The 288358-nt window shown below is 39.7% G+C and overlaps 3 protein-coding genes and 2 long non-coding RNA genes across 13 annotated transcripts; 2 read left to right on the forward strand and 3 right to left on the reverse strand.

Annotated features, from left to right (window-relative positions):
- Nucleotides 1-2234: 2234 nt before the first annotated feature.
- HJURP (Holliday junction recognition protein) lies at nucleotides 2235-25610 on the reverse strand. The gene is made up of 13 exons (XM_075767646.1): nucleotides 25435-25610; nucleotides 24411-24477; nucleotides 22955-23019; nucleotides 20821-20848; nucleotides 15759-15814; nucleotides 14164-14203; nucleotides 10601-10662; nucleotides 9550-9648; nucleotides 8784-8844; nucleotides 6291-7864; nucleotides 5672-5735; nucleotides 4373-4460; nucleotides 2235-2923 (listed from the first exon to the last, which is right to left on the reverse strand). The coding sequence occupies exons 1-13, from the start codon at nucleotides 25510-25512 to the stop codon at nucleotides 2836-2838; spliced, it is 2370 nt and encodes a 789-aa protein (XP_075623761.1). The 5' UTR covers nucleotides 25513-25610; the 3' UTR covers nucleotides 2235-2835.
- Nucleotides 25611-41049: 15439 nt separating this feature from the next.
- On the reverse strand, nucleotides 41050-175856 carry GUCA1C (guanylate cyclase activator 1C). Of its 7 annotated transcripts, XR_012837882.1 has the most exons (9): nucleotides 144321-144468; nucleotides 139840-139913; nucleotides 136398-136466; nucleotides 122216-122310; nucleotides 94741-94821; nucleotides 91770-91884; nucleotides 86983-87128; nucleotides 86259-86314; nucleotides 83688-84490 (listed from the first exon to the last, which is right to left on the reverse strand). XR_012837882.1 is itself a non-coding variant. In XM_075767657.1 (4 exons), exons 1-4 carry the CDS (start codon nucleotides 79175-79177, stop codon nucleotides 43223-43225), a joined length of 573 nt encoding a protein of 190 aa, XP_075623772.1. In that variant the 5' UTR covers nucleotides 79178-79345; the 3' UTR covers nucleotides 41050-43222. The 7 variants fall into 7 exon arrangements, 1 of the variants encoding a protein (XP_075623772.1); XR_012837879.1 differs by having other exon boundaries at nucleotides 86259-87128; XR_012837884.1 differs by lacking the exons at nucleotides 83688-84490; nucleotides 86259-86314; nucleotides 86983-87128 and adding an exon at nucleotides 49774-49886.
- On the forward strand, nucleotides 153588-164265 carry C1H3orf85 (chromosome 1 C3orf85 homolog). Of its 2 annotated transcripts, none has more exons than XM_075767683.1 (4): nucleotides 153588-153701; nucleotides 161262-161410; nucleotides 161610-161695; nucleotides 163524-164265. In XM_075767683.1, exons 1-4 carry the CDS (start codon nucleotides 153665-153667, stop codon nucleotides 163600-163602), a joined length of 351 nt encoding a protein of 116 aa, XP_075623798.1. In that variant the 5' UTR covers nucleotides 153588-153664; the 3' UTR covers nucleotides 163603-164265. The 2 variants fall into 2 exon arrangements, with proteins under 2 accessions (XP_075623798.1, XP_075623805.1); XM_075767690.1 differs by having other exon boundaries at nucleotides 153611-153701; nucleotides 161274-161410.
- Nucleotides 175857-186042: 10186 nt separating the features above from the next.
- LOC142600103 (uncharacterized) lies at nucleotides 186043-197848 on the forward strand. 2 transcript variants are annotated; one of them, XR_012833558.1, is made up of 4 exons: nucleotides 186043-186078; nucleotides 190434-190625; nucleotides 191506-191597; nucleotides 197791-197848. It is a non-coding gene; the product is annotated as an uncharacterized LOC142600103 (long non-coding RNA). The 2 variants fall into 2 exon arrangements; XR_012833557.1 differs by lacking the exon at nucleotides 186043-186078 and having other exon boundaries at nucleotides 190121-190625.
- A 20347-nt stretch (nucleotides 197849-218195) lies between these two features.
- On the reverse strand, nucleotides 218196-221208 carry LOC142600104 (uncharacterized). The gene is made up of 2 exons (XR_012833559.1): nucleotides 221029-221208; nucleotides 218196-219153 (listed from the first exon to the last, which is right to left on the reverse strand). It is a non-coding gene; the product is annotated as an uncharacterized LOC142600104 (long non-coding RNA).
- Nucleotides 221209-288358: the final 67150 nt, after the last annotated feature.

Consider the following 288358-nt stretch of genomic DNA (forward strand, 5'->3'; position numbering starts at 1 on the left):
GATGCCATACTCAGCCCTCTGAGATGATTAAAAGAGAACGCTTTCTTAAACAATCTCTCAACCAAGTAAGCACAGGCCCAAGAGTCTACTTGTTACTATTTTCCAAACTACACATGAAACAAGGGATGTTGTATTTTCATTGAATACAATTTGTGTACACTTTGTACAAAAGTTGCTATTTCCCAATTTTCTCACAGCATTTTCACTATTGATTATACCTTTCCTCTAAAAATTCCAGAGGCAAAGAATTTTATGAGTTACATAAGTTCAACCTGTCATTTCAGCCTGATCATTAATTTAATGGAAATGAAGTACACACTTCTCTCATTGAATGTACATGTAACAATAAGTCCACTTCATGGGATTTAGGTACATCTAGTTTCCTCTGTATTCTTAGACTTCATTGTTTAGTTCAGCTATTTATTTATGCCAATTTTCAGCAGCTGCTTTCCGTTGCAACATAGCTTGCTAAAAGAGAAGGGCACTTTTGTAAATATTCTCCTTCAATATATACTTCCTTCCTCTATTTGATTGCTGCTTCCATTACTCACTGCTGCTCTCACAGACTCCACTTCAGGATCATCTTTAATGGCCTATCAACTGTTTCCAAGGCACTTCTAATGCTGCCACAGTCCAGATTTAGCTTTATTCCTCCAGCTCTTTACCTTCTGCCTGCTTAAATAAGCAACTGAATGACCTATTTTTTTAATGACTTTTTGGGATAGTTTTCAAATGACTACTGAATTCTTACATGAAAGAGCATGTTCAATATTGCACTGTCTTCAAGCCACTAGAGAAAGACCTACATAAATATCATATATTAGTTAAATTCTTTATACATAAAGTTTCAACTAATTACAAGAAAATAAAAGGAGATACTAGGTCTACGTTTATACTGTCTCAGTAACCTAGCCTGTTTTTCCAGTGATCTTGAAGCAGAGGGAAGCAGTGTGAAGCTGTTTTTATTAACAGTAAGTTTAGCATTCAAGTACCAGTTCAATGGAACAATGAAGAAAGAGTAAACAAGAAATATGGTGGAAGAAGAAAAACTGGTTGAAAGGGAAGAACAGAGCTCAAACCAGAGGAGACGCCAAGTAGCACCACAAAATCTTTGTAAGTTTACTCCAGCAATCATTATAGCATCTGACAATCACTGCAGATACATCTGTTTAAACAGTATTGTTAGGAAAAACACCACAGACTTTTGGTTATATTGTACTTTTAAGAGTCTGCCGACTCAAGCGGATGTTGGAGGATCAAACTCTAAAAACAAATGTGTAACTTTCTGCCAGTTTTTTGCTACTGCTAGCATCAAAAAGGTGGCATTGGGATGAGCTCATCTTCCAATGCCTCAAGGTTTTTCAAGAACTACCTCTTAAATTCTTTCAGAGTAATTTTCATGGAGACAATGACCTATTGCTATGTTGTTTAACTAAACTTACCTTCCTACCTCGGTAAGCCTGCATTCAGGTTGCCATGTAGAAGTCACATCTAGAGTCAGAGCATGTCCAAACCCAATTCCAGTTTACCTTTAAGAACAGAAAACATTAATGGAGTTTATGTAATCTCTCAGTACTGGTGTATCAAGAAATACTGGGAAATAATTACCTCAGCAATCCAAGGGGAAGGTAGGATATTCCCTACAGTTCATCCATGTCGGGAACAGGAAGAAAAATGAGCCACAAAAGCATTTCTAAAAGGCGATCTGTTATTGCTGTTGTTGTAGGAAATATAATATACAAATGATGAAGGATAGAATACATGTGTGTGTATATTGCAGAAGTTCTTGTCTTATTGCGGAGTAAACCTCACTGAAGCTGACTTCTTGCTTCATTCAAGAACAAGACTTAAGACAAAATCTTTGTTTTAAGAGCTAAAGTATCGTAAAAAACTCCTGTGTGCCCAGAAATGAAGTAAAGCCAAAGTAACAAAGTAAATGAAGTAAAGCTATGGCAGAGGGGTTGGAACTAAATGATCTTTGAGGTCCCTTCCAATCCAAACTGTTCTATGAAAATTATTTTTTCCTTTTCTGGAGCTCAGAAAGCTGAGAAAGGGCAATACTGATAAAACAGAGTGTACTTGACCTGACACATACCACCAAAACAATCTCCTTGCCAAGAAAATACACAGCAGTGAAAAATCTGTGGATCCCTGCCACATCACTCTCATGTACGTGCTGTAGGTATACAAACTCCTGAGAATTTGCATACCTAAAAAAAAAGGTTGAAAGCAGGTTATTTGTTCAGAACAGGTTTTTATTTAGAATATATATTGTGTCAGGTAGAATTTTGTCAGAACATAGAATACAACTATCATTTCCACTAAAAGTTATAAAATTTTATTGAATAATCAACTTTGGTGAGTTACTTAGAAAATTTAACATTAAAATTACATAGCATATTACAAGTCATAGCATATAATACTGCATTTGGACCATCCAGCCCAGTTTACTGATACATCTATATAGCATGAATAGGCAGAAATTCATCAGAAAGAGCTTGTTATATATCTTATTCTTAATACATTAAGAACCAAAGCTTATCAGCAGATAAAATGATAATACAGATCACATTCTGTTATTTTAAATACTACTAAATACGTAATTTAAACTTAACCATAGAAAGGAACCCTGATTCCCCGCGATACCTGATGAAGCCAAACGAGTAAGAAATGCCCTGTCGGAAGGGACGAAGCGGTTCCTGAAGATTTATATTACAGGAAGTATAAATCAGGATTAATTGTATATTACATCCTTGATTCTTGGAAAAACAAAGAAAAACAAAACAAAATGAAACTTTATAAAACGGTGTTTTCTCTGTAGGTGTCCATGAATGCTCATTGGTGAGTTTTGACCAGGAAGTCATGCAAGGGATTGCTAGGATTTTGGTCTTTCCCATCAGTGTAGCTTAGTTTTCTGGATACCCTATAGAAAAGAATTGTTTAGATGATAAATTACACAAAAATACTATGCTTGCTGAAACTCTGATGAATATAAAGAAATTGAAACAAATTACCAAAGCAAGATATCTGAACATCTTGAGTGTGAACAGCAGCAGGACTCCCTGTCTGCATTGCCATGGGCTTTCAGCTGGAGAAAAAAACCTTTTCATCCTATGTCATTTTAATGTCTCAGTAATGCTACTACATTAACCTAAATTATATAAATATCTATTAAACTTTGAGATGTAATCTTTGAATGTATTCACAAATAGCTAAAAATGAAAGATACAAGTGAGAATACAATTATTTCCTTGCATATTACTTAGAAATGGTATAATTTATTTTTTAACATCTATTTTAAACTATTTTGGTTTACATCTGACAATTAAGTATAGCAGAATAGCTGTAGGACAGCATTTACACAGAGCTGAAGAAAAATTTATCAGTTATGAATGTTTCCTTTTCTGAAATATCTTTTTCATAATCATCTTCTAGATAAAGGCAATCAAGTTCCAGACAAGATGACATTATTCCTTTTCTTTCCATGATTCATTATAACATACAGCATTTTGCCACATGGCTTAAGCATAAAGCTTCTGAGGGCTCTGAAGCCATTAAAGAGCACCTTCACTGCTGGGAACCATAGTTAAGGAAGCTTGCCAGCTGAGGGTCCGTTTCAGCTACAAATCAGCAAACATGCATTTGTGTAATTAAGGAACAAAGAAACAGACTTTATTCCAGATGGCTTGACAAGAAAGCACTCTGTGAAATCCTGATTTCCTACTCTCTCAAACTTCTCTACTTAGATACATTAAGGAAAGGTAAACCTTTTCCTTCAGAACAATTACTAATCTCATAGGGAGGGCTATTTTGTATGGAGTCAGGAAAAAGAAGTGAGGGAAAAAAGTAGAAATCCAAGAACCAAGCAGAAATTTACTCAGCTAAATGGGAATACTCAACATCACAGAAACATCCTTGTATACTCATCAGCTTGCCTCCAATCTTCCATTTTATCAAAAATGATCCAAATACAATCTTTATCGATATTGCTATATATTTGTAATCCAAGCCTCTAAGTTTTAATTCTATCTTTGCTTAAACTGAAACTTTTTAAAATCATGCAGCCGCTTTTTATTTAAAATAACAAATGACTATAATGAACACAAAGGAAGGACTAGAGTAACTATTCTGTTAGGCCATCTTACTAGCTTGTGTTCACTGGCCATCTATGCTGGAGTCTGGCTAGTTTTGTCCACAGACTCTTGCCTCCCAGTGTTCAGGTCAGCAGATTTGATTAGCTTAGGCTCTCTAAAGCATCCATGCTGATTTTCATTCTAGAAGTATGCATGTAAGAGACAACCTCCATAACTTTAACGTAAATGTAGAGCAGCAAGAATTTCTTTTGAAATTTCTTTTCTCAAAAGGCACCTACCTTTGGTGACACTTCTGTGCATTTCCAGAAGAGCTGTAATTCTTCATTTCCCTAGGCCAACCACAGTGGGCATCTGCAATCCCAGATTCTGGTGGTGAAAAACAGTAGTATGAAGAGTGTAAGAACAATGCTGAGTAGCACGGACACTACAGTATGTTGTTAAAATATTAGCCTACTAAGACATTCGTAATACTTCATTGGCACAATTCAATGAACAAACTTAATTATGAAAATATTCTAATGCAAAAGGTTCTGGCAAACCTTTTGCATTAGAATGGCAAAATGAATTTCAAATACATTTTATACACTAAATATATTTAAGTATAAGCTAGGTTTCTTCAAAATGGTTATAATTTATCAACATTAGAAAAAGGTAGAAGAAACTGTTGATATAAAAAAATGTAATAAAAAAGTATGAGTTAAAATTTGAGGAAGACAAAATAAGACAGATAGGATAAGTCTACCTCAAATAATCAAATTCTCTACAATTAATTGGTAATGAAAATGCAACAAGGCAAGAACCATGCAAACAAATGCATTTCTTCTGCCATTTTCTTCTTGTATACCAGTTGACAATATTTCAAGTCACCTTCTTCAGTATTTTCCTTTACACATTAGTTATCTTGATGACAAGGTTCATAAAAATAAAATATGGAAAATAAACATTGGTGATTTTACTTAGCAGGAAAAAAGTTCAAGTTATGTTATAAACATGCTTTAACCAAAATCAGATTTTTAAAAGGAAATTTTAAAAGTAGCATCTAAAGTCTTAAACTAATATAGTTTTGGTGGTTTTTTAATAATAAAGTTCTACCGTCCTGAACTGTCAAATGCCTCATTATCCAAATTAATAATCTAATTCACCTAAGCAAGCAATAGTACCCATGCAACAGCTCAGTTGCAAGTTTTTGTAAAGCTGAAGAATCCAAACAAAAGCATTTGGTTATTGAAGTGCAGGATTAACAAACTATGCATTTCCTGCTGAATATTTAGATACAGAAGGTAAAAACAACAGCAAACTTAAAAAAAGGAAGAGAGAAAACCACTGGATAATAAGGAATACTTTAGTAGGAAAAGTCCTAGTTAACCTAAAGAAAAGCTTCTTAAATAGCTGTTAACATGAGATTCAGGAAACCCTTTTCTGTATAGATTCCTTAAAGAACACTTAAACACACCCAGTTATTACTGAGGAAGAAGAGCTGTCACCTGGACAGTAGTCTATTGACATCTGTAGCTTTACCCCTTGAAGAAGTGCTTGAGATTGCTAAAGTAGTAATTCAGAAAGTCTCTGAAACTAACCTTGCAGAAAAGTACCAGGAATACCAAGAAAAGTTTTATCTGAAGAGGCATGAAACCCAGAGTCCTGAAAATAAAGAATCAACAGATTACATTGGTGCAAAACCTCACATATTTCACAGCTTGCCTCAAAAGAAGTGTCTGAGAACCTGGACATAAGGGCCTGATTTAATATTTAAATCAACAAGTCTAACAATTCCAATGGAACTTAGTAAAGCTTAATTTGTTTGCCTCACCCTGTACATCTATAAAATGAAAAAAAAAAGTCATTATTTCAGAAGGACACCACCTTAATTAACAGGGTCACAGTTCGAGATTATTTTAACCAGTGACACAGTCTATTAAAGTGTAACAATCTTTTATCGAGTATTGTATAACCATTTTCAAGGTTATTAAATACAGTGAGCTTCCTCATATGATCCAGGAGACTTCATACAACTTATATTTTAGCAAACAAAAATCCCCAAGACTCCAAACCTGTAAACCAACCCTACTGACCAAATAGCACCAGAAGCATGCTGTCACTAGTTTTAACAGCTTCCAGCTCTATTCCATTTTTAAGCCCTTCTCCAAATATCAGCAAAGAGTATACAATCATTTTTTTTACAAAGTCCTTAAGTACCTGACTCTGACAGTTGTGACTGTCAAAAAAGTTGGGGTTACTGCCATTGTATGTGCTCAAAAAATCCATGCCAACTGTCTGAAGATTAACATTTTTTCTGTGACAAATCTGTTGACATTTTGGTGAAGGAAAATAACGTTCTGGTATATTTTTCAGTCGCTTTACTGGTGAACAAAGAAAATCATTTTGAAAATTTCCTAGTCTTTTAACTCTGGGAATTGCAGATAAAGTTCGAACCGGTGAGTTAACGAGAGCATTTACAGTTTCAGACATCTGTATTCCTTCGTATTTCCTTAGATTTGAAGCTCTCTGAAACCCAGGAAGTTTTGGAACAGCCTCACTACACAACTGCTCATAGATCCTGTCAAATTCTCTATCATACTGTATATCAGACCTCTCAGAATCACTTAAATTACTCTTCACTAATCTCCCTTTCTCTTCAAGGTTCTGTGAATTTGAAAGAGGTCTTGTCAATGTCAAAGGCTTTTGGATTTCTTTGGAACACAGTTTGTAGTAGAGTTTTTCAAATGCATCTTCGTATTTCTGGGGCATCTTTGAAGGACTCTGCTTCATATACAATGAGGAAAACGAGTGTTTGCGCTGCAAAGAAATTCGTCTTTCGGAATTTTTTTCAGGATTTATGAGCAAAGCATTTGATGATCTTGCAAGAGAAGAGTTTGCGACCAGTGTAAAAGTGTTACTATTGCTGTAGGAACTACAAGTAGATGAACACAACTCTGAGGTATCACCACCAGGAAAGTCAGTTTGAGTTTTACTCTCTTTTAACAGATGAAGTGCTGTTGACCCTGAACTGGCAGCAGACATTATAAAACCATACTCTGAGGAACATTTGTAAGCCAGTTTTTCACTTTCTTTGCATTTTGAATTTTTCGGTGAGACAGTGGTCTGTAACCCATCTTCAACTAGAAATGTCTCTCCCATTCTAGCCATAACACTAGGAAAAATAGTCTGTTTGGAGACTTTTTGGCCTTTTCCAGATAATAAATGATGTTTGAAACTTGAGTCAGAGTAGTCCATTTCGATTTCATTTGCATCAATGTAAGAATAAGGTGCCAGACCAGATAAATTATCAGTGGAACATTTATCATCACAAAGTTCTCTGTTCTCATTTCCAAAAGTTTGATTCTGGATGTCTTCACTTCTGCTGCCGCATACGCTGAGTAGTGCTTGCTTCAGTTTAGGAGGCCTAAACCCTCTTATTTTGTCTACAGTGACGTTGAACTTTGGTCTTCTGGAACGCCATCTTTTGTGCCTTAAGTATCTAAATATGTATTTTAACTCTTTTCTCTGATACTGCTTTGTCATGAGCCTTGTAAGCATCTCTACCATCACTGGATACAAGTCTGCAAGAGTTATATTGTTCCAGGAGCATTCCTCATCTGCAGACTGGTATTCTTCCAAGATACTATCATAGTAAGTTTGATTTGGTTGTGGAGAAAGTCGATGCCTGGGTATGGTTGTTGTATTTGGTGAAATTTGTAACTGTAGAGGTCTGGATGAAGAACATTCATTTGACAACTCTACTTTCTTTCTGCAAACAGCAGCTTGGTTGCCTATTAAAAAAAACAAATTAATCACAAAAAGCCAGAAGAAGAAAAAAATCCCAAACCCTTTAGGGCACTTTCAGTAATGTATTACATGAATTAGAAACAATTGCATGCGGTACAGATAGTCTTACTGTAATAGCATATTTCATTAAGCTTTTTTGCCAGGCTAAATAGATAATTAACATACAATCCATTAAAAAAATGAAAAGGTTTTTCCTAACCATATTGAATGAAATGTGTTGGAAAAAAAATATTTTAAAATAGCTTAATATATAGATATAAAATATTTTCATTGTAGAGGCAGACTGCTTTGCTTTTTTGTGATTTCTGACCAGGAGGAAGAGCCTGATCCTACAGGTTTTCTTACTCTATTTCCATATTACGTGAAAGCTTGGCTAGTCCCAGTGCGGCTTTTCTTGCTGTAAAGCACAATGAAGATAATGCTTTTTGTAGTTGTTAGGCTTGAAATATTTACACCAAAATTACATCTCAGGTTTGCATCAAGTCTGGAGAGCTTCTGGAAAAAGTTTACTAACAAAGTAACATTTTGAGTACCAGTTACCAGTAGACCCAAAGTCATTCATTACATTCCTTGCATATAAAGTAAGAAGAGCCAAAAAATTATGCTTTGACCATAATTAAGCTTAATGCTGCTGAGCTTTGTAACTATGGAACTTTTTTCCTGGTGCTATTTAAGAAAAGCTGGTTTTGTGTATACAAGTTATTTATTTTCTATTTTTCAAATACATTTTGCCATAATCAAAATCATGTCTAACTTCTCTAAGAATCCAACTTGTTGAACTTTTCTGTTGGATAAATAGTGCCTCTGTTTTCAAAAAACTAAACATTTATTTGTAATAAATTTTAATAAAAATATATTTTATAACTAACATATTTGACTAACAATCAGAAGATTTAGTTGTACCAATCAGTTCTTGCACTGGCGAAGCTAAATGAAGGTCTTCTGATGAACCTTGAGGTGCTATCTGAAAAAGAAACAAATCAAAAAGACACATAATCTAATATCCTGACTTTTTTTATTTTTGCACATTAAAGGTAACATCAAAACCTTATTTGTGACTCCTCCTACTCTCTCCTTACTATACTACATCCTGTTCAGAGTTATGGTCCTAAGGGGCTTAGTAAATTTCAGACAAGGAGAAAAAAGTCTACTCAAACTTCAGTAAAAATTTTTTAAGAATTACCAATTTAATCTTGGAAAGCTATTTATCATCTTTGCCACTTCTACATTATGTATCATATTTTAATCCCTTTCCCAAATATGAGAATTTATACATGGATATATATAGCTAGATAATCATCTAGCTGGTAACTCTAGCAACTCATCTCTGGTAACTCTAGTAGGAAACAGAAGCCGTACCATGTAACATAACCCTTCACCCCCAATTCCCCTCACTCCCAAAACCAAAATAAAGCTAAAATTCCTTTTTTTCTCTACAAACCTCAAATTTAGCCTTTTCAGAAAACTTAATGAAGATTAACTTGCACATCAGGGTTCAAACAACAGAGTATAAAAGTAAAAGAAAAAAAAAATTTGGATATCACCTGCTGTTCTTACAAATCACTGCTGTAACAGCAGAGAAGCTGTATTAGAATTCATTGTTATGCAGTTAGAGAGTTCTTATTTTACTCTAATTAGCTAATTACTTAGAATGGGAGAAATATGTTACCGTAATCCACTTTGGAATTTTTCTAGCATAATCTTGTACTATCACATCCACTTGAACTTTTACTTTCTCTTGAATTTTCCCATCATCTACATACAGATTCTTAGAGGGACAGAAAAAAAAAAAGAGTTAATTAAAACACATAGTTATTGACACTGACAAACCCAAGCATATTACTTAGATTTACTTCAAACTAGTCTTATTCAGATAAGGATATCCAACCAGCATAAACTTATTTTTAATGTATACGTTATATGTAAAAAAATTAAAAAATTCCTGAGAAGCAACTGTATGTGAAGACACATAAAAATATATAACCAGCTTGTTTATTGATGGAGGGAAAAGCACTCCCTGCCTCAGAAGACCCACTGATAAAACCAAACAAAAGTCCTATTGTTAGATTACAAAGCACTGGTAATTATGGCTGCAAATCTTTACATGTATTATTAACATCCCATGAATTCATATACAAATTAAGGTCTACTCTGTAAGGCACATCTGTGTAAAATCTAAGAGCATTTGGTGATAAATGGCAAACATTTTTTATTAGTGAAACTCTTGCTTTCTAAAGCAGTTTGTATTAGCTGTTGTCAGAGACACAATAATGCCTAGAAATATGCTTAACAAGTAAGGAAACTAAATTAAATTTTTGGTAATTGTATTTGAGCAAGTAGAACACAGGATTAGAATGGCTTCACACACAAAGTGTGTTGCACTTTTCTTCATCAATGTAACTACTTTGGGTAGTCCTGATACCCACAGTCCAGTCTGGGAAACAATGGCAGAAGATTCCAGTCTGCTTTTGTTAGGGTAGCCATTATGTCAGATCTACTTTTTTTTTTTTTAAATCATATTACCTGTTTATGCTAGAATCTCAGGTGAACAATCACATTTTTATAAGTGTTTTCACCCTGCGATTCATCCGGTTATTCTTTTTCCATAGCCTTTCTCAGGGTTGCCTGTTCCATGCAATACATTGTATGGCTTTCTCTATTGAAAGCATTTCTATTGAACACAAACTTATTCCATTACATTAGAAACCAGAAATTTTTACCTGGAAGTGAATGTCTTCAAATTGTCTTCTTACTGAAACTATGTCAGCATCACTTTCTTCATCTACAATTTGAAGATAATTACTAAATAAAATCTAGTTGAACTCAAAACAAAACCAGAAATGTTTTTAAACACACACTGTATAACTTATTAATTAAACTGGTTTCCTTTTAGAAAATTGTTTTCTACACTAAAACTTTGTATTACATTTCCATTTCAAGTTCAATTGAAAAATATGGTTTATAGGTTCATAAATGACTCGAGGGGAACAAAGAAGAGTGAAGATAAATCTTGAAGAACTGGTTACAAACAATTTATGCTAACCATTTCAGAGAGTAAAATATTTTCAAAGCACTGGTCTGCAAGATTCACTATTCATTAATGTATCATTCCCACTTATTTCCCACTATATTCCTAAATATCCCAACAAAGATAGTAAGGACCTTCTGCCACACTTCCTTTTCTGTGTTTCTTATTGTCCAGACTGCCTTAGAACTGCCAAGGTAAGAAATAAGACAGACTCGATAATATTAAAAAAGCAAGTCCAAATCTTCCAACTCAATTCTTAGGTATTCTATGGGAATTTTGAATGACACGCAACAAAACATTTTTCTGCTAGATGTAGCCAGACCTTCCAATTCATCATTGGCTAAAGCCTCAGTCTTTCATGTTCATAAAACATGTGACTGAATTGTAAGCCCTGATTTCTGAATTTCCATAGCTGTTATATCTTTGTCCCATGATCATGTTCATGGCAGGGAGGGAAAGAAGAAAGGAAAAGGAAAAGGAAAACAATTAGTGAAAAAAATCTTGCTAATGATACCTACCACATTACTGTCTCTTCATATTATTCTTAAATTACTAAAACCAGAATGAAATATTTTCCAGCTAATCCCATCTTCCTTTTTTTTTTTCCCCAGTCAGCACAATCATCATCTAAAGCACTGTGGACAGCTGCTGCCATAGAACTAGGATAGATACATGTGAAAGAAACAGTATCTGTGTGGGAGACAACATGATTGCCCACCTTCTGGTGAAAATGTTGAGCAAGCAGAGGGTTGGCTTTGATAAGTCTACCTGACCCCAGTAGAATTATTTTATTAGAATTGAAACCTATACCTGTGAGATTATAAAAGTTTCTTCCCACATGAATAATGGAAGGCAAAGTTGTGGCCACTTATTCCACAGGAAATCAGTTACTAAACATCAATATGTTGATTGATCCTCCTCAATGGAGGAAGCAGTAAAAATGTTAATGTTTTAATCCGGAAAAGTTTCGGCCTCCAGTTTCTGCTGTGACAGCTGATACTCTTTCTGCCATACAGCCTTCTTCCTCCAGTAGAACTGGGCACCAAACTGGCAGAATGTCACTGAGATGACCAGACTATACTGCTATAAAAATGGGAGATTCTTCAGATAAAGGTAACAACTCCTGTGTCCAGGAATGGTCAACTCCATCACGCCAATTACAAATTATTAGAAAATAGCTTGTATCATAGAATGATTTGATCCATATACAAGCTGAACACTCTTCTAGGTGTGAAACCTCACAAGAGTGTAATTTTAAGATGTCTTCAATGTATTGCCAATCATACTTCAAATCACTGCAACATTAATTACTAGCAGAGGACCATGGCAGCACAGAATGGCAAAAAGCGAAGTATCTTCTCCAGGAAACCTTAAAGTGTTTAAGGGACAAAAGTGAAATTCGGGGACACCTTTCTTCAAGTGCAGACAAGAGACGAAGAGCAAGAACTCCCACCTTTCTCTCTGGAAAATCTGACTAGGAGGTTATTTCACTGGAGATGCACTCAATACACTATCATTACCTAAGAGACATATCTTATGTAAAAGATGAATATGTTAGTAAGGGGGGTACTGTAAATTTTAAGTTTTGACTTTGGTGTGATCATCTAAATTTAAACACACTTAGAAATATATATACAATTCAGATTGAACTTTCTCCCCTTTCTCTCCAAATAAATTCATTTTTCTGTGATACTATCCTAACAGATAAAAAGAATTGTTCAGATATCACTATACTTTGCCATACTACTTCCTGTGAAACCAAAGAAAGTAGACCTAATAATTTTCCCTATTAAGGGCAGACCAATACTTGCAGGCACAGGTGAGAGATGGTTCACTTTATTTATACCTGCTGTTGATAGGCTTTGCATACTTTTAGAACAAAAATACTGTATAATACCTGGAAGAAACACTGCCTTCGCTGAGAAGTGTGAAGCATTCTGTATGGATACTAAAGATGGAAAAAACCTGCCAAAGCTAAAGTTTTCGCTAAAGATACACTTTTTTCTTAACAGTTAACACGCCCTATTGCTAACTTTATATATATATATATATAAAGAAAAAAACAAAACAAAACCCCAAAACACCTAGGTGAATTCCATTTTTAAGTGAGGAATCCAATCCCACACCTCTAAGAAGCTAATTTCTATGTCTTACTGTATTTGGAGATAGCTGGGACTCACCAAGGATGCTATAAATCCTCTCCAGTCTCTTCCTAGAACATTCACAAGAGAAGGAGGAGGAGTGGATAATCATATTATCATACTCTGCTATGAAGATACCAGAGTCTGAACTGCATCACTCATTTATCCCATGAGTGCAAAAGACACAAAGGACACTCACAGAAACTAAGCTACAGATGCCTCTGAAATTTGTTTCCTATATTTCATTGCGCAGGTTGAGAAAAAAATGAAGTCACATTTTCTAAATTTGCAGAAGTTTTATCATTCAGATAGATACTTGAAATTATCCTCTCAAATGACAGGAGGACAAATTTGATATTGCTGTTTTCCCTCAACAGAGAAGTAATCATCTGCCTTGGAGACAGCTACGTGTATGAAGCACCTAATTTACACCAGAGTATTTAAACCACCAGCTAACCATATTTTGCTGCAACTGCTCTTTTAATCACTAAATACTGGTTACCACCTATCCATAGTTTAATTTATGCAATATAGTAAGCTTTTATATGCACAAGAATCAAAAGATCTTGAGTAATACGAGTTTTAAATATTTTAAAAACAGTCATTCAAAGGTTGTTACCATTAATTAATACAATTAAATAATTATTTGTGAATACAAGGTCAAAACCACTCAAAACAGGCCACAAGACTGATGCCAAAAGTGTTACAAATACTAGTGAAGATGTATTGCTGCAGCTGAATGCAATATCCATGTTTACCAGACCATTAGAAATTAATGTATATATTCTAATTATTAATACAACTTCTGTTGTCACTTATGCCAAAATTTTGATTTCACTGGTCCTTTATTAAGAAAACACATTTGAACATATTTCACATTGACTTTCGAACGTATCAGGGATTCAGGACTGAGATTTTAAAGATGAATGTGGATATTGATTTCATAGTACTACCAGTACCTCAGTCTCTCATTATTCCTATTCTCTATTTTCTGAAAAGGTACAGAACATGTATTAAAATTATTTTTACTGTATTTGAAAATTATGAAAAAGTTATTTGCAATCTTTCTTAAAAAGTTAAAAGACGTAGCTAAAAAGTAAATTAAAAAACCCACCTATGTCAGATGCATCCACACGAGAGTTCTCTGGAGATTCCTTAAAAGCATATGAAAGGAATTTTAAGACCTGGCAGCATAAGCTGTATTAACTAGTCTGTAGAATTTTCTGCTCTCACTACTTGCTCAATTTTTTTTGGGGGTGGTGGTGATGAAACAAACCCAGTCGTATTCCACAAACTATGTCCAAATGACACCATCTTTATTAACAAATCCATACACAAATTTGTCTTGATCCACATCTAATTACTCAATGGGGAAAACTATTTTCTTCCCAGTCCTTCTATATTCAGACAAATAATGCAAGGAGAAGCTGTTATGCAACAAGAGCAAAAACCACTTGACAGATGAATTCTAATCACCAAATCTTTATCAGTATGTACTGGGCATTTTCTCTGTGTTCCAATGTATAAGGAAAGTTTCTTAACTGCCCACTTTAAACAATTCTTAAATGCCTACTTCAATCAATCTATATATAATATTTCAAATAGTTTTTTTCCTCTATTTTGTAGAAGTTTTGATATTTACATAAAAAGCTCATTTATATGGATAAGGAGCCTTTACTAAATGTTTACAATCCACATCTGACGACATGTGCTTCAGAATTTCTTTTAAAAAAATGTCTAAGTCTGTTTTGTCCAGTTCAATCACAAAATTAGCATATTGTGGGTTAAAATTACATCAATAAAATGAGACAGTCCTAACTACCATCTATTTAGAACAAATAATTAGGAGTGATGAGTGAGATGGCCCATATTGCTCTTCAAATGCTGAATAGGTAAGGAGTCAAAAGAAGTTAATTCTAGACAACCACAGATTTGACAAATAATAATAATTTTAAAAGTTAGACACACATATTGCCTAACTAAAAGGACACTTGATGGTTTAAAGTCTATGTCCAATGCTCTATCTCCCTTTAAATAAACTTAAAAGAAGATAATTCAGCTGAAATCTATGACTGATATCATGGCTGATATTCAAATACTCCAAATATCACAAAGGAAGGGAGGATATGTAATTATATGAAACATACATAAAGCCTACGACATAAACAACATGCACAGGGGCAGAGTAACACTGAAAAAAAAAAAATAAATTGCATGAATCCACTATCACAAAATGTATTAGACCACCACATATAGAAGTCCAGAACTTGAATTCATCACCATCTCAAAGCAGAGAACTTATCGGGGGAGGAAACAATCAGGGGAAGTATACTAGATGATCAACATTAACCAGAACATGAAGATTTGAATCTTACATGGACATGTACCTGGTAAGTAAAGACACATCTTTCCTAAAATAATGCAACTACATGTGGGGAAATATAAAGGAACTGTTTAATAAGATACCTGAAGTTCAAAGAACTGCAGTGAAACAACTGCAGCAAAATACTTAAAGCCCTCAATTTTTTCAGAAGTACTTATTTACGGAGAATAGAGTGATTCAGTTCAGCAATTAGTAGGTCTTTAAAATCTAACTTTATAGCTATGGTACAGGACTACCTGCTCATGATTAATTTCTTAGCTTTTGACTACATAAATACATTTTCCCAAAGAGGCTTTCTAAAAGTAGATCCAGTGTGGTGTCCATACCTGATGCATTGTTGAATGTCCATCTTCAAAAGCACTGGTCTGTTGCTTTGAGACATCTTAGCATGTATGGAAGGAAAAAAGTTAGATAGGTCACAGATCAATGTTGTACCTGAACTCATTAATTCTTCATTTGTATATATTCTTATGTATTTTGAAAAATATTTATTACAAACATTTAACAAATAGAGAACATACATAAGACTGAAACAAAGAATAGACAAGTGATAGAACAACATTCTAGTCAAATATAGCAGACTAATTCTGATCAGAGATGTACATCTACCATATTATATATTTTCTTTTTAAACCATGAAGCACCACAGAAAATAAAATTTGCCCCTTTATCAAGTGGTATCACTTGTAGAAGACAACTGCAAACTTTTTGTGTGCTTTTCTTTGCGTATGTTGAAAAGGATAAGAAAAAGACTAACTACTCCTGAAACCCGAGGGTAGAGCCCCAAACCTCTATTGTATCTTTTTAATCATTTTTGGCAAGGGTGCCTTCCAAAACTGCTATGCCTGGCTTTCTGCACAGACGGACCGACCCACAAACTTTGTGGGTTCCCCCATCCCATTTATTTCATAAGAAGCAGGAAAAATATAAAGAGTATAACACCTGTCTAATTTAGCAGAGATCTCCCTTTTATACATTTCAATCTATACTTTGTTCTTCATCAGGTATCACAACTCAAACAGATTCAAATAAAACCCCAAACCTATTGGACCCACAGAGAAGTTGCAGATTTCAAATAAGCATGACTTCCACATAAGCTTATTTCACAACTAGCCTCTAAGCCAGTATCCTGGTTTCAACTGGGATAGAGTTAATTTCTTCCTAGCAGCTGGTATAGTGCTGTGTTTTGGATTTAGGAGAATAATGTTGATAACACACTGATGATTTTAGTTGTTGCCAAGCAGTCAAGGACTTTTCAGTTTCTCATACTGGCCCGGAAATGAGAAGGCGGAGGGGTGACCAAGAAGCTGGGAGGGGATACAGCCAGGACAGCTGACCCAAACTGCCCAAAGGGATATTCCATACCATATGATGTCATGCTCAGTACGTAACTGGGGGAGATGGCCAGGAGGCACCGCAGCTCAGGAACTAGATGAGTATCAGTTCCATGTGGTGGGCAATTGTGTTGTGCATCACTTGATTTGTATATTTTTTATTACTATAATTCTCTTCGGTTTCTGTCCTATTAAACTGTCTTTATCTCAAACCACGAGTTTTACCTCCCTCTCCCCCGACCCTGCACTCCTTTTCAATTCTGTCCTCCATCCCACTGGGAGGAGTGGGAGTGAGCAAACAGCTGTGTGGTTACTTTAGCTGCCTGCCAGGTTAAACCACAACAGCCAGATATTGTTGCTATTACAAGTACTCAGTCTGAAAACTATTTTGGTATTGCTGAAAAAAGTTATATTTCTAACAATCACCTTGCTAGATTTAAAAAAGGTATCTATAACAAGCTACAACCTCTCAAGTGTGTATACAGTGCATATGGTTATGATGTGCATCTAAAAATGATTGCCTAAATTGGTTGTTAATACTGCATAAATTACAGAAATTTAATTTTTCCCAAAAGAGAAGACCCATATCTCCAAACATATGACTCTGATGGTACTAAAGCTGTGGTGGGAATTCTCGTGGTTGGATGCATGTGATAGATAATAAAAACAGTACATGTGCTTTAGTAGATATATTTCCCCTACTCAAGTCTGTCATTAAACAAGTTTCTGTTTAATGCAGAATTTGTTGTCCTTGCTTTTTTCTGCATTTCTGTTTCCAGATAAAGTGATGTCAAACATCACAAGCTATTTACTTTTTTTGTTAAATGGTGAGAAAACTTCTCATACACAACTCAGGCACATATGTATTATTTACTCCCATAAACACTTTATATTATTTAATAGTGCCAAGCATACACCCAAAGATTTCCAGTTTTCTAAAGGCTAAAAGCATATGGGAAGGAACCTAAAGATGTCATCTATTCCTGCTTCCATTTTAAAGCAGGAACAACTATACCTAACTTACCTCTAGAAGTCTAAACCATTCTTAAGAGCAACTCGATATTCTCTAAGAAACATATTTCAGGACTTCCTTATGTTTACATATGGAAAGCTTTTCTAATATTTAACCTGGAGGCTCTCTTTTCCTCCCCATATCAGTCCTATCACCAGTGGCTCTAATAATTTTCTTTTTCTGACTCACTCCAGCTAGTCAAGCTACTGTTGAATACAAAGCAAAGTACTCCACCACAAGTTTTATCACTGTTGAACAGTGCAGAAAACCTGTTTTACATACTAAGCACCTGTGCAGATCTTCTAGCACAGTATGAGCTGTTTTCACAACAGGGTGATATTCTTGGTTGGCTCAACCAGACTTTAAAATTGCCTCTTCCTGCAATTGATTGTTCCTACATAAGTCTATTACTTTGAACTTCTGTGCATGGAATTACACAAAGTTTACTTTAAGTTTTAGCCCCAATTTGTCAGACTAACTTTCACAGCGGTCATCCCTACCTGGTATCATCTGTGAGTTAATTAAGGGTATCCCCTCTTTTACTGTTTACTTGTTGAAAGTATAAACTAGTAACTTGCTTAGAACAAGTCCTGCAAAAAACCTTCATGTTTCCCTTCAGTTTGGACGCAGACCATTGATAACTATTCTAAGCAGAATTTTTCAACCAGTTAGTAAACTGAGCTATAAAACCACTCTCTCATACAAAGTTAATGAAGCATATTATACAACTAGAAGGCTCTGGCTTCAGCTTGTAACCTTTTCAGGAAATTGATGTTCACTATTTTGCAAAAAACTATAGTAATGCTTCCTTTAGAATATATTAGCAATGCATTTTTTATAGAACAAAGCATTTTCCAAACATTTCTGGATTGGGAACACAGGAAATCAGAATAACACGGTAATGTCCCATTGAAATCCCTTACTGAACAAGATCTATGAAACACCATAGAGGGTGCAGGGTGGGGGTTTTTTTCAAAAATTTCTCAAGGCAAAAACGAATTTTAAGTGGCTAATATAGGACAGAAATATTGCTCTTCTTGGAGATTGAAATTTAATGTACTTGGTCCTCTCATACTCAGAACTGCCATATATTTAAAAAAAAAACACTCAAAGTATTGTAATTTTACTCAGTAAAACTTCACAGGGGTATTGGACATTCTATCCAAATAGTAAAAATAGATTCTAGCAAAATTCAGAATTGCAAGTTGGAAAAAAAATAACACAAGTTATATTCCAAGGGAAGGGGTTCATTAGTAAGTATTTTGGTCTTACAAAGATATTTTAAATGTTCACACTAAAGAACACAGAACTCTATGTATCCTAATTGAAAACACGTATCAGGCCCACCTAAGAGTATAGAACAAGAATAGGTAAAATTTGCACATTAGCTTTAATAATCCATAGCCAGAAGGTTTTTTTGTTGTTGTTGGGTTTGGATTTTTGTTGTGGTTTTTGATTATTTTTTTAAGGGTAACACCAACCACAAGTTCAAATGCTTACTTCATGTACTTTTGTGTTTCAAATAAAAAAGTCAGTGCAAAATATGATTTGCTTAAATTCAACAAAATCTACAAGATTCTATCTTTTATAGCATATATAAATATACACATATAAATACAAATCTGTAAAAGCATGTTTTTCCTTATAACAAAAGCTGTTAACACTAGTACTATTCCCCCACCTTCAATATTTAAACATTTCTTCCCTAGGATAATTTAAAACATAACTAAATAATAAAGACTTTGCTCAAGTTACATATTTTTTCCAACTTTTAATATATCAATTTTTCTGCTTTTCTACCTTATTTGTAATGCAGTATACTAAATTTAAAATTGATTAGATCAAGCCTTTGGAGCATTAAAGAAACTCCAAGTAAATTCCTTCAATAAGAACTTCTAAGGCATTCAGACCTTAGGTCAAACCACAAAGATTAATAAAAAATTACTTCTAAAAAACTTCAAATATTGTATCTTTTAAAAAACCTAACTGCTAGATGCTCTTTCTTTACAAGTTTTACTGCAGATTGTAGTCTTTTTTTTTTTTTTTTTTTTACTATTCAGACGCATCAGCATATATTTTCTAATTATTAGAGACAAAGGTCTGGACCACCTGAATCTTTTTTGCATCAGACCCTTATTTCCTGGCTCAACATTTTCATTTCATAAGCTGATTCAAACTCTATACCTGAACCCTTTATGGACAAATTGTTTTGGTATGATTGTAGAGGGAGAGAAACACTAGGTTGTGATTTGTCCTCAGATGTTCAGCATAAAAGTTTCTCTGATGAATGTCAAAATAAGCAACACAAAAAACCACCTCAAAACCTTAAGAAAATAAAGCCTAACATAACTTCACTATACTACACGTAATTCGCCCCATCATTTATCCCAGTAAAAACATGTATTTTATTGGAACATATAGCTCCTTTTCAGAACAATGAGAAAATCTTCAGATGTCATACATCTCCCTAAGCAGTACCAGAATTATGCTTCTATGTGCAGTCTTGATTTGACTTCCATCATGATAGGTGATCTCTAATGAAATAACTATACACTACTTTACAGCAGGCAGCTTGATTCATTTCACTATACAGAATAATCTGTTAAATTTTTGATAGATCACCATGCAACTGCATGAGATTCTTTTAACACACACTTCTTTAATAAACCTACTTATCTAGTTATTTTCAAAAGGCTAGCAACTTCCACATTTCATTCATGTAAGTCAGGGTTGGAATTTTTAGATTCAGTGAACATCTGACAAAACCAACAAACACAACAAAAAGTTTACTGTTTAACTGAAAAGGGGAGATTATTTTAATCAACTTGTGATGATAGGAACATCAATTATAATGTATTTACTCATCTTAAACTACATTTCAGAATCCTTATGAACATAAGTATTGTTAGGATTTTTTTGGGTGGTTTCCCCCACAAAAAACAGTGAGTATCCTAAAGAGTTTGGCATAAAACCAGGATGTCTTCTATTAAATCAAGACTCGGGATGATTTATAGCACTTTTTTTTTTAAAAAAACACTTTACCTGCATTCCTTTGACTTCCTCTATTATGCTGCAATTAGAAATAAGAAAAAAAAAAAAAGTCAGAAGAATCTTAGAATAGTAAAGTTATCTTAACCAATGCCTGTATTTGCTTTGGTATATCTCACAAGAGGCACTTCCTAAATAACCATTCAGTTTCCTTCAGGTTTCCCACAACCTGACCAGACAAGCCACAAATACATGGTAAAACTTAACTGATCATTCACTTCTTGCCATACTGTTGCTGTTAAAATCATTACAAAAACATAAGCTATAGCTACCTTGGCCCACATAAGAAGTTAAGACAGAGAATTCCTCTTACAGTCCTTAATGGATTTAGTCTGTAAAGTTGTGCAGTAATGCTTAGTAGATGATGCACAAGCTATTACCAGGAGTGGAAAAGGAAAGGGAAACACAGCCTCTTTTCTGTCTCCATCAAACCCATTCTTGTTCCCCAAGACTGAACTTCACTCCTCATCCCCTCACTCTGTGGGGTTCAGAACAGCTTCCACGTTAACCTCCAAGGCACACTGCACAGCTTTTGAGACAGATATTAGAAATGTAGCAGCAATTTTGACAGTTATGTGAGAAACACTGAGATTTTGATGAACTTCACTGTTGAGTTCTTATGGGGGAGTTTAGGAAATAGAAGGAGAAGCAAGTATTTATTTAATGTAAATACTCTGAATAAATACAGATCATATGCCCACAACAGTAATGATTTTAGCCTGACACGAGTGCTGAGACTGCAGATACTTTAATTACTCCAGCTTTATTTTACAGAAAAAAAAATCTAAAGATGAAACCAGTAAGCCCTTCAGAATTGAAAAGCTGATTACCTGAACCAAGATAAATTGATTCAATGCATGTTAACTTCAATGACAATATTCTGATGAGATCCAAAAGTACGTGTTCCCATCAGGCAGCATTAAAAAAAATTTTTTTTTTTTTTTTCACTTGGAGAAAGAAGTTATTATTGAGGCATCCCAAGAACCTTCTGGATTGCTTATGCCTAGCTGTGGTGTTCCTCCAACAGATATCAGGGTGGTTGAAGTTGCCCACGATGACCAGGGCTTGTGAACGTGAGGCTGCTCCTGTCTGTCTATAAAGGGCCTCATCTGCTCAGTCTCCCTGGTCAGGTGGCCTGTAGCAGACCCCTGCTATAATGTCCCCTGTCCCCCGTTCAATCCAGACCCATAAGCTCTCGGTCGGCTCCTCACCCATCCCAAGGTGGAGCTCCATGCACTCCATCGGGTCATTGACACAGAGGGTGACACCCCCTCCCCGTCTGCCCTCCATGTCCTTCCGTTCCAGCACTCCAGTCATAGGAGCCATCCCACCACATCTCCATGATACCAATAAGATTATAGCCCTGCAGCATGCGCACGTCACCAACTCCTCTTATTTATTTCCCATGCTACATGCATTTGCATAGAGGCATTTCAGCTGGGCCCCCGATGAAGCTGACTGACTGGATGCAGTATCTGGAATTCCTTTGTGCTGCACTTCAGGTGCTCTACTGCTGACCTGTGATCCTTCTCTGGGCATCTATTGCTGGCACTGGAATCAAACTTGTAGGAGTGGGATGCATTGAGGTTCCCCTCCCCCAGAAACTTTAGTTTAAAGCCCTCTTAACCAGCTTGGCCAGCCTGTGACTGAAGATGCTCTTCCTCTTCTCTGACAGATGGACCCCATCAGCTCCCAGTAAACCAGGTTTCTCAAAGTGAGTCCCATGGTCTAAGTGGCCAATCCCCTGGCTGTGGCACGAGTCCTGTAACCATTTGTTGATTCGCCAGATTCAACTGGCCCTTTCAAACCCCTTCCCTTTGGGAGGATTGATGAAAAAAAACTACCTGCATTTCAGAATCCCTTACCACCACTCCCAGGGCTCTGTAATCCTTCTTGATGCTCCTCAGACTGCCCCTGGCTGTATCACTGGTGCCCACGTGAAACAGCAGCAGCATACAATAGTCAACGGACCATAAGAGGCTTGGTAGTCTCTCAACGACATCCCAGATCTGAGTCCCCAGTAAGCACCACACCTCTCTAGAGAGTGCGTCAGGTTATTACATATTACATTAAAAAAAAGAAATATTGCTACATTTTGACTGCAGAGTAGGACTATATTATTAGATACCTCAAGTACTTCCTTCTTCCATTTTTTAAGCTTCTTGGCTGACACTTCCCTCCATTGTTTTGGTCCTAGAAATACCAAGAGATATCAATAAAAACATAGCTTTTTCTTATAACACCACCTATACCAAGTATCATTCTAACAAACATAAACATCTAGCAAAAATGTATTACATAGTAACAAAACATTATCAAATCTGAGCAGCCTCCAATACAATTGCTAAAACAAAAACTTAGAAGAAAACAAACCAAGAGAATATTGTCATTTCAAGTTAATTGAGAAAACAGGCAAAAAAAAATTCATATGCTGAGTCTAACAACACTGAGCTAAAATCCAAAGAGCATTACAACCCCAGATGCTATGAAGAGGGGCAAAAAAGCAGATTATTTTACTTTTTACATTTTATTTAACCCAGGCAGACTACATGGTATCTGAGGTTACTTAAAGCTACAATTAAGCTTTACAGGACTGAGATCCATATTCATTCCATACTGAATAGAGGTTACTAAACCAAAAGCATAACCAAGCCTTTACAAATCCAAGACTCCGTATTAGAGTGCTGTATGCATGTCTCCTCCTTCTCCCGAGAGACAATATACATAAAATGCAAACTTCCCAGTCTGTAAAGGCCTTGAAAAAGTAAATCATACTCGGTGCAACAATTACATTGGGCTTGACGCTATGGTAGCACTTCACGTATATGTCCAGTACGTTCTTTGTTATGAGAATTGATATGGTAATTTACATATCATAATCCTCACTTCAGTGATGATAAAAACTGGCAGAACATTTCATTTCCCAGTAAAATCACCAAGATACTAAGTCACAAGTGCCACTAAAACCCTGAGCAAGGTATTTTAGAACAACAGGGTTTTTTCCCCTACAATAAGCTCCCCATAAGCATTATCAACTCTATAATGGATCAACAGTTATAATGAAACACTGGAAAAATATGATATGGTATAATGCTGTATGGATTTACGCTAAGCACATGAACATTCAATAAGAAGTTAAAGAGACTATCTACCCAGTCCACCTTGACATTTGTCATAACAGACATTTATGAGAGCAATCTTCAGGACACTAAGTGGAGATGAAACTATACAATCCATTATGTGTATCAACTTCCTGCTAATACCTCCATTCCTTTGTTTCCCCTCTGTCTTCTCCATTTTGATTCTTATTCTTACAAGATATCCAAATAGTAACCACTGTTATCCCGAACTTTGCTAACAACTCTTTTCTGTTGTCTAAAACAGAGCATGCAATGGACTAAAATGTTGCATATAAATCAACTCTCCAGGTAATAATGTGTGTATCAGAGTTTACATACAAAATGATGTACCTAAGTGGACAAAATTCACTATCTGCTGCAATTAAATGTAACTGCCACCAGCTGCATGCTTCACTAAGTCGAAATACACAGCATGTAAATATTGAAGCTTTAAGAAGTTCTTACCATCAGGCGTATTGTAAGTGAGAGTTTCCATGGAAATAAGTAAATCATCTTCAAAAGGATGATTATACTAAAGAAAAAGACAATTAAAGATTAGAATAAATGATTAAAACAAAGTTTTTAACATGCATTTTAAGTATTGGTTTTGTAATATTTTTTTTTTTAACAAAACATGAAATTATCAGTACATTATTTTATTAGCTGAAGTTAGAAGTCAGCAACCTGGAAATACTAATTCCTGAAGGAAACATATATCTTAAGCATGTACATAAGTCATTGAATTTCAAGGCACAAGTCAGTCACTGACAAAATGGGGCTTCAGAGTTTTCAAAAGTAGTTAAATTACTCTGTTACAGAGCTTCTTCTACACTTCCTCTGTACTAATTGGAAGTAGCCTCTTAACATAGACCTACACCTCATGGCATATAAAAATACCCAATTTAATGCTAGATGAGAAAAATGGTCTAGAACCAGACTTATCCTTATGGCAGTACCTAGACATTAGCACAAAACATTTCCCTGAACAGCAAAGCTGACATCCCTGAATAAATATATGCATCTCTGGATGGAGGTGTATGGTTCCCACATCTTTAAACACAAAATGGCTCTAAAGTAAGGAGGATTCGTGGAGGGAGTCTCCCACTTCCTTCTGTAGTTTCACTGAAAATACCTCATCTAATGCTAGCTAATTTGGGTTAAGTACACTGTGAAGGCAACTTGGACTTGTATTTAAGTCACTTATTTAATGCTAGCAATCCCGGATCTAAGTTACACGGACGTATTCAAGGAGCTGGCCGTTTACTAGCTTACTCACACCACGGCACACGAGCAGCACAAACTGCAAAGCTGCCTGAGGCCCTGGGTGACAGGCAGGAGCGAGGCAGGGCTGCGGCAGCCTGGAGGCCCCGCAGGTGACAGAGCTTCCCCGACACCGCCACCGCGCCCGCCTCAGGACGGCGGCGACCACAGCCCCTGCCAACGGCCCCTGCCTAACGGCCGGGGCGGCGCGCGCGCGCGCGGCCCTCACCCTCTCCAAGATGCGGTTGATGGAGGCTACGAAGCGGGCGTTGCTCTGCCGCAGCCGCTCGTCCAGGTCCAAGGCCATGGGGCGCGGGCTGCTCTCGTCCGCGGCGCCAGGGAGCGGGCGAGGACGCCGCGCGCGCACAACCCTGCCCGGCTACCACCGCCACCAAACACTTCCGCCCCGCCCCACGCCAATTCAAACTGCGCGCCACCCCTCCACCGCCTCCGCCCCGCTTCCCACCTCTGATTGGGCCTTGTCACTCCAGTTCCGGCGCCGCAGCCCATCCGAGTAAGCGGTGGGGCGATTTTCTTATTCTGATTGGCTACGGAGCGCCCACCCTCTCCTCACAGTCAACCGTCGGCGAAGTCCTCCCATTGGCTACGGGGCTTGCAGCGGGTTGGGGGTCGGACGCGGCGCAAAGTCGCTGTTCTACCTAGCAACAGTGGCTCACCGTGAGCTCCCATTGGCCGCGGGGTCAGCTGCTGCCGCACCCTGCCGAGCTCTGTGCTTGCAGGGGTCGGTGGCGGCAGCGGGCCTTGTGCTGCTTGCCGCCCGCCGCCTCCTCCTGCCCGGTGCGGCTGGGAGCCGCGTCGCGCCTTCGTGCGTCCGCTGCCGCTTTCCGGCCGTGTGCTGTGTGGGGTCGGGCTCTCAGAGAAGAGCTCCCTCAGCGGCAGAGCTGCTGCAGTGAACGTGGCGGCCCAGGGCCCTGCGGGTAGCAGCTGTGGAGGCAGCTGCGGCTGCAGAGACCAGGGAAGCTGCACTTGTCCTGCAGGGTGCTGCCCTGGCGTCGGCAAAAAAGTCAATATTTAAAAAATACTATGAGCTACTTCATGTAAAATTAGACACTTTTTTTTTTTTTTTAAGGCAGCTTTTGCCAGGGCTCCCCGGGGCTGGTGTTCCTTGGGACTGCAGGTCTTGCCACACCCCCGCCGTGGGGAGAGGTACAGGCTGGGGAGCTCCAGGTGAAGCTATACAGAATATAACCTTCCAGTTGGATTCGGCAGAAACAGAGGAATACAGACAGGAGACTTGACGCTAAATGGCGGCCCTGAGCCGTGCCCTTTCCAGTCATTCTCCCAACTGGTCCTGTAGGCTTGCAGACCTGAGAACACTGAGGAGGAAGGCTGGAACTGGCACCACCAAAATTGTTACCTGCCCACTGGCGCTGATATTCCTCTCCAATATTCTTCAAGCAACCATTCCTTTTCTACAAAGAAAGATTAAAAAAATAAAAATGCTATCAGCACATCCCTGGAACTTCCCATTACAAAAACGTTTGCTGTTTTCCCAACATAAAGACATAGATGCATTTTTCATAATGGCTACTTGTCTAAAGCTGATTTGTATTTATCTACTTACTGTTCGTGAGTTCAGCTATTATTTTTAAATGGCAGAACTAAAGAAAAATACATTGTTTCATCTCTTTTTAAGCATTCTTACTATTATGTGGTTGTGAAGTTTCCACAGCTGACAAGTTCTGCATTAAGGCCTTACTCCCTTTCTAGCAGGCCTTACCCTTTTTTCAAAGCACGATTTTTCTGCCACCACTGCATGAACCCCTGTGCTCGGTGGTTAAATCACAGAATCATAGAATCGGTTCGCTCGGAAAAGACCTTTCAGGTCATCGAGCCCAACCCTTAACCTAACGCCGCCAAGCCCACCACTAGACCAGGCCCCTACGCGCCACGTCCACGGGTCTTTGCAATTCCTCCAGCACTGGTGACTCGACCACCTCCCCGGGCAGCCTCTTCCCGGGCCTGGCGACAACGCTTGCGACAAAGAACAAGTTGCTCCTCACGGCCCATCTAAACCTGTCCTGGCGCAACTGGAGGCCATCGCCTCTCGTCCCATCGCTTGTCACTTGGGAGAAGAGACCAACAGCCTCCTGGCTGCAACCTCCTTTCAGGGAGTTCGAGAGAGCCACCAGGTCTCCCCTCAGCCTCCTTCCTCCGGGCGCTAAACCACCCCGGTTCCCTCAGCCGCTCCTCCTAAGACTCGTGCTCTAGACCCTTCTCCAGCTTCGCTGCCCCAATTTGGGCGCGCTCCAGTGCCTCCGTGGCTTTCCTGTCATGAGGGGCACAAAACCCAACACGGCGCTCCACATGTGGCCTCCCACCGCGGTGCCCAGCACAGCGGGACCATCCCTTCCCCAGTCCTGCTGGCCACGCTACTTCCGATGCGAGCCAGGCGCTCTTGGCCACCTGGGCACGCTGCCGGCTCACGGCCGGCCGGCCGCCGACCAACAGCCCCAGGTGTTGTCTTCTGCCAGGCAGCTTTCCAGCCACTCTTCCCCCAGCCCGGAGCCTTGCACGGGGTTGTGGTGACCCAAGCGCAGGACCCGGCGCTTGGCCTTGTTGAACCTCAGGCACTTGGCCCCGGCCCACGGAGCCAGCCTGTCCAGATCCCTCTCTAGAGCCTTCCTATCCTCAAGCCCATCAACATGCCTGCACAACTTGGTGTCATTTGCAAACTGATTGAGGGTGCACTCGATCCCCTTGCCCAAGTCATTGGTAAAGATATTAAAGGGAACTGGCCTCAGTACTGAGCCCTGGGGAACACCGCTTGTGACCGGCCTCCAACTGGATTTAACTCCATTCACCACAACTCTTTGGGTCTGGCCATCTACCCAGTTTTTTACCCAGGAAAGAATATTACGTGTGTGTGGTGAGCAAGCCAGTTACAAGAGTAGTGAAGTGTTGATTTTAGTTAGCAGGAAGAGAAAGAACGAGCTGATGAACTAGATCCCACGCCTACATTTGTCACTCTCCTCCCACTGGGATGAATGCAGGACAAATCATCTAAAACCCAGAATCTTACTGATGATCACCTAACTGCATATTTATTTTCTTGATTCCCACCTGGGAGCAGATTTGCAGAAGCTCTCAGCACTTTCTCTTGCTATTCACTTCGATAGAAGCTCTGCTTTGAATATATAAAAGCTTATATAATCTTCCTAAGATGTTAAAAAAAAGTGTAAAAACTCTGAATAAATCAGATTCTATGTATCTCAGACTGAGTTGACAAAATTGGTGGGCACTCAGTAGTTTGAACCAATTCCCTATAATCTTGCCTTTCCCCTGGGTAAAAGAGGAATAATAATGTGACTTTTACTCCCCTGAATAGTGGAAAGATAAATTCTGTGATATTTCCAACAAGGTCAAATATTGGGATAAATCTGAATATTAGTAGGAAGTTATTAATAGATAAGTAAGTCTATGTATGTTTGGGGCAAGCTTTAGATGATGTGTAGCAAATAAGACCTGAAGGCCCACACTTAAAGGAGGATAAAAGGAAGTATTGGATAAGTAACTATGTAGTTCTTTTAATAAAGTGCTTTTCCCATAGAAAAAATGCATCATAAAGTCGCTGGTGGAAAAAAAGCTTCATAAAGTGTCTGGTTCTTCACTGTAGGGTTTAGGGTCATTGTGGTCTTCATTGTGGGGGTTTGTGATCCCCTTGCAGTGCTTTGATAAGTAAAGATTGAAATACAGTGCATGCATAGGATGAGATTTATTACTTTCCTCTGGCATTCCCTAGCTTAGGAGTCTCTCATTTTACAACCTTAGTGTCTTCTAATCTCTTAATATGTAATTTTATACTAGAAATAATAGAAATAGCCCCAGACTTATTTTGTATTTGAGGTAATCACTAACCTAGGAAAAGAAAGGTATGTTCCTGTTATTTCAGTCTTCTTGATAAGTCTTTCCGCCAGTCTATCCAGTAGTTACTTTTGGCTGTTTTGAATTCATGCTGCACTTCACTAGAGTGACAGGAGCACTAAATTGCAAAGAATTTCTTCTACCACCCGGTATATTTGATAAGGTGTAAGCAAAAATTTCAAACTCCATGACCTTAGGAATCACAAAGTCAACAAATGTTAGCTAATGCTTTTGCCCAGAGGGTGCATTTGTGCTGACTGCAAAGCAAGGTAGTGTATCAAACTGTAAGCAAGCAAAAGAAAGGAAGCAAGGAAAAACCAGAATGTTAAATTAACCCATGATGTTAAGGTCCCCATAGGAAACAGCAGCTGTCATTCATCTTGTGTGAGCAGAGAATGGCCTGTCTTTTCTTAGTGCTCCTCCATACTTCTTTTCGTGTCTGCTGCTTGCCGTAAATTAATATGGGGACTACCCCGTTGTAAATTAATAGGGACTACCCATTGTCATGTGTTTATGCAGCGCTCAGTGTAACAAAGTCCTTGTCTTAGGTTCTACTCCAATGAAGATACTTAATAAATAATTAAAACTATTTCTGAAGTCACGAATATGTTGAGTACTGCGAGGAGTGATTTGCAGTCCTCATTTGAGTGGGGGTGGCTGGGTTGTAAAGGTGTAATGTTGTTATGTGCCGTGAGGAAGCATGGGCCTTGGACAGGACCAGTGGAGAGATGAAAATGTCCTGGTCCCGCAGTCAGTACACAGCCAGGCTTCCAAGGCTTTGCTCTTAGATAGGTTCTCACTCTTGCTCTGCCACTGGGAAAGGGCATACTGATATGAGCAGGAAGTTTCCTGTGGTATGAAGACAGCCAGTATATTTTTAATCTTATGATTAAATAAACAATGAATATTGTGCCATTTTTTGCTATAAAAGAGAGTATTGCTAATTAATATGATGGAGAAATACCGACATTTCAAGAAAACTTTGTTGGTGCATGCATAGTAGTGGTAGGAACTCATCCTCTGTTGTGTCCAAGCTCCCCATCTTCTGCAATTCTATTGAGTAGGTCTGTGCAGAAATGTTTATACATTTCTACACATACATAAATACAGAAGATTTAACCTCAACTTCTCTCTGATTAGTTTGGCTTATAGAAGAATAATATGTGGGACTGAGTTACGTGTGCCATCGCTTACCCTGTGGTACACTGCCATATGTAATTGTTTTATTCATGGTGTTTATTCATATTTGGAGAGAGCCATGTCCTCTCTAACTCATTAGTTAGCCCAGCCTCAAGCTGTATTTTATCCCTTTAATATTTTTATCACTTTATTATAAATCAAAACATCTGCACTAAGTGATAATTTTTACTATTCTGCTCTGAACTCTCTCCAGTCAGTCAATATATTTGAGTATATATGCATCTGGAATAGTAAATCATTTTCTGAAAGCAGCCTCTGAAGAGTCATATAAAAAGCGATTTACACATCTATTCTCTGTAAATGTTGATCTTCAGATACAGCCAAAACATCACATTGACTATTGAAATGACAAACTCATCTCTCTTCAGTATATTTCTTCCGGATTGCAGGCTGCTCTCACTCTTTTTGCAAAGGAGTATGAAAGCATAAAATAACTGCTCTTTTCCAGAAACCCTTGCACAGCTCAGCTCGTGTCAAGTTGGTGAATATAATTAGAGATTCAGAGGCTGTGAAAAACCACTGAGAAAGTGTGGAGGGGGGAGTAGCTGTAGGCATGCAGAAGAGCTGGCTGCCTGTGGAAAAGGGAGCATGAGCATCCCAGGAAAACACCACGGTAAATTAGTCAGTGCAGGCTAGGTGCTGCAGCAGGCACTGTGTACCAGCACCTCTGTGAGGAGCCCTGCCTTCCCTGTTTTCCTAGAGGTAGGACAGAAAACAGTATTTTACTCCTCCTTACCACTCTATCCAAAGTCACAAATTCATTCCTTCACATAAGGCAGTCCCTGCACGAGTGTCTATTAAACAGACAACTGTTTCCAAACCTTATTATAATTAAACACATCCAACCACTCCATAACTCTGCTTATAGAAAAACATAAAGCAAAAAAACAACCCCAGCTGGCCATCAGGAAGCCATCAAAAATCCTGCCCATCAAGCCAAATACTTTGCTGAGCTCCCAAACACAGCACTGCGCTGAGTAACATTATTTAGCTCCCTACTTCTGAACATTGTGTGCAGGCCTGCTGGAAGGGAATTGGAGCAGGCTCTGAGGCCGCTCTTGCTGGTTCACTCTCTCCCTGAAGGTTGTTTACTGCCCTCAGTTGTTCAAGAGCATATTTAATTTTGTGGGGGAGTAATTTAATCAGTTCCAGTCTAATCAGTCCTCTGCCAGAATGGGACTTTGCTATGCTATTTTCATTTATTTCCTGATGTACTGCATCTGTCCGGCATGGAGCTGACTTTCTTCATAGCAGCCCTGTGGTGCTGTGTTTTGGGTTTGTGGCTAAAATAGTGTTGGTAAGACATTAATTATGTGGCTATTGCTGAACGGTGCTTGCAAGCATGAGGCTTTGTCTTTTTCCTCCCTCTGCTGCCTCCCCCCTGCCAGTGAGCATGAGTAGGCTGGGGCTGTGCAAGATGTTGTGAGGAGACACAGCAGGACAGCTGACCCAAATTGACCAAAGGGATATTTCATACCATATGATGTCATGCTCAGCAACAAAAGCTGGGGTAGAGGAAGAAGGTGGTGAGAGTTTTTTTCTTCCATGTTGGCCATTGCTTGGAGACCTCTGCTTGTGGGAGGTAGTGAGTCATTGCCTTTGCATCACTTGTTTTTTGTAGGGGTTTTTTCCCCCCTCTTTCCTCCACCTGCTCAACTGTCTTTATCTTGACTCATGAGTTTTCTTGCATTTGCTCTTCCTTTTCTTTCCCCTGTCCCACTGGGATGCATGTGGTTGCTTGGCTGCTGGTGGGGCTCAACTCACAGCACCTGGTTACTTCTGAAGCCGCCTGATCACTGAAATATCTCCACCTGTAAGCTCATTTCTAAAGGCAGGTCCCAAGTTCGACCACCATGTCTGCAAATAGAGGGACAAGCAATTACTAGGACAGCCATTAACTGCAATTACTAGGACCTTGAAATGGTCAATTTTCTTTTCTATCATATGTGGAAATGGAGAAGTGAGAACAAAAGTCACTTTTTATCATTGAGGACTCAGGGTAAAACACTCAGGAATCAGACTTAGTAGAATTGTACTATCATTGAAATAAAGAATGAGAATTTCCTTGAAAAGGAATGAGCAATTCTTGTCCCTTTCATTATTCACCACTTTCCCCAATTTCTCAGCGTCAGCTGAAACTGCCTGGATTGACTTTTGCTCCAAACCCTCACTCTCTCTGGCATTATGTAGAAGTAGCTCCTGCCTGGATTGGCAAAGAACTGAGCATCACCAATGTGCTGAACGAATGCCACAACTCAACAGTCACATCAAGCCTCTCTTGCACAGACGTCAAACTTTTTCATAAAACATAGTAAAAGTTATTAACCTTGCTTGATAGACAGAAAAAACAAGGCACAGAGTGAAGTGATTTGCCCAAGGTTATGCACATGCCGTTGGCAGATTGGTGAATAGGCAGCGAGCACATCCTAAATTCTAGTCTAACATCCCTCTGCTTGAGAGTATTAGCATCTAAATAATTGTAGCCAATTCCCCTGAGCACTTTCACATACAGCAGGATGGAAGGCTTGGGGTCTATCACCAGTATGCACGTCTTCCTGAGAAATGCATGACTACCTGTCATGTCCCTTTAGGTCTTCCTTTGAAAGAAAGGAGGCAACCACTCTGCATGACCCCATCCCTTCCTGCCAGCTTGCACAAATGAACGATTGCAGTCGGATACGTTGGAGGTGATATCAAAGCATATTCATCTGTAACAGGCCACTAAAAGATGTGCTGTAATCAGCACGGCTGCCTAACCTCTGTCCTGCATGAGCAGATTAAATTGTTTTAAAATGTTTGAACACAGCACTCATTGTAATCAATGTCATTCTGTTGATCAGATCAGCGGGAGTGAAAAATAAAACCACATTTACTCAACAACAAATATTGGCAGCGCTTCTGAAACGGGCCAAGGGCTTATTGAAAAGAATATTGATTGAGCCAAGAAAACATCAAGCAGTTATAAAAGTTTAATCATATTCTCATTCAAGCCTGCCTTCAGTGCCAGGAATTAAAATTCTCCCATCTCCTGAGGACGGAAGATACATTTCCATAATGTTCTGTAACTTCCAACACTCTGCATCTGTACCGAATGGTGGAATTATTCATTGCAAATGATTTAGCTGAGATACATAGCCCTTTCTACTGTGAGCGTACAAATTATGCATAAACAAGCTGTGATTTTTTGAATGTTTCTCATTTGCAATTGTTTAGCAAAGAGCTGGGCAAACCAGAGTTAGCCCACAAGGTGTTTTTGAAGGGGTCGAAATAAATATTTGGTCTGCTTGATTCAACACCATATGCCTGGTCGCTCGATCCAGGTGAAATTATAGCAGATCCTCAGCTAGAAAAGATTAGTTTCATTAAAAGGATGTGTCCATGTCCTTATTAGAAAATTGCTCATAAACATTTGCAGTTGCCTGAGAGAACTGCTGTATGCGGAGAATGAAAGGCCATTTTCAGAATGGCATATTTTGGTGTAAGTGTTGTGGCAGTGTCTGTTCTAGAAGCTTTATGTGGTTTAAGAGCACAGAAGAAGTTAGGGCTTGCCGGGGTAAACAGGAAATGATTTTTTCTGGGCTGCAGTTGTGAAGATTCACACCTTTCTAAGCTCGACTCGCTGCTGTGGAGAACAAAAAGAAAATAGAGCTATGCCTGAGCTATTATTTCCCCTCCTCTTTCAACCCTCTGCTTCTCTTATGTCTGAGGCTAGCTTTATGGAAGTCAAGTGTTGCTGGGTCTGTCCTGCAAGGGGAGATGTGAACACAGCAAGGGCAGCAGTATCTCAGCTGGCTTCCAAACAGCTGGGACTGTAGCATTAGTAAGAGCCATAAGGTTGCGCAGGGCATGGACTCTCCCTGTACATACCTGGGAACCCTCAAACACGCTGCTGTATTCTCAAGGATTTTTGTATAGCAGGTACCTGGCTAAATCAGAGGTACATGGCATGTACGCCTATGTGACGTACAATTCACTTATATCCTACTCAAAAGAAGGTGTGCTGAGCGTCCTTCCCCCATTACAAAGCTCATAAGAATTCATGGCTATGAAATGGGGTCAGTGAGCAGCATAGCTTACAGACATGTCCTGCTTGTCTCCAATCTCTGACTTCTGACCACTGTGGATCAAAAAGTGAGGAGTTAAACCCATCTGGACATGTAGGCTTCAGTTTTCTTTGGATGGCTCACTGCTTCTGAGGCACAAAGGACAGTTGCGTTGGTGCATGAAGTTCTTAATTTCTGACCTTCCTTTTTCTTGCCCCCTACCCTTCTTCTGTGGGCTCTCTTCAAGGAAGTGGGAAGAAATTTTATATGTGAAGAAGGCTTGAAAATTAAAATAGGGTCTGTATGAAGTTGAATGAAGGATTGAGTTGCAGAAAAAAAATCAAAGGGGATGGATAAAGACTTGGTAGCAAAGTGCTGAGTAGAAAATAAAAAAAATGTGATGCATTGATGGGAGTAGCTTGGGTGGAGGTGGGTACAAATAGGAGCAGGGCCAAGAAGAACAGGGAAAGCCTGGAAAACATTAAAACATCAACAGCTGCGCACAATGTGGATGCTTGGAGGCCCTTTTTTCAGGACAATGGGAAGGAACTACATCCCCCCACATGAAAAAAAATACAACAGGAAGATATAGACCAATTCTTTTCCCAATTTATCTGGGAAGGAAACAAAGTGACAAGTACAGAGCACTGGGCTCTGCAGAGCTATTGAGTCCTGAGGCACCTCTGGCACCTGAGGCACTGTGTGTCTGATCTGGTGTCTAACACTCATGGATTTGTAGTAGAGTACCCCTAGCTCCAGGTACACCCACTACACAAGCCAGGGCAGTGCTTCCTAATGGCCCCATTTGAAGACAGGTTCCCAGTCTACACTATTTTGCCCTGGTCCTTCACACATCATCCAGCACCCCTAGCTACCTGTGCTTATTGCATGACTCTGAGCTGTGTCTGTGTTCATCAGATTGCTTCAACAAGCTGAACACCGTGCTCCCCATCACTTACCCCTATTTCTAGAGCATCATACATCACCATACTCGGTTAAACTGAAAGTTTAGGTCTGCCTTTTGGCACAATATACCCAAATAATTTAGAAAGAAGAAGTAAGTATTGCTTTGCACTAATTTTCTGCCTTACTCTTATGATGCACGAGGTTAACATTTATTTGCTTAGGCATTTCTCTGCGTTTAGAGAAGGTCTGGTAATGTGAACACAGACCTATACTGTGGGGTGGGGTGAGATCATCTCAACAGGGAGATGGGTGCTGGGAGGAAGCAAAGCAGCTGCTAGTCAAGGGGTGGTATCTCTTGCTTATATGTTTCAAAAGTGATCTCATACATAGATTAGCACCATGTGGGGAAAAAAAAAGCTGATCAGGAATCATTTAGATATAGATTCGGATTACTTTTAAAGTGGAAATTAGATCTGAATTTATATAGTTCATTGTTTCTGGTCACCATACTACTACAGGTTATAGTGAAATTGATTCTCAACAAAACCTCCTTTAAGAAAAATTTGTGTTTATTTGGGCTTCTCTATTTCTGCAGCCTTTTCGGTATCACCGAAACATGTGGAGATAGATTTGTAGCCAAATACTAATCTCATAAACTACACAAACACTAACTAACACCATCTGTGGCAATTTTTACTGCAAATTACCACAACATGTGAAATGCTTCTCAGTCTGATAAGCAGAGCCTTGTCATGGGAATAGTGTCACAAGGCCTCCTTGCACCATGGCTCTCATTTCCACATGTCTCTGATTTAGATATATAGGAAAGATGCTTGATTATATCTCTTCATTAACAGGAAGGTTCATCTTCTCAGTGTGCCTTGAATGTCAATGCAAAGCAGAAATGAAAGAAATCAAAATAATTAGCAGGAGTAGCACATCTGTGAAGAAACAGTTTTCTCCAGCACAAAGCTACTCCCCAGATGCCAGAAAGCCATTTTTATCTGTCCTCTCCTGCTTGTTCTCAGGGTCTGACTCCCTCTCCCTCGAGCTTCCAGTAGCACTTTGGGCAAGTGGAAAAAAGCACAAAGATTTTGGGGGGGGAAAAAACCCCCATAGTTCAGCCACCAGCAGACTGAAACAGTGGGAATAGGAAAATAGACGTGGAAAAGCAACCCGTCATACTCCATTCATATCCGATTTGCTTGCTCTTCACATAAAATATTCCTTCCTGCCAGCAGCAGACTGTCTTGCTTCAAACATACTTTGCCATCGCCGCTTTCAGGAAAAACTCTTGGGACTAGGAGGATTTGCTTTGCTGTTGAACCGTTTTCCCCTAACTTTTCTACCTGCAAGACAGTAATTTCTTACATGTCCACCCTCACTTTGGGCTGTCTTAAGATCATTAGTTGGCACTTCCCTTTAGTCCTGGGAACAGATAGCTTCTTGCCTATTGTGCACATCTGGCTTTTATTCAGAGACCTGGCAGCATTTGGCACTCTTCTGGACAGGGGACAGAGAAGGTGGCAGCACAACACATCCTGTATCCGAGTTGGCATAAATGTGCTTTCTGCAACAATCAAAACCACCAGGAAGCACTAAGTTAAGATTTACAATTGCGTTCTCCAGAGGCGTTTACTAACCCTGGCAGGCAAAACACATCATTTTTGGAGCTTCCCTTTTTGGGGAGCAGCACTGTGCTTTTATTTTGCTTGATTATTCATATCACCTTCTTTGGATGGTAGTTCTGATGTGCTGACCTACCACTACAAGAGCTTCCTTTTTCCACTGACTGTCTAAGGAAAGTCAGCTCCTAACTTGAGTGCCTGGGAATCTCACCAGCATAGATACTTAGAAAAAAATGCACTTTGAAGTTCTAGGGAAGAGCCCAAAATTTCATCAAAACTGAAAAAGTATTCTGCTTGGAGGCAGTTCTGGTCATAAGTTACAGTTTGTGTTTTGTGAGCTGTTTGATGTTCACTATTTATGGGATGTTATTGGAAGTCATTGCATTACTCAAAAAATGACTAAATGACTATGTTGAAGTTGATTGGTAGCTGACACTGCTATTAGAAGCTGAGCTGGTGAACAGGATATCAAAGGGAAGACTGACCCAACTAAAAAGTAAATGAGGGCAATGGAATAAAGATCCTCTTTTGATATAAGCACCTTTAGTATAATAAAGGAACAATGAAAGAACAATAAAAACCTGTTTAATTGCAATTATTCAACTTTTTCCTCAAAGTGTTAGCAGCTCTTTAAAAGTGAGCTGTTTTAAATCTGAGGCGATTTGAAATCCTCCAGGATAGAAGCGGTTTGTCAAATATTTGTAATTCAAATAAAAAGAGGAGGAAATGTGCAAACTCTTCCCATATTGTCCAGAACCATTAAAGCTATGTGCCAGAGGTAAAAAAAAAATACATAATTTTTATTGCTTTGGGGACAGGGATGGAAGAAACCTGTGAACGGATGCTAAGAATGAAAAGCTGTGCCTGAAGCCTGATGGGAGTTTAGTTTCTTTTGATACACTCAAAACTCTGTCAACCCTTTTCATGAATATTTCATTCATTTTTAAAAGGAAAATGATCACAGTGCTAATACATTAATCTTTTTTTTTAAAAAAAAATGTTTTTTCAAAATAGTTATTTCATTATTGCCATTGAGAGGTTGTTTGGCAACCTGTGAGGGAAGAAATCACTGTGTTTCCTAAATAAACAGTTTTCCACAATATGCAAAATTCTGCATGCCAACACCTGTTGGTATCTTACTAACTTGGATAGCTAATGAAAATAACACAGAGAGGAACAACAAAAGGTGTATTTGTTTTACTGGGCTGTTGAACACCCTCTGTGAAGAAACAGAAGAACGACATCTTGAGTGGTTAATTCCCTTGGTATTTGAGAAATAAAGTGCAATAGCAGTAGTGCCCCAGTACTATCCTCAGGTAGAAGAAACTGCTGGTGCAGGTTATCACTATTTCAAATTCCTTATTTGTGACATTACTAATCCAATTCTTTCTGAACGCTAGACAATCTCAGAAGGCAATTTTGGCTTGTACCTTTGTGCAGGAGATAGGCATATACAGGGTAGCGTGTGACCTTTTTTGAGCTCTTCCTTCAACAGTGCATTGTTGGAGAAGTTTTCTAGTTCCATTAGGGCAGAGCCAAATCTCAGACAGAGTCTCAGATGAAGCACTATATACTTTCTGTTTAAGGTTTTGTTGAGCATTTGTAGAAGCAATTGAGTTGTCAGGTATTGTCTGAGGCACAGAACAGTCACAACATGAACATGCCCCTTCATGGCCTTAGTCTCTTCTTTTCCTTTTTTCCGTACTTTGACATTTGGAGTTCCCCCCAGAGCATGTCCCTTAGGGCCAGAGGCTGGCACACCATGATGTCCCTTTCCTGGGGCCTGATCTCCTCTACCTCCTCTCCCTCTTCAGGTTTCTTCCCCTGCTTCTTTTTCCCCATGGTCTTTTTTGGGTGTTCTGTGGATCACTCCCATGGCCTTTTTGGGTGCTCTGTGGCTCACTCTTGTCTGCCCTCCCCATCTCTCTGGTATTCTACATGAGATATAGGTTAGTCTATGTTTTTTGTAAGTGGTGCAGCTTTAAATGAGATGAGAAGTTCAGGACTTAGTAAAAGCAAGTAGACATTCAAACCGAAGTCAGTAGTAGCTGATGGTTTAGCAACTCAAAAGCTAGTATTTCATTACGATTTTGTTTGTAAGCAGAGTAATGCCTGTGTAGTGAGCTGTCTTAAATTCTCTTACAGTTCTACTGCAGAGAGGGTGGAAATAAAAATTAAGTATCGATATAGGAAAACTTTTAGAACAACTTTCTTTGGCAGTTAAGTCACCTTTGATGGCTGAACCTTCTCTCACACGGCTGCTATATGGCAAAAATCAGTGCAGGCCTAAGCATAAGACATCACTTTTCAAATTGATGCATATAGCTTCATGCAAAGCTGGTCCTTTGTCTTCTGTCCTGTGTCCCTGTCGGGCTGTAGAACTAAAAAGTTCCCTGCATGCTACATGTACCACCTGAGCAGCAGCTGCTTTCCTAATCTTTAGGTCAGAAGAAGTTGTCAGGTTACTGGAGAATAAAGCAAGGGTTCACCAAAGCCTGGTTCTTAATGTAGAAATGCCAATGATGCAAACAGGTGGGGCAGGGACTGGACAAAAGAGCCTGTTCCAGCCAGAGATGGGTCATTATGCTTCTTATTTCAGACAGAGCTCTTACAACCTTAAGTCAGCTAGATTTTGCCATGTTAAAGTCACATACTTGAGCTGTTTCCTCCCTTAGCTTTCTGATAAGAGCAGGTCAAAAATTACAGTATAAAGCTACATGAATTTCTTATTTTTGGAATATTCTACTGTATTTAGCAGAAGGTTTTAAAACAGTGTTTTAAAATCCCTCTCTGATATCTTCAGCAATTTCGATAATCATGCAAGACTTCTAGAAATCTTTCCATGTGGAAAATCTTGAACCAGTAGCAACTAAATGGACATACATCCTTGCACACAGGGAACCTGAGCTTGGAATATTTAGTTGAATATTTAGCTGTTATGGTCTGTATGGCACAGCTAATCTTACATAAGGTAAAAAAGTAAATGTGGCTATGAGATCTTTTCCACACCACAGCAAGCTATCCTCCCACTTTGTCAGGGATGCATAACTATGGCATAAGGTTTAATCATGCCTGTTAATGCTTAAGCAATTTCATATCTACGAGAAAAGGCAATTTGCTTGTGGCTTTGAATTCCCAGAAGAAAAAGTACCTATTTATTTTCCTAGCATATTGAGCTAACAGAAAAGAAAAAGAGATAATGTTAGGACAATTAAGATTTTTTTTGAAAGAGGGGACTGTCACACTAATTACCTTTAGCTGTTTGGATGCAATAAAAGGAACATAAAGTCATAAGGATTTCTTAACAGTAAAAGAGCTTATATTAGAAGAGAAACTACCAATTACCCTGTTGATTGTTAAAGCTCACCCAGCTGCACAGAGTGAATTTGAAACCTGTGATTCTTTCCAAGGTGAATACGGTGACAAAATTATTAGCCATTCTCAGTACACATCTATCTTAATTAAAACCCATCCCCCTGTGATGATGATATAGGCAGCCCAGCTTCTCCAGACACTCACAGCTGGCATCTGCATCAATCTTGTTGACAAAGACACTTCTTGAGAGCATGAGCTATAATGTTTTTCCCTCTGCCATGCAGGGCTTTGAAGGAAAAGCATTCCTGTGGGCTTTGCCAGCCCTTGGCATCAGCAGTTCAGCACTGCCCCTTGACCGCTTATGCTTTTGCTAAGGGGTGTACGTAACAGGAGCTAACATTAGGTTTTCTTTTTTGCTCTCTATGAAAATAGCCATAAGCATTCTGACAGTCAGGTCCACACACACTGTACCTTCATGCCTACAAAGCACCTCCACTGTGACGAGTTGCAGCTTCATGTTGTTTCAGAACAGGACTTTGGCGGGGGAGTCACACTTGACAGGTTTTCCACGTGCCACCTGATTTCACTGATACACTTGATGGGCAGCTGACAAACTTTAGAAGAATGAGAGCAATAGAAAAATTGTGGCCATAATGGATTTATCTCAAGCAGCTGTGTATCAAATTGTGCTTAGGTAGTTAAAGGAAATTAATCAACTTACTATAAAAAAAAAAAGATAGAATCTTATGAATAGTCCCAAACACATGTGGAGTTACTGTAGGTAAATATTTTTGGAAATGATATGCCAGAGTGTTTACATTAAACAGCAAAGATAGTTGCTTCTTAATTACACAGGTTTCTGCTAAATGATTTTAGATTAAAGTGTGGAAAATGAGCATCTCAGCTACATCTTTAAAATTTAGTCTAACAAAAAATGGCTAAGAATTTTCTTAAGTACGTAATTTTTTAATACAACACAACACTCCTCTTCAATTGATAATTTACTTCATATGATTACAGTTACACAGAAAAATTAGAGAAATTTAAATGGAAATACTCTCTTTAAAATCCCTTTATAAAAAAAGAATCTGTGTACATAGATAGTAGTAATTTTTCAAAGTCTGTAACTTCATTAGTTTAAAAGCAAAAATCCAAACCACAGCTGTTCCCATACACCCAAATTGCTTAATTGGACCATTTTATTTTAAATATTGTAAAGCAAATTCAGAAGGACACTACCCTCATCATATCAAAATACAAAAGCGTTAGATTAAGAAAAGTGACTTTTTGAAATCTGGGTGTGAGAAAACTGATACTGACAATGACATATTAATGTGTCAATGATGAATAAATACCAGAACTTAAAATTCAAACCACCAGCAATCTCATACATCTTTTTTTTTTTTAAAGAATATAAAAGATTCAAATGTCAGAACTATAATGTCAGAACTGTTTATAATGTCAAGTGATGCATGTTGCATTGTCTTAGTATATTCCATTGATCAAACCAGAACCTGGGATAATAATTGCAGATGATGGAGCACATTTCATGTGCAAATGGACGTGGGTTTGAAGTGAATTTGGAAGAAAAACATTTTTATATTGAAGTCTTAATAACTGTTTCGTTCAACCTGCACTGATCCATGCACAAATGGATAAAGCTGATGCTTCTAACAATGATAACAATATTAGTGTGATGCCTGCAGGCCACTGTCAGCCAAGGAGAACTTATGATATAATGTAGTAATTTGATAAAACTTGTTGCAGGCTTGAGAGAGAATCAATCCCAACAGAACCAGAGAGAACTACAATTTTCCCTTTGCAGACAGTCTGCGCAGTTCCCTTTCAGCTCAGAATTAATCTTGTTATTTATAAAGTAAGGTTGAGTTGTTTTTTGCCTAGTTTCCTAAGAAAATGAGGCATATGTGATCATGCCATCTGTGAATGCCTTTCCTGCACTCCTAACAGCTACCACCTTCAGAGACAATTGCAACCCAGTTTGAAAGAAGGTAGAAGTCTCAAAGAGACTGAATTGCTAAAAGCTTTTGCCCAGGTATCTGGGCAGGGTAAAGATACCTAAATTAGTACTCCCCGTCAGGGAAAGGCAGGAAGAATTCAGCTGTTAAACAGTCTGTTTGGCAGAAGCCAGCAGTCCCATCAGCAGGGACGAGTCACGATACCTCTTACCTTTCGTCTCACGCAGCCATGGCAAAAAGCCCAGTGAAAACAAGTTGATTTGGAAAGGAGGACATACAAGTCAAAGGACATAAATCTTTGAGAAACCAGAGTGCTTACAAAATGATTCGGTTTTAGCTATTCTTTGAACTTCTAATTTTACTCTACAAAGATAACAAAATTTCATTCCAGTGCTTCTATAAAAGGTTAATTTGAAAGAACAGGAGCTGAACCCAGCCAAAACCATCAAAACATCACATTATTTTAATTTACAGACGTAATAAAATTGAGAGTGGCAGAACGCTTGTTAAGGAGGATGCACATCTCAGGAATATTAAGCTGACTGAGGTGTTTTCCGGAGAACTTACTCCGATTTTGAGTACTGATTAGAGCAAATGTTAAGTTAATGCAAACCAGCCTTTGTTCTTAATTGATCCAGATAGAAACCAGTCCTACCTAGAAGTTTATGTCCACACTTTAAATAGTAGGTTAAAGAGCCTCCACTTAAAAGAGAAATGTATGAGTTCTGTGTCTTCTAGAAAGGTTGCATTTTGCGATATTTTTAGTGTTTTATTGATTACTCTGAGCAGTATTCATAGAGACCAAGTTATTTGTATTGCATCAAATAGCTTTTCTGTTATATGTGGGCAAAGGTTTGTGTTCTGTGGCTGCCACAGTCATTAGTGAGGGAAAGAATAAAGAAAAGTAAAGGAGATATATGGAATCAAAAGTGAAAATGGTTATTCCTGAATCGGGCTGCTCAATATTGTCTGGGCAGGCTTTGACGACATCAAGCTCTCTGAATGTATCAAGTATTATCTTCCTTGAAATGATGACGCAGATGCCACATCCGTCACTGGATCCTTCAGATGCTGTGTCTCCTGCCGCTCTGTATGACTTTGAGTACGTTGGAAAGGTCAAAACTTTTCGTAATCAATTCCATTAGGTCCTCGTCTCTTTCCACACCATTGATAAATTCTTCTAAAGTCAGTTCCCCTAAAACGAAATCAGGTATTCCTTAGGAACTGAAGAACCCAGCAATCACTCTCAACCCAACACAAGGCCATCCATGCCAGATTGAATCCCTCAAGAAGGTTCCCTGTTCTCTGTGATAGGAAAACGCAGGTAGAATATTTTCTATTATTTTCCCACTTTGCAACAGACCTTAGAACTCAGACTCACCTTTTTCTGTTAAAAGAGACCAAACACATCTTTCACAGAAGTCTAGGACAACTATGAGTGCTCAGTATCCATGGTGACAAGAATGTGTGAAAAAGGGCGCTAATGAAGCCTGTATCAAGGCTGAATTTAGCTGGATGGATGGACCACTTCTCACTGAACTAACTGAAATTTATTTTATAGCTGGTTTTAACGGAGATTAGGGCATGGTTTGCTAAGGATTACCAGGCAGACTCCCTGTGTTGACTACTAGGATTATTTAGAGCCACGATAAGATGTAGTCAAAAATATCGGTTAAGTGGTTTGATTAGATAAATTCTTCCAAGCAACTGAAATAGTCAGTTACAGCATGATTTTTGGGGCTCATGTCAAAATCAGGTAATATCTTGGAATTTGTGAGACAACTATAAAATCTCTTTTATTGAGGAGCAGGAATATCATTTAGCATTTTTCCTCTTCCTGCTCTCTTCCGTCAGCAAAGGCCAGTCCCAGGCATGTGTCTGCTGGCATGGTACACAGAAGTGTACACAATTCTCTGGTTAGAAATTATTCCAGTGATACTGTTTTTCTCTGAAAGGGGAAACACAGCTTGCTTTAAGAGGAAGAGCTTAATTCTTTCCTCTGAAAACAGCTTAAAGTTTCTTGTTAAAATCACAACAATGAATGATTTCTCAGTGAAATAAGAAATGACAAGAGGCCAGGCAAAGAGGAAGATAGCTGGATGACTGAGGGCCCCAGGGTGCAGGGGCGCAGCAATTCAAATTGCATGCACTTCTGGTGAATGATTAGCTAGATGACTTTTGGCTATTTTTGGATTTAAGTACTCCCTGGAGTTTTTTTGTGTTTTAGTTTTTGTTCATGGCAACCTTGGAAACTTCATCTGGTGTGAAAAAGCAAAATGATCAGCATTTGAAAAATGTGAAAACCACTTTCTACCCATGGGCAGTAAAGGCTGCTCCCTCTTTAGTCATACAGGTCCTCACTGCACTGGTGAGCAGGCTCATAGATGCACTATTAAAGTGGAAAGATGTCATTTGACGGAAGTCCTGGCTCTTAGGCTTCGGTGAGAGGAGTAAGACCCTCTCCAGAGCTGGAGTGCAGTCCCCTGAGGATGTTCACACCTCCTTTTTCAACCCCAGTGCCCTTATACAATCATCCCGGGAGCAGAGACAGAACAAGCCATCTCTGTACACTTGTCTGCGTCCTCCTGCTTTGCCACTCATCTGTTCACTTCCTCCAGTCTCTCCTCCTGTTAATCACTAAGATGATTAGGGAACTGGAGCATCTCTCATGAGGAAAGGCTGGGTCTGTTTAGCCTGGAGAAGACTGACAGGGGATCTCATCAATACTTACATAAATGTCTAAAGGGTGGATGTCTAGAGGATGAGGCCGGACTCTTTTCAGTGGTGCCCAGCGACAGGACAAGGGGCAACAGGCACAAGCTGGAACACAGGAAGTTCCATCTGAACATGAGGAAAAACTTCTTCACTTTGAGGGTGACCGAGCATTGGAACAGGCTGCCCAGAGAGGTTGTGGAGTCTCCTTCTCTGGAGATATTCAAAACCAGCCTTGACGTGATCCTGTGCAACCTGCTCTAGGTGATCCTGCCTTATCAAAGGGATTGGACTAGATGATCTCCAGAGGTCCCTTCCAACCCCTAACCATTCTGTGATTCTGTGATCTCTCCTTCTATCCTAGGCACTCCTCTTACTTCCCATCTCCTTCTCTCTGTATTGCCTTTGACTGAGGTCTTTGGTTGGATGGAGTTCCAGGACTTGTCAGATGGACATGCTGCATCATTTTCCTGCTTATGCAGGTCAATTGGTCTTCAATTCTCTCCTCTTGATCCCAGGCTATATATTTTAAAGTACCAATACCAGCAAGTGTACAAAAACCACTGCAGTTACCAGTGAGATGTGGTTATACTGGCATCCCTAGACTCACTGCACCTGTGGCTGGTCTCAGATTTCCTTGAGCTCATGAAAATAAATTGCAAAGCCATCAGAAGATTTGTTTTAAGAATTGCTCCCTACAACCATAGGATTATTTCTTGTATGTAACGTGAGGAAGGACATTGCAACTTATTTGTCTATTTGTACTTTAATAAGAAGCTACAAGGAGGTAGCATAGTTTAAGCTAAACTTGGTAAAATTTGTCCCATTCCTCAGGTGGAGCTAGTCCTGCTGCTTTGAAGCTATCTATCTAAAAAATAACTGACTATGGAAAGCAGTTTGAAATGGGAGTGTTATGAAGATAATTCTGGATAATTCATGTTCTGGCATTTCATTGCCAAAATGTAAGACACAAAAGTTATTTTTTCAGCTAATGGTCTAGCTCAGATAGTTATTACTTGCAGTAAACGTATGGCCAAAGCAGGGACCAAAGTATGAATAATCATAGAATTTGGGTTAGATTCTAGAATATGACTATATGTTATTTGGAGTCCTTTGGTAATTTGCCTTCACCCAAAAGATGGGCCAAGCAGATAGGGAAAAAATCTTGTACAAGTTATTCACGTGCATTACAGCATCACTGTTTATACTCTGATTATATATAACAAACAGCTTTTTTAAAAGTCACCTTAGTACACCAAATAAGACCAAAAAATGAGAAAAAAAATGCCCAGAATTCTTGGTTGGGATCTGATTTTGCTCTGCAACGCTTTCCTAATATCCCTAATTTGTCAATGATTGAAGTAATTGATGTAAAATGTAATTGCCAGTGGAAGGAGGATCTTCATGATCAGAAGTATGAGGGGAGACATTCACATGTGACAGGTTTTCTATTAAAAACAACTCTGAAGCAGTGAATTAAAGTTTCAGTTTCCAAATGCAAGTCCAATTGGCTTATTCTAGCTATCTTGAGAAAAAACAGTAACATGTGTCTTAGCATGTGTTAACAATCAGCCTTCAAGGGACATCCAATATGTTGTCCAATCTTTAGAAGATGCTAGAGCCTGTGCAACCATGCATCTTAATTGGTTTTCTTATCCATTTTAGATAGATTAAGCCAACATAAATATACTAAAAAAATACCTTGATCACATTTTCATTTTGCTGTGCAAGCAGAGCAAAACAGTGGGTGAACAGTGCAAGACCTGTGTGTTTTAGCCCCTACTGCATGTAATTCCCATGTTGGCTTAATACGGTCAGTTGTTTTACACTTCGCTGTAAAGCTGAAGTAATACGGTAAAGAAGAAAAGATTCAGCCTTTCAGTTTGTCTAAACCAGTCAGTTCTTCAGTAGTGTGTTCAACTCTCCTCTTGATCCCATACTTCCTTAAGGGGGAAAAATCCCTGCTAACACCAAGAAAACCTAGATTCTTACCATCGTTGTTCACATCTATCTTCTGAAATATCATGCTTGTGAACTCTTCAGCAGACATGTTAGTGTGGCCATTAATAGCCTGGATAGCCTGAAGGCAGAAATGCAGAAAGTTCTTTCAGACCTTTTTTTCCCATCGAGTTGTGAAAACAATACACTGGGAACTGCAGTAATTGCAATGCAACTCTTTAGTTCACCAACCCTTGCAAACATCACTAAATAAATAGCTATTTCAAGTAAATCTTCAGTAATGAGGATTGGAAATTTAATTAACATAACAGCCTGAAGATTACAGCTTAATTTACATATCTCTAAAGGTCTTCTGAAACCATGTGGCACCTCTGCTTTGCAATACACTTCAGATTCCACAGCAGCATTTTTATCTGGCCCTAGAGAGTTCTGTGTCTTCAGAGAGTGCCCTATGGTCTGTGTGATTTAAATATAGTATTATTTTTCACAGCTGAAAGCACATGAGGAGAAAGCCTAAGTCATTTTTCTATTAAGACACATTTAACTTAGTAATCACAAATAAGTCAGACCAGCAGTCCAGGAAGTTGGGAGAAAGTACTTGTCCTCCAAAGAAATTAAAAAAACCAGAAGTGTCCCCTCTATTTTTTCTGTCATAAAGGAACCTAATACTTGGATTAAAGGTATATGTGAATATTTTTGCAAAATTTTATCCCATTCACTGAGACAGTAGTTTTTGCATTATGGTGATCACTGGGGTTAATAAAATATGAGCCTATATGTTAACACCCAGTGGTCCAGAAGCAACAAGCATATGTTTACAGAGTTGGACTCAAACTCAATATCACAATTAGTGACTGGGAAAATACAAAGATATATATGCATAAACACACATGCATATATATTCTGTAATGGACATACTATAGAATTTGTTTTTCTACACCTGAATTATGTTGAGACGAACTCTGTTGTGTAAGATAATTCACTATATGTGCCAGTTGTTTCCTTCAGTATTTCCAATATTCTTTTAGAACTCATATATTTTACTAAAATGTAAGTTAAACCTTTTCAGGGCTGCTGTGGAATTCCTGACCATCACTGTCTTTATCTTACTTTGCACAAACAAGTTGAAAAAGACAGCAAGAATTTTACAAAAGTAGGTACATAAACTTGATTGTATTACTAATTCCTACTTCAGATACTTTTGGTGTTCCACATGTCTGACCCTGATGCAGTCTTCAGAAGAAGGTTGTACCTCTGCCACAGTTAAATTTGTGGTAACGCTAAGAGTAAATCAATGGTTCGTGACGTACTTGAATCACTGACTACCACAGAATCACCTTAAATAATAAAAGAGAATAACTGGACTGTAAAAGGCACTGAGAGTGTGCATGGTTGTCTGGAAGGAATTTTGATGGTTGATAATTATCTGCTAGTCCAAAGTTTGCATAGCTGTAGGGACAGGTGAAGTTTTAATAGGACTTCCGTGATTTAAATTAATGTCTCGGATATGACATATCTTTTCGGATAAGTTCTTGTTTACTGATACTTAGTATAAGCAGGGCCCTTAATGGCTGTGAGCCTGTATTTTTATTTTTGTTTAGAGCCCACTGATTTTAATTTAGCCTAGGTCAAATGACTTAGGCAGGTTTAAGTTAAAGTTCTTGTACCCCGAAAGAGAAGAAAACACACAGAGGTTTAAACTGGTTTTAAAACCAAGTAAGTTTAAAAAGAAATCTTCTTTACATTAAAAGGATTTTAATTCTCTTTTTGGATAAAGCCCAAGACAAAGCACAGTCATTTCATTGCCTCTGGGTGAAAAATGATGGAAAATATCTGCAAAAGAAAGATGTCATTAGTCTTAAATGAGGAGAAATCTGGGAGATGCAGCCTGTCCTTCTACCTTTAGAAAGCTGCTCTTTAGAAGGTGACGCATCAACTTTGTTTGTTTGACCCCGTGGCTCCATCTGGCTCCAGTTCCTTTTAATTTGGGCAACAGCTCTTGAAAGTCTCTAACAGTGACTAGCCAGGCACCAGCAGTAATACAGAATCCAGGAAAAAGTACATTCCTTGTTTATTATGACATTAAATTCCTATTTAGATTTTATGCTCCCTGCAGCAAAACCTTGATCTGTAACGAGTCCTGTACATTTAGGGAGCAGTATTAAGCCATTCATACTTGCAAGGAACCATGTGATATCTTTTGGATGAAAGCAGTTACTGAAGTGCAAAATATTATTTCACTAGAGCAAGTTGAAAAATACAGAAATCACTTTAAGGAAAGAATTACACTTCTTTGGTTTTATGGGTTTGAAATGGACCTTCATGGGTTTGAATTTTCTGCAAAATTTTCTACAATATTTGTGTCCAAATGTCACTGCATGATTTAATGATAAAAATTAAATTTCCCCAATTTAGTTTTAAAATAGGGGCAATAGCATTTGTAGTAAACAAATCTAAGAGCCTTTCAAAAAATTAAAATATTGGAATATTTTTATGACATCTATATTGTTTCTTGCAGCAAGTTCAGTTTGAGAAACCAGTTTTCCACAATAGACTGGCACAAACACTTGTAACCAACCGCTTTATTCATTATGCTGCTTCAGTTCTACTCTGCCTTATAGTATAGTTTATCACAATAATGTCTCTACTGTTTCTACAGTTTTTCACTTTCAGTGAAGCCTTATGTCTGTAGAACTGTGATTTAAAGTAAAATACTACTTACATATGTTTACTTCAATAAGCAAGAAACTAATGGCAGGACTGTCACTAGCCAGAACAATTCTGGTTTTACAACTGTAAAACATTAGGTAAAGTACAGACAATCCATTTACAACACATGATGAAACCGCTGTTTCAGGGGCAATGCACTATGTCAAATGCTCTTGCTATTGGTCATAACTTGCTTACCGTGAATATGCTTAATAGTTCTTTTTTGTCAATACATCCGTTTCCATCAGCATCGTATAGCTTAAAATACCATTTCAATTTTTGGTCAATTTTCCCTCGTATAACCAAATTTATTGCAGCTATGAACTCCAAGAAGTCTATAAATCCATCCTAAGAGAGAGAGAGAGAAAAGATCTTTTTAACAGCAATAGTTTTCTGTTCATTCTGGCAATTTCACAGCAACGGGTCATTGATTTCGCTGTAATACCCACTGATTTATAAAGCACCTTAACACAGAAATCTCGTGTGGTGTTTAAAAAGGATGCGCTCAACTGGAAGCACTATAGGAAGGGGCGTTAGCACAGACAGTTTTGTTCTCCCCTGAAAGTTGGGGGCAGTAGGGGTGGGGGGACAAATCTGTTCTGAGCAATTGTTATTGACATTTTTTGAGGAGAAGAGAAACAGTTTTGTGGTAGACTTCCGCATGTAAAAAAGGGGAGTTTGGGATATCTGGTTTGGTACTAATAATATGTCTACAGTGCAGTTGCTTATGTTCATATGGGTACTGCAGAACTACAGATGATTTCCAGTGCAACAGAGCCGCTCCAGGTGTTATTCATCTGAGAGATCACATAGTAAGTGTTGTATGTGGTAACCAATGACCTGTCACGAACTCCAGGTACTGTGTCTTTTCCATATAAACATCAGGTCTCTTTTTGACTAATACATTTTGTATGGGATATAAACCTTCAAGTCATAAACTAGTTTCTAAATAGCAAGGATTGGGAGATATTCATAGGGAAAGAGCATTTCAGATTGATATCATTCCATATTTTCTGCTTCCTTCTCTGAAGCTGTCAAGGACAGGTCTCCATGGTCAGGTGGTCTAAGCCACTGTGACAGTTCCCCTGTTTCTGTAAAAACGTGGTGAGGATGGAAGAAACATTTACTGAATTTGGAAAGTACTTGCTCCATCTGTTTCTTATGTGCATATAAAAAGAACTAATAGCTGGTAAATTTAATCTTGTGACCTTTATGTTGGTCAGAATCCAGTCACTTGGAAAACCTTGGAAAGACTTATCAGTTTCAGATGGCTTGTGATTGAGAAGGTTGGATGAGTATCTAGCATGTTACTTATTTTTATTGTCATATGTCAACACACATCTTGCCAGTTGGGGTTTTGCAACCAGCAGGCATTAATCTGCCCTCAAGACTGTACTAGACTAAAGGAAAAGAAGTCCTGTAAAGGTGGGGTGTGACTCATTGCCATACTTCTAGTGCTTGTTTTGATTTCTGTGCAAGGCTGTTTGGCAGAGTGGCACCTAAGAGGTAAACCCAATGTTTCAAAAACACTGTATTCAATGCACATGCAGAAATGGTGCACGCATACCTCGTGCAGGCTGATCATTGCTTCACAGACTCTTTGTGCAGGTTCTGCAGTGGTTGCTGGATTTACTGTAATTTCAATCACAGCAAACTCAGCAAAGGCAAAGACACCATTCAACCACTGTTTGGGATTAAATGAAATTTGGCAGGAACTGCATGTAGTTTTCAAACAAGATTAGGCCCAGTATTAAAAGCAGATGCTTTACCAAAAAATGACACATCATGTACCACAAACTGTATGCTTCCTTTTGGCACACCAGCTTGAATTCCAATTTTGCAAGTATTATTTCAAAAAGCATCTCATCAAGCATTTGAGGGCAAAGTTTATTTTGCTGATTACATTTCCATCATCTGATTTGATAGATCTATTTAAGAATGTGGTTAGATGCATTTCACATTGCATTTCATAGTACTTATTGAAACTACAGATGTCCATGACGAGATAAATTTTCTTCTTTCTCCTTTACATTTCACTTTGGATTTTGGAAAATTGTATTTTGTTTGCTTTCTTCCTACATCTTGCTGTCACTGTTGTTGCTCTGACAAAATATCAGAAGTTTGGAAAACGTAATAATCAACTTAACGTGCTCAGGTATGTAATTCTGATCTGGTGCATCATTTGGCCTGCCCAAAGCAGGAAGGTACTGAAGGCCAAGGTGAAAAAACTCCCACCTGAAAAGCACCTGAGAGAACTTGTAGTTGCCAGGAAAGCCCCAGACACATTCCATAGACATGCAAAGACCAGAAATACTGAGCTTATCGATCTTGTAATAAGATTTGTGTCCCTGTCGCTTGCTCAGAGGTTTGTTGAGAGCAGTAATCTCTAACATAAATGCTGAAGAAGTTATGGGGCAGAGTCTGCTTTAGTCTGCAGTTATCCTGTTGCAGTAGACCTGAGAGAAGTCACTGTCATTTTCATGTTTCCTCCAAAAGGCAGCTTAAAAAGAAGCAAAACCAGCAAAAGGATGTTTGTGTTTATCTACATGATGTGCAACCAGAAACATTGCACAAAAGCGTTGATGAGAAATGTACTTTCCTTTCTGCAGCAAAAAACACACATTGTAGGTAGAAAGAAAACATTTATGTGATGCGGCAGGCTATGGCGATCTTGTTACACATATACAGAGCTTTCTTAGGTAAAGAGAAATACTGCACTTTTTACAATAACATCCAAGACCCTCAGAATAGTATATTACATAGTGAAAAAAAATCATAACGGTAATGAAGATCATCCTGTGGTTCTTTGAGTACAACAAATAATGCAATAAATGTGTTATGATGTTATTAAGAGAATACCGCTGTGCTGATTTACCCATCTGCTGCACTATTGCCATTCACAATATCTAGGTAGGTCCTTACGTGTCTCTCCGCTCCGTAAAACTTCACTCGGTGCAGCACACACAGTAAAGTGTCTGTTGCATGTTAGGAAGCCAGTAATTGACAAGCAAAAGGCTACTGTAAAAATAATAAAATGAAATGAAAAAAACCCACCCAACAACATAATAAGCAGAGCTGATTACCAGTGGTGGAAGATACCAATAATTTTCTTCTGGTGCTTTACTCTGATATCCCAAAGGGCAAATTTCCAATATTTTCATTGAATGAAGTTAATGCTGGTGAAACCTGCTTATTTGGCAGTTTAGGATTCAGCACAGATTTGAGTGACGGATATATTTTTTGTGTGTGAAGGCTTATTTCCCATGTCTGTATGGCACTGGCCATGCCTTCCTCCGCTGCAGCTCAATTACACGGGGATACCATGGGCATCCGTAGGGACAGTGAAGTCCTGGTCCCTTCCCTGCCTGAAGGTGCAGAGCCAGCCAGGGTGAGGGCACAGGCTACCGCTCTGGGTGTGGGGTAAAACAGGGGGGCAGAAGTCTCCTCCCAAGGTTCCGAGGAGTGGGCTGGAGAAAAGCCAGAAAAATGGGTTCAAAACTTCTTTTATGTGCTCCTAAGCCTTCTAGACTTTCTGCTTGGCATAGCAGACTTAATAAAAATACATACTTTTTTTTTTTTTTTAGTCTCTTAATGGTGTGACCAGATGAAGTAGAAGCTTAAAGACACATTATTGTTGTGCATGGGTTTGTACCCTCTGATGCTGTGTTTTTGTAACTTGTTTTGCTTTCACTGACGAGTGATTTTTTTAAGCCACTTGGAACAGTTTGATTCACAAAACAAAGACAAAAGAAGGCTCCAGAACTGGAAGGAGAATTTGCTGATGATGTAAAACTGATCCTCACAGCCCTGAGGGCACCACCAGCCCTGACTGTCCCTGCCCAGGACCTAGGCCCCATTCCATTTGTTCATTAGTTACAGTATCTCCTGAGGAGAAAGCAATTTAATTTTATCTTTTTTTCTTTTTTATGAGATGTTTTTGCTTCAGAAAGTCAGTCTACATGCAGCTGCTGGAGGCTGCTGCTTTTGTTTGGTGAGGACAGGGCTGTGTGTCCTGTGAGGGCAAAGCCGGGCAGTGAGGGACTGCAGCATTACACAACAGCAATTAATACCCCAGCCCCGGAGCCGTAGGAGGGCATTATCCTTCGCTTCCCAGAATAGCCTTACTAATCTTCACAGGTCCTTAAAAAAAAAAACAAACTCTCACAGCTTCAAACTATTTGAATACAGATGAAAAATAATTGACTTGTCAGTTGCGAATATACAGCTGATCTTCAACGGTATGGTAACTCAAGGTTCAGAGAGTGACTTGAACTTGGCGTTTTGGCTGCCTAGCTCTTACCTGAACATGATGTCCTAAACGTGTGGATACTACGGCGATAGTGAGCCAGCCATCCCCCACTGCATGCACGGCTGTGCACGTGGAAAGGGCAGATTTCTGCCCCTGCAAAACCCTACGATGAGTGAACTCATCGTCTGTCTTGGAGCGCTGAGGCCTCTAGCAAGGGTCTATACACAATAAGCAGTGTCTTGTTTTCAGATTTGCTCCTGAATAATCTCTAAACTCAACCTGACACTAAGAGAATAGCTCAACAGGCTTTATCAGGATTAACAAGTCTGCAAATATAGACGGTCTAGATATTTCAAATCTGTGTGCTTAGGACATTAAGCCACCTTCTCCCCACCCCCTGTCTTTCAGAATACTACTTAAACCTCATAAGGCAGAGGGAGGAGGCACAGGTCAAACAGCAGATTACAACAGCTCAGAATAACTGTGAAATTTATAGCTAATCCTGTGTGCTTCCCTCTTTCTCTCTAGCTCCCATTTCAAATATAGCACTGCTTTCTCCACCTTCAGAAACCTAAAGGAGGATTTATTTTGCTCCATTTCATCTTCCCCATTTCCTTGCTTTCTTTTTACTTCTGAAGACTTTCAGCTGTTCCTCAAAGGTTGCACATGCATTATTGAAGAAATACAGAGCTAGCTGTGACACTTACATCGGAGTTTGGGGCTTGGAGAGAGCTCCAGGTCCCCTACAGGCTATGGCCAGAATCGCCAGTTTCCTAAGTAAACAATACTGGTGTTTGTCACGGGGACAGGGGAACCTCTTGGCAAGCAAAGGCTGTTAGATAAGGATGAAGAATGAAGCAGGGAATTAGGAGCTGCAGATTGTTACGTGGTCTTGTGATAGGTGCATACCCACTGTTATATAAAGAGATGAGGCTGTATTAACCAGACTGTTACACAAGGTTTTGCTTTGCCCAGATGAAGAGATTTGGGGACTTAGAAAATACCAGGACCTTTGTGTTAGAGGAGTTGGAAATGCAGAGCCAGCTATGCGATCTAGCTCTCAGGCTTGTAGGCTACCCTGGTGAAACCTGGTGAAATCGAAATTGTTAAGATGACAATTTTATTTCTTTAAAATTAACAACTAACCCCCAACTCCCTGCCATCACTCACAGTTTTCTTTTAAGATAACTGGAGAAGCAAAGGAGACGGAAATTGCCAAGGCATCAGGCTGGGTCCTGTCCTCAACCTGCAACATGGCACAGCAGTGCCCAGGAGGGCTCAACTTTCAGAAAAAACATGTGCTCGAGGACCTAGCCCTCTGCCATCATCTCCTGGATGGTGGGGTTCAACTTTCTGCACCCCTTATTTTGAGCCTCTGCCTGTGTTTTTAGGAGCATCTTTCCCAACTTAGACCAAAGCAGTAGGCAAGAGAGAAAAAAACTAAAAAACGCAACCATGACCACAGAACACATTTTTCAGCAAATTTCTTGCTGACAATTCAAGGATTTTTTTTTTGTTTGACAAACCCAAGAATGTAGCAGGACAAACCTCCAAGAAAAGCACTTTGAAGACATATGTGTCTTCTAGTGGAAAAGATGCTCTATTTGGCACATTCTCGCGAGTGCTCCTGGATAATGTTTTTAGGAATTAATATCTCAAGGGGTGTATGCGAGAAGGCTCCCAAAAGTTAACCACATATACTGTCATTCCCTAAACTACTCGGTATTACCAGATAAAGGACCTCAGGGAAGGAAATACTCTCTACCTTCTTTACCTAGCAGGCAGTTTTAATTTCTGTAAAAAATGGGAGATTATAGATCACGTTTTGTCACAAGAAAGCAGTTACCAATTTATTGTCATTACATGAGTTTGCTGCCAAGTTAGTTAAAACAGATCATCCAATTTCTGCTGCATTTTTCCTGCAGTTATTATTTCCAAAGCATGGTTCACCTAAGTCATTGTCACCAACCCATGTGTGAATCATGATTGCGTAGTTTTGGATGTTTCAAAGCAACACTTAAATGCTAAAGGGGAAAAGAAGAAAATGTAAACCTGGAGTAGCCTCCAATTGCTGTATTCATAATTAATAAGAAAATAAATAGAAAAAAAGACCGTTGCACTTTTACTTAAACTTTCTTTAAATAAAAGCAGCAGATTCCTGAACTGTTTCTCATTAAAATTACTTTTCCCTTTATCTACATCATAATTTAACAAGTAGTACTTAAAAGTAATTATGATTAATTATACAAAGTTAATCTTCATTGCCTATTCACGTAATGTGACAAAATTACAGTGTTAGCTGGTAATGGTAGTAATATGCTCCAAGCACTTTTTAAGCTCAGTGAAAGCTGCAGAGTGCATGCTAATTTGTTTACACTTAAATGATATTTTCAAAGAAACCCTACACCTGTTGTTAGAAAAGTGTAGTTGCTTCAGTTTGATGTGCAACATTGGTCACTGAGTAACTGCAGAGGTAACAACTCTAAACTCTTTCTTTTGTTTTATAAACAGTCAGGGAGTGTAGGAACTCAGGTAGCACAACTCAGTGGGAGACTGCGTAGATGACAGATTATTTATAAATCAAATTGAACTTCATCATTCTTTCATATTCCTCCCTTTCTATACTGACTCACATTGAGTTTTGCTACATTTGTTTCTGCAGGACATTCAGTAAAAATGTGTGTGATACAAATTTAAACCAAATTAAAGAAAAAAACAAGGAAAAAACGTTAAGCCAAAGAATCACTTTGTGATTAAGCACTCCAAGTGCTTAATTTTTATTGTCAGTAATTTTTGCCACTGATTTCTCTGTATCCAGTGCAGTGCTTCATTTTTTTCTAGGTCTCTTGCGCAACGTAGTTGGTATTACAGCATCATAAAGGACCTGCAGGCTGGGCTGTCTTAACCTGTGGAGCTCAGGTGCTGGGTCCTAGTGTGAAAGGGGATTCCTGAGAGCCAGCTGCCAAAGCGGTGGTGGACGTAGTACATCTGGCCTTGTATCATGTGCAGAGCGTGCCTTTGATGCTGCATGGTGTGATGGACCTACTGCCCAAGTGCAGCAAATCTCTACCGCAAACGCAGTGAGCCTGGACACGCTCTGCACAGATGGCAAGGTGGGCACGCTCCACAGTGTGCGCTGTGAGTACCACTGCCCCATCGCATAGCGTAGTCCAATCCAGCTAAGCATCAAAACTGTGAGGCAAGGAAAATTCAACTGGAATATTACTTCATAGCACTTGCCACCTACGTGAATATTTTGAAATTCTGTTCTTAAGGAGAAAATTTCTTGGACATTCTGATTACCCTTTTTGAAATGCAAAAAAAAGCCACTGAATTCTGCAATGCGGTAATAGAAATCTGAGACAGACCTCACTTTAATATCCCACGTAAAGGATCAGCCTTCCACACTTGATGGTGCTGTGCCACTACTGGGGAATTACCTCTGGTCTAAAACTTTTAGATCATAACTTGTACTATCAAATCCTACAGTCAAGAATTCAATTGTACTGACATTAAGCAGGTGATGATTTTAATGATACAATGTAGGCTTTTAGCTGGTAATGACACATTATTATAGCATAAGTTAGTACTATCACAGCATTAAGTCCTGTGCCAAACCACTAGAAAACAAAATTAAGATTGTGAAATTGCACCAATAATTGTGGGAAGTCCTTAGAAAGTAATACATTCCTTTTTGGAATCAATATATAAAATTGGATGTAAAAAAAATCTGGAGGTAGTTAAGAAGTAGAACAAAGGCATTCTTTAAAATGGTCTATAAATAAAGTAGTGTTTCATGGAACCAGGTGAAATATTCGTAGAACATAGTTTCTATTCCATGGAATTTTTTGTAAGGCTACAGTACCTTTCACAGGCATTTAAGCATACTGACAAAAATTATATAACTACACTCCCTTCAACACAGCAAAGCATAATTTAACCTCCTCTTTATTTACCGTAATCGGGCTAGTTACTTTACATTTGAGATAATTATATGCAACATTACTCCAGATTAAGGACAAGCAAATGGTTTGGCTTTGTTGCTTTTGCTGCTTTTGTTGGATTGTGTCTGAAACTAATGGGAAAAGGATTTGTAAATATATATGTCAACTTCAAAATGCCCAAGTATTTTGGGAAGTAAGAGCTGTAGATTTTTGTTACTTCTGACAGAAGAATTCTTTCTGGCTAAGAGATATCTTGATTCTTATTTTCTTCTAGCCCTTGGTTTAGAAGCTGATTAATTTTTTGCACACAGGCTTCTATTGCTGACTCTACAATGTTATAGTTATGACTGTCATGAAGAGAAAACAAGTCTTTTAAGCATTTCTTGTTGCGGAGACTAATTAGAGGCAATTGTGAGAGTGAAAAAGGTTCCAAACCAGAAAAAGCAAGAGTTAGACTTCTCTGGGCAAAGTGCTAGTGGTATCCGCGTGTGCTGGGACAACACAAGAACCACAGAAAAGGAATAGCATAAAACGTAGCATGTCTTGCCAACCACAATATCAACTTATATGGCTCTTGGCCCCATAGTGTAGAGTGTAATGCAGATGTTGCTCCTGCAATCTTACTGGCTTGGTTAAGCTGGCTGGTTAGCGTAAGCTAAGAAAAGCGTACTTACCCGGGGAAATCATTTCAGCCTGAAGACATCCCCAAAATTATTTGTGCAGCTAGGCTTATGTTTGCACAACTATTTGAAGACTTAGGATACAAAAGAGGAAAGTTGTTCAGGAAAGTTTGGGAAAATATTTCTATAATTATCATCCTCTCTCACCCTGCTTTAGGTAACTACTAATTATTGCACCCGATTCTATTCTATTTGGTAATGCTGGCAAACGTGTAAGGATGCAGCAGACTGTCTAGGCAGTCCCTTAGGCAGCCTGACAATTCATATCACAGCAGCTATTCCTGGGCCTGAGGACATATCAGAGCAAGACAGTCTCAGAAAGGAAGCCCAAACGAAGATCAAATTTTCCAGCAAAGGAGAGTTAGCAAAGATGCCCTGAGCCATTATAATTAATCCCGCAAGAGGTGGAAACACTTAATATTTAGGTTCCAGGTAGTGTTTGAAGTAATGCTCACTAGCAGTCATTTTATTTCATCTTTTAAGAGCTCTTCATGCCTTCAATAAGAACGTGGAAGGCAGCTATCACATAGTGCTAGGTAACCGTTGCATAGTTGGGCCATATCAATCTTTAACAAAATAATGTCTTCAGTAGACTCTCTAGTAACTAATTGCCTCATATTGATGGAAAAATACTTCTCTGTCTCTCACAACTCTTAAGAAGCGGGACAAAGTGGAGGGAGAAAACAACTGAAAGTCAAATGAAGAATGAGTTACATTAATCATCAAAATGTCTCTGAAAAATATTACATCTTTCTATGAACGTGTACACACTTTTCTTGGAGTATGAGATGCAACCACTGCTTTCATAGAGAATTTCATGGCCAAATTCTTCACATCTCCTTCTACTACAATAGCTGAGAAGACATACTTGGCTAATCCCATTCATATCCCTATACCCAGAAAGGATAACACCTATTTATAGCCAGAACACAGAATCAGATGATGAAAAGTCTACCTGAAAATCGGAAGTATAAAGACACAGCAGGATAGTGGGGAAGGAGCTAGGATGAGGAAAAAAGGAATGGTGATCTGCCTCCCAATACTAGTCAGCATCATGCAAAGTATGAGTGAAGGGAAATTCTTACTCTTCAGGGAAACAAGGAAAAAGAGAAAAAAAAGAAAAAAAAAGAAAAAAAAAGGATGTAGCTTGAGATTTAGTTTACATTGCTGTGTAGAACAAAGTTCTATTGAAGTAACATATTTTTGCATTTTTTATTATCTCTTCTACATCAAACAGCCTGTTTTAACTTTCTTCTTTAGATTTTAAAATGGATTCCTTTTAAAAATCTTTTTTTGTAGTTCTAATCTGCATAAAGATGTCAGATAAACTCTAGTTTATCACAGAACTACTTTAAATTTTAAATGAAAAAGCACAAACTAGAAAGATGACTAAACATTGACATCAGTTGATGGCCCCTTATCTAAAGATTTCTTAAACTCTTTGCTGTGAATTATCCATTTTTCTGCATCTACCAGCCTTATCTCTGCATAAGAAGTGTTGCAGAAAATACTGTTCTGTGTTGAGGACTATCTAGTGCTGTTAACAGAAAATCCTTGAACTTGCATAATTTTCCTTTGGTGCCACATACCTATTCATCTTCTTTACTCTTCACAGTATATCCTACCTTTTAAAATCCAATTTTGTTACAAAGCGACAGACACTTATTCCTGTAGCTAGTTTCAATTAATGCCAAAATAAGGAATAAGAGAACTACAATAGCAGCATCACATTTTCAGTACATTGCTTCACATGTTAAATGGCTATGCAAATTTTATCCTTCACGGGTCATAAGAACTCAATCAATCAATCAATCAATCCTTGCAGTGTTCAATTTTTATTTTTAGTGGTGGCCAAACCTATCTGCAAGTCAGTGGATGACAATGATCTGGATTTCCCATTAAAAGAAAGAATATTTTTTAGAGTAAGTGGTAGATAGTAGCAGCGCTGACTGTAGAATGTTTCCTTAGTTCTGTTTAAGAACAATTAACACTTCCAATATATTACGGATGCACCAGACATAATTTTTCTAGATATGCTCTCTCCTTCAACATTGGTGTAACCACATTTTGAAGGATACAATCTCTCTGAAGTATGATACATATTCTTACAGAAAACCAAATATACATCAGTATACCTGTCAACTACTGGAGTGTTTTAGATAAACATAACTGTTTCCTCTCTAATATTCATCAGTAGGCTGCATGAACTAGGACTGCATGACACTTATGCGTGGACTGAGATGCAGAGGGAATTCAAAAAGCAGGAAGATTTCAACTTACTTCTATGTGGCTGCAGCTTTTTCATTTTTGTGTTACAAATAACTTAAGGCTAAAGAAGACCGAGATAATTTTTCCCTAAAATGACCTAATAAAGGGAATCTTTAAAAAAATGAATTATTTTGCACTTGTATTTTAATAAAAACATTATTTTTGAAGGCTTTCATTGGGAAGCTGTGGCAAAAGATAAACCCACAATTTATTGTACTGCCAATGCCATTGTATAAATAATGCTTACAAGTATTAGTGTATGAGTCATGAATAAAATGTTTGCTTAAATGCTACCTCCTGCAGTCTTCGTGATAATCTCCAGGAAAGTTAACTTTGCAATTACAGTTCTGAATGTTCAGCATCTTTATTTTTCACTGGAGCTAAGAATGATGAACAACAACTTTCAAACTTCGCTAGTATATTTATATATGTGGGTTTTTGTTTAATTATTAGCAAAGCATCTGGCAGAGGTCAAGGAAGGGATGAAAAGTCTTGACGTAGAACCCTTGTTTTTTAGAAACGTGGAAAAATTAAAGACATCTACATACTTGGTGTATAAGATAATTTAATTATGAAACCGCCAATGGTCTGCACAAGAGAGACACCAGAAATGGTTAGCATTTATTTAGTCTGTTCCTGAGAAGAAAGCTTTTAGGACATGGCCTATGTCACTAATCTCCAGTAGAAACAGGCACTGACTGGAAAGAGCTTCTATCGATTGAACAGATGCACTCTTTTGAGCCAGAGGTGTGAAGACCTATACAGTACTGTGCTCTGCCACATATAAACACACAAGATAACTGAGTCCCAGAAGCCACGCTGCCACAGTAACATTGCCTCTTTGGCGCGGTAAGTCAGCGCAATGCTCTGAGCTTATGTGGTCTGCCTGCTGCTAAGACCAGTGGTACCCTCGATCTCTACATGACACTGAATTGTGCTGTGAAGATGTACCCCTCCCTGTCCTGCGTCCATTGAGCAGAGTCATTTCCATGAGTGGGAAACTCAACTACTCTATTGTCTCCAACCTAAAGGAATCCAGGGAATGATAAGGTTTGGTTTGCAACTGAATTCCTCTTGGTATTTGTATGGATGACTCGAGTGAAAACAAGCTTTGACTAGGCTTTCTATCTATCACAAATTGTCAAAAAACCCTACCAGGCTGCCACAATTCCTTTTTAACTGTTTCCAGTTTACTGACAAGTTGGGGTTTTTTTGAATGGAAATCCTAAGTAGGAGAAGGATGTCTGTAACAGATTTCCGCTGGAAGCAACAAAGCTAACAAGGAGGTAAAATGCAATTCACAGCTGTAATTACTGCCTCCCCCTCGCCAAGTCCCACTGTCATCCTATGAGGTTAGTATACCACATCTTACCCGCTAGAGGTTTTAAACTGGGCATATATGAAACACAGAGGAGAAAGTCTATGCACCTTTTAAGAGCATTTTATCATCTTACTCTATGATAGAATATCTCCAAGCATGGATGACCCCAACTTAACTTAAGGAGCATTAGGCTGCTATAATTGGAATTGTAGATTAATCTCAGGCTTATCACTTTAGCACAGCTTTCTGAGCAGATTCCTATTTGTGAGAAAACAGAAGCCTACATAAGAAAAATATATTTTACATTGAGAGTAGAGGACCTTATTAAATGATTTTAGTTTTCCAGAATGAGTTTCTTTAGATTTAGATCAACTGCAAACTAGTCCCCAAATATACGCTTTTATATATAAGCTTCAGCAAAAGAAGTCATAACAATTTTAAACTGTAAAAGCCTCGCTATTAAACCATGGTATTGTCTGGCCACAAAAAATTAGATAAGGAAAAAATCAGATCATATATCTATAAAAGTGAGCTGGGGGAAGCATGGGAGAAGGTTTAAGTTTGCTAGTCATCTAGCTAAATAGCACTTCTATATAAAGGGTACTATTAAGAGAGTGGAAATAATTTCTGTCAAGAAGTTTTGTATACTTCACCACTCACTGGGATAACGGCTCCTTTATTAGAAAGCAACACCCAGACAAGAATACAATAGCAAAGGAAATAAAATTTTGATCTACAAACCTGAGAAGTTGCTATAGTACTGAAGGAAACTGAATGTAAGCAAAAACTCAAATGACCAAATTATTTCTGAATTTGTGATTTATGCTTGCAACCACTTGCATCCATTAACTTATGTGGCTTGGAGATGAAAGATTATCATCTGTTTAATATTGCAGAGTACCTAGATGTTCTACATAACATCATGGAAGGATAATGACCCCTTATTTGTACAATCATAGCTCATTTCAGAGCCCACAGTGTGATACTCTGAGTCAGCCATCCATTGGCCACTCTTCACACGTCTGTACTTAACTAAAAGCACTTTTCAGGATCAAAACCTACATTTCTGCCAAAAACCTTGGGGAGGAGAAAAAGCTGTAGAAATGGTATAGGACAAAAAGTGAATGTATGGAATAAGGAGGTCCTCTTATTTTACCTCATCAATAACATAAAACGTTCCTTTCTCCTTCCCCAAGAAGCTGGTCTGTTGCCACTTTTTTCCCAGCTTAACTGCCTAAAAAGCATCACGGCCATGTACTTGAAAAGTGTTGGACTGATGTCTGTCATTTCTAAAAGTATACCTTAAAAATAGTGGTCATTAGTTTTGGTAATAAAGTAAAAATATATAGTTAAAGAAAACAGAGTGCTGTTATCAATGTTAGAAAAAGAAACAAAATAATTCAGGCTGTATGGTAACAGAAATGCAATCATTATACTAAATAGAGATTAAAATACAACCAATCTTTAAATTTCCCTAAAAACTTGTTGTGGGCTTAGGATATAAGTTTTACTTCTTAAATTGTTCCTTTCCGTTTTTATTCTGAATAAAAATCTGTCAGTCTCAAACATGCCAGATGTAGTTTTTTTGCCTTGCATCCTTCCCTAGCAGGCTTGATCCTCTCAATACCTAACATACCTTTACAAATACTCACCGGCTAGTGATCAGCATAAATTTGTGAGCGTTGCTGCATTCTAGCTTGATTCCCAGCTGCTAGGAACTGTTTAATACCCTTTCCTTTCAGTTTTCTGGGGGTTTTTATTCCTCATTTTTCTGTTAGCTTGGAAGATAATCTACAGGTTGGGATCTCCTTGCTGTAACCACAGCTCAACTCCACATTACACAGAGAGCTGAAACTTTCAGCAAGCCTAGGTATGAAATACCTGAAAAAATAAAAGGGTATCTGTAGGGGCTGGGAGAAGTACTGTGCTAAGACACTCCAAGAGGTGTTCAAGGATCACAATCTCTGTCAATGTCCATTCATGTGATAGTTTGGAAAAGACCTTAGCCGTGAAGGCTGGCAAATGGATAGATTTGCTCTACTTGAGTGGCCCAGTCCCTCTTTGGCAGATGATGAAGTGCTGGACACACACAGCCTTCTCTGGTGGAGAGACTGCTGCTCCAACCCACCCAGATTGCTGTAATCAAGCGGGCCTGTGACCCCGAGCATTACAAAATGGAGACATGGGAGAAGACAGTGGGGGAAATGCTTTCTCTTGTATTGGGTATACAGTCAACGTGAGACTGAATTTGTGGCCACGATCCTGTTTTTCCATCCTTTAGCCTTGATTGATCTTGGTTCATCTGAGGAAGATGGGAATGAAGACAGTGATACTGGTTCTTGGTAAAAGAGGAAGTTCAGCCACACAGATGAAGCAGCTGAGATCTTTCAGGATGTTTTTCCTGAAAGCCATGCTGAAAAGACAGCATGCTCTCCAGCTGACAATTCCAGTGCAGCTCCTCCTGCCTTTCTGTCCTCCACACTATACATACTGTCCCTCTATGTTTAAAACACATGTATTAAGTGCCCCCAAGCATCTGCCCTCTTCTTCCTATGGGAAAAGTTGCTTTGCTATCTGGCAACTTGATGGCTTCATATGTGAGAGTGATGACATCCTGCAGAGCAGGGTGACAACTCTGAAGCACCAGATAGAGAAACAACAATTAGCAGGGGGTTCCCATTGTGGTTTAAGTGTGTTCAGCCACTGCCACAGCAACTCAAGGTGAGCAAATGCACTTTCTGAAACCTGCTTTTATTCCACTCTTCCCACTTTTACATTAATCCAGATTCTGAAGGTCTCACAAGTCTGAAGGTCTCACAAATCTACGGAGTGTGTGCTGACAAGCAGTGTCCTGTGACATTCCAGCATTGCAATGAGCGGAGGGCTCAAGGTGGCCAGCTCCAGGACCTTACAAGCATAAGGCAGCATTCAAGATAGACCTAGAAAACAGCCCACCCTTGTCTGCCACTCTGTCAGTTGTTTCTCTGATGTCTTTTGCCCTCTCCCTCCAAAACCACATGGTCTAGCGTCTTCTACATCCAGAGAAAGGTGCTACACAAGTATCAGATGGCCATAGCTTTGGCCTTGGCTGTACACCTAAGGAAAAAAAATATATATAGTCTATCTGGGAGCCAGCTACATTACAGAGAGCTGATTGCAATCACAAGCAGTTATTGCAGTAGCAGGGAGGGTAAATTAGAAGTACAGCCTGGAGAAGCTGCTTTACCTTTTTATTTGGTAGTCTGTGTGGTCTTGTAATTTGGGCACTGGGTATGATCTCCTCATCTGAGTTACATTTTCCTCTCTGCCATGGGTTCAATACAGTACTTGGGACAAATCTGCGCTGCACTTTATCCTTGGTTAAGTGCAGACCATATTTTTGTCTCTGTCTAACATTGCTGTAAAAACTTATTAACTTTGTATTTGAGCATACCAATAGTTTCATATGCTTACATACAAGCACAGGACAAGCAAAGGATAGAAGAATAACAAGTGAACTGCAAATTACGTCTTATTTCCAGAATTGTTTCTTGTCATTTTTTAAGTGCCCCTGGAAAGTACTAACGAGTCCTACTCAAAGCCCTCAAAGCACAGTCCCACTTCTTCACCTCTAGTGCACCATAATGGCAACCCTGTCTGCAAAAGCAGTTTTGTGAGCAGAGCACAAAGTAGAGCCTGCAGGCTACAACTCACAAACAAAGCAATAATATGAGATTAAAGAAATAAAGAAAAGAAGGTTTACCTGGTTCAGATCAAAGATATCAAAGACTCGTTTAATGTACAAATCTCCCTGTGGATCCAGCCCTTGCAGACCCAGGAGTTTCTTGAATTCGTGCAGACTTAGTTGCCCAGATGGGCATTCTCTCATAAATTTGCTGTAATAATGGTGCATCTCTGGGGCAGAGCCATCACCTGGTAATGATTCTTGGGCGCCCATGTTACTACGCAGAAAGTGTCTCTTTTTTTCCTATTATTTCACATTTATCTCTCTGAGGTTCAGAGTTTTGCTCATGACCACAACTCTGGCAAATACTGCATTTAAATGGCCACGGTAAACCTCTTAGAGCGTAAGTTTCTATTTTTATTTAGTGACTATCTATACTCATGTGAGATTACCTTTAATGCTCGGTTCTAAACTAGATGGGATTTCAGAATGTGGCTAAGGAGAGCCACGCCCAGATTACAGTTCAGGAAAATCCAGACGCTCCCACTGACTACAGACATGCATATTAGAAAAAGATAAATGAGGACATCCTCAAAGTGGTTGACTTTGAATTATATGAAAACTGTTATCAACACCTAAAATTCTAATCCTGGATTGACTGTAAGGAACAGCTACAATTTATGCTGTAAATAAGGATGGAAAAGATTGAGAGGACAAACAGACATGCCCATTATTACATTCTCTCTGTTGTAGCTGCATTAACCCTTTCTAAAGACAGTGCCCTTTATACTCCTCTTTGAGGCACTTCTTATCATGAATATGCTGCGTGGTATCTTCTATTTGTGTGCAATTGCACTCTATGTTCCTCCTCTTGGCACGTGTCCCCAGATAAAACACACAGTTTTGTGACAGAACCTGAGCGGAAGAGAAATCTTTTACAGTAACTTCTTTAACAAGAATCAACTCGGTCTGTTAAGTGAATTAAAGCAAGTTTCCTTGCTGTTGGTCAGTGCTGTAGTCCTGCTTTTTATTGCATAGCTTTCAGGTGCTGAATTTCTTCTTCCTCTGTAAGGTCAGGGAAGGGGTTAAGTATCAATAATGCTTCTGTACTGATTAGCTTCTATACAAGGAGATGAGCGGCTCAGGAGCATTACTATAGCACAGACCAATTTGGACCTATAAATACCAGTGTAAAACTGGAGGATGTTAGAGATGCAGGACCAAGACACTCCCACTCCCTTATCCTTTTCATTTACAATCGCCCAGTGGAGTTAAAGAGCATAGACCTGCGAGGTGCCAAATGCCTCATGAAAAATGGCAGCCTCCCTCCAGCCCAACCGTAAGCCAGAGTGCAATCCATATCTTATAGGATCAGGTCAATTTTTGAGAAGGACTCCCATACTTTTAACAGGCTATGCTACAGCTTTCTCCACAAGGATATCATGAAGATTAATATCATATACTTCCAGATGTGGCATATGAGTAAGAAGACTTGAACACTCCTCAAGTGCCCATGAAGTTTTGAAGGGTAAACAGGAAGATACAGACATTGCCATCAGTTTAGCCAAAACTGGTTCAGCACGCAAAGCACATACAACAGACTGGGTGGTTGGTGTGTTGCCTTTCCCCCAGAGACCATCTCTGAGCCCTAGAGCTGCTGCATGATCCCAGTGACTAAAGGAGAGTGGGGACACATCTCGTGCGAGCATCTCATCTGCAGGCAAGTGGTGGCTGGAGCAGTGGGGTGAGTGAGGAGAAAGCGAGGACAAGGGAAGTCAAAGGAAATAAGCAGACATACCTCTCGGGTATGTACAGTTTGATAAAAATTCTGAATTTTCTTCTTCAGCCATCATGTCTTACTCTCAAAGCGGTGACCAGTCATTGTGTCAAACACCAGAGAAAGACAAGGCGCCAGGAACATGACTTGAGCAGGCTGCAAACTCTACATGATATGATCAGGTAGGAACTGCCCATCAGTGCTAGTCATCCTTCCTCTTTTATCTCTTCCACTTGGAAAAATGACATCTCGCGTCTCTTCACATGACCTTGTGCAAATGCTGTTCCCAGGATCCTGCTTTGGCAGAGGGAACTTGGGAGCTGCTCACGTCTACTGATCCCTCTCTCCTCCCTCCTATCTTCTCCCACTGAAAACCACACTGCTGCTACTTGCTTCCAAATAGCAAGTCTTGGGGAAGCGCACCCATGGTGACTGAGGCACGTGAGAGACCACTGCACTGACTTTAAGATGGGGCCTTAGAAGTCAGATTTTTGGCTGATTGCATACATTCTGGTAAAAAACTTACAAGAGTATGTTACTTTAAAATCGTTCTAACTTTAATGCAATACCTGTGTTCAGGATCCCTTTTGTTTAATAACAATAACAAAAATACCTGCAAAAGACAGCAAAAATGCCTGGGGAAAAAGTGATCTGATTTATACTGTTCTCTCACAGCATCCCTCACTCCTAGGGGATTGGAATAGTACATAATAGCTGATACTACACCTAGCAAAAAAAGGAAGATAAGTTTTATGGAGCACAAAAAGGCTAAAATTTATAACCCGTTGCATAGTTTGACAGCACTTAATGAACTCACAAACAAAGCATGTGCTGAGATAGTAGAAATTCTACAGAAATCACCTTTTCCTGAAGCCAAAGACAATGGAACATTTCTACTTTTATAAATAAAAATAGAAAAATTCATAACAATGTGGAGCTGAACTGATGAGATCAATATAGCAAAGCCATTTTGAAGAACTCTGAAACAATGGGTATAGACACTAGTTTGTATATAGGAAGCCCAGTGAAGCAATTCCAAATGAGCTATCTGTAGCAAACTGAACCAATACTAAAAGATGAAGATAAAATTACAGTATCTATTGAGATCTACATTAGAAATGCCAAGAAGCTTCCTGGAGTCTGTACAATACCCTGGGAATTAAGAAAAAGGTACAAACAGGCAACAGTGGGACTATGTACTCGCACTGAAGATGACAGTCCTGTAATAAAGAAGATTGCTGGTTCAAGGACAGACTGTTGCTAAACTGCAAAAACACGGGGCACACAGAAAATGCACGCTGCAGGTAAAGCAAAACTGTCTCTGTAGGGAAACATGGGGGGGGGGGGGGGGGGGGCGGAAATCAGATTCATTAATCCTGCTCTGAAAATGATATAAAAATCCCATCAGTTTTTGAAAGGATGGTATCATTTAGATTTCTTTAAAAGTGAAAAAGAGGTCATTTTTTGACAGAGTTTGAAAATAGCAGTTGCTCTTTTTGTTTTAAAAACAAACGAACAAACAAACCACTTCACAGCAGGGTGATCAGGAACTACCTTGCTATAAAAAATGACAGAAAAATAAAATAGTAAAGATGACATTCTCTTTCTCTGGGATATCACAAAAGTGGCAGTAACTTGGCTGCGGGCAGCAGATACAGATACTAAATCCCTGTGTTGTGAAACAAGGAGGTCACACATCTTTCCACTCTGATAGATTCAACTGAGTGCTACCTGTTTGAAGTGCAAGACAAAAAAGACAACTGCTAGCGCTTGAAGTGGCAAATGCTGGGTTTTAAAAGCATTTGAATAAAAAGCTTATCTACAGATTATTTTTTTTTTAATCTAAAAGCCGTGTCATCTTTGCCAATTAACTTTTTGTCTTTTCCTCTTGATTTTTTAATCAACTCTGGCTCACTCCAGCCCCATTCCCTTTTTCTTTCCCCAGCATTTTCTGCCTGCTGTTTGCTCTGAAAAATGCCATTTCTCTCTCCTGTGTGACTCACTTCGTGCTTCCAGACTTTACCCCATCTCTCTCCTATTCCCTTCCTTCCCTGCGCTCCACACTATCAGATGCTGGGTCCTACCGGTGCTGAGGGCACGGAGACATCTGCCACTGCTCATTTCGGTTGAAGAGCGGAGCTACGTGAGCAGGACCACAGAAGGCACCACTGCAGGCATCCCCATGTCCCTGCCTAGCCAGCTGAGTTAGAAGCACGGTGTCCTTCCCCCTGTCCTGCCGTCTCCCTCTAACACTGCTGCCAGCTCCCCACATGCACATGGCTACTCCTCATCTCCAGCCAGCTTCAGAGTCCATTTCTCTCTCTTAAGACCAATGTAACCTACCTCCCAGCTCAAGCAGACCTGGGTGAGGTGTTTTCAGAAGGACTACCTAGGCTGCCCAAATGAGAGTCATCTGCACAGGATACAAAATTGTAAAGAAAGGAGGTTATCCTACATGAAGAGCTGGAATGGCCTATCCTGGTCAGAAAATTTACCCCATGGAGGTTTTAAAGTCCCATCTTGTCCCTATAGCCCACCCTACACTTTTCTAAGTATTTGAATGAGTGTTTAACTTCTAAATTCTGCTTTCCTCCTCCTGTGTCTTCACCAAAGTGGTAGCTTGCTTTTAAGGATTGTTTTCCTCTCCTTCATAAGCCAGAAAGCTTTTGCCCCAATGAGGCAAGTTTCTAGCAGGACACAACCTCCAATCTCTGCCTGAGAGGAGAGGACTCACCAAATTCCTGCTAAAAGTCAAGCATGGGGATGAGGAAAAGAGATCATCGCTGCGTTCTATGGCGTTTTAATCACAGCATGCACAGCAAAGTGCATGGGAGTATACGTACAATCGCTTAATTATTCTCTCATTGAAAACACTGATCAAGCACTGGCACAACTTTGTTCACTCACAATTACATTCCTTGTATGCCTGCTATTATGTTTCTGCAAGCAATAAACTTGTTGGGCTTGTGTATGAATTTAAAAGAGAAACAGAAGGCAGTGACCATTTAAAACTACATCTGTAGAAACCTATTATGTCTGATTCCATTTTGTACTAGTGCTTCATTACTTCTGACAAGGAGATTATGAGTGTAGCACAGTGACATATGTCCTGGTGATGAGATAAGCAATTGTGCTTATCTTAGTTGTGCGCAGTCTAGCCTGGGCTATTTTTGCCATTACACTAACCACTTACAGATGTGATTTTGTGGGTGTTTTTAGCCACACATGCTACAGTGCACCGATATCTATAAATAACCAGCAGACCATGCGTAATGAAATAACAAGTCTTACACTTCCCACAGAACCATTTGTATTTCAGTTGTTTTCATTTTAATGATTATGGGAAGTGCTCTGAGATACCGACTTTATGTTTTCCATTTGGAGTTAAAGACTTAGCACAATGGGTGCCCACTCCTGAAGCTGTTATTTTCATCAAGGTTTCTAGTTGCCAAAGAGATGCATCCTCCTTTGTCAAGAGGAGAAATCGGGAATACTTTCTTTTTTGTAGCTATTGCAAATTCAGTGATTTTCCTGAACTTGGTGTTGGCACGCAGCTTGAGCTGCGCCTTGCCTTGTGGGCATCAGGAAACTGGAAGCAGGACCAACAACTAGGACAGAGAGGCAGTGCAACGACTGTTGTTACTTTTAAGTGGTCTTACTCAAAATGAAGCAAAAGAGTCCTCTTATGCTGGGAAAATCTGAGAGGCCAATGAAATGGTCTGACTCCAGCTGGGAGAAAGAAAAGAAACCCCTGAACTTTTGCATGCTGATAATCTGGGGAGGAAGGGACGGAGGGGAACCCCCTGAAATAATTGTGAAATTTTTTTAAATACTTGGTTTTCAACCATCTGTAGCTACCATTAGAATAAATTTATAAAAAGTAATTTAAGTTAATAAATTATTGTTTCAAAAGTCTCCATAATCTTTGTGTTAAGGGTTAATATCTCTGAACTGACCTCCACCCCAATGACGTTTTGATGCCACAGGCTGTTTTCATGAAGGATTTCAACTTAGGCAACTTGGATTTTTCCGGTTAATAATGTTACATATAGATCCTGAAACAATTCTAAATCCCAGCTTCCTGTTTTTATCTGCCTACACAGCACAGCTATTTGAAAGAACTTTGGATAGTAAAGCATCCTTTTTTCTCCCCCCCCCCCCCCCCCTTCTTTTTTTCCCACCAGCTACAAAATCCACTGAGTTAAGCATTTTGGAAGAGGGAAAACTGAGCCAATAGAGACATCAGTAAACATTTAATTAAAAGGAGAGGCTGTCTTCCCTAATTAGGTACCGTTGTTTTGATTGGAGATGTTCTTCTTGGTGTCTGAAGCCTTTCCCAATTCTAGCAGACACTGAGCAACTTGCATCTCCTAGCGGCTCCGGTTAGCAAGGCAAGGAAGGGCTTGCTGCTGCTGCTGCTGCTGCTGCTGCTGCTGCTGCTGCTGCTGCTCCTGCTGCTCCTGCTGCTGCTGCTGCTGCTGCTGCTCCTGCTGCCGCCAAAGAGCACGGCGCATTTCCGTCTAGCAATCCCTGTCCGAGTGCTTTTCTGGGTCAGTGGGAGAGGCAAACCCTGGGGAGAGACACCCCAAGGGGCTGGATCTTGTGGCTGACATTGCCAGCGTCTTCTTGTCCCTCTTGCTGCAGCTGGGCAAACTACCACGTTTATTCCCGTATGTTGTTTTTGTCCAAGGATCTGCTCTGTTTCTGATGGAAAATTAATCTCTTGCTAAGATTTTAACTAGCTTTTCAACACTTCTTCTCCACAGCTTGCATTTCACTTTCACAAGGGTTTCAATTAACGTATGAAGAAGGGATGAGACACTATTTCCTCCTTCTGGTCCTTGAAGATTTATTTCCATCTTTTTATACTTGTGCCTTAATTTCATTAATTTGGTTTTTTGTTTGTTTGGTTTACATTTCACTTATGTCTTCCCCCCTCCTGGAAGGCTGGTATCTACTTATCTTATTTCTGCCTATTCCTGGTTTTGACTGTACTTTTTCCACTGCATTTTTTGATTCTCTCCATTTATCTTTTAAAAGTAGTAACACGGTCTTCTTATTTGTGATCTATGCGATAATTCAAGTCTACTTCCTTCCACTGCTCAACTTTAAAAGTTCCTTTTTTTCAAGGGGTGGTTAGGGAAGGAAAACTCTTTTACAAACTTTCTAAATAAGAATGAAAATGGTGGTAATAAAGAGAAAAAAAAAAAGATTCATTGTGACTGTCTGAAAATGCAGCTCAACAGATCTGAGGAGACTTTGCTTTGGAAATGTTGGGGAAAATAATTTTTAAAAAGGAGAGTGAAGACAGAAATATTCACCCAACATTCCAGTAGTGAAAAAGGGGAACGTGAGGGTTTTAGACTCTTGCCCAGTCCTACCCACAAGGAATCGATCTTGTTTAGTAGATTTTTAAAGAGCTTTTCGCTTAAATAACCTAAATGATATTAAAGAGAGTCCAACAAATCCAGTTTTCTCAGTTTAAGTAATGCTACACAGCTGCTGGAAAATAATGAGAAAAAACCCAACTCCTGGTTACCTAACGCTTCTTATTTGACATCACTAGGCCAAAGTCCTCTGCTGTTCATGCTAACGCATACATCTCATGACAAAAATAGTCCAAGAACGTTTCTTACCTGATTCATGTCAAAGATGTGAAACACCTGCTCAACATACTTGCCTGAGGGTTCACATCACATAAACCCAGTATTGTCTTAAGCTCATAGAGAGTAAGTTGCCCAGAGGGGCAATGGTTCATAAACTTCTGGTACCATCGACTGTTTTGTATTGCAGCAAAATCATCAGCTGATTCCCCGGCACCCATAGCACCATCCACCCTTCCTCTCCATCCATGCCGCGCTGTTTTCCTTTGCGCAATGCTCTTATGTTCCCTGGCTCACCTCCAGCTAGAATTTGCCAACAAACCAGGAGCTGTAAAACTACCATAAACCTCTTCAGTATCCCTGCAGATCTGGATTAGGCAACAACAGAAACTCTGTGGGATCTTCCTTTGTGACCTGTTTGAATGCAGCAGGCTTATCAATAGCTGGGTGCTTCTCTGTGACCAGAGCTACCTCAACACCTCGACGCATTCCCAAGGCTCCACCTGCTTCTGCAGGGGCTCTCTTGAAGACAAAATGTGGAATTTGTGCTCACGCTGCGCAAGATCCTCTATCAGGTTTGCAGCCTTGGTACTCTCGATAAACTTGCAATGCTTTGCACTAAAAATGTGCTTGATAATATGACTTTGAATGCTTCCCAAACTGTGACATGGTGTTGCTGTGCTTTGTTTGGAGGGCCTTGCTTTCAGCCCCTTGGAAAATGGAGAATCATAAATCCTGCAAAATACTAATGATGTGTACGGTGACTCTAGTGCATGCCAGTAAGCGTTCACCCAGCTGAAGGAAGGTTACATGATACCATATAGTCTGTTTATATAACAGTAGCATTGAAAACAAACGTTCTCATAATCTCTCATGGGAAACATCAGGTTATTTAAATACAAACCCAGGTGAAATTCACACACCAGAACTTGAAGAAAGGCTATAAAATCAGAGCTAATGAAATTCAGGGAGGGAACTTTTTAACTGAAGGCAGACTCATGACTCTCCAATCACAAGTACATACTTTGACTTAACATCCCAGCTAAACCGAGCATGCGATAAATACTTTTCATATAATCTTAAGGTAAAAAGAACTAGGAACGTGTCCTTATTTATATAATTCTGAAACAGTAAGAGCGTGGGGAGGCACTAAAGAGTAATCATATTGCTTTATTTGCATAATCCACTTAACACACACGTTCTGTTCACACAGTCTCAGTGACAGGTTTTCAGATAATACAGTGATAGATATTTGAATATTTAAAGCATGGCATTTTCAGTATCACAGAAACTGGAAACTGACAGAGGCACCTTCAGCAATTTCAGGTTCAGGGAGAAGCTTGCAGCACACCCAAGTCTGCTATTTCCTTGAAATCTCACTTCCTAAATGCCAAATACATGCTGCAAGAGATTAGATCCCCATTTTTTTTCTTCATCCAGTAACATAAAAAATCTAGCAGTGATTTTTACCATCATGGCAGTAGACAAAATCTGATCCTCTAACAGAAGGAAAAAAAATCATATAGACTTCAGAAAAATAAAAAAAGAGAAAACTAACCCTGCAATTTTCAACTTCAAAATATAATTGCATTGCAGTGGGCAAGATGTTATGACACTTCAAAACCTTGATTTATGTGTAGTTTCTTTCACAAAAACATGATATCTGCTTATTCTGTTAAGAAAGAGTTAAATAGTTTCTGCTGACCAAATGAGTTAGGTTGTTATTCCACTGAAGTGTAAGGGAGGGTGAAGAGACTTGGTTCATCTAACCTGCGAAGAGCTGAGTCATCTTGAAATAAGATCCTTCTGCTCTGCTAAGCGTGAAAAGGTGTCTTGAGCTGGATTTCTGTATTAAGACCAGAATCCAGCAGACAAATGCATTTTGATTGATTGTACAACGCATAAGTCACGCTCTTATTAGAGAAGTGCCAATATAGTTAGAATGATCAAGAGCAGTGTAAGGATACTGTTCCTGAGAAAGCCCATGCCAAGCCATAAAAATCCCATATGTGTTACTCTTGGCAAGCCAGCATGCCAACAGCTCCTTCTTCTTCTTATGTAGATTGGTTCCCTAAACCAGCCTGAAGCCCCATAGCATGACTTCACAGGAAACATATAGTACAACAGATTAATATACACAGCATATCGAACTAAACAGACGCAGTGCGAATCCCAAAAGGGAAGCTTGTGGAATCCTGTCATGGGGCTTGAGAGGTCCTGGTCCTCATTTGCCACAGGCTTTTCAGTGAGGCTCTCACAACACTTAATTCAAGGCAAGCGAAACATAAAACTGAGTGACAGCTTAACTAGATGCTACGTGTTGTATCTGAATTGTGTAGTTATACTGTTACCTTTTCATCAAAAATAGATTTTTTTATTATTATTAAAAAGGAAAAAAAGTAAAACATTCAGATAAAACATTCTAGTTCAGTTGATTCATTTCTCTAAGTGTTTAAACCTTTCCAGAAATTAAATTATACAAGTAGATTGGACAAAAAGAAAAACTTGACAGCTTTTTTGTCTGGAAGCAGATGCCACATTCTTCGTATTATTTCCAGCTGCCAAAGGATACAAACTATACAGTCTCAGGTACATGAATATTCTGAATGTGCCATTCCAGTCCTGCCTTCTAAATAATTTTTCCTGGGTCTATTGCTGCAACAGCTCAATTAAGAAAATATACAATGAAATCTATGCCTCAGATTACAGTAGCTAATAGAGGATTGTTAAAACATCGTGCAGAACTGGAAATGAATATCAGATGTTTAGCTGGAGCTCATTATTAAATAATGAAGTTGTAAGCCTAGCATAAGCAGTTTTAGAGTGGATTTTATGAAGCCCTAAAGGCCAAATTGTTGTTTAATTTCATTAAAATGGGGGGGAAGACTTCCAAACAGATAAAACATTGTAACATCTTTTTCTGTCTAACATGGAACATTAATTAAACAAGCTCTGCTGGGAACAGCAAAACAAACCCCTAGATTTGTACAGACTCCATCTTTTGTCTCCTAGATCTCCACACCCTAGTACCCCAGCTCCACCCTGTATCCTCACCAGGCAAAAGGAAACAAGTGCCTGATTATTTTGCCAGCCAGCTGTTGCCTTAAACAATGAATAAAAGCTGAATTCCGCACGAGTGGGGCATTCATCCTGGGTGTGTCCCTGCTACCAGCTGCCAATTTTTCTGAAAACTTCAGAAACTAATTAGCTGAAACGCCTGATCTTTGAAATTTCATTGAAATATGCTAATTGATTAAAAAATTATGGGACAACAGGACAAGGGGATCAGAGATTGATGGATAGGACTATGTAACACTTCAACTCTGATGTTTAAGGCATACATCTTAATATTCACCAGATAACTTAGCACTGAGGAAGCAGCTTAAGTTATTTGTACTGAGAGGGAGGCCCTGTGATTAGTAACTTGTAAAAACCAACGAAACCCAAAAAGACACCACCTGCAAACCCCCCCCCCAAACCCAACCAACCAAACCAAAAAAACCCCAAAGCTCCTTACTTTTTTTTGTTTAGAGCTCTTTCCCTGTTTAGACAGGTTCGAGGTTCACCAAAGGCTTGCCTTCATACGGAGTGACTAGCTACTTCTGCAAAATATTTTTTTCCTTCCAGAAAGGTACTCTAAATAACCTAGACATAGAAAGTATTCTTCACAACTGTAACATGTTGGCTTGTAACGCATGAAGTACGTAAAAAGCAAATGCCAGCATCTATATGCACGTTCTCAATACAGCACCTATATGCACATTTTCAATACTATAAGTAATATAAACAAGTGAAGAAATTGTTACAGTTTGATGACATGTAGTATTAAAAAAACTACAAATAGTAGCAACAGCTGAATGGAGTTAGGTGGTAAAGAGCAACCGTGCCCTGAAAGTTTGTCTCTAATTTATTCTGCACTTTCCACCTGTACTGGATGCACCATTTACTGAGGACAATAGATATTTTCAAATATATAGACCAGTATCAGCAGTAGTGGCAAGTTCTCCTAGATGTTTCTGTTGGCGCAAAAGTATTTGAAAGGTACTTTTTTCTTCCCTCTCCACACCCTCACCTATCTCATGGCAAATGATTTCCCTATGCCTGTGGTTTGTCCTGCACTGGTATGCTGTCATCTTGACAGTAGCCTGATTTGCAGGAAGTATTTATTTCACATTCCAGTCTTCTGAGGAGTAACTAAAACCAGCTGCAGGCTTGATTTTCTGAAACATCCTCAAGTCACTAGTCGCTTTGAAAGTATTTGTCTAAAATTAATTTTGGAAATATTTCCAAATATTTTTCAAGAACACTGAAATGTCAAGGGCAGCACAGATTAAAGCTAAAATGAAAAAGCTCTTAGATGAGCTCAGACACTGTCCATGCGTGTTACCCAAGAAAGTTAGCATTGATTAAAGCTTTACTGGGGAACATAATGCATCGATTTATTAATTGAAAAGAACACACTAAATTGACAATTTCTGCCAGTTAGATTCCATGTTTACAGACTAAAAGTTTGTTCATCATCTGTAATTAGCACATTCATTGAGTTAGGTGATGCTACTTAATCAAATTCCAGTACATTTAACCATCTGGTAATTGGCAGGGGGGGCAGGAGGGGAGAAAAAAAGCATGCAATGAGCCTAATTTTATAGGAACAGTACTTGAAGATTATGTAAGAAAGAATTGCAGAATACCAAAAAAGGAAGCTGAATTGGGGGTGGGGGTGGAAATAGGCATAACAAGAAAATGGTTTAGCAAAGGTACTGACTCTGGGAATCCTTAGCCTACTGGGCACCATACAAGAAATTAGAGGTTGGATGTAAAAACACACAAGGTACCTTATAGTCTCAATATTTTCTGAAACAAATATAATCAATTTCATAATAAAGAATAGAAAGGCCATTTCTGGAAATTGAAACTGTCTGGAGTAGTTCTGGCTACAATTTAGACCAGTTTTAACCTGCCACTAAAGACATTCATGAAATCTAATAACGTTTCATTACATTTCTGAATTCATTGAGATCAATGGCGTGGGTAGAGAACACTAATGCTTTTTCTTTTTTTCTTTTAAAATTTTTTATACCATGATGGGCCCATCTGTTCTATTAGCTAGAAGCAGACTTTGATTGTGTAGTATTGACAATTCAGCCTAAACCTTATTTCAGTCGAGGATAAACACTTTTATAAGAATTACAGATGACTCTCCACTTTTTTTGTAGGATTTGATAAAACGTGTTATTTTGGTTTAAGGGGAAAATAACAAGGCAGAGTCTTCTGGATGGGTCTCATGCCTAGAAGGAGCCCGTATGAACACCGTGTTGGAAGAACGCAAGACAGCAATGCAACTAACAGCTCCTGGACGCCTTTGGGATGACCTAGGATGCTAAGCAGTAAATTTGGAATAATGGATCAAAAGCAGATAGATGTGTCTTTGGAAAAGGGGGATTGATTGATACCAAACTAAGCCATACAAGATGCTTGGAATGAATCCAGCAATATTTTATTTGGCAACAGAAGGAATCATATTGTGCCTATGTTGCATATTCTTAAAGCATTAATACCTAAGGATCCAGCCAAACACTTGCTGCTTTAAAATAGATTTTTCAAGCAGAGTTATATAAATAAAACTTCCAATTATTAACACACGGTGAAAGTAATAATAAAAATCCGGGTTTCAAAGATGAGAAGCTATTCAACATGTATTAGAATGACTGTATGCAATTTTCAAAATGGCACAACATACTGGGAACAGAGCATTCAAACCGTTTGCCTGCCACTCACGTTTATTTGCCCAGAGTGTTCTATTGAATCACCTCTGAATCACTCCCATTACCTCTGAATAGGCAGCATTGCCAGCACTCTGAGACATGTCGCTGAATGCATCAAATGATGTAGCCGTAAGAAAGCCAGGAAGTTACGAATGAATTCTTACCTTATTCATGTCAAACGTGTGAAATACTTGTTCAACATAGCTGTTAGCTTCTGGAGTAAGTCCATGTAGATCCAGGACGTGTTTAAATTCATGCAGACAAAGTTGTCCAGATGGACACTCCTTCATAAATTTTGTGTACCAATGGTGAATTTCCATAGCATTAATGTCATCCGCTGATCCAGCAGCACCCATAGCATCAAACATACCAGGTAACCTTTTTCAGTATTTATTCATCCAAATGTTCATTCTCGCTTCCCAACAGTGATCATTCAAACCAACTCTTCCTCTGAGAGCCGCTTTAAACCTCTTACAGATTACTGCCAATATAGACTGAGTAAATATAGCACCCTAGCAAGATTACTGGTGCCCAGTCTTAGTGCACCATGGTTTTATCAGCTGCTTACAGTCTTTGTGCACAGTCAGTTTGCAGAGCCTCTGCAGGGCGTGAGGACCGATTACGCTGGTTCTCATCTTGCGTTGGCATCTGTGGTGCTAAAGCTATGTAAACTGGATGAATATTGAATAAGAAACACGCAGGGACTTTGAGACTAGTTCCTAAACCTTTGTTTTAATAATTCACAAAGTTTTAACTAAACCTTCAGCCTCATTTTAATACTTGGATACCTTTTATGCAGCTGCCTTGTAGCAACTGACTTTTCATTTTTATTACTTCTGTATATACCGTGGTCCAAATCCTACCTTATAGGCCAAAACCGCAACATGATTTGACTTGGATAACCCGAAAAAGCTGAAAGCAGCTGCACACTAAGCACAAAAAACTTGCCATTGTCTTTAGACAGCAGTTCTACAAGCACCTGAGTCTTGTGTAAGCCAATGTTATCCTAAAATCTGTTCCCTCACTGCCACTGCTCATTCAATCCCATGCCTTCCCTTCCCTTAGGCCAGCAGGAGTGTTTGTGCTTGCACTTGGGAACAACTGTAAGAACAGATCCAGGCAAAAGCTTGTAACAAAATTGAATACTAATAAATATAGTTAGACAACACTATTCAAATTTTGCATTGCCTGGTCTCACAAAACACTGGGTTGTACAAGAGAACAGATTAAGTGGGGATGGAAAAGGGTGGCCAGCAGTAGAGGGTGTGCAGGACCTTCTTTTCCCGATATAAATTGTGGAAACTCGTAGCGTAATATCATAACGTGTTTTGTATAGTGGTACATAGCAGTTTACAGTTTTACAGTATTTATCCTTACAGCATGTAGTATGGCACGCAGTAGTTAGAGACTAAACTGCTGGAATGTTAAAAATATAATTGTTACACTTTAGCCTACCGTATAGGTGTTGTCTCACCAATGGCACTCTGGTGGTGTCTCACAAGAGGAAAGGTGAGCACTACCTGAGCAGCAATTCTACTTCACTCTGCAGAGCAGAACGCAGTCTGGGTGAAGGTTTAGGGCAGGCTGTATGTCACAGCATGCAGGCTCCTGTGGTCATCCAGTATTTTGAGCTCTGTTTAATTCTTTAGGCAAATAAAGATCTGGGACACACTAATCATGTAAGATCAGATTTGCAAAATATTTCTCAGAAATAAGTACGAGCCTTCACTGCAAAAGGTGACAGTGCTGGAAGGAGCTGGGCTGTGACTGGAGCAGGCTTTCAGCACATATTTATACCTACATTGCACAAAACAGAGTCATCAGCTGGTCAGGGCGATGCTGCTGAGGAGGAAGAGCAGAAGAAAAAGGCGCACCTGAATGCCTGGAGGACTTCAGTAGTGACATATGCTGTGGCTATCATTAAAAGGTGATTTTTCTAATCTCTAGTCTTTCCTTGCACCTCTTTCAACAGTCTCCCCAGAGCAACACTTGTCCGCTAACATGCTGTCAGTTACAGGATCAAAACCTTCACTACTGAGAAGCAGCAGGAATTGCCTATGTAAAATACTGAATAAAAGCAGAATAAATCTGAAACATGTGAAGTGGTATTTGGAAATAGTCCATTTCGAAACATCACTAGTAGACAAAGAACGCTGTATTTATAATAACCAAGAACTGTAAGCAAAAGTAGCTTGAAGTAACAATATTCAGTCTTTTATCTTTGTTCATCAAATCTAAATTTTCAATAGCTAGTAACTGGAAATGCCAACACAGAATTTTCCAAGTGTATACCTACCAAATTTCTTGTTCGACAAAAAAAGGAAGTGTTTTAAAACTCAAGTGTTACTCAGACTTCTTTTCTTTTTTTTTCCGGAAATAACAGAAATGTTCAAAGGAAAAAATGAAAGGTTTCAACTTTCAGAAGCCATAGACAATTTATTTTTTCATAAATACAGGAGTCTACAATATTTTTTTTGTACATTTTCATTTTCAAATGTGCTTCTGAAAAAATGTGACAGCATAAACGTGAGCATCAAAGACTAAGCCATCTCTGTCCTTGAAAACACATGTATTTCTTTCATATGGCATGGAAGAATATAACTCTGTTGTGATTGTCCTTACAGAAGACAAAGTTAAAATGCCAGGGAAATCTGCATTTCATTTAAGTAACCTTTCAAGATAATCATCAAGCTGTTCTAAATCATGTATTTGAAGAATTTGAAAAAAACTAAAATTTTACACTGCAGCATTTGACAAAATAAGCATATGAACAAACATGACGTTTATCAGCAAAGGTCATAATTAAAAAAAGAATTGAGAGAACACCCCGAAGACTTGAAGCATCAGTGCAATAGCCCAGAATAAAATGGAAACATGGAAGATGGAGTTAAGTACAAGTAGGAGAAGAGATTGCTTTTAAAGGAGTTCTTGTAGGCCCCATTCCTGTTGGGACAGCTTTACTGGGGGATTATAGTGTTGAAGTACATGCAGATTAGAAAGGCTATGCTGGCAACACTGTTCTTTTTAGCAATTTAATACTATCCTTGCTTTCACTCTGAGGAAAAGATACTTCTCTACTTAAAGCACAATTTTGCACATCCAGGTTAGCTGGGGATTATATTTCTTCACATGTATGACCCTACAAGCAAAGTCCGGAGGTAGAATGAGGGAGAATGCAGAAGCAGTGAAGAACTGGCATTGTATGTCTGCACACAACGTAATATAAAGGGGAGGGAAAGCACCTAGAAGAGGAAAAGAAACACATAGCAGAGACACCAACAGGACTTTGACAATGTAAGGCACTTCAAGAAAGGATGAAAAAAAAAAATTCTGCCATAAAAGAAATGTGAGGCCTGGAAAGAAGCAGCTGAATTTAATTCCAAAGACTTAAATCCAGCATCAACAGTAGTACACAGAAACCTAATGCCTGAGTAGTAGCTGTATCAAATATATACCACGTACTTAGTTTCCTCTGAACATGACTGGGGAAAAAAGCCAGGTCACCTGGAGCCTCTCAGCACTGTACCAGATGGCACCTGCACTTAGACCTTCCTATCTAATGGAAATGACTCAAGGCTACTAACACGGGTTATAAACAAAAAGGCAATATAAAATAAAGGCTCTGATAAACTGTATCTAGGAAATTTCAAGTTTTCTATGTGTGGTGCTATGAAATATCGGGGAAAAATGTAATGAAGCATTTGAGACATAAAAATCACAGACAATGAGGACAACGATATCAGGACAGAGAAATCAACAGCTATTTTATGGAGAAACTTCAAGGGACCCCAGCTTTTTCCCCATAGCAAAATTTTCACTAAGCCTCTCTCAGTGTTATATATTAGCACCATCAGTCTCTGCAATCAACAGGAATAAGATGCTTGGACTTTAAGGACAAAGGAAGACAGTGCCATTTAAAATTTTTATCTGATCCCTTTGCTACGGTGACAGGCAATGATCTTAACAGTGGCCATAAAAATCACAGGTCACTGAACTGAAAAGTCTTATTTTCCTTTAACCTCGAACAGCCTTTCAGAAATTCTTTGAAATAGTCCTGCAAAATAATTTGAGAAAGGATCACTCAGATTTCTTTAAAAAAGAAAAAAAAGAACGTTTGTGTAATTATGCTGAGGAACTGATTACCACAAGGTGGTATGGAGCTTAAAAGTAAATAAGAATTCAAAAAGCAATTAGACAATTTCATGGAGGAAAAGCCTATTAAACCTGTGTATTGAACTTGTTATTTGATTGAGTGGCCACGGGCTGCTGGAAACAGAGAGAGTGACTGAGGGGTACCCCTTCCCTAGGCACATGCTCCTGGCTATTGCCAGAGACAGGAAAGTGGACCAGAAGTACTTTTGACCTGACTAGTGAGGTAGTGAGTATGGCTATTTTTGTATACCAGGCATGATCCGAAGAGTGTTTAATTGGCTTATCTTTATCCAGCTGGTGGCCAGACAGACTGACTGAAGAGCAAACGTTTTGGAAAAAATGATGCTATTTCGAAGGTCCTGTCTTAGATGGATGTCTGGGTACAACGCAGGAAAACCCAGTTTATTTGTAATTTGCACATTTATCATAAAAGCGTTGATTTAAATTATTTTTTCTGTACAGTTTCTATTTGCATCTTCCCATTGTTTTTTCACACAGGCTTAGCGCTTCCTTATTAGGGACCTTTCTAAGAACATACATAGCATGCTTAGCACCACTAGCCTTGAAGAAATCTTCCATTTAATAAATAAGTCATAATTTGATTTGACAGCAGTATTACATCTAATCTGTCTGTCCTTGCTGGGGTAGTGTCTGGGATTATCTAAGCAGCAAGATTAGTGCTACATGAACAGGCATAGGAATTCACAGCAGACAGAGCACCTGGGCACAGAGGGACACAGTGGGAAATGGGAGCAGATTCAGTTCCAGCACACCAGGGCATGTCTCCCAGGCTACAAATAATCCATAGACAGACATCTATGTTTATAGATGCACATGCAAGTAACTCTGGAAGCCCAGGACAGGCCACATTTTTCTTCTTTTGTTCAATAACTGGAAATACTTGAAATTAAATGTAATGTAATTTACCCTGTGAAAGCACTTCAGTAATTCTGCCATCTTTCCCCTCAGGCTACTAAGTTTTCCTTGAACAGCTGTGTTTGCAACTCACAGCTTCGCTGCAGTTTGCTAGTATACTCTGCTTTGTAGATGCAGCAAGCGAGGGACAGAATTTTTCTCTTTTTTTGTGTGTGTTTTGTGTTTTAAACAGAATGAAATAGTCTTTCAAATCTAAAAAGACTGTTTTGCTTTATATCCTGGATAAAAGCAACCCTGCACTCCTTTTAAAATATATTTCTACCGAGAATTACTATAAATATTCATCTGCATGTAGGGAATTACTAGCTAATAACCCATGATGGTTAATAGCCCATAACAGAGGACATGCAAACTATGGCCTGTAAGGTACATCTACAGTTCATGTCTGCTCAACAGCAACTGATGCAGAATGGACCCAGGTGATTACAGTAACTCACTTTATAGCATATCCAAAAAGTTTTATCATCTGAACCTTTGCTAGCCACAATGCCAGTTTTTTTACATTACTGAGGTCAGACTGAAAAAACTTGCAAGTTGTATTTTCTCCCTCCTGTTCTTCTGTCAGAAGGACACCAAATAGTTGCGAGCAATATCTGTTAATAGGATAGGACAGAGAAAACAAAAAGGAAATGGATATCTTTTTATCTTACTATCAGCATTTTGTATTACATCCCAAGAGGCAATACGCAAAAATAAAACCAGCATGGAATTTAATATAAAAGAAAGACGTGGGAAAAATCTTTTGATCTTTTATAGTTTATATTCCTCAAGAGGAATTTCATCACCACTATGCTATGCAGCACTGACTGTGCTGCCATGGCAGTGTGAGACAACTTTGCAATCTCAGAGACAGTTCCTAACTGCTGTAATTCTTGACAGATTTTAAGATATGACAAAATATAAGTAGGCACAGCATTTATTCACGTGTTTTTTCACTGAGTATTGACAAAGAGTATTCCTCTGTGTTTCAGTCTGAAAAACTGATGAAAATAGATGTTAGAGAATTTACTGGTCACTAAGAAGTTGCACTCTATGAGTAGGAAGGCAGAGTGTCTCCTTTTAGAAAAGGAATGTATGTGCTTAATCAGTACATGCAATTAAAATGAAGGCATAGCAAATCTGGTAGAGTTTAGAAAGTAAAGATCACTGTTTCCAGACAATTTTCCTGATGTATCACAGATTTCTTTCTTGCATTTATAAAGTATTTTCATCACCGTGTAATAGGTCAGCATATCAGCATTCACTGTTAAGAGTAAACCACTTGAACTCTAAACTCTGAAAAATTGGATTCAGACTTGCAATCAAAATTTGAAAAGAAACAAAGGGGGAAAAAAAGTCATTGCCATTCCAAAGCTGTTTGAAGGTTTAATTTCATGAAAAGAAAAGTGGTCTCTAGCTTAAGAAGCGAAGGTTACATATTCTGTTTGTGAAACCAAGTAGGTTCCTCTCAGCCATTATATTTGGGTGGAAATGGAGACCTCAATTGATCTTTCAATTTCATGAGCTGGCATATTAAGAAAGTCTCTAATCTGTTCCAAACTTCCATTTTCTTAGAGAATACAATAACCACTGAACTGGTAGAAAGTCCCAGGAAGATATGGGATGACAGGAAAAAAATTCTCATTCTTTAAAAATCACATGTTCAGCATGCAACAGCGAGCATGAAGATTTTACCAAATTCTTTTCCATAGCAGATACAAAAGGGGGAAAATATTCTAAGTACCCTGAGTTAATTTACTTACTAAACCAGGCCTCATCCTTGAAAAGCACACCGCGGTGAAATACGTCAACTATTCTCGACAGCAAGTGCTGTTTGCATGAACCTGGGAAACTGACCTTTAATAGAATCATATTGCTTCTGTCACAGTTCTTGAAAATCACCACGTTGATGTGATTTATCTAAGACACAAGATAGACCTCCTAGAGCAAGTCCTCTAAATCTGAAGATTTACTCAAAGGTAACCACTCTGGTTTTGCACTGATAAGTTTGAGACCAAATTTTCCAGCCTGTTATCAAAGAAATTAATGTATTCACAACCCAAAAAAATTTCCACAAAAAACATTGAACTAAATTCTTTCTGTATTAATCTTTTGATAGCCTTGACTGCCACAATATTTTGCAACAAGAACTGAAAGCTAAAGCTGAGCTCAGGTTTTCTGAATTAGGCTTAACCTTTTTGTCCACTTCACATAATTTAGGAAGGCTCTCTGGAGTATTAAACATATTTCTGTTAATAAATTCAAGAATATAAACCAAAGAATGCTCTTTTCCTTGGAAAGTAGCATCCACAATGAATAATTACACCTACCTAGTGGCACACGATCTTGGAATAGAATTGAATTTTAGATAATATTTTCTACTTGGATGTAGCATGATTCTGACTTCTTTAATTGTTCAGGAGGAATCTCTGGTCGTTCTTATTTAGAAAGAAAAATAATTAGTATTTACATTCAGGAGTTGAGTATTATGTGTATGTATAAAAGGAGTCAAGAGAAGTTTGTAAAGGAACAACAACTGAACAAAAGCAAATAGAGAAAAGAGAGAACACCAATTAACTTCAGGAGGATATGGAAGCCCTAGATGAGCAAACTAACAACTGTCAGCTCATGAATAATGACATTTTCACAGCTGAGTTATCCTCCTGTGCCTTAAAGGTGACATTGGAGTATTTAAAAATAATAAGTCTGCAGTACTGGAGAAAAAGGCCAGGACAACTGATAAACCTGCACTCTGATACTAATACAAGTTTCATATCCTTCGATCTAAAATGAAGGTCACCAGAAGAACTATAACAGGCTGTTTAATTCTGTAGATCAATTATTGGAAAAGTTTGAAAAACTGAAGTTTGTTGCTGCAATAAACCTCAGAGAATGTGAATGTGCACCTTCGACAACCAACCGCTGGCATCTTTCAGTAACAGAAACCCCCAGCAAACATCCATAGGTAGTAAACTTTCCTGATGCTGCAAGACAGCATAGGACAAAATATAAAAAGATCCCTGAAAACAAATCTATATGTTTCTTGGGTCCTTGATGGGGAAGAAATTAAAACTTCACCTGAAAATATCTGATCTTTTTCTTTCACCTTAGAGGTGTCTGGAGGCTATTCCCTTTCTAAATTGAATTAGCAATATGCAGAAGCCAGAGGAAAACAGCTTATTAACAGGGGGAGAGTGAGCTGCACCTTCTCTGAATGTTGCTGTAGTCCTGTCTTCTGAGGTCATCGTACATCTGCCAAGTTTTAGAAACAAGTAGGTAACAATTTGTCCACAGAGAAAAAAAACCACAGCAAATAAGCACATGTAATGTGCACATGTACATGCATTATGTAATGTGGACTGGTAAAAATAATCAAGCTGAGTAGCTGTACTTACCAAGAGTGACTCTTAAAGTGTACCAATTTCTGTTGTAAATTATTATGGTGGATTGACTATGGCCAGCTGCCAGGTGCCCACCCAGCTGCTCTCTCATTCCGCCTCCTCAGTAGGATGGGGGAGAAAATAAGCTAAAAAAGCTCATGGATCAAGATAAAGACAGGGAGATCGCTTACCAATTACTGTCATGAGCAAAACAGACTTGACATGGAGAAAATTAATTTAATTTATTCCCAAATAAAATAGAGTACCATGCTGAGAAAGAAAGAGAAAGAAAAAAAAAAACATCTTCCCCACAGCTCCCCTTCCTTCCACACTCAATTTCACTCTCTTTCCTGACTCCTCTACCTCCTGCCTCAGAGCAGCGTAGGGGATGGGGAACGGAGGCTGTGGTCAGTCCACAACGGCTCCTCTCTGCCTCTCCTTCCTCCACACTCTTTCCCCCTTCTCCAGGGTGGCTCCTTCCCACAGGCTGCAGCCCTTCAGGGTAAGCCTGCTCCAGTGTGGGCTCTCCGTGGGCTGCAGCTCCTTCAGGGCACGTCCACTGGCTCCAGTGTGGTCCTCTCCCTGGGCTGCAGAGTGGATACCTGCTCCAGCGTGGTCTCCTCCAGGGGCTGTGGAGGAATTTCTGCTGGTGTGCCTGGAGAACCTTCTCCCCTTCTCCTTCTCTGACTTTGGTGACTGCAGGGCTGTTTATCAGACTCTTCCTCTCACCTCTGGCTGCCGGGCAGCGTTTTACCCTTTCTTCTCCAGGCTTTTCCCAAGGCACCACCAGCTCAGCTGCGGGGCCCAGCCGTGCCCTGTGGCGGGGCGGTTGGAGCCGGCTGGAACCGGCCATGCCCGGCACTGGGTGGCCCCCGCTGCTCCTCACAGGAAGTGCCTGGGCACCCGCACCCAGTGCATTGCTTCAGCCAAAATTTCAGCGCAGCTGAGGATGGGGACAAAAGCAGACACTGCCTGCACTGAAAAACAGGAGAGGCCCATCACTGCCCTTACAAAACTCATCGGAAAAGCTGTGTTGGTGCACGCCTCGATACCAGTTCTGTAACGTCTTCACGTATCTATGTGTGTCGGTGTCGCTGCCCTTTCCAGCAAAATAGGAACTCTGCCTGCATCTGTATGTCAGAAGTACTCCAGAGAGCAGGATATTCCCCCTATTTAGAAAGCATCAATTTTTTTTTTTGTAATTACGCCAGTGTGGACCTTTCACAGTGGAAGATACTCTGAGTGAATACAATCAGGCAGCTGCAGGTTCCCATACTGCAAACATAGATGTAAGATCCCCTATAGGCGTACAGGCAAGCTGTTCTCTTGATAGCTTATGTCTGGCAAAAAAACTACATCTGAGCTCTGAGAAGTTCGATGACAATAAAAGCAAATACACATCAGCGATGAAGATTTCTAAAGCACCAAGGCCAAGAAAGTCACGTCCTGGTCACCCAGGCAGGGCGTCTTTACTAAGGACTGTGGCTCGTAGTGAAGCTCTCCCCTGGCACACTGGAGGGAAACAAAGTGTGTGCAACAAATGATACTATGCTTTTAAACACCACAAGGCTTTAACTCTTCTTCTAGCTTGGTCAGAGCTTTTAGGGAGCGAGATTAAGATCACACACCAAAAGTGTGCTTACACGACTGCAGTGCATGCCATTCCATTAGAAGAACTAGCAGAAAATTTACTTAGTGGGCAGTTTCCAATTTAGTGCACTTTTAAGTAGCAGAAAACTTCTCAACTGTATGAAAATTAATTCTGTTTTTTCAACCAGCTGTATAAGACGATACTAAACCATCTGGCAGCCATATTGTCTAATTTGCTGTGTTTAAAATTAAAGAACTGGACTGCGGGCAGACTACTTGTGCTATCCAATGTGTCTTCACTATGCGTCTGTGCTATCCGATGCCATCAATGTGTCTTCCACACGGTGCCAGCAGAAGAACAGAAAGCTTTTTTTACTTTAATTTTACATCAATGATGGGAAAAGTCCATGCTTTACAAAACACTTCCTTGTATTTCAGATAAGAAGCTGCAGCACAGAAAGAGATTTGTCTCAGAGCAGCAGTGAAACCACGCTGGGGTCAGAAATAGCGTGTGCCGATCTGACACCTTAAGTCACTTGGCGTCTCAGGGATGAGGTTCCCCCCCCACTCCGCTTGCTCTGTCCTTGGCAGGGTTGCAGAAGAGCTGCCTTCTGCTGCGGGGATGCGACAGCTTCCGCTGAACTCATGTCACTCGTGTATTTACTCATGTCACTGCATGCACAGTGGTTGTGAGTTCGGTAAGGAGGGTAAGAGTAGCAACAGAGAAAGGGGATGAAGGAGGATCTTGTTCAGACAGACTATTCGTGTTGCCTAGTCTGCATTGCCCAATAACCCTGCTTGAATTATTGAATGCCTTAAGATGGATGCAAATCAATCGTGGATGCCATTTCAATAAATGAAGTGTAACCCAAATCACAGAGGCTTAAGACAACTGGAAACTGTACTGCAAGCTTGTGTGAGGCCCTGCCTTACACATTCAATTATTATGCTACTGCACTTAGAGAGTAAAGGAAGATGGCTTCTTACAAGCTTAATTTTACCTGCAAAAAGTCTGACTGTAAAGCCTGTATTTCTGGCCTTAAGGCAGTTGTGCTTTCCCACAGAACAGTGTTGAAAGGCTGGGTTTAATGCATTTCTCCCTATTGGCAGAAAAGTCACCTTAGGGAATCGCTGGTACTTCTGGCAATTTTATTGGATATCTGCTCAGCTTCAGGCACATAATAGTGTTAAGGATGCTATATCATGCTTATAACACACATTTGAAGAGACTGTTTAACACATGAACTAAAATCTGACGGTTCAACTGGAGCGTGCTCATGTTCTTTTACAAACTGCATTTACTGAATCAAAGAATAACAAACCAAAACACAACAGTTTTTCCTCTGTCAAAGGCATTAAAAGGTTTTTGAGTGACTTCAACATTTCTTCTAATTTAGGAATTGTTTTTCTCCTCTCAGAAAATGACTTAGAGCAGTTTTATTAACAGTCTTAACGATGTAGCAAGCCACAGCAACTATATTCACTGAAACACAAAATGTCATCATTTTGCTAACAAATATCTTTAAAGCTTCTTCATATCTCTACTTTTTCACTTCACAAGTTGATAATCCTTAAATAAGAAGCCTGGTTAAGTTTTGTCTATTTAATCTTAGTTCCTGCCTAAATTTTTTTCTTTAGTTTAAGAAGAATCTACTGAGCTATGCTTTATACAGTGGTTGTTCAATGTAAAAGACTCCCGGAGAGCAGAAGCCTACTATGAGACCAGGTGCTCTTATACCTGACTTAGACCTTCTTGGTTTTATGATTGATATAACAGGAATATGGAGTATGTCCCTAATTCTCTCATTTGCTTACTACATGACTTCTTTTTGTTTCAGGAGATAAATGGTCTGAAAATATCTAAAACTCTTTTTGCTTCTGTCTTCAGAACCTGACATAACACTGCTTTTTACTAAAGAGCAGACAGTCTCAGAAGCCAAATCTGCAAGTGAATCAGTTTGGTATTTTACTCCCCACGTGAAACACATGGTGCATGATGAGCCAAATTAAAAATGCAGTTAAAAGTGAGAGTTGCAAAGAGAGTTTAGATAGCACTGCTGCCGCAATGCATCTAGTCTGAATTCTAAGCACAGTGTTTCAAAGTCATACTCTCAAACCCCTCCCTGATCTTCCTCCAAATCTGGTAGAAACACAGTATCTGCCAAAAACTTATGTATTCAATTTATGCAATTTCCTGACCACCAAGTTCAGCACTAAACCAAAGATTTCCTCCCTCATCCAAGGACAAACTACTTGCAGCTTCACTTTTCATTCAATTCACTGTCTGAAGAAGGAACAGTCTTTCACTCTCTGAAAAAGTCCTGAACACCCGCAGGGAGCACGGCTATTACTGGCTTCAGAGAGAGACATAAGAGGTAGTTAGAGATGAAAATCCTCATTTCACCCTGGTAAATCCACCATTACACTATGGTGATGTGACAGGAAAAGAGCCAAATACCTGCCACTTTCATCCTGCTGAAGTGCTGAAACCAGGATTAGAGTTATATAAGGCTGTAAAATGGGAATTCAGCCGGCAAACGGAGGAATCTCTTGGTTCCCTTCCTTATTAAAATCACTGCTCTTGGAGCTGAGTAGCATTTCCTCAACATGAAGAAACAGCATAGAGGAGCTAAGTTCTCAAAACTGTAACTCTCACACAAGCATAGTGTTACAGGAGCACACTCTAGGTGATCTGTGTGCATCTGAAAATTTCTGCTTGGAGTAAAACTGCAGGACACATGTCCTAGGCTGGTGAAAACTTGATCAGATATTTATTATGTTCTCAGTATTTTGTACAGTGCTCAAACTTTGTTTATATTTCTGCATAAGGCTCTGAAGCACAGACTGAAATTGGATTCAAACCTGCCTGCACACAAGATGAGCACACCGGGATTGCTCAGGTATTTGCCATATAAAAGCTTACCTTAAATGAGAGGTTGGCAGTTCCAGGGTCCTCCTCCACACACACACAGGGAAGATCCCATGAATGCTGTCACTGCATCAGCTTCCCATCTAATGGTGCAGACTTCTTCACCACACTAAATAAGCAGAGAACAGAATAAACTTAAAGTCCGAGGTACCCTTCCTATTGCCTTCTTAACAGTTAACACATTAAAGCTGCCACAGTAAGTGTCAAATTAAAACTTGAAATCAGGGAGAGCACACCACCCTTATTTTTGAGTCAAGGTTGTGGAAGCAAGTGAAACCTCCACGGGGCCGAGGGCACTGGCCCCAGGGCTCTGAACTGGGGAACTCCAGTTTTCTCCAACCCTGCAGCACAATCCCAAAGGGCACTTGGTCCTGAAAGTGGGGAGTAAGGGATGGCTGCCCCAGCCCCTTCAGCCAGGGAGCAGAAAAAGTGCATTTAGAGTTGTAAGAGCAAAGTGAAAGCAAAGGGCTGACAGAAAGACTTGCAAATAGGGTCAGGTAGGTCTGAGCTCCTCCAAATTATGGCAGTACTGATGCCTCTCAGGAAGAGGAAGGGCTGGAATAGTTTGGAAGAAGTGGAGTGAAAGCAGCTCAGGTATTAAACATCTGCTTTTGCTTTGGGAACAAGAGTATATGTTGCTTGGAAATGCACGGTCTCCTTGACAGCTTGGGTGTGTAAGGTAGAGTGCGATACGCACAGTGTAAGCCAGGAAAATATTGATTAAATCAACTGTTTTGCCAGCTGGAGTTCAATGATATCAGACAGGGATGAACAAAGGCATCCTTCAACCTATTCTTTCATCCAACAGGAGACAGGTACTTTTGTCCTAGGAAGACAAGTGAATTAGAGTTGTAAATTTTACTAAAGAGCAAATAGGAAGTGGTTGATGGAGTGAAACCTGAGAACTTAATTAGCTTAAATGTATAAAATCGAACAAGTAAGAGGTGAATAGGTACTTTTGCAAAGAAACAAGGAAGATGGGAAACAGATTAAATCTTTTAAGAAACAGCTAGTGTTATGTATTTTGGATTTTTTTATAATGTTGGATATTTTACACTAAAATATCTAGTATTTTAGTACTGACAAGCCAATATTCTGACTGTTGCCCTCTCTACAAAAAATAAGTTACTTTTTGAGAAATCTGCTAAAAATAAAGCTTTATTCAGTGGGTTTCCTTTCATTGAGTTTTAAGAGAAGCACATGAGAAAATTCAAAGCAACGATTCCCAGTTTCGATACATACTGTAAAGTGCAGAAATTGATACTGCACACAGCAGCAGTCCAAGATACCACATAAAGATAAATGATTGAGGTACTGCAGAAAAAATATTTGTCCAGATGCTACCTTATTCTGATATAGCATTATTTTAATACCTGCATTTGTGTAACTGAAGTGCCTTTTCCATTTATCTTACCTCTGTGTGGCAACACTCTACATGTCTTTTAACTCATTCATCCAAAAAATCCAAGGCAGTTGGCTGAATGCTACATTGCATTTAACCATCCTGACAACACTAGGGTCAGACATCCAACAACCCCAGCCTAGGGAGTCTTATTATAGCAAATTTATGAGAGCAGATGTTCCTCAAAACCTTGCAAGACTACGTGTAGGATTTGGCACACTGGAGTTAAGCAGCCACAGTGGTACATATATATTCTCATAGCTCCATAAAGCACTAATTATATTGGTCTTACTGCATGCTGAAAATGTGCAACTGAAGCTAAGCTAGCACGATTAAGGGATCTGAAACCTTGGACAAGTGCTTGCCCTCAATATGCTGGGTGAACAGCAGGGTCTTAGAAGAACTCTTTGTGGGTTTTGGCAGTTTAGGGAATATGTGTTTAATCACTACTTTTAATGTCTTCTTTCTGAAAATAATTGAGGCTGTGTTTTCATCAAGAATGTCACATTTATTCTATTAATCCTATATTTATCAAATAAAATACCAGGAAATGAAGAAGAACAAGAATAAACAAGAATTCTATAGGTATAATATACATCAGGATGCATTTATTTACAGAAAAATGTTGCACAGAAAATTATTATTAGTTTCTCAAAATTGACTGGAATTATGATTTAAATCTTTAAAAAAGAATCATTTCAATGGCTATGGAAGGCAAAATTTCATATGTAAGACTCAATTAAGATCGCACTCAAATCTAGGAAAAGGTTGCTGGCAAAGAGAACAGTTTCTTTTACTTTTGGTAAAAGGAAAGGCTGCTGATCATCTGCTGCACTAAAAGGTGGATCTTAATCTGTTTATGAATAGAGTGATATGATGTAGTTGACTCTGGGATGAGGAGGTGAGAAACTGTCTCAGAGGATACCCCTGGTCATGTAATCCTCAGATAATACTAATACTCTACTATTTATATTTTGTAAATTAAATATCATACTGAAGATGATTGCAATTTACTAGTGTACCTGTGTACTGAAAAAAGTCTCCAGTCTGAAATATTTTTGGAAATCAGATTTTTAGCAGCTGGTTCAGTATATAAGATCAATGAAACAGATTTAGTGGTTATGCCACTAAAATTATACCAAAAATAATGCATAAATACAAGACATCAGACATAATTCTCCAGGGAAGATCCCATCACTGAAACCTGAGGGGATCATTAGCCCCAGAGTTTAACACACTCTTTTATAGAGAATGGTCTATGTTATACATTGCATTATGTTTTGTATCATTAGCTGCAGCTATTCCAAATAGCATGGCTACTCTTCTCGCCTGTCTGGTTTAGAAGCAGCATGCTACTTCCCTTTTCTTCCCCATCAAATACATGTTTGCACACTGTAACATTTTCACTGCTCTCAAATAAGTCTACAGACTTGGCCAAGAATATCAGCTGAATTATTTGAAAATGGTGTCTTTAAAGAATTTTTAAACATGTCTACTTTTAGTAAGGAGGTACATGCTTATTATTTAAAAAATATTAGCAATAATTTCTTTAAAAGAGCTAACACAGAAGAATCATATTGCTCTGTATTGAGTGCACGCAGAACAAAAGGCTCTTCAGGATGGCTTTTCTTTCAGGTAAATAACCTGTAAGAGGCAGATGGCATTCAGATTGGTTAGTTGCAGTTCCACGTGACATACTAGAAAAAAAAAAAGGTTTTAGTCTTGTAATATAAAGGGTTTTGTTAAAACAAAGCAATAAAATCTCACGAATATAAATTAAAGCTCAGAGCAGTGGTTTTTTTCCCCCTGTCATCAATAAAGCCTATTTTTAACTTTCCTCATGCCAAAGTAAGTCTTCAGCCTCATCTGGAAACAAAGTTTATAAAATGTTACTTACAATAAATTCAAGTTCTCTATGTGTTAAACCACCTAACTTTTGATAAAAGCATGGATATAGCCAACAAAAGTCAGATGCTATTGGTTCATCAGGTGCAACTGCATCCTACTTTACCTTTGCTTTTATTTTCATCAGAAGTAAGTCCACTGATGTTAATGGGTTCAAAATGGCAGAGCTGAGCTATAAATATTTCCTTGCTAGTTCTTTCCCATTTCAATGCAATACATTTTCAGAGACCAGCTCATCGTTATTATGAAACAGATTATGAAACTGCCTTTATCTCGAGCCACAAGTTTTTTCACTTTTGCTCTTCCCATTCTCTCCCCCATCTTCTGTGGGATGGAGTAAGCAAGTGGCTGGTGGGTGTTCAGTTGCTGGCCACAATATGTGTGCACACACAAAGCATTTTGCTAGAGTTGGTAAAAAAGGTTAAGCTTTTTGCAAGGTCTTTGACTGACTTAATTATCTTAAATATGTCTATATCCCGACAGTTACTAAATAACATCATGAGCAGATACACAGACCGTGAAGTGGTTGAACTAATGCTAGTGGAAGAACCCCTTTAACAGCTGCTGCGAAAAGCTGAGCAAAAGAGCTCAAACCTCCCACCCGGGCGCCCAAGGCAGCGGCAGGTCAGCCTCTTCACTCACTCTGCCCTTCTACATGCAAAGTCCAAAAGGAAGAAGCAGAAGCAGGATTGATTTTGCAGCCAAAGCACTCAGCTGGATGCAGGCTATCGGAGACAGAAACTGAATCCCCTGTTTGACCAGAGGTATAGGTTCGTACTAGCCCACAATTTCCTGTCATTTATATATAGCATGTAACTGCTTCAACTGCCCTGTTTTATTGCCTACTGAAAAGTGAGTGAGTAATTTCACACTTGCTTTTGGATATTAGGTTTATTATACCAAGCTTTATCTTAGAGTATACTTTGAGAACTGTTACACATTTCAGAAGAACAGGGATTTGTAACAGAGCTAGTAGCAGGCCTTTATTATAGAAGTGGTAGGAGTTACCATCTGAGAATAGTAGAGGTTTTTCACAGAGTAATTGGCATTGATTATCTCCCATCCCTGTGCACTGTCACTTTATCTTCCATCCATGTGCACTGTCACTTATCAGTACAGATGCCCTGGAAAGACGGGTTTATGAAGTGTCTGTGTACAGTACTGTAACTTTCTTTGTGGTAAAAGCAAGTTGATTATCACCTATGATCAAATCAGACCAGCCACAAAAGTTAATCACAGGTCTAGATGTCTGTTGTAGAAGTCATGGAAAGTCAAGAATTATTAGGTCACAAAAGGAGACAGGCAAGCTTCTAGCTTAAAGGAAAAAAAAAACCCCACCAAAAAAACCTCCACACAACCCCCTCCCAGAATTAAAGAAAATATAAGAAAAGAAAACAAAGAGGTCCTGAAGTGCAGGGTGCTGTTAATGGATCAGAAGGGGACAGCAGGAAGAATAGCGTTAACTTCTCTTGTTCATCTCTTGTGGCCTCAGTAAGTTCTCAAGTCAGTTTAGACAAGCCTTAGCTATGCCATTTCCCTGAAGTGTGTTGACATAGCTAATGACAAGGCCCAACAGATGATTAAAGGGATGAAGGAAGGAAGCGACATCATGCTTTCCAAGGAAAGAAAGGATCAAGTCAGATGTAACTCCAGTTCTTAGCATCACATTCCTACAAATAGAAAGCAATACTGAGGCTATCATTGTCACCATTCAGGCACGATGAGAAGTGTTAAAAATAATGAACTACCTATCTGAACACAGAAAAATGAGGTAAAGCATGGTATAATGTATGATTATCAGCCATTTCAGCTAGCCCTGAAACATGGATAATATGTGTTCTGCAAACTGTCCATCAAACCTATCCTACATTATTCTATCTGACAGATTAAATAGCTGATCTTCAGTGTGCGTAAAATTGCCAGATACCCAGCAATGTAAGAAGACCCAGGCCAGTTCTCACAAACAAAAAGCCTGAGCCTAGTAGTAATGAAAATTACTACCTTATTTTATTCTGCCAAAATGTCAGAGTTTGCATGGCTTGAAACATAAAAATGAGAGAAAGACTGTGTGCAGATAGCTAAGCAAAGGAAGTGGAGTTAAGGTGAACAAAAGCAGGTTGCAAACTGCCAGTTTTAGGGTAACAGAAGCTGCTAAGGGAACACAAGGCAACTAAATCTTACGTTATTTTTCTAGCACAGAACAGCATAATCGAAAAGCAATTAAAGGTACATGAGGTAGTGATTAGCTGATCTAATTGTTCACCAGCAATCTGAGAACAGATTGTCAGGTGTGATCATGTAGTCCTGACTTAGGCAAGTGATAGCGTAAGATGTATGTATATACGTTTTAAACAAATTAGGACAGTAGCATAAGGGCTAAAAGAAACTCACAAAGAATCAGAAAAGCTAAGCATCGTAGTGGGTGGCTTACCTTGAGAGAATTATGCAGTAATTTTGAAAAGCTAATGTTTCAAGCATAACCATTTATAGGGAATTTATAGCTATTCATCATTTATAGGACAACCAGAATAGTATCTAAGCAGCAATTAAAGACAGATTGGGATCTAATCATACAGAGTGGGTAGAACTTGTATCATGATGAATTCTTGGTCAATAAAATAAAAATTTTGGTGCAACACAAAAAAGTGTCCTCACAAGATGTAATTGGCTTAGCAACATTAAATACTGTGTATGGACTTTTGTTTGTACATCAGCAGCACAGACCCTCTGTTACAGAGAGGAAATAGTTAGCAGGCAATTTCATTTGTAACATGACTTGGTAAGACCTGCAAACCAGGCCAGAAGCTACAAACTTATATTCCAGTTCTATCACACGTGCTGCCTCTTAAAAATGACTTTATTTGCATATAGATAGGTATTTATTTGAAGGAAAAACATGGAACACAATATAAGTGAAAGCAACACAACTATGGTTCACCTTGACCACAAGGGCTACAACCTGAACATCTTCCCGAGATACCACCCCAAAATGGATGAGTTCCAAGGTCTGATAATAAATGGCATGCACCTTTAGTGCCTTGCTCAGTGCCAGACTTTGTATCCCATATGAGAAAAATTGTGCGCTATAAGGACTCAGAACTTTACTGACATTTAGTTTAATGGAAGGAAATTATTTTGCTTTCAATCAGCTCAGGAATATTCTGCTCCTAAATTGACTGCTAATTCCTAATGCAAGCCTGCTATCCATCCATATTGCTGTTATAGAAACTGCTCCTTAATTTAAAAGACCCTCTCTTTCTCCACGAAAGGTGTCATAAATTGGTGCAGATTTCTTTTGTTCAATTAAAAATGACATTAGGAATTATTTTTTTTAATATACTCTTTGCACTCTAAAAGGCCCATTTTGTGCTGCAGTGAAATGCTACAACAAATTCATGAAAATAACCTACTACTACCTTCTAGGTTTTGCCTGATTTATCTGCTGCTTATACTTTACCCTCTTAATTCTGGGCTGTTCAATTCACAGTATTTTCAGAAAATTACTTTTCCGGTATTTCTTTATAATTTTGCAAATTAGCCTCTGGCCATCAAATTTCCATTTCTGAAAGTTAATACATAATAGATGTCTTCACCTCCTATGTACTATATCAGTAGTTTTTTTCTTTCTTTGCCATTTTCTTTTTCTTTCAGAGAGGGAGAAGGGAAGAGAGAGGGAAGGATAAGCCTGCTATTCAGAGGGTTTGATATTATTCTAGGTTGATTATATTTGTGTAACTAATTGTAAGGAAGTATTAATGGAACTTATCTAGCAGGGTTGTAGGTTGACTTTCACTGCATCACCAACATTATTCTGTCAAGAACAAGTCAGCACTTTAAGACAGATGATCCACAAGTAATTAAGGCAAACGGTATCCCAAGCCAGAGATTTAGAGTGCTCAGTCACTGCATTAAGAGTATTACTGGTTTTAAGACACTGAAAGCCCATCATCCATGCTAGAGCTCATCCATGCTGCTTTTCCTGCCATAGCACAGTCTTTTATCATGGTTTACAAGAAATGCAGTAAATTCGTATTTACACACAACTACTTTCAATCCTCAATGATAGTACCCTGTTGTAAGACACCAGTTTAAAAAACGTTTTTTAAGCAGCAGGAGGTTTAAGATCACCCCTGTGTTCAATTTTGATATGATTTGTTCTCATACGATAGCTTTGGTGCTTTAAAGAAATTCCTCACAGATAACACATATCAATTGTAACAACATCCATGGTTCACAAAGCAGGTGGTTTTCCTTTAGATTGGGAGGGGGTACCTGCAAAATTATACAGGAAACATCTAGGCTAGAGGTATTTTTAGCTTAACAATATCTACATTGAACACCTTCACAGTCTGAACTCATTCCCTGGGACGTCTCCTTCAGTGTCACACTGTAGAATACATTTCTTTTTTAAAAGGTCTTGAGCTTGTTATGGGACGTTCCAGATGTGACTTACACCTCTATGCCCGGGGTGCATGGAAGAGATGTTGCACGGACCTTTCTGGGCTGTGTACTGCACCACTGCAGAGAGCTGCCTCACACCTCTTTAGCAGCACACAGGTTCATCTGTCTAGAAAGATAATATTAAATTGCCCTACAAACTACTGCTATCATAAAGTAATTTACAAGAACCTAAGTTACATTGTTAAAATCCATTTCTGGGGAACATACCTCCATGTTAAAACACCCCGGTTCACAGTTCTGATTTTAGGGCCAAATTTTAAAAAAAGCAGCCTCTATCTTTAAAGCACCATTTTATTGTGCAACATCCTGCTTGCAGTTTTTGTGGAAAAACGTGGATGAAACTGGCTACTTTTACCTTTTTCTGATTGACTATCATAGAAAAAACCCCAGATTTTCAATTAACAGCTTATTGGCTGACCACGCTTTATCTTGCTGATAGCACTTAGCTTAATGACAGGTTAATCTTCTGAAGACTGAGATCTGACACACCTCTTTTTCAGGAAATCAGAAAACAAATAAAATGCTAATCAGTTCACATGTGGCCATATAATTCCTCACCACTGCTTGCTGCAGGTATGACCAGGAATTATTTTATCAGGTTAAATCAATATTTCATGTAATCTTCATCAGGAGTTAACAACAACAAAAAGCAAATAAACCAGGATGCAAACAATCAATACACTCATACTCAACAAACTTGCAGTGAAAGGAGGAAGAATAGGCTTCAAGAGGATGAATTTTTTCCTGACCTTTTTTGAATGAGTGATGTACATCCTGGAGCATGAAGACTGACAGCACCAATAAGTTTTTATCCCAGCCAGTTTAACTACAAGCATTACTCATGCCGTGCCTTATAATTTAGACTTGAATTAACATACAGCTTTATTTACTGCTCTCTGCCATTCTATTTCTTCTAGCACAACACAGAAACGTTGGGCAAGCTGAATTATAGGAGCCATAACACCACAATGTTATTTTCCCAATTGTATATACATTAACATTCTGATCCCTTTCTTTTGGGAATGAAATCTGTAGTGCTAGAAGCCTGGTCTCTATCCAAGGCAAAGCCATTTATTTAGTTCACTTTCCCCCCTGCCTTTAATCTTCGAAGATGTATGTGGGGGTGGAATTTTCAGCCATCTGAAATAAAAGTAGTTCTGTCTTTTTGATGCTTGAGGGAATGTGAGAACAGTCTAATTCAAGAAAAGGCACTTTTTTGTTCTGAATAAAAAATTGTAGCAAAGTACTATGAGCTAACTGTCTGAAAAATGGCTTGGGAGCTATTCTAATGAAAAAGCATAAATATAAACAAACCTTCACAGGAGCAATGTAATTAGTTGTCTTGTCAAAGGCATGACCTGCAATATTGTAGTGTAAGAGGCTATTGCCAATCCAAGAAGCATTAATCCTGAGTTGATCTGATCACTGTAATAAAATTACCAACACAGAAAATGAGCTTCATCATCATTCATGAGCTGAAAGATGACTGGCAATATTTGTGGTTCAGCATATGAACGTACTTTTCCAAAGAGCTTGTTAACTATACCGTATATACCAAACACATTCTCCTGAACCTGGTATTTCACACAGATATTGTCAAGGGCGGGAAAAAAATCATAGCCTTACTCCAAACTGCTATGCTAGTTTCAAAATGAAGATGTCAAAACTTGTAGTTAGTATCTATAATTACAAGGAAACTTTTCACTGAGAAATGAGGTACACTAAAGCTTAATCAGCATGTTTACAATTCTAAAAAAGCCAAGCAGGATAAAGGTCTTAGGAGAGTAACTTTTTAATAGACACACCAACTTCTGCATGCTTGAGAGAAAAATATTAAATTTCCCCAACCAACCACCACGATAAAGTAATGAGCAAGAGCTAACCGTACATTTGCATTTTGGTGTGCAGTACATGTAAATCAAAGGTATGTAACAACTGCAGAAGGAGTACGTACTTATTGCTGGCAGACTTGGAGATTGTCCCAGGGAAGCTAGTACCCATTGTAATGCTAAGCAATGCTATTATTTATGCATTAAAAACTAATTAGAACACCTTAACATTAAATGTGTTAATTCTTCCTGTACAATCAAATGCCACTTAGGATGTACACAAGTTTTTGTAACTGCCTTGTACTTTAGTCTGCTCTTTGCTGGTCTCATTTTTTGTCTTCCCAGTGTGGTATTTAACAGAACAGATTTTTTTACCATGTCCCCTCTTCCACATGCCTCTGGCTGTCAAATGACAAAAGGAAAACTTGTGTTTCAGTGACACTGTGGTCTGTGCACACAAATGCAGATCCCCTGGGGAAAATCTTTGATTCCTTATTTAAAAATTGCCTCAGAACCTGAAATAAGATTTCTCTTGTTGTCAGAAAGGAAAACACAAAATCATTTCCTATATGCACTCCAACAGCATTTTAAGGCTGGTTTTTTGGGGCAAGGATCCTTTTAAAAATACCGAGAACAATCCCTCCCTCAAGAAACTTACTCTGTAATGTGTCTAAAGCGAGCAAGATTCAGTACTTCGTGTCCCCTCGCATCAGCCTCTGCTATATAACAAACGTCTTTTTGAGGTTTGTCTTGCCTGAATCTCCTGGTATTTAGTCCACAGAAGTTTAGTGAAGAAACTGGTTGCTGCTGTGGTGGCACAGCAGTTAGTCACTAGAGAGCCCACGGGCAGCTGTGTAAAACCACAACTCAAATGGCAGCAGAGGACAGAGCCGAGGCTGCTACATGGACACTCGTGTGATTCTCATCTACACACCCACTCCCACTAGATGTACGCGTTAGTCGTCATGCAGAGGTAACAGGGTTCGCAAAGGAAGAATAAATACTTCAAATTAAGTCCAGCGAATCACTTTTGATAGTATTTGCACAATCTTTAATGTTTCTGAAAGCACATTTCAAATTGCTTGGTTACAAAATAAACACTGCAAACACAGAGCTCACATAAGGAGGGACATGAGGGACTGCAATACTGTACCTCAGGAGCATGGGGGTGCTCCCCACAGTTCAGAAAGAAAAGAGTACGTTTGTCATCTAGGTGGTCTAGTTTTCTTTGGGGGTGGAAGTCTCTGTCCTGAAGTACAGCACCTTTTAGTGCCTGCTTTTTGCATGTGATCTTTTTCCCCTATAGTTGTCTAGGAATAGAAACGACAGAACTGATCCTGCAAGGAAAATTAGTTTTGGTGCACTCTTTTGTGACCACTCACTTGTTCCTTAGAGAAAGGAAGAGGCCAGCTATGCTGAAACCTGCACTTGTCCTGCTTTGGTTAGTCCATTTAAGAATTGTCTGTGTTTGATTTTACAGTGTAACTCATGAATAGGTGTAAAGTTTGACCTTTTCTAGTTTCCTGCTAATGCTAAATGGGTTTCCAATCAGGTAGACTGTCTCTGTAAGATGAAATGTGACTTTTGCTGGAGGCAAGCTTCTATATAGCACAATGTAAAGCCAAAAGCTGACTGTGTGAATGGAGTATTTTCATTCTTATTCTAGCACTGTTTCATAGGTGTTTGTCAGAAAGCATGAAACCTGTCCTGGTTTCAGCTGAGACAGAGTTAATTTTCTTTCTATTAGCTGGTATAGTGCTGTGTTTTGGAGTTAGTATGATAATAATGTTGATAACACACTGATGTTTTTAGTTGTTGCTAGGTAGTTGTAGTGCCTACACTAAGTCAAGGACTCTTCAGCTTCTCACGTCCTGCCAGGTGCACCAGCAGCTGGGAGAGCACAGCCAGGACAGCTGGCCCAGGCTGGCCAAAGGGATATTCCCTGCCATATAGCATCATGCTCCCTCTATAAGTGGAGAAGCTAGCTGGGAAGCGGGATCGCTGCTCAGATCAGACTGGGCATCAAGGTGTTTTATTTTCCTTCTGCACGTGGTGAGCAATTGCATTTGTGCATCACTTGTATTACTATTATTGTTGTTATTGTTATTAATATTATTATTATTCTCTTTCTTTATTATCCTATTAAAATATCTTTATCTCAACCCACAAGGTTGTTTTTCCATCCTGCTCTCCATCCCCTTGTGGGGGGAGGAGTAAGCAAGTGGCTGCGTGGTGCTCAGCTGCTGGCTGGGCTTAAACCATGACAAAAAACAAAACAATGAAATACATTTGTTCCTGGGGCTCTGCTGCCTCCAGAACTAAGAGCTGTTTGTGGTCCTAATGAAAAATCCCTCTAGGAAAAAGGTGCATGAAATTTAGGCACTTAATTGTATATGCCTGTCATTAAGTGGTAAAGGCTCACTGAATGACTGTTCAAAAGGTTAGCAACTGACATTTTAAGTTAATGCTCAGGTTCAGTATGCCCCCTGATGTAGTGGCACAAAGAAACAAGTCCAGAAATAAGCTGCAAAGCCCTTTTCAAAATTACTTCTAACTACTCTTACAAGCCTGTGGAGAAAAAAGTTCATTTTAACTATGGACACCTGCTCTTTCTGTGATGATGCATCCTGGGCATGTTCAGGTGACATCATACCAACTCCCACCACCCCCATGCAGGGCAGCCATACAGACTGCATGCATATTATTTCTACCATTTGTTGACAATTCAGGATAGCATTGATGGGCATTACCAAACACCTAAACTCTGTATTTTCTGCTTTTAGGAAACTCAAGAAATGAGAATATGAAATGACCCTTCATTTTTTCCTTCTCAAAGGTCTTGAGATTGGGTGTTAACTAGACTCTCCAGAAGACTGCAAGATGAGCAGAATTCAAATTTATTAAAAAAAATTTCATTATCAAAAATGGGAATAGATATGTGTTTTAATATGAGCAGTTTGCATAATAAATTATCATAGACAACACTAGCTCAACATCTAAATTATTGCCTACCTTGTGATTCTTTAAGAGCTATTCTGTGTACATTTTCAACACATATAAAACGTGCAGAAATTATTTACATAATATTATTTGCACAAGGAATGCAGGCTCTATAAGAGTGGTCACTTAATGCATAAAATTATGTTTGGACCTTCTTGATGGAATAAATGGATGTATCAATTTCATGAATGTGAGGCCAAAATACTACAGATAAGTTGGTGACCTGCTTCAGCCCAAGGGCCCATCTCACCACCTATTCTGTTCCCAGAAGTGCTATAAGAAAATGCTGAGGGAGAACAGGGATAGGGCAAGCCATATGCAATACTTCTGCAACAGCTTTCAGCTACTTTCAGCTGAATTTTTTTACATGAAATTTTTGCTGAAGTATGTTTACGCATGAAAAAAAATACAAATTTTAAAAAAATATGAAAGCATTTATACTTCCTGTCCTAGAAGATAGTTAGTATCACTTCAATGATGTGTAACAATGACTTTTCTTTCTCTCTCTCTTTCATTGAATAAAGGTTTGTACTGCATTTTGAAAAGGATATATTTTCCCTGTCCTTATCTCAACCCACAAGCTTTTCATTGTGCCTTTTCTCCCCTGTCTAATGAAAGAGGGGAGTGATAGAGCGGCTCTGGTGGGCATCTGGCCCCCAGCCAGGGTCAACCCACCACAATATTATGCATCCTTTTTCTGCATTGTGCTATCACTACATTTTAGGAATTCATTTATTATTCTTTGATAGGTGACTTAAGTGCAAGAAGCATCCAAAAAGATCTTAGTCCCTCTTCACCTGAAAATCCTCAAAAGATTCTGTAGTTTGAGTGAAAATTTTGAAAAAAAAAAATGGACTCTCGTGGTAGCAGTGATGCTTTACTTGAAGAGACTGCAGCATAAAGAGGTAGTATTAAGCTGCAATAATAAAATGTGTACATTTTTCAAAATTCCATAGGATCCTTGAACAACTGAAGTGTTATTCTATGTTCATTTGGACAGTGGAAAGAACATTTATCTTACCTGCAAGAGTCCTTTGAAGGTACTACCACCAAGATAAAGGCAAATTCAGAGGATGTACTTATATTTAGATTTTTCAAAAGCATTTGTCAAGGAATTTCAATCAAAGAAACAGAAGGTACAATAGGATATGGGTTAAAAAAAGCTGTCTGAAGAACAAAAGGAAAAGCTGCATAGCTGGAAGCTTTTCAGTTTGGCAGAGATGACTCCAATGCTTGCACTCCTTCTGCCTTCTGGAGGGGCAGTTCTAGGAGCTAGTTAGAGATTGCCCACAGATGAAAAGCCAATAGTTTAGATAAATGAGAGATGTTATAACAAACAAATAGCCAGTAAGGCAGTAACACAAGTGTATCAAATTAAAATTCAAAGTAAAATTTCAGTATTTCTATAATAGCTGGTACATGGTGACTCATGAAGTCTTTATTTGCCCCAGTTATGAACCATAAATGAATTCATATATTCTAGATGTTCAAAACTCTTAACTTTACTAATTCCTTGTCTCATATGTCTCATATTTTGGGACAATAAACAACTTAGCATCAGTGAAGCAGGATTAAGTAAGAACTGCTAGCATTGGGCTAAATAGAACACAGAGATTATGCTTTCAGGCAATTAAATACCAAGATTATACAGAAGACAAACAAGCCTAACCAATGCTGGAATAGACAAGCTTCAGAAAACAAACAGAACTAGATGAAGACAAAAGTAATCCAATTGGTTAACTTGCTGAGAAGTTAAGAAAGAAGAAAATAATGTTAAGAATAGGTGTGCATTTGGCAAACTAAAGGAGAAATGCTGAATCACAAAGAACTTAACTCGTAACTTAATTTAGTGGTAAGTTTGGATCAATTTATCAACTATGTAGGGAGATGTAATTTGTTCTAGGAAAGAAAGAAATATGAAAAGAAAATTTGATGTTTCATATTAAAGAACCTGTTTGTAATTCGCTAAAGAAGAAAGGAAAACAGATCAAAAATACTAGATGAGCTGAAGGGAAAAAAGAGAAGAATATTATCAACTTTGCAAAGAATGTTACAAGAGGTGGGGGTGATGTGCTTTCCTGTAGTTGAAGTGATTTCAGTTTTGCTATTAAAAACAGATCTTAAAAAATCCACACAACTACTGACCATACTTGTGTGATCATTCTTCTGGCTGGTAGCTTTTGCAATGTGAGCTTCTGGCTGGTAGCTTTTGAGATGTGTCCAAGCATATGATTCTTATATAAACTGTGGTCAGAAATCCTTAACAAACCAAACAGATATTGCCCAGAGCACAGTGGTGAAACCCCAGACAAAACTAACTTCCCCAAAATGTACTGACTTGAATGGAAAATCCAATGAAGCAACAGGTAAACAGATGTCACTACAGAGATACAAAGCACATTGGCCGTGAAACTGAGGACAGACAAAAAGGAAGAGCTGGAAAAATCAGGATCAGCCAAACATGCAGTTAACAGCGAGACAGAGAGGAGACTCCGTGATGTAGAGGAAAAGCTTGATCTTCTGAAGTGATACGTAATGGAGTGAAAGGAGTTGGGAAGGAAAATGAGTGTGAGACAACATCAAACCATATCCTGCAGAACACCTGCAAGCAGTGAGGGAACCATGGCAGGATGGCATGCTGTTTAATTCCCATTTCATCAAAGCGCTGGAAAGAAAGCAAACATTTTAGAAATCCCACGCAAAACCCGTTGTCTTCAACTATCATGTGTCCAAAGAGATAAAGCGCAAAGGAGCCCAGGAATGGAAGAGGGGTCTTGAAAAGAGAAACAAGAGAAACCCTTAGGTGGAAGTGGTTCCACTTTCAGAAGGAACTCCAACAGATGGCCTCATGTCCCAGAAAGACCCATACTTGTGGAGGCATAGCCCTGTACAACTGAAGACCAGGTGGTCCCACAGCACGAACCCAAACACTGCAGCATGCTCCAGCTGCTGGGGATGGGGCAGAAGGGTACATGGGCTGTGATGCTGCACAGCCTGTGAGCGAACAGCACAATGGACGTATGAGAACTGATTTTATGAGAATTAGAGAGATCAGCTTAATATATACTTGTGATGATATAAAGACAAATAAAACGTGAAACAATTTCCTGTCTTTTTATCACTACACAGCAAAGGGTAGAAATTGCAACGTGTGAGGCACTATGTCTTCATCTCCGATTATCAGTAATAACTCCATCAAGGCCCTTCTTGGAAAATGGTAAAATAATTTCATAAAGAGCACGAGGTGACAGAAAGATGGAATGAGGTAGTCTAAAATTGAACATGCTAAGTAATTTTTAGAACTATGCTACTACTGCAAATCTAGTTGATAAGGAAAATTTCAATTGTTAAGACAGTAATTAGACATTAAATGTATTTAGGGAAAGTCTTATGATTTCTTTTTCCCTCAAGACAAGACAGAATTGGAAATCAGGAAGAAAAGAATGATATTATGTATCACAAAGCGATAACTTGACCAAATAGTAATTTTCTGTTCCTTAAATATGGCAAAAACAAGCAGATGTCCTTGTTCATACTATTAGAAGTTTGTTTCTGAGAACAAGCACTTTGTCATCTGAAGAGGCACTATACCATACGGTTTTGTGATGCAAATTCCTGTGAACAGCAGATGTTTGTTTACCCCCCGCCCCTTGATCTAATGCAACAATTCTTAATGCAGGAGTTCTCCTTGGAAATCAAATGCTGGGCTTAGGCTCCAGATCCTGAAAGACTTACTGGCATTTGTACTCCCGTCCACTGTTCCCTTGGACTAAGGAAGGTAATTCCTTAAAAGCATTTAGCAAACAACTTACCTGTAAATAACTGATATATCCTATTCCTAACAACCTACATACAATTCCTAAACTTATTACTACTTCAAAGCAAACACTGGTTTCTATATACCAGGTATAGGAGGAGGAAAGTCTACATCTTTCAAACTGATCACTCTCTGTTGCATTCCCAGCAAACTTGGTTTAGCAAAAATGTATAATTATTTCAGGTGTTATTACCTGGTACATTGCCCTTGGATAAGAGGTTACAGCAGCTGATTCCAGAATCCTAATGATTATCTGAAAAACCCTCAGCTGAGACAAACTTGAAAAAAACACTCTTACCTTAAAAGTTGCATGATTGTTTCAATGCTTTTGCAGTCAGAATATGGTATTTCAAAAATAGACCAATTTAGAGATTTTTTTTTTTGCTGTTTTGTTTTTTAATGATTTTTTTATAAAGCGGGTTCAAATAAACAATCTTTAACTAGGCAATGGTAACCCCATAGCTGCCATGGGACAAGTACCACGTGGCCCACAATCCCTTTAACCATGCTGCTTTTTTATCTACAGACAAAAAAATCCAGTGTTTAGTTCCCAAATCCAGACTGAGTTCAGCAGAACTTTTCAAAGACAAACCACAGATGACTCGAAAGCTGGATAATCTTCAAGTAACAGCTCATCTGGGACTGCAGATTTTCCAGTTGCTTTTGATGTCTCTCAATTGACTCTCTAAGGTGATTCTTTTTGTCATTTGACAAATGTAGTAGTTTCTTCAAAGTGCTCAGAGGAATAGAGGGTAAGCACCCTGGTCTATCACACCTACTGTATAGGACCAATCAATACATGAGAAAGAAGCAGCAGGAGAGGAATATTATGTACTATCATTATCTTGCATTACCTGGCAAGAAGTTATCTTTAATGATTTAAAGTACAGCACTGTTCTGATATGGGGTTGTTCTCCAGAGTGACTATAAGAAAGGCTTTGTTTTATACAATAGATCCTTCTCTGAATGCACTCTGTATCGTTCCTATTAACATCAAATGACAAAATAAGCATTTCTAATTTTAGCTGTTAGCTCTAGGAGGCATACACTGCTCAGAGAAAGCATTGCTTACTAGTGTTGCTTACTAGATTTGCAAAAATGGCTAGTTGTTAATTGTACTGAAGGCAGGTAAAAGCCACTTTCTTGTAGAGACCATGCTAAAATCATACAGCCAGAACAGAGGACTAATGTGAAGAGTCTGGCTGAGCATCACAGGGACAACAGATTTCCTTTAATTTCTTTTAGTAGAGCAACCAGAATCAAGGCCTCATTTGAACTTTCTTTTATAAAGTTGCTTTTCAGAGTAGAACCATACCTGGCATGGTTTCGTATCCTCTGCCCAAAAAAAGGGTCCCCAGCTCTCTCCATGGATGTGAAATTGGGATGTATGCCTCCACCACTTGCCACACAGAACCGTTTTTTCTAAAGATCCCATTACTGCCTGGCTCTCAGTCATGTATCCATTTGTTCTCATCAGGATGAGGCCCTGGGAACTGAAATCATGAACATGATAGAAAGAGTGAGGTGACTCAAAAGCTAGGTTCACTATTAGGCTGGGTCCAATAGGAGCATACCATCAATGTTTGGTGGATGTTTGCAGAGGTGGAACAAAACCATGCACTATTATTAGATCATGAGAGTGGACTTATTCTAGGGAACTAGCTGTCAGCTGTGGCTTGCAAAAAGATGCTAAATATTTTATTCTCTAGAGCTACATATATATATCTATATAGCAATATATTTACACAATTTACACAATATATTTACATAAGCAAATCACAAACACAAAGTCATTCAACCTTTGTTTTCTGGAGGTATTTCTACTGGGTGTGATTTATGACTGTAGCAACACTGAAGGTAGCTAATGGAGGAACAACTACATCAAAAGGATTTGACTGATGAATTGAAAAGTTACTTTCCTCCCAAGCCCAGGGGACTTTTGTGCAAGTCTTTAGAACCTCTACTTTCTACACTAGAGAAATATATTTGGAGTCTCCATGTAAGTAAGGCACATATGTGAGGGGAACCCAGAGGGAACAAACCAAAGGAACTACCAAATTATGGTAAATGTGAGACCTGGTGTCTAACCCCATGCCACATTTTTTCATTTCTTCGGGATACTATGTGTAATTGCATTCTTCATGCTCAATTATTTCTTGGAGCTTGTATTAATTTAATGTATTAAGAGAAATGTAAGCAAATAGCTGTCGTTAAAAACAAAAGCAAATCTTCAAAGTAGCCCATCACACAGGAGCCTGCTTTTCTTATTCCCTGAACTACCTAGAGATCCCAGAATAGGTAACACTCAGGGTAGATGAAGTGCCATGACTTGAAGTGTGAGAGATGGCCCACCCACAGTAGGAATGACTGAAGCCTGCTGTCAGCCTTCTCATTAAAAAGTCAGGAACTGGGACCATAAATCCGACAAGGAGAGAAAATATGATACTGTAGAAATGACATGACATATAAAAAACTAGCTGAAGTAGTTCCAAAATGTTTCCAAGAGTAATGTTCCTCACTAGAATCACATTACCAAGGAAGACAACATCTATCATTTCATAGCTGGTACAGCGTAGCCCTGTAGCCCAGTAAACACTGTATTGCCAATGTTAGCAGCAGTGCCGAGTTTGCAAGGCCTGAGGACAGCAGCTTGCCAAGCTTACTTTGTCTCAACTTAGCTATAATAGCAATTTTTCTAATGACCAGGTGGTTATGCCTAATTTGCTTTATTTTTGCTTCTCTCTGTACAGTATAACCATAGTTTTATATCGATAATCTCTGTAGAAGATAAAGTATGATAGGAGAGGCTTTGAAAAGTGGGGACACAAGATGTGGTCTAGACAAGTGCAAGCATGGGATGGTAAGTGGCGTATAGGCTGACATTGGAGGCCCCAGCGCTATAAACAACTTACCCATGGTGAGCTGAAGAAATGCAGACTCAGAGCTATGCAAAACCACATTTAGAGGTACAAAGAGAACAAAGAACAAGTATTCAATTTATGTGAAATGCACCATATATAGGTTATTTGGTTGTACCATGAACTAATCAGTAAGGAGTGAGCAAGGTGTACGGCATATTAGCAAACACATAAATATTACTTCAAGAGGCTCCTAAGAGGAGGAAGGAGAAATCAATGAGCTGCATAATGCCCTCTTCTTTCTGGAACCTTCAATGCTAGGAAACCAAGGGGCATTGGAAGGCTGAGCATAATGTCAGGAAAAGTAGTAGAGACTAGGAAGTATATATGTGACAACTCTATATTATGATACTTTTTCTGTGTAGCACTACTTTTATTTTTTTTTTGTCCTCTGATGACTTCATCTGGGGTAATAAATATTATTTAATTAGACTCTTAGGATTTCAATTGGACTTAAAATAAATTCTTGGCTTTACATATAATGTGTGTTTCTTTTTTTGCCCATAATAAGAATTTGAGGGTGGCAATATGTAGATACAATTCTGCTTACAGAGGCCATTTCACGCTGGGATTTTATATAATTAATGTGTGTTATTTGAAACAGTCATCATAACCTTTCTTCACCCATCCAAATTTGAAAACAAAACAAAAAGGCTCGACCATGTGATTTTTCTTTCCTGGTACAGTTTCTGTAAGTTCACTGATCATTTGGTAGTAGTTTGAGTGTTTACACTCTTTTGAGTCCTACTTGGTCAAATCTGAGTTTGTTTGTTTGTTTCTTTGTTGTGCTTGGTTTTTTGGTTGGTTGGTTTTTTGTTTGGGTGTTTTTGGGTTTTTTTGGTAGAGCCTGTTGTGTAACATAAGCAGTAATAAAGTGGGTAGAATATTTTCTAAATATTATCAATCATTATGCTTCCCATGTGACAGAAGGCAATATTTTTCTAATTATCAGCCCAACTTCTTAAAGATACTTAAGAAATTACTAACCAGTAAAACTGCTGTCAAAACGTCATATTGTGGGCAAGGCAAATAATTGAATATTATGTATTAAATTCACATTGCTGGCTTTCCTTTGCACCCCACTGAATTCCAACACTTTCAGTAAGCAGTCACAGAAATACACAAAGAATTGTGATATTTTTGTGAAAGAGGCAGCTCTAGGCGTCTTCAGCTGTGGCTGCCTTTCTGTTCCATTAATTTTGCTCCAGAAGGTGATCACTTATACTTGAAGTGCCCTGGGGAAGACAGACAAATATTAAATTTTATGAATTTTTATTTATTTATTCAAGACCATGTCTTCCCAACACTGAAAATTAGTGCCTTGCATGCTCCTTTGAGGTTGAGCAGCATGAGGTTCTAATGATCTAAAGCAAATTTTGGTGAGCCCTGTTCATTCAATGTTTATCAATAGTTTTTCTGTGTCATGGTGGAGATATGTCTGGCACTAATCCAGGATGAGCATTAAGTGCTGTTGCTCATGCAAGTGAAATATTCAGTCCTGCTGTAATTATTTTGAAATCTTCAGTGTATGAAGATATATGTATCTAATGGGTAAAGAAAATAATTTGGTATTTTTAACTCTACACTGAAGCAGAGGAACATATCTGAGAGAGAAATTTAAAATTTCATACACCATCTGTGTCTTTTTCTTTTTTAACTCTAAAGGCAATTTAAATGTTATGTTCTTCACTCTTACTGTTATTACAGTAGTCGTCTTTTGTGAAAACAGACAACTTAATCAAGAAAATACCATATTTCAGAGACATTGAGGGGGGGAAAAAAAGCCGTATTACAGGAGCTTTTCTCTGAAGACCCCTCTTATTAAACGTTTGACTTGGAACATCTGTCTCCTCAGTTCTTCAGAATGACTTGTATTGTACTTGTTTAACTGTATTATGATGCATGGAGACATGGGATTAGTTTCCCATTAGAAAGTCAGAAGATCAAGCTGACCATCTGTAAAATAAACATTACTGTAGGATGGCTGGAAGCTGTGAGAAAAAATATTGAAAATTAAACCTGAATTAAACTGGCAAGACGTCTCTTCATAGTGTATTGCTGATATGAAGAGTACAACAAAACCGAACCCAACCATATAAGCCTACGAACTTCAGACTTGGTCTTTCCCAGCTGTAAAGCATAAGGGTCCAGCCTTGTTTCTGTGCCCCTGGTGCCCAAGGAAGGAAGAGTGAACCAACTTTAATGGGAGCAGATTGCTTTGTAATAATACTTGTGGAAAGAGTTTCGGGAGTTAATTCAAAATGATGGTTAACCTACAGACTCAGATTTGAATTTTTGCCTCTAATCATCTTTTCTTGAAGTAATGAGGCCTGGTATACTACAATGCTCCAAACTGCTGCAGTCTCTCCTGCGTGTCTTTGGAAGCGACCAAACAAAAACTGACAAAAACGAAATGGGCAAATCAGCACTTACAAAATGTTCACACATTCTTTAGGCAAAGATGAAAAATGAAGCAGAGAGCATTAAGAAACAAAATACAGCATACGTAGAAAGAAGCAAATCAGAGCGTGGCCGTATATTCTCAAGGTGCTGGAAAGAGCTGAAGCAAGGTGTTTTATTTTTATGACTTTTTTGGGTATTACCTTGCTAAATCCTAACTCTGTTTCACTTTATATAGTTCCAATTATATTGGCTCACCATACTGAGCAACAACAGGGACTTCTGCTGCCTGGCCTTATTTATGATGAGCTGCCTCTGAGGGTTTCACAGAACATTTGTCACCTACAAACTAAACATGTTCCAGAATGAAGCTACCCCCTTTGGGCTTAAGAAATAAAATAAAATAAAAAAATACAACCAGTTATCCTGTGCCAAAGCAACATGTTTGACTAGTTTGCAGAGTTTACAGTTGAAAAATGTACATCAGGGAAGGAAATTTTACCAGTATGAAGCAGCACATGCGGACAGGAAGGTAACTGGAGCAGGCAGCTGCCAGTTCCCAGGCCTGAGTGACATTACGCTGCCCTGGAAAAGGGCCACAAAAGCATCAGGGCTGTCTCTTTTCAGTTAACTACCTACCAGGTGTAAGGGTTGCAGTGAGATGGATTGCCTCATTTCTGCTAAGTCCTCTGAAAGGCCTGAAATGCACAGGAAGAGCCTCTTCATCATTAAACTCCACTAGGTAAGTTGCAAACTCCTGCATACCTATAATGTGGAGATATGCTTTAATTGCCTAGTGTGTAAATGGAAATGGATACGTGTGGTTAGGTGGAGCACCCTGCAGAAACATGTTGTTGTTTACCTATCAATGGCTTTTTGACATCTCACCTGTTCAACAGAAGCAGCTGTCCCCAAATACTTTTCAAAATGAAAGCCATTCCCACCTGCCAAAAATACCAAAATACAGCTGTAGCAAAAGAAGAGACTTTAGCATCTATTTGTAAAATGTGCTCCCTAAAAAGACTCCAGAGTCATGGCAGCTTTCAAACTACGCTTTAACTAAATAATTTTTCCTGAAGCTGAATATATTCCAAACTCCTACTATGAAAAACAGTGACAGACCAGGCAAGATTTCTGAATGCAGATGCACTTAAGTTCCAAAAAACTTTACTGAAGCATTCAAAATACATTTTTAAGGAGTGCTTATCAATTTAATAGGCATGTCTATATCAAAGCAAATAATAACGGAGTGCTTAAATTGTGTAGATGCTTTGTATATTTAATTTTAGGGCTTAAATTCTACAGATTCTAACTCCAAAGATTTATAAACCTACCCACTGGCATTTAGGTTTGAAAATTGAATTGTTGAGGATCTCAAGGCCACAGGAAACCAGGCAAGCTGACTTGTCATTTCTTTGTCCAAGCTTTGAGCAACACTCCCACAGAAGTATATAGATATATAAAATGGGAATAAAAGAAACCAGAATCCAAAGAAATCCACATAGAGTAATTAAAAATAAAAAGCACATTTTATACAAGTAAGAGAAAAACCTCTTTGGGTTGTTCTATTGTTTGTTTGTTTGGGTTTTTTTTCCCAAAAATTCCTTAAAACATCTTTTGTCACATATGAACTTCCTTACAAAAAAAACCCCAAAAACCAAAACCAAACAATGTTCACATACCCACATCTATTTTCATGAGATTCTTAGTTAATTTTTAAAGTTGCCCATAAAGTTTTACTCCTCAAGTTGGTTTTTTCATTTATTTTTTTATATATAAAAAAGGGAAACAAAATCAGAGTGCCATAAGTATGTATAAATAAGCCTATAGCATCTTCTGATTCTGGCAACTGTTGGCATGGTTTGCATTTCTGTATATTCTAGATTTACCCATCATAGTATCTTTGCCATAGCTTTGGTTCGACAGACCCAGCATTTCTAATAGAAAGCTCAGTGAAAGTTTGCTTACTTTTGGTGCCATGAACCCCAAACTAGCTGAGCTTTTCTCCAACTCCTTTTTCTGAGTAACAAAGCTGAGTCATCCAGTTCCAGCTCCCAGAATTGCTGCAGACAGTGACAGACGCTTACACAAAACTCTAACGTAGAGGATATTAGAGATTATTGTGGTATGGGATTGATACAAGAACAGTCTTTTTTCCTGGTATGTCGCTATCAGGAACGTATGATAAGTGTGGTTTATATGACAAGTAAAGCTAATTATGAAAAAGCCCTAAATGGTCTTTCCTCTCCTTTCTGTTCCAAGTCAAATATGAAGATTCTTGCCACTGTGCACTACTGAATTTCATAACCCATCTCATCCCAGTCAGTGCTCGGTAACCACTGCTTTACATCATATGGGGAACATGCAGTGGCTCCCACTTTTCTTTTATCGCAAACAAAGGGTCGCGGGGGGAGGGAGCTGGGGGGGGGACATCATGAAAACATGAGTCATGGGAAAGAACTGCAAGAACTATGGGACCTCAAATGAAACTAACAGGCAGCAGGTAGACAAAAATACTGAAGGGGGTATTTGTTTGTACAAGGACTTAAGCTGGGATACTCCCACAGACTGTCTTGGATGCTGAAGCTGTGAAAGAGTTCAAAGGCAATTGGACAAATTCATGAAAGCAAGCTGCCACAAAGGTCACTGAGCACAAACACGCTGCCTCTGGTCAAGAGCAACCTGAGCCATAAGTCACAAGATGCTAGGAGAACGGTCTGCAAAACCTGTTCTATAGACCTCCCCTGTCCTTGTTCTCTTCCCTAACCATTCCCTTCTGGCCACTGGTGTGTCCAGCCAGCATCTCCACAGGACTTACCTGTTCCCAGCCTAAATGGAGATACATGCAAGCCATCTCACACCAGAAGCATTTACAAAAGGAATGTGTTGCCCTCCTTGTGCTGAATACATGGGAAATTAGAGCCCCATGAAAAGGAGAAGAAAGAGCACAGAAAACCAGTCAACGTTGTAGTATACTGTAAGAACAGTAAATGAGCAAACATTACATGAACTGCACGCAGAAGCCACAAATTGTGGTCTAATACTGTAGTCGCATTATGTTGTCCTGGGGCAATGAATAACAACAACATGGGCACAGACGGTAGCATTTTTTTGAAGAAATGACAGGACACAGAAGTAAGCCACAATGTGTGAAAGGAGAAACAATGAGGAGCTGGCTAAAATGGAAATAAACCAGTTGTAAATAATGGTTTTAGTGTCAAAAAATATAGAGCTGAGTAAACTTCCAGAAAATATTTCTCATTCTCTCATTGTGCCCAACACAATTTTACTCAGAAGAATGGAAGGACAATTTCACTTTGATGAAACATGTGGAGCACACATGATGGGATGAATTTATAAAAGTAGATGGCACACACAGGTGTAACTTGGTTTCTTACTCTAGGTCTGAAGCTTACTGAAACCTGCTGAAAGTGCTGTCCTGGTCCCTGGTGAATGAACATGACATCTAAATGCCCAGTTATCTGGATGTCATGATCCAGGCAGTCCTGTACAGTTTTGCATTCAGCACAAAAAGTGCACAATTGCAGAGTGACATAATGGGGTGAAGACAGGCAGGAAAGGTTAAGGACAGCACACTTGGTGTGACTGTTTCCCCTGGCATTGCCACCCTTGTGCCTTGTGACTGCAGAACTGATAGTTCATTGCCCTGATCTAGTCTGTCACCGCTTAAAAGACCCTCAGGTGCTGCCTCTCACATCTGATCAGGTTAGCTATGGGCCTCAGTACATCTTTAGAAGCAGGGACTTTTGCTTAATTTTATGCTTTGCCAGAGACAAATTGCCTTTGAGGTGATCCATGTCAGCATCTATTGCTAGTTTTCTAAATCCCGTAAGCAACAAGCAAACAAGCCATAGTACTGCACCCATAGGTATTGGTGGCCTAAAAGAATGAGTGGCACCTTGTTCTCCTCTGCTCCACGTTGCTGTCCCTCATATCACAATGTGCCCATGGGACAGGTGTCTGGTGTCTCACATGCAGTTCAGGGCTGTGGAGAAGTCACCAGAGGATGGTTCTTACACACTGCACGTGAACATGGGCTCACTGACTGAGAATAAGTGGTTCATTTATGTCTAACCACTGGTAAATTAAATGCCACAGCAAAAAGAAAGACCAATGGAATGAGAAAGAGAAGGAAAGGTGCATAAAATACTGTCAGAAATCAAACCTATGGTTCCCTTTATACAAAAGATTAACTGTCTGTTTCAGTTCATGCTTGGATGACTCCCCGTTTTCAAAAATGATTGAAGTAGTAAGCAGGTATGCCACTTTAGCTTTTGCAAGTAGATATTCATACGCTGGAGCACTGGAAGTATTTTATTTCTTCCACTCTTCCTCCCAGCTAGTGTTGAGGCCAAGGCAATAACAATTGTCTTTTTTTTTTTTTTCTCTTTCCAGAGTCTACCAGCTGAATCTGGCCAAGAGGAAAAAAGTAGTTAGCCAGAGATATAGACTAGGGCTGCATTTAGTGGGTGGAATCAGAAATATGGAGACTTAAGCCTATCAATATATTTCCAGAGACCTGTGTAATAACAGCAATTGAGAGCTTTTATAGCTACACAAATCTGTCAAACACCACTTCAGTGATATTTCAGGAGGGAATTGGGCAAAAAGCTTTTTACAGAGAGTTAGGGGAGTTCTGTCACACCTGATCTATTTGATACTGCTTTTAAGTATTGCAACAGCACCTCCGTGCCCAAGGTAGAAAAGGGAGCATTATCAGGCAAACCTAAACTGAAGTACAAAAGATAGCAAACTCTTCTGAGGCAGCCAAAAGCCCCTCCCCAAAAGCACTCTTTTGATGGTAGTGTAGGATGAAGAGACAATACTTGGCAAGAAGCAGAGCTGGGTGATACAAGAGGCTCAAACTATGAAAAAAAAAAAATCTGTGAAATAGAATAAAGTTCCTTTTTCAAGTAACAAATTCATGTTTATATTTAAAAAAATCGTTACCTTCAGAACAGAACCTAATTATTCCAGCCACCGGCATAGAACTGAGGACCTAAAGACCCTAAACAAAACACAGTAGCATGTTTTATTTATAAGAAAGCCATACCAAAATTGTTTATTACTTTTACTCCTGAGCTGTTATGCAGGTTTTATTCACACTGCATATATTTGTAATACACACTGGAATGAAGAAATTCTACAAAAACTAGATTATAGTTTTTAAAACATTGCATTAACTTGGACACACCAAGGGTCTCGCCTAATTTGCATGCATATATAGGCATATTTTGTTTAAAATGTACATATTTTTGTATTTTCCTTTCCTTTTTTTCTTTCCTTGCTAGAGGAACAGAAATGGCTTGAGTTCACTGCTACTAAAGCATTGTGGGGGTGCGGGAGTCCTTTATCTCATTCTGGTCTTCACCTTTCTCTTCTCTTGAGTGAGGGTGCAAATGGGCTGCCCTTTAGGATGACTCGGCTTCAACATCGCTCAGCAGCCAGCTGCCCATTTAGGTTTGCACTTGCTTATCCCAGTTCTTCTGCTTCTGAAATTAAACACTGCTTCGGTCAAAAATAAACTGGCTGACCAGCAAATGACCTTGCTTAGATCCCAGTTTAGCTTCTGAATTGCTAATATCCATCTACACAAAATATTCCTCTTAAGAGGTGTCAGGGCATTTACTGATCTTTGTTCCCATGACAAAGTGGCAGCTGCACAGCAAGTACATCAGTTATCCAGTTACCATTTATGCTCAGCATGCAAAAAATCTCCAGAAATTGCCACTAGTACCATTTTTGACCTTCGCCCTGTGCAACCCTTCTACTTTATCAAGTATATTTAACGGATTAGCAATGACATGCAGAAAGAAAAAAAGCTATGAAAAGCAAGAACTAAAGAAACCTGCTTGGCTAAGCCAGGTGGTTTTGACTTGCTTATTGCTGTGTCCTTCCAATGCCTGACTAGACTTCTTTGCATGGATACCACCAAGGGGTTTAATTCCCAGTAAAAGTCCGCTTATCATGAGTTGCTGTCATTACTTCTAAAGGCACACCCACCATACCTACTACACCAGCTCCAAACCCAAGGAAAACCAGGTGAAAACCAAAGCACTTGGAGCAGTGAATAAGGCAAGAACCTGAAAACGTGTTGCAGATTAAAGAAGAGCCTTCGGAGTCTGGAAGACTAACAGAGATGTTACCTCTGCTCTTAGCTTGCCCAGGCAAAAACTCCCACTTGAAATAACATAATCAAGAGTAACAACTTTGTAGGCAGGATGACTTGGAAAAAAGCAAGACCAGGTTAGTTCTCTTTGAGCTCTCCCACAACAGAGTTTATCCTTGCATAAAATTTTAGATATCCCAAATGCTGGTAAATGTCTTGTTACCAATCAAAAATTGCTGTTTACTGGAAAAGCACGTATAAAGTTTGAAGCCAGGTCTTATTAAAAAAAAAAAACAAAACAAAAACCATAAGAAGAATACTTACTAAGATTGTGGCTGCTTTTTGGGCTGTAAATTTTCACACATTCTGATCACACAGTTGTTGTTATAAATGAAATATCCACCCTAACTTCTGTCCTCTGTGTTTATTCCAAATATATGATAGCACTTCTTTGACTTTCTTAATTTTCTAGATAATGAAAAATGAACAGGCTCTTACTTTTATTTTTTTTTTTTTAAATACTTAACATACTTCCAGTTTAATGGCCATCACCAAACTGTGTTTGGAAAGAATTTGATCACTGACATTGAGTTGTTATAAATGTGAAAGGCAAAATAAGAGCAAAACCAAGAAAAAAACCCCAAACCCAAACCTATTCTCTCTGATAACAGTCAGGAACTTCTGAATACTGGCAGCTGATATAGTGAATACGAGCCACAAAAGAATTTCCAACTGCAATCATGAAGATGAAAAGTCAAAGCACTTTGCTTAAACAGAAGATAAGTAGAGTTTTTAACAGATAACTGAGGTAGCTTTAGATTTCAGGTGTTCTTCCAGAGAACACAAAGCCACAGCCATGCTGAAGAGATAAAAGGGTTCAGCATACCCACAGAATACTGCAGGATTGTGGTGTCCTTAGGAGGTATTCCCAAGGATACTCTAGATCTACTCTGAAGATGATCTGGCCAAGGAAGACAATCCAGGTTCTCTATTTCCTTCCCACTTTCCAAAAGAATACACTAAATGAATAAAAGTATTTTTAAGAGTAGGGATTATGAGCCAAACTGTTTTAACAGAAAATTGCAAAGAAGAAAGTACAGGCTGCACCCAGAAACCAGTGCAGGAAAATGCTAGCTGGAGTATAACAGCAGAACATTCCTCTTGGAAAAAAAAAAAGTTTTATAGGCTATCAGCAGCCTTGTGTGCTGCACACTTGCTGTCCTGAGTGGCTCCGCTATGTGCAGGGGCTCCAGAACACTTAGTTTGACACAGGTTTGATTTAGTCTCCCAGGAAGAGAGGAAATTTTTCTCCAACATTGCTAACAAAGGGAACCAGCATTTTAGATATGGCTTTCGTTTATGCATTACAACTGTCCCATAGCATTCTTTTTCTTTCCCTTAAATGGAGAAACCATTCTTTTCATATTTTGCATCTTGCCTTTGTTTCTCTCCAAGCTCCTGACACATCCTTTCTGCATTTTCCTGAGCATACAGTAATGCAGATGAGCAGGCAATTTCATCGGGGAAGGAAGATGAAAATCAACTTAATTTTGCATTAGGTGGATGTCCTGGTTTCAGCTGAGATAGAGTTAATTTTCTTTGTAGTAGCTGGTATAGTGCTGTGGTTTGGATTTAGGATGAGAACAATGTTGATAATACACTGGAATTTGGTTTGTTGCTGGGCAATGTTTAGACCAAGTCAAGGACTTTTGAGCTTTTCATACTGCCCCACCAGAGGGGAGGCTGGGGGTGCACCAGAAGCTGGGAGGGGACACAGCCAGAACAGCTGACCCAAACTGGCCAAAGGGGTACTTCATACCATATGACATTATGCTCAGTATATAATCTGGGGGAAGCTGGCCAGGGGTTTGGACTGCAGCTCAGGAACTAGCTAGGCATTGGTGGTCTGCAGATGGTGAGCAATTCTGCTGTGCATCACTTGGTTTGTATATTCTATTAATATTATTTATTGTCTTCCTTTTCTGTCATATTAAACTGTCTTTATCTCAACACACGAGTTTTACCTTTTTTTTTTTTCCTGATTCTTTCCCCCATCCCGCTGGGCGGGGAGCGGGGGGGCAGTGAGCGAACAGCTGTGTGGATGTTTTAGCTGCCTGCTGGGGTTAAGCCACAATAGTGAAACAGAGCAAGTTACATCCTCCCGTAAAAGAGAAAATGGTCTGAATCTCATGCTGCTTGCAAAGCTATCCCTTATTCTGAAAGCTGACTTGGTGCTTCTACTTAATGTTTGCACACTGGAAACTGAATCTGAGTAAGTTTAAAAGGCAGGTAAGCCTTTGCTCCCACTGTTCTGTAGAGGAGATGAGATGGAGCTGAAGGCAACAGCAGGATACCCTGATGCTGGCCGCTTGAAGGGATTTACTTTCCACAGAGGCAAAATAAAAAGCAAAAACAGTCCTGTGAGATGAGAAAATGGCTTTGAGAAGTTAAAGTAAAATAAACAGTGGAACATAGTTAAAAATGGCAGACTCCTTCCAAATAGTAGAAAGCATGAACACTGTCAAAATAATAATTTAGGAAGTAATTTAAGTTCAATGGTTAGCAATGGCTTACCTACCTGCATCTGCTGCTGGTTCTCCTCTTCCACGTTTTTATTAATTCAGCAAAGTCGTATATGTTTCCAGAGGGAAGAAGCCTTGCTGTTATCACCCCCTGGAGAAATGACAGAATTTGAGTCTGCGTGCATGCAAAGAGACAGAAGACTGTGGAAAGTAGTAAATGGGAAAAAAAAACCCAAAACATTTGTTTGTTGTCTCCCACAATACAACTGATTTAAGCATAAGGAAATATAAAAAATGTAGTTCGTGTAAACTTAGGGAAGTATAATCAGCCCAATTGCTTAAAACCTTATCTTGGAGCAATGATAGAATATGATCCCAAAGCTACTAAATACTTCCTCCTTGGTAACAGTAAATATGTAATTAACAGCAAACTGTTTTGTTGATCGTCTCTATCATTTAATGCTACCAGTGGGATGAATTTGAAAAACCTTTCATTCAGTTTGTTCTTAACATGGTTTGGAACAATTACATTAAAAATAAAGTGGGTAGTTTTCCAAAAGCATGCCATTGTTGATTTTCCACAGGAATACCCTGGGTCCTATAAACCAGGTGTTGCTGTAGCATATTGGAAATGAAAGGCAACATTTCAGAATTTGTATAAGAGATATTATGTATGCTACAGTGCCTCGCCGAGTTCACGCAAGAGAGGTTCTTCCCACTGCTTTAATTGGCACTTAGCTTCTTTTACAGCTTGTTCGCCTAGACAGCCTGCACGAAGTAGTCACTTAAAGTGTAGCTTAGAGTATTATAAACCACATCTTTACAGGAAATAAGAACATTCATTTGATAATTGCCATGACAACTCGGCCATGTTAGATTTAAAAATCATTAGTTTTGTATCTGTGAGAGACGCTGAGTGCTTTTCCACCTCCGGGCATTCACAGCAAAAAGGAGCGCTTGCTAAACTGCCTGGAGGTACCTTTTCAGTGTGAGCTGCTTGGAGATGAGCATGGCTACAGCCACTGTGGATGGCTCAGGGGCTGGGGGAGGCAGGGGCATCATCGCCTGGGAGAGCTCACCCTCAGAGCCTCAGGCATATGCGCAACCCTAACAAAAATTTTCAGAAGTTTATTGGACTGAGTGGTATATCCGCTGGTGTTGCAAGGCGGCTCACAATCAGCCCATTTTGAGTGAGAAAATGCAATTGCAGACCTAGAGATGCAGGAAGAGTAGAGAATAATGCAACCTGCAACAATCAGAAAATACTTGTTCTACAAACTCAAACTGCTGAACCTTTTTGACAAAACCAAGATGAAAAGTGCAGGGGTATGGAATGGCAGGCTTGAAGATGTACAGATGAAAAGATGGCTGCCTCCCAGAGACACGATTCCCTAGCTTCCAGACGGCCAGGGAATAACTAAAATGTAATTTGGTTAGCTTTAGAATAATTGCTTTACAATTCGCTCTGCTAGGAAGCTTCAATTCTTTGCTATAATTTTGCAGTAATAACACGTTTGCAATTAGTACATTTGCATTTGGGGGAGAGGGTTTTGTTTGTTGGGTTTTTTTAAAAGGGATGAGAAAAGTGATGAGGAAAGAGAGAAGGAAATAAACATTCTTTCACTGAAAGGAGAATTTCCTCCTTTTAAAGCAGTTTTTCACTGCTGCTATTAAAATTCAGGTCCATTGCCATGGAGAAATCAGTTGATTAAATTAGAAAGTTTGCATGTGCTTTTTTTTTTTTTAAACTGAAGATATACAGAAGAACTGTATGTATTAACAAACTAATATATTTAGTAAATTTTCATTCTTCTGTTTATACTTTACCCTGAACCACTCCTGTTACTCCTCTTGAGCTTACCAATCCCAGGAGCAATCACTACAGACTAGCTTGCTAAGCAAGATTCTTCTTTAAAATGAGGTATCTCTAAATAGTGATCACTCATCACTATTGATGCTGGTTGTAAACAATCTTAAATCTGCACGTATAGAGAAGGTTTATGAAAAAAAGTCTAAAGTTACACAATAAAATACTACTGATTTCTATTGGCAAATAAGCTCAGCTAGCCTTTGTAGACAAGGATGTACTAAACAGCAATACGAGCACGCACACAATGCAGCAAAATAGTGCCAACAGGTTGATACTGCATACCAATCTTTAGCTACATTTTTGTCTTTTAACTTCATTCACTGTAGCCTTTTTTAATGATGATTGAGATGAAGGGATACATGTGATGGAAGACTACAGCAAATCGTTATAATCTTTCCTTCCAAGGGTGGATTTTACATACCCCTCAAGACAGTTACAAGTCCATACAATATTTCTTAAAACATTAAGGGCTGTGTAATGGATTACTACAGTTTTGATTAATTTACCTTCTAACAAAGCAATAACGCCTGCCTCTACAATGCACAGCTATAATGTTAAACAAGTTTCTCAAAAAATGATCTGCCACCCAAAGCCAACGTAGAATCCACAAGTTTCTTCTCATGTTCGCAGCATGGTTTTCAAAAGGATGACTTATTTGGTTTTGAATTGCATGGGACTATAGCAAAGGAATCGTAATGTCTGCATCTGAGCTATCTGGCATGCGTACCTAACGAGTATCATAAACAAATGCACCACAGCCACAGGCTGCTCTTTGATTCATACAAATGGACTTGCTAACTCAACCTGACAACTCAACTGATTAGACAAATAAAGTCTCTTGGATAACACCGGTGTTGATAATAATATTTTCCAAATGGGTCAGCTATATTTCAAGCTATAAGTGAATATACAATTACAGATTGTTAGAGATTATGGTAATGCTTGTACAACGGCTAACGAGAAAAAGCAGGTATTTTATAAAAGACCAGCTCTTTCCTCATCCTTGTTTATAGCAGTGGTTTTTAGCTGATACACACCTTAGCAAAGAGACACATCAATGTATAAGGCAAACTGCTGAGCAGGACACAAGCTGGTGAGCTCTGCTGGATGTATGAATTGCGGAGGTGGCAACATAGGCTAGCCAAGAGAGGCATTAATGCTGCAAATGGATCCTTGTTTCTCCATCCTTCTGACCTGCCCCCTTCAATCCCTCCTGCCCCTGGGAAGCACAGTGTGCCCAACGGAGCAGACAAGGATGAAGGACCAAGGCTGGAGACACTGCAGCAGCCTGGCTGTGCACCTAGGGATGGGAGAGTGCACGGGCAGCGACAGCGAAGTGGCAGAAAAGAAGAAAGTCATGGTCATTAGAAACTCCTCCGAAAAAGAAAAAGTAAAGAAAAAGGTTGGGAACTGCTGGTTTGTATTGTGCATTGTGAAAAGATGTCACCAGCCCCCATCAAAGAAGCTCTTGGAATGAAAAGGAGACAAGCCAAGCCAAAATCTGCAACGTTTCTGACGCCTGCTTGAAATATTTAGCTGCAACCAAAGAGAACCAGAAAGCACTCAAACTGCTCAAGGGAGAATACTAAGATGAGAGAAGATATCATTAAGATAATTTTGCACACAGGAGATCGGTACAAGACAGCTCTTCTTCTAAAAGGAAATAGCAATTTTGTGATCTTTAAAATTAATTTGGATACTCTCATTGCTTTTACAGAAAGCTTCCCAGAGAAAATTAAAATGGGAAATGGTTCTTAGAATTAAGAATTATTTGAGATGATGGGACAATGCTCAAATGATGCTGTAACATTTGAAGAGTGAATTAGTCTCATTACCAAGTTCTTTTTTTTCACTAGTACTGAATTTTTAAGAGCAATTTTGCAAAAATTCTAAGAAATGTCCATTTATGTAATAGTGTCCTGTTTAAATTTTAAAAGCTTTCCTTGACACTAGTTTACGCTAGTAGTGTAAACTACTCATGAACACGAAAACTAACACTTGCCAGTAGAATTGATATGATTCTAAAATTGAAAACAATTAATGAGATGATTTCATGAATTCTTGATTGCTTCAAAGAGTCTGTTTCAAACTGGAAACCAGCAATATAAGCAAAATGTACTAAATTAGAGATGATTTTTTCTCAAAGCCCAAAATTTTGAAAATGAACATGTTTTGTGCTCTTTGGAACAGTAGAAAACAGCCATCCAAGAGCTGAACACTGCATATTAGAAACAGAGACTGATTGCTTTTCCCAACTAGCAGATTGAACACAGAACTTGAAGTTCCTTTTTATGCACAATTTCAAAATGACGCAAAATGCCAACTCATATAAAATGGATAAATATGTGCAGTGCTGGGAACCCAAAGTTATACTTCTTGGTGCACCCACAATGGTACATCTTGGCCAAGGGAAAATTTAAACGGATGTTACATCTCCACCTACTGAACCAAGAAGAAAGGATCAGAAGGGGTATAATTAGTCACTGTAATGAACTGGAACAACTGCGGATCTATGCAGACCCCAAAACAGATTTTTTGTTGTTGTTGTTTTGACACAGCCACCTGATCAGCACTTGCACTCCTGCTCAAGATCACATAGCATCAGATACAGTAAGCCATATTGCAGAAGCGGGATGCAATCAGCTTGCCCTGTTAAAAGCAGCAGCCTGTTTTTCAAACTTGCATGAATTGTTAATGGGTTCATTTCTACATTTACTTACAGTCATCAGCTAGCATGAAAGTCAAGTTTTGTATGCATGGCCTTCACTTCAGAAGGATGCTGCCACTCTGGTGGTTTTGAGGAAGCAGCAGATGCTTTGTCTATTCAAGGACTATGAAGTAAACAAGCATTTTGCAGCCCTTTAGTGCCATTTTTTGGTGTATGACAAAAACCTAAAGAAAAGGTTGGTCAATGTGAAGTTCACTTTAAACTGGAGGAATATTTGGGAGGTGCTTTGTTTTTTTTTTAAAATCAGTCTTGTAAAGAAATATAATCATGTAGCTACGTTTTTAGCAAATAGACTCTACTCTTTAATCTGATGGCAGTACGTGTGAGTCAAATATGCTACTTCAGTGAATTCTGGCCTGATATATATATATGTATATATATGCCTTGTGGGTTCAAAGAGTGGCTCAGAGACAACAGCAGATTAGCCAAGTATTTCCTACACATTGGGAACATGTTGACAGGGGAGAAATAACTGAAAGATGCTGAAGTGAAACTTCTTAATCAATAACTAGTGTTTAACACTTTCTGAGAAAAACACAAAGGAATGTGGCAACACAGCAGAATAGGAAGAATATGGAGAGCATAGATCTTTCATGGCACCCAAAAGATTTTTACCATGAGCTGAAACACTGCTCTCTGAGTCTGAGAGCCAGCAGATTTAAATATTGCACCTGAAGCAATGGAGTGTTCAACGATCTGACAGATATAATAGGCAAATTATGAGTCATTTAGTCCAGAGGATTACCAGAATCCAAACACCCACAGAGCACTGGCAACAGTGTAACATGAAACATGCAGAACCTGGAATGTCAAAACAAAATTATAATTAAAAGAAGAACCTGTATGGAGCATAAACCAAATGAGAAATGGTACTGATTATGACTGGAACTTGAACATATGCCTAATGTTTGCATGCTGTAATTAAACAACCTAAGTACTGGAGAGATGATAGCTGAAAAGAAAATATTTAAATCAGTGGATAGGGAAAGTGGAGTGAGACTCTCAGAAAGGTAGACTATTATGTGCGTCTTGGTCCTGCATACAGTGTGTTTTGCTTGCCTCTTGTCTGTGTAAAGAAATTTTCTTGACAAACATAGTCCGAAATGCGGACTTGGATCCCAAGCCAGCAGGAAAGGCAGGCATGGGGAGAAGGTAGCTGATAAGAAGCCAATCCTGAAATAGCCAAGAGTGGATGAAGATGGTGGTTTCCATCAACATAGAGACACAAGACTTATAAATTCGAGATTTATAGCATGAACAACCCCTTTTCATCTTTGATTCTTACGTGCTCAGTGAATGAAGAAAGAGAGTTATAAAAGCAAGGAAATGAAATATCTGTATTAGGGTTATTGAACAGTGATAACAGCAGCATTCAGTGTGAACTCTTCTGAACTGACGGGTTTCATGGAGGACCTGAAGGACATGGAGAGCAGACGGGTTTTAGCTAACATGAACAACAAACATGATTCTCTGTGACATTTCCACTACCGAAAAAGTTACAAAAACAATTTAAGAATTAAAGGCAACGGTATCAAGAATCAATCAGATGATTGATCTTTCTTTGCCTTACAGCCACCTCCTCCGACTAAATAAAAAGATTTTGAAATAGCACACATTGGTGGAGTGAACAGAAGGAGCAGGTAAACACCATCTGAACCAAGTGCTGACCTCTCGTGTGAAAGAGGTAATATACGGAGTTGATTAGACTTCATTTCATTCCAATATCACTTTCTCAATTTGTAACAAATGTAAGAATGTGGCAGCACATAATAAGATCTGAAGAGATTCTGATTTTGTAGGAAGAACGAGGAAGAGCAAATATGATACATTAACAACGAGAACTGGCAATTGGTACTTAAAATAGAACAAATCACAGAAAAGTCCATTAAATATGACTGAAAACCAAGATAATGGGCTTAATATTTAAAAGAGATTGAACAAAGAAGGGACGTGCAAATTGAATGAATGTAACGCTAGAAAGAGATGAGACTCCAAAAATGATGGGAAAAAGTGAATATTGTGACTAAACCACACGTTTAGAACAAAAAGAATAATCAGTTTATTTTCAGAAGGAATGATATTTTTTGGTCCCTCAAAAATGATTTTAGTATTTACCTTGCATCTGCAGCATGGGTGACACTGGATGATTATTGTTACAGGAGACTAATCAGAAAGCGGCACGTGCTGTGGTGGCATTGCAGAAACACCGTGTCCCACAGGCTCTCCAGCCTGAACGCTGAAGAATTGCAAGTGACTTTCAGAGGTCATTTAGAAGACACCAGTTAACTTGCTTTTCACTGAAGAAACAAAAAGACTTAGGTTCCTGCAATCCTTTCTGATACAGAGTGCTTTCCAATTCAAAACAGGAAACCTGCAGAGACTCATTTCTTGACACTACTTAACAGGCAGCCACATTGAGACTTCAAGCAATGAAAAGCAACTCCTCAGGGCAGAAGCTAAAGATTTCTTTATGTTAATACCACAACTCTTCAACATTCACTTTCTTCAAGCCAGCACTCTTTAGTGTATCTCTTCATTCCTCTTAACTTTGTGCTCAGCATTTTACAAGATGTTACTCACGCTTTGATATCTCTCCCCCTACCAAGTGTACCTTTCAGGTTTTATGTATGCTGCTTTCTACAGGGCTCAGCAGTTGACTTTAGATATCTATTTCAGCTTAAATGTTTACAAAATTCACACAAATGCTTGGATAGGTAATGAATTTGCCCAAACAACTGTAGCGACTGAACAAATTGTTTATAGCTCAGACTGAAAAACTTTGCCTAGCAGGAACAGTTACTTTATTATTATTGTGCAGTTATCACTAATGAGCAGTTATCACAATTAGAAAAAGACATAAGAGAAATGCTAACAGTGCTGGACAGAAAATCATTATCATGAATTCGAACATTTTAATATAGATATCTAAAGCAAGATAATTCCTTAAAAGAGCCCTTAGTCAAGCTCAGCAAGATATAAAAATAAAGGCACAGAGCAAGAATTTCTCATGATAGGATAAGACAATCACTGGGCAAGCCACAGACAAAAAAGAGGAAAGCCACAAGTTTGTGGTCCAGTTTCAGAAGTTTGAGCTGAAGCAGCTGATTCTGTAATTAAAATTTTGTTTCAAGGATAGGTAAGGTCATCATCCAAAACACACAGCTGACCCTTGGTCCTTTCCTATTTATGTTGTTGGGCTCATTGGCTTGCTGAGTTTATAAAACACCTACTACAAGGACTTTTATGAAAAGTGCACTTGTTTGAAAATAAGTGTGAATCATTTATGACATCCAGCTGTGTGTATGACAGGTACAATCTACATCTCACCCTGCAGCAAACAAGCAGATTACAAGCAATGGGCAGGGAAAGAGCACTCCACTGGCCAAATACTATTAACTTGAGAAGACAGAAATAAGGTCAAGGTTAAGCACTTCTGAAAAATCTACTTTTGGGCTCCGCAGCTACAAAGGATACAAGAATACGTGCGCCTAAACAGCAGTAAGCTTAAGCCTGATAAAAATGACAGACCAGATCAAAATAAAAATCAAGTCTTGTCATACAAGGAGGGAACAGCATGCCAAAACTTGTAATTCAACAGTGCCAACAGTTTAAAAGGACTGGAAGCAAGTCTTCCTAAGGACTTGCTTAAAGCTCTTACAGGAGCTGTGGCACCAACATCTATCTGCCACAGCCATAGGCTGTAAAGCAAGGGGAACCCAGATAACTTTTTTTATGTGCCAGACCTGAATCCGTCATAGGCTGAACACCCAGAAAACCCAGGACCACTCTGCGCCAGTCATCTGGGGTTTGAAATTCCAATATCTTTATTCAGATGAGCTGCATTTCACACACTGGAAGTATGCTTTAGCATAGCCCTTGTACCCATACCTCATCTACAACAAGATCCAGCAGCATTTTATTTATTATCACCTGTGCTACAGGCTGACAGGGCCAAAGAACAGTCTTTCCATAAAGAACCTGTGTTAGCAACTTAGCTGATAAATAATGAGTTGAAGTCTCTCTGTGCTGGTATCTGAGAGCGCTGGATCCGGTCCCAACAGGAGTGGGAATCTGTCCACTAATTAGACATGGAAAGATTTACTTCAGGATCAATTCTGTGTAAATGATCTGTTAAAAGATTAAGGGTCCCTTATAAGAAAGCTGCATAAGTGACCTATAATCTTATATTACAACTTTTTACACTTTGGAGACACTCAAGAAAAAACAAAACAAAAACCAGAAGTACCTCTTAAGGTGATTATGTTTTGTACCATGTTTGCTGTCTTAGGTTGCAGTGACTGCCAAGTTTTTTTGTCACAGATGGTTGCGCTTAAGCAGACTTGCCTGCCAATATGATTTGAACTTTGCTTAAATTGTAAGTCACCCTGCCATCTAAGTCAATTTCCCACCATGACAAAAAGGTTATTTAAGCTTTCAGGTGCACTGGTTTGAAAATTAAAATATCTAAGAGTGTAACAATAATGCAAATCTGATCACCTAAGTCTAGAGAAAAAAACCCACAAAACAACAAAACACATGGTTTGCCTCTGCCTTCTCAGCTTGAAGAAATATTCTCATCTGTGGGTCAAAACACACTAATGGCTACTTAGTCTTCCAGTGATCGTCATCCTGGAAGGCTAAAATATTTGTCATGTAAATAAGTTTATTTGCAGATCACAAAGTGAAAACTCTATTATATGGAAAATATTAGGCGCATAATAAGCAAAGAACACACAACCATCCCAGAGTTATTAAAGTGTCCTGGATGCCCTCTGTATGCTTTGTGGAGAAGTAGAGGATTTTGTAAATTTTCTTTGGACTAAGAGTGTCAGATCCTTGCAAGGAAGCTTCAGTTTGAACATTTTTACTAGACTTGAATCTAACAGAACTAAACACTCAATATACGTGGCTAGAAACAAGATTTATAATGGAATACTGCAGGATGAAAATTACCAGTAAGTGGGATTTAGTGACACACAGGGGCAGGCACAAGGCATGGCTGTCCTGCAGAGTTACTAAATCATGGACCAGGAACCGCTGTCCTAGTCTTTGTAGCAAAGAGCAAGGTGGAATCCAGCCTGAGATGCTGGGAGAGACAGGTAGCCTTGCTCCTCTGCCCTCCTTATGTTGCTTGGTTAGCTTTTCCCTTTTGTAGTCAAAGTTTTTAGCCAAAGCCTTTGGAAGACTCTCACTATGAAGGACATCTGTTGCATTTCCCTCCCACTGACCGTAGCTTTGCTCTCTGCTCTTCCTCCACCCATTTGTAGGGAGCTCCCCTCCAGGACCAAAGATTCAGCCCCCTCTTTCTCCCTGTGCTTTGTGCTCACCAGTGCTTGCTGCTGAAATCAGCACCAAAGCATGGGAGATTAGAAGTGGAGACAGTGCGCTCAGGGAACACCACCAGCCGCCACAGCTTTTCTGTAGGATTCATCTTTCATACCTCTATTATTTTTATTTTTTCACACCTTCCCTTGGACATCAGGTACCTCCTTTCTGTTTAGTCCATTTCTGCTCCCTATAGGATCAAGATTCCTAAGACACTCCTAAAGATTGAGGATCAGGATTTATTGTCATATGTAACATTCTCCCTAGCAAAATGTCAAGAAAAAGAAAAAAAAAACAGCAACTTTGAACTTTCTTCTAAAAGCATCACTGGATGACGAATGTGGTAATGTGTTAATGATGCTTTACAAAAACTAACTGAACTACAGATCTTAAGGGTCTATACTGAAGACACAAAAATACTGCTGAGTCAAACCCAATAATACATACAAGGATTATTCACTAAATAAGTCATCCCCTACTTCCAGTGAGGCTTCCTCCTTTTTAAGAGCTGAATTTGCCTTTTTGCCTCCCCTCCTATGTAGCTGTTGTCAAAAATTTCTAGCTAACACAGGCAGTAGATTTTTTTATTATTATTATTTTTTAAACATTTTCTGTATTGTTCATCCAATCTCATTGAAAAATGACTGAGTATTGCTGTAATGCTGTCCCATTTTATTTTCACAACCAAGTGTCATCACTGCCTTTCCATATGCCTTTAAAATAAAAAAAAAAATAACATAATCATTTCCACGCTATTTTTCACCTCCAAATGTGTTATTAGCTTGCAATAACAACAGACCCTTCTCCTGCTGTGTCTGCTAAAGAAATGATCCCAGTAGCCCAATAAACCCGTGTCACCTGTCCAGCAGCCCAGCATTCAAAATGTTTCTGTATATAGCTGGGCTCTCCATTGTCCTTAAGTTTTCAATAATAAATAAAAATTAAAGTTCCTGGAGAAAAATACTAATTTTTCAAACACACACACAGAGGGCTATTATTTTCTGAACCCTATTCCACATCAGACAAAACTATGGAAGTAAAGCTCGTAGTTTTAGTTCCCAGTCCTAATAGGAAATGGTGCAAATGCTGTGCAAGAGCAACTGCAGCCAGAGAGAGAAGTGAGAAGATGTGAGAAACTCTGCAGACACCAAGGTCAGTGCAGAAGGAGGGGCGGGAGGTGCTCCAGGCACCAGAGCAGAGATCCCCCTGCTGCCCCTGGTGAAGACCATGGTGAAGCAGGCTGTTCCCCTGCAGCCCATGGAGGATGATGGTGGAGCAGATGGAGGAGGACCCCACGCCAGAGCAGGTGGAGACACCTGAAGGAGGCTGTGACCCCATGGGAAGCCCACGCTGGAGCAAGCTCCTGGCAGGACCTGTGGCCCTGTGGAGAGAGGAGCCCAGGCTGGAGCAGGTTTGCTGCTCTGGCACCTGGAGCACCTCCTTCCCCTTCTGCTTCACTGACCTTGCAGAGTTGTTTCTCTCTCATGTTCTCACTCCTCCCTCTGGCTGCTGTTGCTGTTGCACAGTAACTTTTCTCCTTTTTTAACTGTGTTATCCCAGAGGTGCTATCACCGTGCCCTTGGCCAGCAGCAGGTCTCTCTCGAAGACGGCTGGCATTGGCTCTGTCAGACACAGGGGAAGCTTCTACCAACTTCTCGCAGAAGCCACCCCTGTAGCTCCCCCTGCTACCAAAACCTTGCCACGCAAAACCGATACACTCTGTAAAGACACTTTAAGAAAGCCCACTGCCAAAGGCAGGTGAAGGACAAAAAGAATGTCTACATAGAATCTGTGTGGATTCTTCTGACAATATAGTAGGTGTGGGTGATTTGTGTTGTAATAGCCTGAGTCACCTGACATGCCTTTTGCTTGAAGTATTTTAACAGTGTTAAACTTGGCCAAAAAGAAATTTAAGCAACTGGGCTCTGTAAAATGCAATGAGTACATGCTGTCCCAAATGATACTTCATTGTTACTGCACATTAGCATGGCTGCACATACATACTATAAGATCATTATAAAACTATCACCATTAAAATGGTAGCTTTTTGTACTTACTGTTTACACTATAGAAGGCACCAAACCATTGCATCATTTCAGTGTTGGTATTTAAGAGAGTATTTTGAAGTGAGTGGCAGCTCCACAACACACAGAAACATCATAACCTGTGATAGGTTCTCTGGTACTTGATCACCCCAAAAACATTAGGATAACTATTTAAAATACTAAAAAGTATCATCCCTGCACTATTTTTTCAAGAATAGGAAAGAAATGTTCTTACTTTTGGGACTTTGATTTCTTTGAGAAATAATAAATGAAAGAATTATCCTCAAGATAATTAGTCTCACAAAAGAAAGGATGAGAATAGTGCCAATTGTAATGAGTTTTTGTAAGGGAAATTAAAACCACAGAAGTAATCCACTAACAGTTAGTTTTCATTTTATTTCCAAGACCTGGGATCAATTGTTCTAAAGTGTATGTTGCTACTACTATTTCTGCAGAGATCTTTTCAAGGACTACATCTGAAAAAGGTAGCAAGAGTGGCTGATCACCCAGCTAGCAACCTACGGAAATCAGCTATAAACCTGCCATGGAACACCCTAACTGTTTTGTTGTCGTAATCTTGCAGCCTAAAGAACCGGGTTCAGATCCATTCTCCACCACACATTCATTGAATGACTGTCAGAAAGAAATTAAGTGCATGACTAAAGATCAGCTGACAGCACTGTACTTCTCACAGAGATGCTGTCCTGGAAGGTTCTATTAGAATTTATGATGTACTCAAGCACTATTTGGCCTTCACTGCCAAATTCTAAAAATAAGAAAATCATTATCTAAGATAAGGAGATCTGGAATGATTGAAACAGCTGCACTGCTTCATAAGCTGAAGGAGAAATGACTAAACAAACAGCTGAGAGATAATTTACTTTTCCAAAAAAGCAATCTTTTTCTCTTACGAGGAACAGAAGAAAACCAGAGCGTGCTTCCAGAAAAAGATCAATCACAAACAGAACACGTACAATGTTCCTTATCTTTCTTTGGCACTCAACGCCATCACCATGATCTGTTACTACAATTATTAATAAAACAAAATTTCACAGAACACCCCAGATCAGACCTGCTGCTGTCTGCAGTCCTCTATCATGATTGAGTTAGATATTTGAAGGAGGAAAGTTACCAGAGGCAACATGGAAACACATAAAATGCACATCTTAAATTGAAGTCTGTGCTTTGGTGTATTGCAGCATGTGAAACGCAGAAGGGTGGAAACAGAAACCTCTAAGGAGAAACAGTTCCTCTGCAGTCACAGTGTCCCATCCCTGGGAACTGCTCTACAGAAGTACGATGTTTATTTGGGGGTTTCTGGCTTGTGGTTTTTTTCCCCTCTAACACACCTGGAATGTTTTTGAGTTTGTTGGGGTGGTGGTGGTGGTGGTGGTGTTGCTGTTTCATTTAGTTGTTTTTTTTTTTTAAATACTTGCATCATGAAGATGCTTGCCCTTTTTTTATTGTTGTGCTGGGATCACATCTCTCCTCAGCAGACGCAAAGCTACATTTACAGCACAGAGAACACAAAAAACTTCTTGCAAAAGTATAACAGTACAACTCTACTGTAGTATACATCTACCTTTCCCTCTCTCTTTTCTTGTGCACAAAGGTCAGGCACAGCCCTTTTACTCCATTTGTTTCTCCCTCCCCAAACAGCAGAGGATCAGCCAACCTTTGAGTAAGAAGGGTTTTTAATGAGAGCACTGACCTCAATGCCAAAAGACCAACAGTCTCCTTCTGGTCACTCTGACTGTTACTTGCAGTTTTACTAATTGTTTAGGTTCTCAAACAAAGGTTTATGAATTATATGCTTCATTATGACGGTTCTTCTTGCGTCCCTCCCTCTTTCCCCTCATTTTCTTACTCATTCTTTCAATTCCACATTTTTTTTCCACATTTTTCAACTCTCCTGTTGGTGCTTACCCTGCCAACTGTACGAGGCTTACTGTAGTAAATCAGCTTTATAACCCTTAACAAGTAAAAACAATGGGCTGTTTCTCTAGGAAAGTTGTGTTGGGTTGCACAAGAAACTGGCTATTTGGTACGTGCTCCGTAGAAAAGCTCCCAGAAAGGAGGGCTGCACGTGGCTTCTCCCTGACACCGTCCAGTCTGGTCAGAGAGGCAGGAGGAATGGGTGAAATGGGGGGCTCAGGTAGGATCTGCAGCTCAGCTCACCGTGGGACATCAGGCAGCATGAGCTATGGCTGACAGTGAGGTATCTTCTTACTTTTCAGCTGTTAGCAAGTCCCTCCGCAGAACAAACTTACCTTTCTGTAACGAAGTGGACTTTGGAAGCACAGGTGGCGATTTCTGAATCAAGAACACAGGCATCCCTTCTAAAGAAAAGAAAAAAGACAATTTTCAATTTTCCCAAGTATGTTTTTATACATGTTATTCAAAAGAATATAAACAGTTGATTTAGAAACATTGCTCACTTAAATATCCACGAATTCTAAATTTGATCAGATTGAAGAGATAGTTATGTCAAAGCTTTACCCAAACTGCTCAAAGAAAAACAAACTACCTCATTAAGACCTCCTTTCTGAGAAAACATTTAAGAGAAGCACTTATGCCATTGCCTCTTCTTTCTTAGTGAATAATATGAAATCTTTTCCTCTTTGCACACAATAAAATTAGGAAGGAGCTGATGACTCTCAAAAGCTTGTTGTCAAGATGTTACTCTATTTTAAGAAGACAGAAACACATCTGATGTCCCTATTCTAACATGCTCAGTTTAAACTTGCAGTACTAGTGCTGTTGTGTTCATGACAATTTGAGGGTAAACAAAGTTTGTGGAGAAGGGAACAATCATTTTAGTCCCAGGGTTGCCCTGGGGAATTTATGTACCAAGGAAGTTGTCTGTTCTTCCTAGCTAGATCAGTTAGAAACTACATCCATACAAAGCAAGAACATGAGTAACAACTGGCAGCATTCTTATGAAAACCTTTGAGACAATAGGAGGAAGGATGATTAAAAAAATACATTTCTGAAATATTGCTTAGAGATAACCAGAAAATACGTATTCCAGAGCTTCACCTGCATTATTAGCAACAATTATAATCTAAACGGCGAGTTAGATAACTCATGAGCTTTTCACTGCTCACGATCATATAACGTCATTCCGCCTGCTTTTTGGAACTTTCATTAACTGAACAACTATTTAAAATCAAACAGAGACAACTGGCTATAAGCCTATGATTTAAAAGCACACCTTTGGACTTCATCTGTTGTCAGTACCTAACCAATTTGAAGTCTCAAGTCTGTCTAGGAAACCTTCCAGAATAAATGAAATCATTTGCTTCCTCTGAAACACAAGCAGACTTTTCATTTACTGAATTGTACTCATGAGGCATTCATTAGATAACACCCTAATTTGTGCAATAAATAGTTTCAAAAACATACAGTATTTTTCTTACTGCTATTATCATTCACGATACTTCAGAACAAAGCAGTTATCAGAACTCAAGTGTATATTATTATCTGTTCAGCTTGGTAGGCATATAACACATTTTGCCCCTGCTGAGCAAACTTGGGACGGCTAACGCATGCGCACCTCTCCCTGTCCCGAAACCAGGCTTGAGACACTGGCAGAAGCCAGAGATGGGTTTCAGAGACAAAGAGACCAAACTCCAATGGCCTGATCCACTCTCTACTCATATCAAACTATAAATATTAAGCCTTATTTACAAATTAGCTGATACTTGCATCATATTTGATACAAAGCTCTGGGTACTTCAGGACCATGAGTATATTGAACTTCAATATTCAGCAGAGGTAAGGGCAGTTCTTGCCATTTCTAACGTAAGGAGAAACCCTGTTAATAGCAAGTGGCTTCTTGTGACTGGGAGGAGTCAGCCGACTGGCCACGCCAGACTGTGAGTCACTGCCCCATCGCAAAACGCACGCAAGCATGCGGAGTCAGCAGACCCGGCAGGTACTGATACTTGCTGAAGGTAATGAAGAGCTCCGTTTCTCAGGAAAATCCACGTGCTCGATGTCTTTCAAAGACTTAAATATGAAGAGCTGGCTTGTGAGAATACCTGGCAACCCCATTTTGGGAACAGCTTTTTTTCAGCCTGTGTCAAGCAGACTTTGCATTATCTACTTGGCAGTGGCATGAAACAACCCAGATATCAAATGACAAAGACACCTTTTTCATTGCAAGGCTATTTAGCTACTTAAAAATTGGCAAATGCTGTCTTAAATATATAAATAAAGACAGAGCAAGAGCAAGCCAGAAAACACTCTCTAGACAGCTAAGGACTCCCCATTTCAGCTGTGTGTAGCTTCTTCCCTGGAGAGAAACAAGCTATGAACAACAGCGTTGTCGTACCAGAACACTTTAATGCTATCCGTATGTCAATTTGCAAAACACAATGGCAAAATTATGCAAATTTTTGCCACAGAGCCTCCAAACCAATGAAAGTTATTTGTAAGAAAGAATTTTTAGGAAACTGTGTGGGACCATGTAGAAAAGTATAATATGCAGTGATATGGGTTTATGTTGACTCTTTTCTCACAAGCAGATCGTGTTTATATGAGTTTTCTTTAAAATATTGGATTTAGAGGATAAATGGCCTTGTCCAGATAACTGACCTTCAATGGTTATTCTTTACCTGGCTTAAGCACAATACTGAGACTAAGAATTCAGACAGTAGCCACATCCCAGTAACAATTAGTGCACATTAATTAATGCTTAAATTATGTTTTAATTAAAATTCTACATATTTTAGGAATATGAATGAGTATCCCTTGCAAGCTTCTTCCCTCAGTAGCTTCAAAGCAAAAGGTCATATGCACTCGTCTGTGCCACTATTATTTTTCATCCCCTAACTGCATTGCTGTAGGTCAGCTTTCCATGGCACTAGCTACACAGCACAAGGGAGTTGGAGAATTCAGAGCAAAAAGTGCTCTCAAGTTCTCTTTTGATTGCTCAATGTGACTATATGTAAGAGAGCATGAGAGTCCCAGACTTAATTCTTACGCATGTGGTATTTAAAGGGAAAAGTAGTTTTCAGGACATCAGCAAGATGGTGATTTTTTTTCTGCTAGATTTTGACCTTACTTCTTCTGCCGAAGGATCCCAACATGCGCTGATACACCTACAGCAAGGGCTGAGGCAAACAAGTAATGAAACGTGAATTCTAGAGAGGGGGCAATGCAGCAGTCAGGGAGGACTCTCTGCAACCTTGCGCGGTTTAGGCACAGTGTAAGAAATGCCCTAAAACTGAGCAAAGATAGAAGAATTGTAGGAAGGATATTTAGCCGGAAAATGAATCTGACTTGCAACCTGTGACTAATATCCTACTTTTATAGAATTAACAAAAACTACTGGATATTTTCCTTAAAGTAGGTTTTACTGAGTTTTTTTTTAATTGCAGAATTAAGAGTTACTACTGTGTTTTGGACCTCTGGCTGCTTCCTGACATGTGGTGGTGCTACTGCTTAAAGCAAGTCAGATAGGCTTCTCTAAAGATCAATTTCACATTTTACTCCTTTAAAAAAAATGCACAGTCATCTTAGAAACAATAAAAAGCAAACCCCCTTCCTCATATTAATATTTTTCTTCTCATAAAATAATGTACAAATGTTCTTTATTGATCTAGACTCTTTTTTTTCCTTTTATAATAAATGACTCTCTATGTATGGTATTCCATTAGTTTAAAGAAAATTCCCTTTAACCATGCACTTCAGCACTTACATAACTACCTTACTGAGGGTCATGTCACTTCTATTGTCCGAAAAGCACAGTAGACATTTTTCTTTTAGTTCACCTCCACCCGCTGGAAAAAAAACGGAATGTATCAGGAAATTAACAGTCTTTTGGTTATAAGTTTTCCTTCACCCCCACAGAAAAGAGCTGATAAAATGTTCTGATGTGCTATTCTAACTCTAGGTTTTTGCCGTTTATTGCAGTTGTGTTCTACATATGGACATATTTCATTTTGTTCCAAGCTGTGCAGAAATGAAACTTGTCATGGCATCCGTTTCAAACCTGATGAGAGCTATGCAAGTGCTGGCCTTTGTTCAAGGCTGCATCTGATGCTCCTGACAGCAAGCGAAGCAAATAACACACATGGAGGGAGAAGGGAGGAGCACTAGTGAAGGCTAGCTTCTGAGATATCACAGCATTATAAAAGTATTTATTTTAAAGTCTCCTACGTAATAATCATGATAATAAATATGGTTGGATCTTTATTGTCAGAAACTAGTGCTATTAGGGGAATTAGACCAGCCTAACCCTAGTTCCTAGCAACTGGATAAACTGCCACCAGAACAAATTTGAGAAGGCTCAGCTTTGTGCAGCAGATATTCCTCTTCAGTCAATGATTCAGAATAGAAAGGTCAGCTGAAAACAGCTCACCTGAAAAAATAAAAACCTTTTTCTGCAAGGAAGCTGAACTGACAGTACATTAATGTGCTTACTGGTGTCAGTAATGCCAAGAAATAGGCTTTTACACCCAAATGCAAAACATGCACTTTTGCATGCCTTCTATTTGAAGCATAAATATAGTTGTGGGGCGAGGAGGGGAGAAAAAGAAGGGGAAAAAAGCTTCCAGAAAGGCAAGATCCATTTGACTGTGGGATAGTTTTCAAAGAGAAATGAAAATGTCATCACCTGACATTTCCAAAGCTGAGCTTTCAACTCCCGAGACAGTGTGCAGGCAGGAGTGTTAAATAGAAGAGCTGGTCACAGACCAGTACACTCTCCACGTGTTTCCCTGGGGCAATTAGCGTCACTTCCCCTGCCAAGGGGCTCACTGTGTTTACTGGTGAATGTCAAGTTCGGTTGCTCATGAGCCTCTGAAAATAAACACTACAAAGTTACTGACAGGGCCTTTAGGTTGAAAAATGAATCCTTCTAACTCATACAATCTCAAAAAAGAAAGTTTAATTGAACAGTCCTTTGAAAGAGAGGACGCTACGCTGCCTTGTGACATTCCCAGAGAAGAGAAGCAGAACATGCAACAAAAGACCTGTCTCAAGCCAGCATTTGGGCTGCCTTAATCTAGTTTTTCTCTCCCCTCCTTTCCTGTTGCACTGCTGGATTCATGTTGCAGGGGCTCTCCCCTTCCTGCAAACACACAGGAACCATGTCACAGCAGCTCCCCCTGAGGGATCTGGAAACATCAACCCAACACTGAGATGCCATGAACATGCCCTTCCTGCACCGCAGCCCCCAAAGTGCCCAAGGACCACAACAGGCTGCATGGAGGAGCCTTTAGCTAGTGCTGCACCGCATAAGAGCACTGTATATAGCCTCAGAGGTCTTAAAATTCTCAGCAATCCACAGAACTATTTTAAATTATTTTTATTTAGAAATCCCTTTATGACTTACTTATAGAAAGCATCACTTCTGAGGAGTTGTATAGACAGCAATACTTAAAAAAAAAAAAAAACCCAACATGTAAGCAAGGGGAGTCAGAGCTGAAGGCCTCCCACACACAAGAAATCACACCAACCTCCTCCTCCCCTTGCTTCCCTCCTCGTGAGACGCCAACAGTGGGGAACAGAAAGCTATTTCTTCCTTTAAAGCCCAATACTGATGAACGAGTCACTCCCCTTTGAGGAAGAGGGAATCAGCAGCAGGGACAGGTTGGGCTTCCTTCCAAGCATGCCATCCTGGACCTGCCCCCAGTAAACCGATGGCACCGCTTATACAAGCGGGGACTATCTGGCACATCAAACCACGCAGGGAGGTGGCGTTGGCTCTGTGGCACGGTGCCGCCAGCAGCAGGTAGCCGCTGTCCGGGGCCAGTGTTGCCAGACCGCCTTGTGGCTGATTCTTGCAGCAGGGAAGGGATTCCTGAATAAAAGTCTTGGTTAAAAGGAAAAAAGTAAAAATAACGAAACAAAAAGGCAAAAAGCTTTAGTTTTCACTTTAGCCACTCATCTGCAGGAGTGGAATAAAGTCACTCTATGGAAGAGATGTAATTTAGACTTCCAAGCCATTCGTATTCATCTGTGGCAAGCTCAGCCATGCTGACCATCCCACAAATGAGACTGACCAAGAGCAGTGAGCCCTGTGTGTCCTTCACAAGCTTTATAGAATTAAGTTGTCTTTCAGGCAATAGCTTGCTATGCCTTGGTTTTTGTTGGTTTCTTTTTTTTTTTTTTTTTTTTACTCTGGGTAGCAAGGTCTTAATGCAATATCTGTTTACTACAATTCTCCAAGAAGCAAGATGTTCCTTGGCTTTTATCCAAACCACTTAGTTCACATACATATTGGAAAAAGCTGTCATGTCAGCAGCTAAGGTTGATATCAAGAGAGACAATAAGAGGATTAAGAGGTGGAAAGCTTTAGAAGGCAAGCTACTGAATATTTCACAAGAAATGAAGCTGAGAGTGCTACTGATGCAAGGGGAAGGTCAGAAAGCTTAAATGTTTCAGGGACAGTTAAGAAATAATAAAATAGCCATTAGGCATTCCAGATGTTGATATGCACCTTTTAGTATCCCAGTATTTCAGTCTGACTTTTGTACCAAGGCGAGTGCTTTGCTGAATGCGCGTTGGTGACATACAGTACTTGCCAAGGGAATTTGCTGGGACACATCTACAGCATCACAGAAATGATCTGACATTTGAGAGTGCCTCTAAGGGCTGATACTTTGTCATTTTATTGCTCATTTTTATTAACACCCGAAATGCTGCTGATGTGGATGGAGTTCCACATCTCCAACTGTGAGGGTCTGGTGAGATCCAGACTGGTGAGAGATTTCAGAGAGACTGACTCCTTGTCACAGTTACCCCTTCCTACCTGATCCTCTAATGACCTGGTTAAACAGATCTTCTCCATTGTTTCACCACCACCAAGACCATGTAGTTTGGGGGAAAGAGCCGACAGTAGAAGAATTATACTGTGCTTTACAAATATTTGGCAGCACAGGGACCCAAAGGCAGAGGTAAGTCCAGGTGTCCTCTGTAGCCTCCTCAATGGCGGGAGGCAAGGCACAGCAGGAATCTCTCTGTAATGGCTTCATTCTACGCTACAATAACCTCACCTATAAACTTCCAGGCACAGCCTGCCAATGGGCCATTCAAAGAACATTAGTTTCCTGCAAAGTAGAAAAGGACTCAAGTATTACATTACCTTATATTACCCTTTAACTCACAAGTACTTCTGAAATGACCCTTCCTTCCCTCCCCCGTCTCCAGCCTACCAGGAAGTTATTAAGGAACTTGGACAATATATTTTATATCTTTGAGCTCATGGAGCATACTAATGAATTAACACCTTGTCAATATACTGTTTCTGTTATACCATGTTTTTATGGCACGTTTTACTTAATGACTTTCTGGAAATAGTCATAAGAAATTTCTCTTCCCCCTCCTGTTTAAGTACAGATATTCTGCTGCGAAAGTCAAAAAATGCTCACCATTTCCTTTTATTTTGACATGCTATTTCAGTCTTGCATCCAGGCACTTTGCGGTTTAAAAATGCTTGAATTATAAAGAGTAATTTTTTAAACCTTATGACTTTACAAAAAAAGTGGTTTATTTCTTACAAAAGGTAACTTGGCTTTCGATTTAAAAGAAAATTTCTAGAATTAAATTGGGAACTACTTTTTGTTGGTTTTTTACATTAAAAATTATTACATTTAAAAATTTCTATTTCCCCATGTACTACTACCGAGCTATTGTGTTTTCACATTATGAAGTAACTTTGGCTAGCAACTTGCCTGCTGTGTGATTTCTCTTTTATTCTTGGTAGTTATTTTAAAGTATTCATCCCATTAAATAACAATGGAAGACAATAAATCTGCATGCACAATAAAGGAGTTTTAGAGGTTTATACTCTTTGGAGATGGTAAATACACAATCAGCCACAACTGCTTCTTTGAGAAACTGTGCTAAAAGGACAAGTCTACATTAACTAGCAACTGAAAACTGATCTTCTGTACACTAGTTGAAATGGCTGGGGGCAATTATTTAGTGAAACAATTAATTGCAACAGATGAAAAATAAAATGTCTTTTTTTTTTCCTCCCCAAAGTAACATGCCAGTTTCAACCCAAATTTTTGCATTTAGAAGTGTTGATTCTAGACTAGATAACATGGGATGCTATTAACATGAGAGAGAAACCTTAATCTCCTGCACCTACAATAAGCAGGAACATGGAAATCAAGATACAAGGCTCAGAGACTTCAACCTATGTCTCCATCATGCCAACATAGGTTTAGATTGCTTACCAGATTTAGTGCTAAGTACTGTATTTCTTTCAAGCAATTAGACAAATCATTATAACATTGCAGCAGTTACTTCTCCAATTTCTGTTTTCCTATGAGATCCAGTGAATGTCTCCAGTATTTTCTTGAGATGGAGTAGCCCCAGATGTCAGTCACTGTTGCAGTAGCAAAGGAAACACAACCATGTAGGTTCAGCTCAATACTTTTTCCCCATTAGCAAACAATGAAAAACTAAAATAAACAAAAGCCCCAAAACATACAAATTGCATTACTTCATTCAGATCACGCGTCACCATTTTCTGTATCACTTTTGTAGAGCATAGCTGATTTTGTCAAAGCTTTAACCAACTAGCTGACAGAGAATATCTTCCTCACTCAGTCATTGCAGATTACACACACACACACACAAATTGTCCTTAAAAACCATAATATTTGCTAGGCATTTATGAACATCTCCACAGTCACTCTGAAAAGGAAGTCATGAGTAGAGCTAAAAATAAATAAATTTGAATGTTTTAAAAAATTAGAAGTAATTAGCAGTAATAAATCAAATAACTGTGTTGTGCTAATGATCAGGAGCAGTATCCTCTGTTTCAGACATAGGGAGTCAGGTAAAAGCAGCTTTGTCTGGTGATTCAAATACAAAATTGTGAAGAATTCTGTTAAGTATTTCTAAACAAAATGCTCACCAAGACATCTAACCCCCTTTCTCAAACAATGTTTTAATCATTTTTCTATGTTGTATTCTGTGCATCCATTTGCAACATTTTAAGTGGTGATGCAATTACTAGGGCTGTGGTCTACTGAGTTATAAGGCTAATATATATTTTTTTGAATCTGGTATAAAAAAACCCCAACCTTTTGTGATAGTGTGATGGAATGATCTATGATGAGCTGGAGCTATGCAGACATGTATTTTTGTAATTAGAGATCAAACCAGGTTTCATACCTGTGTAGCTCCATTCCTAGTGGATCTATCCCTGTTTTACCACTATAATGAGATTTAAAACCAGGCCTTGTCTTCCAAGTGCACATAAGGATCAGTTCATCCCACATTCAGCAACAGCAGGTGACAGGAGGATCGAAGCCAGATTAACAGACAGACTTGTCAGAAAAAGGATTTAACTTGACTGTGTTAAACACACCTGTGGCATAAGTCACACCAATAGCAGTTAATTCCCACTGCAGTCTGTGACAGCACTGAAAATGCTCCTCATATTACTCTAGTTATAGAATTTTTCATATTTCTCATCGAGATACTAATTTCCCCAGTTTTATGACAGGATTATGAGAAGGCAGGCTATGATGCTCAGTCCTATACATCAAAGTCAATTCTTTTGGTTGTATGTTATTCAGCTTTTAAGAAGTGATAAAAAATGACTTCACAACAAGTAAAGATTTGTTTGTTTATAGACGTTAGAAGTTGCTGAACTACGTAAGTAAAAGAGAGTGACAGCACAAGACACTCCCAACAGCTTTATTGTTTTAGCTGAGAAATGACATCCACATGCCTTCCCCTCTAAGGGCTTGTGTTAAAGGGAGCAGAATCATCAGGTCCTACCCTGGGTAGATCAGCCTGACTTCATAAACATTGCCTCAAATCTGTGCAGGAGCAGTAGTGTATATTAATTTCCAGAAGAGAGAGGGAGGACTTAAAGAATTCTGCATTTAAAATTGCTTTGAGTTACACCTACCACAATTCCTACATCACTGCTGGCAGAAAGGCAGAAAGAACATACAGAAGATTCTGGATGTGGGTGTTAACCTAACGTAAAAGTTTCCCTCAAATTATAATTGGAATGCAGCTTTGTCTATTTATAGGCACAGAGGCAAGAGGTGACCACACCACTGCTCTGTGGAGAAATAGACTGACTTTGGTCATGGGGTGGAAGGTGGTGGTGCAGCTCCCCCATCCCTGGGCCACTTTGTGATCCCAACATTGTGTTCCTGTCTTGGTTACAAGTGCAGTGAGCTGGAACAACCTGGCACTTCCTTGTTTTCGTTACAGGTGCGGTGAGATGGGATGATCACGGCGCTCCCTAACCGTACCTGGAGCTCCTGCTGCCTGGAGCGTAGCCCGATCCAGAAGGTACTAGAATTACGTGGTAAGAATTATGGCCTGAATGGAAAAAAAAAACCCCACTGACCAAAGTCAATCATCTCACAATCCTATAAATAGCGATCCTACGTGAGACCCTTTGAGCTCTCTGGGATCGCAGCATGCTGGGACCCAGTATTTCCCCCTAAATTGGGATGCCTCTCAGGGTAGATTTCGCAAGGATTCAGACTGTCCACTGACAAATGCCAACAAAGGAAAAAGTGAGTAATTCACTACAATTTGTGAAGAGAGAAAAATCTTGATCACAGGTTAAGATCTGTGTCTGTATTTATGTGTATGTGATTTGATTTAGAAAACTGTTGTCTCATGTGAACCTCGCCATTTTCAAATCTTTAACTAAGTTGCAAAATTTGGTTATAACAAATTGTGTTGTATCACCTTTTTTTCATTGGCTGATAATTGAGTGCCATTAAATACCATACAGTTCTATCTTGTGATTTACCACAATAGGGTTAATAAATCTTAAATGACTGCTACCTCAAAATTGTGTAAAATCAATTTGCGATACCTTATACTACATCAAGGGGAACATGGTGTGTGTTTTTTTTCTCTGCAAGCCACGGTTTCTCCATCATGGATCAGGAGTGATGGATTAGAACAGCTCCAAGACCTGTCAGCTAATATCTACACTGCAGCAAGATCAGACAGCAGCAGCCTGTCTGGAATGCTGTGACAATTTCTGGCTGCCACCACGAGAACCACAGGTCATGCTACCATAGGAGATTTTAAAGTAGAAACCTGAAGTTTAAAAAAAAAAAAAGGCACCAAGACTGAATGCTTACTACTTATTCTGTAGAAGATTGTGCAGCAAGGTAAAGTACTGACAGTCTATTGGAGATTTTTCACATTGCTCCAGCTCATTACACTGGGGCAGCTACATTCAGGTCAACTGAGAACAAGGCCGGTGTCAGTGTTATCAGTGGGGCTGGCGACTCAGTTACACCCCTGGACCTGTACTTGAGGTCAATGTTTAAAAAACCCAAAACACAAAAACAAAACCACACCCCCCCAAAAAAAAACACCCCACCACCAAAAAACCCCCTAGACAATCCAGATGCTTGTAGCTCCTTTAACTTCACTATGCATTGAAGACACCCATTATCCCATGACAATAAGACACTCAATATGTACAAAATCAGACATAATGTAAAGCATAATGAAATTGCTGAAAATGTAGAAAAATACTGAATGCACCATAATAAACGATCTGCAAAAGATGTTAGAAGTTTAGTTATTACAATCTCAGCAACAACAGATTTGTTTCTTAGACATTACAGTCATCTGTGACGTTCATAATTTTGCAAACAAGATGACCATTCAAAGCAATGATTATCTAACTTTCTAGGCCACCTTCCTGAATTTTGGCATCCCTTCTTAAACTTTCTATCAATAAAAAGGAAGGAAGGAAACTGCAGTAAATGGTAGTGCTGGTCACATGTTAAGAAAAGGACTATGAGATTTGACCCTGTAGGTGATGCTTGTAGGAAAGGGACTTGACAAGAATGACTGAGGGCATGGAAGGAACAAACCTTCTGACTACTACCTACACCCCAGAAATCCAGCCAGAGGTAGGGCAAACCAGCGTGGTGACTCTGCCTGAGACGTGGCCATGCTGCCCAAGTAGCAGGGCACAGGTGCCCACCCTGGTGGCATCCCAGTGCAGGTGCTCCCATTACACCCAAAGAGCAACTGAACACTCACGGTACATGACAAGGTGTCCTGACCACCAAAGCGAGGTGAATGCCATCAGATGGTCTCACACCCTGGCTCCAAGCCACTCACAAATTGAGAGGCTTAAATAGACAGCTCCTGTCCCTGCTGCCAGCTGTTCCTACTGCCCCGTGGGAGCTTCCCTGGAGCAGCCCCTGCTGCAGACAGCAGCTTGGAGGTGCTGAGGGGCGAGCTGAGGGCCACTTCCAGCACCTGCTCCTGGAACTGGCAAACTGAGGAGTATATGTCATTGAAAAGTGAGAGTTTTAGACAGTGCAATTCTGGGAAAATATGGTGAGTTAAAGCATTCATACCTTCTCCTCCCATGAAAAGAGCATCACTCATGCCCTCAGGAGTCCTAAAAGTGATAGAACAAAAGTACTTTAGCACAAGGACAGGACTGGAGGTGGTGTTTGGCACAGATTAACATAAGCTTATCAAGAGCTGTAGCTGGTTGGAATAAAAAACCTGAACTAAAGCACATCTCCAAGCCAGAAGGTGTAAAATACAAAATCTTGCGGTGCTCACCATATGCCAGTAGGCTTACTTCAAAACACGCTAGGCATTTGAAGTAGTGGCCAATAGAAGATCTGTTAACTTGTTCACATTAGACCTCCCCGTAGGTCTTAGCTCAATTCCATTGCACACAGATTTATATAAATTGCCTTTACAACTTGGAAAAGTAGGGGATAATGAATCCCTAAAACCAGGAAAATATTGTAAAGGCAGGTTAGTAAGCAGGATGCACTTAATCATCCTAGGACTTTGGTGGTGACTTTGGAGAGGCAGCCTCCCCTGCACTGCTTGTGGCAGCTGGAACCAGGGTGCTGCTCCTGGCTCACACGTAGATACGCACCCTCAGTGCCAGCCTGATGGCAGGTGTCGTCCAAGACTTGCCTATTCAGAGGCAGTGAGGCAGAATATAGAAAACAGTAACTGAAATAATGCAGCAAGGAATCAGTGACTGACCCAAAATGCTGAAAAGCCCCGAGTACTTTCCCAAAACTCCTGCCAAGGACCATCTTTTGTATTGAATTGCAGCAGCACCCACACTGCAGAGCGTCTAACCCAGTATGAGGCGTCTTACGCTGTGCTCCTAAGACACAGCTGCAGGAACAGGTCTGCTTCACTTAGGCTGCTCAAGTTTGCCTTTGCACTGCCTCCTTTCTCCATTTAAACTAGACCAAATCAGGCAGAGAATATCAAACATAAAAACAAGACAAGGTAAGAGAAGCTCATAGCTTCTTTATGCTGCTAATATACATCCTGGTTCTAGTCCTTACAGTAGATTGCCACTCCCGTACAACTTTTTGTGCACGTATCCTCTGTTTTGAGAGAGGTCTTTCACATTCCGCATATGCTTTATATTCCTTTAAGTATTACCTTGCACTCGTCTCATCTCTACTCCAAAAACATACCACAGCAACACAACAGGCGTTCTCAAATTGTTAAAAAATAAAGTTCAACACTGGTGTAGGCACATCCACTGAAGTCAAAGATGTCTTAGAGATGAGCAAACAGAACTGGCAAATGTCAGACAAGCTGAAACAAATGAGGAGTTTGATATTAAATACACCAGAAGATAAAATTTTTCAACAGTTACATAGTGGTTTACAAAGCCCAAGAGATTAGCATTACACTTAGATGAGAAACTTGGACAAAAAGAGTTAAGCTTCCTGCTGTGAGGCACATGTACAGGTGTGAAGCAGGTGCCAAGGAAGAACAAGAATGTGGATTTTCTAGCTCAAATTGTTCAACTTAATCTTCCTTTATGTTCCCTAACCCAGTCTATATATGATTTCCTACCTGTTTGCTCCTTCCCAATAACTTTATATCTGTTAGCTGGTTTCAGTGAACTTGAAGAAACAAGCAACCTTAAGGATATTCAGCTTCTCTCTCTCTCTCAAACATTTTACAAATTAGCCATTTTATAACTATTTCACTAGTCAAAAATGCATTGAAAAATTATTTAAGGAGATACTTTCCTCATTATATATCCAACAGTTAGCGTCTTTCCTAGGATGTTTTTAAGACAGACGCCATCTCTTTTCTTCCTAAAACTGTTACAGCTATAATCAGCTACAGTTTTAGGTTTTTTCTCTTTTTCCTGAAAGAAAAAAAAATTGTTACCAATAGGAGAGCATAGATCTTTCCCCTGAAATGGTGATTTACTGTCTAAGATTACGAAATGTAAAAGGAAGAATGTTCTGATCTTTCCCTAACTTAGAGTTCTGCTTTTTTGAAGCCTACCTTACACACCTTATTGATAAGACCAGTACCATTGCCTGAAATGTCCCTTCATATAATCCTACATTCACTTGTCTGTAACTCAGTTAAACTTTTATCATTTGGTCTGATTTATTATTTTTTTTTTAAAAATATGTCAGGTGTCTGCCTCAAGCTGAAATTTTTTTGGAAGCATTTCAGCCAATATCTCAGCTATTTCTGCAAATGAGACAAGGATGTGCGGGGGGAAGTTTAACTTGCACTGAGTATTCTGATGACAACTTCTTTGAATAAGCTTTCCATGCTTTAAAGTAGGGAATAGAAATTTGACAAGAGAGGGAGGGCATCATATCAAAATGATACGATGATTCATTCCTCCATATGAAAATTTGAGCCATTGGGCCAAGTTATAAATCTTCCAAAAAACTGCAGCCTGCATATCTGTTAGTGATTAACAGCTAAAATTCTACATTCAATGAACACATTCATGCTTTTCATGGGTTTTTAGTGATATCCAGATTGCCTATATAATGCCCTTAAAGAACAGCTAAGAACACATCTGTCTCCTAAAAGTTTTTGTATGTGAGCCAGCTGGGCATATGCAAGCCCCAGACTAAATACACATTACAGGGCTTCAGCAAGAACACTGGCTATTCTGAGCAGAGGTGAGACTGGGTGATAGCAGGGCGGGGGTGAACCTAACAGCTGTATACCCGCATGGATATAGGAAGCGGGACACGTATGAGAGGAGGAAAGGAAAATTGCACTGGCAAGCTGTTGTCCTTATAAGAGACTAATAAATTCTTCAATCTAAAGAAGCTGGGTTTTACAGGCATAGCATCATTTTATGTGAAATTGCAGAGCATGCTACAAGAGGGAAGACAAATCTTGAGGGAAGAAGGTAGAGTTGTGCAGGCTGGCAGGAAAAAGCAGGGACAAGGAGCAAGACCAAAATCAGACAAGGAAGTGAGGTGGCAGGATAGGGGATGCAACAAAGAAAAGCAGGAGTGTTCAGATGTCATGGATCTATATGTCCAAGGGAACATCCTGTCTGCAGTTTAGCTGTTTCCCAGATCTTGTGTCATGTCCTATGCTGGCTGACCACTGTCCTGCTCTACAGTCGAGTAAGCCTTGTGTTCTTCTGAACTCAGAGCCTGAGTCCAGGCATTGCAACATCCCCACCGTGTTTCGTGGCCTCACCAGAGGACTTTCTGTGCTTCCCAGTGAGGACTTTCCCTATAACAGAATCAAGGCTTCATCAATAAAAGATATAGACAAATCATATTCTCCAGCACATGACAGGTCTTAATTGGAAATTGCAAGAGCAAGAATGAATTTTTAGGTTTTGGAAGCCTGGACTTTGGGTACTCAGGATCAGTTGGGATCTGTGGCCTCCGTCCGACTGTTTTATAATTTTTTTCAACTCCTCTTGTTCCTAAGAAAAATGTTTTCGTCTCATCCTCTTGCTTCCCAAGATGAGATAGGAGGAATAGATGTCTTGGGTTTGTGTTGCCAGTCCAGCATGCCTCCCTGTCATCTGTTCCCAGGTAGCAGAGAAGTCTTACTGGCTACTAACATCTTGTTTTGCCTAGGCCATATCACTAGCATTTTTCTCTATGAGCAGGCTGCACATTAAAGGAGAGGTAACTGCAATAAATATAAAATGACACACCAACATGTTCTTCCATATATTATACTAGGAACTGGGAGGAAAAACCCATGGGAGGGAAACTGCAATAGAAAGGCAGGCCCATGTAAGAGAAAAGTATGGAAAAAGCTGAAGATGATGGTACAGAAAAGTTTGAGAGAGAAAAGCATACCTACAGCATGGTGTCCTGGAACGTATTTCTGGGAGATCTAAAGTTCTTGAGACTCACCTGTCACAGACATCTGTATCACCCATTGGCAAATGTCCCAGTCCTCGCACCTTTAATGCTAGTCCACAAAAATATTGACATCAACCATTTAATTTAGTAGCTCAGAGATGGGGAAGACTGGTCCCGACATACCAAGTTTGGATAATTAATATTTGTTGTTAACATGGCTCCAGAGTGCTGAGCATCTGCCTCCATGCAGAATTTGCTAAGTGGGGTTGATTGATTTATTATTTTCTTTTTAGAACAATACCAAAATACTGAAGTTGTGAAGCGACCTACTGCAGGATTAAGGATTCCACTGTTAGACCTGCTAGTCAGTCTCCCCTCCTGCCCACCCACGTGTAACAACAAAACATGTAAGCCTCTGAAATTACATAACTAAATGCTATTTTACTTCCCAATAAACCTTTGCTCCATCCAGTGTCTAGACTGGATGTTTCTCACTGTGAACGTAGAAATGAAGTACTACTGCCCATCAGCATGGAGTCTGGTCCCTGACCAGTAACGTCAGCAAGGTCTAATTCTCTGACGTAAAAACCTTTGATTACACGCATGCCTATGCTGGTGAACTGCAGATCAGCTCACCTCAATGCGTGATAAAGCTCAGCTTTTCTGTGGTCCGTTGTCACCAGCGTAGGTGAGCTTATGAAGGTAAACTGGTCTGCAGCAAGACAACTGTCACTAACAGTGAGTTGTATTTTATGTACAAGGCAAACATTTATAAGGCAACATTTAACTGGAGAGATGGGAAAGGTAAGATGGTCTGAACTCACATATGTGAGTGACAGTATGTCCCCCATACCACAGAGTCCCAACATCAGCAGAAGGCAACAAGAGACGCTGTGACCTGTGCCTGATTCAGGGCAGGAACCCAACTCCCTTTCTCCTTCCCTGTCCTAATGCTTTCTCTGTCAGTTTTATCATAGGTTTATTTTCCTCAATCCAAGCATGATACAACTAGAATACAATGTCTGTTTAGGCACTGCTCTCAGAGCAGGTGGATTCAAACACCATTTCCCATCGTTCATATTTGCATCAAATGCTCACATCCATTTCCACAAGGAGGGGAAAACAATCATGCAGAAGACTGACTTGCAGACACCTACCTGTTCAGTGGGCACAGAACATGCCCAGTGTGCTACTTTGCGTTATAAAGCTTATGCAGAAGTTAATGTATCCACACAATAATGAGTCATTATGGCTCATTAGAGGCTCAGCTTGCAAAGTCCAAAGTGTGCAGAGGCATATAGGACAAATCCAAACTAAGCATTGTACCCTGCCCTCTGCCTACACCAACGATTTACAAGTATCTGGTCAATGATTTATAAATGTAAAGATAACAAAGTATAAAGCTGTCTGACTGCCTCTGCTTTGCAAGGGAAACACATTCTGGATAATTAGCCACGTCTCTGAGAATGTTTCAAATTTTGGTGTCTGCTCTGCTGTTTACAGGTAAGTGCCTGGCACCCTGTCTCATGTCATTCCCTTCTGGCTTGTTAAATAGTCAGCTGACAAAAAAGAAAAAAAAAAAAGAAACCAAACCAAAAACTTGTTACCATCGGAACAGCACTAATGCAAAAGAATTAACTGGAAATCACTGCAGCAGGGACATATGGGAGAGTGGGTGAGCACAAGACTGCACAGCAAATTCTGTGAAATGCAATCTTGATTCTGGTCCTTGTAACTACTTTTGAACCTCTTACTGCTCAACTCCTTGGGTATTAAGAGCGAGGACACATTCCTGACCAAAAGGATTCTTACAGGATCATTTCCTGAACTGTTATAATTGTAGGAAGAGCTTAATGCTGTTTTTCTGGAATCTTCAGATTATTCTGATCTCATCATTTATTGTTTGTAAGAAACATGGACATTTCACATGCATTTAAAAGGACCTGAAATGATCTATTTCACAAGTGATTTCTGGGATGTCTGATTTTAATTGCTCAAAGACACTGATTTTTTTCTCAAATCTCGCAGGCTGTCTGATCATTGAACCTTCACAGTACCCTGCAAGCAGGGCACCTAAAAAATCAAAGATTCACCTGTAAAACCTGGACCAGAGCAAAAATGGACAGAGCAGGTCTGCAGCATCAATAAGGCTGAAAGAATGCTCTTTCCAAAGCAGCAGACTGGTACAGTCAATGATCAGTGATGCACATGATGTGAGATTAATTTATTCCTCATTAAATTAGAACAAACTAGGTAGGCACTAAGTGACTATTGACTTCTCAGGTGATTGCTTGCGTCATGGAAAGATGCTCCATCCACACGCATGCATTAAAAGCTTTTCTTAGATCTGAATGCTCCAATACATGTGCTGTAAATACAAGATCTGAAGAGCTAAGGCAAAATGAGGTAGACAGAATTAGCCAATACATGATAATGAATTAATAAAAAAGGTGGTTTGTGAATTGGGACCACAATCAGGTGTACTTTCCTGGGCCAAATTCTCTTCCTTGTCATATCATAGAATGGTTTGGGTTGGAAGGGACCTCAAAGATCATCTGGTTCCAACCCCCCTGCCATGGGCAGGGACACCCTCCACTAGACCACGTTGCCCAAAGCCCCATCCAACCTGGCCTTGAACACTTCCAGGGATGGGGCACCCACAGCTTCTCTGGGCAACCTGTGCCAGTGCCTCACCACCTTCACAGTGAAGAATTTATTCCTAATATCTAGTCTAAATCTACCCTCCTTCAGCTTAAAGCCATTACCCCTTGTCCTATTGCTACATGGTCTTGTAAACAGTCCCTCTCCAGCTTTCCGCAGGGAGGGAAGGAGATGGGAAGGACCTTTCTCTCTCCTGCAATGTTAGAGCTCACCTAGTAACCTTCCTTTCCCCTTATTTGCCCTTCCTGATATGTTGTGTACCTGAGGTTGGACTATTCCTAGGTACTTGTCTGTCTTCCTGAACCTTACCTCCTTTCCACTGAAGGCCATCGTGATACAAGCAGTGTCACCTGAAACCAAACCAGGAGCACAGCAGCCTGCCGCTCCTCCTTTTGGAGGACTTATCTTTGCTTTCATCTCGCTGATATGTCTGTCTTTCCCAACAGAAAGACCCTTTTCCCCAGGTTCCTTTCTTTGAAAGGCAAGAAGAACCATTTATTACTGATTTTAAAGAGCTCTTAAAAGTTTCATTTATCACAAATAGTTTGGTTTTTCATTAATTGTGAATCCTTTCAACAATGGTCAAGGTGGTGGCAAGTCAAAATAGAGGCAGTAAGATTCACTAATGAGAACCTGACACTTCATCACACCGTCAACTCAGCTGCTATGAATCACTCCCCATAATAAACCATCTTCACACCTCTGGGAAGAGGTGTTCTGGGCTGTTTGTTAGATCTTTTCTTTAGCCTCCACAGAGTGCAGCAGAAAGGGATGGGGTACAAGAGTGTGGTGCCCTGGCACTGGAATTATTACTGAAGTCTCTCAAATGTCTGACTGAGGTGTCTTGTCCATTCACTCAAGGTTAAACTGATGGCCGCATATGGATGTAGAAAGGAAATTTTGCCAGGACCCACTGAGCAGGACCAATACTTTTTTTAATACTTTGCTGCAGGGGAAGTAGTTCCTTCCCTAGGATTATCTAGGATTTTTGCCAAATTGCCTTGATATTTACCCATACCTGACAACTTTCCTGGCCCTTGGCTTCACACCAGCAATATGTTCAATAGCTAATTCTGCATTAAGTGTAACTTGTCTGCCTTTGCTGATAAGGGAATGAGGCTGATGCTGTATCTCTCATGATTGCTAATGACTGAGTTCTCATCTCCTGACCCAGAGAGCCCTTGTATCTGGTGCTGTAAAATTAAGAATTGTCAAAGTACAGAGAATTCAAGCTTTAAGAATAAACAGATGAGACAAAATTTCAAAGATTAGGTGATATGAACAGTGTTGAAACACTTAACAATCAGTGACTTTAAATTTTTCTATCAACAGGTATTACCAAATCTGACTGACTTAATTAGAAGGCCTGTTACCATCCAAACACTTTGGAATACATAGCAAATGTGCATACACACATTTCTTTTTCACCATTTGAAAAAGCAATATTCAGGTGTCTGACTTTAACATAATTGTGCTTTTCAACTGAGAAAACATGACACATGGCCCAAAGGTGGCCAGCAGAATCCTAAAGACCATCCCTGCAGCAATCCACCCACATATGCAACATACTGACAGACAACCATGTCTTGATTTCCATGGAGTGCCAGATAACCTATAGAAATACTTTAGTGAAGAGAACACTAGCTGCTTCCACGCTTCTCTTTCAGCACTTGCACTGTTGCACGCTGTGGTGTGCAGACCATGTCCCAGGGTCTGGCTTTGTGAATCTTTTCTGGATTTAGAAAGTTAGCTAACTGAAGCATGGGGGGGGTGGTGGGGTGAGGGGGTGTCCCCCCATTCTGGCTCATTTCTTTAAAAACATACTTGAGCTGCAGCATTTAATTTACTTTTTCAAAGTTCCCAACACGTCAGCACCAGCCACCTCAGCAAGGTTAAAGTGTCCAAGGTTGAAGTTTAGCTCTGTCCAAGTTTAGCCTGTGTCCAAGCGCTGTCCTAAAGTGCTGATAAGACCAGCACCCTTACCCCTGCAAGCTGACATTTTGACCAGACAATCACCAAAGACGATAATAAGAAGAGTTATTAGACTAAAAGGAAAGGAGCCAGAACAATTGCCAACTTTTGACATTTAAATTCCATTGATATAAATAACTTCAGCAATAGGTTTTCAGGTTGTCAGAAACTTGCAATAGTCTTCAGAAACTTGGGAGAGAAACAAATGGCTCCAGTTTGTATGACAACGTGCACAGAGAGGGACCGAAGTGTTGCTAAGTAATTGTCAAATTTTTTGTAAACATCACAGCAAATCAGACATAAACCACTTTTCCCTGTGGTAGATGCACACCGGGGATAAATTTTGGTCCCAAGCCTTGAGATTGCTTCTCACCACTTATACACTACTGCTGACCTAGTTCAAAAAGGCTCCCGGGATGGAAGAGGGTGAAACACATCCTATACTAAAGCAAGTTCAAAAGATTGTCTTTTCATTTAATTCTACCATTAGATATGCAAATGGTGGCTTCCCTGCTCTCCCCAAAGACTGCTAAGCACACAATGGCTTGTACAGCTCAGCTTTTAAAAAAGAAAAAGCATATCAATTAAGTGGGTGCCTAAGCAGGCAAAGGTGTCAAAATTGAATCCCATACTCACATTTTTGACCGTGTGAAGGGGATCATTGCACATTCAGCTGATAGAAAAAGATGTCTTCCTGGGAAGATTTTGTAATTGTATCCTGCTAAATATCTTGCTTTCTAGAAGTCTATCCTTGCACAACAGAGTTAAGCTTCCATTTGAGTCTAGTATGAAGATATTTTAATGCACAATAATTTAAGATCCATGCAGGCTGATTTTATATTTTAAGTGCAATTTGCTTGCTGTACTGTAATACTTTTTTATTATTACCTTGACATTCCAAGCTATTTGATATGCCTTTTTCATAATCAGGTTTTGTTGTTGTAGGGTTGGATTTTTTTTTTTTAACAGTCAATGCTGGATTAAGTACACATTTACTATTTTGACAAAGATGACAATGTTTTACCACCATCTCCCCACTCTCAAGTTTAGTCTTAAACCAGTTTGCACTAATCCATAACAAGGTGCTCAGAAGATACCACAGCAGTAATGATTACTAATAGTTTTCCCTCTGGACAATCTGTTTAGGTGTACAGGATAGACAAAGCTACCTGCTGAAGGCAATAATTACACGAGCAAAGCATCTGCTTGCAAAAGCCAGCCAATTTTTTCTATAATTTGCTTTTTATATGAGAACACTGAGTGAATCTTCAAGACATGATGAAAGGAAACACTAACTGGTAACAGCTGATACAGCCTCTGCAATAGTTCACTCCCCACACACATTCCTCCTATTTTCCCTTTAGGCCATTAATCCCTAAATGTGCTTTTCAAATAACATATTTATCTAAGATAAAAGAGGAAAACTAGTATTGAAGAAAAACATTAATGTACAACATGTCTGACTGCTCTTCACAGTGACTTAACTTTATTTCATTACAATTTGAAATTCTTCATCTTTTTTCAGTTCAACTTTATGCACAGTGAGCCATTTCATTAACATTACCCACCTGCTCCTAGCTCCCTCTAGTCTCATGCCCAGGTGCTCCAAAACTCCATTCTCCTGGTTTCTGTGTTAGTCTTCTGCAAGATGGAGAGCTGCAGTCCAGGAATAGTCTGTGTTTATAAAGCACCTACCTGAACAACAGACTCTTCCACAGTCTTATACTCAGCTGTTCAAAAGGTGGGGAAAAATTACACGCAGTCTGAGAAACTTAAATTGAGGCAAGACGTAAGCTATTTGCTGAAGACGATACGCTGTATTCAGAGGGGCTACTCAGGAGGAGCCATCTGGTCTGACGCCTCTAGGTCTGTATTAGAGCTTTAAGACCTTGTCTTCTCTGAGCTCTGCCAGAGCACAAGCAAACGCACAACCCTGCTTGTCTGTGTAGTCCTAGCGAAAGACCAGCAGGACTATTTCTGGTTTCACTAGAAGTGGTGTCACTAGAGTTCTTCTGCAGGTGAATGAAGTTTGTCCCATTCAGGGAAGCTTGCCCCATTCAAAGACATATAATGATCATTACAGTAAAATGAAGGGAGAATGAGGTGAGCCTAAAGGATTAGCTTGAATGCAAAGGCACTTGCCTGATTTTCTTCCATTACTCATGCATCTTTGGAGTGCCCCACCAGCTAGGGACAAGTCCTGCAGAGATGGCTCCCAGCTGCTAAGAGTGAAAGGTGGAAGAGTTTGGGATAGCAGCCAGAAAAGAAGAACTGGATGTGAATGGTGGCAAAAGCAGCCAAGAGCAGAGCTGACACCCCTGCCTCCCCTCGGAGCAGGCAGGTGCACCTTAATCAAAGTGCATATTCAGTATGGTTAGGGATGGCATTTCTCATTGGATACAGGTGCAGCCAGAGCAGACTGTATATTAAAAATGTAAAGTTAATACCCTTAAGACGCAGCACTCTGCGCCGCAGTAGCCAAGACAACACCTCACTGTCCCACCAGCAGAACTACAGCTCATTCTTTGAGGATGCTGGCAGTGGGGAAAAGAAACACAGAAAACAAAGCTGCTTAATGACCTTTTTTTTTTTCTAGCTCCCCATATAGCTGGAAGGCCAAAGCACATATTGGTGATAAAATTTAATGTTTAATGGCCCTTACTAACTATACACACATTTAAACAAAAGTGAAGCCTGTTACTGAGCCAATTTTCTGATCCCTGTTTGGTTATCTCAGTCCAGAAATATAAGCATGATTTTACAAAATATTTAATATCAAAAAACCTCCCAAATTCACTAAAGAGAAGTTAACAGCTCATAGATTTTCTACTGGATAATAGCAAATTGCCAGAGAAATAATGAAATTTGATGAGCTTAGTTTTATCTTGTGCAGCTCTGGAACAGAAGTATAACAGCTTAATAGACAAATGCAAGAAATATTTTTTCTTCTTCCCCAGGCCAAAGTCTTGTTTTCCGAGGTACAGAAATAGCTATACCTCAGTTCCCTAAGGGACAGAGCAGTTCATTCAACAGGAGTCTTCACACCAAATTTCTGAACTTACTATGTTTATCTGTGGAGTTAACATTTTTAAAAATATTATTCCTTGAAGATCCCCTACCCCAAAATTCCTGGCTCCAGTTTCTGATTTTAAAAACTAGGAATCTAGAGAAAGTCAAGTAGGAAATAACTACTGGGACTTTCATTGCTTGCTAAGTAAATTTTCTAAAGTACTATTTCATGTGTCTGTTAAGAGATGATAGATGACAACCACCTTCGCTTCTTTTTTTATTCATTACTGTATAATCAAGCATTTTCTCACCTTGTTTTCAAGTGTTTTTTTTTGGCTATAAGAAGAAACAAAGTGAAAAGGAGCAGCAAATAGTCTAGCTTACATATCTGCTACCTATCTATGCATTGAACATACATATTTTCTATTTAAAAAAACTAAAGAACAACCATATTGCGGATGGTCAGCCAAGCTAGTGACAATAGAACTTCAGGAATAAGGGCATTGGAGAGCTGTCAGTGAGGCAATAGTTTGCCCTGCTGAGCTCCTATTGTAAGGCACAATACACAAGGGTTCAAGTCCTTGGCCCACCTGTACCAAGTATGTGCAGGTCATCCTCAGGTGTCCATTTAAACTCACTTCACTAAATTGGAGCACAGCTGTTTACAGGCACTGACCTCAGCTTGGCTGACTTATCTGAGTTTGAACTGAATCAGTGGCTCATTAAAAATTGTACAATTCAGACTGACATACTATTTCAGACCAGTTTAGCCCCAGAGGAATTTGGGTCTCAATCACTGGAGACTAAAAAGAGAAGACTTTTCCTGTACCAGGGCCTTTCATAGGAAGGTAATGAGGAATTCAGCCCTTTTTCTTGGGCAGAGCTGTTATTTCAAGAAGATCTGCAAGAAGTACTTCTGCATCTGGGGTGACCTCAAAAGTTGTCTAAAGCAACACAATAACAAGATTAGAAGTGCAATATCTTTTGCTCACAGAATAATTTCCATGCATCCTATTTCTATGCTGCTACTAATGAGAATAAATACTACATCTAAACCAGGAGGTTTAGAAAGCGTAGTTAAATTCATAGGTAGATTTAGAGCTTTTTAAAAGAACTTTAGGCTTCCCAGCACACCTGAGACTAATGCAATTCTTGTCTAAGTTTTTTCTTAGGTCACAAAATCTTTTATTAAAAATAAGTTAATGCCTTATTTACTTTGGATTCAACAACAAAATAATTTATAGCAGCTGTTTTATTAACTTCAGGCTTAAAACCCCAAAATCTTTCTGGAGATCTAAGGTAGGACCATCTTTGATTTCTGTTAAATAAGGACCATGTCTTTGGACCTGTGGTTTAGGTACAAATATGGTTTTTGAAGTGCACATTTGAAAATATTTTTCTGATTTTACAAATATTTCTCAGCTTCCATATCAGGTGTCTTTGGAGCACCATTTCTGACAGAAGAATCAGCAAATCAATTTATACGACTTAAACGACAAATACCATATTCTCAGAACTACTGGGACCCAAGCAGCAGCCACAATGCATGGGGATACACTGTGGCTGAACAGGTATTTTCTCCATCATCTCGCATCATCTATTGAAAAACAGAAGGTAAAGGTCTGGGATTAGCACATAACAGTAACCCTTTGGGTCAAAGGAAGAAATTTGTCTGATTTATCAATGTATGCAAAGTTGAATAAATACAGTGTGGGACTACTGAGCAGTACCAAAGATCAGAATATTCTTTTCTGTTTTGATCTACTTCAGGTGAGTGAATCATGGACAGCTTTGAGAGACACAGCACAGTACTACATGGACTTGGGTTCTTTTGCCTTTGATCCTTCGATTGCCAGGTACGATGGGGTTTCTCAATAGTGTTTCACAGATTCAGAATGCATGCGTGTGCCTAAGTAAAACTGACCAATATAAGAGAGCTGGCGATTGGGTCCTAGTGGCATAACTGGATACATTAACAAACCCGATTATAAGAGACATCTTGAAAAGTTAAGGAAAATTTGGGTTTGCTGTCCAAATGTTATCATTACTTAAATGTAGTCACTTTATTGTGGCAAGTTCTTTTTTAAGTATGCTTTGGAAGAATTCATTAAAAGCTCAAAGAATATATAATTTTTTTAAAAGTCCACAGAAGCTAAATTGCAGCAATAATATCCTACGTAGTCGATTTAAAAAGCAGACAGAAAGTAAATCCTGACAAGAAAACTAAAAGATAAAAAAACTTCATCTATTTCAGTAACAAAACTGTATTCGGTGTAGAATAAAAACTCAGCAGAACAAAACAGAGAATGAGACATAGCAGTTGGTAAAACCAGTATTTATAGATCAGCACACAAGTACATGAAGTGTCTCAAATTATCATAGAGAAATTGTTTAGGACTATGCTAAAATGTACACATTTTGGGGACATAATTTTGTCAAATTTAGGGGACAATTGCTAAATGACTCAGTTTGACAAGCACAGTGCAGAATACACACATTATTCCTGTGAAATACTTTTCATATGAAGATACTGTAATCTTTCAAAATGGACAGGAGCGGGTAGAACTAAACTCATACAACTTCAAGTTTCAGTGCTTAACCTAGTTACCTAGACATAGCAATCTGATCGGTCTGACTGTAACCACCAACAGGAAAATGGGTAGACTTCTGCTCAAAATCTGCTTTGAATTTTATTGGCTTAAAAGTAGCTTTCTTTTTAAAAGCGAGCACCAAGTTTCATTTTGAAATGTGGCTTTTGAAAAGCATTGTTTTTATGATTTAAGAATTTGATTTGGAGAGTCTCAGACTGAGCTTTCTAGGACTGTTCCACCTGAAAGGTGATGTCAGCTTCACTCATTCTGAGCAGAAGCAAAGTAGAAGAGAATAGCTCTAAGTCATGATTTCCTTGCCCTCCTGCCAAGCCTTCAGCTGGTGCCCTTGGGTGACTGGAAGGAAGCAGCAGGATTTTCTCCTACAATTTCTAATAGTGATATGGGCAGCAGCTTGCTTGGCTGGCAGCAGTCACTTTTATCTTATGATAAATCTGAAGTTACCTGAAGACAATTTACTCAGTTTTCAGGAAAAAAGCCAACCTGTCTTTTCCATCAGAAAAATTTATCCAGATAGAAAATGCCTAACTACCTCTAATTATTAGTTGTCCAATACACGTGTCTGAAGGCTGTGATCCTGACAGCTGCCAGGCATACTGCAATATGAGTTATGCCTCCAGAATGATAATCCTTATGATTGTCATATGACAGGATTAAAGCCAATTTACAGAAACACATTTGTAGGCACTCCCACTGAAGCATGTTTATGATTTCAGAAGGATGCTGGGTAACTCCCAGACTGAAATAAAGTTCCCAATGCTAATATAACAGAAATTAACATCCAGAGCTTTTATGAAGGCATATAGTAGAAAAGACATCAAGCTAGCAGTTACAAAAATGTTACAGATAAAGTAAAACAATAATTTTCAACCTTATTGTTCATGATTAGTGGTATTTCTGAGAGAGTCAAGAAAGGCAAGCCTATACAACATATGCAGGAATCTGGTTAAGGGGCTGTGCTTCCAGAAGAAAATATTTGCAAAAGCTTGCAAATCTGAAGAGTGCAGCTTCTGACAGGAGCTTTAAATTAATTTTGCAAAAGTTTTCTAAAAGCAATTTATTCCATCTTTTCTAGTGACAACATCAGATCTTACACGGACATGCTACAGCAGTCTGGGACTCACCTCCAGCAGCAGACAAGGATGAGCTATTAAACCCTACACGTCTCGTATCTGGCAATGCTAGGATATGGCATGTTATGTATTTGCCATTATGTATTTGTTAAAATGACTCTCTCATCCCACCATCTAAAACCAAAATTAACACACTAAATCTCTCAATACCACATATTTTATATTCGTCAGTAGGAGTGAGATATAAGTCATGGTAAGCTGAGTAAGAAGATGAAAACAAGGAAACCATTAACTCTTAGCAGATTAGGTTAAAAAACCCCAAACCAGTGTTTTCAGATAAAAACAAATGTTTAATCAAAAAAACTGTTTTAAATGTGCATTTGTGCTTCTGTGACTGAAACTCACTTTTTTATTTCTCAGTATTTTACATCAGCTACTTTTTGAGAGGCAGTTAAGAAATGGAAATCAGTCACTTCAGGTGGGTAAGAGAAATTGAGCACATTTGCTCCAGATTTGGCTAGTAAGAAGAGCATACTTCCTGTACTTCAAGTGTATTTCCATTTTTTCAAGTACTGGGGTCAAATTAGTAGGTTTTATAGTATACATCCATATCATGTATATGGTTTGCTTTCCACATTTAAACTTCTGTACCTGGTCTTGAATGCCAAAACCAACTAAAGCCACAGCTCCCACTGTGAGTTGCTTTTTCTTGCTCCATGGAAGTAGGAGCCGGCAAAAACATTATTCATGGCTCCTTTTCTCATAAAAGTGGTGATGACAAAATGTTTTTCATGCCATGTTCTTAAGTCTGGAAGTTTCCCCATTCTTATCCATTAATCTACCTTATTTCAGTACATCTTTGAAGAACATACTGGGCTCCCACATTTCTTTTATGTGTTATTAATATATTGTGAGCAATTAAAAGCTTTTAACCGTGATCAAAATTTCTGCATGGAGAAAGAGGACCTATTAGGGAAACTGACATGTATGGTAAACTTAAGGCAGGCAATTTTCCTCTCACTTTTTATCCCCAAATAGCAGGTTCTGGGTGTTGTGAGTTTGAGGTTCTTCGTGAATATGGACTGTCTACTGACTGGAATGAGTTAGAAGATAATATTGGATCTTCTAAAATGAAATGCGTATTCTATTATTTTGGCAATCTCTGCCATGCTCCCAGGTATGAGACAATCCTTAGGCCACTATTAATTTCTGTGAATAAGACAATGGGCCTGAAATTGCCATTATTCATTAACTAAAGCTGAAAATTCATTAAACACTTGGAAGAGATAAATGAGGTACAAGTTCAGTATTTGCCATGTAGAATTTCACATCTTCAGTCACACTACTTAATTATGAACAGTTCATTCAAAGATAAGGGGTGACAAATGATGTATAGACTAAAAGACCCCACTAGTTAAACACAATCATGGCCTGTCCCTTCTGTCCCTCTTCCCTGTGCTGCTTGGCCTTGGATAAGTGAGCACTCCAGATCCTAAACCTTCCAGTATTTTCCTCAGTAACAGTGCAAGCATCACAGAACCTGAAGCTCTTCAATTTGTAGCAAAAAGCGGTACTGTAAGGATATGGACTGTATTTTATTCTAAATGGACATAAAGTAAAAATCAAAGGATCTGCCTCTTCCAGCTGTGCACCTTGTTCGTCCCCAGATTTTGCCGCTCTGCTGGCAGGGATGCCCAAGCCACTTGCGCATCAGCTCCTGAAGGGCTGCTGTTTTCAGCCCTCCCTCTCTAACTGATGTTGTTGCTGCCAAGACAGGGGTTTGGGACCTGCTTGAGAATTAGCTGCAGTTTTTGTGCCTGCATAGTAAGTCAAACCAAAATGTGAGTTAGTTCAGGAGTTGATTTGCAAACGGACAAGGCATCCCTGGAGTGTGGATGACAAAGTCCACCAATGAGGTGGACGGTAAAACGAAGTGTGTCTTACCTCATCTACTCTCAGCTGGTGAGGTAACTGCCCAACCTTTATGAGCCATTTTATGGTTGTCAGCGCCATAAAATTAGAATAACCACTACCTTAAGTCTATTGCCACGAGGACAGTCTTGCATAAGGCTGGCTTTGTGACCAAAACATCAGACAAAGCCAGGGGATGCAATTTGACAGTTCTGTTGTACTTAGACATGACTAATTCCTTTAAAGAAGCTGTTCTGAAAGCCAGAGCCTCAATCTGCAAAGCCGTAGCTTCAAGCTAATGTCACTAATTCAGATAATTAGTCTTGCTGAATTAAATGGGAAGAATTGTGCATGCATGAGTAGCAGTGAAGGATGAGGTGCTTATTTTTTGTTATCAAAATACATGCCACTCATGAAAATGAGCAAGTGGCTTTCACAGGCATTTGAAAGTTAAACTGCTTCCTCTGCATTTATTAATAACCAGGAAAAATATTTACCCTCTGAATTTTCTCCCCATATTTAGCTTCACATACTGTTTCAGCCCTTTAAAACAAGTAACTTTGGACCTTTCTTCACTGGCTTTTCCCACACATTTTCATGTTGCCACCAACAGATTTTATCTCCTTGCTTTTTCTACACAGCACAGACACACATACAGTACCTTATCAATGACAAATCCAAAGAACTGGGCTAAAGTACAGAGAATTTCAAATGCAGTTCTGCTGGTCATGAGGGTGGAAATACAGGCCTCAGGAAATACAGGATCTTTGCTTCTAGTGCAATGGAGAGCAGTTCCTCTAACCAGTTACTGAATACTGCAACTTTTTTGAGGAAAAAACCCCCTCAACCTAAACCACAAAAACACCAAAGCTCCCTGAGGCTGGAGACAGCAGAGGTCCTGGGGGAGAGTGGGAATAGGTGAAGAGGGGTCACAGAAATCTGGAGTCAGGTTTGTCTCTGTATAGACATTAACTGGATGGATGCAGGGGAAAATCTGCCAGGCAGTCCTGAGTTTCCAACTCTTTTCTGAGTGACATGAGCAGGATGTCCATCTAAGATCAGCAGAACGACAGAAATCAGATGCGCAAGTATCTCATGGTTAATTACCAGCTCCAGCAGAAGGTCTTCCCCAGCCAAGTTGCTTACAGTCTCCCTCCCATGGGGGTTCTCTGGTGCCAAGTCAGATCTAAATCATGCTGCAGCCCCTTCCTCAGCCAGAGCATTACCTATTCCCTCAACTACTTGGATCCCTAATTTTGCAAAGCTTAGAAGAACCTAATTACATTTTGTGGTCTCTGTTGCTCCGTCAAGTTGAATGACAACAGCCCAAAGGTTAAAAAATTACTGTGGCTAGGCATAGGGGATAAACACATAGCTACCCAGACAACATATTTGTGGGAACCTTGCTTTGTTGGAGAACCAGATGAAAGATGCAAGTGCTGTCTGATGTGAAAGAAGTAAGAAACTCCATCTTTCCTATAATAATTAGAAAAAGATTAATACTTTATGGGCTTTCTTTTAATGACTAAAACAAGTCATTCCAACTAGAGCAAATAGAGAAAGCTCTAGAGCCCAAGTAAACTATATATACCCCACATTACAAACGCTGAATGTGGGATAAGTACTAAGACACACTGTTATATATAAGCTCAGCAGAACAGACAAGTATATAGAGGTAACAAGAAAGAAGCGTATATTTTATGAGCTGAAATGGCTTCTACAAACAGAATGGTGGCACTTGGTTTTCAATGAAAGGCCTATACACTAATTCATCACTATGGTAGTTCATGTGATTGAACCTGGTCTCATACGATTTTAATGCATAAACCTTTTGAGCTTGTATCACACTATTGTTATGCACTTGCTTTGTGCTTGATCTTCTGTTGTCTTAAACCAAAACAGCTGAGACAAAATATTCATCTAATCTATACCTGCTGCTGTAATCCTCAGTGCCAGCAAAAGTGAGCTGTGTTCAAACAGTTTTATGTTTGCTGATTAAATGTACAAACCACCCACCTGAGGCAGGTGCACTGCTGTAACCACTCCATATGAAGTGGGAAATGAATTATTAGCATTTTGCATCATCCATAGGAAGCAATGAGATCAGTAATTAGAATGTAAAGATATAAAATTATCTGCAATTCAAAAGTTCTCTCAGGAAAAGAAATAAGCATTTTTAGTGTGTGATTATCATCTTAAGAAAACAAACATCAATAATTACTGTTCTGCCACAAAGATCGTTGACGATACACATGTTTCAAACAATATGACATCCAGCCTGCAGAGTCTACTTTCCACTAGCTGGAAAAAGAGTAACAACTCTTTATGAAAGGTGAGTGGTATCAAGCTGGATATCCGTAAAGGTGATCTACATGCAGCAACACAGCAAATGCCTGTTCCCTTTGAGCCCAGACCGACGCCACGTCCTGCCGTAGCACTGGGCAGGCTGAGTGCTGCCACTGGCTGTCTTAGAGATGAAACAAATGCTCACTGAGCCCCATAGTGCAGATTTAACCATCATCTGCCTAGGGGAGCAAGCTTTCCCTACGCCAGCATCAGTCCAGGCAGGGGCAGGGGAAGAAGGAGAAGGGACAGACTGGTGCATTTCAGCCTTCTAGAATCAACCCATAAAAGCTTCTTTCTCTACAAGGTGTTACAAAGATAGGCAGCTTGGAGCGACAGTTCTCATTCAGCTACTTACTCCCGGTCATACAACCACTGCTAAGGTGATTTCATGCCAGTCACTGCCTCCTTGGCAGGACTGAATAAGCATGTGAGATCCTGTCTGAATAACTCAACTATGTCCCGGTCGTGATTGAAAGCTGCCGCGCAGCAGGGAGCTAGTTCAAGGAAGGCTTAAAAAAACATCCTCACAATTGCTGTCAATATTATCATCATAAATCCAAGGCCCAATTGTGCAAGGTGCCATGAGAAGGCAGTTAGTCTGGCATCCTCAAAATGCAGGTAGAACTGTCTAAGAACAAGTAAACAACCATAGGAAAAAAAGTGAGTGAAAAGACAACCATGGATCTTAGTGGTGGCTGCTCAGTACTGCAAAATAACTGATTAGGTAGGTACTTAGAAGAATAAGTTAAAAAGAATCTTACCTGCAATTTCAAAGATGCTTTGGATGAACCTCCCACAGAAAACTATAAAGTACTGCTTCCTCTTGGTGTCCGTGATGTTACCTTTGGTGCAGAGTTTAGACAGGAGGCTCAGTGTTGAGAGACCTGCCCCAAGCTTTCTGATGGAATGGGCCTGATACCACCCCCGCTGTGGGCAGGATGCAGTCTGATTTTTGCTATAGTACCTCAGAAGACTGCCACCAGTGCATTATACCAAAGCTACACGTACTGATTTTTGTTTTAAATTTGGAAGTGCTTACAGAAATGAGGAAAAGTCTATAAATATTTACTAGAGTGAACCTAAGGGGAAAACAAACAAAACAAAAAACCAACCAACCAAACCCACCACCCCACACACACACCCAGCACACTTTTACTCAAATATTATTTGGGACAATTATGTTTTACTAAGTAAACAAACAATTAAGTCAGAGTTACTACATTTTGTGGACTACAGAAAACAATTTCCTACAAATAAGGAAATAATTTCCCTTTTCATTACTCAGGGTTACAGTGTTCCCTATGCCTTGCTCATTCTCTCTGCCCCAGACTAAGGTCTATTTTCATTCCTTCAATAACTGACAAAGGATTAGATCTAGCCAGAGTACATCCACAGGTACTGTTCGTAACAACCACAGATTACTCTGTGCCTCAGTAAAACATTCAGGCTGCCTTGATCTATCAGGTCAACTGTGTCAGGAACAGCATACACAGCAGCGATTACAAAATAAGAAAATTGAAAAAAAAAAAAAGTCTCTTTCTTTGAAACAACAGCCTTTGTCATTAAGATATGCTAGTTTGAAACCAGGAATGGAAGCTGAAGAATTTTTGGAGAATTGTTTGTCTGCCAGCCTCCTCTTTCCCACAGTGAAAGCTCCAAAGCTACGTGGCTAGTGGGAGCAGTGACAACAGAGGACAGGGAATTATTTGAGATGGGCAGAGCCTTCCTTTCCAGCTCTAAACTAACATTGCATGCTTGGAAATGAAGAGGCAGCCAGCACACATGCTGAAAACATTAGGCACGCCCTCCAAAAAAATCAGCTTCTTGAAGAACACTTAATGAGTAAGCAGAGATTAACGCACAAAAATGCTGCATCATCTGCATGTTAGCCAGTTGATTAGAAGAAATGTGTCCAAGGAGAGCCAGGACTAGATAACTGCATTTGTCTCAGAAGCTCATTGGATAGCCTGGACCAGCCAAGTTTTTTCTGAATCTTTTTCAAGTTGAACTAATCTGCCCTGAAATCTCCTAGCTCAAAACTGCTGCTACTATTAGTCTGGAAAGGAAACTCTCAGAGAAAAGTTTGAAATTGTGTGGTTTGGTTCTGAGCAAAGACTGAAAGTAACTCATCTATGCCAATAAGTTGGCTGGCAAAGAACCGGACCTATCCTTTGCAATTGAACTTGATGCAAGTGATATGTCTTCTTTTACAAGTCCTGCAGCATCGGGTCTTGATCAAGTTAAAGAGCTGTTTTTACCATCCTCTAAAATTGGACATCCTGAAGTATATATGTTTATACAGAAAATGGTTCACAGCACTGAAGAGTACAGACATGAATTCATTATCTTTCTAGTACAAGATCATACAACGTGTAACAGGACTACCAATCATTTTGTCCAATGAAAATAATGGATTATAAGTGTTTGTCTCATTATCTTGTGACGGTATTGTTAGTAACTTGTTACTACACAAAAGTTTTATAGAAAGAGTCCTTGAGGGCAGGCTATATATATGCCTAATTTTCCTTTCTTTTCCATTGCTTGGATAGCATAGCAAACAAGTGTCCTAGATGGAAGGGACCACTCAGTGATTGCTGAACTGAGGACTTTATAGTTCTCCAAACTTGCATTAGCAGAAGTAAATATATACCACAGATTTTTTTTTGAACCCAGAAAAGCTGGCTGTTAAGACATCATAACAGTCCACAGTGAGAACATGGTTTTCCAGAAAAAGGTTCAAAGTGTCATGGAATTACAATGTGGTAATAAGATCTGAGGTATTTTTCAGCATGTATGCATATGCTGCTAATCTGATATGCCAATGCCAGACTGTGCCTCCAGAAATAATTAACAATAGCAGCTGCACAGGTACTTCAGCAGTAGAAACATTAGAGAGTGATGAATCCATGCAAAGCTTGCCCAGGTAGACTAGAAAGATCATTAGAATAGACAGATGCATTAATAGACTAGCAGTGTATTCTTAGTGCGTGAAATTCAGTTTTTCAGTTTCATCTCGTTCCTGGGCTCAGTGTCAGTAGAGAATGTTTGAATAACATCAAGGAAGTCAGAGTTATGATTTTTGCCAATTGTTTTTATGTATTTTTTAATTTGACAGCTTTTATGTATTTTTTAATATTACAGCTTTTAGAAACTACAGAATCTTATTTTACTGTAGAGTGCCTAGTTGCAATTTTTCCTGCTTATCATATTGTGTTGTCTTTGTTTCTAAGGGGAATGAGCACAACTCCTACTGAGTATTCACTTCACTGACCAGCAGAAAAACAATTAAAATTCCCAGCTCACAAATACTCATGCATGGACACTCATGCCACTTGAACTCGAGCTGAAACTTGAGAATGAAGACAGGCTACTTGAATTTCTACTTACATATGCATAAATATCCATCTAAATTACCTGAATTCCCTTCCATGTTCTAGCAGAACTGCTTTTAGCAGTAGCTCACAGCCTTGTGGCCACACTTGGCATGCTTACGTGGTAATACTTTGAGCATTTTCAAAGCAGATCAAGTTAGTCAAAAAGCTATGAAAATAACTGAAATTTGCAAAATTATTTAATTAAACAGCCTTATAAAAAAGCCAGCCACCACTAGTGGTTTTCTAGGCTGGAACAGCTTCTGGACAGTTTTTTTTTTGTTCTGTAAAGCTCCAGCTTGTTTGAATTAACTGCACAACTGACTTTTTTTTTTCTTCTGCATAGTATTACCATAGCTGTGAAAGATGCGTCCAAGAAGAGACTCACATTTTAAAAGCTACATGGGAGGACTCAAGAGTTGCTTCTTACATGACAATGTCAGTCATGAAAGTCATTCTTCTACATGTCATTTGATAAAACCCAAGTGTCAACCCTAATGCCTTCTGTAAAGCCCAAGATCACCCCTCAGAAGTAAGCATCAGTCGATATTCAGCCTAAATCAGTTGATTACTATCATGCCTAGTCTCAAGAGTTAGTAGTGAGATGCATGTATTTTTCTCATTTAGAGGCTTGGACAAGTGTTGTGGTCAATTTTTGAACTGGTATCCGGTAGAGAATTCAGCAAATAGAGACATTTCACATTGAAAGGTCAATGCTGATGTGTCTGGGAAGACAGCTGAGGAAAATGGAGGTGCTACTCCTTGGTAACTCCAAAACAGTTAAATAAGCTAGTTAAATAGCAGATATGGGACATAACATGCTACAAGAACACTCCCCCAGCTTCCCCTCCAAAAAGGACAGCGAGTCTTTATTTAATGAGAACACATCCTCGTGAGCACATCAGAAGGAAATATGATTTGGTATGGTAAAAACTGAATAAAAAAATAAGCCAGTGTCTGTTTCCCAGAGAGCAGATCAGCCACGGGAACGAGTGGGTATGGCTGGGAAAAGCACGTCTCCAGCAGATGCAGCCCGGAGCACGTACAAGCACAGAATTGCTCAGGAGGGAAAGCATCTGTACGAGGAAGCTGGGAACAGGAAAGTGAAGAGTGACCTTTTAGATTTAGTTTCAGTAGATTTGCAGCAATTTCCTTGCATTTCATCTGAACTGGCTTTTATAAACTTCTGTGCTGATGCTCTCCCTTTTGGATGCTGCAGATGAATCCTTTCAGTCAGAGTTCACTTGAACCTGGTGATTGCTAGATAGCAGGGAAGTGTCCAGGCATCTCACACCAAAGTGCATGGAAAAATAATGATAAAAAAAGAAGTCCTGCCTACCATGAGAGTATAGGCCCCATAACGTCTCTAGCATCTGGGCTCAAGGCTGAGCAGAATCAACTAATTCTGGCTTTCTTGCCTTTCCTGACATAGATTCACATACCTACATATGTCTGCTTGTTTTACTTGCCCTGTCTTCACCCCAATAAAACCAGACGAATGCCGTCTGCTATTGAGCTATCAGCAGTACCAAGTTCAGATGTTACAGCATCAACCATGCAGGGGAACAATTGATTCCCAGTGTTTGTCTGTCTGGGATAGCACTACAGCGAAAATTAAACAAACAGCTACCACTTTGCACCAGTAGGACAGCAGCAAATTGCCAAAGATAAGCCCTTCTCAGGGTGTTAATTCAGTTGAAGTCCAAGAGTCTGAGGACAGATGATATTCTTTAACTCTCTACTTTGATTCCAAAGTAAAAGGAAGACAGATCCAGGTTAACTCTGCTTCTATCTGCTTAGACCAAGGCTTAGCCTGCATGGCTTGCAAAGTGAAAATAAGAACCAAAAAAACCACACAAAAACAGCCAATGCCCCCCCCAAACTGCCTTAATAATCTATTATTGTACTGTCCTTTGACAATGACCAAGCAGAAGAAGCTAAATAGGAAAAATGACCAAATTCAAAGGCTTGGAAAGAATTTCTCTCTCAAAAAATGGCTGGATTTTTGACTAATCCCTTTTTCATCCCAACCATTTCATAAATAACAGGCTTTCTTGCATTCAAATTGCCCTTCATTTATTCTTTTTTAAATTAGTGAAACAGCCCTGGCCTTTGGCTTTTAATTTCACACCAGCTCAAAGCAAGAATCAAAGTTTCCTTTGACTGCAGCCCAGCTGCAGCCTGCCACAGTTCAACAGCTCCTCAACAGTGGTGTTGTGACCATGACCTTTAAAACCTTCAGAGTTTAACGATCTTGCACACAGAGCACTCTTTTCCAGGAAATTGGTTCACACACTGCCCCTCCAAAAGCTTTCTTTCCTCCTGCTTCTTGTGACTTGCATTAGCCTATTTATTAATTTTTTTAAATTTTTTTCTTTGGCTCAAGACTAATATGGGGAAAGCTGGGCAATTTAATCACCCAGCAGAGTGCTTACCATTACACGAACAATGATAACAGTGTGCCACTGTACTGCTTTCTACCTTAAGCGGGATTAATGGAAGGAGGCAAGCCTGCTGAAAAGAGATCACGGAGGAGACTCCAGCCTTTACCCAAAAAGGGCTCAGGCAGTGCTCTGGATTACACACCTGGCCACTGGTGTAAATAGCTGCCTTCCTGGTGGGAGGAAGCAAAAAGAAATGGGAAATGGCATCACCCCGCATTAAAGCTTTACTTGCTGATGAAACAGAGGCAAGGTTATAGGTTTTGCTTACTTGCAGATCTGAAATGGAGTGAAAACAGATGGGGCAGAGCAGACTCAGGGAGGGTCAAATCAGAGTTGTGTTATTTAAACAAGGAGCAGAGTGTTTGTGATCTCCTGTTTTGTGTTACCACCAGCCAGGAGAGGAGAGGGAGAAGCCAGCCGGGGCTCTGGAGAGGCAGCTCAGCCTGCGGCTGGGGGGACCCACAAGAGGCTTCAGAGGAAGCAGAGATGGTTCACCCTTCATTTGAACTTGCAGGATTTGTGCAGAGTCTTGTTTCCAAAGAAACCTAGTTCATCAGGGCTTTCATGTGTCATCACGGAGTAGAAATCTGTGCTGGGGGCATCACTCCTCCATTCTGTTCCCTGCTTCCCTGCTCTCCACCACCCAAAGGGGTTTGATGACCCACCCACAAGACAGTAAAGCTCCCCAGGGCATCCAAGGCACTTGGACTTGGGTCCTGGGAGGCTGGAGTTCAGTGGAAGAGGGGTTAGACCCGGCACACAAGTCTATTCACATCAGGCTGTCGCTCAGGTAGCAAAAATAATAAATACATTTTTAAAAAGGCCATTTGATAACTCTAGCAATTCCCTCCTTTGAAAACCTCTGACAACCCCCATTGCTTAGCTCTCAGAAAGCAACTCCACCTCAAAAATCACTTCAGAGAATGGTTACAGCAAAGAGCAAACTCCCTATTTCTTCTTACACCTCCCACACAGAAGTGTCAGAAAGGTACTGCCAAAACATTTTCTATGATGACTGGCAACTTGCTTGCATGCCAAGAGAAAGGAACTTGTAAGAACACACAAAAGTGTAATCTTGCCATTCCTTGCCTTTAAAAAGTTTTTTTTTAAATGGTAACTACTTTTAGTTGAGTTTGAAGAAGAGAGCTACACTGTATTGGTTCTATTTTTTATTTTAATCTTAAGCAACTCGCCCATGTCTAGTCTTCTACCTAGAAGATGAGCAAGAGTTAGAAAATACCAGGCATAGGTAAAATTTAATTAGCTAACACTTGCTTATTATCCTAGACTACCATTTTACATTCCCCCTGCCCTGTTTAGGAAATGATGGTGTTTCTTCTGCCATTCAAGTGTTATTTGTGTACAGCCCCATCATCACTTTGTCAAAAGCAAATGTCTGAGGTGAAGAAAGAAGTCTGCACTACACTAATTGCTCATTGATACTCTAGTTGGGCTTACGAGGCTTTGACTAAAATCAGTTATAAAAGGCACTGTAGACCAGTATTTCTATCCTGCAAGAGCCAAATTTAACTGTTTCCTCCTGTTGATAAGCAGGTTTCTCACAGACAGAAGAAAGAGCAGCTGATATCCAAGCCTCAAGGTATTTCTTCTAAAAATAACCCAAAACTATTTTATATTTGATAGCACAACTGTATTTCCTTAAATCATGTGCAGAGATAGGAAAGGTCTGTGATTTAGGAGTGATAGCAGAGACAAGGAATCTTATGTCAACATCCTTTGTCCAAATCCAGTTTGATAGTGATGAAAAAGTGTCACTTAGTGATTTCTCTACTTGAAATGGATTTATGGTAAGGCATTCAATGGGCAGGCACCTAAAATAGAAAAGCTTTTCTTACACCTGTAGCAGCTTCAACTGTACTTTTTCTGTAGATAAATAGAATACCAATGATATCAGTTCAGACAAATAAATCAGCCCATGGTCTATTTTGAAGGGATAAATCAATCCAAGGGAAAAAAAAGAAAAACAAACCACCAAAAAAAACTTCCTCCCCCTACCCTGCATCTCTGCTACTACAGTAGAAACTTCTGATACACAATCCTTCTAACAAACTCCATTTCCATTCTAGAAAAACAGCAAACCTTCACAACACCTCATGGAAAGATGGTCTCAAGCAGCAGCAGAGGAACATACAGAAAAACTAACCTCAAATTATTTGCTTTCCAGACTGTAATTCATGGTGATTTGTTTCTTCTGAAAAGTTGCTTCACACTTGACCTCCCATCCAGCTCTTACATCAGTTCCCCAGCTCTAGGGATCTTTGCAAGAACAGTCACAAGTCCACTGCAGACAGGAAGAGGCGTTTCCTGAGCCATGACTTATCAGGGGCATGACGTCAACAATGTGTGCTTAGGCACACCTGTGTAATAAAGCTGCAGATGAAGAAAGTGAAGCAATGCTGTTCTTGATGCAGGCTTACCCTTTGCAGAAGTTAGAAGGATGCTCTGACACAGCTGAAGAGCTGTAGAGCATGAGACAAAAGCAGGAAAGGGGCAATGGAGATGAATCGTCACCTGCTCTCGGTTTGCAGTCCCTCCAGTCTTGCCTAATTCCCCTGCAATAGACACATTGGAACATCTGAAAACAGAATTAATCTTGTGAGTAGCATTCCTCATCCTGCTTTATGCAGATACCACTTCTAGAGTTACAGAAAAGAATGGAACTGAGATCAGCTTGAAATTGAGGTGTACTGAAGCTACTAGTGCTGCACTTACAGCTTAAAAAATCCAAACAAGAAAAATGCTCATTGTAAGCTGCTGGACCCAAACGTGGTCTTCATGACCCTTCTCCCTTTTGTGGTCAGGGAAGTTCTTTTTTAAGCTGAGTAGTAATTAATGTTGAAGGAAGAGCTCCAGGATGTTAACTAGTTCACGCTACCTCTCAAAGGTTGGGGAAGAAAAAATAGGGAGCATCCTTCCACACACAGCCAGCTATGCTCATGTTATGTAGCTCATCTTTCTGGTCCCTTACACTGAAGTCTGTCAGAGAGTAGGCACATGTGGACAGCCGGCCTGACTGAAACCCAGGAAACCCACAGGAAATATCAGGTATTCAGGTATATGAGTAACAGGCAAAATATTTGCTCTGACAGTGGCTGCTCTACTTTTGTTTTGTCTTCCCTAAAGAATTTATTTTTTAAATGGCTTATTTTTAGGTTTGACTTATGTATTTACTAACTGCACCCAGAGAATTCTAGCTCACTAATTTACATGTGCTTAGTATTTTTGCACTTTTCCACATGAAGCATCCTGTGGAGACAGAGGAAAAGGGAAAAAAAAAGTGATTCCAAGTATGTTGCCTCTCTGAAGAACTGCTTTAAGACTGTTATGTTTACTGCACAGACCCACACCCTGTTAACCATCATAGTAGCAGACTGCCTTGACTAGAAATGTCTCCCTTATTTTTTTCTGGATTGCCAATTAGTGTCCAAAGGAGGGCAACAAAGATGGTGAAGGGTCCTAGAGGAGAAGATGTATGAGGAGAGGCTGAAGTCCCTTGGTTTGTTCAGCCTAGAGAAAAGGAGACTGAGGGGAGACCTCATCGTGGCCTACAGCTTCCTCACGAGGGGGAGCGAGGGGGCAGGCGCTGATCTCCTCCCTCTGGTGACCAGTGATAGAACCTGAGGGAACGGAATGAAGCTGTGACAGGGGAGGTTTAGGTTGGATATCAGGAAAAGGCTCTTCAGTGAGCGGGTGGTCGAGACTGGAACAGGCTCCCCAGGGAAGTGGTCACAGCACCGAGCTTGGCTGAGTTCAAGCAGTGTCTGGGCAATGCTCTCAGTCATGTGCTCTGATTCGGCTGGTCCTGTGTGGAGCCAGGAGTTGGACTCAATGATCCTTATGGGTCCCTTCCAACTCAGGATATCCTATGATCCTAATTAACTGAGGCCACATTGCAGAGGGCAGGGTGCTGTTGCTGCTTGCCCACCCATGGCCCTAAGTAAACATCAGGAGGAAATCAGTCCCACCCAAACCCCACTGCCAAGTGTGTTTGTACAGGTGTCACCAATTAGGGCAGAATTTAGCCTGCAGAAAATGTCTGGCTGTACAGGCCAGAGAAAACTGACAGGTTGGTTTGGGGATCTCACAGGGATGTTTGTAAGGCTGCTTGCAGACAGGCTTAGGGTCAGGGGGAATGAGCTATTTATTTCTTTTCTTTGGGAAGTGAACATCCCTGGTGTGTGTACTGGGTCTAGCTAGGATGGAGTTAATTTTCTTCATAGCAGCCCGTGTAGTGCTGTGGTTTGGATTTGTGACAATACCTCTTCTTCAAAGTCAAATTTCACCCTTTGCCCCTGCCTCATCCCCTTTCCTAGAAGCAGCGCATCGCAGAGCTGCAACTCATGTCTGTCTTACCGGTGTGAGGGCTTCTCTGCTTCGCAGCGCTTCAGAGGAAATAGATGAGCGCATCAACTCATTTGTGGCAACTTTTGTAAACAGTGAGGAATGTGTGGCCATATGGAGTGGCGCACTGAGCTAACAGACTGGTGTGAATCCTCTTCTGGGAAGCCAATCTCTCTGTCAGGAAAAAGCAAAACAAAGGAACTTAGCAAACATGCACCCAGGATTCTCCAGATGATAAAAGCTCAAAAGAAGTGGCACTACCTCGCATATGCTGTGTGTAAGCACAAGGACAGTTGCTTCACTATAGCTGGCATATAGTAACTTGAAGCATAATAACCCACTATGCTGTAGTTTGCTGTCAGTAACTGCTCTGGTTGCAAAGAAGGATTTCAGCCATGGAGCTTTCTCTGTGGTTTTGATGAGAGACCATAGCTCTCAACCATGGGGCAGACCTGCTCATTTCAAGGAGCGCTACCTCACGTGCCATCAGCGATGCTTAGATGGTATTTTAAGTCTTTTCCCTTTTCTAGTGCTTATCAAAGGACTAAAAGATGACCGTGAAGATCTACAGGGGCACTTGATTAACAGGGGAGAGGAAGACAAAGGATGCATAAATCAAGGAGGAAAAGTCTTTAAAGACAGGTTGAGACTGTAAAGTAACATGCTTACATGAAAGGAGATGCCAATAGTTAACATTTCATTGAAGGAGCTCTGGCTTTAAAAATTTGGAGGGCAGTGTGGAGAGTGTTTCTAATATTTCAAACCCAACTGGTATAATTTAACATTTAATAATATTAAAAAAAACACTGAAAGAAGGGAATTTTAGGTAAAGACACTCTTACCAGCAACTATCCAACCTGTTTGAGTTGTACCTTGTGGTAAACCATCAAACACCACCAAAATCTGCAACTTCCATATATTATCTCTTTTTTAAATTTTTTTTCCAACTGTGCCATTTCCACATTGGCCTGCAAATTATTTGTGTGACCCCCAGACTGTGACCAGAAAGTGCTGTACAAATGCTTTTTAAAATAAACATTTGAGTAAATCACTTATTATAAAAGTTATTTCTGGTAAATGCTAAATTATCCTCATATTTATTATTTTGTTAGTAACTGCACTACAACTAGCAAGTAATGGCATCTTCAATTGCATAAATCCAATTTTCCAGCATTTTGTTGCTGGCTGTACAATTCCTAACTTCTCCCTCTGATAAAGCACTTTATTCAGCAGACAAAAAATAAATCTTACAGCTTTCCATACAAAAGCTACAATCTATTTTACTTTTGAAATTAGGAGAAGTATTTCTTGGATTATTTTTTTTCCAACTGTCTGGATAGGATCTAAGACTGAGACTTAAGAGGAAAAAACCTGAACAGATGCACCGAAGGGTTCAACCTTGTATTCTCTCACTTTTGTATCAGTATCCCAAAAGGTTATTCATTCCTCACAGCACACAACTACAGCTTCTTAAGGTCAGAAACTTGATTGTCTCATAAGGCACTTATATTTTCATGCACAGAAGACACAAGTCAATATCCTTATTAACACTTCTACACTTATTGGTAGGAGTCACCCCCCATGCACTTTAAGACATATCTGCCATATTTTGGCATGAATACCAGGACCCAAGTTTATCAGTTTCCAAAATCAGAAGCCTTCTCATCTTCATGCCGTGTGGCTTGTTTCCTGTAGCTGTTCCCTTTTTAAGATCAGCCTAATAAATCTTTACGGAGGCCAGGCAAACAGCAGAAGAATATCATTTAAGGAACAATACTGCCTTGACCAGCAAAGAAGAGGGAGTGCAATGGATCTTAATGACCCTTTTCTGTGTCTGATTCTGAGTGCTGTGAAGTTGTAATGCAAACATTGAACTGTCCTGAATTGAATGAAGTCAAGATAATTCAAGGACAAAAACTTGTTTGCAGCCAATATAGATATTTGAAATCTTCTCAGCAGTTCTTTAAAAATCTCATTACAAGCTGGAATGGGTATTATTTCTTGATGTGCTCCTACAATCCCTGAATTTCTTCATTGTTTCATTATGTGTGTTCTGAATACAGAGATGGGATCTCCCACAGATAAACTACAGAACCATGTTGGATACAAGATATCCATAAATAATTATTTGGTTAGTTTATTCACTGAAAAATCACTCCTGCGTGAAATATTTAAATCTCGATATCACTCCAAACAAGGAACAGCACACAAAGGGCTTCGGTGAGTTCTGTAGCATTATGACAAGACTGTTGTTACTTCTAATTCAAATCCAGTGTTAGTACTTGACATTTTAATTTTCTTGAAGATGATAGGTAAGCTAGAATATATGGTATGTGAACTCTTTCTTCTTTTATCACCCCTTATTACAGCTACAAATATCCCGCTAAGAAGCAAAGTATCAAAGCTGCACTTTGAAATAAATTGCTGGACTTTGTTTTATGTATCTAAACCAAAAAAACCCCAAAACAACCAACCGAAAAAAGTATCTGGTAAGTAATTGAAAGCATAGTTTTGGATTAAAAAATGATCTTGTCTTGCATTCTATAAACAGCAGGATTGCTTTAAAACAAAAGAGATGACTAATTTTCTGTCTACCATGCATGCATTTAGAACTTGTTATTGCTGGTTTACTCAGGGAGGGAATCTATATATCTTCTTTGGCTGTATTGCTAAAGCGAAGACTATGCTTCAATTGAGAAAAATGGCTGTGACTTGGGAGCCCAGTGGAAGAGAATGGGGAACCCTCTGCCCTGCAGAAGACTGGCTTTTGCATATCAGCTTAAAATAAGCTCTTAATGGGGACAGAATATTCCGTAGCAATCATTGCAAATTGTGTGACATTATTAATACAAATGTTCTGCAAAGATAATGGCCAGTCCTGCTTATCTGCCATAGTAATTAAAAAGCTCTAATAAAATAATATTGAGATAAATTTCAATGCTTTGTATGATGGAGCTCCTCACAGAAAAGTAATTTTTTTACAGCTCGGGCTTCAACTTGTTACTCATTTTTGAAAGCTAATGCCATGCTAAATTTTAATAATATGGCTAGTGCACATTTCTATGCTGCATTAATTCTACATTTACAAGTCCACAAAAGATGCCCACAAAGAGGGCAAATACAGGAAATATCATCTGCAACTGGAGCCAAATTAAAACTATTCCTATCACAACAGCAACATTTTCATTAGTTAGTACTATTCTTGTCCAGCATTGGAATGCATTAAATTATCATCATGCTTCCTTAGCTCTCCTCCTTCCCTAGAGAAGTCCATGGATCTAGTTGACACTCTTGTAGGACTTACCACTTCTACAGAATACTAAACAAAGATCTAAATAATTTCTTACCCCTGGCATCCTAATTAGGACAGTATGAAGTTCTACGCTTTCAAGTCATAAAGTCAGTGAAGAACCAGAATGGAGTTTGCTACATTCGCATGAGCAGTTACCCTTTTTTTCAACATGGCTTTTTCATTCTGTGTCAGATTTAGTGCAAAACCCTGCCATAACCTGTGCAAAGATCTCCATAATCAGACAGGAAGATTTTTGCTGGTGACACAGAACTGTTTTGATACACAGTCTCCTTTGCCTAGGAGACTCCTGTTGCTAGAAAGCCTGGAAGCTTTAATTTTGCTTGGCTGGTTCATGAGTAGAGTTGTGGCAGGGAATAGAAAGAGGCACTAGGATACACAGGGAGGGGGAAGAAAATATAATCTCGATGCCAGCAAGAACAAACTGCTGGTAAAGCTGATCTTAAATCTTCTTCCTAGGTGGGAGACTATAACAGAAAACAGCTGAGATTTTCACCTTGGAAAATGCAGGTGAACTGGAAAGGATATTAGAAAAAATTACAACACTAGAAAAATAATGCAGATTGTACTTCACTGATATGGAAATATGCAATAACAGCAATTAAATTAATGTGTGTGTCTACTGAAGTAGCTGATTTTTTTCCTCACTTGCAATATATTACCTAACCAAAGATATCACAGTATTAGATCAAAAATACAGAATGTTGAATGGAGAACTCGAATAGTTCTATCAAACTTATTTATGATCTTGCAGTGAACTCTACTCACAAGAGACACCAGAAAAGGTCAAAATGTTGAGAACACAACTCTTAAATTTTGTGCATGTGTTTTCGAAGATGTGGAGTAAACTAGTTCCACAGTTCCAAAATTAGGGTATATTCAGGACCATGACACCGGCAAAACTAGTGAATTCATAAACCAGTTTTTCAATGTCAAATGACGTTGCAGTGACATGCTGTAAGCAGTGGTAGGATTTTAGGTCAGGAAAGAGAAGCTGAAGTTTTCTTCCCAACAAGAGTTTTTTCGTCCTCAAATGTTTGTAAACTGCAGAGAGTTTTTAGTTCGTATGAACCTAAAACTTTGCACAGCTTTTCAGTTTGATGGGGGGCATTAAGAGGGATGAACATTATGTGTATCCACAGCTCAGAATAGTCTGTATGTGGGTACCTGGGCCAGTCACTAGCAATACACAGAACAGAGAGTGAAGCCCTTTTCTACCAAACTTAAAGTCTTCTGATTTCCCAGGCTGCATCTGTTATTGTGACTGGTTCTTTTTCAAGTGAAAATTCCATTATGGACTGATAATTCTTTACCAATAACACTAATACTGGAGTATTCCAGGAAAAAAATTCAGTGAGGTTTTAAAAACAACTCTTACCAGTGTTACCACTCAAATGGCAATAAAAACTTTCCGAACAGAAATGCAGTTTAGAAAGCCAACATTGGTTTATTCAGCGCTGGGTGCATGGGGGATCTCTCCTCCTAACACGCACACCTAGCCTTTAATTCCTTATACATTTATACCCTTAGGTTGCAAAATCATTACAAAATTACATTTACATCACATAGTTACCTTATTTTGATTGGTAAAAAGTTTTCTCACTTGGATATAAAGCTATATGCTGAGAGAAATTCAAAGAGCATGGCCAGTGAGGGGTGGTCATACCTCGAAGGCGGGTAGCTTTCAGAATGGAGGTGTGTTTTGGTATTATAACTAGATTATAATGAACAAAGTTCAGTCAAAGGACATGATTTTGACAGAAAACGAAATATTACTTGTACCCACTGCCAGCTACGTGCTTTATCTGTTCTATCGTCCATGTCAGGCTGGGGCTATACAATGGATGTAATTGGCAGCCACAAATTGGTTAGCAACACCAAACAAAACACAATCACCCAACCATCGCCATACCATTCTGCTCAGAATGTTCCCTTCCCATCACCATGATTATCCATTCGGTTACACCAGCAATTTATAATAGGAAAAAAATTGAGAAGTTTCTGACCACCCTAGTGACAATTTGCAAATACAAGTAGTATCCTCTGGGAAACAGAAGATGTGAAGATCAATCTGTATATGCAGATAGTGGATTATGGTTTTTTTTTACTCATACAGACCTGGAGTGGACCTCCTGGATCATGAAATCCAGTTCCCAAGCATGCATGTGAAAGCACAATCTAATGAGGTTCACTGTGTAGATCTGAGGCCCATTCACAAAAGTGAACAGAAGGCTCTATGTTCCAGCATCAAACCCTTCATAGGAAAATGGGTGAGAACTAAGAATTCAGATAAAACATGAAATCTCACTTCAACATTGAGTACCAGATATAACTCAGCTCTTAACTGACTTCATTTTTGTTGGTTGCATTTTTTTAGTGGTGCGGATAGGCCTACAAGTGCATTATAAGTTAAATACATTCTTGAATTTCTATCATCATTCACTTTGCATAAGTTTTATTATTGCCTAAAGTGTACCTTTTGAAAAATCTAATTGGTGTAAAGATTCACTAATAATTTATCATAACAATGCGCCATCTCCATGCAATCTCACTGCAATTTTTCCCCAAGGTAACTTAGTACTATACCTACATAAAAACACAATCTACAACTGAAGAAACTGCTGATTTTTGTATGGGTTTTGTATTTCAGACTAGCCTTGCACTCTTTATGTATTTACCCAGAAGTTTATTTTACCTGCTGATGGTGTTCTTCCCTACATCTCTAACATTAGAAGACTAATCGCATTAGATACAATGCATGCACTCTCTTCTACTTCGTCATTATTCTGCTGGCAGATAACAGTGAACAATAGCTGAGGGATCCTCAAAGGCTTCCATTAAGTGCTGATCAAATGCTGGCATCGTTTTTCACATAGACAAGTGTATTTGTGGTAAATAAGAAATAGAAGTAACATAAGTTGAATATGGATAAACTGGAAATATTCCCTGATATGATCAAACACAGCTGCCTTTAAAAGGAAATGATGCAGGCCTTATCAGCCTTGATTCTGAGATGGAGGAGCAATTTTCATCTGCCTATCTCGGGAAGTTCATTAACCTTACCATAGGGTTATGCACACAAGTCCCCATGGTCAGACTTGAAAGGGCATGGATAACCAACCTCTTGAAATATGTACGCTAATGTGTATGTAATGAAATACGTACACATCTGTTGCCATGCTGGCTGCATCGTCGCTATCATCTTTGAAAGCCATCACGGCACACTTCATAGTCGCTGCCCGACTTCAGCACACTGGTCGGTGCTCGGTTTTACGCGTGGACTCCTCCTGCTCAAGCACTTCAGGAGCTTTGGAGAATGAGAGTTGAACAGAATGTCCCTCATTAAACAGTGACTTTAAGGGCAAGCAGTACCTTTAGGCACCAATGGAACAAGGTTTACTGATAGTCTGTTTAAAAGACTGACAAATTGCTCACAGGGATTAAAAAGCAAAACCAAGAAGAAAATAAAAGTGAGTATAGCAGAAGAAACATGGATTACTTTCAGATTATTAAACTTCACAAAATAAAATACACAGGTCCTGACTGCTCTGCATTTGGAACACAGGATAAATGTATTTAAAAAGTAAGGGGCAATGACGCAGAACAAAATTGAGCTCTTTTGGGCTCCCATCATGTGAAATGGTCCCAGTGCTCCAATCGCACTTGAAAGACTCAGAGCTTTCCTTTTCTCCAGAACATCTGGGACAGGCACATTGGTTTAAGAAACACATCATTATTGCCAATTTTAGTTGAAACGTGTTTTGTTTCCAACCGCCATTAGTAAGTGGAAGGGAGTGGGTTCACAGAAAACAAGTTTGTGATGGAAAATTGAAAGGAAGTAATTTTGGAGGGGCAGGAAAGAGGAAGACAATTCATGAAGAGTACTCCAGGAATAGCTTCACACAAGATGCCTTCTTGAGATTAATGAATTTGTTGTACATGCCCATAATTATTTCCATTCGCATGGAACGGGTCCAGCTGCTTTCAGCATACAAAAATGAGAAGCAGAAGGAAGCAGAAGAGGAAACAACCATATTTTTGTTATGTCCAACAGTTAAAATCACTGGATAGCAAATAAATTATGCTAAGCGCAATTAAACACAGAATTAACAGTAATCATTTGTAACATAACACAACAAGACAGCTGAGATAAATGAGAAGGGGCTTGCATTACATCATATTGAGAAACTGAATGATACGTTGCCAAGATACATGTTTACAGAAATATCAACCTGAGGTCAAATAACTGATTGGCTTCTAGTGGTACATGTATTCATCTACGCCTTGTTTGTGGCTGTTTCTAATACCTTCCCCTGGTTTTGTGTGTGCTAGAAAAACTCCTACTCTTGAAATAACTACTATTTTAGTGTTACTAGGGGCAGGAATGCTAGTGCAAATCCATACTTGGGGGCTGATGTTTAGTTATTACTGAGTGGGTTAGACTTGCCCTGTGCCAGGTAAGAGATGGCACGGTGACAAACAGCAGCTGCCACTCAGCTTTAGATGACGCTGATCTTTAGAATGCTGCTAGTGACAGCAAAACAAGAGGGAAATATTTCCCCAAAGTAAATTCAGTCAGGGCATGCCTGCACAGTACCTTGTGGACAGGTGCAAGCTTGGTCCGCGTGTGCTCCAGGGCATTGTGCAAACAACTCTAATCGAAGAGCCACGTGTCCCCATTAAAGAAGTCCACGGGCTGGTCTTGGCTCCTCAACAGGTCTTAAAAGCTTGGGCCCGTGATGACAGTAATACAGGCAACTCGGCTTTGGGCAGCTTGAAGTGCAAGCACAGCAAACGCACGTAAGCCTGAAAGGTACCATTTAGGCTTTCTCAAAGTTGCAGCTATATTAGCTTGCTATGGTTCAGGTGCTTGCACTTGTTAAAAAAAAATCTCCTTCTTCTGTTGCTATAACAACTCTCTTGCCTCTCTATTTAGCTATAGCGTTGGCCCAGACTTTAGTCTTGTTATTTCTTTTATTGCATTCTGTGCTGTCTTTCAAAGATATTTTCGCTTGCCACAGTGGAAAAGCAAACTATCACCTTTCATTGGACAATCTTAAGCCTCAGGCTCCTCATGGAAGAGGACCAGAGCATGCCCCAGCTCCTTTGGAAGAACTGGTCCCAGGTTTCCATTGTATGGTGGGGATGATTTCCCAAAAAACTACAGAGCTGAGTTACTGCTGCAGCTTGCATCCCAATCTAGAAGCTGAGGAGTACTCCTGGGAGCTAGAATAAGTAGACATAGAGTCTGCACACCTAACATGCCGAAAAGATTATATGGATAACCTCTAACATTAATGTGTTTAAAAGCTAGCCAGAGTGATACTTTTGCTTTGCCTTCTTAAGTTGCAGTCATTCCTGCTGAATGCAAGAAAAAAAGACACCAGCTTTCAGGACAAAGCTCTTGAACATGATCATGCTGCAGGCAATCCCTGAGGATGTAATAGAGTATCTCTGGGCAAGGAGGAGACAGGGAATCTGAGACAAATTATGTCCACACCAGGCCCACTGCCGGCAGCCTGTGGGACGTTCCTCTCAGGGTGAAACAGCACGCAGAGGAACCACCTTCCAGGTTTACTGCTTCATTAAGTCTCCACCAAGGAGCTGTTGTTCCTGTAGCAAATAGAAGCACTCTTCAGGCTCTGGCTTTCAGCAGTGTTTTATTTTCTGTGTCAGAGACACAGAAGTATGTTCTTTATTTCAAAACACACCTATGCCACAGGCTTTCCATAATATTTGGAGAACGGGCCAAATTTAAAAATTGATTTCTAGCTCCTGAAATGAAGACAGGCAGAAAATTTCCATAATAGATGAGCGGATGAAACAGCAGATCTGGAGGACATGGACAGGTGGGGCCACAATGTAATTGCTTCCTTAAGGATGTGGATTTGGCCCTCGCCTGTAGATTTCACTGGAAATCTGGTTCAAAATAAGGAAGCCTAAATCCATTTGGTTTCTCCTTGCTCTCTCTTCTCCTAAAGAGTAGCTGACAGGTGGAGACTAAGCCAAGAGAACACAGTCCCTGCATTAACCATTAATGGAGACAAATGGCAGGTGTAGATGTCAACTGCAATTTTTCATTCCCTGCTGATAGCAGAAGGTTCCACTGAGCAATGCCAAAATGTTAGGGTAGAAAATGCATTCATGGCTCCCCCAGTCCTTTTGTGACTTTTTAAAAAGCTTTTTGTTTTCAAAAAGTGATTTCTTTCTGGTACGTCCATTACTCCACGTAGCTTTGTCACAGTTGATCTTCATTAAAACTGAAGACACTATAAAAGAAGGCACAATTTTATAGTAAAGGTAATTGTTCTGTAGTCTGATCCATTGCAAGTGCCAGCATGCAAAATAATGTCATGCACTCACACATGCTGTGTAGAGTTCAACATTGCTGTTTGTGTCAATGTATTTTCCAGTTTGTTTTGATTTAGGAATTACAGAGAAATCATCTTCTGCTAGAGGCATTTTTCTACAAAACAGACATGAGCAGAGCCACAGCCAGAATTGACACTTCACGCAGAGGAGAGCCTGGAAATCTTTTAGAGTTTAGCATGAAGACGGGACCGGTGTGTTACTTCATTGACTTCTTCAAGAGCATGCTTTGCTGGAATGATCTTTTTTATTTTTATTTATGTTTTTGTGAGTCAATATGATTTCACTTCTGTGGAATAAAGGGGACCCTGAAGTTGCAGGCATTTCTGCCTCAACTCTCAAATGGGGCATCGCATTAATAGTCTCTACAACTGTGTGACTCTGAAAAGGTTGCTGCAATGCTCCAATTCTATATGTTGACCAATCTCCTAATGAAGGGAAGACAGAGCAATTTAAGACCACTTAAGTTCTCTCAATAGTTGTCTTTTGGCATTATTAACTCCTTCTGCATGAAAGCCTCAGTTATGATTTCCCTCTGCTGTAAGTTTGTCTGCCTGAAACCCACTGACTGTCATTCTAAAATGGCTGATTAGCAGAGTATCTGCTCTAAATCAACAACCAGTAATGGAAGGCATGTGCTCGTTTAATGGGTATTGTTTGCCTGGAGTATGTCTGTCCATTTAGTAGCTGATAGTAAAACGCAATGTTCAACGGGCTGAGACATTTCACAGTGAAATGTACTTGCTGAGAGGCTGTGAGAGCGGGGGAGCCAGGGGGAGGTATTATGCCCTTAATGAGTTTAATAGAGGCAGTCACGTTTAGGAGATAGCACCTGATCTGTCAAAAGTTATATTAGTCTTTCCAAAGGGAGTAGATGCTCAGTAATCATTTCCTGGAAAAAAAGGGCTAGATTCTTTCTTTATTGGATTAGTGTATACTTAATGGGGAAGGAAAGGAGAGGCAGATTTGAACGTAAGTGAAAACCCAAGAGACTCCAAGAAACTAGATACAAAGTCTAATGCAATTGACTTGGAAGGTCCTGCATCCACTGGTACTCATGAGCACACAGGAAAATAATGCCTTCCAGAGCATTTGAGCCAAAAAGCAGAGTGAAAAGGTTGGCTAATACAGAAGAGGACTTTTTTGTTTGGTTTTAGTGTGAACAGATTAGCAGAACAACTTCCTCTTTACTCCATATGTATCTTTTGTCAATATTTTAAATGATGCTTTCTATTCTGGACATTGTAAACAAACTCCAGTTTGCATCCATCTGAGCTTGACCTGAGTTAAGGGTGAGTCCTGGGCACTTGTTTAACATCAAGGCACTCCTCATAGCATTATGATGATCCCTTAAATGGGAATACCTGAACGCTAGTAAGCAAACAGTTTCTTGAGGGCCTCCAAGGGGTAACAAGCTGTGCCTCCTTGGAAACTGTGCAGGTTGCTCTTTGCGCAGATATTACCATATTCTTGTTGAGGGTAGAGAGAAGGACAAATAATGAGTATTCTAATAGAGCTCTACCAAAGGTTATTATTAACAGATCATGTGCAATGACTGTGAAGAAGGAATGTCAGGGAAATGATGTTGATTCTTCATCCAGCTTTGCTTTTAGTAAATTCACTGGGCCTGCAGCCTAACACTTTAACTCTTTCAGCTCTACTGTTGAGAAAACTTTGGTCAGGCAAGGAATACTATCGCTGTGGATGCTATAGGCAACATTAAGATAAAAATAACATAAGTTTGGCAGAAAATTTGTCACAGATGCGTACCATGTAGAAATGACACAAATGTTGTTAGTAAACAGCATTATCTCAGCTTCTGAGAAGCAATTACACCCACATACATATCTGCTTTTAAAGTCCATAGACGTTTAAGAATGAGCTTCTTATAAGCCTCGAGTTGAAGAAGTAAGTATGTGTGAGAAGGAGGAAGGAAAAGAGACAGTTGTTCTCATGAGAGATAAACTTGGATTATGATAGGAGTGAAAAAGGACTAAGATCTTCAATACCATTGTCTCCTTTTTGTAAAAATAAATATTCATAATTCGGTTAATACATTATAATTTTTTATTTTGTGATTTAATTTATAGTTATAATTTAATTATATTTTTATAATTTAATTTATAATTAAGCTAATTAAGCAATGATGTAGGCCAGGATTTTATGATGGCATCTTGCTCTTGATTAACACAATTTCAATTTATCTCAAACTGTAGCTACCTATGCGAAAAGATTAATTTAGCTCTAGCATTGATGTAGTAGATTGACCTGACCAAATTAAACTCATACTGGAAAGATATAGTTCCCTATGTATGTTTGGTGAGTGAGGACAGCTTTGTATCCAGTCTGAATAATAATAATTGCATCTTGCCTGCAGACAGCTCATTGTCTCCAAGGCATTGCAGATTTGAAATTTTCTGCTTTGTTCATCAGAATTCAGAATGGTTACCAAGTATCCACCCAAGACTTACAGATACAGTTTGTAAATGACAGGTCAATTAAGAAGGCAGCATGAATTCCTAGAAACGCTGAAGAACAAGAGGTAGACAGAATACATTACAAAGAAATTGTGAAAGTGACTTAATTTTTGAAACAGAAAATCAGAACAGAGGACAAAGAAACTGCAGAAAAATGAAGATGGAGCTATACTGCCCTCATTAAATATTTACCTCCTACTGGAGATGAAAACCTGTCAAATTAAAAAAAAAAAAAAAAAAAGAAAGAAATTCAAATCCAGGAAAAAAAATGTATAAGTTGGTAGCAGCATCTAAAAGTTAAGCATCTTCTGATTCTGTGCAGGGAGAAAGGATTTATTAAGTTACTGTGATGGAACCATAAGAAAATAGAAAGCACAGAGCTGTAAAGAATCTGTGGAACAGCTTGAAAGAAACAGCACAGATGGATCTAGAGATCACTTGCATCCAGATGACAGCTTCAGAAAAAGGTGGTACACTGGCTGTAGAAATCGGCTGTTGTCCTCCCATCACAGAGGTATGCATCATTACTATCACTTTTTTTTTCATTACTGGTACCAAAAGAGGCAAAAAGTAATTCACTTACTGGGTTCAGACTGGGCCAGAGAAAAAGATCATCCAGACTCAAGCAATTTAAGCTGAGTGAAGTATTTCTGGCAAATAAAACCTTCCAAAATATGCAGTTTTGAGCAGACCAAAACATTGCACGGGTTTAACTAAATTACAAAGAATATTTTCCAACCGGGGGGGGGGGGGGGGAAGGAGATAATTAAAAATCATTGTTTTGAATGAAGTGCTATGGCTGATAATTTTGTGTTTAGAAATAAGATTTTTCAAATTTGTTACTGAGGTCAAAAATGTTTTTTGAAAATAGGATAAACAACATAGACCTTAGAACTTTAATATAGAGCAAAGCATTTTGTTTCTAGTCAAACAATGTGTTTGGACTTGTTTTAATAATTCAACCTCACCTTTTTTTTGCATTTCCAAACCAAATTTAGTTGTGAAATACTGTGATTTAAGAGAACCAAATCAAAACAAACTGGATTGAGCTTCAGAGTCATAGCCCTTGTATAGCTCCAAGCCTGAGTGAGAAAAGGCAGACTACTGAGTTTCAACAGCCCATGGGAAGACCCTGCAAGCAGAATTAAGGAAATTGCTTATGTACCTCTCCAAAACCAAAGTACAGGGATGACCCTTAGCATACAGCAGTGCTGTCTGCACCTTCATCAGCCGGAGGAGGGAACCAGTGCCTTCAGAGTTGGTGAAGTTCTGCCACTGCCTTGAATAGCAAACAACTTACCCGATACACACGGTGAGGACACCTGCTATGCAAGTCCAACACTAACATAGCATTAAGTAAAGTAAAAAGATGTTTGAACTTGTTTGTCCTGTAGCGTCAAGAGTGATCCAAAGCTACAGATCAAGACTTGGCAGGTAGATCTGGCAAGAACTCGTGGGCAGGCACTGCAGCATCTCATATGCCATGGTTTGGCATATGAGAAATACAGGTTTGTCATTTTTCAATTTTCAGTCTGTAAAATGTAAACAAAAACACTTGAGTTTTATCAAAATAACATGCAGTCTTGATTTCAAGGCACTCCAAGGCACTACATTAACCACAGAAGGCACTACAATAATCACAGGCACTATAATAACCATATAAATATCAAGACATGAGTAAATATAAAGGTATCAAGTTGGCCAGAGTGTGCCTTTTCTGCTTCATGAAAGAAAAGAAATCCTTTTAACCTGGGCACAACTAGTGGACTGTTGAATTATTAACCCATATGAGTGTGCCAAAGTGATTCAGTTCATTATTAAGGTTTCTATCCTTGCAAAATTGTATAAAATATTTCAATAAAATAATTTTGTATTTTCAATCTACCTTATTAAAGAATAGGTCATAACAGTAGTTATGTAGTAATGAAAGAATAATCAGGTATGCTCACAAAAAATCTGGAATAAAGGAACAAGAAATGCTCCGTGTGTGGCATTCTTATCACAAGCCCAGTTTCCCAAGGAACAGAACAGTAAGAGCCTGATTGAAAATGTTTGCAAATCTAGTGTGAAATATCTCTACCAGCGTCAGTTATACCATCTATACACAGTAATCCTGTTCAATTAAAGTATCCCAATCTCTTATTTAGGAATATAAACTTTGAATAAATAGTCCTATTTCTGGCAAAAGGCAGACCAAGAATAGTATACTTTTGCAATAAATAAAAATAATAACACAATAAAAACACTCAAAGCAATGCAACAACTTTGAGATGGTTTAATTAAACTGGATACAATTGGGATTAATTTGTTCCCTGTCATCAGCTCAGGTAGGAGCTCTAAAGACAGACAATATGTCAGACCTAATTGTGCCTTATTTAATGTGAAAATGGCAATAGACTCTCTAGGGGTCACCAGAGTAGGAAACCAACCTTTTAATTACTTCAGTAGTCTTGTTTCACCACTGCTTGGGGAAATACCCTACCACTGTGCCTTGGCTGTTGTCTCGGTATAACACCTGTCCCACGTGGCAGTGACAGAACCACACTGAAACATCTGCCCTTAGAGTTTTATGCATCCCTCTGAAACACGCCACATTGGCTGCTGTCAAAGAGAAGATGTTAGTTTAAGGTGACTACACCTTCTTGAATAATAGTACAGGCCAAGAAGATTCCTAGGGAGAGGAAAAGTAGTAAGGGAATTGTCATCCCATCTTCCTGAAAGCTCACTCCTGAAGGAGTGCTGGTGAGGAAAAGGTATCCAGATCTTTCAGTAATGGGCACCCAACCATAATGTCACATGCTTGAGATCATTCTTCTGATGTCACAGGCATAGGGTGCCATGGCTTAGTTTCTCCCACTGTTCACTGCATGTATGGGGACAGAAAAGATGCTGCCACCGTAGCAATGGGGCTTCTGGAAGGGAGAAGAACCCAGGTCTCACCTGAGCAGCAAGAAGGTCCTATTTATTGGCATTTCTCCAGGCTTAAGGAGTCAAGATTAGTGGGAGGCAAGGAAAACAGATGCAGAGTGAGAATGAGAGAACCTAGCAGAATGAGAAAACGCCAGGTTTGTTGCGTATGGCTGCAACTACAAGATGATTTCAGGAGGTTGAGGATTCCTTATTCTTATCAAGCATTATTTCCAGAGCAGGGAGAGCATGCCAGGACATGTCACATCTGGGGCAGTGATGTGTGCTCTAGGACTATCCTGCCCACTTGTGATGTACTGACACACTGTAGTATATCGACTCAGGTTTTAAGAACATATGGGGATTTCAGAGATGAGTCAATAGGAGCTAAGTATAGACTTCAGGACTTGAACACACCAGCAGCAGCACTTAGGTACAGCTATCTCGCAGATGAAAGGGAGACGTCAATAGACTTACCAAGAGTAAATCCTGTTTAACAAGATACATTACACTATCTGCTGTAGCGCAGACAAAAGCAAACATACATCTGACCTAAAAGATCCTTTCCAATCTCAAAAGTTCATCCTGTGGGACTCAGCAGGGCACCCACAGAGGACTAGAACTGCTGAACGAAATATTTCTGAGATTCAGCTCTGTGATAGACTCTTGACACAAACATAATATCCTCGCTTTTCACAACCATGCCACCTCTGATCTCTCAGTCCTGATCTTTAAAGAAGATCTCTAAAACGCCTTCCAAAGACAAGCCTGGAGCTAACATTTTAAACTCTGCTAGTCACTAAAAAGCAGGGATAGAGATATTGATTTCATGGCTCAGTATAATTTCCTTTCCCCTCTACAAACTTTTCCATGTTCCATGGGCTATAAATTATTTTTTTCTTTCTTCCTTCCCCTTAGAGACATAACTGCCTTATCAACTTTCTTTACACACACTAACTACCTTTTCATTCAGAGGTAGTTTACCTGGTACATACCTGGGCAATTGCTTTCGTTTTGTGTTTAGCTCTGAAGTCTGCTTATTCTGTTTCAGACCTCAGCAAGGCTAGTGTGTCTGAAAATTTGTCTACCTTTCCCAATTATGCCAGATGATTAAATAAAAGACAATATTTCAATGTGCACATCTGTTTTTACCTCTTGTTTTTAGAATAATGTTGCTAAAACAACACAACAACAGAGCCAGATTTTCTTTATAAATATTTCTGAAGCTGGCAGGTTAAGAGAACACAGTAAGTAAAGCACACCAAGTTAAATAAAGTATGAGACATGATGAGACCCTACTCAACTAAACAGCACAATATAGCAGTGGAATTGTAAATAATCAATATGAAGAGTACTCACCTAAACATTTTTATTTTTTTTAACCCCCCAAAAGCACCAGAAGATTCTGGTAACAATTTGCTGTCTCGGGCAGCTTCATACTAAAGTGAAAAAGTGATAGCACTGTCATCCTAGAGAGCACTGTCCAACAGACTGCACTTAGACCAAAAGGAGAGCTATCTTCTAAACATCATGTATAGATAGTGTATCCTGTGGTTGCTCCACCTGCTGATTCAGGAAAGCAAGGCTCTAGTCTAGGCTCTGTGTCACATTGGCCAATGTCTTGTGATTGTCTTGGAAGCTTCGGGGCAGCCTAAAAGACATTCGATGTTAAAGAAATTCAATCTAACCCCTATGTGAGGAAGAGCTCCTACAGGCTCTCCCTTGGTTGGACTCAGCAAAAAAGTCAAAGCCTATCTCAATTATTGTAAGGCAATGCTAGCTGAGGACAAGGTGCCCAAGATATGGACCACAAACTGAGAATACCACCTCAATGCCAAAGACAGCCATGATGTGAGGGATCACTGCTCCCTGGTACTTTGCCAGTAGGACCAGCTTGTTAGGCTAGACATTCCCCTCTTTACTGACCTAATAGGAACAAGAATGATGAAAACAGGTAAGATATTAGAAATAAATTCAGAAGTTTAGTAGCATTGCAAAAATAATCAGTTTGTAAGCTCTCTGCATTTTTTTTTTCAGAACACTGGTACTTATTTTTCCTTTTAGTACTTTTTTTCGACTAATCAGTAATAAAAAATTATTCCATATAACTTCACCAGCATTAATAGCTTCACTATAGCCCTCATGAACATTTGCTGTATTTTTGATCTTTCAAAACAACTGAACATTTATAAATAAAATACAAACAGAAAATAGGAGAATAATATATAATAATTCCATAAATTTTGTTTTGATGGACAGTATACTTTCATACATAGGACAATTCCAATTTACCACATGAAAAATAACACAGATATAACACATTGTGACATGGTTGTGATAAAATAAAGCTTTGAGCCAGCCTTCATAATATTTCCAGAGTTCAAAGCGTTAGAACTACCAGTGGGAGACATTTCCTCATTTAAATTTGTTAGATGCTCTAGGTTCATCCTTTGCTGCAAGAATTATTTTTGCTGTGTCATTTTTTTTTTTTGTATCCTTCAGAAGTTATTCACAGAAAGTGAACACCAGAAGCAACAGCTGTGTCAAATTAAATCTTATGAATACAGAAAGCTAGGTTTAATACTACCTGGCCAGCACAGACAAATTGGAAACTAAAAAAAAAAATGTTTAGCACTGTGTTTTACTATCAGACAAATATTTATTTTTAAAGACAGCAGTTACTGATGGACACTATTTACTCTTTTTCTTTAAAAAAAAAAAAAAAATCCTTTGAAATCCATAAACTTAAGTAAAAAATTACATCCTCTGACTATAAGCTATTATTACTTTATTTTTCAAGTTAGTAAAAAAAGAGATACTGCATATAAAGTTGGGGGGGGGTTTGTTATTTTTTTTGGTTGTGGTTTTTTTTTAAAATGATATTACTATGGTCTTTATTACTCATTTATATATCCCTAAAGAGAGTCAGTGGGGGGCCTAATTGCCAGAGTTGTTGGCCTTCCTATCAGGGAACAATTTAAAAGAACAAGAAAACGGACAATAAGATCTAGCACTCTCAAAACCTATCTGTTAGTGCTTTCAGAAGGTGCCATTTACAACCAAAAAAACAAGCAGGGCTTTGGAAATCCATGGCTATGAATCCATATCACAGAACCTCTTGGGCTCATGGACTACACAAGAAAAAAGTAAGAATCATTACTTTTCCTCCCCACCACTTGTGGTGTAAGTAAAAGGCCAGGTGTTTTATTATTATGAGTGCAATATTAATTTGCAAAGAAGCAAAGACTCGCCTCTGCCATTGCCTCAGTGTTACAGCCAGTGACCAAGAGGCTGGTTTGCACGATGCTCGCCTGTCCCCTGTGCCACCTGACAGCAGTTCCCCGCAAGCCAAAGCATAGGAGTTAACTACAAATATCCGAATTCATAAAAAAGTCTTATTCCTTGAAAAAATTAAATATGCTAAATTTAGTTTTAAAGTTCATTAAGAAACTTTATCCAAGGACTTTTGGGCCCTGAAAAGATCCTACAATCCCAGGAACATCTAGGAAATGAGCTGGAGGTACAACTTCTTTAAATATCAAGGTACAATCAGAAGTGACTGCGAGTCTACACACCAGCACGTGCCTACTTACCCTTGTCAGGTCATCCTCTCCAAATGACAAAGTTTGTAACTTATTTGTTATCTGTCACACATTTTACTTGACTTATTCATCTACTTATCATTCATTACATGAAGGAAGCAAACTGCGGGGAATAATCTCTTTACTTAGCATACTAGATGTCAGCTGAAAATAACCCTTGTCTGTCCATCCATTAGTACTGCAGGAGTGAGACGCATAATTGATCTGACTTTTCTTTCACATTGTTGAAAAATAGAAAATAACCCTGCTGACATCAACAAACTATTCAACTTCTCAGACTTTAATGACAGACACTGATGCAGCTGTCGTCTTTCTTGCGCATGATGGCCTAAAACGAACCCAAATTTTAAAACAAAACAAGAGTCAAAATCACACGGTAGCACAGATAGGAAGGTTGGTCACAGCCATGCAAACCCAGATACACAATTTTGGCACAACTCCACCAAAAATGTTAGATAATTGAGACTACAGGCTTACTACCTGTAAACTGAATGTAACACTCTTGCTTTCTGCTGACAGCTCTGAGAAAAAAAAATACTCCCTTAGTGGCAAGTGATCAGACTCAGCTGAATGTATTGCATTACTTTTACAAAAGAAACTCAACTCCTTCTCCATCTCCTGGCTTGGTGGGTAACCATGGAGAGCATGTGCAGAGGAGAGAAGAGGAACAGCTCTGGAAAGTGGTCCGCTGTCCCGACACCAGTGGCTCCAGTATGCAGGGCCAGGCAATGTGGTGGCTGAGCAGATTTCAGTGTCCAGCATTTTACTTTCCCCCTTGCCAGTATTCAGTGCCTCCCTAGCACAGACCAAGAGCAGGAGTCTGTATCAAACCAAGCTTGGAGATTAAAGTGATTGCACAGGCACACAACTGGGTTTTAATATCAAGTTGCCACCACTAACACACGCACACAACCTCACTGCCCTAAAGGGAAGACATCCAGTTAAATCAGCAGATGCTGTTAGCCCTTTCAGAAAACCCTTCCTAGTATCACTCCAATGAAAGAACTGTGCATTTCCAGAACAGGGAGCAATATAAAATCTAAAACAATCATCAAGGTTGTATCTACTACTGAGGCTGCAAGGATAGGACCTCAGATCGCATCCGTAAAAGCACTATAACCTTAGGGTTTGCTTCTCCTAACCTCTTTGACCCTCTTTTTGTCTCCACAGTCTCTGCCAGTTTGCCCAGGGATGAAGCCTCCAGCAACAAAATTCCACGCAGCTCTTTCACGGCCACAGTCACGTGTTGATATTTTACATGGAGGTAAGTAGGTCAGGACACGGCTTCTAAAAGCTTCTTCCCAAGCCTGACCTGTCAGTCAGCAGCTTCAGTACAAGAGCTAAGTTCTGTTCTTCCACAGGGCGAGCCAGGCACCGAAAAAAAAAAAAGAAAAGATACTTAAATCTGCCCACAGAAGTCCCAAAGTTAAGGCAGGTGGCAGCTCTGATCTACGGCAACAGAAGAGAAGGCCAATAGCACATTAAGTGAGAAAAGTAAACCAGCAGAACAAAACAGAGATGATAAATAAGAAGACTAACTACTTTTTTTTTTTTTTTTTTTTTCTGGGTCAATATACAGGAGTCGTCTTTATTAAGTGAATTTAGTATGGTCACTCAGCTTCTTGTGTTGGCTTCTGCATGATTTACATCCAAAAGTAATCCAAAGGTGTGTGTTTGTGATCCAGGAGCAGAAGCTTTCATACATAGATCATTATCTGTTCTTAGAGGCAGACATCCTAGCATACTCTTTTAAACCTATTTTTCCCTCCCTGAGAGCTTTTCTAAGACTGGGAGAACAACCAATGAACACCCACACTGTGCTTTTATTTCAAGATTGTCTTTGACCCCCTAAACTGTGTAAAAATCTTGGATGGATACCATCAGCCTTCACTAAGCACAAATGAAAATTACTTCATTTACCTGGCATTATACAGGGCAAAGTGACCTCTTGCACACCTTGACACCTCAGAAGGCTGTGAGGATCTGACTGCAATGAGAAGGAAAGTAGAACTTGTGCCCACTTTGGCCAGAGCTTATAAGCATTTATCTAACACCTAAGAACAATTGACACAAAACTAGGCAGGTGATAAGGAGGGCTGGGCTGGTTTGGGGACTGTAAAGAAACACAGGACTGTCTATTCCCAGAAGCAATTGTTTAACTTCATTTAAAAAAGGAAAAGATGAAGATACAGCAACCATAATGTATGTCAGACCCACAATATTACATATGCAGTAACTTTAAGCACAAAGGAACATATTTTTCTAGTGTGTATATGCATACACATATATATACATGTCTGTGTATATATATATTTTTATATATCCCATATATATACACACACACATGCATATGTAGGCTTGAGGCAGGGAATAAGCAAAAGGGGCTAGCAATGTTCACATATGAGGAAAAAATCTGATTAGAATTAACTAAAAGCTGCTGGAATGATGGGAAGATTAAAATGAATGGCTTGCACATGCTACAGAATTAAAGGGAAGAGTCTTGGTCTTTTACCTGTTACAACATATTCATTACTTTTAACTCCCTGCCACGATGAGGAGGTTATTTTTGCAGTTGCCATGCTCTGTTGTGTGCCAGGGAGTGTGCAATGCAACCTCCCCCCTGCCGCCCTTTGGCATCCCTTGGCTCTTGAAACGTGTCAAGGAAACACATTCCAGCTTCTGGGATGCCCAAATTCATCGCTGAGATCACTGACACCCTGATGGGTTCTTTGCAACTCTAATTTATTTGAATCTATTGTTTTGAAGAAAATAGGGGGCCCTTGTGCCTGGTAGGCTTTATTCTAGAATGCTTAAAAATGCCAAGCAAGTTAATCTCAGCAAAGCAGTGAGGTTAGGCTGGAAACAGTTACACACACAAAAAAGGGCGAGAAGTAAGTACTAGGCTGTGCTTAACTTCTGCCTGCTACCAGTTCTTAGGGAGCTGTGGCATGCTGCAGGCAGCCGAGGCTGGCGCCACAGAGGCGTCTATGAGATACAGACCTCCATATCAGAACAGGGTCAGCCTAAAGGCACCTTTTCTCCAACAACATCTGACTATGACAGAATATCAACAGATATAAATTAATTTTCAAGCACATTCTCCTTACTTTTTTCCATTATTTAATTTTAGGGGAATATAATACCAATCGTGATGAGCCTCATCTGTGAATATTAAAAAAGAAATATTTTTCAGGCCCATCTATGGGTTACACAAAGACTTGACATACTGATTTCTCACGCTACAGTGGAGAGAGAACTGAACTGGAATTTGCCTGACTTTCCCTGTCTCAGGCCCATGATTTCATTGTTGCATTTTTCATAGCTTGATTGCAATTTATAAATATGTCAGAGAAACCATTATCGTTAAGATGCTATGTTTCCACAGAGACCACACACTTAAAAATAAACCAACAATACATATTACTAAGTTGGCGCACGGTATGTCCATTTTCCAATGCAATTTTTCAAGTTGGGGACCACCATACTTAGCACTTATTTGCTTAATTTGAATCAGATTAATAGATTTAAAATGTTCAAGGATTAAAGTTGCAACTGATTAAAATAAAATTGAGAGATGGGCGAGCTTTATCCCAGATGAGAAAATCCCACCGGAAAACTAAACAAACTATTCCTTAAACTTCAAATTGCAATGTGCAGAAAGAACAACTTATGGCTGATTTTAAGCTGAAGGATTTTTGCTGCACATCTCAAAAACCTAGAATTCAATTTTCGAATTAAAAAAAAAGATACAGGACAGAAAAATTTCTTATCAAAAGGACCTGTTTTGTTTAATGTAAGATGACTCAAAACTGAATTTCACCTTAATGGACAAAAAAGAAGCATTAACTAAAATTGGTCTTCACCCATGAAAGAAAATCAGAGTCAGTATACATCTACACTGTGTACCTAGAATGCAAAATGAACCATAGTACATGTCCTAGGGAAAAATTTAAAAGCCATTTCTTCCTCAGCTTAGAATGGTTCTTAGCAGAACCACTAAAAAAATTCAAGAGCTGTAAGCTTGGAATTACTCATGCACTACTGCAAACCTCCAAACCCCAGAATTTTATACATGAGGGGGAAAAAAAAAAAAAGTGCTGCCAGTAAAAAAAATCCTACTGAAAAGGAGACCTAGTTACAAGAATATAGAGGAAATGAATACTTAAAGAAAGGAAATACTGAAGAAGTAGTTAAGAGGTGTGAGTAAGACAATTTAAAAATTCAGTGAAATCTTAACAGGCAAAATAATTAAGGACAATAAGATGGAATTTTTATTAAAAACAAGAAGTGCCTGACCAAAGATTAAATACATTTTAAGATACAGACAAAAATCATAAATAATACCAGAGAAAAATTAAAAATTTTCAGTAGATAATTGCATTTTATAATGAGAATTCTAAAATGAGAATGCATCTATTTTATATAATATGAAACATTGCAAAAAGTTTAAAAAGGCCACATCTGCCAAAATTAAACGTGAGCATAAATAATCAACAAGTCTGGTTAACTTACCCACACCCCCACAAAGCCTAAAATTGCTTAGCTATAGGGTTCTCCAATTCATTAATGTTTATAAATGATTTTTATTATAATAAATCATAGAAAACTGGAACTATTCCAACAGATGGGAGTACTGCCAAGAAAAAGAAAATCCTGTGGCTGGAAAAGAAAACCCTGCAACATGCAGCTTCAGAAACTCCTGTCATCTCAATTCATTGAAGATCAACTCAGAAAATGTTGATCACTGTGAAAAAATGATCTGACAGTAGATAGATTTTTATTCTGTGGCAATTTCTAGCAGGAAGATAAATGCCGAAATAGCTAACTATATGGGCTGAAGAATGCTCTCAGTATGAACTTTTCTAGATGGTATGTTTTTTCTAAACCATATTCCTTACTGCAGCTTCTTAGGCTGGGAATCTTTGCAGTGAAATCCTCCAGCTAGGTGGCTGGTCCTTCTGACCTCAGACCTTGTGGAAAGGGCCCCTAACGTCTTCAAAAGCCTTTGACGCTGTTGTGCCGATTGGCATCAGTATGCAGTCATCACGCAAACAAACCATCACCACAGTCAGCGGGAGGATGAAAGCAGGATTCAGCCCATGGAGATTAAATGAGTGTTTGCACATTCTTGTGATATCTCTCAGAACGAATGGAAAATCTGAAAATTAATTAAAAGCACAGCTTCACAGCTGAGACCTTGAACACGGCATTTCATCTGGAGCTAATGTTTATGAGAAGTTACACTCTCCCCACCTTGCAAAAGGCTATAAATTTGCAATTAGTAATTGCACTGCTACTAATCTTTGAATGAAGTGGAACATAGTCATTAAATGGAGAAAGCCTTCTAAAGTAGATGCATGTGGATGAGTACAGAATCTTTTCAGGGGATGAAATGGGAGAAGCAGCAAGAAATGTTTTTAAAGGCTTGTTAGTAAAATGCTCCTGTTCTGGTCATGAGTAAACACTTGAGGGTCCCCTAAATGAAGCCTCTCTGAGTCAGTTGCAGCGATAGCTAAGCCTGCTCCTGGCCCGTCCTTCTAGAGCCATGTCTGCTTTTCAGTTATAGCAAATGAGAGCTCACTATCATGATTCCAGTTGTCCCCATCAGCAGCTCAATCCTCTTGCATTTCCATGAGCAGCTCGTGAGGTACAGCATGTTCCTGTTGCCACTTGTTGAGGCTCAGGGTAGAGAGATGGGGGCAGTAGCACATGTAGTCTGGAGCTAAATCCAGCACAATAGTCTGTCTGGGATCCTAGATCTTCCTTCACACTGCTTTTGGTCCAGTGATGAGGCAGCTTCAAACGAGGGTGAAGGACCATTAGGGAAACCGGCTCAGTTCCCACCACCACGCTGCACAGTGAAGATCAGTGTCCCAGAGGCACTCTACCTAGATTATCTCCTTCTCTGTGTTTTCCCGTTGTCTGCCACCACTGAAACCAGAGCAGCACGAGGCCCTCACTCACAACTTGCTCTGGTAGCCCTTGCAACAGCTAGGAGCTCACACCAGTGTCTGCCAAGAACCCAGGTTTGATGCTAAACCTCCTCCTGACAACTCTGGTGCAAAGCTTCAAACTCAATCTTTCCTGGTGTGCTCTTCTCCTCACTCTTAAGCAACCCCCATGAATATCACCTTCATGGCACTTCATTCAGAGATGTAATGGACCAGGAAGAAGGAAGTTCCTGCCTTAGCTTTGATTGTAACTAAAACCCCCATGATCCTCAAACTTCCCAAAAGTCTTCTGAGTTAATTTTACAGGCCCTATTAGAACCAAGTTCCTGGTTAAGTGTGAAGAGGAAGCAATTTTATCTAATTATCCTCACTGTTGCAGCGGAGAAAACACACTGACTTCTTTAAACAAAATGTAAGTGAGAAAAAAATGGCAAGTGGCCAAGTTCATCCCTCCATAAGCCTTCTCTTTGGCTACATATTTGGAACCATTTAAGTAAAGCAAAAGCCTAATCAGGTGCCACACTCCTACAAAACTTAATGAGGAGCAACCAAGTGCAAATGAGTTCATTAAGCAGTGCAATGGGAAGTGAAGTTGAAAATATTTATCAATCACTTTCTTGAAGATCACAGAGTAACGGACTTTTCTGAGTTTGATAGGCATTTCTTTTGAAAGGTCAATTTATTACCTAGGAATGTGTGCTTTTACTGAAGAAAGTGTTCTTGCTTTTTAATGACTTTAGCATTAGATACAGCATTTTGGCATCAGTATAATTACTACACTGCCAAAAATAGGATCTCCAAGTTCATGGAGCATCAATAGCTTCCATGCTCCAGAGCCTAGTAAGTCCTAATGCTCCCTGATAGTATCAGGAGAAAATCTTTTAACATCATGCGTACAATGTTTTAGTCATTCCCCAGCAAACATCACAAGTTATCCAAGAAGTATCTAACAGAGGAAATGAATGAGGAACTACATCAAGACCATTAGAACATGAAATTTTAGTTTTGGTTAATTTTGTTGGGTAATACAAGTGAGCCTTTTCCTTGTGGTAGCAATGTTTTACTGATTCTACCTACTTTTGAGGCAGCTTGACAGGATTTAGACAACGATGTAACTGTGGCTATAGCATTATCACCTCTTCAGAGGAAGCCTGTCTTTTTGTGTTCGTGCTGTATCTGTGTTGCCTGGGCTGTAACTATTTCTCACTCTTATGGTAAATTTTATAACAGACTAGGTAAAGACTAAGATATGCCTCTGCGGAGAATTCAATTAAGTCATCCTTCCCAATCCTTCTATGGAAAAATTATAACACTTCAACAAACTGATTTTCCACGCCTTCACATAAGGGCTTTTTTCCTCCTGTTTCAAAAATCTTGTCAGCTGAAACAGGTGTATTCTGCTTTTGCATACTCATTCCTTAACATGCATTTGCAGGCAGTTAATAGTTATTAGGCTGCATCATGCAATTTAGAACTGTAAAAGGACATATGCACAGTGCTAAAACAAGAGTAAGGCTGTTTTATTTCTCATCTCATTTGTTAAAATATAATAGAAGATTATTATGAAGATTGATGGAGACGATCCCCAGCTTAATTGTTATAACCAAATGATCATTGCACACTGATGCATAAAATACAAGGTGTATCAAGTCAGAAAGTATGCACAGATTTTGCAAGGCCAGAGCAAATCACATCATTAACTATGGAGAAGCAACTGCTTATTTTCACTGACTGGCCTTTTCATAAGGCTCAACTTTCACTTACATACAGCCACACAATGACCAGAAATTTTTTAATTCCTATTGTGATTGGAGTCCCTTAGCCACAGTACTTAGTGGAAGACAAAGAGAAGGGAAAAAGCAAATCAGAAAGAACAGAAAGCTGGTCAGTAAATTATAAATCCGGCCCCTGAGGAAAACTGGGCAAACACAGATAATTTCTAATAAATGCTCCTGACAACTGCTAGTAGAGCAGCCCAATAGGAGAGGACATAAAGAGGGAAATAACTGGTGCTAAGGACTCAAAATTCAGATCGTACATGTTTTGGTGAGATTTCATTTTGCTCTAGTTTGCCTCTGTGAACTAACCACCCACTAGCTGCTGGAGTGCATCTTCCTGTTAACTTTAACTTGACAGGACTTCAGCTCATATGCTCTCACACCATTTGGCAAGGGGAAGCAAAGCCTGGTAGACAGGGATGATAAATTCATTCACCTTAAAGTGAACTCCTGATCCAAACCAAAATGCTAGTGTGGATGTTCCCAGTGTTTCCATATACACAATGGACAGTGCAGCAGAACAATGATAATGCTGCACTTGTAGTCATCCATGTGCTACATTACTGTGATTTCTGCAATGACAGTAGCATCTGTCCTGCATGCTTTATCTTTGCTTCCACTCCTCTGGCACGTGGGCATTATCACTGCACGACCTTTATCTTCCGGGAGAGGGAAGTAGGGGCTGCTCGAGATGCACCGAGTTCTCGCTTTTCCTTTACGCCTCTCTATCATGCACACTGGCTTTGAGCTGGCATGGCACAGCTGCTGCTCGGGAGAACCAACTGAGCTCTTGGAGGGAACTGCCACCTGCAAGGAAGTCCCATACTTGAAGGGCACTTGGAGGAAGCTTATCCAGCTTCCACCTTCTGCGAAAGCGAGCTGACAGATCTCTCCTCTTGCCCACAACCTCTCTCCCCAGCAGGCTCCACAGACCCCAGCCAGCCCAGCAAAGCACCGGCCAGAACAGCATCATGGCAATCTGTGCTCTTGTAGCCTGGGAGACAGGCAGGAGTGTCACTGTCACGGAAAATTGCAGTGGCACTCTCCATCACTAGGGGACAGTCAGTCTTCTCCAAGCAAGACTTAGACAACTCTGAGAACAAAACAAAAGGACTTTGTTTTCATTGAGCAAGGTGACTTTCTTACCTAGAAAGGGAACCTTTTTTCACATGGGCTAATCTGGAGCAAGTACCATTTTTATTTAAGCTATATGTTACAAACCACCTAATGTAGCTAATATAGCTTGTTTCCATAGTGCAATTTTCTGTAGAGCATTTAAGTAACTAGGAACTAGTTGCAAGAAACAGGGAAGTAAAATTTAATGCAGAATCATTCAAAACTCACTATCAATTCCCTTCATCTGGGGAGGGAGTGAGAGAAAGGCTTAAAAGCCATTTTATCAGAGATGAGTGCCTTTTTATTCCCACCTTCCTCTCCGAGCTTTCCTCTGGCCCGTACCACACCACAGCCACGGATGGGGACTGCTACCCACGAGACATGGCACACTGCCACCCCAGTCTTACCCAGCCTGCTTACAGAGTTCAGCCTGTATCAGTCCTCCCAGAATAGCATCCCCTGCATTTACACCCTGATGAACTGACCTCCTCCACATTTTAAAGACTCTGTGAGTCTGCAGTAACTGAGGTGTCTGCCCTGTTTTTAGTTATAGCATCCTTCTTTTCAAATAGAGGCCAAAGAAGTCAATGAACAGCACTCTGCCAGGGTGGGCAGTGGACTCTGGGTTTCTAAATAACAGCCCATGTAGAGAAAAAATAAAGGTGCAGTACACAGAAAACAGCTATCAAAAATACGTATCCTACGTACCAATTTATACTTCCTGATTCTGGTCACACAGGTGATGATGTTTTCCATCAGAAATACATCCTGTAAATAGCTAAACACATTGGAAAATGTAGATCAAATTTCCATGTGAACAAAATGCAATCAACTGTACAGCTTAGTCACCTGGTTGAAAATGGCAGCTTTATTCAGCTGCCCACAGTAAGCAGACTCATATCAGGTGTTGCAACTAATGTTCATTTTTTCTTAATTTAAAAGGTATTACCTCTTAAGTTTACAGTTCACTAAACCTGATACAGAATCTGATAGATTCTATAAAACAGATATATAAATATAGATAGATATATAAATCTGATAGAATCATCTGCTGAATAAAATTAATGAAATTACTTTCACACACAGCCTGGCACTGCTTTAGCTTTAAAATTTAATGTGAAATCCCACATATGTACTCTTTACATTCATTTTACTGTCATATATGATGGGGAAAAAAAGTGTCTCTGCAGGCTTCTGGAAAAAAAATTTCAGAATCAGTTACAGTTCTCGTGAAAGGCTCTACAGTAACCGATCTGGAGTCTGAAAGTCCTTTTCCCACCTTCCCTTCAAAAATCAGTGCAGTGTAGGGGCATGAGAGCGCCAGCTCCCTACGCACAGCTTTCACGATATTCTTTCCCAGTATCTCTACCCATCAACAGGACTACCACATCTAGGCATGGGAAAATAGCTGGCTTCATCTCCACGCCCATTCCTGCCCTCTTTGCTTGTAAAGGCAAAAGGTTATAAATAGTGATGAGGATGATGTGACATGGATGCCTGTGGGGTTAAGACCTCAGATTATTTCACAGGTTGCTGAACAGCTGCCTAAAATATCATTTCTGTCTTCCATTCCTTTTTCTCACTCACTCCCCCAGAAATTTACAAAGAAGAGATGAGCTTAAGCCAGCAATCTAGAAGAGATCTGAATCTTAATAAGCAAGAAGCAGCGCTGCTTTTTCCTTAAGTAGATCAATCTACGAAGACAAGATTTTTCTCTCTGGTTGGGAGAGCATATGGAGAAAGCCACTACATTGGTTAAGGGCTGAAGGCGATGTTGCCAAGGGCAAAGAAATGTTCAGTGAAATCAGTATCTATGACAGCTGATACTGTCCATGTACTTGAAAGCTAAAATCTCTTCATTGCAAGAGAGTGCGTTGCAGCTGTATTTCATCCATCGTCCCCAAAGCTCCTAAGAGCCTCCAAGGATCTCCACGTAGCCACTGTCCTCGGTGGCCCCACCAATGTGTCACATTACTCGCCCTACAGCATGTCGTTTGGGCTGAGGCTTGGAGCAGTGTGTAAAGCGGCAATTAAGCTATGTAAACCGGACAAAAGCGGATGTTGAATCACGAGTTGTTCAGGGCCATGAAGCAATTTGATCTGTCTGAGGAAGTCTGCTGCAGAAAGCAGATTTAAAAGGAGAGAGTCACACACAGATGGGGGAATGCAAGCAAAGCATTTCTCTGACTGGTGAGCATCTGGCATACCATTAAGCTACACTTAAATAACTAACAAGCTAAACAAAAATTTTAAGTAGTGCGTGATGTATGTCTTTTGGAAGGACCTGAAATATGACAGCTGAAGACAAGTCACAGGATGTTTAACTACTGGAGATCCGAAGCTGTCCAAACGGATGCTTAAACCATAGCTAGAAGCAAAGAAAAACAAAAAAAATCCCAAAACAACAAACACAGAGTCTGTTCAAGTCAAAATGATGGATATGATGGAGAACTGGACCTGCAAATGTAAAGACAGAAAATTAATTACTGCATTGTAGACTACAGCACTTAAACAAGAGCAAGAAGGCTGGGTAACTGAGCTTTATTTCATTATATTTTACCAGGCTTTAAATTTTACCCATCTCTAAGACCAGATGCAGCTCTGCTTATCCACTACCAGATAATTTTGCCTCTGGGCACAAAAGTTGGACAGTTATCCCACAATAACTAAGTCTGCAGCCCCCTAAGTCTTTTACATAGAAGAACCGAAGTTTATGCTACTTTTTAGAAACAGAGAGGTGAAACAGCTTTCGTGCAGCTCTGGAGTCCTCAGCAATTCTGCTTCTCTCAGATCCTGAGGAATGAGTCTCTCTGGATTTCTTTTCTCATTTGTTACAAAAACCACTAACACCTTTCTTTTTTTCTAGCATCTTCCACATTTACTTTCATTACCTTGTAAAACACAGCCACAAAAGAAGGTGGACTGTGATCCTTTTCCATACACTACTGAATTAGGAGGAGTTTGGCTCAGAGGATGGTCAGTGTACTACATGCGGCTATAAGAAAGCCTGATATCAGTTCAATTAATGGTAAGAAGAAGAAGAAAACCAGAACACTCAGATGAAAATAATTCGTAACTAGATGTAGCTGTGCACCTGAAAAAGAGGTGCAGATAATGTGTTTCAGGACATTGCCAAAGGAGTAAAATAATATTTCCCCACTGCTTACATTATTTTAAATATAACACAATTTTTAAACTTTTAGAAAGAAAGACTCTTTGGCTGTAGCCTGTGCTTGGAAGACAGTTGTATTTCACCCCTATTAAGCAGACTAGCTCACAGCTGGCTAAAGACTATCACCCTATCACCCCAAAATACAGCTGCACTTAATTTGAAGATGCCCCATCCTTGCCTTTGGTGTTTTGTGTTCACTTCCTGAGTGGTTAATAACAGTTAAATAAATATAATAATAAAAAATGCCTGCCTAATACTCAATTTGAGCTTGTCTCATTTCGTTTCTAGCTATTAGTTCTTGTTGTGTTTTTCTCTGCTAAATTAAGGAGCTCTTTTGTATCCATTTGTTCTTACCATGGAGCGTTTATGCACTAATCGTCACTTCTCAGTCTGCTCTAGTATAAAGATCAACTTGATCTGCAAGTGTCTTGTTATACAGCTTTCTCTCTTCCCCTTGAGTAATTAGGATTGCTTTCTTCCTCATACTCTACAATTTTTAATGTCCTTTTAAAAATTATGAAATCGAAACAATTTTCAGGTTCTGACTGTTGTACTCACACAGAAAATTATCTTGCTGCTTTCATGCATTCTTCTTTCCATGCATTCTTCTTCCTATATGCCAAAGGTGCAAACTAACTCTCCTGCCACTGTAGGGATCCTCACACTGATCAAATGCCTCCTCTAATCTGCTTTCAGAGTCACTGCTTTCCTTTCCCCCCTATTCTCTTTATGTTGTTCTGTGTTTCCAGACACAGAATTTGGTTTCTTCTCATAGTAAAATTCATGTCATTTAAATGGACTCTGTTGTTCAGTATTCCTGATCTCTCTGAAGGACTGCCTCTTCCTGAGTCTTTGGCAGAGTACCTCTCCAATACACTTGTAAATGTTAGGAGCTGGAATTTAACATTCATTGCCAAGTATATTAAATAGTACTGAATTCAGTATTGACCTCTGCATAGCCTCCCTCTACGAGTATCTTCCTTCACTGATTACTCCTCGCTAAATTGTATTTTTCAAAATTTGCCAGTTATTCATTATTTTACTTATGCAACGTTTTCTGCATTGAAAATAAGAAGGATGTTTTCTGCTCTCATGGCAAGACTGGCAGAGACAGTTTTAGCTGTCTCTTTTTGCCTTCCTTTACAGTTTTACGCACGATGCACTTACTAGGGACCATGCAGGCATTTTCATCCAATGAAATCTCTCCTGTCGTGCTGAAGTGGGACATGGCTGAAGCTCAGCGTAAGCCTTGCTGTCCTCCCACGCACTAGCACGGGCTTGTGACATCTCACCAAGCGTCTAAGGTCCACCCACCTCCAAGTGCAGGGACAAGGCTCCATGGTCTGAGTGGTCCCACTCAGTCCTTTATCTTTGGTTTAAGCCAGATTCCTATGAACTGTCCCTACTTCTATATACTTACCCAGTTTATATGGCTAAAGAGGAAAGAAGTAGAGATGTATGAGAGGACCATCGTGGCCATCAAAGACAGAATTATGCTCTGGCTTTCAAGGACTGTGTTATACCCTCCCGGAACTCTCATCTCTAGTCCTTTTTGAATACTTTAAGACCTTTAATAAAACATCCCTTCTAGAGATCTCAATAATCCAAATTTTAAACATAAATTGGATCTGAGAGAGGAAGGAGCTTCTCAGCCAATGCCTTTAGGACACCTGGCAGCAGCCTCTGTGAGCCTGCAGAGTATTAAGTAGCATTCTAAGTTACTAATGATTTAGAAAATACATTTTCACCCTTAGGCAATACAAGTATATCAGTCTGATACTTTTCAAATAGAAAACAGACATGTTCATTGAATACATCTGCTTTTTCTGCACAATTATTTTTATTATTTTCCCTCTCCTTGGGATATACAAATACAATTACCAAAATTCCTAATAGATTTATATATACAACAAATAAACTTTGTGTTCTCAGTCTTGCAAGACTTGAAATTCTTCATCACTTTTCTATGTTCCATAACTTCAGATCAATAATGATTGCTACTTATTTCCTTGTCTGTATTTTTACACTGTGTTTTTTAATACCTAATTCCTCACCTCCATTATACTACCAAAGCAAGACGGCATTTCCAGCAAAGCTGCTTTTTTTCTTGATAATGGAATACTGTATTGTTTTGACCATTCATCCAAAATAAATCCTATTTTTATTTATGCTTTCTTTGTGTCTTTTCCCTTTGCATGATTTCTGCTCACAGTCTCCCTGGGGTGCTTGGAAGATTGCCTTGATAGCACCAAATATTTATACTGCTGTTAGGATAATTTTTCCTTGCTCAGACTGAAAATAATTAGATCCTGGTCACTGGTCACCATCCAGTTTTAATCCAAAAAACTATTAATTGCTCACCAGCCATCACAGGCAGGCACTTCATAAAAATACATTTGTTGTCTCTTCACCTGTAGTTCAGGTATGAACTCCCACGTATTAATGACAATTATTATTAATTTCAGTGTTTCTCTAAATGGGAAAAATTTATATCAGGTGCAGAAACTACTTGTGGGCCAAGAGAACTAATTGGCTGCATCCTAACTCCTTACTGGAGGTAGGTCTGCTGTACGTGCTAGCCATACCTACTCCTGTTTTCTACAGAAAGAAAACCCGAGGACAGGACTGGACTCGACCCCTTCACATGCCTGGACACAGACTCCTATTACTTTTCCTTTTCTGCACTCCATTTCTCAATCCTTTGAGGAAAACCTTCTGGAAGGAGGCTTCTGCTTCCTCCATTTCTCTTGCCCTACCCCTTGTGATAAAGTACTCCCTACCTCTTCCTTCTCCCTTAGTCCTTTCCCGCGTTCATCTCCCCCTCAGTGGTGTCATGGCACTTTTCTCCATAACCCACTGTCTCTTCTTTTATTTTGTCATATGTAGGGATTACGTTTTCCAGAAGATTACTGCTTGTAATGGGCTCTGTGTGTTTACACTTCTATTAAAATCGTCAAAACCATACATTGGGAAATCAAGTCTTACCTTCCAGTATAATATTGACGAACAACCTGGCCTGAGGTTCCTCAATACATCATGACTCCGTGGGAGGCGAGTCATCTGAACACCTTACTGCTCACATCAGCTCATCCGTCTTTCTCCCAGGAGCAAAGAAAAAGAGAAGTCAGCAGTGTGTTTGATGGCAATTACCACAGAAGTATTCATGTGTCTCCCACCTTTAACTTGGTGTTTAGTTCTGTTTCCTTAAAATACAGCCTTAAGAGGAAAAAAGAGAACGCTAAGTGACAAACACCATGGGCACAGCTTAGCTGAGATAAAACAAGATTTCATTTTTAAGCAAACTTAGGCTGTCTTGTGCCTGCTGTCCAAAAGCTAGAGCAGGCTCAGTGTGACAGCAGGGTGCCCTGTCCCCCCCGCAGCACCCAGCTCGTTTCTGCTGCTCAGACCCCTGCAGCCCCCGCACAGCGGCACCTCTGCACGCCCAGCCATGGCTAAGCACTTTCCCTTCCCTCTCCCCCTTCCCTCCCTAACACAACCAGCAGGAGCTGTGATAAGCTCTTTTAATAAACAAAACTTTTAGTTCTTTTCATCTTCAAAGCCTTTTTTTTACAACCATTAACTAATCAATCCTCACAAGACCTCAAGAGAGTTGATGGAGTTGTTCTAACCAGTAGTTAGCTCTCAGGGCGCTTCGATTAACCTGACCATTTAGACGGAAGGAGAAAGTGAAGTATGTGTGTATTTTTTTTTAATTTTTTTTTTTTTAACAAGACCAGAGACTGAAGCAACACAGGAACTCGAGCTATGAGAGTGTGGTTTCCGATTTCCACTTCTGAAACCGCTATGCTGCATCTCTCATAACCCCCTTCCCTCCTGCTTCCCCTTGCACCCCCTCAAGGTAAACTGAAACCCCTACAATACAAAAAAGATCGAAGAAAAGGTTTTTCCTCAAAGTGACGTTCCTCCTGCAGAAACTGTCTCCTTGATTAACTCTATCCCAAAACAAGGGACTGATTACTTTTTAACCTTTACAGAAGCCTGAATACAAACTTACCATGCACTGCACACTTGGAGATTTATTGAAATTTGATTACAAACACCAAAGGGAAACATGCACTGCATCTTGAGCGGCTTTACAAAAAGTCAGTCTAGACAATCTTTTATGAATGACTCAATCTATGCATATCATGAAAGAAAACACGCGACACTTTCTAACTGTCATTTCTAATTGGGCACGGCTAGAATATATACATTCTTAAATAAAAACCCAGAAGTAGCGGGGAGGTATTTTAAAGGCAAAAACTCCACTACAGCTAAATACATTCAGGAGTGATTGCAACAAACATATGTAAATTATTTTTTCAGACTTCAGGGATCACTTTGAAATGATTCTCAATATATCTAGTCCTCCCCAACCTCAGAGTAGCATAAAGCAAAAGAAAAAGGATCTGCATGATTTATACATATTTTTTTAACCTTTGTTTTTAAGGAAGGCTCTTAGAAATTCTTCCTCTCTCTCTCTCTGTCTCTGATATTCATGCAGCTGTGCGGAGGAGGCATGTGACCAGGAGGATGGTCCGTGCCCCGCTGGTGGCCCCGGGGCTGGTGCCAGGACCACCTCCAGCAGCAGCAGCCTGAGCTGTGCAAGCGTACCTGGCTCTCAAACCCCACCACCGCGCCTGATGATTCTCCAGCAGCACAAGTAACAGAGAACACCAAGGCGGTCACCAAGCATGTGGGAAAAAAAAAATTTTTTTTTTCAAAAAATTCATAAGCTATCATGACAAGCAAGGACACCTGCCTCCATCAGAAGGTTAATGGGAAGAAATAATTATTAGGATAAAATCACCAAGCATCCCAGAAAGACTGTCATGGGCCCCATGTCTAAGGAGGAGTGGCACAGGGCAGGTGCCCCCAACTGAGGTGCAGCCACCCAGGACAGGGGCAGTGTCAGGGTCCCTCGAAGGCCCCAAGGTGACACCCAGGGAGCTCAGTCAGGGCAGCAGGACCAGGGAACCACCATGGTGATGCTCAGAGCAGGCCTGGTGGTCTGGCTGAGCCGAAATTGTGCCCCTTTCCCAGGAGAGGGAGTCCTAGGTGGTGGTCTTGGAGGGGACATATGGGGGAAATCAGTGCCTACAGATGGTCTGACAATACCTTCTGAACCAAGTGGTGGCTCATTAAATCTTCCTTACCCACTTGAGTTCTAAATGCAACTTAACCAAGCAGAAGAGTAGAGCAACTTGTCGTGAAGGTTGTGCGTGTCCTGGCTTCAGAGAGAGATATTTTCTTGCAGACTGCATGCCCAGGAGTGATGACTGCAATACCAGCATAGCAGTTACAATTTCATTTGGTGAAATGAAATCATGAGGTGAATTTTTTGGAGAAAAAAATTTTGCTCTACTTCCCCTAAAACTCCCAGTGAACAGAATACAACTCGGTGTATATGTTTTTTAGACCCGAGAAGTGAACAGAGCTTCAGCCTGGCTTATAAACAAACAAAGCCAGGACACAGCAGCTCTACCTCAGCCAACACTGTTAGCGAGCTCAGAAAGGGAAGCTGAAGGGACACTGGCCCTGTTGAATCTTTTGGCACGGTTTCAAAGAGTTTGTCAGCCCAAGCTGCACTGTGAGCAGGTTAAGGGAACTGATGCATCCAAAAACTAGTAATTTTTGCTTAGAGTTAGTTTTTGGCCAGCTCAGCTCCTTGAATTACGAGCACTGGTTTTAATACCAGCACCGGCCGAAGGTGAGGAGAGGACAGAGCCACACCAGCGCTGATGTGGGTCAGTGCGTGCTGCCATGAAACCACCACCCCAGGAGCTGTACTACACAAGAAAACATCTACAGACACTGTGTTCAAGGCCTGCTCTATCCAACCGCCTAAAAAGTGCTGCCTAATCACAGCTGAACAGCTGTGAAAATAAACCTGATCAATTGTATCTTCATCTACGGAGAAAGTAATCTTAAACCGGGCTCAGGTCTGTCTTCCACTGGGATCTTCCAATAACATCAAGTGCAAACATGTTGAAAGGCTCTCTTTAATTTTCAGAGGCAAATCTGAGTGCTCCCATCCAGCCTATCACCAGCATATGAGAAATGCCAGGAATGAGACAGACGTCTGGCCCACCAGCAGTCTCCACCTCCCGGGTCACTCCCAGAGGGCTGTTAATGCCAGTGAAAATTAACGGAGTTACAGTCACACCCATTTCATCAATCTTGGATATCGCTAAGCTATACCTAGGGATCCTCCATCTGAGGTACAGGAATAAACCAAAACCACATAAATGTACACAGATGCTTTTTAATAGATGGATATATCCATTAAAGGTAGATTATCTCCTCCTAGCAAGTTCCCGGAATAACCCTATCTCTGGATTTGGAAAACATGCCCAGTCCCTAACCTTTTAAGCAGCTTCCTTTGTTACCTGTCAGATATGTAATAAGTCTTATACAACATGGGCACAAGCACCACGTTAATGGTATAGTTACACAAATACTTCTCTGGCAGCAAAGCTAGGTCAAGAAGTTCCCCTGCCACTTGGTCCAGCTCCAGCTTTAGCATTTCGTCACCGTACCAGCCCAACTGTCTGAGGCGCTGCACTCTCAGCGAGACTGCTGAAATTGCCAGGATGAAAAACAAAACAGAAAAACCTCTTCCATTGCTGTCTCTTCCTTTCCAGCAAGGAAAAGGGGGTGGAGAGGGCAGGCAGAATAGAAATAGAAATTTGGAAAAGCTTTTCCAATATTAAAATACAAGAGGGCAAAAAATACTTGAACTGACTTTGCCATCTTTATGAAGAACTCACACTTGTAGCTGTGCATAGAGAAATACGTATCAACAGAAGAAACCATTTGTCCACCTGTATTAAATCAGTCAGAAGCCCTGCTAGAGACAGCCTAGGAGACAGCACGCATTCAAACTGTAACAAAACTACAATTTAACGTTCAGGGCAATTCAATTTGAGATTTGACTTAATGTTTTCTCAACAAAAAAAAGGAAATAATTATACTTATAGGGTGACAGCATGACTGAATTAGTAGGGTATAGCCTGGATGAGAGAAGAGGTCCCAGCCAGTTCCCGCACACACCACCGGCTCTGCTGACACGAGGCAACCAGGAACGACCAACAGCGAAACCATCGAGAGCGATGTGACTTGGCTTCGCTGGACTAAAACTCCCCCTTAGAGAGTCTCTTTCAGAAGTCAAATGGCCTTAACCCAATTTAAAGCAGTGAAAGTGAACTGAATTAAGGATCCTTGAATCCAGAATAAATCCCCAGATGGTTTTCATCCTGTTTACAGGAGGGTAGGAGTAAAGGAGTCCTTGGCTCTTTCCATTTCGTGCAGCCTCATCAAAATTCTCTGCTGCACTGATCAAGTTAAGGTCAAAGATTTGTGACCCCACTGCTCTGCGACTTGCTAGAAATTTGCTTAATTTTCATCCCAAATTTATTCATGGCCAATTTATTCCAATTTATCCTCATAACAACACTGTCCTTTGGGTTAAATGGCTGTTCTCTGCTCTGCTCCATGTACTCCAGGCAATATCTTACCTTTTTGCAGCCATCATTTTGCTAGATGAACGAGCCAACCTTTTTAATTTTTCTTTCAAAAGGAGAATATCTTTCCACTGAAATTTTCCAAAAGTCTCTCCTCCCCTGCTCTAGAGTTCAGCTTCCTTGGGCCTGGATAACCAGCACTGCACACAGTAGTTCAGATATTATTTCACTGTTGCCCTGGATGATGAAATCAATTTTAAAAATTAACTTAGATTTACCCATTTAATTTTTCCTTTTATTATCTACACCAAGAAACTTAAAAAATATCAAGAAATTTTTTTGAGCTCATACCTCACTATTTTGACACAAACCTGTGAAAATTAATACTTGAGAATGTTTTCCCTCATGCTGCATTCTGAGGCAACACAGTCTGAATTGGAGACTAATGAAAATATCTCTATATATTGTTATGTCAGGATCAAATAATTCATACCACATACCTTAAATAATAAAACTGGCAAAGAAATAACATGCTGCTTAGTCTCAATAACCTTTTCTAAACATCCTATTCAAGGTTATGGGTAGGTTATAAAGATTCTGTTTTCCAGAAACTGAAAACCTCTACTAAAAACCATAGCAGTTATAGAATACAAGACACTGTAGCAGTCTGTAAAATGTACTTAATTTTATCTCTGTATTTAATTATTTCTTTTCAAGATTTTTACTAGGGTCTCCAATTGCTGATGCTTCTTCTCATTAAAATGATAAAATGAGCCAACGGTTACTACTTTAAATTTTGTTAAGTAGCCCCAGGTTGGTGCCAACAGTTATGCAAAGCTTACTGGCCAGAATGTATCTATTTATTCGCTTTATTTCTTGGCTGCTATGAATGTAAGCAACAATCTCACAGAGTATTTTCAATGGAACAGGGCTTTATGATTTAGGGGGTGGTGGGTTTGTTTTATGGTTTGGTTTTTGGTTTGTTTGTTTGTTTTTACAGCAAGACCTTTGGCTCCACATGACATGGGGTATATGTGTGCATGTGCTTGTGGGTGTATCACCAGCTCAGATAGCAACTTATGAAAAAGCAGGTCCATCGTAAGAAAGATTGCTATTCTGATTTATACTACTATGAACTTAGAATGACTACTGAAAAAGCCATTAGATGATAGAAAAAACATGTACCAGTTTAGCTGAATATTAATTCCATTCCTATGCAACTGAATGGTCACCTTTTGGAACCTGAGATGCTGAATCCCAGGGCTGCCATTTTAAAATTGGCAGAGCAACTTTTGCCCATGACCTCAATATTTTACAAAATATGTCTGTGTAAAAATTGCTACCCCATCACCACGCAAATATTTTTCTCCCTCAAACAGAGAAAATGCAGGTGGGGTCCACAAAGCAAGCTTTTACAGAGGTAGGACAAGACTCCTGGAGTCTTGTCTACTATGGAACCACCTCCTCAGAATGAGCTCCATTAGGTCGCATATATGCAAACAAAATTAAAGCCTAAACCACTTTGTTAACTTCAAATTCTTAGCAATTCAATTGTCTGTAGGACTGTTGAGGCTCCTGAGTTAGCTGTAGAAATAGATACCTTCAGTGATCTAAGTCAGCGAAGGGGAAAGAAAAATAAAAAGTTATGTTCTTACAAGCTATTCTATGAGGATTTATATTTGCACTCAGTTGACTCATCTACAGCTCTGAGTGCATTCACTTGTACAGTATAGTTGAATAAGACTTGGCAGTTTAAAAAAAATCTTCATAAAAATTAATATCACATCTTCACAAAAATTAATTTTTGGTTGCTTCTCCTGTCGTCTTGAACCAGATTTAGCCTCCTGGAAAGGTAACAAGAATGCTCTTTTATGTTGAGCTATCTGCACAAGGCACTAAAATTCAGCTTTGTGAGCATCCTGAATGAGAAAAATCACATATTTCATTTTATTTTTAAATCACAGCATGTCAAAATGAACCACGCAGAATAGCAGGGACTCATTTCTTTATGCCTAACAATAATCACTAACTTTGTCTCATTTCCATTCGTGCATACCTTGTGTGAAACAGAGAGGCAGATAACAGGAGCTCTATATTCCACAATGGCAAATTTTATTTTCTGTTTCTTAGATGCTGTATAATGCACCATCTGAACTCCAGAAGACAATTTATACCACTGTCTTGATTTACAGCCAGGTTGAAGCTTTAGGGCCCAATTTTGGTGGACCTCCACACATGCAAGTCTCTTACAAGTTAATGCAAGCTTTGATACGAGAATTGAGATAAAATACTGGACTAATGCCTAGCTTAACACACTTCAAAGAGTAGCATTTCGGCTAAGGAGGCACAGAAAATATACTTACTCCAAAGACAGTAGTCATCTTCCATTTAGTAGACCAGAACTTTCGCATCATTACTGAGAAGAAAATTCTAGCTACCCTCAGTAAAAGGAAATAGCACAGTTGCAATGCCAAATATTTGTGGTTTCTAGGATGCTTAGAGAATGTAGCCAGCAGTGGGCAAACACTAATACTATATTTCTTCCAAAAAATAATTGTACTTACCATATATATGTGTGTGTATATCAGAGAGTGTGTGTGCGTGTATGGGTGTATATATATATTTGAAAAAAAGCTAGAAAGCTTTTTAAAAACGTAAAAAGTTTTTTTTCTCCCCCTCTTGTAAGCAGAATAAAGATTGTGTAAACTGCTCCCTGTGCCATCAATAGCGGCTGGAGAACAGGAATGCTGCTGACAGCAGTTGCTATTCTTTTGATACACCAGATACATGCCTCGCATTCCCGCGGCAGCTGTCACCACAATTAGTCCTTGTATGGCCAAAAGGGGGTGGGGAAGGAGGGAGTTCTTCTGGAGAACATTTGGTTTCCATGGATAAGCCTTGTCTCTTCTGCTGCAGTACTGTCAACCGTCCGAACCGTGAAGTCTTTATACTGTAACTCCATTCATACATATCTTTTGCCTTTTAGTGAAGATTTCTGAGAGGAATGCTTAATGAGTTCCAACCTTGGTTTGTGAAGCTTCATGCCAGTGAAACTGGGGGAAAAAACCAAACAAACGTTTTCTCAGAGTCAAGTTATCTAGTACATGAATGAAATGTCTACTGAAATCAGGAAAAGTTTTGCTTAGTAAGTTTTGGCTCTCTTTTTACACATTTTGTATTTGAAAATGATTTCTGACTCAGATAGGATAATATGGAAGATTTGAAGGCTTATTAAATGGTTGATTTTGTATAAAGCCATACATACCAGAGTTTGTGTAAGGAAACAATGGGTGTTGATTACTAATAGAACTTGGCATGTATTTTTCTCTTAACACAAAATAACTCCCGTAATCACAACAATTTCATAATCTCCAATACCGAGAAACAATTAAAGGTTCTGTCTGGTCTCCAGTAACAAGAGTTGAAAATACACCCATAACCAAAATGCTCTATAGACTTTAAGTAGGGAGATATATATTATATATGTATATATATAAAGACAAATCAGAAACTGATTTGAAAGTTCTATGTTAAAAACATAGAAATGCATGATTTTTTTTTTTAAGTAGCTAAAAGTTGTATGTCAGCATATCTTCAGACATTTCTACTGCATCATGATGAACAGACAATTTGTGCCTAGAGATCAACATCATCTCCATTCACCACAACTGGAATAGAAGTTGAGTAGATTGATGCAGAGCTGTCAAGACTGTTGTTTCCCCTGCAGGCTACATAATTTTTGCCCTCTCCAGAAGCCAAAAGGGGAGGTAGTGCAATCCATTGGTTTGCCTCCAGCTCAGAGCTCAAAATGCATTGGGGGTTTATTGATTTGTGTGCATTATGGAACAGCTTCATCACTGATATGTTTTAAATACAAGTTGTGTTCTGCGTCCCTGACTTAATTCATAATTTGATTATCCAAATCCAGATTTCCCAGGGGCTCTCATAAAACATTCCAAACATTTCACTCCTTTTCCTCGTATGCCTGCATTTCTCATGCTATCCTATTCAAGACTGAGATTTGCTATGAGAACAATGAGAAGGTACCTTTCTGTCCAAGAGGAGAGAGGAATAATTTCTGCAGAATCCTTACTGTTCCATTGCAAACCCAGACCCTGTTACTGCTAGCCCTGTGAATAATCACACACAGCTCTTAAATAATTTGATCCTCTGCTTTCGTTTCATGTTTTCAAGGCTGGAGGATAAACTGGGACAAAACTAAAATTTATTTCCCCTTCTTCTCATTTGTACCCTTCCTACTGACCATGATGGAAGAGGGTCGCATCCAAAACATAGCATGCAGGTTTTATTTGAATTCTTACATGGTACATGATATTTATATCCTAGGCTCTCCTTTAGAGGATATACTTATCTCTACATCACTCAAATACAGAAATGCACAGTAAAAACTAGATTTTGCATTCTATTCTCTATTTCCTTCCCCTGCAATATTCACATATTAAGCAACTATTACTATAGAGTTAGCATGATCAAATAGGTAGAGCTGTAGGTTATATGTGAGCGATCTGCCATCAGTTCACAGTTGCACTGGCAGCGCGCTCCACCACTGACTAGTTTTTTCCAGGGGAGCGTTTTCCACCAAGAGTTCATTCTACTTCAGCATCTTGAGGTGCTTCACAGGCACGCAGTCAGTCAGTGCTCTGCTCCTCATTATTTTAAACTTGCTGTTCATTGAAAGAAGGCTGAAAGAGCTGTATAAGTAAACTGAATAGGATTTTCAGAAGCTCTGTATACAAGCGTAGAAAAGTCAGAGCACAACTGACCTGCCCAGTAAACCAGTGGCCGAGCTAGAAGACACCTTTGCAGTCCCCTACTCCAGCAGCGACTCAGCCTATATAACCGCTGCTGAGAGTTCGGCGTGTGGCAGGTTCCCCAGACTGAACAGAAGAGAGTGGTATGAATTCTACCTGTGGAAAGAAAATACTTTGGGTGAAGCACTGGGAGCTCCCCAGAAGGCAGCAGCCAAACTCAGCCCACCTCTCCTCGGAGAGAGCTCACTAGAGGGAGCACACACACCGCCGCCGCCCCTTGCTATCACTGCAATCTGATGGAGGAGACCGCCTCGAATTTTCAAGTCTCCTCAACTGCTGAAAGCGAAATGAAAATAATAAATCCTAATGAATAGACATAAAAATCACCATTGCAATTTTCTGGGGAGGGTTTTCCTTTAAAGAAATTTGGTTTTAGAAGCAAGTCTGATTGTTCTGATGGGAAAAATACAATACTAATAAAAAGATGAACTTGTTAATGAATAAATCCCATCTCCCTTTCTAGAAACATAAAGGCAGTTTTCCCACCCCTTCCCATTTTCAACAGTTGCACTGGGATAATAAAATAATCTCATCACCATACGGTCTGCAAAAAGAAGAGAAACCAGGGAATTTTCACAGTCTGTGAAATGAAGACTCGTTTTTTTCCCCACCTTTCATCAGTTTATTTTCCTAATCCTCTATTGCTGATAGATTCTGATGTAAACAATTGCATAGCCAAATGATTAAATACCATCAGCGGGGTCTGTTGGGCAGCAGCAGCTCTTCTGGAAACAACTGCTGCAAGCTCAAACTGAAGATCTGAAGAGAGGAAGCTGTGCTATGGAAGAACTACTCTCTGCTGTTACTTGTACTCACCTTTCCAAAACAGACCAGTGATATGTCTTCAGGTGATTTTTTCAGAGCTGTATGCCAATGTGTTGTTGATTTGTTTAAAAAACAAATTGCTATGGATTCAACTTACTATTTTTTCAACTAGGAACTTTGCATAATTAGCACATAAATCACCTGAGCCTGATGCTGAGGCAGTTCTCTGTGGTCTAAAATGTCCCTTTGAAGTACAAGATGCACATCAACTCCTTCAGCCTGCATAGTCACAGATCCACCCTCTCCATTTCCTCCACCCAGCTGCAGATGCTCTGGGTAGTGCCTTCCATTTGCCCGCCGATGTCTGCACCTGAAGCAACCATTGCATGTCCCAGATTCTGCTCCTGGCTTCTCTCCTACCTCCTTTTCTTTTGTTTTGTTTTCTTTTTCTTTTTTCTTGCTTTTACTTTTCATATAGTTATGCAACAAGACTGCAAATGTCCCTCTAGACCCATTTACAACCCCCTGGTGAAATTGCCCTTGATCATCCCATTGCTCTGCATTCTTCACAGGCCGTTTACATTTGCTGCCTGTTTCACTTGCACAGTTCTTCAGGCACTGCTACATGAAGGAATTTCTCTTCTGACCCTTATGTGGCGTGCATTCCACTCCTAATTCAAAGCAATCAGAAGAGAGGTCTCCTCAGGAGAAAGGCCAAAGTCACACTTAGTCACTCTTGCAAGCAGATACACACAAAGGTTTGATGATCATTTGCAGAAATGTCAGGAGGTTAATAGCAATCAGCTCTATTTACGTAGGCACGTAAAAAAACCCAAAAAACCCCACGCGAGTGAGTGCGCGCATGTTGAGAAAGAAAGGGAGAGAAGACGAAAAGCCTTTGCAAAGAACTAAAACTAATCCCTTTGTCCTAAAGCGTCACAGAGAAATATCAAGGCAGCCACCACAGCCTGCAAATCCCAGTAACTTGGCAGTGTAAACCCAATGTTGCCAAAGAGACAACCTTTAAAAAGAAACTCCTGTAGCCCACTCTAGTGGAGTGCACCATTCCAGCCCTGTCAGATTGCGGTAGGTCATGAGTGGAACATATTGAGAGTTTATTTCTCTAATAAAGGGAGTAAGTCACTTTCTCTCCATCTGGATTACAGTGATCTTTCAGCAGCTGCCACGAAATCCTGGCTTGGTGGTGGTAACTGGGAATTGTTCCCCACTGCTGCTCAGCAGTTCTAGCAGGCTCATGTGACGTGTTTTCCCAAACAAATACAGATAACCAATTTATATAAAAAACCAAACAAACCCCAGTCAGTATAAAAAAGAAAGGCAATGCTTTTCAATACTGATGACAGTTTTCTCTATGTGCATTTTCTCACTCTTTTTTTCATCAGTTCTCTGACATTTTTAAATTGTCTTTAGTGCCAAGCCTTCATTCCAAATAGATCAATCTGAACTGAGCGTGATGCAAGAATCAATACGGCTTGGGAAGAATTAAACCCATTTCTCTCTTGAGTCTTTGAAGACTCTTAAAGTGCCAAATATTTTTCCCATTAACTGTACCGTAGCCAACCTACTAAATAGCTGGATGATGCTTCTTAATTTTTCAAAGCATTGCTCTCAATTAGTGAAAGATTAATCTTTAAAGAGTATTGGCTGCTAAGGGAATCTGACAAGCTACCTGCACAGACACGACTCAGGGATCTGTGAGGCACATTCATCCAAGGCATTCCGGATCTTCCACTTCTAGCGTTTCATACTCCAAGACCTGACGGATGAGAGGCCTTTCTGCAGCAAAGATCTCACTTTTACTACCATTTCAGGGAAAATAAAATGACCTTCTAAAACACAACAGAAGCAAATCTTTAAACAGTACAACAGAATTGCTCAAGCTTTTCCTGAAATTCTTTGCCTGCTGCTTTAGCACTCACACAATTCTTGTCAGTTTTGGTAAGCACAGAAATATTTGTGTCAAGCGCACCAGCTACCGAGTTGGCAGCATGGTTTGCTGATACACTTTTCTGGTGATTCCCCTCCAAAAGTATGACAGTTTATTACAAGCCAAGAAGAGAACATGTGAGACATCAGCATGATTTTGGGAGAGAATTGGGTAAGAAAGCCTAAGATGACACATCACAATTTGGTCTTCGTGAAAAGATGGTCTGAATAGTCTTATGGTAGTACTTAAAGACTACATTCGAAGAAAGACAATACAGTAGGAAAAGTCTTTGTCTGTTAGAACCAAATTTTGAATCAAAGCTATTAGAGAAATTGAACAGGAGAATCCAAAGAAATAAGAGAAGATTTTTATTTTTAAAAATAACCAGTAATTAGCCACAATCAGGCCACAACCTCAAATGGGAAATGGAAGCTTTTCCTGCATCATGTGCAACCTCTTGCCCAGCAGTGAAATAATGTAATACTTCTACCCTTTTTCCAGTTTTTCCAGGCACAACATCCAGCCTCATCTCTGCAGGCTGTTGCAGGGTACTCCATTTCTCTAAGAGGTACCGTAGTGAGCAACTTCCACTGCATCAAACTTTTGGACCAACTCCAATTATCAATGGTGAAACTGTACAAGCTTTTTGAAAGGCAAGACCTCACATAGTCACAGCTCACCTGTTGTTTCCTCTCCTCACCTGAAGATGGATATTGACCTTGCCATTCCAGCGTGTGTGAGCATACATGATAATAAAGTTTTAATAAATACCATAAGCACCACTTTGATTGAGAGCAAAGTTGGTTCATGTTGGGAGGGAGCTAGATGAGTGGAGAAATACCTCAGGAAGTTATTTTGCTCCAAGTCCATTAGTAAAAGGTCTAGATAATCTACTACATGAACACTATTTAGGCCACTGAAATGCCTTTAATTACAGGCCTCATAATTGGAGTTACTGCTATAATAAAAGGGCAAAAGCTTGATCTGGTTTGCTTGAAAAAATGAAGGCCCTATTAAAATTAATTTATAATATCAGGCTTTATTCTGATAAGGGCATATTTTTTCAGACTGATTTTATGCAGTGCTGATATGCTTTCAGTAAAAGAATGGCTCTTCCCAGGGCTAATGTTGCTGTGATGGAAGTAGAGAAGGCACCACTTTGCTGAATCTGGACATGGGCAGCTGTACATTTTGGTCTGGCTCAGTCTCTTCTTTTGCATTCAAGATGGTTAGTCTGGTAGTGTTTGGACTGTTTTTGCAGAGCGTGTAATGCTTGCCTAGGTGCTTTATTAAATTCAGAATACACTAGCACATTCAAGTCACTTCCACAAAATGCTCCCCTGAGCCAGAGAGGCACACTGCTATCACATCTGACCAACTAAAGAAATTTCCAATCTCACTCTACAGTTTCTGCCCCTCTGCTGGAGTTTATTTTGCTGAAAGACATCAACATTAAATTAAAAGAAGCAGTAAGGAAAATCCCTTGTCCCAGAAATGTGTTTGGGGCTAGCTAAATGCATATGGGAAAGAGGAGGAAATAGAGCGGGTCAGGAAGTTTGTGATAAATAGACTTCATCAAAATGAAAGTTTTGTAGCCAAGGGACCATATTTCCAGTGTCTGTGCATATTTTTATACTTAAAAGTATATATATATATACACACACACAATTTTCCGGTCCTAAAATGAAAGCTGATTAAGAGATTGACAATGCAAAAGTGAAAAGAAAGTATAAGTGGTGGAAATTGAACTGAAAGTATTAAAGATTATTGAAATATAACTTTTGGTTGATCAAGCCACATTCTTTTCTTCCTCCAAAACACATGGAAACATACAGTCTGTTTAAGAATAGCTTCAAAATTCTAAAGTTTGTCTTCTGCTCTGGTCAAATATCCCCTCTAAGAGTCTCTCTACCCTCCTATGTTTCTTTAATAAAATAGATTAGCCTTTGTTCTGAAGAAGAGCACTGTAAGGCTAAAGATAATTCAGCTTCAGTGTTATACCTGGGGACTCCCCACATGCCTCAGCCACAGACAAGGAATACCTGCTGGTTAAATATTAGCTTGAACCATCAAGTCAGCCATGAATGGTATTTAAAACACCACAACAGATGCAGTTTAGAACTACAGAGAAGGCAGGAAAACTCTGCTCGAAGTGCTGGTATATCGCATTGAATCCAATGATGTCTTTAATAGAATGCCTGTTCACAAAATGAAGCTCTTGAGAAAATTTTATGGTAAACAGAAGGATCTAAAAAAAGACAAAAAAACCCTAAAAGAATAATTGAGCAGAAGGTAAAAAAACCTGTTTTGTCACAATGTTAGTCAGAAACGGTGAATTTTACTTCCCTGAAAATTCAGTTTGGCAAAATTTTTGTTCAAATTAAAGGTTTCTAGATGCCAGAACAGCAAACATAAGACATCTGAATCTTTTCTCTGATTCTACACAGCCAGCTTTTAATAGCAGACTGGAGACTTTGGTTACAAATTGTGATGCAAACCCAACATTTTTAGGCAAGTAAGTGTATGAAGTGCTCTGCTGGAATGCAGAAAAAGCTTTAAGTCTCTTTTCCTATATCCATCAGTATAGTGTTACGTACTGAAAAACCAAGAAGAGATGACATTAGTGCCTAAGCTAATCTGAATGCACAAAGTAATTAATTCTACTATTCTCGTCTACCCAAATCCAACGCTTCAGCTGTACAAGCACCTGTGCTGAGTTCAGTAGCAATCAACAGGGAGGTTTGCAAGAAGATACTTTACATAGACATCTTTAAATCAAACTGCCTTCCACATCTGGTCACTGCGCTTACAGTGATGTGTTTTCAATATAATACTCGATCGCAGATTTCCTATGTGAATCTGGGCAAGCTGCTGGGGGGGGTTGCGTACATTAATTTCCCATCTGTGTAATGGTAACAGATCTTTTTTGTGCTTAAGAAAGGTGTCCTGGGAATATAGAAGTTAAAGGATGAAGCGCACAGGTACTCTAGCAGAAAAGATTGTGCCAGCGAAACAAAGAGCAAGCCAGTCTGAAACTACTCACAAACTCTCTAGACAGCTAACTCTTACTATTCAGGCAAGGGCTGGGAGCCATGAGCCATGCACTGCATTTTCTAATTTGTCCTTTTCTGAGGCTAGGGGAATGAATTTCATGGTTGACAGGTGCCCACTCAGCTTAGCCACAGCCCCTGGGTGGGGTGATATTTAGTAAAAACACGTCTGTGATATCAGTGACGTAATTATGGAGGGCAAAGGGTGGTCAGACATCATCGGGTCACATCAATACCTAGACACCAGAAAAGGAATTTTAGCAAGTGTTCATTTGCTGAAGCAAAAGCAATAATCACAAGCAGAACTTCCCCGGGAACGTTTTCTGACCTCAACCGTATTGTCTATCTGGTGACAGCAACAGCCACTTTGGAGAATCATAAAACCAGACAACAAATACAGTCCTAGTAGAAATATCTACAGTGAAGGTTGTATAAAGGAGATAACTGGGCCACAGCACTCTTCACCCTGGAGTTCTGTGTGACTGAACCTTTTCTTGCCTCAGTGCACTGCCCCTGGTTTTCCTTTCCTCTGCTGATGGTGCTCAACTTACCTGCCCTGCAAACATTCTCACGTTTACCCTTCCTCATCTGTCCCTCCTCAGTTGTTCCTCACTGCCATGACTTTTTCTCCATTAATCTCCTGAAAAGCAGTCCATGAAGGACATCAATCGTGTATGCAGCTATAGGGTTTTTTCATTAAATATGAAGACTAATTTGACAGGTGCACATTTTCGTCAGTTGTCTTAGTAAATCACTGCTATCCCACTTCCTCCTTTGTCACTTAGCTCTGGCATTTTATTTGTCATCTCCATTTGCCGCCATTGCATCTGCTTAAGCTGTGAGCTCTTCAGAATAAGAGCCTTGGTTTTCTGTACAGCAAGACACTTACTAAGTGTAAGGTTGTGTAAAATAATGAAGATTTCTTTCTCAAGTCTCCGTTAATACATTGGCAATTTCAAAGCAGTTCCAAATGCACAGGCGGGCACATAAATGCCTGGCAGAAATTGGTGCTGTCAGCAAGGAGGTCAGAGACTGAAAAGGCCTTAAAGACTAGCCATTTTGATGCATTTGAGAACAGCTAGCATGAAATTGGTTCCATTCTCTTCTAAAGGATTTTAAAAAGCACCTAACAGCAGCCAAATTCTGCTCCCATGGAAGTCAAAAGCTTTGCCGTTCACATTAATGCAAACAATTGGACAAATGCCAAGTGCCTTCCAAAGTCCTGTCCCACACACCTGGTTTATATTCAACATATGCATGTATGTATCTTAATGACTGCACTTCAGCTAGCATTACTAACAAAACCCAAATAAACCTGGCAGAAGAGACCAATATTTTTCACTTATTTTTTATGATGCTTATTTATTAACCATGCAGTCTTGTAACCATTGCAGTATTTCCCAGCATGAAATAAAATATAAAAAAATACCTAAACAACACATAAAATAAATAAAACAAGCAAAAAATACATTTTTAGCTACTGCTGAAATCAGAAGACCAACTCTACACGTGAAGGCATTAGTAGCACTGCGTGAGCTAATTAAACTCACCTTGCTATTTGTTCTGCAGCCCCTCTCTCTGGCATTTCAAGGACCATATAGATGCTTCCAAGACACATGTCAGAAGGCATATGGCCACATGTCCAAGCCCACTTGGTGCTAGCAAACGAATGGCTGTGAACTTGGTACCTGTATGTATTGTTGAGTTAGTAGGAAAACAAGGTCGTCTTAGTCCCACATTCTCTGTGTTTAACAGAGCAGCAGTTGTCACATTGGCAGAGCAGGCAGCTTTTGCATCAACGGCAGGCAGAAAATGCCCCGGGGAAGTGGAGGCAACAGCAGCATTGGCTGCGGCCGGCAGACAGGGTGCGGGCTTACTGTGGATGTTACCTGCCTGTTTCTTCTCCTTTCCAATGTTATTTTTATGCTCGAGTTGCTCTTACTTTTGAAGTAATGCATGACTCATGCTGCAGAGTGCTTCAGATTCACCACTTTGTTTTGGGCAGCAAAGAAATAAGAGGGGCCTCCCAGTCTAGGTTATTACACCCCCAAATATAGCTCAAGGAAGAAATTTCTGCCTAACTGATCCACAGCTTAAGGGGCTGCTGCATATTAAATTATGGGGAACCCAGGCAAAAGGGTGAGAGAGATTTGGGTGGCAAAGTTTAAAAACAAGGTGGTGGAGGTGGGGGCAGACAATTCCATCCCAGGTGGTACTGGTGTCCTGTAGTCAAACAGGGTCTGCCAAATTGAAAAGGTCTGCCTTTCCAAGAGCATCCTAAATTGTAAGCCACTTTAAAAGATACTTCAAGCTAAACACCCAAACATTTTTTGAAAACATGAGGTGTCAGCATGAGAGGGCAGAAGCAGGCAGGCAGGGCAGGGCACAGGTGCCGTGGCTGCTGGTGGGTAGATAGAAACCCCCTCCCCCAGGGCAGAGGAAGATATTTTCTGACCATAAAAACCCCTCACAAACCAATAAACAAAACATCCCCTTCAAATGTCAGCTCTGCAGGACAGAGTTATTTGCTTTCCAGCAAGTGCCAATGCAGCATCTAAAAAGGTGCTTTGTGGTTATTTTCCCTTTCCTTAGCCTAAGCTTTCAGGTAGCTGTGGTCTAACACTGTGTTTTGTGCCTCCTGCAAAGATGCAGGCATTGCCCTCTGACAGTACCTGCTGGGAGAACATGACATACTCTCAACTAATCTTTTCTAACAGGGAGAAAATGACCTCTTGTGTAAAAGATTTTCCCAGATTCATGCCTCAGTTTACCCAGCAGGACAAATACGATTGCCAGAAGAAATCTAAAAACTAGTTCAAACTAAGAAACACCACCAGCTGAAATCCTTACTCACTCAGCAAGAATCAACGCAGGAAGTCTTACAGAGGCTTTTGGTGAAGGCTCAATGAGGTATTTCTACCGTAACTTGTTAAATTTCTAGGTAGTGCAGGTAAGTGTGATAATACAGAGCCATGGGGCCTGGCACTCCTGTTAGCTTGCTACTTAAGCTTAAACTTGCCAACTATTTTTAGGACATGAGTGAAGCTATTCTGCCAGGAATTAACTACAGTGTCAAGGACTAGGTTTGAATGGAAAGAGCTCGCTGTAAAACACCAGCCTCAGCCTCACCCAGAAACAGATGAAAATTACACTGAGCTTTCTGCTGCTTAATCAGCTCATTTTTTCCACATACATGCATTAATCAATTTATACTTAACAATGAGGATTTTCTGAAAAACAGAAAGATTCAAAAAAAGCATAAACCCAAGTTACAGTACCTAATTTTCAAAATTATTTCAAGATTATTTTTTTTCCCCTCTAGTGAAGCAACTGCTGAGGCAGGAGGCGGTTGCTCATCTTCCCCGCCCCGTGACAGTATGCCACAGTGATACTCTCCTTCCTGGCAGAGCTGGCAGGATTTGCTAGGCAGCACGGCGCAGCTCCAGGTGCTGCTAGCCCTGCAGGTGAGCTGCTCCCCACCCCTTCCACTCCCGCCCTACCCCTTGCTGCTGGCTGCCCTTCACGCTCTGCTCCTCCTTCCTCTGCTAGCCAGTCTGGGCAGCTATTTCTCTCATCTCTTTGTCCTCTTGGCCTTTTTCATTCAAAAATATCTATTAAAATGAACAAAACTACGTGCAAAATGTTTTAGGACTGCTCGGTGCCTGCTTTAAAGTGTCTCTCTCCCTCTCAGCCAGATGTCCAAAATCCTTATTGGACTTCCCTCTCCCCAATGTAGCCCCTAGTCTCCAGGCTTACAGAAGGCATTGCTTTCAAATAAGCTTTTTTTACGTGATTTCTAAGCTAGCCAAAAGGGAGCAATCCTGCCTTGACCCATAGCTCCACTGAGATTAATGGGCCCCTGTGCTCATTAATGGGCTCATCTTTAGATCTCTTCCTAATCTTTCCACTCCTTTTGTTCTGGCCTTCCTACTATTTATTTTCAACTCCAGACAGGTCAGTCTTATTTTTTTAGAATATCATTAATTTGTATTGTGACAGACCATTTTTCACCTTCAAAAGTATCCATGGACAGTCAGAAGCACCACAGACCATGACGGTCTGCGAAAATGATAGTGGCTGTGGAGTATTGCACTTCGCAGCCTACAGCCGCTCGTGGCCCTGCACGGCAAGAAAAATGGGAGCAAGGGGACAATAGCCATGAACATGTAATTGCCAGAAGTCTAATGGGGCACAGAGTTAAAAGGCAGTTTGTTTTTAGTTTTTCCCCCCTCCTTATTATAATGTCCCTTAATTGCTTCACTTCCTGAAAGTCTTAATACAGACTGGTATCCCAGGGAAACACATCAGTGAAGGGAAAACAAAGACTTGGCTAGCTAAAATCAGAAAGCTTTCCTTCAGATCCCCCAAAGCAGTTCCAAGTCTGCTGTGGAAGTAGCCAAGGAGAGTTTCGCAGCTGTCCTTACTAGTGAAGTCAAAGTAGTGAAGTCCAAAATAAATTAAAAAGAAATAAAAAGACACTTAATTTTAGGAGTTTTTAATTCCTAATTTATCGAGACATGATAAGGCATTTTCTGGGAGGCTGAGAATAATTAAGCTGTATGTGTGGTCACTACTTATAAAAACTACCAACCCCTTCTCTGTTTTTCCAGTTTCCCCCAAACTCAAATTAGTAACCTACATCCAAAACTCCTCATGCTAGACTTGGATGAAGAGACATCACACACAATGTACATACAGGCTTGCAAACTTAGGCAGTATCAGTCTATGAAACTGAGCGCAGACTAATTCTTTTTCATGGATAACACTTTATATTATTGCAAGTTTTAATGCTCCCAAGTGCTAAGGGAACATAAAGCTAACGTCTTAAATTATTGCCTTATCTGTGGAGACAGAGCCTCACAGTCTGCTTCTGGGGTACACTTTCATAATGAGCTAGGGAATTTCTCTTCTTCAGAATTAGAAAATGGAAGTTTAATAACCTAGTTAACCCAAAATAGAAAATAACTTAAGTATTAACAATGTATTAAAAAACCTCTCCCAAAGTTTTCAAAAACATTCGGCCAGATACTTTTTCCTTTACTATTCCCTCTTTTCACTCCCCTGATGCTATAGGCCAAACCACGAGCAGACCTTCAGTACCACCTCCCTCCCCCCAATAGCTCTGCTGTTTTAAGATGTTACCGTTCCTCCCTCGTACTGCTTTTTACCACTCTGTCACCAAAACTGGCCTAAGAAAATCCAAGAGCACTCCTCAGCCACTCAGGCACAGAGCCCTGCTCCTTATCTCCCACCGGGTCTTTGGCGCTGAGCCGCCAAGCTTTGGCCACAGACTCTGCTCGGGGGGACGTCAGCCTCCGGCACAGGGTGGTACCAGGCACCTGCGGAAACCCACCTCTCCCACTGCTGCAGATGCTTGGGCAGCACGCAGCTTCCCTGGACTCTAGGCAAGATCAAAACCTCTCCTCTGGTATTCAGAGTGAGGGAAACTGGTCCGCCTGTCAGCTGGCTGTCAGAGACCGTTGCGCATTAACTTCAGGGTTTTAACTAGTTGTTCACTATAAGGGTACAATCCATTCTCAGTGTAATTGCAAATTAAACTGGCAAATATTCTGCCTAGGAAGTTCCTTTCCTAGTGAACTCATGTGCTAAACTCAAGTTCCTCCCTGAAATTTGGAGAGTCCCATTCTTGACCTGAGAACAACTGAATTTCACAGGGAATATCAAAGGGATGTCAAACAACCTGAGACCACAAGTGAAAAATAAAAAAAAAAAAAAAAGAGAGAAATGCATGCCTTTTTCACATTTCTCTACTCCAGTTGCAACCCTTAACCCATTTACCTTTATTATGCTTACTGTGTATTTGAACTGCAAAGGATACACAGCTCTTGTATCTTGATGTTGATGTTCTTCTTTGCATGCCATTTCTGCTAAAAACCTAGGCAGTTGGGGGTTTCTTGCTTCTCACAGAGATCAGTTTCCCAATTCTTTTGAGTGGCAAAATTTGTTTTGATCATTTGGGTTTTAATATAAAATAATTATGTTCATTCCAGGTGGATTTTACTTGTTTTACACCTTTCAGTCCTAAACTCACTGTTTTTGTCATCTTAAACTGCACTCAGATTTTCTATTTCACTGTGAAGTCCTATATTGCAGTTTAATAAGTCATTGTAAACTGGCATTTGCCTTTTGTTTTTCAGAATTCCATGTGGAATTGCCTACTTAGCTAAACTTTGTTCGGTCTGTTTCTGAATTAGGAAGATGCAGATGTCAACAAATGGGTGACTCAGTCTGAGATTGCTCCATACGGCGTTACATCGGGAGTAGGATGTCTCCCCTGAATAGTATGTTGGTTTGGGTGCGCTCCAAGACAACAGAAGGACCAGCATCATGGCTTACCCTATTATATTGCAACACCACAGCTCTGCTAACGTGACTTTCTCTACGATGGTAGATGAGTTGCTTAAAGCATAGCTTTTCATCGACACAAAATTTGAGGTAATCCATTGTCTGGATACCCCAGGTTTCATATTTAAAACTGTTGAGCACGTCAAAGTCCTGCTAATGTTAAAGGTGAATCTAGTCTGAACAAACATGGTAGTATGCAACAGTAAAACGCTCTGAGAACTCATTTTCTAAGTGTCTCAAATTTGGTACCTAAAATAGGAGGAAACAGGTGACTCCATACAGTGCTTTAGCTATATGTTTGCGAAACAGGAGCGACTGCACCCACAGCATGGGATTGCTGCTTCAGGAAAAAGAGTGAAGAGACCACTTGGGCATTTGCATGGAAAGACATATTGCAGAGAGAGCACCTAATTGTTTTCTAACTCTTAATAACAAGCAACAAAATAGTTCTGTCCTGGTTTACGGTTGGGATAGAGTTAATTTTCACAAGCTGGTAGGGGACAGGGAGTGTAGTGATAGGACAAGGGGTAATGGGTTTAAGCTGAAGAAGGGTCGATTTAGATTAGATGTTAGGAAGAAATTCTTTACTGTGAGGGTGGTGAGGCACTTCCACAGGTTGCCCAGAGAGGTTGTGGATGCCCCATCCCTGGAAGTGTTCAAGGCCAGGTTGGATGGGACTTTGGGCAACCTGGTCTAGTGGTGGGTCTCCCTGCCCGCAGAAGGGGGATTGGAACTAGATGATCTTTGAGGTCCTTTCCAACCCAAACCATTCTATGATTCCATGATTCTATGACACAGCCAGGACAGCTGACCCAAACTAGCCAAAGGGATATTCATACCATATGACATCATACTCAGTTTATAAAGGGGGCTGACAGGGGAGGAGGCGGTCACTGCTGGGGGACCAGCTGGGCATCAGGCTCTGGGGGTCAGCAAATTGCATTGTGTATCACCCACTTTGTATATTCTAAGTATTGTTGTTATTTGCCTCTTCCTTTTCTGTCCTAGTGTCCTGGTTCTGGCAAGGATAGACTTATTTCACAAGGAGCCAGGACAGGTGAGCCAAGCTGGCCGGGGGCTATTCCATGCCATGTGACATCATGCTCACCATAAAAGGGGGCCAGTCGGGCAGGGAGGGTTCTGCACAGCCCTGGGGCTGAGCTTCCGGTCAATTGCTTTCTGTTATCACCCGCTGTGAATATCTGTTATCAGCACTGTTGTTGATTGTTCCCCTCTCCCTTGCTGTCCCAGTAACCTGCCCTTCCCCCCAACCCAGGAGGCTTTGCTGTTGTTTTTCCGTTCTCCTCCCCATCCCACTGGGGGAGGGGGTGAGCAAGCAGCACGTGGTGCTCAGCTGCCAGCTGGGGCTAAACCACATCACCTAGTAAATTGTCCTTATCCCAACCCACAAGTTTTACCTTTGTCTTCTGATTCTCCTCCCCATGCCAGTACCTTGGACGACATCTCTCAGAATTTATTAATAATTGCATTCAATCTATGGGGAAGATGGGATGGGGAATACTTTCTCCCGCTCTTTCACCTCCAGTTTTTCCTTCAGGCTGATTACAACAGCTTTTGTGAATTTTTAATATCCTTGGGATGTTCAAGCTAGCATGTTATTATTGCTATGTCTCCTGAATGCGTTTCAAAAAATTGTTTTAAGAACACCACCCAGAGATCTGCCCTGAGGCTGAGTAGTCATGGATAGCATGGCATGGCATGTGGGAGAATATGGGCAGGTATCTAGAGAACTTCTCACCTCCAATAGTTTGGAACTTCACTCCTGAACAACTACAGGGCCTTGATGAAGTGACAGAATATTTGAAAGAAAAATGCTGTGGCTATTCCAAAGAGGCACAACGTGCTGCACTGTGCTGAGCCCTGGCCAGTATCTACCAGGCACTGCTCGATAGTAGGCAGCACCCTCAGGGGGAAGAGAGGGAAAACAGAGCGACAGGCACTGTGTCTACCCCAACCCCAGTGACAGGCAGTGTAGCTGAAACAAAAAAACAATCCGTGCTGGTATCAGTGACCCCTATACAGAAGAAGAAACACACATAAAAACCGGTTCGCTCAGTGAAGGATGATGATGAAGCAGGACAATCATGAGAACAGGAGGAACAGGCAGAATCAGAAGTAATCACCTGATCCCTGTCGCTGAATGAGCTGTGAGATACGAAAAAAGATTTCAGCCGCCATCCAGGCGAGAACATTGTTACCTAGCTGTTCCAATGCTGGAATAACAGGGCCAGTAACCCGGAATGAGAGGGTAGGGAGGCCAAGCAGCTGGGATCCCTGTCTAGGGAAGGGGCCATCAGCAAGGCGATTGGAAAAAACCCACAAGCCCTCAGCCTCTGGAGCCGAATTCTTTCAAGTGTGAAGGAAAGGTATCCCTTCAGTGAAGATGATGTATGTCATCCAGGCAAATGGACGACCATGGAGAGAGATATTCAGTACCTGAGGGAATTAGCTGTGAAGGAGATGGGTTATTATGACCTGGACAACGCACAGTTACCCACAGATCCTAATGAAGTCCAACGTACCCGACCCATGCGGCAGAAGTTTGTATGTAGTGCATCATCAATGTATGCCAACTCATTGTCAGTAATGGACTGCAAAGGTGAAGAGGCACCAATGGTAGATGAAGTGGCTGGCCTATTCTGACAATATGAAGAAAGTCTTCCTCCCTCACCTCAGCTGTGGAGAAACTGTCCTGGAAGGCCCAGCAACTCAAAGAGAATATGTCCTATTCCCCACCTGTATGGACCTGTATATCAGCTGTGAAAAGTAAGTGTTCCTCTGCTCAAGAGAGAAGATATAGAGGGTACACACCACGTTGTGGTTTTATCTGTGTGACCAAGGAGAGGACATGAGGAAGTGGGATGGAAAACCTACCTCAACCCTAGAGGCACAGGAACGTGAGCTGCAAGGCAAAACAATCACAAAAGATCATTCTTCCAAGAAAAATGCCACTCCATATGACCAGGAATACAGGAGCCCTGCCTCCAGCCAGGTGGAGGAAAGGGACAACCGGGTTTATTGAACTGTGTGGATCCGATGGCCTGGCACATCAGATCTACAAGAGCATAAGAGTCTAGTAGATGCTGGTGCACAATATACCCTAATGACATCAAGGAAGAGTTGCAGCATATAGATGGGCTTGTGATCAAAGGGTGGACTTCACCTTGGACACTATTGCACAGGTCATCCATGAACGTGAAACATGCGCTGCAATCAAGCAAGCCAAGCGGTTAAAGCCTCTGTGGTATGTAGGATGATGGTTGAAATATAAATATGGGGAGGCATGGCAGATTGATTACATCACACTCCCACAAACCCACCAAGGCAAGCACTATGTGCTTCCACTATGTGGAAGCCACCACCAGATGGCTGGAAACATATCCTGTGCCCTATGCCACTGCCTGGAACGTAATCCTGGGTCTTGAAAAGCAAGTCCTGTGGTGACATGGCACCCCAGAAAGAATTGAGTCAGACAATGGGACTCATTTCCAAAACAACCTCATAGACACCAGGGCCAAAGAGCATGGCATTGAGGGGGTGTATCACATCCCCTACCATGCACCAGTCTCCAGGAAAATCGAAAGGTACTAAAGGTGCTAAAGACTACACTGAGAGCAATGGGTGGTGGGACCCTCAAACACTGGGATACACATTTAGCAAAGGCCACCTGGTTAGTTAACTCTGGGGTGTATACCAATTGAGCTGGCCCTGCCCAGTCAAAATTTCCATGTACTGTAGAAGGGGAAAAAGTGCCTGTAGTTCACATGAAGAATATGTTAGGGAAGACAGTCTGGGTTAGCCCTACCTCAGGCAAAGGCAAACTCATACACAAGTGTGGTGGGTTGACCCTGGCAGGGGGCCAGGTGCCCACCAGAGCCACAAACCCAACACAACAGGCTTGTTTTTGCTCAAGGACCTGGGGGCACTTGGTGGGAAATGCGGAAGGATGGGGAAGTCCAATGTGTACCTCAAGGGGATTTGATTTTGGATGAAAAAAGCCAATAAATTAAATTGCATGATGTTAATTGCTAAATAACCCTGCCATTATATGTCATCACTATTACAATTGCTATATGCTCTATCAATGGTATTGCAGTAAGAATCCCCCAAATTAATGAAAGATGAACTTTGATGAAACCAGGCAAAGTGCAGCGATGCTGGAACTAGAACTGACTTCAGCAACTGGTGCCCAGCAACTTCTTTGAAATCAACATCTTCAACCCACAGATCGTGAGCACGGGTCGGGCCAGATAGACAAGCTGCAAGCTTCAGATGCAGCATACAACAATCCAACATCACACACCATCACTCCTGCCCTGAGAGACTGTTATGGCAGATGGAGCCCAAAGTCACGGACTAAATGAACTCAACAGATATTTTAGAGGGATGGCCCATGGACTAAGGAAATGATATCTGTGTGTGTGTGTCTGTATATCTCTCTCTCTCTCTCTTAAAGACAGGAAGAGTGGTTGTAATTAATTGAACAGTGTAGGATCTGGGCATGACGTAGATGGTATAGAATAAGGGGTGGATGATGCCCTGGTTTTCAGCTGGGATAGAGTTGATTTTCACAAGAAGCTGGGAGGAGACACAGCCAGGACAGCTGACCCAAACTAGCCAAAAGGGTATTCAATAGTATGATATCATGCTCAGTTAATAAGAGGGAGACCTGGCTGGAGAGGAGGAGTTGCTGCTCAGGTGGCTGGGAATCAGATTCTGGGCACTGAGCAAATTACATTGTGTATCACACATATTGTATATTCTTTTATTAGTATTGTTGCTATTTTCCTCTTCCTTTGCTGTCCTAGTAAACTGTCCTTATCCCAATCCATGAGTTTTACCTTTTTCTTTTGATTGTCCCCCCATCCCACTGGGAGGGGGAGAAGGACTGAGTGAGAGGCTGTGTGGTGCTTAGCTGCCAGCGGTGGCTAAACCATGAGACGTGCAAACAGCAAAGAAGTTATTTGCACTCTGGACTCTACGCTAGGTCTGTCAGAAAGACAGGACTTTTTGGCATGATCTATTAAAGCACCGACAGCTTTTAAGGTGAGGTGGAAAGTTCAGCCTCCACAGAGGGCGATTGCTCTTTGTCACCAGAGAGCTCAGAAGGAGAAATTGTTACTCTCAGCTGAAAATTTAAGCTGAACTAGAATCATACCTCCAGAAAGACTGTTTGCACAGTTCTGCTTTTATAGTTACTGCCTTTTGATATTTGGGTGAGAGAGTATTAATGTGCCATGCTGTACAGGAGTCCTCTCCAATTTATCCACTTGACTTCTCACATCTTTTCTTCCTGTCTGAACTCTTGTAACATTCTTAACCAAAGGTTGCAGGAGACACTGATACACAGGCAAACCTTATATATGGCAAGGGAAGGTTATCACACCTGATAAATACAGGCCCTCTCTAACACTTCAGAATCTCTCAGAAGAGAAAGGCTGGACTTGGGGATGTTCTCAGTTGTTTTCAAGAAAATTCTTGTATCTATGTATATTCACACTCCTATATATACACACTTGTATTAATTTATATATATAAATTTACACACACATATATATTTGTACGTTTTAATTCAGTAGGTTCTAGGAAGACCACAACGACTTCCCAGTTCATTTTTTTCAAGAAACTAAAAAGGCAGCATTGAAAAGTAAAAAAATAATATGAATGTTTGCCATTTCCAATTCAAATGAAAAAAAAATCCCTCCCTTTTAAATTGCAAAACTGAATAATTCATTTTCAAAACAAAAAATTTTTCAAATGTGTTTTGAAATGTTCATGGGAAAGACATCATATTCCATTTTGCCCTAGCTTTTACAGTCTTGCTCAATACGACAAAAGTCATCAGCAAAAGAAAAGGAATAAAACGTTGTCTCTTGGAGGAGAAATCCCCTCACATCATTGCTGTGAGCCATCTGCCATGCATTTTTAAGCATTCTTGCCCCTAACATCAGTATTAAGTGGTGCAGGAATCATCTTTCAGGAAGCACTCAGCATCCCAGGCTTTTATCAACAGATTGTACCAAGTTCTGGAAAATACCACTCTAGCAGCTCCTTGTTGGGGCCTTTGCATTTTGAAAAAGGGTCATGGAGGGATGTGTTTTTTTAGAATGGTGATGACTGTGGCCTTCAATGACGTTTAGCCTGTGAATACACTGCATTTACTACCTGAGGGTTTAAAAATGATTTTAGCCTTAAGGGAAGTGTTTAACTGATAGAGAAAATGAGGCACAGAAAAGGTCAAGGCTGGCCTGCCTGCCTGGCTCTGCTAGACCTGCAGAAAGGCAATAAGACACACAGGACTAGTTCTTTCACTCCCATGTATTGCATGGTTCAGTATATAATCTCCTTCAGCCTCTGCTGCACTGTTCCTCAGAAAGAGTCACATGATGCTCCCAAAAGCTGGAGATGCTCTTAATGGCATTACCAGTACAACGAGATTGGGCTAGTACTCAAAAAAACCACACTACAAAAACCTCTTAAAAATGCTTAAAAAAAAAACCCAAAACTCTCTCCCCAGCTGAAACAGATAAATAATGGGGAAAATAAGCCATTGCAGATCAAAATTCTGACAATGCCATGTCAACAAGAAAGCTTAAGAACATGCAGTAACTTTTTCAGTCTTTGGATCTTCCCTACACACCCCATCACGCTTTATCATGCACAGCTCCCCTACTGCAGCCATTCTAATTGAAGGTGAGGTTCTTTTGTGGTTTTTTGGAGGCTTAGGTTTTGGGTTTTTTTGTTTGGGGTTTTTTTTAGGCATTTCTGATGTATTCATTGAAGAGAAGCATATTTATTTTTCTGTGCAACACTCTATATTTTGCCTCTGTATTCTCTATTCCTTTCTTGATGCTTCTTTTTCCCTCATAATTGTTCTTTTATTCCCCTTTCCATCCCTTGTTTTTGGGCTTGTTCTGGTGTGAATTACAAAGAAATCATAAATCCTATTCGGTGTTATAAAAAATTTTCATCTTGTATTCTGAAGTGTTGACCAAATTTGTAGCTTAAGGCTCTTTTCAGATTTAAATGGTGAATTTCTTCCAATTTGACCTGCTGTCTCATATGTGTCCTTTAGTAACATGATATTAGAGCAGAAAAGACATCAAGATCAACTGTGGGAAGTAGAAAAAAAATCTTACAGAGTGAGTTTCTTTCAATTTCCTTTGAATTTGTGTGATTTGGGGGACACTTTTTCCTTCACAGGAGTACCAAGTGTTGTGTAGGGTCTCACGTCATGTGAAGAAGCACTTCCCAGTAACAAATAAGAATTTGCCCTCTCCTCCTCAAAGCAAATGACAAAACTCCAGCTGATATTGACCACAATAGCAGGAGAATAAGATTTTGATACTTACATGTATAGATGCATATATACACAAAATACATAATCATATCAAGAAGCACATAAAGCATATTATAAAGCTCTGACATATTAACAACGGAGCTGCTGAGTTCATTTGCACCCCATCAAAGAAAAATACTGTTGCATAAGCACATGCAAAGGCCCATGCAGGGGAACATTTGATCCTGGGAAGCTGTCTTTCTAAGACACAAGGGGTTTATTTCCTTATTTTCCACATTTGCCCCCATTTCCAGGAAAAAAAGGTATTTATTCAGAAGGATAACCTGCCCATGCTATATTTTATCCCACTGGTAAATCATCTGCCCTCTGAGCATAAGGGAGTTTTCACTCTCTCCTGGCTCTAGCAACTCTGTTTTCCAAAGTAGCTGCTACTGCTTCAGGAGGGTGCTCTCTGTCTATTTAAAATTTACTTATTTACTCTTTAAAAATCTCACGCTCAGAAAAGGTTGAATGATGTAGTTTCTTTTTTGCTCCTGTTCTATTTTCATGTAATCAAAATCTCTATCCTCCATACTATACAAAAAATGCCATTTAAATACCAAATAACCATCATTCTTAAAATTGTCTGAAAGCTCAGCAGAGTTATTAGGTCACAGTGACCACATAGCAGCTGATTTCTGGCTGCCCTGGGGAAATAATTTCCCTGGACACCCATCTTAACCTTCTAGCACCACACCAATCATGCCCAAATTATCTGAACTTACTGCAAACACTAGCTTTTGCCCCAAGACAACAGTGACCTGGTTGACCCTTGTCTATTCCAGTCCAGCAAACAGGTACAGGCATGCTGGAAAAACTACTTTCTTGGGCTAGAAATAAGGGAATTGGTCAACAAGTGAAAATCTTATCAGTTCCTTCCCCTTTGGCAACAAAGGCAGCATATTAGTCAGTGGCTGGAAGACAACCTTGATAAAATATTTTGCTTTCAGTCAAGTTTATAATACCTGACTGCCTGAACTGGGAATCAGTGGGTGAAAAAGCATTGTTGAGTTTCTCATTTGCTCCCATTTATTGTCGCTGCTGGGGAGTGACAGAGCTAATATGGTTAAGAGAAATCTGTTTTCAGTCTGCAGAACTTTGTCTCAAGCAAGACACAAAGCATGACACCAACATGGTGGTCTATATTCATTGACTGATGTGAAATTTGCAATTCAGTTTACTGTTTCTTCTCGTGGACAAATTCATTGAGAGGGGTGAGGGAAAGAAGCAAAAGAAAGGGAGAAAAAAGAAAGAAATAAAATGCTTTATTTTGTGACAAGCTTACTCTCACTCTAGCAAACAGCAAAATCTCCAAGTGTTTCCATTACCTGTGGCTAGCTTTCAGAGTAAAATCCACTGTGATATTTCCCACGTTCAAAGGTCACCACTGGCTGATGTACATAAGCAAGTCACAACAAGCCAGCCTCTGTTACTGATTCTTAAGATTGGTGAAATAAGTGCTTTGCAGGGAAGAATATGAAGATCTAAACATAAACATAATTCTAAATCCCAAGATAAAATGAGCTTAACTATGTACGTGTGAGAGAGAGAAAGAACACCTTCCTTCACCCCAAGGTGCTTTCTGATTTACTTAATATTGATTCAAATATTGTAAATACTTACATTCTTTGCTTTTGGATGCAGAGATGTTGACTGTCATTCAAAACCTCATTAAGCAGCCAGTAGACATCTCCATTGCAAGGAACAAGTAATGACAACAAGAAAATCTGATAACTTGTCAAAGAAAAACCATACAAGACAAGCAAGAACAGTGGCCTTCTTTACTTCTCCACGACGGAGCATAACTCATTATGTGCTCCTTCTTTGACACACACACACGGCTTTGCACTCTCAAAGGGAAAGGGCAACGCGGGGCAGAAGGAAACACCTGAACAAACAAACCAGATAAGAGACAAGACATGGTACACATGAACATATTAATGCACAAATATTTTAATCAGCTAGTAGTAAGCTCTGAAATCCAAAGACAGAGCTGACAATGCTGATGAACACATGAATAACACCTGATGTCAAACAAAGTTGCATTGCAGAAGATGGTGGCAACCAGAGTTTCTTGGAACCAATCAGCTGTGGGAAGTGGAAATGCAATGTAAAGCTTGTCACAAAATTAAGCGTTTTATTTCTTTCCTTTTTCTCCCTTTCTTTTGCTTCTTTCCCTCACCCCTCGATGAATTTGTCCACGACAGGAAACAGTAACCTGAATTGCAAATTTCACATCAGTCACTGATGTTTCCACAGTGAACCAAAAACTCGTGCCAGGTGCTCTGGCAATGAATGCTAGAGTGAGGTAATTTCCAATATAAACTACTGTTTATATAGTAAAAAAAAAAGAAAAGAAAAAGAAAAAAATTCAAGCTTTCATACCTGCTATAACTTTTGCATGTCTTCTGTGTGCATGTGTATATAGATACAAATATGTGTGTGCATATTACATGTGTGCATTAATATGTGAGTGCCCTGAATAGACATAAAATTGAGGTATTAAAAAACCTCTTCCAAACTGCTTATATTGCGCACAAGTGCAAGCACAAGCTTCCTGCAGCCTGCAGAGAACAGACTAAAATCCAGAAGAAGTTGCAGATGAAGAAGCCAGTATGCTGTGCATACCACTTGGCGTGACACAAGGCCCACGTGTCCAGGGTTGAGGTCAGTATTGCTGTTTCAAAATGCAAATGTAAAACAAAATCTCCGTACATGATGGTTGGGGCAGACAGTTGAGCTGAGCCAGCAACAGCGTTGTTGTGTTGTAGGCTGAGCTAGGACACCTGTATTCCCAGTGTGGGGAAGGCCTTAAGATCTTTGTAACTCTCTGATTAGATTTTTAGTGGCTTAACTGATTTCAGTGTTGCAGGGAAACAGCAGTCAGCTGCTCATACTGTTTTCATTCCTGGTGTTCTCTAACTCATTGAGCTTTTTCCGAAGCAGATAGAAAATCCTCTTGGAACACATCTTCTAAGAACTTCACTTCTATTCCAGGGTAGTAAACAGCTCTGAAGCTCAGAGAAGGCTACAATCTTCAAGACAGTTCAGCTGGCAAGGAGATGATTCCCACCTTCTGTATATGCAAAGCTGGGTGCCTGAGCATGCATTATCCTCTAGTTCCTCCTTTTAATTGAATGCTCTGATAATATTTTCACAGAACAGGCTACATTACAATTACTGTGAAATCAGATGTTGACTTGTTTTCTTTGTGAAAAGGTTTTTCTTGATTTGAAACACAAAAACAAAAGAAATTCCCTCTAAATCTACACATCAGTAAATTTGCCTGACTCACCATAAACAAGGTGTCTCTTTATCAGTTCACCAGCTCTTGAAAAGGTTGTGAATCATCTCTTTACAAAACCTGTGGAGAGTCCCACTGGCGAGGTAACATCCTATTAGTCCAACTAACACAACTAGGGAAAACCAGGCAAACTTGGAGCTCGATATCCTTCTTCTGTAACACTGCTTTTATACATTAGAAACTAATGTATACCATTCCTCCACAATCTGTAATCTGGCTCATTATAACTTCACTATTAAACAATGTCTAAGCCATAACAGAAGTACAAAGGTGCCAAGACGTGGAGCTTTTGCTCAGAAACATCACAGGGAGTTTCAGGGCTGTTCTAACCAAGCCTTACTACTGAAAAGATGCTCTAAAAGTCACCATTCAAGTGTGACAGTGTGCCTCCCCCTCAGGGACAAGGGAGCAAAGGCTAAGGGAAACGGAGAAACTAAAAATCCTCAGAAAGCAGTAGAGAGGAAGATGCAGAAAAGCTACAACCAGTTATAGCATGTCCAGACATCTATATACGGCTGATGAACAAAATCTATCTATCTCACCCAAACTCGGAACCCAGATAAGTAACTACTAGCAGCCAAAGCAACACCTATTGTACCTCTCTCAATGTTTCTTTATAATGCTTATAGATTGGGAACCCAGTAAATTCAAACCTGCTAGCTGTAACCTCCCTATGTGTATCTCAAATCAGTTTTTTACAATACAGCTGAGGAGATTTATCTGCAATCTCTTCCTTGAGATGGGATGTCTTACTTTTCTTGCAGAGACTCCAACACATATTAAGTAGAAGGCTATTTCATTTCTTTTCGGTAGGGTTAATTTTCTGCCGCTTTAATTCCTTGAACTGTCTTTCCAAAGGCCAGGCCACTATTGGTGCCAGCACAAGGGAAGAAACAGGAGCCTCCGGTGGAGGTGAGAGTGAGTTTATTTCTTCAGAAGAGCCCCTGGAGCTCAGTAGCACTGTGCAAGCCCACCACCACATTCCTCTTGGGCTCGCTGGAGCCAATATGGATGCATTCAACCATCCACCCAAGCACAACAGCTCTGTGTCTAGGGTAGCTGTTTTCATCTTCCAGGCAGCAATGCTATACTGCAGAGCCAAACCTCTGCTGGCTGTTTCAGTAGAGGAACTGCATCGCCGTGCCTCACAGGAATGGACTTCTCCTCCTGCCCTCACACACGTCTGCTGGAGAAAGCCTCAGCCCCAAGTTCCACAATTCATCAGGAAAAATCAAGCTGAAATGCACAGGGCTGAGGGAATAGAAACTTTAAGATTTCTTCTTGTTATGAACTGCCACACTGCAAGTACTGGGAATGTAGGCCAAGACTTCATATTTTTTTTTACAATTGACTAATGGGAAACACTCACGACTCAAAGGCCAGTGCACTGCCATTTTTATTTTGTAGCTAGGCACCTAAAGAAGAAGGGACCTTAGAAATACAGCTTTGGCAAGGATGAGCATGTGATTTCAGATTGCTCCCTGCTGCCAAAATGTACACTTAACTTGCATGTGCAACGAAAGAGTTAATATAATTGTAGGGCCCTGATCTAGTCTGAGGCTTTGTTTTACAGGGGTTATCTGAGCTACATCACTTTCTCATTTATACTAGAACCCCCAAAATGTGTTTCCTGTTGCAGACTGTAACCTTACTCTGGCAACATTATTAATAAAGGTGTTCAGTGTTTTAACCCTGAGTGACCAAAATCCAATTTTATGCCCTGTACAGAATGTTCCTCTGAAATGATTGAAGGAAAATTAATGCTATTTAGCCTGAGGCCCAGAAGCAACAAGAGAATTAGCATGCATGTCACTGTGTTCAAATCCCTACAAAAGTTGACAATTCTATTTGCAAGTATAATTCCAGACTGTCCAGGGAGATGACAGACAGGCAGGTGCAGGCTAGCCTGAGAGGGAAGCTGCTTTAAGGCAGCACATGTAACACTAACAGAACGAATCTCCCCTCTTTCCTGGAAAGATTTTAAGGATATGCTTTAATGAATTGACACGAACCTGAGTGTATTAAAGATGAGAGGCAACAGAAGGCAAGCAGAGTATTAGACTGTGCATCTTCTCCGAGTCTTCTGTTTGCCAAGGCAGCAATAGCCTCATTGTGCCCTGTGGAAAACCAAGGAACTGAACATTCACATTACAAAGCAATGAAAGAAGCTCTCTTACTATAATAATTCAGGGAAAACACTGATGGTGCTGGAATTCACTAGCAAGGAACAGATTTTTTTAGCTGGCTAAAAGCAGGAGGGAGGCTTGACAGAGGGCATTTTGGCAGAAAAACTAGATGTTATGTTCAGTGTATTCCGAATGAGTACTTGGCATGCAAAATGAACTCAGTTGAATGTATTCAAGAAGCAACAAGCTGTGAAATGTGTATTTAGCTTAGTAGATTGGCAATAGTAGCTTCAATCAAAGAAAGGACCACCTAGTTTCTCTGGGGTGTTTCCTCTTGTTTGGAGATCTTACCTACTGTAGTTTGTCACAGAGAGTTTATATACAGTTCATATAGTTTATTTTTCTGTAATTTGCCCATTAATAAAGGCAGGGCTGGTTTTCCAGTGAAACATTTATATTACTCAGAAATTAAGTAGCTTGGTAAACCTCATTAAAAATTGTCACTGCAGAACATGGTACGTTTCTGCCCAGTCATCTGTCTAGCATTAGTTTTTACCCCTGAGAGAGTCAAGGCTATGGCCGTCGTGGTTAAGGTGTCTCTGCTGTCCTAGCACATAATCTCTGAAGATCTGGGAAGCAAGTATAAAGAACGCTTTACACACTGACTGCTTCCAGTCAAACATGCCTCTAAGGAAGAGACAATTACAGATCCCATTGCCTTTCTCCAGCAATCTGATTTGTTTGGCTAACAGTAGCTAATGGAACAAATTGCATGTGAGAGCAAGTATTAGCTCCAGGCGATGGCTTACAAGAAAGCTGAATACAGCCATATAGTGGTATGAGACTCTAGGAGCTCACGCCCATACAGTATACGGCCAGTACAACAGAATTACACTGAGGGCTGCGCATGGACCTGTTTTAGCATAGAAGTATACAGTGTGAGGGCAACTTGATTCACGGACATGAACGGGTACAGGGATGGCATTTTCCCCAGGAGTAATGCTTTCCTTATCACATTTATTTAATCACTTTTTTACTCCTCGTTACATAGAAGGAGATGCAAGGGTTTTGATTTTGTTGTTTGTTTGTTTTTTCCAAAATCTCTAACATATTCATAGAATAAGTTTGAGAAAATTATACTATTAAAACAATAAATAAAACAAGTATTTCTTATTTAATGGCATCCTTTTTAAATAAACATAGTTCTGGAAATTTTGTTTTCATTCATGTGAAAGAGGTAAATAATTTTCTTCAAATTTTTCCCTCAAATTCTCCAATGCTATCATTAGATGCATTTCCTCCAGAGTTATCTATTGATTCCAAATGATTGGGAGCTGAAATCACTAGATTAGCTGCACTACAAGAACTAGCTATATCTCCACTTCAGGGGCAGATATTCTTCTTCAGGATAATATATGACTCTTGCCTACTGATAAGCAAGAATGTTGTATTTAAAATTTACAGTCATTGAAATACAAATTTTGGATGTACCTTAGCAAATTTGTAAACAGATTTATTGTTTTAAATGACATTTTATTTCCAAGCAGGGTTTTTTCCCACCAATCCAGGATGCAAAGTTATTTTATGAAATGTAAAATATCACACAAAGTTGCACAAGCTTGAACTGTGCATTGGATTGCTTTCTAATTGTATCTTCATACAGTGTTTTCTACAATTTGTTTTTACTCAACATCATAACAGAGTTCAGTCTTCTCCACTCCCCCCAAAAAGCTTGGAAATATTGGCATAAAATCTGATATTTTAAAAAAACCAAACCAAAACATCATTAGGATCCTTCACATTTGCTCACTAGCTTTTTGGGTTTTTTATGGGCACTTAATTTCTTCAATTCCAGAGACATACATATCTGTATGGCCACTTGCTTTAAACATATGCCACAATTTCTCACTTTGCTACATGACCCTGACGCCTGACTTTAAGAAAAATACTTACTATTGAAAAATATGTGATACAATCATGGGCTAGCAATGATGATTAAACACAGGCCTGAGTTCTAATGAATTTCAAGTGACAGGCACCTATATTTAATGCTGAGACACTTGCTCAGCAGTACTTACGAATATGAATCTGAGGTCTTGATCAGGTTGCCATTCTTTTGTACCTCCTATGTCTAATACAAACTTACTGACCTGCCCTTACCACTAAATGCTTAGCACAGTTTATCCTGCCCTTGCACAATATAAGTGGTTTACTCATTTGTTCTTTATTTAGGAGGCTGATTTCTAAAAGTGGATCCATAAGACAGCCAACGAGACAAACCTAAACAGGCACCATTAAAAATCAGTGCTCTGTGCAGATTTCTAATGGTAGTACAAAAGAATGCCTGCATTCAGGCAACAGGCACCACCTTATCACTTAATGTGCAATATATTAAGTACAAGAGCAGAACACAAAATCCAAAAAATATTCAGCTGAGTGCTTCTTCCCAGGAATTCACTGGACCTCAGTACTGTTTTCATGCCATTTCATGAAATTGAGTTATTTCGCACTCACGGCAGGTTAAGCGAGGAGAGAAAGTGCAAAAGTAGTCCACTAACAAAAACCCCATTCACTCCATTGAGCAGAAGTTCAGCTCCTTTATTTGAAATAGCTCAAATAGAGTATTCAACCAAAAAGCAAAACCAGATCTGACTACCTTAAGCAGCTGATGCATTACTGAAAATTTTCATGTTAAAGTCCTACATAACCTGAGCAAATAGCCAAACTCACCCATGGTGCAATTCCTTTGACTTCAATGGAGTTGTGTTGGCAACCACCTCAGCTGTACTTGGCCCAGTGCCATTATTTATGCAAGGCTGTGCTGTGTGTCTTCTCTTGATAAATGCCAGCACTGTAGAGCTCTCAAAAATAAAGAAAAAAACATTCTTCAGTAATCACAACAAGATGAGAAACCCAGACACACAAACTGTAGCACAGCAGATAAACAAAAATTTACAGCTGTGCTATATACAAGCACTTAGCAGAAGTCTTTTCTTGTATTTAAAAAAATAAAATTAAATTAAGTGTCATAAATAGCACGAGCTTCTTTCTAGTAAATGGACTAAAATTTGAATATTTCATCTCTGCTCTGAGTCATGATTTTTCAATTAAAAATAGAAGTGGGTGGAGACAGATACTGACTGACTTCATACATAGAGCCCCTGGCCCTGGGTTTAACAGACTTCAAGGGGGTGTAGGACTTGCAAATATACTGTTACAGCTGTAAATTTTGCAGTATTTACCACTGCTACATTAGGTATGGAGTAAAGCAAAAGCTTCAATGCTCAGAGAAATATGATTATCAGTTTACATTCTGGTAACATGCCCATCAATTACAGTTACTAAGGGCTTTAGAAAGCCTTTAAATATAAAAATGAAGGCTCTAACCTACTATTTTACTAAATTGGTGTAAATGATCTCCATACACTTGTAAGGCAGTAGAAGGCACTAAACAGCACCTATAAAGCAGACCGTGGCGCCTGTGTCTCAGAAGCTGACCAACATGAAAGGAACGCTGCGTCGGCACACAGCCTGGCTGAGGAGCAGTAAATGCAAATTCCTCCAGTAGCTCTGTAAAAATCAACGTTTTCCAGTTCCTATACATTGGAGCTTTTTTTAAACAAATCAGTCTAGTGTGTATGCATATGTAGATATGTGAGATCAGCTTACCTCCACCACCCCCTTTATTTGAACAATAATAATTTATAGAAACCTAGATGTCAGCTGGAATCAATGAATGCATACTTAAATGTCATTCTTTTGTCTGCTTAAAGACAATGGTTAACCTTGTACTTTCACATATGCAATGAAACTGTCATACCTTCCTGACATGGTCACCTGCTCATTGTGATAAATGAAAATATGCAAGGGCTGTTTTTTTAAATTTTTTTTTTTTTAAATCCTGAAGACCATGTAAGTAGCTATATACTCAGTATTGCTTAATAACTCATAGATCGGTAGTCTGCTAAAATATGTTGTCACAGTAAGTTAAGACAAACACAGATTCTATGAGAATATATGAAGGCACATTTCAAAGAGGGAACAAGAAGGGCTTAAAGCCTGAAATCTCTTTACTGAAATCTGATGCCACTAAATAGATTTATTGCCTTAGGCAGCCTATTTAACTGCTGCCTCAGCTTACCCGTTTGCAAATGTCTCCTTATCTGAATGAATAATTTTCACAGGAAGGTAGAATAGTTTATGATGGGAGGGACCTTTGGAGGTTATCTAGTCTACCCCCCTGCTCAGAGCAGGACCTACTTTGAAGATCTCGGATCCAAGTGCAGAATTAAATCAGGCTGCTCAGGGCCTTACCTAGTCAAGCTTCAAGTATCTCCAGTGGTGGAGATTCTTCAGCCTCTCTGAGCAACCTGATCCATTTCTTTACGAATGTCTATGTTCCTCAATTCCAAATGAGAATTTCCTGCATTGCAGCTTGCGTCTGTTCCCTCACATCCTATCACCGTGCCCATTCACCATTCTCTTCACCATGCTGAAGAGAATTCTGCTCTGTCTCCCCCACACCCTCCATCAGGCAGCAGTAAGGGCTCCCTCCCTCCAGGCTGACCAAGCCCAGCTCTTGCAGCCTCTCCCCGTACGCCCTGTGCTCCAGCTCCGACCAGCACAGCGGCCCACCACTGGGCTCTGTCCAGTACCTCAACCTTGCTCTTGTACTGGGGAGCCCCAAACTGGGCACGGTGCTCCAGGTGCTGTCTCACCAGTGCCAAATAGCGGGGAAGGATCGCTGCCCTCAGCAGTACGCCAGTAGTGACCAGCCTCCAGCTTGACCTCAGGGTGCTGATTACAATCTGGTGGCCCTGCCAACTTTATCTTAACCAATCCGAGACATATTTTGAAGCACTCAAAGCCTCAAAATAACTGCAGGAATTATTAAGTAGTATTTATGTAAGAAAGAACGACAACTTATGCTTTTTTATTCTGCCCAAAAGATTTACTTAGCTAAATTATCAAAATTTGAACTTTATCCGACAGAGAATTCCTGTAGCGATATGTCAGAGACCTTTTAGCAAGAATATATTTATTATCACAATGTACTTACATTGCTACCAGATGGAAGATTTAGGCAGGGAATAAAAAACTTAATTTCATCATCAGATGTGACAACTGAGTTGCTTCTTCCTATTTAAAAAGAATAAATAAGAAGATGGTGTATTTAGCTAAAGAGCAAATCAGTATTTGTGATTTTCTTCAGTTAAAGCACAAGTCCCTTTCTCCCTTTCTTAACTTCTGTATTGCTATCCTTCACCAGATCATCCACCTAAAATATGGTTAGTTATCACTCCCTTAACACAATCATCCTATCAGCACAACAGGATCACTTCACTTTTTTGATGTTTTATGGAGTGTGAAAAGGGCTAGCAAACGACCTCAATGCTGCTACTGCAATGTGTATATTTATTTCTTTTTTATGTGGTGCTCTCCTTAAAATCTCTATGTAGCCAAGATGGTGTTAAATTACAGATGTTATCAGCAGAAAGGTAATGTGGCCCAACAGCATTTAGGAACAGAACATCAGAAGTGGAAGATAGATCCAAAAATCCATTGTCCATCCCACAAAGCTACTGAAAGCCAACTCTTCAAAAACAAGTATTAGCCTAGGAACTGAGCTGTAGGAACTCTAAGCTTACAGCAGATGGGCTGAGCTGGGTAACTTTGCTCTTTCTCCCAGGATCCAGCTCTCCCACCTGGCACCTGCATAGCACCACACTCTCTTCCACTAGCTTCCTTCCAATAGCTTCAGGTCTAGTGATGTGCAGCTATTGTAAAAACAGGTTTGTTATTTTACCTCCTTTTTAATAAGCTCCTGGAGTGCTGCCTTGCTGAGAATATTTCAGACAGGTTTGTCATTCCCATTACATCAAACACATTATTCTTCTCTATATTCTGCAGACAAGAATGCACATCTGCATTCCCACAAGCTTGCTTTCCAGTGGCAGTCAAGGTGTCCGTATCTGAACCGTGTCAGATACACCACCCTAGGAACTGAGCTGCTCTTCTGGCTTCTCAATACTATCTGTCTGCAGTAGCATAACACTCTATAATCAAACACTCCTTTCTACTATATGAATTTCTAGGCAGACTAGCAAACTAGTTTTTTATCTTCCCAGTGATTTTGACAGAAGTAGCTAAATACACTTTTCAGGCTTTGTTCAAATATGGTTTTTATTTTTGGTGACTATATTAATGGTGTGTAGTTTATAGGACTGATATGAGACTTCCAGGTCAGTAAATCTGGTCTCCTGCTATTGCAAACAAGGATGTCATACAAACCTGCTCATAAATGTACCCAATTTCATTTAATGTAGACTTTCTTTTTTTAAAGCCTCCCATTACTACTGAAAAGCATACCCGAAACTTACATCATCTTCCGCTCTCCAGCCCAAAGGTAATCAGAGCCATTGAAAAAATCTGTGTTTATTTTACATAGTCCTTTCACTTAGCACTCGGGTTTTATTCTTCTCACTCCTTTCCTTCCCCTTTCTTCCTACATCGAGTGATATAAATAGAGGAATTTTAGTGTCATTTCAAAGAGAGAGACTCCTCCCAAAACATCTCTCCATCTCTTCTGTTTTATGGTTCACCTTCCACGACTGCAGGAGACCAGGACTGTGTACTGTGTCCCAAATGTAGTCTTCTCCAAAGCCAGGCAGAAAGGGATTAATGACTCCCTACTTTTGGAAGTATTTTGCCTGATGCATGCAGCTTTTCCATGGCCATAGCTTAACTGTAACTGTCTTCTCTGTGTGCTATAGCTACAGTCAGACTATAAAAACCAGTTCTGGTGAGAGGAGAAAGTCTACGCTCAGAGGTATCTGAGGCTGAGGAACTGCTGCAGCTAGGGGGAGCTGAGGAGATTTTGTTAGTTCCTAGGCTGATACTGCTTGAGAAAAACACATTGATGTAGCAGGAGCATAATTTGTAACACAATACGGCTTTTACACATTAAGGTTCTTAAGTTTCGTGACAGAGGGTGTGGAGTTACAAAACGTTAGATTATGCAGTTCAACACTGCTGCAAATTCAAAACAACCACAAAATATTGTTACCTTCTGACAGATGCCTGTTCAGTGGGCTGAGTAAGGCAAATTTGGTTTCAGCCCAGGTCTCACTTGAAAAATCATCTTCATGAAAAGCTTCATACTATAAATTTGCACTGAGTGGTGACTGCAGAGGAGACAAAGATTGAATAGACCTTTTGTGCCACATCTTTCATGCCCATAGGCAATTTCTCTTGGCCATGGTTGACATATTTTGCTAAGAAGTAGACAGAGGTGTTTGTCTTCCCTCCCTGTACTCAGTTGTCTTCTGGAGAGGAGCAAATAGAGATGAAATGCTTTCCAGACAGAAGTTAGTCAGGTGAACTAATTTTACTTCAAGTTTTGCTATATGCTTATATCTCAGACTATGTTTGCAGGGAGATATACACATATTTCAAAATGTAAGACTGTTATTGAAGGTGTCATGTGAAAATTTTACAATTTACATGCAAGACAATGTAACAGACAAGGGCAAGGTGAGAGAGGAGGGACGGTTTTAAGTGTATCAACACAAAATAAAATCATAGAAATCTCATTTATCTTTCTACAGAAGCTAAACCCCAAGTAGTGGCTTTCCAGTCTCTTCTTTTAACACTCTTGAAACATTATTTTGTGCATGGCGTTATACCTTACTTAGATGCATACTCCTTTCCAAGTCTGAGACTAAGATATACACGTCTTAGCCTTACAAGGTGCTTTTACATACCGATTAAATTAATATTTCATTGTCTAAGCATTTGATTTGTTTGTTTGCTCAGCATTTTGCATTTTATACCTCTTCACACACGCAATTAAAATGCATGAAGAGGAATGAAAGAAATGTAAAGATTATTCATTTGGGGCCCTTAGAAATAGTACACACAAGTCTTCCATTTAAATTCATAAGGAACCCCTTACTTTTCCAAATTTCCTGGTTTATTTTCCCAAATAATATATGCATTCTTCATCCAGTAGAAAAACATAAAGAGGTACAAAAATGTTTTACTGCTTAATTTTAACCCTTTGCTGCATCTTCTGTGTATTTTCCTTCCATTCTTTTTTTATTGACAACTGCCTAAACAGAAATCCCAAAGATTGTGCAAACCTTCAACTTCATAGTAATTGATCTGAACCATTCAGGATCCTAGCACAGGAGATGAGGAGATAGCAGGTAATTAGCAATTGTGGCGCAAGGTTAGGACAAGAAAGCATTTGAAAAGCATCCAAGGTGCATAGAAGCTCTAGTGAAAGCAACAAAGTTGAAGCAGAAATACAGTCTGCGTGTTGAAAATAGATGAAAAAAGAAACAATAAATCTGTAGCATTATAAGAGCTGTAAAAGAAAGGAGATTAATCTAAAACTAAGCTGAAATACAAAAAGCACAGTAAATAGTGTGTTTAACTGGAAAAGAAATGCCTGTTGACAATAGTGGGAGTTACGGAAGAAAGAAAATATAATAAGATTATATCATGGTAACTCAAGTTAGGGGGAAAAAAGTGACCTAGGGACAAAAATAATTAACAGAAATTAATGCGCTGACAAGGCTGCTACTCAAATGTGATTGTCTCATTCTTCGTCTGTAAAAGAATGCCAGTATTAACAATAAAAGTTACATGTACAATGAACGGCAAAATTATATGTAAACTTCAAGGTGAACTTTTTGAATTACAGGGCTTGTAAGGAGCTGCAGCAAGTTGATGTTCCAAGCTTATTAGCATTCAACAATCCCTGCATGAGCAATATTCCCTTTTGTACTGTGAATTCAAACTTTTACAGCTCCTAGAATGATTTTATTCAGAGCGCTGGGTTGCTGGGTTTGGCTTTTTTTTTTTTTTTTTTTTTTTTAATGGATAAAAGAAATTGAAAAGTAAAGGACTCGCAATCTAAACAAAACCTAGCTAACAGGCTTCATGCTAAAAACTGCATGGCATTATTTCTAAAGCCTGTTTAGAGAGTTAGAAGACAAAATTTTTCAATCTACGAGATCATTCTTAAATCTTTGCTAGATTGCAGATGAATATATTTGCTAGAGGAAAATATGCTGGTCAGTATGAATAAAGCATCCTGCATACTTAAAAAAAGAAATCTCCTATGTAGCAAGTCCCAACTATTAATGAAGGAAGCACAACTTACCTCCCTTGGTACAAAATAAAAATAAGTTATTTTCATGACTAATTTTTTAAAGAACTGAATTCCCTTATCTGCTTATAGAATTCTTTAGGTTTTTTTCCTTATAAACACATGCTGACAAGAATGTGATAAAACACTGAAAAGATGCAAAACAATAATTTCAGATACTGTTGTATCGCTGAATGATACAACAATTCACAAGTTATGAGATACCAAACCGGTCCTGCTCCTGCTCCAGCTACATGTATCAAGGATTTTACAGAACACAGGCTTAAACCTTCATGCATTTACTGAAAAAGAGAGGAGGCAAGGGAGCACGAAGAGGATACACATTCCTTTTACTGCAACATCCAGTTTGGTCTGAATGATGACCACATCAAATATCTGCCAGTTTACTAACTCCTATTTTTAATGCTCTGAGCACACTAAGTGATGTTGAGCATTGATTTTTAGGACATTTCTGTGTTCTGAATAGGACTTATTTTTCCTGAGAAGTCTTTGGAGGTAGGCTATAGATAAGCACAGATTTACAAAAGGCTGTTTAGCAGGTTTGGGAGGTGCCGATTTTGGTTGTGGCTTGATTTCGCACTTACCCACACTGATGATGACCTAGTACTTGTTATGCATCACACCTGTGGGGTTAAGCCACTTGGACATAATTAGTTTAAAGATGCATGGGCTCTGGATCCCATATTATTTTTGGATAACCTGAGAAGATTATGGCCTGACAGAAATATGTATTTTACTACTTAGATTAAATTCAGTTTAACTGGTATATCTTTGTCTTTAATTCCTGCTGCAATTCATTACCTCCAATCACAGGGTGTAATAACCTATTGTGTCAATTATACTTTTTTCATTTCTCTGCAATTCATCATTTTTATTTGATTTCAGGTATAAAATGAAAAGTACCAACCAACAAAATTACTTAGGACCATAATGACCTAGTACAATGAAGCCATTCATCATCAGTACCAAGTCTTACTCTGCATAGATCCTACAAATAGTTTCAGTTAATAGCTTTACACAAGTACTGCTGTAAAACATACATTAAACGCTGTGCCTGATCCTGAGGGCTGCTGACTTTGAATTAATAACAGTTGGAAGTCTTTTATGCCACTCAGTCTGGATCAGAAGTAGCACTGATTCAGCCCAATCAGACCCATTTAGGAAAGTCTTGACCCCAAAAGTCTTGACACATAGAAATGTCTCACACAATTTAGCAGGAATACATTGCATAACTGTGGCTCCCAAACTAGAAATGCCAGCTAGGGCATGCAGGGAGATGAGATGAGAAGAAACACTGAAGAGGAGGAGGAAGTTGACACTAATCATTAGATACTCTTTTATGATACTATTTCCATACATGCATTACTATTTGAAATTTCCATTTGTTTATAATAAGGGAAGAGAGATGCTCATAAACAAGAGGCAACCTTAAATATGGAATTATTTGCTGGACAGTGCAAAACCCCCTCCCCTACTATTATTATAACAGACTCATATACATGTATCATCTAGTTTGTTAATTTTACAGCAATTTGATTTCTTAAGTTACTCCTGTTACCAGAGGCCCACACATATTCCTCATTCACAGCACAGATAACAAAGTATTTATTATCCTCCACTGAGATGTGCATGCAATTAATATATAGAAGCCTCAAAAAGGAGATATCAAAGGCTGTGACAGACAACACTGTGCATATACATTGCATTGTCCCCATTTCCAAAACGTCTATGAAATATTTGAACACTACACCACTAAAAGTGAGGTGCCATTCCTAGATGTGTGCTAGCTAAATCGTATTTCAATTCACTAGCTGAAGCAACCAAATATATCTACCATACTCCACAAATAGGTGTTATTTCATAAATAAAATGTCTTTTGCAATACCATTCTAGTCTTTTAAGTTATTACAGCACATTAAATAAGTAGCTATATCAAACACTTCTCTTTTTACTTCACTATGGATTAATTACTTAATATTACATTAAGGCATCAGCAAAGAACGTATTTTAATTGCAACTGATGACTAAAAACCCCCAAATTTTTCCTTAAAGTTATTGGACACCATCTATAGAAACACTTCCATTTTTATCAAATACCATAACATTACAAAACCCACCAGCACATCAGTTGCACAAAATATTTCTATATTCACATGTAGCAGCATGCTTTGTAAGCAATGAATTAAGATTTTGCAACTTTGCTTCCTAACATTTTCCACATGTACTGAAAAACACTAGACAAAACAAGGCATATTGGACTGTCACCATTTAATATGATGGCCACAAATTTACACTCTGGTTGATTTAACATATTTTATTCTATTTTTGTGTAAGCTGTTCTGTCTCTTTTTAGTGATATAAATGAACACAATCTTAGTGCAAGCACTGTGCTGCATAAACATCAGGTTTCATGTGCACATGTAACTGTTATTGGCCAGGATTTTTTTTCAGACAAAAAGGCAAAAAAAAAAAAAATAAGCCTCTTCTCACAAACTTTTAGCAATGACTTATCAGCTCCAGTAAAACTGTTATCGTGATTTCAGAGACCTTGGCTAAATTCAGAGGGATGGAGAGGAGGGGAATGAGGAGAGGGGCTCAAGTGAACAGCCAATGGTTAGGGTAGAGAGTTTAACCAGTTTTCCCACCCTCCAGGTATCTGAGTAATTCAAGACTATGAATCTATCTCATAACTCCAAGAACGAAGTCTTAACCATGAAGAAATTCCCTGTTCTAAGCCATCCTCCACACTTTTTTGAAGGAAAAAAAAATAATAATCCAGAGTTAACTACTCTATCCCCTTACAAAGGGTACTCATGTAAAGAAATCTCAACATGTATAAATATAATTGTCATCTTCTGACCAGTCCAAGTAATTCCTAGTACTATGATGAACGATTTCTAAAATATACATATCAATAGAAAGCAATACTGTTCTGGAGATTGCGCTCAGGTACTTTGTAGAGAGTAAACCTGTTCTATTGACATGCAGATTGTGCTAGAAAGGCATTTGTAGCGTGCCTATTCCCATTACTTTGATTGAAATGAGTAGTTCAGTTTTTTGTCTGCACGACCCTTAGGTCAGCATATCACAGTTTGCAAAGCACAATGCACTTGCCAGAGCTTGTAATATCAATGTCTCATGCATCAGCATTTCACTGCAGTCATCTCTTATCAGTATTGTTTTTCCTAGTGTGTTCTCACCCAAAATTTTTTTGGCTTTATGCATGTGCTTGCATCGCAGACTCTGTGATGGAAGGTTACAGTGATACGTACTCAAAGGGAAATAAAAAACCGAGATGCGATGCAGGTTTTGTGGATTTAAATGAAACAAATGGGGGAAAAAATACCAGTCATCAAATTAAATAGAAGGATCATGAAAGAAATCCACAACTAGAATATTCCGTGTACTTACAGGCAAATGCAGGACAAGCATGCTGGCATAATACTCCTTTTGCTTTAGTCAAACAGCATCATGTCTGGAGTTAATTAGTAGAAAAGTTTACAATAAGACCAATTACTTCAAGCAACTTGCATATGCTACTGAAGTCCACGTGATAGTTCTAGATGCAGTCTGTATGTTGGGATACACTCTGTGCCTTTCTGAGATCTCTGCAGCCGTGAAAGAAAAGCGTTTGCGGGTCTAGGCTGACCAGATGATGTAGAAGAATTAGGCACCAGGATGCCAGTGCAGGTTTGTGGGCTGACGGAGGCTAACGGGCAGGAAATGCAGGAAAGCAGAACACACCTTCAATCTTGCCACTCAGAAAAGACAGGTTTAACCTCTGGGTTTGAATTTGAGGGGGCAAAAAGGCAATTGTCTTTACAGGATGAAATGCTTTCCTCAGTATAGATCCCATCAAAAGGAAGAAAATTTATAAGCAATACTTTGAACGTGACACCGCACGTGCAACAACTTTGCTGTATCTTTAAAAGGCAGTCTGTGCCAATATCTAGAAAATGTCTTGTACAAAGAAGCTCTGATTTTCTGATCCTTGTTTTCCTATATGAGTCTTAAGAAACAACATATCTGTTTGACACAAAAAATCCATTATTTATGCATGAAGGAAGAGGACGTGATATCTACTGAATGGCCTGAGCCTCACCATCCTGATTTGTGAGCAGGTGTGTATTTGGCTCTGTCTTTAACTAGAGTTCATAACTATTACTCATGTACAGTAGCAAGCAAACAGCTCATCAGCTTATCTTATACTGATAACTTCAGAAGCTGGCTAGCATGACTACACGAATCCATTTTAAAATCCATTGAACTCTGGTGCTAGCTATAAATACACACTATAAATTTTTATCTGAGGTCAAATATCTCTGGGAGCTTGTATAGCTGTTGATGCGGTTATAGCATTAGAAGTGGCTCCAAAAACATATTGCTAACCCACCACCCAGCTACACGTTCAATGAAAATCAATACTAAAAGCAGGTGTTAGTTTTCAGTGCAGAGTATTAGCATTATCACAGACCTATCACTGATCTGAAGTAACAGTGTAGTATTGAAACAGCATTCATCTAAAATAAAGAAATTCACCTAACTTTCATTTTCTTTGTGAAGCATACTGGGTAATCAGCCCTGGAGTTGAAACCATCTGTGTATTTATTGAGCAGGCACAAAAAAAGATACTGGTAGTATTTCTCTCTTAACTCTCCTCCACTAGGGTTCCTTAACCTAAAAGCCACTAGATGAAGCTTTTAGCAAATTTATTTAGCCATTTATGTATGAAAAAGTTCACTGGGCAACAAGAGCTAACAAAAGCAATTGTTTGTATTAACCATGGACTTTGCTGCAACAATTGCTGCCCTTTACCAGGTCATTTCAGAATGAAAGTTATTTATAATATTCTACTATTTGAAAAAAAAAAAAAAAATCCAAGTAATGATAGCATGTCTGTGAACATCACACTACATCAAATTCTGAGATTCAAATACCCCTGAAACTCTACATATGTGTGCTACCATTTCTGAATTTGAGGATTAGTTCTTTCCAAAAGCAATAGTAAATACTTGTAACAGTCCTCAATCTGTAACCCCCTTATCTGTGGCGGTGAACTTTTGAATGCAGTACAGGTTAGACTTAGTTATTAGAAAATCCTTCACAAGACAGAAGATGTCTATCCAATTCTTTGTAAACTAAGGAAAACATATTATAGACTTGCAGCACCTGAGAGCACTTACAAATAATACAAAGTACAAAAATTATCTGTAAGTTTGTAAAATCCCCAAACACCAGTGTCTATTCAATGAGGATTTGAAACACGAAGGAATTTTACACCTTCATCCCCTAAAGGCCAGTTTCTTTCATCCAACTTGTTCTGGATTGACAAGGTGCCTGACTACCTTCAGCACTTTTAATGTATATTACTCTTACTAAGGCAAGAGCAAATTGAAATTGATATTTCAGGAAGCTGGCTGAGGACTGTAGACAACGAGCCAAATACCTGTTCCCTCTGAGTATATCTCAGCCTCTCAAACATGCCATAGACTTTTCACTTTTCTCTGAACCATTAAGCACAGATTAATGTGAAACACAAGATATTAGACCTGATGGAGTATTAGTGCTATCTGGTACGTAAAATCATAATTAAGAAAGAAACGCTCATTCAAGGCAAACAGAAGTGGTAAAAATAGAAGGCTTAAGACCTTCAAACATTGAAATAGGTGCACATTACATCATTATACGAACTTTTGAACTTGTTTCACAACATGAAATTTAAGATATCTAGACAGAGTTAAGACAGATCATTAATCAGTTTTTGTTTTTCTCACCCTTAAAAAGTTCTTGTACTATTTCTAATGACAGATTTTCCTTTTTGGTAAGAAGGCTTCCAATAAAAAGAATGGGACTTTGGGGTTTTTCTTTGAGGTAGAAAGAGAAGGGAGAAGATTTGAATAGATGAACATGATCATGTTTTTAAGTGATAGCGGTGAAAAGCAGTATTTGAGGAATTCAGAAGGAAAGAAAATTTGGTGAAAAGCTGATGCAGTTGTATAACAAGAAGCATGATATACAGAAGCTGCATTGCTCTCTAAGATGTTAGAACTGTTCAATGGCATGGCAATTTTGATGTAAAGACTCAGCTGTTTGAGGACCTTATCCCTTTGTGAGTTTGTGAGGGTGGGTTTGTGGGGTTTTTTGTTTTGTTTTTTTAATAACAGGCAGGAAGTGCTTGTTTAATTATTTACACATCTTAGTAATGCAAATATTTACATATGAAGACAAATGCACAGTATGTTTTAAGAAACTGATTACTCCATTTTTAAGAAGGTTTTCATCCTTTTGGCAAACTCACAGTGGTTAGCATGGTCTCCCTCATCCCCACCTTGAACATTTTCCTAGTTCATCCAACTTGATTGTAAAAATGACAGAGAAATATTGCTGATCTGCTGCTATCTACATGCTCTGATTCAGTATCATTTCTTTAAAGATGAAAAGGATGAAGAAAATGGTCATATAACTTGAGAGCACATAACTTGTGATAAACAGCAAATAGCCACAGACACACATGTAATTCACTTGAAGATTGTCAAAAGCTGTGCTTAATGCATAGCTGTCTCAAAGTTTACTAAAATATTTGGAAAGCACATAAGTTACAAATTACAGAATACCCAGCTAACGTTTGTGCTGTGACCTGGTTATGGGCTCCAGGTAGCCTTCCTGTGTTACTAAGGTTGTTCACTTTATTATTACCTGCTTCAGATGACTGAAATAGATCTGAAAACTAGTTCCTGACTTCTCTGTAGGATTATTTCCTTCCCTATATTCATGTAGAATATACTATCTGACAAAAGTGGTATTGTACTGTGATGTCTAAGGAAATATATGATGCCAGGGTAATGAAAAGGGTTGGTCAGGAATATTCTGCTCAGTTATGCTGTTTGCTGTCCCATACTCTGAAGAGAAAAATGTATCACTCCAGGCTTGTCTTTCAAATGAGAAGCATCCCTTAGTTTCATCACTTCTTTACCATGAGGCTTTGGGCAACGGGGTCTAGTGGAGGGTGTCCCTGCCCGCAGCAGGGGGGTTGGAACTAGATGATCTTTGAGGTGCCTTCCCACCCAAACCATTCTATGATTCTATGATATTCACCGAACACTGCCTGGCAATTTCAAAGCACTTTTACCAGAGCACTCACGGCTCAGGATGAGTATAAAGTCCTACATCAACCCCAGTAACATCTGTATTTAAACAATACTTCTTTTAAAAAATGAACAAATACTCAGATAGCAAGAGACATATGAAGACAGTCAAGCAACAGTAATTAGCAGAAAAAGGAGGGCCACGAAGCTGGTCAGAGGGCTGGAGCACCTCTCCTATGAGGACAGGCTGAGAGAGTTGGGGTTGTTCAGCCTGGAGAAAAGGCAGCTCTGGGGAGATCTAATTGCGGCCTTCCAGTACCTGAAGGGGCCTACAGGAAAGCTGGAGCGGGACTGTTTATGAGGGAGTGTAGTGACAGGACAAGGGGTAATGGGTTTAAGCTGAAGGAGATATAGATTTAGACTAGATATTAGGAAGAAATTCTTTACTGTGAGGGTGGTGAGGCACTGGAACAGGTTGCCCAGAGAGGCTGTGGATGCCCCATCCCTGGAAGTGTTCAAGGCCAGGTTGGATGGGGCTTTGGGCAACCTGGTCTAGTGGAAGGTGTCCCTCCCCATGGCAAGTGGGTTGGAACTAGATGATCTTTGAGGTCCTTTCCAACCCAAACCATTCTATGATTCTACGAAAGAAACAGCATCTAGCCCATCTTGATGACTTCTCCCTGCTTTCTCCTAGTAGATTACACAAGATCTTTAAGTTACCACTTTTCAGACTTCTTAGTCTTGCATAAGAAACTAGATGAGAGAACAAGTTAGATCCCATTCCTCCTTGGACACTCAAATGCCCAAATAATAGAAAGGTGGTCATGAACTTGCATGAACTTTTGACTGCAGCTGAATCAGGTGCCAAGAAAAAAGGTAACCAAAAGTCCAGTTACTGGGCAATGTTCTGCAGAAAGGTACCCCAAAGTTCAGATTAGACATCACCACAGATTATGATTAGTTTGATGTTATTACCCTGAACAAGCAAACCATTACTGAGATTGAACCTCACTCAATTCATTCCCCAGCTGGGATTTGAAAGAGCAGCAGTGACTAGCAGAAGGTGCTTGGCCAGTTAAGACCATCCCTTGGCAGGGAAGGAGTGAAAAAGATTCACTCCATTTTTCCAGGTGAACTCTTCACACTTTAACACACTAGCCTAGAAAGGTGTATTTGAAGGAATTATCCTTTATTTCTTTAATGTTATTCTTGTTTTCTCAGCCAGACATTTGCAGGGCATGACAGTAGTCTGCATGAAATGCTGTTTCAGCTAGTCTTCAAAAACCATTTCAAGCTCCTCCAGTTTGCTACTTATTAACAATTTAATGCAGAGGAGGATAAATAATAATGTGAATGGCCATAAATAGATACTCCTATAGCTGCTATGCCTAAATTAACACAATTAGATAGTAATTTGCACCTTATAGGACAAATAGGAGAAAAAGACAGTATTCAGAGATTTTTCTTTATAGTATTATTAAAACATGGCATAAAAACTTGGATAATATACTCTTCAAGCTTGTATTAAACAAGAAATTCTGTTTTCTGAAGAAACTAGGAAACATTTTTAAATAGAAAGTTTGCTTTAAAAGCATTTGATGGTAGGCTGAGAGAGTAATGAAAATCCTTCTGATAGAAATCAGAATAGTAGACACATAAGACAGCCTAGACCTATGTTAACACCATTTATAATCTATACTTCATTAAAATAAGAAATATATGAAATAATTTGAAATAATGGGGGCAGAAAAGAGCTTTAATTAGCTGAATGCAGAGACTAGATTTTTGCTTTTCTTCTTCTGATTTAGGTTTACCATTACTGATTTGAAGGATGATAACTACATAAAGGAAGCAGCTTGTGGAGTACTGCTTTTATTAGGAATCTAAATTTCCTATACACACACTGGAAGATGATCAAGATCTCATTCTATCGATGTAACACAGACTCTTTTACACTCTTCAAGTATGTAGTCCAACTATATTTTGTGCATTGGTATTTCTGGCTACGTGACTATTTTTAGAAAACTGGTTCTTTACTGTTACTGACTTGGGCTATGTACAATAAATTAAGGACAGACTGAAACCAAGAATCAATGATACTCAACTCATTGAGCCTGTAGCAGCTCACTTTTCCCCTTCTGTCTGCATTTTCCCACCTTAAATGCAGCCCCTGCTGACAACAGAGACGATTCATGTTTTTCTGGTATCTTGAGGACAATATACAAGTGCTATGTGATTATTAATAAAATGTTAGAGAAAATATCTTTGCCCTTTAAATATTTATAGCTAGGGAGACAGACTTGGTGATCCAGAGATAGCATACATTGATGGGAACAGCTGAAAGAAACAGGCATGCTTTCAGGCCCCAGCAGATCTACTCTCCAGCAGATCTGATAAGCAAATATTTCCAGCAAAACACAGGTTAAGCACAGGTGCTCTTCATCTGTTTTTAGGTTTAGTTGTACTGCTTTTCCTCTGATCTGATGAGACCAAAAACTGGTGTGGGTTTCCCCTTCCCCCCCCCCCCCCCCCCCCCGTAGTGTAATAAGAGATAGTAACTGTTCCTGTATAGTGGATGCTCTTACATCTTCAGGCCATTATCACAGCTACAAGACAACTGACTTCTACATATTCATCATCTACGTGAGTCTGATTAGAAATTCAGATGGAGATGTCTGGAAATCAACAAAGGATAAACAAAAAGATAGATGACTGTATGTCTAGTTTAATTTCAAAACAGATGTGCCAACTTAAGATTCTATGCCTAAGTTTTGATTAAACACTGAGTACCTGATGTTTTCCTCAGCCTATCCTCTAGCAAATAGCAGATAAAGTCTCTCAAGTTAACTCTGCATTTTATGAGAGCTTTGGTTTTTATGTGTGTCTGGTTTGTTTTAAGGGTAAACCTCAGTCCTCTTTTCAAAAGCTGATATAGCTTCTTTGCATAGACTTAAAAAACAAACAAAACCATATCATTCATAAAAATTCCTCTTAGGTATACAACTGGAGAGAGCAAGCAGTCCATCTTAAGTGTTCCTTCCAGCACTATTATCCCCAAACAGACTTTTCTGTGATTGTTTTAGGATTGTTTATAACAAATATTTAAGGCATTTGTTCAGCAGTAGGACAGTAGGATGTTCCACTTATTTCTCCTACTCTAACTTCCTCTTATTTTATGAAAAGGATGAGATTACATCACAGGAGGAAATGCGCCTGTCTGTGTTTTTTCCTGCCACACTATTTATTCTCTCATTGATTTATTCTACTGGAGGGCAAACATATTGTGCACAGCTACTTGTGATGCTGTGCCACTGAGATATCTGCTTCTGAGCATGTTATAAAATTGTTGATGCTGCCCGAAGCATCAATGCTTGCCCTCCAAAGAGAAAGTGTTGTGGGGTTTTTTTTGTTTTTTTTGTTTTTTTTTTTTTATTTCAGGGCAGTTATGTCTGATTTCCTTACCTTTTTTGCACTCTTGCTCCTAAATTACTAAGGTGCTGGACTACTTCAGATGCCACCTATAAGGTCAAGTTGATTTATATGTAGAGTCTTATTCTACTTTGCAAAGAGAATTCCAGCGACTGTTCTTGCTTTTAGACTATATTTAGGTGTACATATATATGTATGTACAAAAATGTATATACATATGTGTGTGTGCATAATTTTAGTTTAAACTCTAATAATCTATCTTCGGCAAAAGACCTGTGTCCTGCACTGCTCAAACTGAAACAGTCTAGCTAGTACGTTTTAACTTTCTGCATGCATTTTGTTGCAGACAACTGTATAGCAGCTGCTACATCAGTCAGGGACGTAGGAAAAAAAGGAATCCAGTCTGAATCATCTAAACAAGCACATTCCATTAAGATTAATTAATAAAAATTAGATTAGAAGTCTTGTGAGATGAGAAATTCCTGTACATACTTCCAATGGGTAACATTCATACCCCCTTTAATACACATTTGGAAAAGCAAAATGGTTACAAGTACAAAGCGTTCAGAGTTTCACTATGCTTGTGTTTATTTCCTCAAAAGGATACCTTTCTGTTCCCAGTACATATAACTAAAGGATCCTGGGCCATTGCTGAGGCTTCTGGATGCTAATGAAACACAAACAGCTACGGAAGCAGCAAGAGAAGAGATTTGCATCTGTAAACAGATAGAGGCATACAGCACACAAGATCTTACAATGCTTGCCATAAATAATTATTTGAAAAACACAATAATTGCTCTATACTATCAATATATTTCCTTCTTAGAACTGAACATCTGTGAATCATGAAGGCTAGTGCTATTGAAGATATGACCTGATAAACTAATGGAGACAATCTAGGCTTTTAAAAGAAAAAGCTCTCAGAACAACTACTTATTTGCATGCTGAATGCAGCACCATAGTAGAAATGAGAGGCATAAGAAAGGGAGCACAACATGGCTAGGGAAAAGGTGTAATAATTTTAGGGCTTAACTGTACGCCGAGCTTTAGAAAAGGAGCTTGGAGGCAGCAGGAGGGGGACGTGGAAGGAAGGAGGAGTTCTAATAACTTTTGCTTTATATTCATACAACGAAGCTCTTCTGAAACAACTAGCCAGTTGGCGAAAGTAACTGTCTGCCCTGAAAGTGGGTTATGGTAATTTCAGTAGGGGCGGATAGAGAAAGGGAGGGCAGGAGACAGAAGTAGGGAAGGCATGTACAAACATATCTGTATTCTGCTTTCACGTCTGCTGCTGGCACTTCTCCCGCTGCTTCTCACCCTGCATTGCCTCTCCCTGGCACTGAGCTGCCTGCTTGCCCGTGTCCTCTGCTGCTCCCGCTCGTGCTGCCAGCGCATAGGCTAGAACACTTTTTCTGCTCTTACCGTGCTCCTGGAGTCATAAATCCTCCTCAGAGTGATAGGTGGGCCAGGATTTACAGCAGGATGTCAGTTCTAGGTAGTAGTCTGACATTTGTGGGTAGGTATAATTTAAATGTGTTTTAAACAGCAGCTGGGAACACAAGTAGGTACAAGCATTTACAAACATACAGCAAATACAGAGATGATTTTCCTGTGTGACAACTAAGGGAAGAAAACTCAGTAAATAATTTTTAAAAGCATGAATAAACAAAAAAGGGGGACTTCTGTCAATTCTAAAGAGCTTTCTTATTTTGAAAAAGTAAATTTCTGCCTTGCATCTTGCTCTTTAGAAGATCAAATCAAACCCAAAATAACTATTGGCACTGCTAATAACACTAATCAAGCTATGATTCAAGTGGGGAGGAGACTATTAATTGATTTTGGATTCTGACATTGGTATTTGACTTTATCATGTCAGGCAATATCTTTATGAAACGTCTATTAGCACATTTACCCTTGTTTAAGTGAAGTTACACCCGGTCCATTTGAACTGGGGATCTGATTTGAAAGAGAAGTAAGAACTAAGCAAGAGAAATGCATTAAAAGAAGAGAGACAACTATCAAGACTGTAATCATAAGGAAACACGCTATTCAGAAGTGCAGTCACTGTTTCAACATCATACTGTCAGGAGGAGGCCCTAGCACATCCTGGAGATATGAAGCTTCTTGCTCTGCCATGGGACACCCAAGAATCAGCACAGACTTTGGCTTCTGATCAGATTAGGCCTCATGCTCATCAGAAGCATCTCATACTTAATAGAGTTTGTCTGTAACACAGCCTAAGAGGACTATTATTACAGGACCAGGCTGCCTCCATCCTCTTGCTTAATTAATTTTTCAGTGTAGAAGGGAAACTCCGTGGTCCCCAGTCTATCACTGATGTAACATATTACAGTATCTGATGACAGTCAGACCAGTCAGCCTCCGTGAACATCTGTGTATGAGCAAATCATTCTGTAGCCAGTTCAAGGTCAATCAAATAACGGACACATTAAAAACTGTGCATCAAGCTAACCAGGTAAAAGAAAAAGCCACACACTGGATTCTAGTCCTTCAAGATGAAAATAAAACCAGATCGCTTGGGAGACAGGTCTTGTACTAGGACATTGCTTTTACAAAAAGTGAACAATAATTGAAACAAACTTTTCACTGGAGTCTTTTAAAGGAAACTTTAGTCTAAAAAAAGATTTGGATGGAATTTTGCATTGAAGCAAAGCAAGAGCGGAGGTAGGAATGAATGAGGCACTGCATGCCATCATCAGATAGCCAATGGTCCTGTAGTAAGGGCACTCATTTATGAATCAGGTGACACCATCCAAGTCCTGACACAAAGCAATGCAGAGATAAGATTTAACTCTTCTTCATCTTCTCAGTGTCAGGTGATGCTTTTTCCACCAGGCTGTTGCCTCTGATTTCTTACAACAAAATGAAAGGTCTTGGCTTCCTCTTGATTTAGCATGAGGACGTTTTTGAAAGCTCAAATCTTTTCGTCAGGTTGGAAGCCCTTTCACTGTGGCTTCCTAGCCAATACATTTCATTGTGAAACAGGAGGGACGGAGAAAATTATAATCTCTGACTGCTCAGTGTCACAAAGCTACACACTGTGTCAAATAGAGGAAAAAGATAGTCCTGTCCCTGTGAATAGTGGCCTTATTTTTTTGTTTTGATTACTCAAGTGGATTTGTTGGGGTACTTGCAGGTGAAACGGGAGATCTGAATTTTGACAGCTAACTGGACAGACATTCTAAGCCACGTACATATAACTCAAAGATGAAAATGCTTTTAATACCATGCTGGGGAAAAAGGGAGCTTGAACGTCAAAAGAAGATACTTTGAGGGATGGGGCGAGTGCAAAGGCAAGGATTAAGCAGCACTTTATCATCAAGACTAACAGAATGGTCCCAGTTTGGGGAATCCTATTCTTTACGAGGCTTTTACTACCCCATCAGCAATACAACAAAAGAGAACCTATCATATGTACTTTGCCACCTTTTTCTTCTCTTCCCAGAAGAAGAGCTATAAGGATTTGTTATAAAAATGTCCTTGCTGCTTCGTTTTTATGAGAAAAGGAGTTGGTGAAGGAAAGCCACTAAATCAGAAGTGAAGGTTAGAAAGAACTTAGTCCTAAGGGAGTTTATGCCACAAACCGGATTTCATGTCTGAGAATACTCATTGCCTACCATCTCTATATGGACATTACTTTGAAAATTTCAGATGAGGGATATCACATTTTCCTGATATGTGACTTACTCATAGCCACCAAGCAAGTCAGTAAGGAAGCCGCTAGACAAAACCATTAACTTAGTCTATATACCAACAAGAAGATACTTGCATTTTTGCCATTGATGTGACACCAAGTCCCAGGTCACAAACTATTTTGATGCATTAATACATTGCTATAACACCAATAAATCAAAATTTATAAAATGGCTAATAAGACTTAATTATTTCCCAGTGACAACTATCTCACCTGAAACTATACATAGCTAATACATAGCTGTCCACAGCTCCTTCTAATCCCATAGCAGTAGTTCATCTACTCAGGTCCGTGCAAAAAGGTTGATCTGAGAAAAAGATCTATCAAGCACACAGTCTTATTCAACCTAATAAATATTTGTATCTGGATTAGCAATCCCCCATAGGTAAGAGCAGCATTAATCTTGATGAGGCCTTTAAATCAAGCACTTAAATCTTTCCATTTGCCAGTTGCCCTTTTTCAGTCAAAATGATACTATTTTCCTACCTCAGAAGGCTGTTAGTAAGATATATACATTAATGTTTGAATATTCTCATATATTAGAGCTAGGGACGAACACAGAAATTTCTACAGAAATGGAAATCTAACATAAAAGCCTTTCTAGATTCAAGTCAAATGTCACTGACAACTCCTGTGCTCACAGTTCTGCTCCTCTCTGCCAAAGGTAACTAAATTAATCTCACAACATGCACATAAAAGTATTATCACAAAAGAAATGTTACTACAGTATACTAAAATTTTATTTTTCTGCCATGAAAAACCTGTGTTGTTTTAGCAATATTTTTATTGGGTTTGTTCTACCATGTGTTTGTCATTTGTGCCAGCTTTGCTTTTTAAATTTGAAAATACGAAAAAGCCAGACGCCTCTGAAAAGCCACTGTTCCATGTGTAGAAAAAGGCAAAGCCCACATACATTTAAAATTTTGACAGCTTTAGTACAACATAGTGGGCTACAGGATGAAAAGTTTTTAAAGAAGTTAACCTTGTTTCCCATAAAAACTCTCAAAATTATTCATGCACCATTTAAATTTCAAGAATACACAGAGAACCCCTTCCCACAATAACCACAGGTCCCTGTAGATGAAAGAGTTTTCTACTGGAATGCCAAGACACTAGGAGCATCAGGAATTGTGTCTTTCCAATATTGCATATTTCTTCTATATCCATTATTTTCATGGGAGGCAAAAAACTTACCTCAGCAAAAAACTCCAGCAACAGAAGGAGCACACTTACACGAAGTTCCAGCAAGTAAGTTTCACCAGCATTTTTGGTTTGTTTCTTGACAGGATAAATTTAACTTGACAAAAGACACTTTGACAATACAGGATTTCAAAATGCATGCTTCAAAATCTCCAAATTACGAAACTACCTTAAATTAGATTGCACCTCGTTCTGAATTTTAACTTTAATGGTGTTCTTCAGACATATTTTAAAGTTTCCCTTTGCAACTCTGATGACTAGAAATATTTTTTTTTTGTTGTTATTATAAGTTCTTATAAAAATTTAATAAAGCTAGTTTCTGAAGAGGGCAAATTTCAAAAGAGAACTTGATCTCTTGATGGGATACTTGTGATAAAGCTGCAGAACTACACACTTCCAGTCTTCCTTTTGAGCACTGAAACTTCTTGGACCTTTGACCAAAACAAAACAGCTTAGGGAGAGAATGTAAACAAGCAAGGAAGGGCAAACAAATATTCATATTGAATACTTCCTAGGTCCAGTGATGACTTATTCTCCTCTGGATCCATAGACCTAGTTACAGTCTCCTACCAAAGTATTTTCTGACAAAGCCTTTCCATAAGCTATTCATTTACATAAGCCAAATCCTTTCTGGAACAAAAACATCCCTTTTGTAACTTAAACAGTTGTGCAAGTTAGGTTAACACTAAATGGGAAAACCAGACCCAAAATTTCTGCATGCAGCCAATCTGGACAGTCATACATCAAAAGTGTTAGCATTTTCCAACTCTTCTAGCTAATGACAGACAATATGATAAGAACATAGCTTATCTATAGGAAGTGACTCATCAAAACATCAACATATGTATACTTTCTCCCTCCAGAAGGGGTCAAAAAAATTTGGAGAGAGACTTCATCCTCTACTGCGACAGAGCAGGACATCACAGAGTGTGGGTGGGTTTGGGGGTTTTTTTGTTTGGTTTGGTTTGTTTTGTTTTTGTTTGGGGTTTTTGTTTGTTTGTTTATGTTGGGTTTTTTTAATAATTAGGTTTAGTGTATGTAAGTCATCACAGACATTTCCTTCCTTTTATCTACCTTGGAAAAAAGACAGCTTTTAACTGTTTGGGTCTCTAAATTGGCAAGACTACTCAGACCTTTCAAAAGGCATTATAGGCAAATGTGTTCAAGGCAACATATTTCCTTAGTGTCCAAAATGAACACGGTACACAATTAATCATTTTGTCAATTAATCTTAAGTTTATCAGTGACAAACCAATTAAAAAAATCCCCAAAATTTTTGATGATGCGGTTCCTTTAGAGATGTGTGTAAGAGAAAAGAAGTAACCATGAATGCCTCTCTAGATGTGCTATCATTCTTTGCTTGGATATTTGTGCTTATTCGTAATTCTGGCTTGTTCACATGCTCCCACTACAGTAAATCATTTTAAACATAACAAGTTTCAATGGATTATTTTTATGGTTAATGGAAAAAGGCCTCATTAGAAGATTTTACTGTGCTTATTCAATGCCACTTCCCAATGAAAAGCAGATAAACTAAGCTTACGTCCTGTATAGAGTAGCTAAAATAATTTACCACTGTAGATGAGAATTTAATTACCTCCAAGTTTAAATTTACTTTTGTTTCCCAAAGTAATTACCTTAACCCTCTTGAGGTGTATGTACCTATATCAAGAGAGGGAGTTTTGTCATACTACATAAAGCATTAAATCTAAGCATTAATATGTGACAAGTGATCAGTTAAGGGATTTATAAATAGATAACTGTATCATCGTTACTCTACACGTGTAATTAGGGCTTGGCAAAATTCCAACTTCCCATCCTGCAGAATAATCTGAAGCTAGGCTAACCCTAAAACTAGATGCCAAAGTAATAAATTCACAAATACATATGTCCCGGAAAAAACCCATTTTCTTTCAACTCTACTTTTTTATCAATTCTCACTACAGTAAGTTGAAATTGCACATAATCGTTGAAACAAGTGAAAGGTTGCCCAAAAATGTTGATAGAATTGATGCCCCTTCACAGCACAGTAGGATTAATTAGACACACTCCTGGTGATGGGCTGCTCTATCGAGCAGATGTTTGACCCCCTACTGAACCGTTCTACTATAAGCATAGTGGTATGATCCTCATTTAGTTACTCACTAGGAAGAAAAGCAACTTTTGTCAGCACAGCTCAGAAGATACATTTAGCTTCTGCAGACTTACAAAGAATCCCTAACTCCCACTGATTTCAAGCCTGTCTTCTGTTAATACCAGCTCAACCCAAAACAAGTGCCTTGTTTCAGGAGGTACCTGTAGGTAAAATGAAAGTGCTTGTGTGTCAAGCAGCTGAAACTGAGACACCTGTTAAAATAGGTGAGGTGGCACTAGCCCTTTTTATTCCTGCAACACAGCTTTGAGAAAGGCAACCCAATCTCAGAGATCAAGACATTGAGCAGAACTAGCCCCTGCCGGAGGCAGAGTCCGTGCTGGGGAGCTTTTCCATGCATCATCCCCTGATGCTATCTACCTACCCACCCCAGTCCCGAGCTGCCAGCCAGGATACCTATCGTGGCTCCCTGGAGTGCAGGGGACCCCTATACGTCTTCCAAACCCAGATAGGTTTTGCAGCCTGGAACTCGTGCTTTTAATCCTGTTTTAATTTTCTAAATTTCAGATCCAAGCCATTTTCATCTTTTGTCTCTCTCTTGTGAGCTCAGATGTATAGTTTAGAAATGAGGCACAGTCCTTTGGAAAGACAGCTTTGCAATTAACCATCTGAGTGCATGAAGAATTGTCATAGCATCACATTTGCTTAAAAAGAACGCAGCCTGCAATACATAGCTTGTTAGAACAACAAGATTAGTCTTTTTTTTTTCTTTGTTAGATAAAATGATATTCTCATATTGGCCAGGAACACTTCTGTGTTCATATTGATACAGATCTCTCTTTTTCCCTTTCTGACTTTAATGAAGGGAGAACGAGGCATTTCAGATTTTATTACCACGGTCACTGCTGAAATGTGTATTAAATTAGAGATATGCCAGTGCTGGGGTTTTAACAATAATTCAGACAGCTATGGAACCACTACAAACATGTCAGTCTCTTCTCTCTGCTTAACATCTGCTTCAATAAATCCAAATCAGATGCTGGCTTGGCAAGTCCACAGTAAAGCCTGTGAGCTCAAAGCAAACACCTTTCTAAACCACCTCTTATTAAGGACAGACATATATAAATGCAGATATATTCATAAGAAACTAAGCTTCCCAAACCAAGCAGAGCTCACCATTACATAATTATCTACAACAGCTGAGTACCTCGATTTCTGAGCCACTCTTTTTTTTTTTTTTTTTTTTTTTAGTTTACAGAAGAGGATGACAATTAAACACAGATGAAAGAGTTGCATTTTCTTGTTAAGGTAGCAGCACAGTTGGGATGTTTTTGGGTGTATATGTGCATGTAGGCACCCCATCTCCACCTTTCCTAAGCCTAATTTCATTTTTTGTGAGTAGGACATCACATAATCTGACTAACCCCTCCCTGCCAAAACTAGGAGAAATCAAAACTTTAAATGTCAAATCCCAATACATCACTGGTAAGGAAACTTTGGGAAGAAGAGAGGAAAATATTCACCTCACAGCATCAGTGGCGTGGTATTTAAGTTTATTTGATTTGTTGTCATTAGCTATATATCTTGACTACACCCCTTGCTTATTCTTTATGATGTGTTTTGTACATGGCATTTTCTTTGATTCCTTTTCATGAGAATTAAACCACTGCAAGAGGTACAAATGACCAAGGCATTGTGCACCAGAAATCCACCTACAACTATTAAAAGAGGTCAGTCTAACACCAAAACGTCCTTGTGACCTACAGTAAAGGAAAAAAGTCAGAGCGCTATTGACAGGCACAGGCAAGCAGAAGAGGTGATGGAGATTGATGATACCGTAGCGATTCCTCCAAGCCACTGGGCAAACAGTCGCAGCCACAGTGACACATGACAGCAAATCCATCTGTGGTGGCAGCGGGAGCTCAGACCATCCCCAAAAGACCAGCCACTGGTTCAGAGCTGGCAAATGCATGTTCAGAGCAGCGCTGAGCTGAACACACACATCTACGTACAAACACGGTAGCGCGCTTCATTCCTGCCAGCTACTGGGGGAAAAAGAGAGGCTGGGCTAAGTTTGGGAAGGTAGCATGGGCAGCCACCAGAAAGGACCCCGCTGTAGCTCCACAAGGGGAAATACAAAGCATTGCTTTTCCCCAGCAGACTGGGTAGGCTTTTGTCTCAGCATTTCTCTCCTGGCAAACACCGGGCGGTAATTATGGTTACCACGTGCTAGTAAATAGCAACTACCCTCAGAAATACAAAGCCTTTTTTAGACCAAGTATCTGAAGGGAGGAAGCTCCCTCAATCTTCACTGCCATTTGAATTCAGACATTTCTCTCCTCCTTGCATAATTTGCTACACATTTCTAATTTGTCGCATATGAATGTACACTTTTATAGCGCGACCATAATACTTTGTAATCATCAGAGATTGATTTACACCCCCCCCCCCTTTTTAATATGTGCTTTATACTTGACATTCTTGTAAAGGTGGGTGGCAAATTGCTGCAGTTAAAAAAACACGTTACCATAAATTTTGAGACAGGGCAAAGAAGTGTTAGCAGTAGTTCTGTGGTGCTATAAATACTCACTTTTATCTGCTTTGAATATTACAAAAGAGTGGAACAAGTCATTTCCATCTAGGGAAAGACTTATATGGTGAGTTGACCCTGTCTGGAGGCCAGGTGCCCACCAGAGCCACTCTGTCACTCCCCTCCTTCACCAGACAGGGGAGAAAAGGTGTAATGAAAAGCTTGTGGGTCGAGATAAGGACACGGGGAGATCACTCGCCAATTATCTTCATGGGCAAACCAGACTCAACTTAGCGAGAAAATTCATCTAATCTATTACCAAGCAAAACAGAATAGAGCAATGAGAAATAAAATCAAATCTTAAAACACCTCCCCCCACCCCTCCCATCTTCCCAGGCTCAACTTCACTCCTGGTTTCTACCTCCGCCCCCCTCAGCGGCACAGGGGGACGGGGAATGGGGGTTACGGTCAGTTCATCACGCGGTGTTTCTGCCGCTTCTTCATCCTCAGGGGGAGGACTCCTCACACTCTTCCCCTGCTCCAGCGTGGGGTCCCTCTCACGGGAGACAGTCCTTCACGAACTTCTCCAATGTGAGTCTCTCCCATGGGCTACAGTCCTTCACGAACTGCTCCAGCGTGGGTCTCTCCCATGGGGTGCAGACCTTCAGGAGCAAACTGCTCCAGCGTGGGGTCCCCCACGGCATCACAAGTCCTGCCAGCAAACCTGCTCTGGCGTGGGCTCCTCTCTCCACGGATCCACAGGTCCTGCCAGGAGCTTGCTCCAGCGTGGGCTTCCCACGGGGTCACAGCCTCCTTCAGGTGTCTCCACCTGCTCCGGCGTGGGGTCCTCCACGGGCTGCAGGTGGAATCTCTACACCCCCTCATCCTCCCTCCATGGGCTGCAGGGGGACAGCCTGCTTCACCATGGTCTTCACCACGGGCTGCAGGGGGATCTCTGCTCTGGTGCCTGGAGCACCTCCTGCCCCTCCTTCCTCACTGACCTTGGTGTCTGCAGAGTTTCTTACATCTTCTCACTCCTCTCTCCAGCTGCAAAAGCGCTCTCTAACTGTTTTTTCTCTTTCTTAAATATGCTATCACAGAGGCGCTGATTGGCTTGGCCTTGGCCAGCAGCGGGTCCGTCTTGGAGCCGGCTGGCATTGGCTCTGTCAGACACAGGGGAAGCTTCTAGCAGCTTCTCACAGAAGCCACCCCTGTAGCCCCCCTGCTACCAAAACCTTGCCACGCAAATCCAACACAATGTATTAGAACTGGGAGGTCTGTAAGTACTTCAGCATGTTTTTCTCAGTTCTGCACTGATGCCCGAGTAATGTCCAAGTTCACGTGTTTTCACTGTTCGTTTATTTTCACTAACACAACTAACAGTTATGGGCCTCTCTCTAACGAGCAACATGGTGAGATGTTAGAGATGCTGCATGAGGGAGTAGATAGTGTCGGAGGCCCCCAGAGCAGTGCTGTTACCCTGCTGGGTACTGAGCTCTACCAAGCAGCCCAAGTACAGCACCGTGGTGAACTGGTTACATTGCTTCTCCTCCCTGTCCTGTGCAGGACAAAGATGTATCCGGAGCTACCCACCAGCCTAAGCTACCCCAGTGATTTGATTTTAGTTCTCTTGAGGGTTGAATTCAGCCTCTTCTAAACTGCGTGATACTCTAAGCATTTGGTATGCTGAGATGGGTGGAAAAACTCAATCCTTATCTTCTTTAAATGAAAAATGGGGGGGGAAGAAAGATTTTATTTTTAATAATATTGTCAAACCTAACCACATATGGAAACACAACAGCTTTCCAAAAAAAAATTTTTCTTGAGAAAATTGCTCAGGTCTGAAAGGCCTGGACATGGGGAGGAAGACTGTCATGACTCAGCATCAGGGTACTCACCTAGGATGAGGTAAGCCCCAGTGCCTAACCACAATCTATTCCCCACATCCCAGGTGAGTAATCCAGCCTCCAAACTGTTAAGTCTCCTGGTACAGAAACCTTTTAAATACCCTGGTTTCCTTCTGCTTTGGATAGGGAAGCTTTCTGACACTATTAGTGTTCCCACCCACCTCTGTTGATGAGATGCCCAGTCATCATTAAGTCGTCATATGACTGAACTGGCCGTTAAACTATATATTTTTTTAAAAATCCTTACAGGACTGTATTGAAAGAACATTACTGCCCTTTACAGTCTAGAGATATTCAAAGGACTGAGGGAGGGCAGGAAAAGACAGAGTAGGACATCAAGGAGAAAAAGAAACTCCTTCTCTCTCCTATACTAAAATCCTGTACCTAAACAAAGCAGGAAAAATGTAGGAATAGCTTGGTGGGAAAAAGTGCCAAGGCAGTTCAAACATTTCCCACTTTCTCAGATCGGTTAGCCCTACTTGGCTAACACTTTCACAAGGTGTCAACCAGTTTCAAGGGTAAGCTTTCTTACTCTCTGAAATGAGAAATGTTCCAGAACAAATTTCATTCACCTTCTTCCATATGGCTCCATAGCTTGTTAATCAGACCTTATACAACTTTGCAGGGTGGAAGCAATGCAGATAGCCCATTACTGGCTCTTGTCTGGCCATAGACAGATCGATATTAGGAGATAGTTGAGGCAGGCTTTCCGGCTCAGTCTTTTGAGAAACACCTGCTAAAGGAACTACCAAAGTCTGCATGCTAAAAATCATACAAGACAGCTTTTCAACAATGATTAGAATCAAGAGAAAGAGGTAAAATGTTAGTGCTGTAAACACAAAGCCAGAGTGCCCCCTCTAATTTTTTCAAGCCCTTATCTCCTCAAATAGGGATCCATGAAAAGTCATATAAGACAGAAAGCATGTATAACTAAAAACCTAGCAAAGTGACGGGACATTTGAAAAAATGTTGCAATGGATAAATAACAGTTTACGGGCACATTTGAACATTCACGTTCTGCTGCTGCTGTTGCTTCTGAAATCCTCCTCTGCAAAAACAGGAGCTCCTCCCAAAAGTCAAAAAACCTTTTTCCTGGACTGGAACTCTGGAGGTAGCAATGCTTATGCGTTTGAGCTAATACAATATGCTTTAATTATCCAATCTCTCCCATGAACTAAATGCTCAAAGTTATAGACAGATTAGCAAACTAGCGAGAAGCCAGCCAGCTGAATTTCAGCTTTTTTCTTTCTGTAGGATAGGATGGAATATGGTGGAACCATCTGTAAATGCACTTGGGTTTCAGCACAGGAAGAATCAGAATTAATTAAAGGATATTTTAAACACACTAATGTCATCTTGTGATATTCTATAAAAAGATATTTCACAGAGATTCTTCAACTAGCACTGTGATGCAGGAAACTGCCATCATATCAGGATCCTTCATTTGAAGAAGGACTCTTCACCTGTTTCTGAAGTTAATTCTATTTCTTTCCTCCATAACAGCATAGATGAAAACTTGAATTCGTTTATTCTGATCATTATATAAGATATCCACACATTCTGGTGATGTGTATATTTACACCTGTGAATATGTGTTTGTAAATATATATAAATGGATGAGAAATATGTATATATGTACAAACAAACGTACAATCGCTTCTGTGTACATGTATATTTGTGCTTTTGTCTTGAATTCAGGCAGAGTGCAATCTGAAGAAGTTGATAAGTCAAGGCATTGCACAATTGCATACATTTTACTTTCTGTTGCTAGGACACCACAGCCACGTCTGGAAATGGTTCCCGTTCATGCTAATGGACCTGCCACTTACAGGTCTGCGTGATGCCTGGCCAGGCCCCGAGAGCTCACCTTCATGCCGTCAGCCCGGGGTCCAGGCCCGTCTGCTCAACCCCCTGCGTAACCAGCCTGCTGGACTATGGCAGATGTTACGCAATGGCTGTTGCTTTGCTTGCCTCTGAAAGAAACCACAAAAAAAATCATGAAACATTTTACGAGTCTGGATGCTTCAGTGAACGCAATGCTTTTTTTATACCTTGAAAAAGCAGTAATTGTCCTCTCCAGGCAGTATACGGCTAGTAACATAGTAGAGGGATCTAGGTATGTCTAAAGTTTTTAGACAATGTAAAAAAACTCCAAAACTCTGTCACTGAAAGATAACTTTATACTTGAGCTCAATTCAGTAAGTTTCTGTAAATAGCTTATGACCGATAGAAAAGCCATCAATAACACAACGTCTTCACAGTTACCATCAGCATTCAGTGGTACAACTCAGGTGGGTTGTGGCCTAATTCAGTTTACACTTTGACCTAATCCATGAAGTGCACGATACGTGGCAATTGTCAAATGTCACAGTACTAGGCTCACTATAAAATGAGCTGTGTACTAGTGCCGTACAGCACTGGTGCTTCTTACTGGGAGCAAGGCCAGACTTTTTCGCCTTAATTGAAACTGTAGTGTCCATTCAGACCCTCTGTGTCAATATTAAACTATTTTGAGCCATACGACTAGTTGCCTGAGGCTTTCTTTTATTGCCTGGATCTATGAAGAAATTCTTTACATTATGAGGTAGAGGTTTAGGGTATAACGTCAGGCTGTACACAGATACAACTGCCATGAAACTGTTATGTTTGGACCTTTTTTTAAATTTTCCTTTTTTTTTTTTTTTTTGACTGCTCAGAACTTTACACTTCCTGACAAAAGAATTTAGGAAAGTCATGGCTGCCAGACTGAACTATTTGTTATTGTGCCATGATAAGCATTACAGTCAGTCATTTCACCACTGCCACAGTCAGTCCTAGGGACTGCATTTGTCAAGATCAAAATTAACATCTTAAGATGGAGTAGTTGTAAGATTAATTTTTATAAATGTGTTGTGGTGGGTTGACCCTGGCTGAGGGCCAGGTGCCCACCAGAGCTGCTCTATCACTCCCCTCCTTCATTAGACAGGGGAGAAAAAGTACAACGAAAAACTTACGGGTCGAGATAAGGACAGGGAGAGATCATTCTCTCATTATCATCATGAGCAAAACAGACTGAACTTAGAGAGGGAATTCATCTAATTTATTACCAAGCAAAACAGAGTAGAGGAATGAGAAATAAAACCAAATCTTAAAACACCTCCCCCCACCCCTCCCAACTTCCCGGGCTCAACTTCACTCCTGGCTTCAACCTCCGCCCCCCCCAGCGGCACAGGGGGACGGGGAATGGGGGTTACGGTCAGTTCATCACGCGGTGTTTCTGCCGCTTCTTCATCCTCAGGGGGAGGACTCCTCTCATCGTTCCCCCGCTCCAGCATGGAGTCCCTCTCATGGGAGACAGTCCTTCACGAACTTCTCCAATGTGAGTCTCTCCCACGGGCTACAGTCCTTCACGAACTGCTCCAGCGTGGGTCTCTCCCATGGGGTGCAGACCTTCAGGAGCAAACTGCTCCAGCGTGGGTCCCCCATGGGGTCACAAGTCCTGCCAGCAAACCTGCTCTGGCGTGGGCTCCTCTCTCCACGGGGCCACAGGTCCTGCCAGGAGCTTGCTCCAGCGTGGGCTTCCCACGGGGTCACAGCCTCCTTCAGGTGTCTCCACCTGCTCCGGCGTGGGGTCCTCCACGGGCTGCAGGTGGAATCGCTACACCCCCTCATCCTCCCTCCATGGGCTGCAGGGGGACAGCCTGCTTCACCATGGTCTTCACCACGGGCTGCAGGGGGATCTCTGCTCCGGTGCCTGGAGCACCTCCTGCCCCTCCTTCCTCACTGACCTTGGTGTCTGCAGAGTTTCTTACATCTTCTCGCTCCTCTCTCCGGCTGCAAAAGCTCCCTCTAACTGTTTTTGTCTTTTTAAAATATATTATCACAGAGGTGCTGATTGGCTTGGCCTTGGCCAGCAGCGGGTCCATCTTGGAGCCAGCTGGCATTGGCTCTGTCAGACGCAGGGGAAGCTTCTAGCAGCTTCTCACGGAAGCCACCCCTGTAGCCCGCTACCAAAACCTTGCCATGCAAATCCAACATATGTGTATATAAATTACTTCCTTCAGTCTGCAAAGACGAGCCACTCATTCCAACATGAAGCAGCTGAGATGAGACAATACAGCACACTATTTCATATGTTTCTTGTCTCAGTGTGGTGTGTCCCCTTGCACTGATATTTGCAGTGCCTAAACAGACATGATCTCTACTCTGTAGAAATTGCCTATAAACGCTACACCTTGTACATGCATTTAAACGAGAGTGGCTAAGGCTCAGGACACAGTGCCTTTTATGAATATTTCTGTTTACGTAAATGCCAAGATCCTCATTTCCCAAGTTTTCGGCCTCAGTAACTGTTCCCACTCCAAATGAAAGACTGACATCAATTATCCAAGTGTCCATCGCCCTTCCACTCAACAAAATCTCCTGCTGCAGATTGTGTAAATGGCCTGGCATATGCAAAATCCAGTATATTTGTCTCTGAAAGACTGCCAAAGGCAGCAGAGAGTTCATGCATAAGGCAGACTGGCAGAGCTCTCTGGAGGAGTTTGTCCGTTTATAGAATGTCTGACCTTAGAGAGGGCTATCAGCTCCCCACTTCTACAGGAGCTGTGCATGCAAGTCTTTGTACCTCATTGCCTGAACAACTTTGAGAGTCAAGACCAAAAAGATTGCCTGAAAATAACTTTCCAGAAGGAGATTCAGGAACATGGCCTGATACAAGTGTTAGCCTGATGCAGCCTTCATTTTCTCAAAGTGCTTTGGTACAATTTTCCTGAACAAAAAAATCTTCAGAAATTACTATCAGGTTAACACCAAAATTACCATTTCATTTTCATTTGTAACTTACTCCTTCAAAGATTTAGATCTTTTGAGTAAAAGTAAGTAACAATTTTCTGTGAGACACTGTGGTTACAAATCACATTGCTTCGCTGCACTGAAGCCTGATGAAAGCTCCCTGCTGCTGGTCAACTTTACATACACATAGGAGTTAAATTAAAAGGGTGAGATATTCCTGAGAACCTCCACCTTACCTGTATCCTTTTGCAAGGCTCAGTATTGCAAATTCTGTTTTTCTTGAGGTATTCATATATTTTGCTGAAGCATGCTGCACAGCTCATAAGACTTAATTAAAACCCAGGATCTTTCAAGAAGAAGGGAGGATTCACATAATTGTGCCCTTCTCCCTTTTGATATATCTTCCTCAGCACCAAATTCACAGAGAGAAACTGGAGAGCAGTACTGCGGGCAAGAATTTTGTTCTTGGCTTCAATGGTCAAGTCTCAGCCACTCTTGGCTGAATATCTCATGATATTTAAGAATAGTCAGTACAGAGCAAGTGCTAATACCACGATAGAAAGGAAAAAAAAATAGCGAAACCTTAACAATAATTTTCTAACTTTTCACATACGTGTCCCTAGAGCTCATGTTTGTTTATCAGCAATGTGAAAAAGCAAATGAAAATAGAATTTTGCAATGGGTATAACTGTATGATTCAGCCATGTGTGTAAAAGACTGAAAGAGAAAAAAAAAAAAACAAACAACAAAAATATGGGGACAAAACTTAAGTTTCTAGGGGAATGAGATAAAATAATATGAAAAAGAGCAGAATAATAAGTATGCACTTGGGAACTATTTTACGGAGGAAACAAATGGATGCAAAGAAAACATAGTGAGAATATGGTCTACAACTCTCTTCTCCATTGTGGTTTTGTAGAGACACACCAATGCTCTGAACTAACTAATTCTTTAAAGTAAAACAGGCATTTGATTTTAAGACATATGTTGATTACAAAATTTATATGCTGGCTCACCTATGGAGCCTTCATAGCTGCTGTCATCAATAGTCATTGTTAAGGCTCAGAAAAAAAATCAAAAGAATGAGAAAAAGGACATGTGAGTGATCCCAACACTACTTTTTACTCATTTTGTAATGCTGGGGACCTCAGTCCAAATCCATACTGACACCAAAATAAACTTTCACAATATGTTTGTGGAAAGCTTCCATCTACCAAAATGTAGATATACCTTAAAAACAATATTTCCCTTACCACAAAATAGGTTAAAGAATAGCCCACATAAATCTCTTGCAAATTATTATTTTGAGGAGCATAGCGACACAAAGCAGGTTCTTGCTCTCTGGAAAGTAGTGGATTTACCATTAGTGAACATGTACTGGGCACAATGTTTTTATTATTTTAGAATAGCAGGAACAACTCCTCCTTTTTAGTTAAATTTAAAAAGTTTTCAGCAATTCTGGTAGGATAGCATCATCCCCATTTTGTTTTCTATTCTGCTAAATTAAACCTCCACATTCAACAGAGTATTGTGGGCTGAATTCCTGGTTATGTTTGAGTTATATTCCTCATTAGCATGTTCTGAGTAGAAGCAATAGGTTCTCCAATTAAAAAAGGTATATTTGAAGAGAGACACAATGACAGAATGGCCACCGTATGGCTAACATAATGCATTTAACAGTTATAGTACTTAGCATAAACAATATTGTTGACTGATAACAAATAGACTCCACTTTAATTGATATAACAGATAAAACCACTCTTCTGTCAAATTAAACTTTGGAAAATGAGTCCATCAGCCCTTTTAAAATACAGCCTAGGAAGATTAAAGTTCACATTCCAGATGGCCCAAAAATAACCACTAAAAGCTTCCAGCTATGCTTGAATTAACAAGCCACTGTATATGATCCACAAATTTGACATATTATGAATTAAGCATATGATGATGGGGAAGGGGAAAGAGGAGGAAATGAAGACAAAATGGGGAATACTCCCTTAGCTTTAGATAACTAGTTTAAGCATCCAAAATATAAGGCTAAGTCCCCAGGGCTTCTTTTATTATCAGGAAAACCGAAATAATTTTCTGGCAGAACTGTTCTCTGAAGGAGTCCATACTGTGCTCTCTCCAGAATCCTACCTCGTCCGGCAGCTTAATCTAACACCTTCAAGCTGAACAGCACAAATAATGCTCTAAGACTTACAAGGACCATTACTAACAATGATCATTTCAGATCATTACATATGTTACTAGTGGATATTAAGGGCATTTAGGCAAATGGGTTTGTTATGGCATCTCACTATTCTGCTTTACATTACTTCAGAAGGGGATACTGAATTCCCAACAATTTTTTTTTTTTTTTCTTTTCCCCAGAATAACTGAAAACATCAGATGAAGGTATCATTGTTACTACAGGAGTTTTTAGAGATCTGGCTAGGGGAAGGAGACCAGAAGAGTTTATTGCAAGGGATTTGCACAAGTTTTCCATTCCAATTAACAAACCAAAGCTGTTACTTTTTGCCCCAGTTAGCTCAGTTGCCACACAGAACTACCATTCAGATTTAAAAGGGGAGAGAGCGAGAGAGAGGTCAGGTGTTTGTATTTATAAGACTACAAGGAAAGAAAGGACAAACATAACAGATTTAACAATTTGGTATGCCCTACTGTTTAGACTATGAAATAAACACAACAGAATAGAAAGATAAGTACACAGATGAAGCAGGACACATGGGTTTTCTTCAATTGTAGTATGAAATGATCACCAGTGATAATCACTGATGATTAATGCCTAGATACTGAATTCAAACTTTATCCTGAGCTACATCCCTGATACATTTCTTTTGTAAGGCTGCACCTGATGGTAGCCAGCATGTAACGGTTCAAAAGCCAGATCTCGGAGATCTGACTTTGACTGGACCAAGGCTTCTTTATTTGCACAGACAGCAACCATCTTCCCAAGGTCTAAGAACAAAAATGGCAGCAGGAAAACACACTCTTTCAAACTTAAAAAACCAACACAACTTCTCCCTAGAAGAGACTAAAATGAAGAGAAACAATCAGAAAATAATCAAAAGGGAGGTATACTACATTTTTCAGGTTTTGAATAGCAATTTGGAGAGCATTTAAAAGTAATGTTCTTATATTTTGAGAAAAGCTTGGGTAAAGAACTGTCATGAAAGAACTATTTAAAACAGTCATGTTGAGGAGAGGGTGAAAAAGAAAGAGAAATAATCCCCTGAGAAACTGGAGGAAAGAAAAGTGGTCTTAAAAATAGAGTCCCCTTCCAATACACATCAAAAGGAAAAGACAACTAGGGAAGACATTAGTTGTAAACAACTCCTAGCAGGGAGCCAAGGGTTCACAAAGATTCATCTTTCTACAGGCAGAAGATAAGAAACAAGCTGAGAAACTCAAGCATAGTAAACTGCTAGATTAGAAAAGTATGTATTCATGTGTCTGCTCTGAAGGAAAAAAAGGATGAAATAGCAAATGAAGACAAAGCACCAAACCACAGATACTTCTGAATACATAAAGCCTGTAACATAACATCAATTTCTCATCATGAATTCCAGATTAATTTAGTGAGAATGTGAAAGCTTTACCGCAGAAACTGATAGACATTTTATGTTACAGCACAAAGACAAACAGAATTGGATGTAGTCACATGGTCATGGTTTTTGTTCGGAATTGCTGGGGAGTCAAACCAGCACGTTTTAACAACATATAACATCGGATACTTAAACACTTCCTTGTGGGAGATCATAGTGTAGACTAAGATGACACAAATATTAGAGTAGACTGGGGGGACAAAGTTAAGTGAATAGAGAACTCAGAGCTGAGAAAGGTGAACAGCAGTGTGCCTGTAGGATTAACTCTTCATAACAACTATTTTGTATATGGATCACTAGCAAAGAAAAGAGGAATTTGGGAAAATTTGCTGATGAATCACATTCATTTTTTTGTTTAACGAAAAGTAAAAGAACCTCTCCCTGTTCATGAACACCCTGCAAAATACGACCATGCTGCCAAACTCCTCTCCTTAGCACTAAGACTTATGAGACTGTCAGACTGAGGAAGAATATGAGCATAATGGACAAAGTTAAACACATCCTTTTTTTTAAGGTAAGAGATTTTTTGGGATGCTTTCAAATGGTATTCAGGAGAAGGTGGAGACTGAAGAGCAAAATGGTTCCAGAAAGTTGGTGGAATTAACACAGAATTTTTCCTCTGTTTCCTTGTGAACAGCATTCAGGGAAAATAAACTCCCTCCTACCACACTACTAAGCAAGGCGGTACATACCACGGTCTTATTTCTCATGCTGTGAACATTAAATTAGGCAGCAAACAGATAACCAGTAGTCAAATGGATTGTGCCGTGTTTTGAAAAAGCTTTCGTACTATCATCAGGAAAATCACATTTTAAGGTAGCCACAAAGGTACTCATAAAAGTGTAAATAGAAGAGAACAGCATGCCAAAAATGGGTTTAAAGCCCCTGAATTATTTATCCAAAGAATGAGAGAAGTAGGTAGGTTTCCTTTGTGAGGCATTACAGTTTTACTGTGACAGCCATTCTTCTTTTTTTCTTTTGAGAAGTGCGAGAATGACACCGTGAAAGGAACAGCAGTGGAATTTAAAACCAAGAAAAGAGAACATTGCTTCCAGCTATTCACACTCATAATCTGTGAAATTTATGGCCTGAGAAGACACCATTGAAATTAGCCATCCCTTCTTTAAATTGAGCTCAGGGTTCTAGGATCCAGGTAACAACTTTTTCCTTTTTAATATTAAAATACAAGCAATCAAAAATCATACATGAAGATGTCACATTACCAAAAGTTTTGGGATTTTTTTTCTTCCTTGAGTTATAGGGATTAGTCTTTGGCAAAAACAATGCTAATAGTGAGGGGAAGTTTTTTCCTTTTTTTGGCAACACTTCTCAAAAAGATTTTTTGACTGTGGCATCATATTCTCACACTTTATAAAAACAACAACAAAAACCCCAAAAGACTTAAAATTTAAAAGTGTTGCACCAACGCATTTCACAACTGAAAACTACCATGCGCATGCTTGTATGACCTAGAGCAAGTTCCTACTCTCTACCTGGAGAGTGGAATGGCCACTTTTATACAGGGCACTAAAAAACTGCATTTGCTAAATCAGCCAAAGCTGTGCAATCCAGATAGCTTTTAAACAGGAAATTAATTTGGTCTGATGACAAAAAGATGAAGAAATCTACTAGCTCTACGCAGCCTATTATTGCTAAATTTTAACTGAATTTTCAGTTGCAATGGAAAAATTACAACCAGAAGCCCATTCATGTTACAGCTGCCAAACATAATTTAGGAAATCCGAAGTTTTCATTCAGTTTCAATCACTGTTTGTATACCCCTAATAAGTATAAGTAGTACTTCTAATTCCTTTTTTCTTAAATATGCAATGGAAGGGAGGGGAGATGTGTGACCGGGACCAGTTTTAATGAAATAACTTAATGATGAAACCATAGCTATGCTCTCATCTTAGCCTGAAGGCAAGAGAGATCGTATGCTACTGAGGCAAAGAAAAGAAAGTATAAATAAAGAAAGAACACAGAAATAAAAGGGGCAAGCCAAAACTTTAGTAACAGTTTTCAAGTAAGAACAAGATCAGAGATTCAGAAAAACACAGCAGTGTGGCAAAATAAAAAAACAGAGAGAAAAAATAAAGAGGAGGAAATGGCAGCTCAGCAAAGTGTGAATTGTTCCATCCCAAGATACTGCGGAGTTTTACTTTTCTATGTCTGACTGGAAGCTGTTTGGCCAGCACAGACTCATTGTGGGAAAACACCAGAGACAGTGAACGTAAAATCTGCACCTAACAGCGTGTTAGTCCCAGCCCATTACTGTGTGTATCAATAACAGATAATTATTGCATACTCCACATGGTGTATGTGTGATTTTGACTTGGCACAACAGAAGATGCCTTCGTAGGAGTGACCCAAGGAGTTGAGTGCTCCAGCAAATGGAGCAGGAAGCTATGATTTTAATTAAGAAATTAAATCAGTTTATTATCTTCAACAGCTGTCTTAGAAGTCTCTTTTGTATTCTACTCCTGACTTTATTTAAATACTTTGTACAAACAGAAGCATGGTGGTGCAAGCTTGTGAAAGATGATGTTGAGCCTGGTGCTAAGGATACCTGCATACAAGGGGAAACATTTAGCTACTAGTTTTACTCCAGCTAATGCGTACACAACAGAACTTGTTTTATTATAAAAAATTGTACTGAGCCTCCTTCTTATGCTCCCTCCCAAAAGTTAGCTTGTAATTAAAAAAAAAAAAAACCACTGAGAAACAAAACTATATACCTTAGTGAGTCATACAGTTCCTAGAATCAAGAAAGACTCATCAATAGCTCAAACTTTTCTAGGTTTCCTGAAGGATGAATATTGAATGAGTGGAAGCTGAGGCAAAAAGCTAGCAATTATCAACCCTTAGATCACTTCTACAGAAATCTTCCCTATAAACATAGCACGTGGAGTATCTTTTCACCTCTTAAGACCATGCTGACTTGCTCCACAGTTGGCTTCTGTATCAAAAGTTGAGGTTTTTGGGGAATAAACAAGTAA

Source organism: Balearica regulorum, chromosome 1 (genome assembly GCF_011004875.1).
Source record: "Balearica regulorum gibbericeps isolate bBalReg1 chromosome 1, bBalReg1.pri, whole genome shotgun sequence".
In the NCBI taxonomy this organism is placed as follows: Eukaryota; Metazoa; Chordata; class Aves; order Gruiformes; family Gruidae; genus Balearica; species Balearica regulorum.

Coding starts and splice junctions, on each gene's coding strand:
- HJURP (XM_075767646.1), bottom strand. CDS start 25,512: ATGGCCTTGGACCTGGACGAGCGGCTGCGGCAGAGCAACGCCCGCTTC. Junction 8,845..9,549: donor AAATTCCAAAGTGGATTACG/GTAACATATTTC, acceptor TTTCTTTTTCAG/ATAGCACCTCAAGGTTCATC. Junction 5,736..6,290: donor GTCACAACTGTCAGAGTCAG/GTACTTAAGGAC, acceptor CTTTATTTTCAG/GACTCTGGGTTTCATGCCTC.
- GUCA1C (XM_075767657.1), bottom strand. CDS start 79,177: ATGTTTGATGCTATGGGTGCTGCTGGATCAGCGGATGACATTAATGCT. Junction 49,887..78,973: donor ACACGTTTGACATGAATAAG/GTAAGAATTCAT, acceptor TCTCTCTCTTAG/GATGGATTTATAGACTTCTT. Junction 46,951..49,736: donor AACTATTAAGCATATTCACG/GTAAGCAAGTTA, acceptor TTCTGCCTTCAG/GCTATCCAGGCTATTAATGG.
- C1H3orf85 (XM_075767683.1), top strand. CDS start 153,665: ATGTTTCAAATTTTGGTGTCTGCTCTGCTGTTTACAG. Junction 153,702..161,261: donor GTCTGCTCTGCTGTTTACAG/GTAAGTGCCTGG, acceptor AATATTTCTCAG/CTTCCATATCAGGTGTCTTT. Junction 161,411..161,609: donor GATACACTGTGGCTGAACAG/GTATTTTCTCCA, acceptor GATCTACTTCAG/GTGAGTGAATCATGGACAGC.